Source organism: Tyto alba, unplaced genomic scaffold, assembly GCF_018691265.1.
Source record: "Tyto alba isolate M040663 unplaced genomic scaffold, T.alba_DEE_v4.0 Super-Scaffold_39, whole genome shotgun sequence".
In the NCBI taxonomy this organism is placed as follows: Eukaryota; Metazoa; Chordata; class Aves; order Strigiformes; family Tytonidae; genus Tyto; species Tyto alba.
Genome location: NW_024881314.1, coordinates 12775245 through 12984091, shown reverse-complemented (window position 1 = coordinate 12984091; position 208847 = coordinate 12775245). Strand labels below are relative to the sequence as shown.

General features: G+C 46.0%; 2 protein-coding genes across 2 annotated transcripts; both read left to right on the top strand.

Annotated features, from left to right (window-relative positions):
• The first annotated feature begins 1322 nt into the window (after positions 1-1322).
• On the top strand, positions 1323-80623 carry LOC104367512 (dynein axonemal heavy chain 9). Its single transcript, XM_042802311.1, has 39 exons — positions 1323-1391; positions 2188-2384; positions 5572-5730; positions 6487-6617; positions 9003-9214; positions 9410-9643; positions 11211-11378; positions 14183-14299; positions 15206-15356; positions 16384-16498; positions 18399-18467; positions 19736-19862; positions 22501-22756; positions 24009-24250; positions 26751-26886; positions 27967-28163; positions 28255-28679; positions 30377-30599; positions 32902-33068; positions 33436-34306; positions 35777-35907; positions 37029-37155; positions 39906-40058; positions 41047-41172; positions 41849-42088; positions 43169-43329; positions 44434-44590; positions 45433-45537; positions 48622-48779; positions 49072-49210; positions 50444-50731; positions 51212-51422; positions 53721-53848; positions 54327-54435; positions 55116-55263; positions 56889-57063; positions 61807-61980; positions 62723-62930; positions 80469-80623. The coding sequence occupies exons 1-39, from the start codon at positions 1323-1325 to the stop codon at positions 80534-80536; spliced, it is 7272 nt and encodes a 2423-aa protein (XP_042658245.1). The 3' UTR covers positions 80537-80623.
• Positions 80624-102636: 22013 nt separating this feature from the next.
• LOC104359809 (dynein axonemal heavy chain 9) lies at positions 102637-208135 on the top strand. The gene is made up of 22 exons (XM_042802655.1): positions 102637-102703; positions 103986-104246; positions 110301-110726; positions 113700-113819; positions 124192-124380; positions 125412-125647; positions 127832-127954; positions 131073-131277; positions 136399-136563; positions 138292-138432; positions 142296-142466; positions 144272-144394; positions 160106-160299; positions 164510-164658; positions 168212-168339; positions 184886-185113; positions 188818-189009; positions 189508-189699; positions 190471-190641; positions 193102-193284; positions 201127-201516; positions 207266-208135. Exons 3-22 carry the CDS (start codon positions 110370-110372, stop codon positions 207491-207493), a joined length of 3885 nt encoding a protein of 1294 aa, XP_042658589.1. The 5' UTR covers positions 102637-102703; positions 103986-104246; positions 110301-110369; the 3' UTR covers positions 207494-208135.
• Positions 208136-208847: the final 712 nt, after the last annotated feature.

Sequence of the window (208847 nt, the reverse complement as noted above, 5' to 3'; positions counted from 1 at the left end):
CTGGGGGTAATGCATTAGGTACACAGGGAGCTTTTGTTTTGAGGTGTTCAATGAGCCCCACGGTTTTGGTAAGTCTTCACAAATAGTGGGTTTTGCACCGGGGCTTTGTTTGTAAATGATGGCAGGTAACGTGATAGGCATTGTAAACACCATCTGCCACAGGGAGATTTTGGGGTGGGAACACTTTAGCAGATCCTGTTAGATCCTGTTTTCTGGTTGCCTTCAGCCATTGGGACTGTGCATCCTGACTGTGTGTTCGCAGGCTTTTCTCTCCCCGCCATGCAGACATGCAGTATTGCTGTAGGGAACAGATTGTGCCTGGGTTTGGTCCCACTTTCCTCTCAAACTTCATCAAGGAAAACAGAGTGGTGGTGCTCGATGAGGAGGATGAGGGCGGGGGGGTCTGTGTGAAGATGAAAAAGGTCTTCAGTTTCCTGAGGCTGGGGACATGCCTTGCTCTGCCGGCTGCACGAGCACTTCTTGCAGAGTCTTTTATCAGAGGTTTTTAGGACATTCTTAGAAGACTTTGTCCAGTGAAAAAAATAGTTTATGTCAAACTTTCTGTGGGTCATTTGGGACATCAGGAATAGACACTGAAAGCGTGTCTTTATTTCGTGAGGAACTGCAGCTGAGCTGCGGATCACAGCTGGGACTACTTGTCACCTTTAACTTTTGTGATGTCTGAAGGGAGCACACCTCTGCTCTGTGGAGCTGGGGCTTCATTGTGAGTCCAATTATCCTTTTAACAGTCAAAAAGAAGATAAACAGCTATCATTTGTCTAATTACAACATTGCTAGCATTAGGACTCCACATGATTTAATTAACAGAGATAAATCTTACTAATAATGCAGCTAAAACAGTTGAAGGTGAACTCTTCAGTACCCACCTGTGTTCCCTGGGGTTGTGCTCCCCTTCCTGCGGCTCCCTGGGCATGAAGGTTGCTGATGCTGGTCTTCCTCAGGTCTGCAGTGCCAGTCATGGCTACAAGGGATCTGCAGCATCCTCAGACTGTGGTGGTGCTGGGCTTCTTTATTCCTTTTCAGTTTTGTGTCCATTTGTAGCTATTTTTATAACTTCAGCCTCCCCCGAGCCCGGTAACACTGTGTTGGGTTACTGTGGCAGGGATTTTGGTAGCAGGGGAGGGGGCTACAGCAGTGGCCCCTGTGAGAAGCTTCTTGAGGCTCCCTGGGCTCCAAGTTGGACCCACCTCTGGCCAGGGGTGAGCTGGTTAGCAACAATGGCTGCACCTCTGGGATAACGTATTTCAGAAGGGGAACCTGGGGGGAGGAGGAAGAGTTGTGAGGGAGGCACCTCTGCAAACATGGAGGTCAGTGGAATAAAGGAGGGGGTGTGTGAGGTGCACTGGAGTGGAGACCCTACTCAGCCCCTGGTGAGTTGCCAACCTTGGCTGTTGCCACAGGCTGGTCCCAGAGCGGAGCCAGCCCAGGGTAGGTGACAGACACTGTGTTGGTATCACAGCTCAAACAAGCCAAAAGCAGCTCAGGACCAGGCAAGCCAAGACCAGCCCCAAGACCCCATGCTGTGGGGTCAGTACAGACCCGGGGAACTTTCACCGATAAAAATCATATTTAGTGGGCTGCAATCCTGGAAAATAACCTAAAAAGTGTCTGTGCTCAAGACCTGCAGTACAGTTGGGATGGGGACCTAGGTGACCCTCACCAGCAGTAGATCCCTGGAGGTACTAGAAGACCTTTCCTTTCAGCACCCTGGGGGGTTGCCGTCAAGGGACAGCCCTGCTAGTCTTAAAAGGCTGCCTGAAGCCCGTGCCCCTGCCTGCCTGCCTGCCCTGCCTACTGGCAGTGACATGGGGAGCAAGCACCAGGAGCTGTTGTGAGGGCAAGGGGACAGGAGCCCATGGAGCTATCTCTAGTTGCAGGTTTGAGGGGCTGGGAGAGGCCGAGGATGGGGCTGCTCACTTGTCTGCTGGCTTCCACCCTGGCCAGCTGATTGTATACCAGTACACCCGCTCCCCTGAATTCAAAGTGGGCCTGTAGAGAGGCCCGTTCATCATCATCTGCCCTTGTTTCACATAGGCAGGGAACTGCTTGAGACAGCAGTGAATATGAGTCTCCAGGCTTGGCCAAGTAAGGGCCTCAGAGCCCAATCGCTTGTCTGTCTCCTGTAGCACTTTCTTTTCCATTGTTCTTTGATGACTTCTGCTACAGGTGATTGTGCCCATCCTGACAAACCAGAAGAACCATCAAGGCTGGCCACGAGTGGTGTCACAAGACATTATACATCATGTCCACAGCCTAAAAAGTGCTGTTTACATGGTGGTTGGCCAAGTAAAGGGCAAGACCTTGCTGCCTCTTCCAGCTGGCTCGGAGGGAATCGAAGATATTGATCTGGAAAATGAAGAATCGTGAGTAGCACCCCTTGTTCTCCACTGGGTTTTCTCTTGCTGATGAATGTGCTGTGTCTTCTGGGAACCCTTACTCCCAGTCATGGGGACTCTTTCTCCCCATCATCTGCTGCTCATCCAGACTACCAAGATGGGTGTATTTTTCTCTAGCTGCTCTCTAGTTTGTGGGCTCTGGCTTTGGGGGCTGTGCAACAGTTCAGGTAGGAAAAACTCAGTGTAAGTCATGTGGTCATAGAGAGAAGCAATGAGCTGCTTGGATCAATGAGGAAACAACTCAAACCCTGCAGGCAAAACCTCTCCTGTTTCCCTGATGCCACTGAATGGGAAGGCAGGATTCTCTCTTTTTCTGGCCTCTGTCTGTCAAAGCATGCTCTCAAAATGTACTGTTTTGAAGTTAAATGACTCGCTTGTTAGTGATTCATGCTGCCTGCTCAGTCAGAACTGTTCTGTCTCCCTTTAAAACCAGATTTATCATGCAAAGGCACAGGAAAAAACACCTACAACTCCCTGCAACCTCCTAAACTGTTCATGGTCCCATAGAAAGGTTTGGAACCTGTTTTCCTGTCCTCCTGGAGAAGTAGGATTGCTTCTGTCGTGGTTTGAGCCTGGTCGGCATCCAAACACCACATAGCTGCTCACTCCTCCCTTCTCTTCCAGCAATGAGAAGGGTCAAATGAGCCAGGCTTGGGAGTTGAGATAGGCCTGGGAGGGGTAGATCACCCATTATGGTCATGGGCAAAAGGCAGGCTTGTTAGGGGAAGAACAAAAGAACATACATTTATTACAGACACTAAAAACACTTAACAGAGTACGACAGTGTGAAGCATTGCCACATCTTGAGAACATCTTCTCTGAGAACTGCTCTGTCATGGGTCACCAACTTTCTCTAACTGGAGTCCCTCCCACGGCTGCAGCCCTTCCCAAGCTGCTCCGGTGTGGGACACCCCCGCATGCTGCAATCCTCCCAGCGCTGAACTACAGCAGCGGGGGCTGCCTTTTCCCACAAGACCCCAGCCTTCTTCGGGCAGAGCATCTTGATTATCCATGCGGAAACCACAGGCCATAAATCAATGTCTGCTCCACCGTAGATCTCCATGGGTGGCAGGGGGGGGCCGCCCTGCCGTCTCCCCACAGGATACAGGGGGGTCTCTGCTCCGGCACACCTCCCCCCTCCTTTCTTCCTCCGTTCCTCCACTGACCTTGGTGTTCATGCAGCTGCAGCCACTGCTCCTCACCACGTCCCTTCTTAAATATGTTATCGCAGAGGAGTGGCTGATGGGCTCAGTTTTGGTGCAGAGGTGGAGCTGACTTGGAGCTGGGGGAGCTTTGAGAAGCTTCTCACAGGGGGCTGCCCCTATAGCCCCCCCCCCTTGCTACCAAAAAACCCACCACTCACTCAACCCAGACAGCTTCCCAGACACCCATTTCATTTCCTTATGTTTCTCTTAAAGAAATAAATGAACAACTTTGATAATTTTGGTTCTCTCCATTCATAGTTAGATCTCTGTGGTAGCTGTCATGATTCTGAAGTTCTACTTACAGTCCTTGAGGGACAATCCCCAGGAAAGCCACCACAGATTTTCTGACTAGTTAGAATCATGGAATAGAATTATAGAATAGAATAATTTAGATTGGAAAAGACTCTTAAGATCACTGAGTCCAAGTGTAAACCTAGCAGTGACAAGTCCATCACTAAACCATGTCTCTAAGTGCTGTGTCTATATGTCTTTTAAACACCTCCAGGGATGGTGACTCAACCACTTCCCTGGGAAGCCTGTTGTAAGGCTTGACAACACTTTCAGTGAAGAAATTTTTCCTAATCCTAATCTAAACCTCCCTTGGAACAACCTGAGGCCATTTCCTCTTGTCCTGTCACTTGTTACTTGAGAGAAGAGACCGACCCCCACCTCGCTCCAGCCTCCTTTCAGGGAGTTGTAGAGCAATAAGGACAATCACTACCCTAGTCCTGCTGGCCACGCTATTTCTGATACAAGCCAGGGTGCTGTTGGCCTTCTTGGCCACCTGGGCACACTGCTGGCTCGTATTCAGCCGGCTGTCAACCAACATCCCCAGGTCCTTTTCTGCTGGGCAGCTTTCCAGCCACTCTGCCCCAAGCCTGTAGCCTTTCATGGTGGTGTTGTGACCCAAATGCAGGACCAAGCACTGAGCCTTGTTGAATCTTGTACAATTGGCCTCAGACCATTGGTCCAGCCTGTCCAGATCCCTCTGTAGAGCCTTTCTGCCTTCAAGTAGATCAACAATCCCACCCAACTTGATGTCGCCTGCAAACTCACAGAGGGTGCACCCGATCACTCTGTCCAGATCACTGGGCAGCCACATGTGCAGCCAGTCTTTATCCTGCAAGATGTCCAACAGCTGAGGAATCACCATCCTTTGCTAGCTGATAGGTCTGGCAGGGTGCTCACATTGCAGATGTGGGGAACTCCCACCTTGGTCCACCAGATTGGTGCCTGAAACTTGGGGTGGAAGGATTTTGACTGTTGCAGTGCTGTGAGACTGTCCCAGTCCAAAATAACACAGTCTGGAAGGTCCATAGAGACAGATGCATTTGCACATCATGTCATTGTCATGTCTGGGCCTCATGCTTGCACCTGTGGGACCTCAGGAGATGTGTTAGTGAGTGCAGTGGAATTAATCACTCCTCAGAGAGGATGTGGTGCAGGTGGGATTGTGTGACAAGTTACTGATTCCAAGGCAGTGGGGAGATCTGCCCTCAACATTCCAGCCCACTTCATGTAGTTTCTGAATCTAGCAATTTAAAGACTGTGGGGAGATAGAATAGATTCAGGGAGAACAGTACAGGGAGAGATAATCTTTCTGGAGGTATGGCTCTCCAGGTCAGACCCTGAACCAAAGGGGTCTGATGCAACAGTGACTGGCTGTGCAGAGGGGTGGCAATTCGCTCTTCGTTTCCACCATTCATTTTATGAACAATGTGTTGTTGCCCACAGTGCTGCAGAGCTTCACCCATTTTCTCCAGGGTGTAATTCCTGTATTAAAATAATGGCAAAATCTTATGGGGTTTGATTGTTTTGTGGTTTTGAAATGTGAAGTTAGACTGTAATCTGTAAAATCCAGCTGCCCACACAGTTATTTGAAGCAAATCCAACCGAGCAATGCACAACAAGTAGAAAGCAAAGGTAATCTTGTTGTCTGTTTCCTGCAGCCTGGAGCTAATAGATAAATCTCTTGTACATGCCACTGAGTCAGCCATCATAGACTGGAGCCACCAGATCCAGGGAGTGCTGAGGAAGGAGTCTTCAGAACCTCTCCTGCAAGGCAGCAACCCTAACCCGAAGGTTGAACTGGAGTTCTGGAAGAACAGGTACCCTGGGCAGCCTGACTGGGGGGGGTGGGCACTGGCACTGGTTTTGGGTGGAGGGGGAGTGCTGGTGACAGAGCTGCTACTTCTATGAGCTGAGAAGAGCCAGGCTGCCTCAGGTTCCTGTAAAGACTCGAGCTAAGGAAAATTGCTCACACACGTAAAATAATCATGATCTGCAAAGTGTCTGTGAGGTCACTGGGCAGTTGACTGTGTTCTAACTTAGCCCCAGCACAGGGGCTACACCTCGAGGGAATTATTTTAGAAATGCTCTTTCCGGCAGTGTTCACTAGGAACCAGCTGCAGGAGTAAGAGCTGAGGGACACCTTCTGCAGGGCCTTCTGCAAACCCTGTACCTCAGCTGGCTGCTGGTCATCTGTCAGTGCCAGAGGGGGTTAGATGCTCAAGAGTCAGGGAGTGGAATTTCCTCCTGCATTTTGAAAACGTTTGTGCCACGTGGGTTTGGGCTGACTCAGGGCAGAGCCCTGCTTGCTGGAGAGCTGTCTCTAATACCTGCAGAAACACCTCATGGCTTCTTTCAGCTGTGTCCTGCTAGTATGAACTCCAGCACCATCTGTCTGTCCTGTAGCGCTCGTCCGTGCTTCCTGCAGGAACTTGTTCCCATTCCCTTTCACTGTTGGGACTCAGTCCGTGTGTAGCTGGAGGAAATCCTGAATCAGGCTCAGGGGAAATGGATGATGTGGGGGGACAGCTGATGCTGCCCTAAAATGGGCTTGTAATGTGTCTTGGTTGCTGCAGGTGTGATGACCTGGAATGCATTTACAATCAGCTGAGAACAAAGAAGGTCAGGAACATGATGGAGGTGCTGGAGAGAGTTGAGAGCAGTTATGTCCCAGCCTTCAAAGCTATGCTCGTGGATGTTGAGGCAGGTGAGATGCTGAGACAACTTCACCATAATGCTGACTTCTGTGTCATGCGAATTCTTCTGGCCTTTTTTCATAGCCTGGTGTTACTGGCTGTAAGCTCGTTGTGGCTGTAACAGCACTGGCCATTTGGATTTTGCTGTGACCATGGGGACTACAGCCTTGTTTCTGGCCCTCTTTCTGGTTTATAGAGTGAAACTGGGCTGCTTGTGCTTGATCTGATGCTTTTGTTTCCAGGCTGGGACAAGCTTGATTGCTGAACCAGACCTTTCCCAAAGGTCAGGGTGAGTGGATTTGGGAATGTAATCTGCTGTAATAAAGCATTCACATTAATCCATCAGGACTCATCCCAACTTTTGTCAGCTCCTCTGGTGTCAGTCTGCAGGAATGGGGGTTCAGGATAAGAGGACAGATTATGTAGTTAACAGAAAGTACTCCGTTTGCTATTTCTCAGGCTTTGGCCGCTGCAACCTGAACCTCCTTTCTAAAGGAACAGCAGTTTGCACTTCAGGATGGGGACCTTTGAGCATGAGGATTTCAAAGCCTCTGGTGAAAGCAGGCAGGTGGGGTCACCTGTGTCACACGAGAGGAAAGCAGGGTCCCTGCAGCTGTGCCCATATCCAGGCAGAGCTGGGCAGAGGCAGAGCTCTGCATCCTGCGTCATAGCAGTGCGGTGGGGAGGTCTGGTACCAGTGAGGGGCTGCAGCACGAGCGTGAGCCTGGTGCACAGGGAGCACAGCCTCACGTCCCACATCTCTGGCCACATCCCCGTCCAGTAATGTCCCGCCAGGGTTGCAGGGGCTGGCCAGCCCCCAGCCATCTGGGCCACTTTGTCAGGGAGAGCTAGCCCCGAGGGTGCCGGCGGGGCGGGTGACCTGTAGGTGGTCGTGTGCAGCAGCAGATCTGCCTTCTCACCTTTATTTTGCCAGTCTGGCACAATGCAGTAAGACAAGAGAGCTTTGAACAGAAAAATGGCAAGATTGCATTTTCCAGTTTAGGAAATTAAAGATTTTTTTTTTTTTTTCATAAGAAGACTTATAGGGAGGGTTTATTTATTGCCTGTAGGTGAAAAAAAAATTCTACCTTAAAAAATGCAGCTTTCCTGAATCATCTTTTTCCTGGTGAACTCTGTTTAGGGGAGTTCAGTTCAGCCAAAGGAAACACTGCAAATTCCCCTCCGTAGTGGAAAACAGTATAGTTCTGCTGCTTCCTACCCTATAGACCGACACGGCTGACCCTCCATGTCCATCTTCAATCCAGTTGGTCTCTGGCAAGACAAAACCATTCAGACTTTGCCAGCTATGTACATGCTGACTGACAATGCTGTTCTTCACTCCTTCATGTGGAAACATTTACTCTATTAAGGGTCTGTGTCACATTCTACACTGTGCAATTTATATGGGCTAGAGAAACACCCCTTATATAAGGAGCCAAGAGTTCATTGTAAGACTAATTAATGCTTTAAGGATCTAATCAAAATACAACAAATATTTGGTTTTAATCCAGTTACAGAAATACTAACCCTAATTGGATAATTTGGACTATAATTGTTAATTTCCATTACAACACAGTTCAGATTTGTATGCATGTGCTTTTAAGTCTCTGCCCCTTGCCATAGTGTGCCCACTCTGTTGATGTGGTGGTGTGGCTGTTGTCTGTCATCTTTGCTGGAAGGGCAATGTTCATAGTGGGAGTTATTTCTTCCTTAGTCTTGGGTTTTGGGGGTTATTTTTATAGGCGTTCAAGCACTCCTGTCACTTCTGTTCTTGTTGGTCCCCAGGTTTAATTGCACAATGATCACCTGCTTTTATTAATGCTTGCACTCTGGGATAATTCTTCAGGGTAAAACCACACAGCTGTACAAAGCTAAGCTAAAGCTTTCAACTAGTCAAACATTAGTTGCCTTGCTGTTGACAGGTTTGCTGTTACAGCCAGGACAAGAGGGACCATGGTCATCTGTCCACTGGGTAAGGAGCTGCTATAGCCAAACCCGAGCTAAAATGAGCTCAGGCCAAGACCTGTGCTGCTACAACACCTGTGATGCTGTATAGCAATGCCTGTAGCCTGCTCATAGTGTTGGCAGCATTGTACTTTCTGCGCTGCTGGGCACATTCCCTGCAACTCATTTAGCATTTGGGGACTGAGCACCTGCACAAAGCCCTGTCCCAGCTCCCCATCTCTTACCATCATGTCAGTTTATTTCCTGTTCTGGTTACTGCTGTGGGTGAGCAGTCTTCAGCACACAGGTAGGTGACTGTGCTTTGTGCTTGTCAGGACTGTTTGTTTTCCCAGGCACCTTCCCACCCGGTGAGGTGAGGCAAGCATCCAGCTCATTAACCCAGTGCACCACAGGTTGGTGGATCATACCACTTCTGCCATCTCTTCACACAGCTTTGACCGAAGCTCAGGACATTCACCTGCACCTGATGCCCCTCAAGCACCCCTTGGAGAACATAGAGAGGATTGAGTTCAGCGAGATGAAGCCTTTCCTGGTCCCTCTGCTCCACGTGGTGTGTTTGATCTGGGTCACCTCCAAGCACTACAACGTGCCTGTGCGGATAGTAGTGCTACTCCAGGAAATCTGCAACCTTCTCATTCAGAAGGTGCGTGGCCATGATGCCTGTGTTTGCCAAGGGAAGGTTTTTTTTTATGAAAGTCCTCTCTCCTCCTTTTCCCCATCCTTTCCTGGCAAAGTGATTTTTAACTTGAGAGGTAGATTCAAACATGTTCAGCGCAAGAAGTCACCATTTTCTGTGACAGCAGAAGTGATCTCTCAGGTGTGATTTTTGCTCTTCCAGGCCCTGGTTTACCTGTCTCCAGAAGACCTTCTGAAAGGGGAGATGGAAGAGAGCCTAGGCAAGGTGCAAATGGTGCTTGGCATCCTGAATGCTTTCAAAGGGGCATTTGAAGAGAGAAGAGAAAAACTGCACACATATTATGAACCAGGCCAAGAAGTGAGGGAGTGGGACTTCCACGCTACAATGGTATTTGCAAGGCTGGACAGCTTCCTGAAGAGACTGGAGATGGTGGAGGTGAGACTCTGGTCTTGAAAAATATTGCAAGCCTTCAGGAGAGCTCTGTAGCCATGAACTCACTTGCTGGCATCTTCCCTTCCTGTAGCTTCGGCTTGATGCTAGGGGATGGTGCCACCCTCTTTGCTGTTAGCTCTCCTGTTACTGCTGTTAAATGTCCTTGTTTTACCATGGCCTGCTCAGTTCATGTGTAAGATACACAGCTGTGTCCTTCTGGTCAGGTTGGTGGGTGTATCATTGTTCCCAAGAGTCCTCTTGGACTCCTTGTTCCTGTTGGGGCAAGGGAATGGGGATTACTGGGGGCTGTGGTTTACACAGCTGTAAATAAAGCAATACAATCTTCTAGTTCTCCTGTTGCCATCAGAGACACCTTAGAGCTGAGTCCTGCCTGACTTGGAGAGGCCACATGCTCCCCTTGGGGCTGGGCCCCTCTTGGCTGTGGCACATGGGCCTGGGGAGGAGCAGGGACACATTCCTCTCCAGGGCATCCCTTCACGTCCTAATGGTCTGTCCACCAGGGGTGCTGTGACTCAGGGTGTCCTTGTTTGCCAAGGCTTGTCACTGTGAGATGGTCATCTGAGGCAGGGACATCTGGTGTCATGAATCCCATTGTCCCTCAGCTCCCAGTGTGGCCAAGGGCTCCTTGAGCCAGAGGGGATGTTATTCTGCAGACAGCAAGTCTGAATGTGTGGCAGCAACCCTGTTCTCTCCTTTCCAGTCAAACAGAAGGTTTTACTGGTTTAAACACACTATATAAATTTGTGCATTCTTTAATTAAGTATGTTGAAAACCACCATGAATGATATCTAATATAAAACTGTTCATAATGATGGTTTCCAGTAGGGTTCGGTGTGCAGCTAACCAGTTTGTGCTGGCCAATGTAGAGAGGAATATTAAGCAGACGCAGGAGTAACTGCAGGTCATTGTGAGAACAGTATGAGTGACAGTAATTATGCACTATCACTCTGCAAAGGCTCTGGGCACCGATTGCTCATTGCTTGAGTATTATGGATATGGGCTACAGGAAAAATCGAGAGGTTTTGAGCTGCACATGCCCTGCTGTGGTGGCAGAGCACTGTGCTTTTTGGCCGGTGCCAGTGTCCTCCTTCCATGTCTGTCCCACACCTCCTGGGACAGTAAATGGCTGCAGCATATGCAGTCAGGGGGAAGACCTGTGGAGTGAGCTGTAAAATAACAATTAAAAACATAGTGCACACAAGCCTGTTAATTAGGAAAGCTTCTGTCTCTCCCCATCACTTTTTCCATCCCCTCTTCTTTTCAAGCAACCTTGTAAGACAAAGCAAGGGGCAGCTGTTATTTCTATGTTGTTCTTCTGGTGTCAGCAGCAGATCCCACTAGGGAGGGACATGTTATGAGTAGCAGCTGATGACGAGGACAGGTTGGGCAGATCTGGCTCCCCCTGCTTCCTTCCACTCAGCTTGAGCACCAGCAGTGTGCTCGGGGAGGTACTTCGGCATGACAGCAAGTGTAGCTGTGTGTTGTGATGACTGTTGCCATCTTCTTTTGTCAACATCTTAACCTGTGTGTGCCTCCATTGGCTTTGAAGGATATCCTGTCAACTGCCTTGGACCTGATGAAGCTGGAAAAGATTGAGTTCAGCGGGATTAAAGGGAAGGCCCTGGGCCAGCAGGTGCTGGACATGTATGAAGAATTCCAGGAGGCATACAAGGTGTTTGCAGAGCAAACCTATGACTGTCTTGAGCTGACCAATACGGTAGGTGGGATCATTTTTTGGGACCACCAGCAACATGTGCATGTTTCCAAAGCAGCAGCTTCCTCTGCAACAGAGCTCTGGCTCATGTGCAGTCTTGCTGACTTCTTCCCAGCTCCTTCCTCCTTTTGTTATAATCTGATCTGTCACTGTAGGAAACAGGGAGTCACTGGCCTTTCCTGCAGCGATTTGGGAGTTCTTGCAGGTCTATGTCTAGCATGTCTTGCTAGTTCTGGACCTTAGACCAGTGCATCTGGAAAACCTGGATTTCCTTGCCTTTTACACAAGCTTTCCCTGTACGTGATGCTTGCTGTTGTGTATAAGCTGTAACAACACTTACGTCTCTTTGCTTTCCTGCTCTTGATGTCTAGCTTGCCTGATGAAGGCCAGCTCAGGTAATCTCTGGGAATGTGTTTGCTCTTGTCTAGTTGAATGCATGGCATCTGGTGCTCTCAGAGTTCAAGGACTCCGTATTTTATTATCAGTAGTGCGTTAATTAAAGGAATATTCCCAGCCCTCTGGGTCATGGCTCAGTGGCCATCCAGATCACAGATGCTTGCAGTAACATGTGTTGTGCAAGCAGGGCAAAGCAAACATGCCACAGGCCTCCTTACTGTCTATTCAGAAACTTCTGTTCTTGGCTTTGACACCGAGCAGCAGAGCCTGGGTGAGCTATGAAGGAAGGGTGGGAATGGAATTTCTGAAGGGGTCTGTGTCCCATGGTTGTGTCTGATCTCAGAAGATCTTTGATTTTTTTCTGCTGCTTGTCCCATTTGCCCTGCAGTCAGTTTTCTGTGCCTGGTGAGCAGGACATGGTTGGCCTGTTCACACATCTAGAGGAGGGAGTGCTAAAACGGGAGTGGCCATAGGGAAGCTCTGTGATGAGAAGCTTCAGTCTCACACTGCTCATGGGGCAGCTGTTCATGGCAGATATCCAAGTGGAAGATAATTCCAGAGCAAAATCATCCCTCCAGCAGGCTCCTACTTTGCTCCCTTAAGAAAAACTGTGCTGGAGTTAAAGGTGGCTGGGCTGGCAGTGGGACACAGGGCTGGTGTGCCTTTCCCTCAGATGTTGGGACCTGTCTGGTGTGGTGATGGGTGGCTTGTGCTTTGCTTCTTGTAGTTCCTGGTACAACTCTGCAGTGGGTGGCATGTCCCCAGTGCTGCCTGGGAGGTTCTTGCTGGAAAACTGCTTGCTCCATGTCACCTCTCCTTCGGGAGGCGGGGCTCAGAAAGAATTGTGCAGGAGCTGGCTTGGTTTCAGTGACCCCATGGCCTTTTGTGTGACTCTGAGTCATAGAATCAGTTAGGTTGGAAAAGACCCTTAAGATCATCGAGTCCAACTGTTAACCTGGCACTGCCAAGTCCATCACTAAACCATTTCCCTAGGCATGTCTACACCTTTTAAATGCCTCCAGGGATGGTGACTCAACCACTTCCCTGGGAAGCCTGTTGTAAGGCTTGACAACACTTTCAGTGAAGAAATTTTTCCTAATCCTAATCTAAACCTCCCTTGGAACAACCTGAGGCCATTTCCTCTTGTCCTGTCACTTGTTACTTGAGAGAAGAGACCGACCCCCACCTCGCTCCAGCCTCCTTTCAGGGAGTTGTAGAGCAATAAGGTCTCCCCTCAGCCTCCTTTTCTCCAGACCAACCACCCCCAGTTCCCTCAGCTGCTCCTCACAGGACTTGTGCTCCAGACCCTTCACCAGCTCCGTTGCCCTTCCCTGGACACGCTCCAGCACCTCAGTGTCTTTCCTGTAGTGAGGGGCCCAAAACTGGACCCAGTATTCGAGGTGCAGCCTCACTAGTGATGAGTACAGGGAGATGATCACTTCCTTCGTCCTGCTTGTTCATTCAGTGCTTGAGTTTTGCATCCTCTGTTACTTTCTAGAGCCCCTTTTTTAATTAAAACATGGCATCTGGTTCTGCTGGAGCTCAGCAGTGATAATAGCAAAAGCTGTTGCCTTGTGCTTTGTCCTTTCAGAAAAGTGACATATGGTCTAATTTTCGGTGGCTTTGTCCAAGCTAGGACAGAAAGACTGAAATTTCCCAGTTTGTCAAGTCATCTTTGATTTGGGCTCTTTTACCTGTAGGAAAACAAACCTAGATTTTATGCTTGAACTTTGAAGGATTTCTTACAATTGGAGCAAGAAAAGCAGTGCCAGAAGGTGATGGAAATTAGAGAAACACAGAACTGTTGAGGTGGGGGAGGACCTCTGGAGACCACCTAGTCCACCTCCCCTGTTCAAAGCAGGCTCAGCTAGAATAAGACTGTGACCAGTCAGGTTAAATGTCTCCAAGGTCTCCATGGGTGGAGAGGCTACAATCTCTCTCTGGGCAACCTGTGCCAGTGTTTTGAAACTGCCTTTATTGTTGCCCCACTTACAGCCACTCACTATCAAAACCACAGGCTTCTTTCGGCTTGAAAATAGATTGGATTTGGAACTCAGCAGGTGCATCTGTTTTCTGGATGATGGTGTAGCCTTCAGGCCAACTTGAGGGGGGAGAGGGTGCAGAAATAGTCCATCTGGCCTCTAGGCTGAAGTTAGTGCTTGTTGGACTGTGGAAAGACCTCGGGGCCAAAGAATCTATCCTAGAGGTCCATGATCTCAGCTGTGGGACTGTACGGAAATGTCCTCAGGCTCCATGGAGCTTTGCCACGCTGCAGTGGCTGAAGGCTGTCCAGAGGAGTGGTTTTAATTCATGGTGATTAAGAAAAGGAACGATCTCTGGATCAGAAGATTGCAGGTACCTTCTTGGTGCCATCTCACAGCCTCACGGTTCACTGTTTTGCCTTCCTGCAGGAGTTTGAGCAAGATGCCTTTGATTTCCAGCAGAAAGTAGAAGACATTGACCGCCGGCTGGGCACTATTTTCATCCAGGCTTTCGATGATGCCTCAGACTTGGAGCATGCCTTCAAGGTTTGGCTGTTGTGTGCCTTCTCTTCTGTAGAAGGGAATTCAGGCGCCTACAGTTTGCCTGAGTTAGAATCACACAGAGGAGGCCGGGCAGTGCTGTAGCTACAGGTGCACGGGCTGGTGTTTGCTCATGGGAATGGACAGGGGGACAATGAGACTTGTAGCTCTTGGGGTGGTCTGGGTTCGTGAGGCTCAGGCTTGTGGGTTCCTCGCAAACCGTCAAGCTGTGGAGCTGGCAGCAGTGTGTTTGCTGAAAGCCTTGGGAGTATTTCTTCTCTTCCCATTAAGACACAAACAGAATAGACCTTTGTTCGGTTTCAGAAAGAGTAGTCAAAGAAATAATTCAAATCAGGCTTTCGGATGCCAGGAGTTTTATTTGTGTGTCTGAGTTGGAGAAGATTATGCTTTTTCCAAGATTTCCTGGTGAGAACCATTGTTAAAAACCAGGTGATTATTGTTAACAACAACTTGTTAATATTGTTAATACATGGATGTATTTCAATTTTGGAAACAGGTTTTTCTAGAAACAAGACTGTTGTGTTTACGAATTAATCTGTCTTGCAGAAAAAGTACATGATATTGTCTGAAAAATTTCAATACACGTGTTTGTAGAAAAGACTGTAGAAAGTGATAGTATTTGTCTTCTTAAGGTCTTTGAAAAAACAGAAAATTTTGGAGAATTTGGAGAATAACATTTGGAATATGGTTCACCCACAGAGAAAGTCTGAGCATCTCTGTAACAGAGGGAGGGAATACTTGGAAAAGCAGGGAAAATAAATTTTCCTTCTCCAAAGTGCCCATTGGCGCAGACAACTGGGCTAGTGAGCAAGATCCCGTTGGGTAGGTGTCTCTGTGGAAGTTGGGGTTGTGAATTTTTTCCCTTCTTTCCCCGCTTTTTCACCTCCACAGTTGCTGGACATGTTCGGAAACCTTTTGGAGCGACCAATAATTGCTGCAGATGCTGCTGACAAATACTCTGCCCTCATCAGCATGTTCAGCAGTGCTTTGGACCATGCTAGGCTGATCTACTCCAGGCACATCCAGGCAGAGCTGGAGCTCGGTGGGTGGCATGTGCTGAGTAAAATTGATTTTACAGGAAATGGGATTTAGATTAATTTTGGGCAAAAAAAATTTCCTTTTCCCGAGGAAACCAAAACTTCCTAAATTGCAAATGTTTTTAGCCTCTATAGGTCCCAGCAGAAATGGAAATGCCTAGGAAAGCTCTCTTCTTAGTATTAAAGCAAATAATCTGTTTGGGGGAAAAATATCCTTTTTAAAATGTGTATACATGATATGTGACTGGGAATGAAGACACACGCTGAGCTTTTGCCCCAGCAAAGTTGTGACAAGGGGTTTCTCTCCACACTTGTGCGCTGCCTCGAGCACCCCATGGGACTTTCAGTCCCGCTCGTGTGCTCCCCAATGTGAATTTATTTCCTTTCCCTTGTAATGCTGTAATTGCAAGGCATGTGACTGGGATTTTGTAACCAAGGGTTTAATCAGCCTTTTCTACATTTGTTATTTCCCATGAACATTGGCAGGGGAGGGAGTGGTTAGACTCCTATCTGATTATGAGGATTAGAGTGTGGTTTTTTGAACAGTGACCCGTTTACTTGCCTCAGAAAGACTGTACTGGAACCAGAAGAGGCAGCACTGCTGGAACCAGTACAGATTAACAAAAGGAATGGAGAGACTCATAGAGGACGAGTCCATCATTTGCTGCTAATTTTGGGAGGTGTTGTTTTGTGAGTGTTAGTTAAGATGGTCATAACTAGCTCCTGGTCAGAAATCCCTACATCGTTGTTTGTGGGGAGCAGGGAATGCATCCCAGGCAAAGGATGCCCCTGTATCATCTCTGTTTCTAACATATGCCAGGTTTCTCCTTTGATCTCAGATACTTATTCAAGGTCCAGAGGCACTAGGAGACTTGCCCTGGTCACAGACCTACAGCAGCGAAGCAGATGTTGGGTTTAAGGAAGGAAGCTGGGAAATTGGAGCAGTTTTGTGCAGATGACTTTCTGCTGGTGTATCTTTGGGGTTACAACTGCAGTGTTCAGTCAAATGCTGTTTCAATGTGTCCTCCCCAGGACCCTCCTCTGTGCACAAGAACATGCCACCGGTAGCTGGAGCACTGAGCTGGGCTCGGGAGCTGCGAGCACGAATCCAGGTGCCATTTGGTCACTTCAGGCACATCCCACATCTGTACGTGTCTGTTCCAGCTAAGTTGCTTTATGACCATCTTGATATCTTTTCTGTAATGGATCTGATTTTCCTTCTGTGTTGAACATTATCCAATGGTTATAGCTGAAATAATCCTTAGTCAAAGAGTTGTGAAGTGATTGCACCGGTGCTCTTCTGCTTCCCTGCAATCTTTTTTTTTTTTTTAAGGAACTTACTTTATTTGTTTTGATGTGGTTAAGAGGCACAGTGGGATAGCACATGGGCTGTTCAGCTTTCAGACATAGTCCTAGGTTGCAGTTGAAAGAGGTATTGGAATCCTCACCACAATCCCACTCAGCGTGTTCTCCAGGACCTTCTTGGGAGCAGCCCAACCTTTGGCTGCAAGTCCTGGTTCTGGCATCATCCACGCTGTGAATGGCAGAGAGGTGCTGGACTGGACTCATCTAAGATGAATTTCCAGGTTGGTGAACAGATGATGACTTTGCTGGCACTAGCAGAAGACAACTTTCTCAGCATTAAACAAAGGATCAGTCTCCCAAGATCAGGGAAGGAAACTAGTGATGGAACACTTATCACCAAATCCTTGTTATTATGTGTGGTCTCGGAGAAGTGTGGCCCCACACTCAAAGCTGCCACATCTCATGACACCGTATGGGACAGCATTGAAAAGCCCTGTAGGCAAAGCAGTGTTGGACTTGGGACAACTGAAAGTACTCCAGGGATTGTACCTTGTAGCTCACAGGAATAGCTTTACTTGTGCTGGACAGGATTCTAAGTAAATGGTTCCACTATTTTTTTATGTACTTAGCCAAAATAACCCATCTCCATCATGGTGCAGTATCTGTAGCTTTCTCTCACAGTGTATTGCCATTAAGTGAGCGTCTTTAAGTGCACAGTTATTCTGCAGCAGTAAAGACATCAGTGCAATGAACAAGCTCTTGGACTGTTCTCAGCACAGAGCCCAGGTTATCATGTCTAGTTTGAATCTGAATTATGTATTTTGTAAACCATGAAGAAGGACCCAGATCTGCAGTTTGCATTGATTTTCTTCCCACTGTTTAAAAGAGTTAATAACATGCTCTGCAGCAGGGGTGAGGTGATGCTGTTTCCTATGTGTAACTTGAAAGGGAAAAGGGATTAAAAAGGAAGAATGGAGATGGTTTTGGTGGGATTTGCTTAGAGGGCTTGTTTACTTCCAGAAGGTTTGATCAGCACTTACCCAGTGGTGACTTCTCAGGCACTACCTTTGCGAGGTTTTGTTGAAGTTAATTCATATTTTGTCAAAATGTCCTGCAAAGTCAACCATTTTCAGGAAAATTTGGATACTGTAGATGAAACAATGTGAAAATGATGGCCTTGTAAGATTTACTCTGGCTGGCTGCCTCCCTGGTTTTGGAGGCTGTTGTATAGCCCTGGCAGCATGGCCAGGGCTCTGCCTCCCATGCTCCAGGATGCCTTTGCTCTTCCCTGCCCCTACGGTTTGAGGGGCACAAAGTTGGCACCACAAAGAGCTGCATATACCAGGAGTCACATTCTTCCTCCTTCTGAGCCTCTTTGATCTTAGAAAGTGCTGGCTGGTAAGCAGAGTTTGCCATGCTCTGTGCAAATACTGAGTGTGAAACTGGGAGCATTAGATGTGTGAAAGAGACCAATATTCCTTCAGCAGCACTGAGCCCTTTTTCACCTCTCAGGATGTGGTTGCCATTTTGCAGGTTGCCGTGCAAACACCCGAGAAAGAATGCACTGGGCTTGCATAGCCTTTGTGCAGCACAACAATTTTGGGTGATGTGGTGGGGGTGAAATCCAAGGTCCCCAGTCAGAGTCTGCCTGCAAACTGGTGGATGATCTTGGGAAGCGGTAAACGCAGCATATGGCCTCACACAGCTAAGCATAGTGTTGAGCTGCTCTGTTTTGCTTCCAGCTGCTTGGACTCTGCTGAAGGAAGGAGGGTGATAAAGAAGTATGAAGAAATGATCCAGCTGCTTGACAAGTAAGTGGTGGTGGTGGTGGTGGTTCAGGAAAAGCTGTGACTGTATGAAAAAGCTTTCTTCTCCTCTAAGCCACCTTCCAGCACATTTGCCAGCCCAGGGCCTGGGAATGTGTCTTTCTAAGCCAGAGGGAACTTTCTGATGAGAGAGGAGGAATCCTGTGGCTATATACCACAGTCTTTCTGTCATGTCTTGAAATGAGAAGGTTGCATGGGAAGAATGGAGGCTGTGCAGCCTAGCAGAAACATTGGAACAAGCTTCTGTTGGATGGAGGAGCTGCTGTGGTAGAAAACCTGGACTGAGCGGAATTCTCAGTCCACTTGTGCCCATTCACAGAGTGTATTTACAGTGGCTCTAATGTGTATATTACAAACTTTGGAGTGGGATTCATTACCCCTGACTTAAAATCTTAACGTTTGATGTTAAATCTTAACTGGTTGCTCTGGGCTTTCCCTTGCGAAGAGCCGCCTCTCGAGGCAGGAGATGTCGCTGCAGGGCCTGCTCTCTGTCATCAGTGAAGGGAGCTGAGACGCCTGGCTGCTGGGTGCTGCAGGGGGGTTGGAGGGAGCCCTGTTCCTGATTACCAGAACTAACACTGAATAATTGTGGTGCAGCCTTTAAGAAGGGAGCGGACCAGCAAAGGATCCCAGGTGACTTCAACAGAGACGGTGCTTTCTGGGTGACATTTCCCAAATTGCACAGGTGACAATATGTTTCAGAAGAGACTTTGTTGCTTGAGTGGTTGGGACTGTGCCTGCCGTATGAGATACCAGGACCCCTATTCAGCCCTCTCTGTTTCCATCCCCAGTGGTGTCACAGAGTTCTCGAAGAGCTGAATTTCCCCGAGACTGACTGCAGTGACTCTGAGAGAAGTGAGGGCAACTGCATCCATCCCTAGCATTTGTATTAGGTACCCATCATTTGTTGAGGTACCCATCCTGCTTAGACACTTTGGAAATGCCCAGCAGCTGCTTATCTATTTAGGCTAAACACTTCTGAAAGTATGTCTCCAAATCTGAATCCTGTGCTAAAAATGGTACTTGAGAGATCTTTGCCCTCCTGACTTGATGCTGTCACTGGTTTTTGAGTGTTTGTCTTTGAAGCCATGTTGTTTGTGCAGAGAGTGTGAATGGGTTTTTAATATTCCTTGATGTTCTTCAGTCCTCAGAAACAGGATTGACTTTCATTTGATTATATACCTTGGAATGCTGGCTTAGTAGTTACATGGGGCTGTTGTTTTGTTTTGTTTTGTTTTGTTTTTTTCTGGCAGGTATCAGGAAAAGCTCTATGTAGGCTGGTCCCAGACAGTGTCTGAAAAATCACAGTACAACCTTATTCAACCACTCATCCAGCGAGATCCAGAAACCAAACTGATCACTGTCAATTTTGATCCCCAGGTAAAAACTGCTGTCAGTTAGCTTGCCTGCCTGCCTGCAGGCATGGCTCCAAGCTGTGCCCCACCATGCACGGGAGGTCTGGTGGGATTGGTACTAGACCTGTTCTACTGCAGTCTGTGGAACCCCCTTCTGTGATGGGTAACCTGAGTTTGCCATCCTCTGTGACCTTTATCTCCTAGTAAGGAGGTAAATCCCATACCAGGATTACGGTTTAAGCAGAGCAAATTCTAGTTAAAGCCAGTGACAGAAAGTCCCTGAGAAGCCAGATGTTTAACTGGTGTCAACATTTCCAGACCAGATTTGATACTGGTGTGGGGGGTGTGGGGAGTCATCTACAGAGATGGGTTCATGTTATGTGTACCTGAAATCTGAGTTTCCTGAAAGGTTGTAAAGAACCCAGGAAAGGTTTGTTTTGTTACTTCAATATTATGGCTGTTGGATTTCCCTTATTGTGGTGAATGAGGCTTACAATAGATTTAAGATCATTTCTCTGTCCCCTAGAGCTCCCCTAAAGCCTGTCTTCAGCACAGGGAGGATTGACCATCCACCTCACCCAAAGCAGAAGCAGGGGTCCAAGCCAGCAGGGTGCATAGATAGACTGAAAGCTTCCTGGGGTGTGGTGGGAGCCAGGGTCTGTCTACTGTAAAAATGCTGTTTGCTGGGGAGGTGCTGAATCTCAGGGGCCTGGGAAACGTTGGCATCAAAAACTTCCCCTCTTCCTTGGGTGTTAAAGAAAGATGTTTAGGATTTAGAGCTCATTCATGCTTGGCTCTCTGTCAAAGGATTTGTCCATGTCCTTGGAAGCTTCTTGCTAAGGTGGGAGCCAAATGGCCCCAGGGGATTTTTTCTACCCTTCACGGTGGTGGCAGGGTTTGGAGACTGTCAGCATGTAAGCATGCCTTATCTCAGCTCCAGTTTTTGAGTGCTTATGTACTGCTCTTCACAGCTTTCCATTCTGAGGACTGCCTGATGTCCTTAAGTGCCGCTTAGGAGCCCCTTCATGCCTTCCAAAGGAGGACTCCATAGGAGCACCTCATTTTGCTTAGAGAGAGGAGGATGTATTTGCAATCCTTCAGCATGGAAGAGTCTTCCAGAGCTCACCTTCCATGGAGGAGAGGGAAAGAGGGGAAGACACCCTTGACCCTATGGTGGGAATGTCCCAGACATTCCAGTGCAAAGAAGGGAGGGGAGCTTGGTTCTATGCAGTTTTCCCTCTCGCTCCTTCAGTCCTCTGGTTTTCCCTTTCTTACCACCCCATCCTCCATTGTTCACCTTTCCAGAGTGCCCCCTGCACCCTTCTTCACCCCTTCTTTCTTTCCTCTTCTTGTCATCGTGTTCATTGTCACTTTAGTACTGTAGGTACTCTGAGTGTGTTATGACTTACCTTCCTGACTTACATTGCATGTCCCTCCTCCCCTTTGCTGTCCCTTCCAAGGGAACCTGTTTCCCAGGTGCCTTGGCCATTTCTGCTGGATGTTGGATTTTGCCTAGTGTCAGGCAGTGGTGGAGAGGTTTCAGTAACCCCTGCCTGCTACCCAGGGCAATGACAAATGCAGTTGTGCTTGTGGTTTCACCTGCTTCTGTTCATACCTACAGCTTTCCAGTTTTCCTATTGAAAATAGGGTCAAGGATTTGGGATCAGAGGGCATGAACAGAATGGGATCAGAGAGAGATTTCTTCCCCATGCCTTATCAGGAAGGGATACAATCTGCCAACCTAAGGGAAAGGTCATTCTTAGGGAGCTGCACACCAAGTTCAGCTGCAGCCAGGAGTGGTGCTCACCCCTGCCATTGCCCATACAACGTACTGAATTTCTGTCACCCTGCCAACGCGTGCAGTTCCCAGAGCATTTTACCTCTCACTAGTCACTAAACTGAGCAAAGATTTTTAGTTTTAGAAGTGATATATCGCACTGGAAGACCTCACTGCTCCCTTTGTTGCAGGGACTCATTTATACTTGGATTTATAATTTAATAACCCCCCTCAATCTGGTCCCATCACAACTCAGATGTCAACTCAAACATGCACTGGCACTGAGTGCCTTTGGTTGGGCTGGGAGAGGTCTCCAGCAGAAGTCTTTGATGGAAGGTGGCCACAGGAGGATTTGAGTCTGTGGGTTTGGGGCCATGGTTTTGGTGTTTTTTTTTTTTGTTGTTTGGGAGGTTTTTTGTTTGTTTTGTTTTGGTTTTTTTTTTTTTTTGTTTGTTTGTTTTGTTTTATTTTTTGCCTTTTTTTTTTTTTTTTTAAGCCAGTCAGCTCAGCAAACCAACAAAACTGGAGCCATCTTATCTTTCACTTAGATAATTGCTAAGCTCCACTTGCAGGCACGGTATTGCTGAAAGACTCTATAGATGAGGATAGCTGAGAGGACCAGATATCCTCATGGCTTTTAGAGGCTGCACAGAGTTTGCTGCTGGGTAATTAACAGACCTGTCTGTCTTTGGTTGGGAAGAAAACCAGAGGCAAAGATCAATGGAGGACAGGTGGTATGGACTGGTGGGTGTCCAGGCTCTTTTCAGAGCATGCTGCTTTGTGAATAAAACGGCAGGAAACCCCTAAAATGCTCAGAACTGATAGGAGAGTACCAGGTAAATGGGGAGGATTGTCTCATGTTCAGCGCTCTGCCTTGTTTCTCCAGCTCGTTTCGGTGCTGAGGGAGGTGAGGTACCTGTCTGGCAGCCAGATGGGAGCCATTCCACTGACGGCAACAGAAATCTATTCCTCCAAGGAATCATACCGGCAGATGGTGGCCAACTTGGAGCTGATGGTGAACAGATACAACAAGGTCCTGAAGACAGTCCTGGAGGTGGAATACCCTCTAATACAGGGGCAGCTGCGGGATATTGACTTGAAGCTGAAAGAGGCAGAAGAAACGCTGAACTGGAAGATGGAGGGTGAGCTAGCTCTGTGTTAGGGGGAAAGAGCACATACACTTGGGTCTCATCAGATTCCCCCACGTGCTCAGCCTCCGTCACCTGGCTCCCGACTGCGGTTCCCAGCAGGGCAGGGGCTCTCCAGCAGAGCCAGAGTTGGGCAAATGAAGGGCAGCCCCCAGCTTGCCTGCTCCTTTCCATGTTGCCTTGATCTGCTAGGGTTGTGGACAGGATCCTGCTCCCTTCAGGTTCAGCCTAGGCTTTAGGGGAGGAGAAGCTGCCCTGTGCCACCAAAGAGATGGCAAGATTTGGGCTTGCAAGAGCTGGCAAGGCTGGGGTTGAGGCACCTGCTCGCTGCCTGTGCTGGGCCCCCTGTGCCAGCCCAAGTGACCTGTTGTGTGGCTGTGTGCCTGTGTCCCCGAGGCACTGCTTTCTCACCCAGTTGTGCAGGGAGTGGGAATCCTTGGCACAGCCATCTGGCACTGAGGTGGACTTGTCCCACTGAGAGCCAGGGCCACCTCATTATCTTTTCCAGAAGTATGAAATACTGCAGTTAGAGGTGGGTTTTGTGCACCGTGACTTTGGGATGATTTAACCAGTGTTCTTGCTTGATCAGTTTTAACTGCAAAGCAGAGCGGAGGAAGATGATTTGTTTCCTCTTGGTGAAAGAAAACTGCTCACAGGTGGCATATATATTTCTGTCATCAGGCTTGTGGTATGAATAGGAACAAGCGTCCTCCCTTGGGAACATGCAGAGCAGAAGTCCTCACACTGGAAAAACTCTCTCTCCATTGCACAATAAAGATGAAGGGATTTTCCTGCAGATGAACCTTAAGTTCTCTGCATCTAAATGCAGCCCTCTCTGGTACCTGGGGTTTGCACAGCCCATGTGTTAGGGCTATGGGTCCCTGCTCTAGTGATGGTGGCAGGGTCACTCAGCCTGTTGTTCTCATCCTGCCCATGCTGCTCTCTCTGGTAGCAGTCAGTGGGAGATCAAACCTGGATAGAGAGAAGTGGGAACTGTCAGACATGCCCATGGTAGTGGTACTCCTGGCAGAAAGCAGAGGCTGAGGCTGTCCCTACCATGGCCTGTTGGGGCAGGAGGGAGCTAGAAGTGGCTCTGTTCGTCAAGGTGGTAAGTCTCATGTTAATGACGGGTGAGAAATACATAAGGCCATGGGGAAAAAGTCAGAGGCAGGTTTTAAGGAGGGTGCACAAGAGCTTGGCCCAGCAGCTCTGAAAACAAGTAGTCAGTCGTCTCATTTTTTACTAGGTGTCTGCGATCACATCTCCATGGTGATGGATGATGTCCATGACCTCGAGCAGAGGATACAGAAGGCCAAAAACAATGTTGAGGAGATCCAGACCATCATGCGATCATGGGCGTCGCCCATATTTGAGAGGAAAGACTGTAAAAAGGAATCACTGCTAAGCCTAGAGGACTGTCAGGACCGTCTGGAAAAGCGCTACAGCCTTGTCAGAGAATCCGGGCAGAGGATTCATTTGCTGGTGAAGGTGAGGGGGAACCTTCGCCAGGGGTTTCTTGACTCTTCATAAGCTCCATGTGTCTCTCCACTCTAGTGAAAATGTCCAGAGCTGTTTCACCTTAAAATTAACTCCCTTGACTTGTTTGAAAATCTTAGTATTGATTTAATGATGACTTTGATAAGTGAGTTGGTATGGCTGTGTGCTGCAGACCTGCTAGCTGGGCACTGCTGGGCACCCAGTTTGGGGCAGGGTCGGGAGCAGCTGCAGCCCAGCGGAGTCTGGCTCTCAATCCTGGCTGTTGTGGAGCCACTAGAGGGGAGTCGTGTATCAGGCTTTGGGATCCTGATCAGAGGAAAAATCCCCCTTTGAAATATTTGCCTGAAAAAAGAGAGGGAGCTGGCTGTGGCTGACCTTTCTGTTTCAGACTAGTTGTCCCTCTGTGGGAGCAGGAGGCGACAGTGACAGTCCAGTGAGAAGCTAAGTGAAAGGAAAAAAGCTGCTGTCCAAACCTCGGTGCTTTCCAGCAGCTCTGCCAGAGCTGAGAGTCCTCTTTGGGCCAGGAGAAAGCCCACAGCTCTGCTCCTCACCTGCCTAGAGCAAGTTTTTATGGATGACAGGGACAGCACCCTGTCCTAGAGGGAGATGGATTTTAGATCCTTTCTTCTCCTGAGGGTCACCGTCTGGCCTTGGACTCTGGAGAGAACTGTCTGACCCTCTCTGGAGCACTGGGCTCTCACTGCTCATCTTACCTTGCTGTCTGCAGTCAGTCCTGGACCTCTAACCCCCTTCTCTGCACAGTGAACCCACGGTGAGGATTTTACCATGCCCATGTTGTTCTGCTGCCACAGCTGTAACAGGCTCAGCCACCTCCAGCTACCACCCAAAAGACCAGGGCACTTGCTGGGCTGTCCAAGGAGAATATGGGGTTGAGGTCATGGCAGGAGGACTGGCACCACTGGTGTGGTGGCTCCGCCAATGCTGCTCACAGGTGCAGGGCCAACTGCAAAGCAGCAGGAAGGTCCTGGGGAGGAAAAGGCATCCTGGCCCAAAATAGGGTGTCCTCATGCCTCTGTCCTGCATTGCGATCAAACCTGGAGGAGCAGCAGCAGAGGGGCCAAGAGCTGGTCTGCTGGGCTTCCCTTGGTGGTTCAAGTCTTCCTGGGGGTCTGTGAGTCTTGAGGCTGCTGAGTGAGGTTTGGGTACTGCACAGTGAGGGTTTGGGTGTGTGCACCAACAGCAAAGGCAAGACAGCTAGATGCTGGCTTTCATTGCCCTTCTTTCACCAGGATGAGGCCTCTGAAGTAAAGGTTCAGGAAGACATCAGTAACACCAGTAACAAGGGGACATTATCAAATACAGGGAATGATGAAGAGTGGGTGGTGCTTTCAGATGGGCATTCCGACAGAGTTCATTCCTATCAGTTCCCCTTTCTTTCATGTCAGCAAAATGTGGCCAGGGTGAGTCTGCAAGGGGCCAGAGCCCTGGCTTGCTCTGTTGAGAGTTTAAGCACCCAGCTATGACGTGTCAAGTCGGGGATCAGCAACTTTGGGTTGGTTCAAGCCCAACTGGCAATGCTGCTCTCTCACGTGTGCCATGCTGCCATGTCAGCACTGGGAATGGCACCCGCTCCTGTGCCTCCACACGTGAATCACTGCCAGTGCCGGCCCCCTGGCAACAGACAGGGTGTGTTGATTCCTGCTCACTAAAAGCTGGACCTAATTTTTTTTGAGGCCATGCCTGTGTTGAGAGGCTCTGACAGGCTTAGGAAAAGCAACACTGGGGGCATAGCAAGGCAGGGGACAGGATCACAGCAGAGCCTGGGAGGCTACTGGGAGGTGCAGGAAGTGGGTACACAGCCTGGCCTTGTGGGGATGGAAAGAGGAAAACCAGGAAGGATGGGTCCCTGCTGTAACCAGAAAACCCTGAATTTCCTGATGGTGCTTGCCTAGAGGAAGGGAATACAGTAAGCTGAGGAAGGAGGTTGTTAGCTAGCCCTTTGTCTTCTGATCCCAATCTTACTCCTTTTTTACATGGTTTATTTAAAAACCTTTTCTTGAGTTTAAGAGTTCTCTTGAGAGTGGTCTCAAGAGTGGTCTTGAGATGACCATTTGTAGGGCAGAGGTGTAAGCAGTCCACCCTGAAAGCCTTATCCCCTCAAGGTAACATTACGCAGGCCACCAGGGCTGGCTCTCCATGCATTGGGATGAGCAGAGCTCCCTGCCCCAGTGTGCGAGCAGCCTTAAGCCCTGTGGCCTGGGAGGAGAACACGTTGTGGAGCTGCTAAGCCTCTTCACTCCATTTTTAGCTTGCAGTTATTTTGAGTTGTTTCAGATGACAAAGCAGCCCTTCCCAGAAGGAACAAACTGTGGCCATGCCAGCAGCAGCAACATCCATGTTTCTGGTTTCCCATCCCTTCACAAGGCTGGTACCCATGTGCGCACTGGCATCAGTCCTTAGCTGTGGGCAGCTCTCTTGTAGGATAGACTCAGCTCTGCTGTATTTAAAGGCATCTTTCTTTTTCTTTCAGGAAAACCAGAGCCTGTTACATGCAGACCCAGAATCTGACATCTGGAAGGCCTATGTGGATTATGTCGATGAGATAGTCCTGGATGGATTCTTCACTGCCATCGAGTGCTCTCTCAAGTACCTCCTGGAAAACACAGGTGACTGCTGGTTCTTCTCCCCTGGTTGTGGTGGCTGCTTCAGTCTCACCACGGGGAGGTTTCTGGTTGGTGGTCTCCCTCATGCCTAAGAATTGCTGTCTTCTTCCTGGCTTTCTGCTGTGCCTCTTGCACTGTCTATAGCAAGTGCTGGGGGAGCCTCTGGACACGGTGGGTGGCTCCATCCCCCAGTTGCTGGAGCAAAGCGTTGCTCAGGGGGAGGGATAGAGACGACTATGCACCATTTGCAGGGATTAATGGACAGACAAAATTGAGGCGTCATTCCAAGTCTGTGCTTCAGCATCGGCCATCTCCTGCCCTCCCATGCACAAAGCATCAGGGTGACACAATCTATCATTTGTGGAGAGTCTCAAGAGCAGGTTCTGCTGATGAAAGGCATGAAAGAAGAACCTCAGTCCCTGAGCGTTAGTGCAGTGAAGAGGTGGGTTCAGGAGTCACTAAATCAATCCTCCTGCCTAAGGCCACTGTGGAGTTTTGCTCTGCTGAGAGCAGCCTGTGTCCAGCTAAAGCACATCTCCAGGAACATTTCCCTACTGGTTGTGGAGGGACACTGAGTTGGAGAATTACATCCAGTTCTTCACCATCTTGTTAAAAACGTGCACATAATTTCACATTTGCATTTGGCTTCAGTTTCCAGTTGCTGTGGGTTTTTTTCATGCCTTTCTCCACTAAATTAAAGAGCCTCTTGGTTCCTGTTGTTTTTCTCCTCTGCAAGTACTTATGCACTGTAATTGTTCAACTCTCAGACTCCCTTTTGATTAGCTAAAGAGCCTGGTCTCTTTAAGGCTTTCCTTCACAGCATTTTTTCCAGTCCTTAAATCACTTGTCTCATTTGTTCTCCAATATCTCCTGTGGGTACCAGAACATCAGCTAATTTGCCAGCATCTCTTCCATGTTGAATGCAGACAGTGTCACTGGACCCAGCGAGTGGGTGTCTGTGATCACACCTGCCTGGTGTCCCTGTGGGCCGTGGGTGCATCTTGTGGTGGGATGTTAGTGGTGGCTCAGGACCACTTTCCTGCCCTTGAAAAAAATCCTGGCATCTCGGTTCTTCCCTGCTAGATCCCAAGGCAGGGCTTGCTCCCCTGTTTGAGGTGCAGCTGGATTTGGTGATCCCAGATTTGATATTTCATCCCTCCTTGGACCCTGGCACACACGATAGCTTCTATGACATGGTGGAAAGTCTTCTCAATGACATCTACCGGATCTCGTCCCTGGTGCCCAGGCTGGCAGAGCACAGTGGCTTCCTCCACTACCAGGTCAGTTGGCTGTGGAGCTCCCTCACGCTGTGTGACAGTGGGGAGGTACCACGCTGCTCCTGCAACACTGTGCTCTCCTCTCCTCTCCTAGGCTGACATGGAGGACATGGCTGATCTGGCTGATATGCGCCATGACCTGATGGGCCGCGTTCAGGCCGTGATGGTGGCCTGCTGTGACTACCGCAGTGCCTTCGACCACTACTCCTACCTCTATGGGGATGACAGAAAGGAGTTCTTCCGCCAGTTCCTCCTCTATGGGCACATCCTCACTGCTGCCGAAATTGAGGCCCACGCGGAGGATGGGGTCCCCGAGACACCTCCCACACTGCAGCAGTTCCGAGAGCAGATCGACTCCTATGAGAAGATCTATGAAGAGGTGAATCGCATTGAGCCCATCAGCATCTTCCAGAGCTGGATGAAAGTCGATGCTCGGCCTTTCAAGGCATCCTTGCTGAATGTGATTAAAAGGTGGAGCTTGGTGTTCAAGCAGCATCTCATGGACCACGTCACGCACAGGTGAGAGCTGTTCCTGTCTCCTCTCCCCAGGAGCTGTGCTGACCAAAGGGGATTTCTCTTGTCTTGGCTGGGCTTTATCATTTCATGCTGATAACCAATAAGCTAATACAGAGTTAAGAGAAGGGGGTCCATACTGCGTGCCAGCTCCATCACATCCCCTCTATCTTCCATCTGCTGGTCTCTGATGGGAACTGGTATGGCTGAGTGTGTAAAGTGGAAACATTTTTATGGAGTTGGTACCACTGGCATCCCACAAACCGATGCTCCTGGGACCTGCTGTGTGGTGTTGGATGGGAAATCTGTTTGTCCATTCATCATGGTCCAACTAACATAATCTGTGCTGCGGCTCTGTGCTTACTTTGTTGAATTTGATATTAGACATCAGTAAAGTTGCATTAATGCCATGAGATACTTGCTCTATTTCTAAGTGCATTGCTCTTTTGAGTGCACTGTCTGAAAAAAAAAAAAAAATACAAACACCCCCCCTGCCCCAGATCCCTAATTTGGGTTGCCTGGCATGAGCAGTCATGGGGAGGTATTTTCAAGGTTACAAAAAGGAGGAGTTTTGTATGTAAGTTTTGAGTTAACATGTGTTACCTGCTCTGAATAGCTGCTCAGTCGCCAGGTCTGTGCAGGACAATGCATCAGGTGATTTATTTGAGTTGTCGCAACTGAAGAATATTGTAGGTCTTGAGTGTTTACAAATAAGTATTTAGAGACATATGTAATAGTGCAGGCTGCTGCATATGGTGGATGATATGATCTCTTGGGTTCTTTTCAGCACCATAATTCTGTTAGGTAATGACTGTGCAAAGAGGTTTTTGTGTAGCTGAGAATGGGCATTTAGGAGTTCTTATTAAGAGTCCCTGACTCAGCACTTTAGTCTTTATTAGGTGAAGTATTTAAGGGTACATTTTGGCCCAGCAGCAGCATCCACATAATTTAAGTGGGTACTTAAAAAGTGTTTTGAAGAGAGGAGAATGGCTGTGCTGGAAAGCACCGGAGATCCAGGAGCCCACCATGCCTCTGCCACCAGTGCCTAGGAGCTGATGAGGTTAAGAACAGGGTAAGCAGGTAGGGAAACTTCCCCCAGATACTCTCCTTTGTCTCTAACAATTTATAGCTCAAGGACTTTGAGAGACTGGAGTCATGCCTTTGTATTTAAAGACCCGAATGTTTTTTTTTTTCTCCACAAATGTTTGGTTTCTTTTCTGAACTGCTGTGAATTTTTTATCACCTGCATCCTCCTGCATCAGGGAGTTACCCTGTGAAATGAGACAGTGTGTGAAAAAGAATCCCTGTTTATTGTAGCTTTGCAACCTGCCGGGTTCATTTGGGGATCCTGAATTCTTGTATTGGAAGTGAGGAGATGAAAACTGGCCTTTCAAGCTCACTGTCTCCAGACCACTCCTGAGCTCACAGTTCTCCATTATACTCCTTCTCAGATACCTTTCTTTTCTTCCAACCTGAGAAGTCCCAACCTGTTTATCTGTTCCTTGCAGGAAGCTGTACCACATCTATGGATCCCTTTGAGCATGAATTGTGGTTCTGATGCCCTCAGCATGTTGCCATGAAAATGGACAGGGTTATCCAGGCCTTTCCCCTGTCCATGCCAGTCCAGGTGCCTGGCATAAGGCTGATAATTCTTTCAGTAGGAACTGCTCTTATTTTGTGCTTTCCTGCTTTGTGTTCTGTAGCTTGGCTGACCTTGATGAGTTCATAAAAACTGCCGATAAAGGTTTGAGCAAGAAGGTTGAGAAGGGTGATTATGATGGCTTGGTGGAGATTATGGGTCACCTCCTGGCCGTTAAAGAAAGGCACAGTGCCACTGATGCCATGTTCGAGCCCCTGAAGCAAACCATTGAACTGCTGAAGACGTATGAGCAACAGCTGCCAGAGGAAGTCTATAAGCAACTGGAGGTGGGTGAAAACTTGTGGTGGACACACCAATTTGCGGAGTAGCAGATGTCAAAGAGAGAGTGTGAGTTTAAGAGCATTTCAGGAATATTTAAGACCCCACTCCCTGTCATTAGAGGGCCTCAGTGGATAGTATTTTGCTATTGCATGATGTGCCTTAATAGCTCTAAATTTTGGAGTTATATTGAGATTTTTCTTTTAAAGCAGAGATTAAGCCTTTTGTTATATATGAAAAACATAGAATTGCCTGCTCCAACTCCCAGCGATTACTCTTGAAAAAAATTAATGCATTTTCAAATACATCTGTTAATTAGGTTGAATTATAATTATTTTTAAATAAGCCAGTTCTTGGCAACTGTGGAGATGGGAAGGATAATGTTGGCAGAGGAGTTGCCTTCCCCTAGGTCTTCAGTCCTTCACTGGATCTGTAGCACCAAATCTGTTTGACCCAGAGGACGTCACTGGGAGCAGGTTATGAAAGTACTTTGGCACCTTTCCACATCTGGCTCTGAAGAATCAGAGTGTTTTGGGGGAATTCCTTTCTTTTCTGGGAAGGGAACCATGAGATGGAGGTTAGAAAAGACCGTGAGGTGCCCAGCCAGCCTTGGGGAACAGGAGACAAGCACTGGCACCAGCCAAGATGTTGCAGTGGAGAAGCATGTGGCTACGTGCTGATGGATAGCCGGTAGTCATGGGGCGCTGTGGGCAGAGCGGGCTGTGTAGGACACAAGGTTTAAAGCAGGACCCGTCGGGGAGCCTTAGGCACCTGTGCAGCAAAGGCTCCAGTTCTCTGCTGCAGGCTTGGGTGGGAGCCCAGTGGAGTTTAGCACTGCCCTGGTTTTCTGCTTGTGCAACAGTGATCTGTGGGTGGTTGGGTCACCGAATCTGGAATAGCTAAGGGTCCTAAAGATACCTAGGTTCCTACAGACTCCCTGAAAATCATCAGAGCTCCATTACATGGATGCTCTGTCTGCTGCAGCAGCTTCAGTCCACATAAAACACGGTGCTGCAGGGAACCAGGCTCTGCTAATTCCTCTGCCTGAGAAGTGCTTGTTCGGTGCCTGTTTGTGCAAGAACATTCGAACAACTGATTTATTTTGCTGATAGAAGAAATGAGGGATGCAGGGCAGACATTCAGATGCAGGAGATAACAAACAGTTTTGTTCTTTCTGGCAAGCGACAGGAACATGTAGTTGAATGATTCATTCACTCCTCTACAGTGGAAAAACCAGAAATAAGTTCCTGTAGGTAGTGCTCCTTCCATGGCCGTGGAGATGGATGGGCTGGAGCTGGTAGTTTGTATGAGAAGGACAAGGAAGCAGCTCCATGTGTGCCCTGCTGTGGTCAGGGATAGTGATTTCTATTGAGACTGGAATATAAAGTGCCAGAAAGAGACACCTCAGGAGGGACTGGCCCTGCACTGGCCATCTCTGCTGCCTCAGAGCTGCCTCCAGGTTATTTCCCTTCTTTCCATAATGTCGGTGGGTCTCCATTAATCTCCTTAACTATGTGAACTGTGATGAAGAGAAACCCAAAATCTTTCCTGTAGGCTTGCACAGTACAGTGGGAAGCAGTGGGAGTTGACAGCAGGGCTCTTGGCTAGTGTCAGTATCTAGGCAGAGGATATGGCCTGAGAAGCGTAGTGAGAAAAAAAAGAAAATCCCTTTCCGAAGAAAATCCCAGATACAGAGGGTAGATTGTCAGCAGGGCTGCACACTTGCAGCTTGGATGCAGACCTGAGAAAGAAACCAGTCTTATTTAGTACTAATAATATATACACAGGCTGGAGGGGTTTGTCTCAGAGAGCTCTCCAGAAGTCATTCTGGTATAACATCTTCTTCTGCTGTAAGAGCTGACAGGAAAATTTTCCAGGCTCTGTTTCTTAATTAGCTCTGGGAAGCCAGACAATCTGATGAGCTTGAATCCACAGCCATCCTCCCTTCAGCCTCTCCCAGCAGGCTTCGGGTCCTGCTGGGCTTGGTGTTCAGATTCCTGTTCTCTCCAGAGCATTGGACCACCCTGGGAGCTCAGGATCTAATCTGAGGCCCTTCTGAAATTATTTGACATGTTTTTACAATCAGAGCAGTCAGTTATAAGGTCTCAGTCTTCAATAGTCTTCAAAATTGTGAATAACTAGTTTTATCCCAAATTGCGTGTTTAGCCTTTGCATCACACCAAAACTTCCTTACAGTTTTAGACACAGAATCTGTTGCTTTTCCTGTTCTGTGATTATCCATAAACAGATCAGATGCATCTTATATCAAATAGCAAATACTGCCTACCAGCGTTTAAATTTTGCTTGCAGGAGCTGCCAGAAAAATGGAATAATATAAAGAAGCTGGCAATAGCTGTGAAACAGCATGTGGCTCCTCTGCAGGCGAACGAAATGACAGTTCTGCGCAAGAGCTGTGCGGTGTTTGATGTTGAGCAGCACAGATTCAGAGAGCGATTTCGGAAAGAAGCACCGTTCAGGTACAGGCAAATTATAGCATCAGAGAAGCCCTGAGGAAAAAAGGCTTTATGGGATCGTCTCTGAGTGTCCTGAGAAATGTATGCTTGAGCCCTTGCATGCACTTCCTACCTTCTCACAGTGCCGTATCTGTTACGCCTGGGGTGTTTTGTCCCTGGGAACACTGTCCAGTGTCTGCAAGAGATTGAATCTGGATGCCGAGCACACAATATTGTTTTAAGGTGGCATCAGTAGTGCCATGTGGCTGTACCATCTATGTGTACTATAGATGTTTCATCTCTTCTTTGCCTTTTAGAGGCACTGTTTGGTTTATGTTTTCTTTAAAAGTTGTTACAATATCGCTTATGAAGAATAAACATTCCTTTCTAGGTTTGACACTGAAAAGCCTTATCAACTGCTGGATGCAAAGCACATTGAGATTAAACAAATGGAGTCAGCCATGACCTCGATTTATGAATCAGCTGGTCTGTTTGAAGTCATGGTGCCAGATTATAAACAACTGAAACAGTGCAGAAAGGAGCTGTGTCTTCTCAAAGAGCTCTGGGATATGATCTTCCTTGTGAACACTAGCCTTGATGACTGGCAGGCCACCAAATGGGTGGATATTAATGTGGAAAACATGGATCTGGAGTGTAAAAAGTTTGCGAGAGAGATTCGGAATTTGGATAAGGAAATGAGAGCGTGGGATGCTTTCACTGGGCTGGACAAGAAAGTGAAGAACATGCTGACGGCCCTGAAAGCTGTGGCAGAACTTCAAAATCCTGCCATTAGAGAAAGACACTGGAATCAACTGATGCAGATGACGGGTGTGAGGTTTGTGATGGACTCTGACACCATGCTGGCTGACCTCCTGAAGCTCAACCTGCATAACTTTGAGGATGAGGTTCGTGGTATTGTGGACAAAGCAGTGCGAGAAATGAGTATGGAAAAAGTTCTGAAGGAACTAAAAATGACTTGGAGCACCATGGAGTTTCAGTATGAGCCTCACTCCCGGACAAACATCCCATTGCTGAAATCAAATGAGGAACTCATTGAAACTTTAGAAGACAACCAGGTTCAGCTGCAGAATTTAATGACATCCAAATATATTGCTTTCTTCTTGGAGGAAGTGTCTGCATGGCAGAGGAGGCTGTCCACTGCGGACTCCATAATTTCCCTCTGGTTTGAAGTGCAACGTACATGGTCTCACTTGGAGAGCATATTCATAGGCTCAGAAGATATACGGGCACAACTTCCGAAGGTATGAAACCCCAAATCCTACTTTTCCTGTTTGGAAAGTGTTGAAGAAGAGCCTCCATTATATGAAACAGGGTTATCTGTAATGTCAACTTCCCCAAAGCAGGGCTTTTCTCCTGCTGCCTTGCTTTTTTGGAGGGTCCCTTAGTGCTGTGGTAGTTTCCCTAGTGTTGCCCCAGGATTTTTTTGTACTGTAGGTTGTGCTTGAGCCATGCTGACAGCACTGCTGGGGACTGACAACCAAGAGGGGGTGTGCACAGCCCAGTGACACCCAGACGATACACTACCCTGTCTCCATCCCTTCTCTCTGGTCTGCTTGGACTGTTCCTCCTCTGCTTTGGAGAGCACTGGGCACACCTCACTTACTGAGCAATATATACAGGTGCTAATAACCAGTGCCCTGAAGGCTGTGCCACGTGCAAGCAAGCTGTTAATATCCAACAGCTATCTAATGGCATGTATGAAATTGCATAATGATTTAAATCTAGATCCTACTGGGCAGCTGGCTGCATCTCAGTGCCCGTCTGGAAGGTGGCGTGAATCAGCAGCCTCTTCTCTTCCCTAGACAAAAAGATGAAGCTCAAAGCCTCTGGAGACTGAACCTCCTCGGGATCAGGCAGGTCTGGGGAAGGATGTGCTGGCAGGGCACGGGATGCACATCTGAAGTTGGCTACATGACTTGTGTGTAGGAAAGGCTCAACCCTCCAGCCGGAGCCTTGCTACTGGGGCTGAACACAGGTTGATGCAGAAGTGTTACCAGGAAAGCTTGGAGCACTTTTATTCAGTGTCCTGATTCACTTGGGAGGCCTGGCTTGGAAAGAAAGGAGAAGTGGAGACATTCTGAACATAGCTTTATTTGTTCATTCCCTGTTACCTCCAGAAATTCAGGGTCCGTGTTAGGTGCAGAGCGTAACTGTCAGCATGCTCCTCTGCTGCCAACATGGGGTTTCCATGGCCTTACTTAAGGCAAGGAAGGGCTCTCCTCTGCAAGTGTCATCATACCCGTTTCAGGGATGGGCACTGGGACTCCTATGCTATAGCAAGAGGGGAAGAGTGAACTCACATGGGGTCGGTAGCTTTTCCCCCCATATGGGAGCATTTCCTGCTGCTGTGGCCAGGGAAGCTTGGTATTTCATCTGGACACGGGAGAGGAAGAGTTATGAGGAGACATTCAAAGGGAAATTCAATCCCATGAATATGGTTGGTTCTAGGCATTGGCTTCTGCATGGATCACTTTATTCACAACCCCTTTGGGATACAGTGAGAAGGTGGTGAGTGCCCCATTGGAGACATGTTTCAGGCACATGGCTGGAAAAGCCCTTCTGAAATGGTGGAGAGGTCCCTCTGCACTGGACAGGAGGCTCTCTGCACAGAGCCTTTCCCCTTCAACCCAAAGACATCATCCAGAGGATGAGATCTTTGTAGCACAAAGTTAGTGTTTTACCATGAATGTGTTCCTTGTATTGCCTTTTAGGACTCCAAACGCTTTGAGGGGATTGATGTGGATTTTAAGGAACTGGCCTACGAAGCTCAGAAAACCCCAAATGTAGTTGAGGCTACCAATAAACCAGGTCTGTCCCAACAACTGGAGGACATTCAGAGTAGGTATGTAGAACTTCAAATCCCAAGATTCTGGCATGGACTGCGTTCAACTCTGATAAATTTGTTTAATATGTTCTCCAGGGGTTTCTTTCCAGACTGTGCATTCCACGTTCACAAGTCGCAGCATTTCTGATCTTTCTTGAGTTTTTTGATTTGTGATCCATCACCCTGAAGCCCCCAGGGTGCAGTCTGGCTTTGTGTATGTGCAGATTCTCATCCTGAATATTGATTTGCACACATACAAAGCTAGACATTCACCTGGTTTCAATAACATGTGGCCTCACTGCCACCCCAAATACAATGTCTTAAATATCTGTTTAGCAGTCCAAGCAGGGATATCTGCAGCAGAGCTGATCCCATGTTCTTTAATTTACGAAATTCTGTGTGTGTGTGTACCCTTGACACGTGGTATAAGTAGGCTCTCTGAGAAAGACCTTTAGTGTCCTGAGATGGATACACTTCTCACTTTACATATGAACTTGTCTACCTGGAACACACTTAAAAGTTAATATGATAGCTGTTGTGTCAGTAATAGCTATCCATTTAAAATAAAGATTTATTTTTTTTTTAATCAGATAAGGCTAATGTTCCTCACAGAGGACTAGCTGTATGTTATTTATGAACTTTGTAAGCTCAGCAGCAGTTTAGCATGTAAACACTGAAAGATTCGTTTTAGATTGGAGCAAACAAGTTTCCGTTCAGGCTTTGCAAACACAAAAAGCTGACTAGGTCTGAATCAGACTTTAAAATGTGGCTCATTAGAATAAAAGCAGTTATGGAAACTGTTATCCCAGTATGAAATCACCCGTGGCAGTTATGAGTTTGTCTAAAACAGCTCAGACTGCAAACCCTTTCTAGCTGCTTCTGTGTTTCTTCTTTTTCATGAGGCTTCTCTGACTCTTAGGCTGTTTGACCCTCGGAAGTAGAGAGTTACTATGAGTTACTATGTGCTGTGTTGATCTGTTTGGAAAATGCTGTAGAAGACCAGCCTACAGGCTCAGCTCATGTCTGACATTTCCCCATGGTAGGGGAGTGTCTGCTTGATAACCCAAGCTGTAGCATGAAACATGAAATGGTATTTACCCACCTGTCTTGGACTCTGTTTATCTGTTTTGTCTCCCCAGATTGTCTCTGTGTGAGAAGGCTTTGGCTGAATATTTGGACATGAAAAGGTTGGCCTTTCCCAGATTTTACTTCATTTCTTCTGCAGATTTATTGGATATTCTTTCCAATGGCACCAACCCACAGCTGGTAAGCTTTGTACTGCATAATCTTTGCCTTTTCCAGCTGCCAGTAATGTCACAGCAGAAGATGCTGTCTTGGGACTTTCCTGTGGCTTATCCTTTCTTGAGTGCTTTTTCTCCCACCCTCACTCGGATTAATAATAATTCTTTCACAGCTGGCCTTCATCTGTCATCTTTGAAAGGCAACATGTGCACTGTGTGTTGTCTGATCTAACCCTGGTGATGCTTGCAGCTGGTTCTGAAAGTGTTGCACAGAATAGAGCTAGGTTTTGATGCCATAAAAACAGTGAATTTGTTTCTGCTGGGGTACAGTGAGTTTGGATGAAACCATCTTTCTTGAGAATGTCAACCAAAACTTGTTGCTGACCTTGGATTCTCAACCTGAGATGCCGCCAAACAGCATCTGCTGTTGGAATAGCCACAGACTGGGCATTCACATGTGGAAGTGTTGACAACTGATGGCTTGGAGAGTTCCCATTTTTTAGGCAGAATAGGCATTTGCTAGTCAGCCACTTCTTTCTTCCCCCATGCAAAAGACTTTGGGACATCCTGATTACATGGGTAGAGAAGAACACAACCTAAAAGTAAGACAGCTGGTGGTCAGATGGTGGCTACGGCCAAGGCAAGCAAGTAAATCTCTTGGGTTGACATCCACCCCTGCGCAGCTCAGGGCCAGGCTGGGTATCTGACCTCCTGCGCTGGGCTTCTGCACCATCTGACTGAGGGAGCTTCTCCTCTCCAGGCTCTGTTTCTGGGGATGGTGTCTGAATAGAAGATGTGGGGAAATCAAATATACCATTCCTCCTGTTGACTGTGGTGGATTGCTGGATCAGCCTGTGGAGGAACTTGTAGTAACCTTCCCGTTTTAGGCAATGTCTTCACTGTGCTCTTCCCTCCATTCCCCAGAGGAGCACAGACACCTCCTATCCCCAGTGGGCAGGGTTCAGAGGATTCACTCCTGCAGGTGTTTTTCCATACAGAGCATAGTAGCATTATGGTTGATTATTATTGCTACAGGAGTTGCTGTCAGAAAACCTCAGCCACTTTGCCTGGCAATGCCGTGCTCTGGCTGGCCTTGTTTGGGATGCATCATTTATCCTGAGATTGGTATGTAAAACCAATCAATATGTTCACAGCAAATGGAGACTGTTGGATAAGGAATGAATTACTTATTCCATCTTTCAGTAGTGAGTAATCTCACCTTCTTTAAACTTTACATAATTTTCAGCATTCGTGTGAGCACATGAATGGATCAGGTTTGCAGAGCATTTGGAAATGCTGCTGTTTGCCACTAACCTTTAACACTGCTTGTATCTGTTTCTGCTGCTGACTGATTTCAACCCACAGAGTATCATAAATACATAGTTGATTGATACTTAAAATGGAGAGAAAAAAAACACAGGAAGCAAAGAAAAGACGCTGTTGAAATGCTCTATGGAATATGAAGAAATTCCTGGCGTTTTCTGTTATTCAAAGCTATTTGCAGTAAAATCAAAGTAAATGTCAAGTAGGATCATACATGGATACACACTCAGCCTTTCCACTGTGGTTTCAAAGTCTGATAATTCCTAAAGGAGGATTAAATACACAATGATATTATCCTCTTGAACTAGGTGTTGAACTTGTGCAGATTCAGGTGTATTCAGGGCTCCAGAAGCAGGATTGCACCAAGTGCTGGAGTACATCTGAAGCCCTGCAGACCGGCCAGGGTCTGGGAATGGACAGTGGGGATTTGTAAGCAGAAACTTCTAGATGTAAGAAAAGGGTTTTTATGGTTTACTTAAGATTTGAAGGGAGGTATGCTTATCTGGGAGGAAGCTGACTGTCCCTTGCTTCTCAGAGGTACTTAATACTTTCCAGGATTTGGCCACACTTGAACGTGTGTAAGAAGACCACTGAGCTATGTCCATCTGCAGGACAGCTTGTGAGAAGGAGTGTTATAATACTTTGTGAGTCAGTAAGAATTAAACAGACAAGTCCACGTGTCTTTCTCTGAAAGCATTAGAGTGCCATGCACTGTGAGCTGTTCTCATTTCTCATCCTACCCATGGGAGTCTGTCCATCTCCCTGCCTCTGGCTGTCATTGAGAGAGCCAGCTCCTGTCTGGGACAGCTTTGTGGGCTGACCCTTGCTGGAGGAACATCAGTCCTGGCAGAAGCCCACCTTTGTTGGCAGTGGCATGTGGCACACAGTGATTTAGTTGTGTGTTCTGTAGTGATCTAGAAGAAGTGTTGGTGACCTGCTCAGCAGGTCAGCCGGTGCCCAGCAGGCAGGTGCTGATGTTGAGAGCCTGCAGCAGCAATGGTAGCATTTCTCTGTTGGCTTTTCAAACTCAGCCAGGTGTGAACAGGGCTGAATTATCCTTTTCCTTCTGGAACAGTGCTTTTGGTCAAGATGGGGCTTTTGCAGGTCTGGGTTGTTGAGCTATTTATCGTTGGTCTTGGGCAGAAATAAAGGTCCTTCTTCTTCATGGATGAGAATTCAGGACTTTTAATTGATGCAAAATTGATTTCTAGTAGTGAAAAAACAGAAAGGTTCATAGCGAAGAAAACTCTACTGAGAATAGGATGAGGTGGAGCAGTGGGAGACAGCAAGATACTTGTATTGGCAGTGTCGTGGCCATGTATGAGAAGATGTGGTGCTACCAAGACGTCCAAGATCATGCTTTGTGAACATGACTGTGACTGTGACATGTATGGTGATCTCCATTCTGCTTGTCCTGTCCCAGCCACTTTACGTATACAATTCCTTTTGCAGGTGCAACGTCATCTTTCCAAACTCTTTGACAACTTGGCCAAAATGAAATTCCAGCTGGACTCTGAGCAAAAGGCGACCAAGGTTGGCCTGGGAATGTACAGTAGGGAGGAGGAATATGTCAGCTTCAGTGAACCTTGCGACTGCAGCGGACAGGTGAAAAGAAGGACCTTGTCTCAGAACTGTCCAGTGGAGTCTGCTCTCATGTCCTTTGTGTGGTCATATGTTGCCAAGATATCATAGAGCTTCACTACTCTTCCTTTATGTGTGAGGCTGGAAGAGGCGGTGTGTAATTTAATTCCTCCTTACACCACAGCTCTTAATTCTGCTCTGGTTTGGTCCTCAGTAAGGTGGGGCATAGGTGTCGCAGTCGACAGTGAGAGAAGAGGCTGTGGCCTTTTTCCAACTAGGTTTTTTTATTTGATTTTTTCTAAGATGTTTTGAAGGTTAGTCTTACAGCTTGTTACAATTATCCTTGGTAAGGGAGAGGATGCAGATTGAAAATAGACTGAGCTATTCCATAGTACATCTACATGGGTATCTTTTGAAAGAGAAAGCTTTTTTTCCTGTTTTCGAAATCTTCCTTCTTTCATAGGATGTGTTAAAGTATGAAATTTAAGAATCAAACTACTGCTCGGCTTATCTGTCCCTGTAGTTGCACCTTTCTCCATGGACTGTTAAAGGAAGCTAAAGTACATAATACCAGTGACTGAGCTCCCAGCTTGCTGCATTTAAACTATCTTCTCAGTCAGGGCTTTGCCTGTGAAATACTAAATTCAGCAGGAATTGTGTTCCCCAGTTTGGCAGCAGCTTTCTCCTGCTGCTGGCAGATTGTGCGCCAGTCCCATGAGTGATCCTGTCATGGCCTGGAGGTGGAACGCACCGGACTAAATTACTCTGGTGGAGTTCATTTTGGTTTCTCATATAGCTGGAGTTCAAGAAAAGTCTGCCTTGTATTCTTGGTGTCTGGAAATAGACGGTAACCCTGCAGTACCAGAATTGGCTAAATCCACCCAGTCTGAAGGAGTCTGTGAGGCTTGTTTAACTCGAGAGTTGAGATGTTTGTCCCACTCTGTATCTTCACTAATTACCAGAGGCTCTTAAGAAGACCAAATGTATTACTGTGATTTAATCTGTTCCCTAGGTTGAGGTCTGGCTGAATCACGTACTAGAGAGCATGAGGGCTACTGTGAGAGATGAGATGACAGAAGCCATCATGGCTTACGAGGAGAAGCCGAGGGAACAGTGGCTCTTTGACTACCCTGCCCAGGTATCTGCCGCTGCTCCTCAGCTCCGTTCAGGCTCCACGTGGGAAAGGCAGCGCTTGGCTTCCCCTTCAGTCCTGCCCTGCCCTTCTTTCAGTAATGGCCTCTCGCTCTGGATGGGGACGTTTCTGCCCTCCACTGTGCTGTCCGGGAGGGAGGACGGATGAGTTGTCCTTTATCCTGGCAATCTCCTGACAGAATTTCCAGGCTGAGCTCCATGCTCTGACTGGGGCTCCAGGGAGGGTGTGCTCTTGGCTGGGTTACAGAGCTCAGCGGCTTGGGCAGTGCCTGCTGCACCCAGTGGGTCACGGGAGTCTATACACCCAAAGGAGCGAGAGGTGCAGCAGGAAAACAAAGTGGGGAGGCCTGATGAGAGAAAAGAGCCCCTCGGATGCACTCTGAGAGCCTCATGGTCTCCAGCTCTTCCTTCTCTGCTGTCAGGCATGTGGAAGGTTCTGATTTGACTAATAAGTAGCTGCTAAACGTGTCTACCACTGATATGATGTTTTAAATTAATGTCATTAATATCCGTGTTGTCCTGTCTGCTGTGACTACTGTATGAAAAAATGCTTAATTTCATGTCACAGATACTTCATAATTGATCTCCCTGTAGATCAAACATTCTTGAATGTAAGAAAGCTCTGGTGTTTTCCCTGACACTGAGCCAGCCTATTTCCCTAGGTGGCTCTTTCCTGCACCCAGATCTGGTGGACAACCGAGGTTGGGATTGCCTTCGCAAGGGTGGAGGAAGGCTACGAGAATGCGATGAAGGAATATCACAAGAAGCAAGTGACCCAGCTGAACACCCTCGTTACCATGCTGATTGGGCAGCTCTCCAAGGGTGACAGGCAGAAGATCATGACCATATGCACCATTGATGTGCATGCTCGGGACGTGGTGGCAAAGATGATAGCGCAGAAGGTTTGTATTCACAGCTCAGCATGGTCCTGTGCTGGGCATTGGAGCAGGGGCTACAGGAGCGATAGACCAACCACAGGCCATTCAGATCACTGCCCCTCTCAGCGGGAGATCCATGACTAAATTTACTTTACAGTGTTTGCAGTAAGGAGGCAGAAAGCAACCATAAACCTGCAGTGCTGTTCTGTATCATGGCCATGCAACACCAAGGGGCTTGATGTACTTGCTACATTCAGACTGGGCGTGAGAGTGTGGCCCTGTGTCCTGTTGCCAAGGCATGTGTTGGTGGATGATGGTGTTGTGTTGGGAGGCTGCTGGATGCAGTCTCAATTAAGTCTTTAGAAAACAAGAAAAAGCATTTGGAGTTTTCTTTTTGTAGCCTCCTTGGACTGGTGTGGGGCCACAGGGACTCCTTTGGACTCCACTGTCCTGCACACCTCTCCCACACCATTCCCCTGTGCTTGACACTGTGTCAAGTGTCCGGCCCTGTAGGTGGGTGGGAAGATGCCCTGAGTGTGTTGGGTTGTGGTTTTACCCTCATCTGTGTCCTCTTGGAGACAGCCACGCTGCTCAGAGGGTTTCTGGCTCCAAGGCTCAGCTGGATTTGATGGTGTCTTGGCCTGTTTTGTGGTGATGTGGACCATCTGCCAGGCCTGCCTGCTGGTTGTACAGAGAGCACAGGTCATGGCTGTCCTTGTCCCTCTGTCCCCAGTCTGTTTTCCTGGTGTTGTCTGTGGCCCCCTCCCTGTCTAGACAGCCTCTGCTTCTTCTCTTACTCTGTTTGCATTATAAGAGCCTCTTCATGGCTTGCTGCTTCTTAAATCTCCTCTTCAGGAGTCTTTCTGTGCTGCGCTTTCGCTTGGGTATTCGCTTTTTCCTCTCCCACCAATGTGGTTACTAATTTGGTTCCTACCCTCTATTGATGGGAGATGGGAAGGTGACCTTTCTCATCACACCTGCCTTCGCAGTGAGGACCAGTCCATCCCTGATGAAAACCTTATTGCAATCACCATTTTGGCACCCGAGCTGTGTGTGCCTGGCAGCCCTGGCCTTCCCGTGATGGTGCTTGTGGGTGTGTTGCAGGTGGACAATGCCCAGGCGTTCGTTTGGCTGTCACAGCTCCGGCACAGATGGTCGGATGAGGAACGGCACTGCTTTGCCAACATCTGTGATGCCCAGTTCCTGTACTCCTACGAATACCTTGGCAATACCCCTCGGCTTGTGATCACTCCACTGACTGACAGGTAGGTCCCTGGGGAACACCATCATGGCTGGACTTTGCCATGGAGTTAGAGAAAGAGCTACCAGGCAAAGATGGATTTAGTTTGGACACCTGCATCCCTGTTGTTCTTTCTCTGTGTCCCAGCAATCTGGTGGCAGAGCTCAAACTCTCCCTTGGTTTGTAACGTGATGGTGTTACCCTCTGGGGCATTTGTGCCTTAGATCCCAGGGAGGGATTCAGCTCACAGATTAAGACACTCACCTGTGGGTGTCTGCCTGTGCACAAAATGTCCAAACCCCATAGAGCTGGTGAGTCCAGAAAGCTTTCATCCTGTCCTGAACCACTTGGTTCAGCTGTCTCAGTGGGGACATCTTAGGGTCTTTGATGCTCTTGAGATGCTCTGCATTGTCCCACCTGGCTTCCACATGCCAATCCAGAAGCATGCAAGTCTCCTGTGGGCCCCTTGTCATATCTTTCCACCCTATGTGACATTTCAGTAACCAGGAGCATCTCAGGTGGTTCTGGTCACTCATATTGGTCAACTGAGCCAAACCCCCATGTATTATCAGGTTTTGTTGGCTGTATTGACTACAGCACCATGGCTTATACAGTGAGTAGAGACACCCACATGTGGTCACCTCCCTCGTGTCCATCATCAGCATGATGGAGTAGCTTTGGGGCTTGCTGTAGCATCGAGTGAGATCATTCATAGGTCATCTGGTAGTTTCTGTTAGTGATGGGGGGTGGGATCCTTTGGGTTGAAGAGCACTGGGAAGCAAGAGGAAGGTCTTTCAGAAAAGACAACTTTTTCTTATACTCTCTGGGTCATGCCCAATATCACCGAGTGGCATGAAGATCCAAAGAAAGCACAGCCTGGATGTGAAGAGGTTGGGCAGACCCCGGTGGAAGACGAGTGTCTCTTGGAGAAAACACAGCTGGGGAGAGGTGGTAATGAAAGCCCATGAGGATTTTCAGCTTAGACATGCACCCTGCTTGTGTACAGCTTTTCAGAAGAAAGGTTCTCCTGGGTGCATTGCCCTAGTGCCATTTCTCTGCAGCCCATCAGTGACCTTTCGGACCAAGTTTCAGTCTCTTTCCTTTTTCCCTTCATCCTTCCCTGTGAAAGATGTTACATCACCCTGACCCAGTCACTGCACCTGACCATGAGCGGAGCACCTGCGGGCCCGGCAGGCACTGGCAAGACAGAGACTACAAAAGATTTGGGGCGAGCCCTGGGCATCATGGTGTATGTGTTTAACTGCTCTGAGCAGATGGACTACAAGGTAATCCTTCCACCTCGGCGACAGTGCTGTCACGTGGGGCTGGGGATGGTTGGGGCCCGATGAAACCTGGAGGATGAGAGTAATCCAGCTGAGATCGCTTTGGCCCATCAACTCTCCTCAAATCCCTGCTGCACTGCTTTCTGCTGAACACCCTTTTCTCCTCCTCCTTTTTCTTCTCTAAGACTTGCACAAGGTTCTGTAGGAAGCAGAGACCCAAACTGCGCTCTCTGCCTCGTTACACTTTTTCCTTCCCTTCTGGAGTGAGATTCCATGTGAAATGCTTCAAAAATTTTGGTCTGTTCAGTTGAGACCAAGGCTGTGCTGATACTTCGACCCTGGTTGTTTCTTCTTGGCATGCACGCAGGCTGACGGGCCCTGGCATGGGAAGGGACCTGCCCTGGTTTTCTCAGGATCCTCTCCCAAAATAAGGCCGAAATGGGATGAACCTTCAGCCACTGCAGATCACTGAATCATTAGGCTAAGTCTTGCTCTCTGCTGGGCTGGCACAGTACAGTGATTTTGGTAGTTTTGGATCATATTTAATTCAGCTTATGGTCTCTCCTAGGAAGCGGGGCCATCAGTAATTCAGCACAGGTGACCTTTAAATGAAACTAGTACACAGATATATCGAGAAAGTGCAATTAGCAAATCAAGTGGCAAACTGCAGAGCTATAAATATTATAATTGAGTTGTGCCTGCTGTTTCCATGCACTTTTCTGAATACCCACAATAGACTGTAAATTGCTATAAATAAACAGGCTGGGAAATAAAATCCATTTTTTGCTGGAGTTGATTTCATTTGTGATTTCACTCTTGTAATTTTATTTTTTTCTTTTTTTCAGTCTTGTGGGAATATTTACAAAGGCCTTTCCCAGACGGGAGCCTGGGGCTGTTTTGATGAATTTAACAGGATCTCAGTTGAGGTCCTTTCTGTAGTTGCTGTACAGGTAAGTGGAGAAATGCTCGTAAATAAATACAAACAAGGCAGAGCCATGCTGCAGCCTTTGGAGCAAGAGTAAATATGGAAAGTGCATGTTGCTGGTTTCAGTTCTATGTGTAGGCAGGTGAGGGATTATATCCCAAGATTAATCACATGAATATCACGGCACTGACAAAATGTAGCAGTGATGTGCTGCAAACATTTTTGTCACTTCTTTTCTTGCCCCAGTTGCAGTATTTGTGTTGAGGAAACCTTTATAACATCTTTTCCCAGATCAGTATATACCATGGCTCTGTACCTATTCCTCCTAAGGAAGACACTCATGTCATTAATATGCCGTGAGATAATTGCAGTGTATCATTTTAGGGAGGAGAGCTGCCTTGAGTTATGGCTACCCAGCCTGGTGTGCAGGGAGTAATTTTCATGGAGGGGAAAGGTGCTGTTTGGGGCAGATCCATGGCCTGCTGGACTTTTGGGGTTGCTTATTGCCTCCAGTCAGGCACAGGTTGTGTGTCATGTTCAACAAAAAAGAGTACATTCAAGATTAATTTTCTTTACACATACAATGTTCTTAATGCTTACCTGTCACCAAGACTCTGCAGTCTTCTTTCTTTCCTTCTATTTTCATATGGCTGTAGATTTAATTCCAATGTCTGTAATGAGAACCCTGTGAAATGGCTTTGGAGAGTATTCCAGGCCAAGTGGCATAATTCTTAGGAGGAATGTGAGCAGCCCCATGGGTGCAGTGCAGTGTTCCTGAACGCTGGTGTCAGCTGGGTAACACTTGGTAACTGGAACCTGCAGCAGATCTTCAGCCCTTGCTTACACGCTTGCCTAGGGTACCCTGACACTGTGGGATTAAAGCTAGGAGAGAGCTAATTGAGCTGTGCCTGGCTATGCATAGGTGTTTTTCCTGTAGAATGATTTCTCATCTCCTCTGTAGTTTAACAGTTCAGTGCTTTTTTTTTTTTTTTTGTGAGCCCTGTGTGAAGCACAGCAGCAGTCCTTGGAGAAGGGCTGGAATGGAGACGCCTCATCATGCTGGAGAGTCCTGTTCTCTTGTGCTTATATATAATCTGTCACTTCGCCTCCTCCTTCCCTTCCTTTTACTGGCCCATGAGGAAATCTGGAAATATTTTACACAGGGGAAAAGATTGCAGGAGGAGAGATGCTCCGTACCCTGCTCATGCCTTCCCAGTGGGTGGTGAGGAGGTACCTAGGGGAAGTACTGCGGGGTGAATCTGGCAGGGGCTGAAATCTGGGGGGCAGCAGGGTAGGAGGAGGCCCTGCTATCACTTATGGCCCTTGTTTTGAAGGAGAGCTGTGTCTGGATGTTGTCCAGATCCTAAATGTCATTGGTATCCTCTGAACATGCCAGGGAAATCCAGCTACCAGGGGGGTTTGAGCAGACAGTGGGTGTTGCTGCACTGTCCAGGCTGAGACAGCTCTGACATAGGCACAACTGAAAGTTTTGAACCTTGGGGGACTTCAGTTCTGAAAACAGAGGTGCCAAAGTAGCTTAAGTTCTTCTGGACCCAAGTGTCAGCTGAGTTCAGGTTTTAGGATCCCAGTGTCTGACTGAAGTGCTGAATTCTTCTAGACTCCCTTTTTCACTTGGTATTGCAGAAAGATCTAGAGCCCAGAGGTTTCTACACTTTTGTAATGTTTCGGTCACAGACATTGTTCCAAAACCCTTCATGAACTCCTCACTCTTCTCATCTCTCTTTCACTCATAATTGGTACCTTACATGATGTCCCAAAGAAGCCACAGGTGGGACAGGAGTTTATGTATCTTTCCCTCTCAATTTCTCTTCCGTCAGGTTCTAGTTTAAAGTTGTCCTTGAAAAAAGTCCTTGAGGATCTTAAAATAAAAAGGGAAGCTGAACAAAAGAAGCCCAGATATGACTCAACTGCTAATGATTCCTTGGCTCCTGGCTGGAGTGCAGCATCTGAAGAAAGCAGCATGGCTGTCATTCCATCATCATGTCTCCTGGGTGCTATTAGGAGTGTAACCATGGCGATGTTTAATTGGCTGTCTTAGTCATGCAGCTAATGTCGATATGGTTCCTTACGGAGAAAAATTCGATTAATTGCTTAACTTTAAGATGTCAAACAGCAGAAAGGTTAGAGTTGTGAATATAGAGAGATTTGTCCCTCGCTGTTTGCAAGAAGGTGATGTAGCTTTAATAAACTTGCTGTCTTTGGAAGCTGAGGAATGAGAAGAACAAAGCTGCAATCAGGCAAATATAAAAGACAATACAATATTAGTGAGTGAAGGTGGCAGGGGAGGTCTTACAACTTCCACCTTGTGGTTTCGGTTTTAAATTAAGTATCTGATGTCCCACAACCTTTAAAAGCAGTATCAAGTGATCGGTTTGCAATTGAGCCGAGGCCAAGTTTATTGGGAAATGCTGCTCCTTTTCTGGGCCTCGTCAAGGAACAGAGCAGACACGGGAGGGTTGTGGGTTATTGTGAACAGCAGTGGTGTATAGAGAGAGGTGATGGGTGGAGGGAACCAGGGGCCTGCGTTCTGCCAGACTCCTGGGAGTGCATTTGGGTGTTGGCTGTGTTGTGGGTGCCTGGACAGCCCTGCCTCTCATCTCGGGCATCTGGCCTCCTGCTAGGTTGGGAAGTTGAAAGAGATGGTTTAGCCTTTGGTGGTGTTTTTGCTGTGAGGTGTGCTGAGAAGAGTGTCACAGATGATGTTAAAAACTAAGGTGAGATGCAGGCAGCTTTGGAGGCACTTTTTTCTCCTGAGCTGCTCTCCCTCACCCACATTTGTCATTGCCTTATGGAGCAGTGGTCCAAATTCTTGCAACTGCTTTGAAGTTTGACTGCCCAGTCTCTTTAGCTCTCTTTTCTGCTTTGTTAGAGTTTGATTGTGATGGGAAATTGATATTACCACACAGCTTTACTCCAAACAGTGTATAAAACTTTATATGCTCAGTAAAAAAAAAAAAAAACAAAAAACCAAAACAAAGCAGTGGTAAGCCTCAGTTATTATGGGGCCAAGTGGGAGGAAGGCAGCACTGTTGTTTGGTGTGTTTTCCATAACTGAACACCAATACTGTAACACTGTCTTTGTTCCTAGGTGAAGAGTGTGCAGGATGCAATACGGGAGAAGAAAAAGTCATTCAATTTTCTTGGAGAAGACATTAACTTAGTTCCCTCAGTAGGCATTTTCATCACCATGAACCCTGGTTATGCAGGGCGAACTGAGCTACCTGAGAATTTAAAAGCTCTTTTCAGGTAAGTCCAGGTCAAGGTTTGTGATTTACACAGACTGGCAAAACTTGGCTTTTGGAACATCCAGGCTTCACTTCATTTCCTTGCAGAATTCACTTGTGTTGTCAGTCTTGCACAGCAAGCCTGGGTCTGGAAGTGCACAGGCAGGCCAAAAGAGCTCTGTCCCTTGCAGTGGGAAAGCCAGTGTGAGACCTGGCTCACTGGAGAAGACCTGGAAAACAAAGCTGCAAATCCACTACCCCTAAGGACTGTAGTGAAGAATTACTTGTTCTGCGATCTTTGTTTGCCTTTTTAGGCCATGTGCAATGGTTGTACCAGACTTTGAGCTGATCTGTGAAATTATGTTGGTGGCTGAGGGATTCATTGAGGCTCGGACATTAGCCAGGAAGTTCATTACTCTATACCAACTCTGCAAAGAGCTCCTGTCCAAGCAGGTGAGCCTTCTTCTGTGGTTGGATGGTAGAGTGAAGCCTGTTGGTCTTCAAAATCAGCAGGAACGTGGCACTCAGCCACTCACCTCCATGACTAAAGCTTCATGGCTTTTATTTAATGACTACACTTGTGCTAGCTGCTGGGAGAAGAGGAGGTTTGTGATCATCAGATCAATGAAACTTTTGAACTGCTTTACTGGAGGATCTGCAGGGACAAAAGCACTTGACCAGATGTATTAAAGGGAGAGATTTTTCAATGGGCTCAAATGACACCATGTTTGAGGTATTTAGTGACCCTTTGTTTTCCAGTCTCTGAGTTCCTATTGAGTCTCCTGCCTGCAAGGGTTTTATGATGTCTGTTCCTCTCCCAGTTCAGCCTAACAGTTTCCTGTCATCTAATGTATTGACCAAGTATGATCACTTCCAGTGCAAAGCTCTAATTAATCAGATTTTTCCTTGTCATCATTTGCATAGATCAAAACTGGGTCCCAGAGAAGAGCTGAATCAGGATTCCAGATGGAAAACCTGATCTTGGCTGTTCCAACATGAGGCTGGGCAGGAGATGCCTTGTCACAGAAACTTTGTGCTGTATCTTGGAGGTGTTGGTGATATCCATGGCCTCCCACACAAAGCAGTCAGCTGTCAAGCTGTGCTTTGGAGGGTTTTAACAGAGCAGAAATCTAAAGTTTCTTGTTGGCATGAGAGCTCTTCTCCTGCCTCTTTGTGGTTCTTTTTCAGCGATATCCTTACTGGCCCCTGCTTAGTGGATGGTCTCTGGGACCAAACGTGCCTGGTAATCTTGTGATGGGCAGGATGGAGAAACTTGGGTACTTGGAGCCTCATAATGGACTAACAAATCTTTCACCTTGGTAGCTCCTGCAGATCTAGGGCTCTGGCTGGCCTTGCTTTACTGCTTTATGGTTTAGGTGAAACAAATTGCTTAGGTCTCTGGAGTGCATGTCCTACTGCTGTTTTATTGCCAACTCTGAGCTCATGTGATGGTATGAACAGCTGAATTATTTAACTCTTTAATACTGTCCCTGGTGGGAATCCCACCTGCTGAAATGGAAATCAGGTAACTCAGACTAGTAGAGGTCTCTAGCCACAATGCAACTAACATATTTGGATATATTTCTATTGCTGACTTGTCTGGCAGTTTGGAGCTGCTGGTTCTTACCCCTGCATGGTGGTGTACTAAGCATAAACTCATCCCTCCTTTTCCCCCCCACCCTGTAGGATCACTACGACTGGGGCTTGCGTGCAATCAAGTCAGTGCTAGTTGTCGCTGGCTCTCTCAAACGAGATGACCCAGAACGACCTGAAGACCAGGTTCTGATGCGCTCACTTCGTGACTTTAACATCCCCAAGATTGTGACTGATGATGTGCCAGTGTTTATGGGGCTGATTGGGGATCTTTTCCCTGCGCTGGATGTGCCTCGGAAGCGTGACCTGAATTTTGAGCGGTTTGTGAGGCAGGCTGTGCTGGACCTCCGGCTGCAGGCTGAAGACAACTTTGTACTTAAAGTAAGACCAAGCAATCTTCTGCTGTATCTACACCACCATCAAATCATTTGGGTTCTATCAACCATCTTTGCTTCTACGAAGAGGGCTCTGCACAATATTCCCCTTGCAGGCAGACCCGGGTGGAGGAGGACAGGGTCAGCTATGCTGGGTCTGATGCAGTTGCACCTGCCCCTAAAGCCAGCACTGGCTTGGTCCCTGAGTTTACAAAGGGGCTAACTCTTGTAGGCTTATGAAAGTGTGGCCCCTGGAGAGCAGAGCCTCACTGGCTGATGGCTTTCAGATGTAAATAGTTCTGGAGGCTTGTCTGCTGGCTGAGGGTTTCACCCATCATGATTAGAGTGTCTAGACCAAACTCAGTGTCAAAACCATTTGTGTCTCTGGGTCCTATCTTTCTAAAGAAGAGGCCCAAGGACAACTGTTTTGTAGATCTGAACTTCAGTTTGGCATCTTTGTCTAAAATTTGGGAGTGTTTTTTCTCAGGTGGTGCAGCTGGAGGAGCTGCTGACAGTCCGGCACTCTGTCTTTGTGGTGGGTAACGCAGGCACAGGCAAGTCTCAGGTGATGAGATCCCTGAACAAGACCTACCAGATAATGAAGCGACGTCCTGTCTGGACAGACCTCAACCCCAAGGCAGTCACCAATGATGAGCTTTTCGGCATCATTAACCCATCAACAAGAGAATGGAAAGATGGTAAATGTCTCTTCATGCCTGAATCTGTAGATAAAGAAGGATATTTTTAGTTAACTTCCTGCGCAGCAGCAGGATGACTGGTTCTCTGTATGCTGCTCTAAAAGCCTGGGTGCTTTTATGATGCTCACAGCCATGTGGGAGTTTGTTGTTGAAAGGAAACATGGGATGTTTTAGCTTTTTGCTCCTCAGAGGAGAAGTATAGCATAAACCTGCTTTATCCTGTTGCAATAAGAATAATTATCATGTCCATTAATACCAACACTTACCAGTTCATAAATGGGGCAGGCAGTTTTTTGGGATTGGCTGGACCAGTGATGGAAGAGAGTTCCCTTCTGCCCCGTGGTGTGCACTGGGACATCCCAAAATGTGCCATTCCCAGGTTTCCATAGCTGGTAGCACAGATGCATCAACCTTAAAGTGGTGTTTTACCACTTAATATGACCCCCTGATCTCTGTAGTACACCATCATTTGCCAGTCTGTTGATCCTGATTGCTCCTGAGGAAAATAAGATGAGCATTTAGAACCTGCTGGAAGTTCACAGAAATCTGGAGTGAAAATGTTGGGTTGTGGCTAATATGTAAAGGCAGCTTTGATTTACGTGTGCAGCTGGTTTGGGAGGTGTGTGGGAGGTAAGGGAAGACATTGCCATAAATCATCCTCAGCCAGAAGTCCCCCAGGAGATGAACTGCCACCCACCTCCCCTGACCCTGCCACTGACCCCTCCCGACCCCTTGCTTTGCTCCAGTGCCAGGGTTAATTTCTTTTTAATTGTAACTTGGGACCCTAAATCAAAGTGACAGAGGGAAGTGTGGGATGCAGCCTGAAATCTGCAGGCTGACTGCAGTAGTGACTGCAGATGGAGGGCTGTGGCTGGCACTGAGCAGCGGGAGGGACATTCTACAGGTGACTGTCCAGTGGTTTCTGGCCTGTAACATTTCAAGGGAGCTTATGGGACGCCTCCCTGACGTTTCAAGGCAGATATTTTCTGCATTAGCCATTCCTGGAAATTTTGTTTCTTCTTGTCAAAGACCAGTAAGGAAATCTTCACCCCAGCCTGACAGGAGATGATGTCTTCCCTTACAGATCAGCCGCTTCTTTTCCTCTTCCTGTTTTCGTTCTGTCACTCCTTCCATTATAAGGAGTTGAAAAGGTTATACGTGTTAGGTGGTAAAAGGTCCCACAAGGGAATCCTAAAAGTATTTTTTGTAGAACCAAACTCTTCTTTCAAATCCCAAGACCGCTCTGTGGTGTGGGTGCACAAGGTCAGGAGAGAGGCACTTTTCTCTCCGCGGCTGTTGCGGTGTGTATGAGGGAAGCATTGCTGCTCTGAGACAGTAGCTATTTCTGATACTAACAATGTTGGAGTGGTTTCCAAGCATGTGTCCAACATGTGAGGAACTGAGTCAAGGCAGAGCCAGTAAGGTGTTGGTTTTTTGACCCAGTCTCAGAATCAGATACCTGTTTCAGGTGAGCTGTTCTGCATTTGTTGTACACAAGCTTTGTCTTCAGTCATATAATGTCACTAGCTGTTCCTGCCCTGGATCACAAAGAAATAGCTTGTCTTGGAGAAAAAAAAAGGAAAGTGCGTTTGTCACAATTCACCAGAAGAGAGGCTTTTTTTTTTAATGTTTGCCTGATGTTTTTTCATGAAGACTAGCGTCTCCCTAGGTATTTTCACATGTAGAGGAGAGTGATAGTTTTGTGGAGTTTTCATTTGCTCTGCAGTACTGCTGCTCTATTCCCAGCCTTCCTGCTCTTCTTAACATTCATTATTTACTCCCCTTGAGACACTGTATCCTCTCGGTCTCCTTGATTTTACTGACATTTTGTTCTGTCATTCAATGTCATTCTGTGCTTGTTCTCCCCTCAATCTCACTAAAGCCATGACCCAGTGTTTAATGCATCTTGATTTTCCTGATATGCCTCAAGCCACAAAAAAAATGTAGTAAGAATTTTGAAGGCATATTCAGATGGTTTTCTCTGCATTGTGTAATTCATGCCTTCTTTTGCCTCTGAGTATCTGCTCTTCACATTTCTTATACCTTATGATTCTCAATAGGAATGAAGCTCATGTGTAGGTCTGCAGTCATTTTCAGTGGTGGCAACTGATAATTTTTTTTTTTCTCTTCAAAGCAGACTAGACCCATATCAAGATGTATTTATGTACAGATGCATAGGGTTTTGAATGCTTAAGATGAAAGCATTAATTAGGATAATTTTTGGTAAGTTGCTAGAGAAAACTGTTACAGCAGGTGACAACTTCAGTGTTCATCAACATATTCCTGTCACCCTCCCAGGACTGTTTTCATCAATCATGCGAGAGCTGGCCAACATCACACATGATGGTCCCAAGTGGATGGTACTAGATGGAGATATTGATCCAATGTGGATTGAATCTCTAAATACTGTGATGGATGATAATAAGGTAATGAATATAAGTTAAAGAAACAGGTATTCCTTGACTGAGTGGTGGGATTCAACTTAGGAGAAATGCAGATGCTGTAATAACACCTCCTGGATTAATCTGATTGTGTTTCCTCAGAAATATCAAAGAATATTGCATAAAGAAAATTGTGCATGAGGGAAATAGCTCAAAGCATGTTTTCACTGGAATTTCCCTTTCCTCGAGAGTTGGACTCATGAGTAACTGCAAACATCTTGATCATAACTTCACACCCTTTAAACAGAGACTGGACTCGTAATCCTACGCCTTTTTTCCCCACCCTAAAGGAGTGCTGTTGATTCTGGGTCGTGGTGGAAGAGAGAAATGTGTTAGAAATCAGCTTCTTTGCCTCAAGGAACTGGGCTGACAGCAGCTAAGCATTTTAGTGAAAAGTGCTGAATGCTTTTAATTCCTATTCCTGGGGGAGGCCTTAGTCTGTCTGTCTGTCTGCCACATGCAGGTGCTGACCCTGGCAAGCAATGAGAGAATCCCTCTGAACCCAACGATGCGGCTGATCTTTGAGATCAGCCACCTGCGCACAGCCACCCCGGCAACCGTGTCCAGAGCAGGTGAGTCCTGGACTGAGCTTCACACTGGGATTTTGCATGGACCAAGTAGGATCTAGTGTCATTAACCAGTCTTCTGGTGGCCAACATGGTCTCTCTTGAAAGTTCCCAAGCTGGGGTCACAGCTGCCTTCGGTGGGCAGGGTAGGTTCCTGAAGCTCATGAACAAAGTGAGGATCCTGACCCCAAACCTGTATGGGGGCCTGTCGTCATCTTGGAGATTTACTTAGAACTCTCTGACTGTTAATGTGTGATCATGGCTTCAGCATTGCCGAGAGAGTGTTCCTGTTGGGCAAAGCCCTGTATGGACTGGATGAGGAAAGGGACAGGATAAATCCCAAAGAGCTCCTGATCTGGGGAAGTGCATGAAGTACAGGAGAAAGGAATGAAGGTGTTCCCTAGTTTTACACATGGGGAAATGCGGCCCAGAGCAATAACATGACTCAGGCAAGACTATGTTCTGAATTTGAGGCAGGGTCATGAAAGGTGTCCTGGTTACCTGAATTAAGTCTCCTCATTGTTGATGTTTCTACTCTGCAGTGGGGCAGGAGGAAGAGCTAGGTAATGGGGCACCCAAGCATATTTGACAAGGTTTTAGTTGCACAGTTGAGAAATTCTACTGGAGGAAAGGAATAGTCTCTGCTGTGTCCTTACTGTATGTTCTCTGTTGCCCTGGGCCTACAGGGATCCTGTACATCAACCCATCAGATCTGGGCTGGAATCCCCCAGTAAGCAGCTGGATTGACAGGCGAGAGATCCAGTCCGAAAGAGCCAACCTGACCATTTTGTTTGATAAGTACCTGCCGATTTGCCTGGACACACTCAGAACAAGGTACTATCTGAAGAGTGATTTTATCTCCACTAGCAAGGGCAGGGGGACACTCGCTGCTTTCCAGACCAGCTGTGCTGTGCTGGGGTTGTGCTGCTTGTGGCCTGGGTGGCTGGTTTCCTCCTTGCCCCTGAGCCCCCTGAACATCATTGGCTTAAGCTCAGAGAAACAATGGGGTGAGGTGGGGGAGCTGACACTCCTGCCCATCCTTTGTTGGTCAGATGTAGTTTTCATCAGATTTTGATTTGATTGTTCCTGAACTTCATGTACCAGTTCTGTATCTCTCGCAAAGTAAATTCAGGAGATCCTAAAGAGAGTCTTTTCAGTCTCCTGATGTCAGCCTAGACCTGAGTTCACGTTACTTTTCAGTAGAGCAGATTTCAGACCACTGCTGAAAGAAAGTTTTCATTATGCCACATGGAAGGTGGGGAGAGCAGATCCACTTTTATCTTCTCCTCACTTCTTTTCCTGCCCCTTGGTGATGAGAAGGAAGTTGGTGTTTGTGGAAGAGGATGATATTACTCTACACTCATTTCTCTCTTGCATTTCTTTCCTGATGCATTTGATCAAAATTAAGTCAGTCTCTGTGAGCATCCAGCCTGGGCATGTTTCATGGTTGGACACCAGTCCAAGGAACATGAAGAACTTGGATATTTGGAAGGGCCCTGGTGCTCCTTGGCTTGAGTTAGCTTCCAAGTGGTGCCACAGAGAAGTCATATGGTTCATGCTTCTCATCACAGGAGACAGCTCTCTTACTCATGCTGTGGTGAGGACTGGCCAAAGTAGAGTGCCAACAAACTTGAGTAAGGGAACTTCTCCCATCCTCTGCTTGCTTCTCATAGTTGCACCTCCATTGAAAAAAAAAAAGAAAAAAAAAATTTGAAAATACCAATGTACAGTTGAGCATGGGAGTTGTCAACCACAATGGGGATGTCAGAAGGGGTTGCATTAGTGAAAGCAGTGGTCTTTGGAAGTAGGAGTTAGGCACCTTACTAGAGAGCTACTCCCTGGGTGACCAAGCTGGTTATAGCTGTTGGCAGCAAAGTCCATTGAACATTTCCCACTCTATTTGCTGAATGTTGTGTCAGACAGTGAAATCCATGGGATTAGCTGCAGGCAGCCCTGAGCTGAGTATTTTGGTAGCTTGCTTAATTCAGAAATTGTAGAACCAACCTTTCAAATAGATATAATTACTTTATGGAAGGCTTCAGTGCTGCTACAGTATTAGTTTGGAATTCTGTAAGTGTAGCTTAAATGAATGTAAAATGGCAAGATGAAAGGTTTTATTTTATTACTCCTCTATTTGACCGCTTTTGAACTCATCGTGTTCACAGAAAATCATTGCCTTGAGCAAGTCTTCCATTTTACTTCTTTCAAGAGGATCAAAGTTTTAAAATGCTTGAAACTTCTGATTACTGTTATTACTCGTATATGTGCCGGTGCCAGCAGGTCCAAGGGAAAGAATGGGTGTTCTCTTTATTGCTGTACCCAGGAATAAGACACGCACTGCTGACAAGTAAAATGCTAATCATCTGAAAAAGCATTTCTAGGCTTGCCTTCCTGGGTTGTGAGCGACTGTGTTGCTGGACCCTATTATACTTCCTGTGCTTTCAATTTCGATCCCGTAGGTTTAAGAAGATTATTCCCATTCCTGAGCAGAGTATGGTTCAGATGTTGTGCTACCTCCTCGAATGCCTCCTGACAGAGGAGAACACACCTCCTGACTGTCCCAAAGAGCTTTATGAACTTTACTTTGTCTTTGCTGCTGTCTGGGCCTTTGGTGGATCAATGTTTCAAGACCAGGTAAGAAGGAAGATGCCACTTTAGCATCCTTTACACAGGCCTTTTTTTCCCATTTTTCCTTTTTCTTTTTTTTTTTCTCTTTTTTCTCCTTTTTTCTCTTTTTTCTTTTTTCCTCTTTTTTTCTCTTTTCTTCTCTTTTTTTCTCTTTTCTCTTTTTTGTCCTCTTTTTTTTCCTCTTTTTTTTTTCCTATTTTTTTCTCTTTTTTCTCTTTTTTCCTTTTCTCTTTTTTTTCTTCACCAGGTGAGAAGGAAGATAACACTTTAGCATCCTTTACACAGGCCTTTTTTCCCTTTTTTTCTTTTTCTTTTTTTCTTTTCTCTTTTTTTTCTCCTTTTTTCTATTTTTTCCCCTCCTTTTTTCTCTTTTCCTTTTTTCTTTTTTTCTCTTTTTCCTATTTTTCTTTTTTTCCACTTTTTTTTTCTATTTTTTACTGTTTTTACTGTTTTTTCCTTTTCTCTTTTTTTTTTTTTTTTTTTTTTTCATACTTTGCAAAAACATAGAGCTATACGAGTAATGCTGTTTTCCCGGGGCTCTCATATAGGTGATAATAAACTAGAAACCTGAATGCAACAATTCCTTTTGTGAAAGACCTTGTTATCTGGGATATAACACCAGAAGAAAACAGCTGAGGGGTCAAGTGATAAAGGTGGAGGGTTGTTTGCTTATGGAGACACATTTCACTGACGAGAAACATTGGGTTAATTTATAGAGGCCTGAGGATGTGCACAATAAGATCAAATTAAGACTGATTATTCAGATGAATATATCAATGGAGCAGTCTTTCAGCCATCTGACTGAGCAGATAGACGTTGTGCTATATAACACAAACCAGCTGGTGCTTTGTCCCTACTCACTTTTATTAAACACAGGTGGATGTCAGGAGTTGGCTGTCCTCAATTTCTGATAGAAGTGCATAAGACAGAGGGGTGGTCAGCAGGTCAGGATGGGCTTTGGGAATTAGGCACTTCCACTTCAGAAGAAGTAGGCAGTGGCTCTGCTCTTTGAAGTACTCTTTGCTGGGAGCATGCTGACAAGGTTGGGGTTGATGGTTGTGTGCACTCAGCTTGAACTCCCTCTCGGGCAGCCGGCTGTTGGACGCGCTCTGGCATGAGCTGCTGGGCTCATTCAAGCCGTTGGTGGATGGGTGTCTGCACCCAAGTCTGTAGTGCTGAAGGGCAGAATGGGCTACAGACTAAGATCTCCTTGGGCCAGGCGGGTTAATCAGGCCGTGGTTTACTAGTGGTGTCTCTGACATTCAAAGTATGCTCATGTCTGAGAGGCAGAGGAAGACAGGGCACTGCATTCCATGGTGCTTCCCGCAGTACTCTATCGTATGGATTAATTGCAGCTGTCAGTCTCTGAATCCATCAGCTTGCATTAGACAAGGTGGGCGTGATCTCCTACATAGTCAATATTATTTATTATAAGACAGTTTTCTCAAGGTCAGCATTCAATACAGCACATTTCAGCCTCCTTTCAGTTCCTGGTCCTTAAAACATGGGAGAAGCACAGAAATGTCCGTCTGGTCTGAAACATAGCTGCCTTGGTGGGATCTGTAGCATGTGAACAACAGGGATTTTGGGAAGGATCTTCTCCAGACTTGCCTGGGGGAAGCAGGGTTGTGCTGCTGCCTCTGACCTCCCTGTTCTCTGTTAGTCCCTGGTGTCTTGTGCACAGGAGAGGAGAAATGGGCATTTCCATTTGCCCCTGTGTCCCGTTCCGCCCCGCTTCCTGGCTGCGTGGCTCAGCTTGGCACAGCAGGGTTGTCTCTTGATTTCTAGATAATTGGAAAAGATGCTGCTATTTTACAACTTCCGACTGTTAACAGCAATAATGGACAAGAAGATAGTGGGCTGTGTGTCAGAGCCCTGCTGCCAACACTGCTGACATTGGGGCCACCCTTGGCTCTGTTCCATGGTTTCGTGCAGGTGCTTGCAGGACAGCTTTCCACCCTCTGCTGGCATTGCTGTTTCCAGATTGATGACTGTGCAAGCTGGAGGTTTTTCATGTGACTGGTTCAGAGGCAGGCAGGAGAAACCTGAGGCACTTGTAGAGGGGTCTGAGAGTGCGTGTGGCACCTGAAGACCTGGATTTTGAGTATCAGGTTTTCATCAGTTGGCACGGGGAGCAGTGTGAGTAGCCAGAAAGCCTGCAGGTGGAAGTAGGCCTGGCATCTGCTGGAGCTGCTCACTCTGGTTCTGCCCGATCCTTGCTGGGAGCCTGTCAGGTGGTTGCACCTACTGGTCGGAGGATACCTCATCCCCAGGTCTAACCCATGTCATCCCGATGTGTGGGTCTGCCCAGTGACAGCACACTGCTGTCGAGGGCTCAGAGATCCATAGCTGGTCTCTAGCGGGCTTGTGTCAAGCTCTGTGTTGTCTGGACTATGTGGGAAGTCTCTCCATGGACCTGACACCAGAGATACTTCCCCAGGTCAGGTGGTGGCACTGATGTTCTCAGAGGCTGCTCAGGTGCTCACTGGGGTCTCTTTGTGTTTTTTCCATGTGCCTCAATGCTAGACCAACATCTGCTGGACTCTTCACATTTGCTTCATGCCAAGCAGTAGATGGTTCAGGAAGTGATAACACAGATCAAGCTCAGCTTGGTGCTCATTGAGTGCCATCCTGCCTCCTGGCCTTTGAATGACCTGTGTGTGACTAGCTTTCTTGGTTCTTGTGGAGGACTTAACCCTCCGTTTCCTATGTGCCAGCTGGGAAACAGTCACCCGTAGTGTTGTCAGTGCAGGGTGACTTAAAAAAAAAAAAGAAAAGAAAAAGCCACAGCAAAGCCTGAGAAGCACTTCTTGTCCTCGCTTCAGCAGTCCAAGCTGCCGTCTAATTATAGGAGCTTGCAGCTCCTCGAGCAAGCCAGCTGGAGTGCAGCCGCGTGGCGGGTGGGCGCCGCCTGCCCCGCGCCGTGGCAGAGCCGGCCCCGGCGTGGCAGGCTTGGCCGAGTGCTGCCTGCCTGGCTGCCCGGGCAGCGGGGCCGGGGCGCAGCGCGCTGGCCTGGGTGGGCTGCGTCCCTCTGGCAGGGCTGGCTTTGGGGCTGGCCTGTGCACTGCCGCTTGGGATGCGCTGGAAATGTCAGAGCTTAGAGGGTGAGGATACGGCAGTCCAAGTGAGGGGGGAGCCTGATGAAAAATGATCCAATATAAAATCTGTTTATTGCTCTCCGTTGAAGGTGCCCTTCGTGCTGACCTTTTGCTGCCGAAATGTCAGGAGAAACAGTCTGGAAGGTTTCCCACTACTCCGTGCTTGTCGGTGGGTAGCGGGGCCCATGTATAAAAAACAGACGGTAGATTTGCCATTTCCAGGCTCTGAAATTAGCGGAAATCCATATGGAATTTTTATTAAGGAAGCAGTTTGAGTTCGACGCTGTTCTGGCAATAGAGCTGGGGCTGGAGCAGCTCCACTTAACTGCTCGGTTAGGGAGGGCAGGCAGCCCATCACAATGCAGCTGCAGGCAGTTTGCCTGAGCAGGGGTAAGGGCACCCTTGTGAGAAAGCTTTTAGCACTGATGCACATCCCTCTCCTCTGCAGGCTACTCTGCTGCCGGCACTGAGGAGTTATAACAACAAGAGAATAGAGAATTACAATTATTCTGCCCCTCTGAATAGCACAAGACTGCAAAATTGTGGATATTAATAACGTGTTTTTCAAATCCTCTGGTTTTTTGATGGATGGTAGCTCAGGAGACATTACAGAGGACACTCAGTTCAGTTCAGCTTCAAGCCCAGGTTTCCTGGGAGGCTGAACACTCTATGGGCGATGTGTTGGCGTTCCCACGTGGGCTTCTGGCCTGGGAAAGCACGTTGAATGGCTGTGGGGAGGAGAGACTAACAGGTGCCCCAGGAAGAAACTGTGCTGTTAAAACTAGCTAAATTATGCATCCGGTATTTCACAGAGATCTTTTTAAGGGTGCTTTTCCCCTCTTTCCCCTTCCCCCTTCTCCCCAGGGCAGAAGGCTCTAGTCCCCTTTGTCTGCATGGGAAGGCATACAGGCAGAGCGGCTGGCCCAGTGTCATACAGGAGACTTGGGGCAGGGGAGGGGATTAAGTACATTTTGCAAGTCCTACCCCAACAAAACTGTCACCCCAGCTCTTGAAAAAATTCAGATGCTCCGAAATCTCCATTCGTAGAAAGACATAATGGGGCAAGACAAGAAAGCGGGTGCTCAGGGCGATATGGCAGTGCAGAAACACAGCAGAGCCAAAGGGGCATGGTCCCTCTCTGGTGCTTTGGTACAGTGGTGTCTGCAATCCTGCTGCTCCAAAACACTGTGGATTGAAAAAGGGCCAGAAGACAACAACTAAGTATTAATAGAATGGTGTGATTTATGAGGAAAGGCTTTTGTATGCATGCTTTGACTAACCATGACCAGAGATGTAGACGGATGTTGTGTCCTTGTCTGTTGAAAGAAGTAGGCACCAAGAATCAATCAAGAGGTCTGTTTAGTCATAGGCACGTATTTCTCTTTTTCAAACCGATCCATCTATCTAATCTCAGACGTACCAAGAGTGATCAACACAGAGGATAAATTATTTAGGTGAATAAATAGGAGTGATGAGAAGAAATTAAGAAAATTAAAGATTAGGCTTAATAATAGGAAAAAGGATACGATTGTTATGCTGTGGAATATATTTTAAGGACTAATCCCACTCGGGTGCACTAGGATAGATAACATTCTCCACTACTAATGAATTTCTCCAGATTCGCATATTTTCTGCACTTTTTGTCTTGCAGCTTGTGGACTACAGAGTGGAGTTCAGCAAGTGGTGGGTGGCAGAATTCAAGACTATCAAGTTTCCCTCTCAGGGCACAGTCTTTGACTTTTACATCGATCCAGAAACAAAGAAGTTTGAGCCTTGGTCTAAACTTATTCCCCAGTTTGAATTTGATCCAGAAATGCCATTACAGGTATGCAAACCTTGCGTGCTTTTTGTCTGGGAGGAGTAAGTGCATTTTAGTGACTGTATGCGGGCATTTCAATGAAGTCTCATTAAAGGTCAAGCACTTCATAATAAGGAGGGAATTCTCTATGAGATACAGCTAAATTACCCATCTTCCTTTCCTGTGCTTTGTCTGTGAAGACACATCCTCCATCTATCTTCCAAATATAAACGATGTACACGGGGGGCAGGCTCAGAGCTACCCCATGACCCAGGAGCTGGCACCCCCGCCAGGATGGGGGTGCCTTTGGCCTGCAGAGAGAAGTGGGATGTGAGCCAATGTAGTGACAAAGCCCCTGAGACACCATGTCGTCATTCTGCCTGTCTGAAAATAGAGATGCTTTTATGATTTGGACAAAAAATGAGAGTTCCTGCAGTTAATGAACTGCATTTGCTAGATACACTTTTCTTTCCTTCCAGAAGTGCCAGAGTGAGCAGATGGCTTGTAAAAATTGTTACCATTTTATCAAAATGTGTGATTGTGGGGATATCCAGATGCTGCTCCCAGCATCCACCTGTCAAAGTTTCATCCATACAGACAGTTTGATTTTAATGGTTGGCAGCAGCGTCTCGTTCCCTTCTTAGTGCAGTCTCGAAACTGGGGTCACCTCATTCATTCACACCTCTCCCAATTTTACTTCTCCTCAGAACGTGCCTGGGGGGTTGTGGCGAGGATGGGGACACTGACCTGCTTGTTATGCCCCTCTCAGGCTTGCCTGGTGCCCACCACTGAGACGGTCCGTGTGCGGTACTTCATGGACAGGCTCCTGGAGCGCCAGCGCCCAGTGATGCTGGTGGGCACTGCTGGCACGGGGAAGTCTGTGCTGGTGGGGGACAAGCTCTCCTCACTGGACATGGATGCATATGTGGTGAAGAAGGTCCCTTTTAACTACTACACCACCTCTGCCATGCTGCAAGGTAAGGCAATGGAAGAGTCCCAGGACTTCTGCCTGCCAGGTTATCAAATTCCTGGGGTGTCCAGCGGGATTTGGAGCAGGGTGTGCACTGTGGTGCTCAGGGGAAGACCCGGGGACGAGCTGCCCGTGTTGTTTGTGGGCACTGCACTGACACTCGCCAGCTCTGAAATCCCCCTGTGAAGCTATCAGGTCAGCGCACCCCTGGATTTGTGGAAGATGACGTTTTCCAACATGAGAATTTCAATTCAGAATACCACAACTCTGGTTCAGGGATGTGCCAAAGCACGTGCTTAAATCTGCTGCTGTTGTGTACAGCACACAGCTTGTACTTGACTTGATGTGTGTCTTTCATATGCTTGAATTTAAAACCATGCTGAATAGGATGGGTTTCTTGGCTAGGATCCAAACTGTCCTCAGGGTGCAATGACAGGAATTGCATCCCAATTAGCAGCAAGGATGGTGCTAATGGAAACGTGCAGGCTGTAAGCCAGGGCTGCCGGTCCCTGGTGCTGTCCTCTGCATCCTGCTGCAGCTCAGTGTCCTCCCATGGAGCATCCCCATCTCCCCAGGGGGCACAAGACTTGCTGACCCTGGGGGGCACAGAGCCCCAGGGAATTTCTGACCCTGGGGAAGCCCATAAGAGTATTGCTAAGGAGGATTTTGGCACTTCAGTGAAAAATTAAGTTTAAGACCAAGCAAAGGTCAGGTTTTCTGTGTGGTCTCTTCAGAGACAAAGAGAAAGGAGGAAATTCTTGAAAAGTGGCTTATTTTGGAATGGTATTTTCACTTTCAGTTGACCTAAAGAGAAATAAAATACTGCTTTTACATGTATTTATTAACCAAGAATGAAAAAAGCTGGTTTGTTTTGAGCTGAATAACAGCTATGCGTCACCATAAAACAAAATACTTCCTTTATGTAGCTTGCTTTGACCCAAATGTCCTGAAACCCTTTTACTCCCCCAGCCCCATACAGGACCACGGTCTGTGAAGCATCAGTGAGACAGAGGATTTAACCTTCACCATCTGGGTTGTTCCTGGCCAAGTGGTGCTAGGTGGGGACATGCTCACAGCCCAGATCAATGCCAAAAGCAGCAAGTGTCTGGGGCTTCATCCGTGCTCTGCCAGGCTCTCGACACCACAGACATTTTAAGAAAGGTGTCAGAATTTAAATTGCCCTCTCGGTGTGGTCCGCTTGCAGAGCGGTGACAGCACAGGCTCAGCCCATGCTCTGTAACCCGGGGCCGTGCCATGGGGCCACGGCGGCTTTCGGGGGCAGGTTTGAAGGGTTTCTGGTCTTGCTGGTGCCCACCCTCCCCGGTTCTCCCGCCTGTGCTGATCAGCCCCGCGAGATGGTGCCTGTGCCTCTGCCCACAGTCTGAATGCAAATTATTTGGCTTACATGTCCGTCAAGCAAAAAAAGGGTAAAATCTCACATTTTGCCCAGTCTTGTAGCTCTGCGTGGTGTGATGGTTATAGCCTCCCTTTTTTCCCCCCAGGTGCTGCTTTTCCTTTTTTCCCTGCACGGCGTCTCTGTGACATGCCCTTGAGCTGGTAAATGGGCTGAGCTGTCTGTCTGTCTGCTCAGCTGCCTGAGTGGGGGAATGTGTGCTCATTTATCTCTATCTGGATGGGTGAGTGTGTGCAGGTGTTGAGATTTATACAGGCAGACCTGGCAGCGCGTCCCTATTTACTCTGGCGGTGAGCTATGGGCTGATACGGCGACTTTCTTCCTCTGCAGAGGAATCAAGTCATCTTGTGTGTAGATGAAGATGTGGCTGTGAGGTTTGCACCAGGAAACATGATTTATACTGCTTGGCCTGGTTCCCTACTGCTCATTTTTTAGAGTTAATTTGTCCCTTTTTGTGTAGTTTGCCAGTTGGCCACTTTTTTTTTTTTTTTTTTTTTTTTTTCCCCCAGCAGGCACTTCTTTAAATTTGTAAAACATGAATACAAAGCAGTTTTAGAATTTTTATTTATTTATTTATTATTTTTAAAAGTGCCTAATCTGAAAGCCAGTCATTTCCTAGACAAAGTGCCTGTTGGTGCAGAGGTTTATACAGTGCAGAACGTGCACCCTTTAGGGGAAGCACAGGTACGTGGTCCAAGCCATCCTTGCAGGCCCTGTGGCTTACAGAAGTGCTGTGTGCCCAGGGGTTAAAAGGAGCCAGACACTCTCTCTGTCCAAGCCTGGGACCAGTTTTGCTATTTTCTTTGCTGTATTGTGACTGAATACCACTTTCCGTGGCATTTGTTGCTCTCTCAGCCCATTGCCCTGGACCTCTGGTCTGCTGCTCTCTCTGCTTTGTGCCCTCTTGGACCTCTGCTCCTCTTGCTCCTTTGTCAGATGTAGCCCTGGATTCTGTCATGCAGCACCTTTTCGCTCCGGATCTGCCTTGAGAAAATTGCAATAAGTGTTGATTTTTTTTGGTTTTGGGTTGCCCCCCGCCCCCCCCCCCCCCGGCCCTTGATCAACAGCCAGCAGGCAAGAGGTGTCACACTTGCTAAGTCTCCTTTGCAGCGATTGTTTCTTTCAGGTGCTAATTTGAGTATGTCAGGATCTCAGAGGCAGAGACACGGACCCTTTATTATTATTGTGAGATATGGCTTTGAATTAAAATGCAACTTTCACGAACATGTCACTTGATCCCCAGTAATTGCATTTCAGTGTGACGAATCTCCTGCACACTTGTTTAACCTCAAAAAAGGGCTGATTTTATATGTTAATTAAGGACTAATTAAATTTAAATTAAATGCTTATTTGAAACACTTAATTTAACTTGCTATCAGAAATTTCAAATACTGTGGTTTTATTGAAAGCAGAGAGAGACTCCACTGAGGAAAGATTCATCATTTTTCTTAGCAGAATTCATTCCTTTGTGCAGCAACTGTCTGTGGCAAGAAATCAGCTGAATTTTGAGTAGTGGGAAAGACAAGCTGTCTGCAATGCACCGAAGCAGTAAAAAAAATCGGTGTTTTAAAAGATTTGTGATCTGAAAAAAACAGAATATAGATCTTCCTTAATAACTTTTGTGCATGATAATGAATGGCTTAAGTGTACATTTTCACAAGGAGATATTTATATAAATTCCCAGTCCCATTTACATTTGCCAGTCTTCCCTAATCACAAAGAATTGCTACTTACCATGCTGCTCTACAGCACCTTATGGGTCTGTTGACAACCCAAAACTGTGTAAATGAAACAAATTCTGCCTCCATCTTCGGGAGAGCAGCAAGTCCCTGAGAATGGGGATGCTCTCCAAATAAGCACATGGCAGAAAACCCGTCCCAAGATCTGGGCAGAGGAGAGCTGCTTCTGTTTGCTTTTCCACTGACTGAGTCAGTAAAGGTTGCTTGGGCCGCAGTCAAAGAGATCAATAACCTATAAAACATTATGTGCTGCACTGTGGGGTGATTTTTATTAAATATCAGACCAGCATTATAAATATTCCCCACATTTTATAATCTAGAGCAACACATAACCTCAGCGTTCTGCTAAAACAAATTAAAATCTTCCAAAGCTTTGAAATGAGAAACTGTTCTCTCCATGTTTTCCCTTGCTCATGCATGACCCTAATTAAAACTGGGTGGTAATTTGACAGCTCATGCTGGAATTGAGTCTTGTCATATTATCTAGAGGTCTGGATAATGCTTGAGAGAACATCAGAGAACTTGTGAGTATTTAGTGCATTTAGATTAAAAATATTACTTGGATTGTTCTGAAAATGTCCAAGAATTTGGCCCTGAAATCACATAATTCTTCTGTCTAACAGAGGTAAAAAAATGTACTTGCATTCACAAAATCAGCTTTGCTAATGGGCCTACAGCATCTCCCTTGTTCCTTCTCAGGTCCCAGCCACTACTGTCTGTGTTAACGGTGCTGTCTCTGTATCTCTGGGGCAGGCAGCAGGGGATATTCACCACTCTGTCTTATGGGTCAGAATAACCTCAGCAAGATTTAGTTTAAAAAATTATGCAGAAGGGATTCAAAAGGCTTTATGTTGCATGAAAAGCTTTTGTTTTCTCTGAAGTAGACCTGTTTTATAGCAGACTGTTGCTTTGCCATATTTGCTTTGAAAAGAGGAATTGAGAGCTTTCCAATCTGGGTCGAGTCAGATTGAAATGCTGCCCAAGGGTCTCTGCCAGCCCCGTGCAGGGCTCCCAGCTGCTCCAGAGCTGCAGCCCGGGGACGGCCACTGGCCTGCTGGCAAGCAACATCCTGTGTCGAGACCAGCTCTTCCTCCCCAAAAAGAAATAAACAGCCCAGATGCCAGCTGGAGGGAACCAGGGGCTTCCCCCTGTGTCGTGAGATGGGTCCTGCCTGTCCTGTGCATAGCTCTGCTCCTCCTGGGCTGCTGCAGCTATACACAGTATGGCATCAAGCTGGGTTGAGAAATCATTTTTATTTTGCAGCAATGACTCCCGCAGAAGCTTAGCTTTGCCCCTCTGCCTCCATACAGGTGTGCTTGAGAAGCCTCTGGACAAAAAGGCTGGCAGAAATTACGGCCCTCCGGGTACCAAGAAGCTTGTGTACTTCATCGATGATCTGAACATGCCTGCAGTGGACGCTTACGGGACGGTGCAGCCCCATACACTGATCAGGCAGCACCTGGACTATGGCCACTGGTAGGAGGCTGCTCAGGCTCGGTCGTCTGAGACCTTTTTGTTCAGCTCCAGTGTTGGGGATGGGGTTTGAGAAGAGGTCAAAGTGCAGTTCCTTCTTCCCATCCCACATTTGCCATCGCGTCCCGCTGGGCTGGGCTGGAGCTTGCTGGGAGGCTTTGGCTGAACTGAGGGTTGTGCAGCCTCAGGGTTTCCCCGGTATCCCCAACAAACTCACTTGCCCCTAGGCTGGTTGAGGGGAGCTTTGCTCTGCTCTTGCTGCAGCTTGTGGCTGTGGTCCCAGTGCAAAGCCTGCAAGGGGAGCGCTGTGCTCGGCCTTGATGCCCTGCAGTGTTGAGAGCTGAGGAAGGCTGTGGATTTGGCCCCTGCTGTGAGCACCTAGTATCGTTTTCAGGCAGGCAGCAGCAAACGAGCACTTTCTAGGCAGAGGTAATTTGAAGAAAAAATTGTGACAGTGCTTTGGAAGGAGATTGGTGCCTTTTACAGCAGCCAGCAGCTCTGCATGGGACAGGAATATTTACAGCTATCTCTGTGGGGAATACAGGGCAAGGACTTGTTGCAATTTCCAGTCTCCTCAGCTGTGTGCATGCCTGAGCTTGGCCAAAAACTTCCCAAGTATGGAGACATTGGAGTGGAGGCAGAAATTTTGGGCTGTGGCTGTCAGAGAAGTCAGGTGGAAAGAGGGCTCTGCTGGTTGCGTGGGAGGCACGGGGGGGAGGCAGCACACCGTGTGTCCCCTCCCGGGCACATCCAGGCTTTCTGCCCGTGCTCTTGGCAGCACCCAGCAGCGTGTTGGACACCCGGTGCTCCCGCTCGCAGCCCGCTGGGGCTGCAGCTCACCCCAGGAGGGGTGATGAGTGAGAAGGGCTAAGCTCACTGCTAGCCTTGGGCTGCCCTGGCCCCAGCAGTATCTCTGCCGGGGTGGCACCCCTGGCTCTGTGAGCAGACTCCCCGTCCTTCCCGTGTGGGCAGCGGGTGGGCAGCTGCCCCTGGCAGCACGCAGCCTTCTTGCCCCTCTCCCAGACTGGTTCAAGCCAGAGGCACCCCTGTGATTTTCTGCAATTTCCACGCAAGTGACAGGTACGACCTACCAGTGCTTGCCACTGGCTGATAGAAACGTTAGCTGTGCGTTGTCGAAGCTGAAAGGTTTCCACCAAGAGCAGGACTTGTGTGTGCCAGGCCACGTACAGGCATGCGGGCAAGCCTGGGCCCTGCCTTGGCGAGATGCAGGATTTGTCCCCCCCTGAAGACACGGGGACGTTGGCAGCCCATGGACACGTGCTGAGGCAGGGGCAGCGGCGCGGGCTCGCGGGCTGTGGTCACTGTGCCGCTGCTTTCGTTTTGCCTAAAGGTACGACAGGACCAAGCTGTCACTGAAGGAGATCACGAATGTGCAGTACGTGTTCTGCATGAACCCGACTGCAGGGAGTTTCACAGTCAACCCTCGTCTTCAGGTAAAGCCCTGCGGAATAGCAGGCACATTGCTGGTTTTATTTTTGGGTGGATTATTTAAACATGAGGTTAAAGAAACACCACTGGCAGATCCTGCTGTCATTTTATCAGTAGAAATGGCATTAATCTGTCGAGTGACTGTAATTCCTAATGGTGATGCAGCAGACTTGCTGCCTTATTGCCTTGTTTGTTTTTCCTCACATTCTGCTGCTCAGCTGGAGGAAAAAGTCACAAGTTGCCTGACAGCTTAACACCTATTTTCAGGACATCCTTCTGGTTCATACAGGCAGATTTTGCCTTCATTTAGCTAATATTTACCTCTGGAACACAGTTCATTAAAACCTTCAAGTTTCTAAAATTTCCTGATGGAGCTGGCAGTATATTCTCAATAAAAAGAGATGTGTGGGGGAAATTCAAACAAAGAAAAAAAACGCCACCCCCCTAAAAAAAAAAAAAAATCCCAAACAACAGTGATAGTGCTGATGGTAACAGAAGTATAGATTTGAGAAGAGATTTTAAACATCAAGGCCTGATTTTGGGGAGCTGTGAGGCTCAGCCTGGGTGCCAGAGCTGGTTATTAACAGCTCTGACGTTGCTTACCCTTTGTCCAAGCCATGAGGCTGCGGTGGCAGATGCTGATCAGGGGCAGCCTGGCTGCTCCCTGTGCCTGCAGACCAAAACCACCGAGCAGGTCCTGTTGGTGTCTGAGGGAGACAAATAGCAGCCAGAGGGACAGTGCCCTTCCCGGCTGCATGGCAGGTGTTTGCCATGCTGTAGGATGAAGCTTGGCACATGAGCAGTAGTGGAGAAATACCCTGAGAAATGGATGCTCGTGCAAGAGCAGCCGTCACTTGTTGGAGCGGCTGCCGCAGCGACAGATCCTGCTCATAGGGACCTGCCAGCTGCTGGGGAGTCTGGATAGCAGGGAGCAAAATTCATTCCCTCGTGGAGAAGCCTCATGACCAGAGTCAGCCCAGGCTCTGGCTCCTTTTTAACAAGCTGTGTGTTAAAGTGAAGCATCCCGTGGCCGTGCATGGGCATCTCCTCTGTCTTTGCAAGTTCCAAATCAGTAAAGGAGGTGGCACCTTCCAGGGACTGTTCCTAGCAGAAACAGTGACTGGGCTTTATCAGAGGTTGGTGGGACCTTCAGAGCCCTTCAGCATTTCAATGGACTGAACTTCCAGTATAGCAGTTTTGAATGGAGTTGAAAATCCTTTGTTTAGCAAGCGGAATGATGTCACTTACCAACTGTCCTTTGCTGGGAAACTGGAAGAGGGAAATAGCCTTGTTCATGTGGATTGCAAGTCATAGAATCATGGAACATCTCAGGTTGGAAGGGACCTTGAAAGATCATCTTGTCCAACCTTTCATGGGAAAGGGAGCCTAGGTGACATTATCTAGCACTGTGTCCAATCATACCAAGGGCATTTTGCCTGAGAGGTGTTTGCCTATCTCTCAGACCTCTTCATGTCTTCCTTTCTCTTCCTCAGCGTCACTTCTGCGTCTTTGCACTCTCCATCCCTGGTCAGGATGCTTTATCCAAGATCTACAGCACCATTTTAACGCAGCACCTGATGAGCGGGAATTTCTCAGGGTCTGTGCAAAAATCAGCTCAGCAGCTGATTGCCCTTGCCCTGGGACTGCATCAGAAAGTAGCTGCTACTTTCCTGCCAACAGCTATCAAGTTCCACTACGTTTTCAACCTGAGAGACTTCTCCAATATCTTCCAAGTAAGTGCAGTTGCTGTCCTCTGGCACTCGGAGCTTGTCCAGATGCCCTGGGAGGTTGTGGACCTATCTTCCTCCAGCCCACCTAGCCCCGGTGAGCAAAACACAGTCTCCCACCTAGCAATGACACAGCCTGTGTGTCCCCTGAGCAAAGGGGCTGACCTTGGGCCATCCCCTAATCCCTGATTGGTTTGGGATGGATTTCAGAGCCATCACCCGTGACTTCGAGGAATGTCAGTTAGAAGCTTATTTACTTTCTAGCCTCCTGTGGTCAACAGGGAGGGAGGAATTGTTCCAGAAGGTGCAGGATTTGGGTGGGTTGAAATACCTTCTGGCTGTAGAAGGGACCGACCGAAGGGAGCTTTGGGGTCCTGAATTCAGCACTTAATTAAGTGACTGTTGATGAGCGTGATGGAGCTGGGCTTGACTTGGTGAGCCTCAGTTCCACACGTGTAAATGTGTGGATTAATGGCACTGCTCCACCACACAAAGAAATTATTTTATTGCACTGAAGCAGGTGGTGGATACTTAGAGGGCTACTGGCCCTGAAGTTAGAAGAGCAGTAACTAGTTGAACTGCTCTGTCTGGAGCCAGAACAGCTTGTTGGCCTATACTGGCATGTTCTTGTAGCTTCTTGATGGTCAGGTGCTCAGCATGTGCGTGAAGGATGGCATTTAAAGGGTTGATAAGTAAATCAAAACCAGCTTTGACTTGATTGCTGAAACTGGATTACCCCTGGAGCCAGTTCTGTACCAAGGGGAAGTTGTTCAGCTTTAGAAATGTTTTCTTCCAACAGTGGAAAGATTATTTTTTCTTTTCTTTTTTTTTTTTTTTTTTTTTTTTCCCCAGAAATCTCATGCTTTGAAGCAGTAGATATTACTGCTCAAAGAGCCTTTCAGAGTTTAAGGCTGATTAAGAAAGTTTCAGAAAATTCTCAGCAGACAAATCAAGAGGTTTGAAACACCGTAACCTGTTGTAAAACCCCAATTTGTAATTTGTTGCTGTCTTTATTCATGTCTGTTTTACACAGTAGGTATTGAAAGTTCAGTGTGCTGTGGTCTGATCCATCAGACAAGAGCTGAAGTAATGACAGGCAATGGGAAATCCAAGAACAGGACCTTGAAAAAGTTAATAACTCCATTGTGTCAAGAAGAAATCAGACCTGTCACTTGTGCTTAGCTAAACATCAGCAGCCTTTGACATTCGAAATGGGTCATGCTAAATGCTGGCTTCTGGTTAATCTGTGCTTTGGGAGGCAGAGAGAGAGAAAAGAAGCATTTCAGTGGGAAGCTTTAATATCAGCTATAGTCTGCTTGAAAGGTGCTAAGGTTGTGGGATATTAGAAAATGTCCTGCCAGCTCTGGATGCTGGGCCAGAGGGTGGGAGCAGTGAGGGGAGCTCAGGTGACTTTTCATTTATCACATGGCTGCAGGAGTGGGGAGTCCGGCTCCCAGGTCTCATAATGTTTATTTAAACAGAGGTTCAATTTTTCTTTAAATCCTTGCTTACCTTTTGCTATTCATTCTTGATTATTTTTTGATCTTATATATTCTTGGGTTTTTGAGATCTCCTGATTTCGTGTTTACCTCTGCTGGAACACTTTTTTTTTTTTTTCTTGAAATAGCGTATAAAGGAAGCTCTGGACTCTGGGAACACACTTCCATGTGTTGCATTCGTTAATCTTAAGAAATTCATAATTTAGCTTGAGCTCTCTTGTCCAACATCCTGCTCAAGCAGTGCCAACTTCAAAGTTAGGTCAGGCTGATCAGACAAGTTTTGAGTGTTGCCAAGGCTGGAGTTCCCATAGACTCCCTGGCCCTTGTTGCACTGCTAAATCCACCCTCTGGTGAAGTTTATAAATTTTTATTTTTTTATTTCAATTGGAATTTCCCTTGCTGCAACTTGTGTTTGTTGCCTCCTTTTGTTCTACACTTCCCTCCACCCCAGAAAAAAATTGGCTTTGTCTTCCCTATAACTCCTCATTAAGTCATTGTAGACAGCAGTAAGATTCCTTCGCCTTTTCCCCAGCCTTTCTTTGCATGTCCTGTGCTTCAGCATTTTATGATCTTGGTGGCTTCTGTTGAACTTGCCCCACAACATCAATGTCTGTCTTGCACTGGGGGACCCAAAAATGGATTGAACCTCACACAGCTTTTCTCCAGCCTGTCAAGGTCCCTACCTTTGGTGTAATAACCCCTCTGCTCGGTCAGCATCATCTGCAGACCTGCTGAGAATGCACTGACTGGGTCATGAAGGAAGACATTAAACAGTATTGCTCTGGTACCAGTCCCTGAGGAACATTGCTTGTAGCTGGCCTCCAGTTAGACTTTTGAGTCTGGTGGTCCAGCCAGTTTTCCACCCAACTTGCAGTCTATCCAACTGGTCCATGACCCTTGATGTGCTGCTATCTGGAAAAAAAAAAAAAAAAAAGAAAAGAAAAAAGAAAAAAAAAAAGGGGGAAACACACACACCCTCACCCCCCCAAAAAAATAAGGACCATCTGAGTTTCCTTAGTCTGTGGGAAGACTGAGAATTGGTGGATGCAAGGCTTGTAGGTTGGTGTATAATGCCTTTTCCAAGTTCCTTTTAATCCCAGACAAACAGTCAGGCAACGAGTGCATAATAGCTGCATGTATAAAAGGCACTTGGGGACTGCTATTTTACCAGCTATTCTGTAATTATACAAGCAGCCAACAATAACTGTTAAAGGCACAAACCATATGCAAATTGCAGCTGTGGAGAGGTCAACCCCTGGAGTTGTTACCACTGTACCGTGATACTGCTGGCTCTGCACAGGTTGTTAACAACTGCTCTATTTGCAGTCTGTCCAGTGGCTCTGTCGTTGTCATACTATATTAGATATTAATACGGTACCTAAACATTTAAGTAGGACCTTAGAAGCCCAGCTTGATTCCCTTTGTCAAAACTGCCTGACAGCTCTTATGACAAGGAGCTCTGTGCTAATTGTCTTATTACCAAACACTCCAAGAATCTGTATCTTAATTGCTGCAGCTAACGAAGAATGAATGAGTTTGGACCTGGGATGCATGTGAGTGTTGCACAGAGCAAGTCAGGAATAATTCCTTTCAGCAGACAGATACGGGTACTTATTGCTTTCATGTTTCTCCTTCTTTACCCAATACCCATTGCCATCTGGCCTGAGCTGATCCGGCGGATGTCTTTGCCTGGTGTGAGAGTTCAGTTGAACGTGACTGCAAAAGGTGTTCACTCCAAATGATGGCAAAATGCCAGAGATATTTGTCTAGAGAAATAAAAGCATTGGTGAAACCAAAGGGAAAAAGAACAACCTATACACCCAGGGGTAGAAGGCTTGACAGGCAGTAGTGGGTTGACTTTGTCAAACACGGTTCGTGTTTGTCCTGACTAATTGGAATGATCATCTCTGGGGATCTGGGCGTCTTCAGTGGGATTCCTTTTTGCCTGGCTGGTCGTGTCCTCTCCCTCAGCAGACAAGAATGGGCATTTCTGTGTGTAGTTCAAGTTCATCTCATCCTCATGGATGAGCCCCCTGGGCTCATGGGCTGGTTTTGTACTGCTACAGAAGCTCCACAAGTACTGTAAAATCTAGTTGTAATAAACCAGCTTAAATTTTCAGTCACATCTCACTGGAAGTGTTTAGGGTGAGGAGAGGTTGGAAATCACAGTCCAGGATGATGGGCTGGAGTAGGATTAGTCAAGATCTGTAGGAATGGCAGCCCTGACTCCTTGTCCTTGTCCTGTATCACTTACTGTTACTGATTCTGCTGTTTCAGGGGCAAGGTCACCCTTCAGTCCTTTATAGTCCTTTGGGCTCATGAGAAGCTGTTTGTTACTTTCCCTCTGTAGCAGGTCCCATCTGTGGCTAAAATCTGAAACTACTTTGCCTTGAATTTCTACCTCACCTTTTCATGCCTCTGGGTCCCACCATGCACTGCAGTGTTAAAAGAATTGGTATGCTCCAGGCAATTTGCCCTTGATTAAAGAAGTCAGGTCCCTACAGTGACAGAGTTGTGGATTATGCAGAAAATCTGTGCCCTATTTACTTATGGACGGAAACTATGTCCTTATGGAAGGAAACAAGATACCTGTTTACCTGGAACATGGAGAATGCTGAGATACCCAATGACTTTTTTCCCTCAGTCTTCACTGGCAGGTGCTCCAGCCCCACTGCCCAAGTCGCAGAAGACAAAGGCAGCAACTGAGAGAATGAAGAACCACCCACTGTAGGAGAAGATCAGGTTCAAGACCATCTAAGAAACATGAAGGTGCACAGGTCCATGGGCCCTGATGAGATGCATCTGCACGTCCTGAGGGAAATGATGGATGAAGTGGCTAAGCCACCATCCATCATATTTGAGAAGTTGTGACAGTCCAGTGAACTTCTCCCTGACTGGAGAAAGGGAAACATAACCCCCATTTTTAAAAAGGCAAAAAGAAAGACCCACTGAACTACAAGTCAGTCAGTCTGACCTCCATGTCCAGCAAGATCATGGAGCAGATCCTCCTCCAAACTCTGCTAGAGCACATGGAAAATAAGGAGGTGATTGGTGACAGCCAGCATGGCTTCACTAAGGGCAAATTGGTGGCCTTCTATGACAGGGTTACAGCACTGGTGGATAGGGGAAGAGCAACTGTTGTCATCTACCTGGACTTGTGCAAAGCATTTGACACTGTCCCACACGACATCCTTGTCTCTACATTGGAGAGACATGGCTTTGATGGATGGGCCACTTGTTGGATAAGGAATTGGATGAACAGTTGCACTCAAAAAACTGTGGTCGACGGCACAATGTCCAAGTGGAGAGCAGTGACGAGTGGCGTTCCTCAGGGTTCAGGGTTGGGTCTGGTGCTGTTTAACATCTTTGTTGGTGACGTGGGCAGTGGGATCGATGCACCCTCAGCGAGTTCACCGATGACACCGAGCTGTGTGGGGTGGTGACATGCTGGAGGGAAGGGATGCCATCCAGAGGGACCTGGGCAGGCTTGAGCCTGTGCAAACCTCATGAAGTTCAACAAGGCTAAGTGCAAGGTCCCGCTCATGGGTCAGGGCAATCCCAAGCACAAACACAGGCTTGGCAAGGGATGGATTGAGAGCAGCCCTGAGAAGGAGTTGGAGGTGTTGGTGGATGGAAAACTGCCCATGAGCCAGCACCATGCGCTGGCAGCCCAGAACCCACCCGTGCCCCTGGCTGCAGCCAGAGCAGGGGGGGCAGCAGGGCCAGGGAGGGGATTGTCCCCCTCTGCTCCGCTCTGGGGAGCCCCCCCTGCAGTGCTGGGGCCAGCTCGGGGGCCCCCAACAGCAGAAGGACCTGGAGCTGCTCGAGCGGGGCCAGAGGAGGCCACGGAGATGCTGGGGGGGCTGGAGCAGCTCCCCTGGGGGGCCGGGCTGAGAGAGTTGGGGGGGTTCAGCCTGGAGAAGAGAAGGCTCCGGGGGGACCCTGAGAGTGGCCTCCCAGGGCTTAAAGGGGGGACAGGAGAGGTGGGGAGGGACTCTGGGTCAGGGGTGTGGGGTGTAACGGTTTTAAACTGAAAGAGGATAGATTTACATTAGATATAAGAAATAAATTCTTTACTATGAGGGTGTTGAGGCGCTGGCCCAGGGTGCCCAGAGCAGCTGTGGGTGCCCCCTCCCTGGAAGGGTTCAAGGCCAGGTTGGACGGGGCTGGGAGCACCCTGGGCTGGGGGAAGGGGGCCCTGCCTGGGGCAGGGGAGTGGAACTAGATGGTTTTTAAGGTCCCTTCCAACCCAAACCATTCTATGATCCTGGGCTTTTGAAAAACATATTCCCTGCTGGCTCATACCTGAGAAAGCTCTGTTGCTGTCTTTTAATCTGAAAGGGTTACCTAAATTGTATCTCTTTTCTCTGTAAAATAACAATCATAGATGCAGCAGAGCTGTATTTTGCTTTTTATTCCCATTTCTAACAAGATTTTCAAGCAGCATGTCACATTAAGATCTGTGGCACTCGAGGAAGAATGGCCTCTATCTCTTCCTGACAGCAGGATGATACCAGTGGCTCCAGTGTGCCTTGCTCCAGCTGAGCTTCACCTCCACGCGGGCTTTGGTGGCTGGCAGGCTTCATGCTCCTTTGCACAGGGGTGGTTTTTCATATTTACCTGTGGCTGAACTCACTAAAGAGCCCTGCAAACTTCAGGCTTGCAAATGCCGAAATGCACCTTAGTGTGTTGCCTGCGGGGCGCGGCTGTGGGACTGGCACAGAGTCGGCAGCACCTGGGGTTTGTTCCTTGGTCTGGCACAGTTTTATGGCATGAGTTTGTGGTTGAGATTTGGTTACCTGAGCCAGTCTGGTTTCAGAGCTTCTCCCTCCTTCTGTCTTGTTGTCTCTGCTATTTCTCTTCCTAACAGAGATTGAGATGCCAGCAGCGGGTTACGGGCTGCTCCCTCATACGCAGCAGCCGCAGCGCTATGCTGGAGCCCCTCGTCAGTCCTCCCTGATGAGCACATTTTAAAACTAGTACAATACTTTTAAATAGGACTCTGGGTTCATGGCCCACACACTGTTTATAGTAATATCATGTTTGTCACTGTTTTCAAGTCACCTTTGTCCTCAAAGTGCTGAAGCTGCTCCAGGAGCCCCAAGAGTAACATCAGGAAGGAGGAGAGCAGCGTGCTTAGTCCAGTAGTGCAGGACATCTAGAAAGGGGTCACTGTGCTGCACGAGTTATTATTATTTTAAATGTTATTTAGACTGCAAAGAAAGAGAAAAAGTAATTTATTTTTCTTACCTTTTTGTGCCTGGGAGACTTTCTGTTCTGTCACCTGATCACCCCGTCCATGGGAGCCTGTTAACTCTCTCTTCACAGTCACCCATGCGCTTCCCTCCCCAGCCTGGCATGCAGGGGAAGCTGTGCTGCACCTCCTGATGCTTCCCTCCACTCACGGGGTTGTTCAGAGCAGCACTCGCAGGAAGCTGGCCTGCTGGCAAGGAGCCTTGCAGGATGCAGAGCTTAAGAAGTGGAAATAATTATCAACTTAACAAGCCCGGTGTCCAGAATTCACATTACGTTGCTTCAGACTTGGGTATCTGGACATGTGTTACAGTTTTGCAGGTTTTGTCAGAATGGTTGGAATGTTTCTGGTGCTTTTTCTTTTTTCTTTATTTTTTTTTTTTTCTAAACCAAATGTTCAGCTTCCCTCTACATGTAGGTTTTATTGTGTTCAAGGTAGCAGTATGCAAAGTCTTTGACTTTCCATGACTGTCCTGTATGTGCAGAGGCCTCTTCTGTTTCTGCTTTGGCTATCTATGTCCAATATATTTCCATGTAGAGGTGAAGGTGAAGTATGCATTTCTTCCATGTATGCCCGTAAAAGCATGTTAGGGTGCAAAGAGAAAGGAAAATTTAAATGTGTCTCTCCACTGGACCATTTGACTTTGAATATCTTCTTTGAAGAGCTACTCTCTTACCAAAAATCATTTGGCTGCGCGATGTAGGACTTATTGATGCGGGCGATACCAGAGCTGTGTATCTCAACTATAGAAAAATGAATGATCTTTTTATTTGTGAGTGGCTTCAAATTAAATCTAGAGCACCTGAATTTACAGATGAAGAAAATGGTATTGCACGGAAGCTGATCTCTCTCTCATAGAAGGCTTCTGAGATTTCGGGGAGAACGAATGGCTGGGGGGGGACACAATGCAAGAGAACTGTCTGGAGTGTGTGGCTGTGCTAGATGGGTTTTTTCAGACCATTCCTGGTCAGAGGATAGTGATAACAGAGGGTGTGAGGTAATGCTGTGGGCTAGGACTCAGTAATGGAAACACGGTGGGAATTGTCCTGGCTTGGATCAGGGTTCCTAACCATCCAGATGTGCTGACAGGGTAAAGTGAGAGCTGACCGCTACTTGTCACTGTTTGCAAAGCTCTGACGGGCAGCAGAAATATCTCCGGGCCTTCCCTCGGCACAGCTGTGGTGGGTGCAGAGGACGTGAGGTCCTGCTGGGAGGGGACATACTGACGGATCACGGGTGCTCTTCGCTCTCATCCTTTTCCTGGAGATCAGCGGAAAAAACCAAGGAGCTGGCTGAGGTCAGGTCCTGCTTTGTCAGAGCCGTGACAGCCAGTCTCCGCTGGCGTGGTGATGCGTGATGACAACACAGCAGACGAGCCTTGCTGGGATGATGAGCATATTCCCTGTTTCCGTGCCAAATACGCATCATCTCCTGGGGTGGTTAGTAAGCTGCTGGGGAGCGCGTCATTCAGAATTACTCGGTAATAAATCCTGACCTGGTGAGTCCCGGCCGGAGGCGGCGGTTGCCGGCAGCCCGGCGGCGATCCCCTCGCACTCTGACGGGCACAGCTGCTCCCTCAGCAGGGGCTGCTCCCGGTGTCTCGCTATTTTACTGCCCGGGTCATGGTATTTGGTATCGTTGTCTAGAGAAGCCTCAGGGCAGCAGAGAGGGCTCCCTAACCAGCTTCTGGCCTTTCTGGTGAGAAGCTGAAACATTTGGCTGAAATACGACCTGAGGACTCAGTAGCCGGATGGATGAAACTTGCATTGATGTGGCAAAGGGCAAGGGATTATCTGTTTTTTTTTTTGTTAAAGTGTTGGCATCACATCCATCCAGGTGCCGTGACCCACGGCCGTGCATCCCGGCCACAGACACTACGGCACCCTGGAAGCTCAACCTCACACACGGAATATCCCTGTCACTCTTTGGGGATCCCCCAGGTGTGTTCATGGAAGAGCCTGGTAGCTCTGCTGAGAGGAGTGAGGAGGGTCAGGTTTGCAAAGTGAGAAAAGGGGAGATGGTCAGATGTTAGGTGAATAAACTGATTACAGATTTGTGGAGCGTGGATTTTCTTCCGTCTGAGGTAGCCTTACTTGTGCTTACATCAAGAACACAACAACTTCTGTGGTTTGGGCTGTCTTCAGAGTGACTGATTTTTTTTTTTTTTTTTTAAATCAGTTTAGAATCTAATAGGTTTCACCTTCCAGTTGTCAGCATTTATCACTTTTTTTTTTTTTTTTTCTGAAATAAATAGCAATTTGGCAGCTGTAATGACAAATGTGAAACCCAAATGATTTGAGCCATGGGCTGGTGAGCTGAGAGGGACTGCTTTACATTGGTTTTAATACATTTTATATTTTATATATAAATAATTAGATGTTAGAATAAAAACTGTCTATTTAATCCATGCCATTGAAAACCCTGTGTGCTGTTAATAGGCTTAGTTATAGGTGACACCTCTTTGAAATATAATTCTTTTATGCATTTTAATAGAGTTCATGGTAAACATACTGTAATAAGCAGACAGCAACTAATATTTCCTGCAGGCAGAATGCACCTAATTAAAATTAATTGATAAAAAAAAAATATCATTACCACTAAAATTTCCAAACTATTTTTTCTTCTTGACAAAACACCCCTGGTGTGGTGTCGGGATGCAAAAAGCCACACGTCTGGTCTGGTCCTGACTCTGCATGTTCTTTGCTGCTGAGATCAGGACCAGCAGCCCAGCCAGGCTGCGCTGGGGATGTTGCTTGGGGTATCAAAATGAATATAATGAACATAAACTGCTTTGGGAGATTGGGGGTAACAAAGGGCATGTTCTCCAGGGGCCTTTGAGTAGGGGCTTGTTAAGAAGTTCAGTTGCAGGTTGCTAGAATAACTCTGTTTAGTGATTCAGCCCTATTCTAGCGTGGTAGCCTGGATGCTGGGGCTGAAGTTAGTCCCTTAGGGTCAAGATGGGGTTTACTGGCTGTGTCTGCTCTCCACAGGGCCTTCTGTTCTCTACCCCGGAATGTCTGAAGCAGCCCCAAGATCTACTGAAACTCTACCTGCATGAGTCTAACCGGGTGTACCGGGACAAGATGGTTGAAGAAAAGGATTATAGTACCTTTGATAAAATCCAGTTGGAGATGGTGAAGAAATTCTATGACGTAAGTGTTGAGGTTCATAACTCTGATAATAACGTACATGCCTACAGGAAAAAAGTTCCTTGGGAAAGGAAAGTTTGACCCAAGGTCTGCCCATCTCTCACTTGCCTGGAGGGCAGTGCTCTTGATGGGAGCCCAGGAGCAAAATCTCAGTCATCCATATTCCGGGCTGCCGATGTTGTGATGTGGGTAAATGCTGTACTCCACAAGGGCATTTGGAAGAGAAGATTTGGGCTCTGTGAATTGATTGAATTCCTTCATTGAAGTGCTTTGAGTCTCATGTGGCAAAAGCAGAAGGGTCAAATCCTGTCTTGATAGAGGCAAAGTGAAATGCAGGCACAAATCCCTAGTGCTTTCCCTTTTTCCAAAATACCTTTCAAATGAAAGCTCTAGATCTGCTTTCCTTCAGGCCTGGCATCACCTAGCAAATGTTTCTGTATGAATCACACAGGTATCACTGAAGTGGTGAGTAGTGCAGACAGCACTTTTTCTTCCAGGTGTTACCACTGTCCGTGCAACAGCCTAGTGCTATGGCTATTGCTGAGGGGCTTTTCTTGTGGCCACATCCTCTTATGGTAATAAGTTGAGTTTTTGTGATTTGCAAAAAGTTTTCAGAGCAAAAGAAGGTAGTATTGGGGCTTTTTCCTTTCACCCTCTTTGCCCCTTGTCCCTCTTCCTCCTTTTCCAACATGCAGGTGCAACTATATGGGCATAAAAAGGCATTTGCTGGAACACCATGCTTTACTTGGAAAGATGGCATAGAGCTGCAATGTTTTTTCCTATACTTGTTATATACATACTTTTCTTTTTTTTTTTTTTTTCTTTGGCAGGACATTGAGGAAACTTTAGAGCAGACCAAGCGAATGAATGTTTATTGCCATTTTGCTAAAGGCATCAGTGAACCCAGCTACAGGCCAGTTCCAACCTGGGAGGAGTTGAACCAGATCCTTGTGGAAGCCTTGAACAACTACAATGAAGTCAATGCTGCCATGAACCTGGTACTATTTGAGGATGCCATGTGCCATGTGTAAGGGGATTTTTTTGCTTTATGGTCTCATCATAGCATTCATCGCTGCAGATTGCTTCTGTGGAGTTTCCTGGAGGATGTAGATATCCCATAATTATAGCTGGTGGAGCTGGAGGTGCACAGAAGCTTCACCTGCCCGTGTGACATGTCCAGCACAAATGCTGCACTGCTTCTCTAGCTGGAGTTTGGAGGGCACTGTTGAAACCATGAGGATGCCTGGGCTGTCTGATGAGGGGACTGCGTGCTGGTGTTTATTTTAAAGTGTGGTTGCTGTTATGATATCTTTGGCCGTTGATGTTCTGCATAAGGCATGAACGTTTATTGTACACGACAATATTCAAGTGCTTTATTGTCTTCACTTGACAGCCAGCTACAGAACTAGTTATACTGGGATTTCCCTAAATGTTTTCATAACTAGTTCAGAGCCATGTTTACACAGGTTCTTAGTGGAATTTTCAAATGTATATCAAGCAAGATTATGTGCATTCAGCCTACTAGTTTAAAAGGGTTGAGGCATTTAAACTGCTTTGATCCTTTGAAAATCCAGCTTGCATTTAGATGCCTGGAGGTCCAGATGGATTCCCTTTGGAAATTGGACATGTGGGACTACACGAAAAAATCAAGCCTCCAGTTGATAATTATTAAGCTATTTACATGTCTGTGGTATAGATAGTGAGGCATACCTCCAGCTTGCAAATATGATTTAAACACTTATTGGGAATCCCAGCAGAAACAGACTGATTTCTAGATGCTGAGATGCAGATCTGGCCTTAGATCACTTCAGAAAATGGACCTGCCCTGTGAATCATAGTTTTAACTGATTTTGTATGAAAACATTTTATCAAGAGGTACAGGTTTGTGAGACCAAGCCAGAAGGAAGCTGCTGCCCTGCTGTACACTTGTGTGGGTAATTTCAGTTCTTGCTGAACCTGGTAACCTAATGCAGTTACTCTCATGCAAATTAAAAAAAAAAAAAAAAAAAAAAAACAACAAAAACCCCCCATACATAAAGTGCTACTCCTTTTAACTAGCTGTTTAACCATTTCTGTTCTGGGAGCTCAACAGTCTTTTAATTTTGCAGTGTAGTGTGCCAGCTATGCTGGCGCACGTTTTCCCTTATTACACGGGCATTTGCTCCTTTGTACTAATGAGTCATATGCAACCTGATGTTCATAGGTCTTTATGCTTGCTTTACTTGCAGAAAGGTGACAGTAATATTATCTTGTGCTCCTTTTGCACTTCACATAAATTGGGATTTGCAACGAAATCTGGCACTAACCCTCCAGTTAATATTGTAAATAAGCAGGAAAATGAGGTTTGATTATTCAGCATGATTTTCACTGGATCTGGGTGAATTTCATTCATTGCATTTAGGAATTACATTTTGCTGAAATACACACAACTTATTCCATCTCAAACAGCTTATGAATGTCAGCTTGAATTTGCTGAAAATTTTCAGTTGGGGAAAAAAAAAAAAAAAAAAAGAAAAAAGAAGGAAAAGTTACGGACTTCATTTATATAACAGGAGATACCTGTCAGTCACCTCCTAATCCAGATCCCTTTGTGCACACTGAGAAAGCACACAGCCCCAGGGAGCACAGCAAGGGCAGAGACCACGCTGTCCTCTTCACCGGGGGCTGGCCTAGGGAATTGAAAGCAGGAACACTAAAACTGGATTGCTTTTCTGGGTGTAACTTCACAATTGGTGCCAGTCTGCGCATAGATCATACCATACTTGAGTTGTAATAAAGAAGTACAGTATTTCCTGCAGTCTTCTTTGAAAAATTTATTAGATTAGTCTAGGGAAATACTGAGTCAATTGAGCTGAATAAAGGCATCGCTGTGAAGAGGGGAATGGTGCTTGCATTTCAGACACAGGACATTGAAGCTCTCACAGGTGGGATTCTCTAAACCCCTCTCACTTGGGGTTTTAATATGTAGAGACATCAGCAGTTGCTTAAAGAGAATAAATTGGAGTCAGAGTTCACAATGCAACTGTCAGACAGGACAAGTGAACAGACCTGGAAAGTGATAGCAAGTTCATTTTAAGAGTAAGAAGATCTCACTCTTGAGCAGTGGTGGTTTGGATAGATAAGAAACATGGACTGTGTTTTCCAGACAGGTTTTATGATGTTCTAGACATATATGAATTTGCTTTAATGCATAGCAGGACTCTTCGCCTGAACATGAACCCCAAATGCTTTGTGGAGAGAAACCTTTACTGGGGAGGTGCATCAGAGCCTTGAATTTTGTTCTCAGCATGTCCATGTAATGTGCTTTTTCCCTTGTTCTCCCTACAAAGATGTCCAAGCCTTCACCTGAAAATAGTTCTGTCCATCAGGACTTGGCAGGTGGAAAAAAAGTTGGACACAATCTGAATTACCACCAAACTATTTTTTTCACCAGCTATGTCCTTTGTATAGATCTCAGCAGAGATGGGGATTGATTGCTGACATGTCTTTTAGATTGACATTTTTCATCCCATTCAGAATACAATTTCTTAGTGAATAAAATATGTATTGAAAAGCACTGGGCAGAGAAAGAGAAAAATACTCTTATTAACGAGAGATTTTGTATGCTTTAATTTAGTTGCCGCATCAACCGTATCCTGGAGTCCCCCAGGGGAAATGCTCTCCTGGTCGGCGTGGGCGGAAGCGGCAAGCAGAGCCTGACCAGACTGGCAGCCTTCATTAGCTCTCTGGAGGTTTTCCAGATCACTTTGAGGAAAGGGTATGGAATCCCTGACCTGAAGGTAGGTGACTTTTAAGGCTGAGGTGGAGTGGAACAAAACAAAAAGCAGAACTTGCCCTGAAAACTTTGTCTAGTTGCACACCGAGTGACACTGTTGTGAAGATGCTAAAAAAGCTCCAGGCACGGTATGGAAGTGTGGAGAGGAGCAGTGGTTCTCCAAGCGCCTTGCTGAAGCGTGTCTGGGCAGGAGTGCAGACAGACCTACTGTCCTTGGCCAGTCCCCCCAGCTGGCCAGGCCGCAGAGCACTCCAGCCCAAAGCTTAGTGTCAGCCCTGGGCTGTGCTAGTGAACCCTAATTACTTCTAATTAAACCGTTATGTGGTAATTACCTTATCTGTGAGGTGCCTGTTATGGAGTGATTTGGAGGTGGAAAAGGAGCAAGACAGAGTAGGTGGAGAATTCCCAAGTTGTATCCAGTTCTTTCTCTGGTATTTTGTATGAGGGAGGGACTGAGTGGATGGTAGGTGGTTTGCTACAGACAACACGTCCCTGTGCTTGTTTATGTGCAAGCTAGGGAGCTTAGGATTTATAAATTAACATTTTAAAACATCACTGAAATGGTTTCACGGTATTGTAGCTGCTGGCAAAATGACTCTCATTAAAAATGTTGAAAAAATCAAGACCACAGTAACTTCACTGTTCTGCCTGGGAGACGTGGTGGCCGATGAACCCTGGGTTCCCTCCCTGTCAGTGGCACAACCTGATGACCCGTGGTTTTGTACAGGCTGTTTTCATCATGTCTCACGAGCCTGTCCCACCATCTGTTGGGTATTTTCAGCTCTCCTCTGTTTTTCAGCTCCACTTGTGGGATTTTCTAGCTCCTACCTGCCTATTTGTTGAGAAAGCCTGTGCTTCCATCTGGGAATTTAGCTCGATACCACAATTAATAAAGTTGTTTTCAAAGCCTGTCTTTGTTTCTCTGTCTGTGAAGATGGAAGTTAATTTGATATTCCCTTCATTTTGTATTAATTTTCAAAGAATTTATGAAATATGAAGTAATTCTTTTTCTCAGATAATAGAAGAGCAAGGTGGTGACAGATTACCCAGTCTGCCATTGGCCCTTCCTGCTGTTATAACTGGTCTAATCCAAATTTCCAGTGATGAAAGTAACAAATTATTTTTTTGGAAGAAGTGTGTGTTTGCTGAATTTCTAAGAGAGTTTCTGAAATGTCCAGTGCATTCCTTCAGGTCCCTTGCATGTCTCGTATCCTACCTGGAAGAGCAGGAAGGAAAGGATGCAGTTTGAGCTGGATGAAGGTATTTTTCCCATCTGATGAACAACTTGGATTTCAAAAAGATGGTGCCCTTCATTAGGAGGACACTGTTCCATTTGAAATGGAACAGCTTTTCCATGTGAGCAGGCTCTCTGTCAGCATCACTGTACAGACTGGCAGGCTGAAGGGTGAGTCCCTGCTCAGACTCTGGAAGAGAAGGAAGAAATACACAACTGACAATTCCATGTTTGCACAAGGCGTCCTCCTCCCTTCCTCACAAACAAAAAAAAACAAGTGTTGCAGCACGTCAGGAAAAAAAAAAAAAAAATCATGTGTACTTGTGAAACCAGAAAAATCAACAGCATGGGGATAACCGAGGACCAGCATTTCTAGTCAGTGCTGTCTCTCCCAGTCCCTGTGTTGCTTTATCCTCCCTGTGTATGTGACTTACTGTACCCACAGACTGGGGCAGAGTGAACCTTTATGATCCTCCCCTGCAGCCTCCACAACCAGGGATTGCACTGATGTCTTCAGCCACAACCGTTGACCTCTAAGTGTTTCAGCCACAGGCATTTCCCTTTGTCTGGCGGTGCTGGCTAGGGCTTTCTTCTCATTTGTGTGTTATACAGACCTGGGCATAATGTCAAGTCTTACTTGGTAATGTCTTGCAATAATGATAGCAATGTACTCTGCCATATAACCTGGAAGGCTCAGCTGTGAACATGGAGAGTGGCCAAAATGCAGCTTCATGCTAGTTAGTTGCAATTGCTTTGTTCTTGGTTAATGAGAAGATTCCGAAATACCTTGCTTGTAGGTGTGGTGCCTAGCCCATGCTTTGCAGAATGTGAGTGCAACACCCAAGTCCACTTGTTTTTCAACCTGCAGGCAGACCTGGCAAACCAGTACCTGAAAGCCGGCCTGAAGAACATAGGCACTGTGTTCCTGATGACCGACGCACAAGTGGCAGACGAGCAGTTCTTGGTGCTGGTGAATGACTTCTTAGCATCAGGTACATCTCTCATTGCTCTACATTGAAAAGAGAAGGAGAAGAAATCAGTTTTGCTCATGGTAGCGTCTGTAGTTCTAGAACATACAGAAGGGCAATATATGAAATAAGCTAGAAGATAGGTGGGTTAAGTTCTAGAGTAAAAGCAGTGCTAAGTCCTCCTTGGTGAGGATGCACTCCATCATCTGGTAGATTTTTTTCTTTCTCTGATGTCTTGTACCCAGTTTTTCTGTACTTCATGCTATACTGAATATGGTTATTAAATGATGTGTCTGTTGTGATACTGCGGCTGAGGACAGAGCCAAAGGAATGTATTGTCAGATGAAGGGTTTGACCTAGGGATCCCACGCATCCACACTCTAGTTGCCTAATAAAATAAGTTGTTCCTGGCTAGAATATTTGACTGGAGTATCTGCAAGTTGGTGGATGATGCAAAGCCACCAGATGACCATGTCTGTGTGTGTCAACTAGCCGTTCATCCCATGCCAGTCCCTTTCCTCTTTGTTTTTCCAGATGCATTTAAGTTTTTGAGTTGTTGCTTGCTACAGCAATTGCAGAATAGTCAGGCCACGTGCCAGTGCTCTGTTTCCCTGCAGAACATGGCACGACCCTGTGGGGATGAGCATTCCCCATGCCGGCTGCACTGCAGGTACAGGGAGTGTGCAGCCGTGTCACCCTGACTGCAGTAGGGAGCCCAGGGCAGGCATGTTCCCCAGACTCCCTGATAAATCACTGCTGCTAACTGCATGCCATTTGTTCCTTATTTATGAGTTGTTAGTGGGAAGATACCAGCTGGTTCAGGTGACCTCCATAGATGTTGGGGGGTGGAGAGCTGACAGCACAGTGGAGCAGTAGTTTGTGAGTAACTCCGGAGTTGACATATGTGGCTATAAATTGGCCAGATGGTTTCAGCAACAAACAAGCCCTGCCCGTGATGAATTTGTAACCAGGAGTAAGGACAGGGGTTGTTGTGGGGGGTGATGAGTAGCTCCCACCACCTTCTATCCATGGTGTAGACGACACAAACTTCTCATGACTGAAGGTGAAGCTCTGCAGTGTCCTGCAGCAAGGGGCAGGCCGAGCAGCCTGGCTTTGGGGTGTCCAGGTCACCTTACGGTGGCGTTGGAAGGCGTTCTGTTTTCCTGTGGCTGCTGGGCAGTGAAGTGGGGACGGATCAGAGGTCCTGCTCAGAGCACGGGGAGCCAGGCACCACGCAGGGACTGTGACTTCCCAGGACATGAGCACCCAGCGGGTGCTGACTGATGGGTCTGGCTGCTCTCTGCTGACTGTATGCTTGTTTTTCTTACTTGTTTCACTTCTTATCATCACCTAAAAATCTAGAACAAAATACATATTGTAGTCTTTCTTATAAACGAGCAGATATCTGATTAGTGTATTTTCCTAAGTCCTTAGTGCTCATATTGACAGTATCTCTCTCAATAATGATGATTTCAATCAAATCAGAAGCTAGAAAGGAAATGAATAGGTGATAAATTAAGGAGCCACAAAAAAAAAAAAATTTGGTTGGATACATTTTTGGCAATCAACTGCATAACTGTTAACTTTTAAAAGGTTTCTAACTGCTAAAATATTTTGGTGATCTGGGAGTTATTTGGCCACTGTTGGAAATGGCATTGAACAGCTGCAGAAATTGTACATGTAACTAATTCTTTCGCAAAACTAAATGATTTCATTATCGTGTATAGCAGATTAGGTATTTGATTTTTTTTTTTGTTTTATAATCTAATTAGCATTGTATATCTGAAAAAAATGGACTTTCTGTACTTTGACTCTATTCTGTTTGTTTACCTTGTGCTTTTATAAAGAAATTCTGCTCTCACAAGCATTTATTTTTTAGCAGAATGACTTTCTGTGTCACTTTTCTGATGCTGGGGCCTGTGAGCACCTAGCATAATGATTTTTGAGAAAGGGACTTCCCTGAGCCCCTGAAGAGGGAGGCAGCTGCTTCACTTTGCTCTAAGATTGCAGCAAAATCCAGGCCAATAAACCAAACTGTGCCCTCTTCTCTTAGGTGAAATTCCTGATCTCTTTCCTGACGATGAAGTTGAGAACATCATCAACAGTGTGAGGAATGAAGTCAAAAGCCGGGGGCTTGTGGACTCCAGGGAGACTTGCTGGAAGTTTTTTATAGAGCGTGTTCGACAACAGCTGAAGGTGAGTGAGACAGACTGGAGGAGTTTGGGTGCTCACCATCGGCCTGGGTGCAGGGGCAGGGTGTGGAGGTGCTCTGGGCTGCCTTGTAGGGAGGTCACATTGCATCCTGAAAGGTTTTTCTGCCCATTTGTGATAGGAGCTGCGATTCTTTCAGCAAGTAGTACTAGGAAATGCTGTCTGCTGTCATCACTTCTTGGGCTCTAGAAAGCACAGTGGAAGTTGAAAATTTTCAAGAGCTGAGCAGGACCAGCCTTTCCATTTTCACACAGGGGTTTAACTGGGGTGCATCAGAACTAGGTCTTGCTGCTTGATGAAGTTCCAGAGGAGGTCAGTCTTTATGCTGTTGATAATCTATAGCTGAAATAATTTAAAAACCATTACCTTAAAAACAGAGTTCTGGGACACAACGTGCTCACAGGATTTCTTCCTCTGCAGCCCATATTCCTGCACAGAAAGGCCTTATAGAGATGTCCTGAGATCCCAAAACATATTTGGGACTAACCAGGTATGCCCGGTGCATGAAGAAAGTACAGTACAAAAAGGAATTAGACTCTTCCATAAGGTATTTACCCATCTGCTGGACTGCACAGTGCTGCGGTCCCAGAGCAGGGAGGCAGGGTGGGCACTGAGTGAAGGCTTGATCTTTGCTTAATGAAAGCATATCCTCCTTCTTACTCACTGCTTGGTTTGTGCTGGTGGGGCACATTCACTGAGGTAGGGTAGCATGTTTTCTTTTTCATGTAGGTAGGTACATGTTTAGGATGGAGAACAGCCAGAGAGTTGAGTTTTGAGGAAGAATGTGGGGACTGTACCACACTATAGCTGCCCAGGGATAGGGAAATCAGTCCTCCTCTTTCTCCCTCTCCCACTGTAGAGAGGAATTTCTGATGAGTGTTGATGCTGTTTGGTAGCTCTTCTAGCACCTTGGTTTGATGTCCCTCCCTAGGTGTATTCCTGTTAGCTATTGAAGTACACTGGAAGGGCAGTATGAATGTGATTTACTTGAGACTGATCTCTTTTCCTTGTCTGCCCTTGTTCTTAATGATATGTTAGAGCAGATGGATGAGGTCACCCAAGAAGTGCTGTTTAATCTCCCCAGTGTTTTATGACGGCATCATGTGCTGTGCAGAAAGCTGATCGATCCGTTGCTGGTCCAGGGCATGCTGGACCTCTGGGAGCAGCACAGGAGTGGGGCTTGGCCCAGTGGAGCATGAGCACCGACACACCTTCTGCCTCAGGGTCTTGAGAGAGAGCAGTATAGGTGCAGAAGAGGGCTTTTGTACGTGGACAGCTTTCTGAAGCTTGCGTGGTCCTGAGAGCACAGCACAGAGGTGCCTGAGACTTATGCTTGAAGGTGTAGGAAGCATTTCTACATGTCTGTGCCATGAGTGTGAGCATGTAGTGGCCATTTCAGAGAAGCAGAAGCTCTGAGTTCAGCTGGCTCTTCTGAAATGGAAACAAGAGGTTTTGTTACAGGCTGGCTTTTGCAGCTTCTAAAAACCAGTTCTCAGCTCCTGGTGGAGGTGGTGACACCTTATAGAGATGTCTGAGCCAACAGCAGTGTTGTGGTTTGAGCTCAAAGGGCAACTGAGCATCACACAGCTGCTCACTCCCCCCTTTCCTCTCCAGCGCTGAGAAGGAGAAAATTAAGGAAAAGGCTAGGGATTGGAGATAAAACAGGGAGGGATGAATCACCCATTATGGTCATGGGCAAAAGACGGACTTGTTAGGGGAAGAAAAAGAAAAACATAAATTTATTACAGACACTAACAACAGCAACACTTAACAGACAGTGTAGGACAGTGCGAAGCATTACCACCTCTTGAGAACACCTTCCCCCCACCCCTCCCTTCTTCCCGGGCTCAGCTCTGCTCCCGATATCTCTACCTTCTCCCCCAGTGGCGCAGGGGCAGGGAATGGGGGGTGCAGGCAGTGCTGCCGCTTCTGCCATCTTCAGGGGGCAGGGGTGGAACTTCTGGAACTTCTTCCCCCTGCTCCAGCATGGTCCCCCTCTCACAGCAGACAGTCCTCCACAACTCCTCTCCAATGTGAGTCCCTCCCACGGCTGCAGCCCCTCCCGAGCTGCTCCGGCGTGGGACACCCCCGCATGCTGCAATCCTCCCAGCACTGAATTACAGCAGCAGGGGCTGCCTTTTCCCACAAGACCCCAGCCTTCTTCGGGCAGAGCACCTTGATTATCCAGGCAGAAACCACAGGCCATAAATCAGTGTCTGCTCCACCGTAGATCTCCATGGGTGGCAGGGGGGGCCACCCTGCCGTCTCACCACAGGATACAGGGGGGTCTGTCCTGGGTTGAGTGAGTGGTGGAGTTTTTGGTGGCAGGGGAGGGGGCTATCGGGGCGAACCCCCTGTGAGAAGCTTCTCGAAGCTCCCCCAGCTCCATGTCAGCTCCACTTCTATTTGGGAAATTGAGACAATCGGCTGTGCCTCTGCGATAACGTATTTAAGAAGGGACGTGGTGACGGGCAGTGGGACTGGTGAGGAGGAGTTGCTGCAGCTGCATGAACACCAAGGTCAGTGGAGGAACGGAGGAAGAAAGGAGGGGGGAGGTGTGCCGGAGCAGAGACCCCCCTGTATCCTGTGGTGAGACGGCAGGGCAGCCCCCCCTGCCACCCATGGAGATCTACGGTGGAGCAGACACTGATTTATGGCCTGTGGCTCCTGCTCGGATAATCAAGGTTCTGTGCCCAAAGAAGGCCGGGGTCTCATGGGAAAAGGCAGCCCCCACTGCTGTAGTTCAGTGCTGGGAGGATTGCAGCATGCGGGGGAGTCCCACGCCAGAGCAGCTCGGGAAGGGCTGCAGCCGTGGGAGGGAATCCAGTCGGAGGAAGTTAGTGACCCATGACAGAGCAGTGTGGGGAACGCTGCGGCCCGTGGGAGGAATTCAAGTTGGAGAAAGTTTGTGGAGGACTGTCTCCTGTGAGAGGGGGACCACAATGGAGCAGGAGGAACAAGTTCCAGAAGCTCCCCCCACTGCAGATGGCAGAAGCAGCAGCACTGCCTGCACCCCCCATTCCCTGCCCCTGCGCCACTGGGGGAGGAGGTAGAGATATCGGGAGCAGAGCTGAGCCCGGGAAGAAGGGAGGGGTGGGGGGAAGGTGTTCTCAAGATGTGGCAATGCTTCTCACTGTCCTACTCTGTTATGTGTTGTTAGTGTCTGTAATAAATGTATGTTCTTTTTTTTTTCTTCCCCTAACGAGTCTGCCTTTTGCTTGTGATCATAAAAGGGGGATTTTTCCCCATCCCAGTCCTATCTCGAACCCCAAGCCTGGCTCTCTGTCCCTTCTCATTGCCGGAGGGGAAGGGAGAGAGAGCTGCTGTGTTGTGGTTGGCTGCCAACCAGGCCTAAACCACAACAGGGTCTCTGCTCCGGCACACCTCCCCCCTCCTTCCTTCCTCCGTTCCTCCACTGACCTTGGTGTTCACGCAGCTGCAGCAACTCCTCCTCACCAGTCCCACTGCCCGTCACCACGTCCCTTCTTAAATATGTTATCGCAGAGGCACAGCTGATGGGCTCGGCCTTGGTGCAGAGGTGGAGCTGGCTTGGAGCTGGGGGAGCTTCAAGAAGATTCTTACAAGGGGCACCACTGTAGCCCCCTCCCCTGCCACCCAAAACCCCCACCAATCAAAGCCAGGGCAAGCAGCCTGTCCCATGGCACTTGCAAGGCTGTGCAGGTACCAGCCAGGGCTAACAAGTGGGAGAGGGATGATGATTTAGGGAGACATGCTGCTTCCCAAACCAGCCCTTGCTCATATATTGCTACTTCATTTTATGGTGGGAACTTGTCCATGTGCTCTTTTGTGCCTGATTAGCAGATCCTGTAAATCCAGCTGCAGCAGGCTTGCAGGAAAAGGGCTGTGATGAATGGTGGTGGCAGGTTTTGGTCCTTGGGTTTTATTTTGCTGTTAAAGCTGGTGGTGGGGCAGTGAAGAGAAAAGGTACTTTGTCTTGTCCTGACTTTACACCCTGAACAGAGTTTTCTTCTGGAAAAGGGAGATCTTGTGCCTGGTGAGAGGAACTGAGCAGTCTGGCTGTGAGAGAAGAAGGCTCCCAGCCTGCAGGGAAGGGCAGATAGGCGAGGAAAGGGCACTGAGGCAGGAGGAAGGAGAAATGGTGCAAGGCTGGGAGGGCAGGGGAGTAACAGCCCATTGACCAGGCCCCAGAGTAATGCAAAGAGAGATTTCCTAGAGACCCATAAACGCCGCATGATTTGCTGCAACTCAGAAACTTTAAGCAGCTGTTGGACTGAAATAAAAGCCTGAAAAGCAAAGGACTTGCTGTGCAAAAATGCAATGAACAGGGGAAAATGCATTCACAAATGCTTTTATTTCTATTTTGCCTTTTTTTTTTTTGACATTTCACTATTTTAAACAGGTTCTCATTTGAGCCACCTCAACCCTTTTCAATGCTGGCTTTTGGGGAAACTATTCAGTCAGGCAGGCCCGTGGTCCTGCCAGGAGAATTTAGATCCATTCACTTTAATTCCTGGTTGCACCACTTGAATCTGGACGTCATTTCTCTGCCAGGCAAAGCTTTGTGGCACAGCTAAAACAGGGAAGAGTGGTTATATTAAATGTTGGCTGCAACCCTGAAAGTGTGCCAGGCTTCTGCTTCTGATCGTAGCAATGCTTAACACTTCTGCTTGTCTTTGTTGTGGAGAAAAAATATGTTTACTGATAGATTATGCCTTTTCCAGGCCAGGCTTGCTGGCCTGATGTGCAAGGGCTCAAGGATTGAGGTTGCTGTACCCTCAGCTGATGGTGTGAGATCGTTGTGGCTGGAGAGCCCGGTGCCTGCTCCCATCTGTGTCTTCTCACCTTCTCCTTCCTTGGGCTCCACAGGTCGTGCTGTGTTTTTCGCCTGTTGGTAGCAAGCTGCGCGTCCGCGGCAGGAGATTCCCCGCCATCATCAGCTGCACAGCCATAGACTGGTTCCAGGAGTGGCCGCGGGAAGCCCTCGAGTCCGTCAGCCTCCGCTTTCTGCGAGAAACAGAGTCTGTGGAGGTGAGCACCTCACCCCCGGCACCGGGGGTGCCTGCGCCCTGCCTGGGTTTGAGTTCCTCTGCAGGGTGTAGGCGTGTCCTGGGTTGAGTGAGTGGTGGAGTTTTTGGTGGCAGGGGAGGGGGCTATCGGGGCGGCCCCCTGTGAGAAGCTTCTCGAAGCTCCCCCAGCTCCACGTCAGCTCCACTTCTGTTTGGGAAATTGAGCCCATCAGCTGTGCCTCTGCGATAACGTATTTAAGAAGGGACGTGGTGACGGGCAGTGGGACTGGTGAGGAGGAGTGGCTGCAGCTGCGTGAACACCAAGGTCAGTGGAGGAACGGAGGAAGAAAGGAGGGGGGAGGTGTGCCGGAGCAGAGACCCCCCTGTATACTGTGGGGAGACGGCAGGGCGGCCCCCCCTGCCACCTATGGAGATCTACGGTGGAGCAGACACTGATTTATGGCCTGTTGCTCCTGCTCGGATAATCAAGGTTCTGTGCCCAAAGAAGGCCGGGGTCTCATGGGAAAAGGCAGCCCCCACTGCTGTAATTCAGTGCTGGGAGGATTGCAGCATGCGGGGGAGTCCCACGCCGGAGCAGCTCGGGAAGGGCTGCAGCCGTGGGAGAGAATCCAGTCAGAGGAAGTTAGTGACCCATGATGGAGCAGTGTGGGGAACGCTGCGGCCCGTGGGAGGAATTCAAGTCAGAGAAAGTTTGTGGAGGACTGTCTCCTGTGAGAGGGGGACCACGATGGAGCAGGAGGAACAAGTTTCGGACACTCCCCTCACCGAAGATGAAGGAAGTGGCAGCACTGCCTGCACCCCCCATTCCCTGCCCCTGCGCCCCTGGGGGAGGAGGTAGAGATATCGGGAGCAGAGCTGAGCCCGGGAAGAAGGGAGGGGTGGGGGGAAGGTGTTCTCAAGATGTGGCAATGCTTCTCACTGTCCTACTCTGTTATGTGTTGTTAGTGTCTGTTATAAATGTATGTTCTTTTTTTTCTTCCCCTAATGAGTCTGCCTTTTGCTCATGATCATAAAAGGGGGATTTTCCCCCATCCCAGTCCTATCTTGAACCCCAAGCCTGGCTCTCTGTCCCTTCTCATTGCCGGAGGGGAAGGGAGAGAGAGCTGCTGTGTTGTGGTTGGCTGCCAACCAGGCCTAAACCACAGTGGGGGCAGCCAGCTGCGACCTCGTCCCTCCGTTCAGTGCCAGCAGTGCCTCACGCAATGAGGACAGTGCTGCAGGGAGGGTTTGCTCACCCTCACTGCCCTCCAAAACTACCCAGGACATGTGGGTGGCTGGCTGGGGAGGAATTGCTGGTAGCGCTCTAGTGCATTAAGCATAACTGATTGACCCATGCCTGGAATAGAGTCCAGGTTTCTCAGAGAGGGGCATGGACCTCAGCAGAAGTGAGGCCACGGGCACCACGCTCGTGTGTGTTTGTACACTGCTGGTATTGCACGTGAAACGGCTGCTTTGTTAGCGAGGGAGGCACCTTACAACTCAGTGCAGAAAATAACCTGGTGCTTAGGATTATTGCAGGGAACATACACTTTACTCTTCACAGGCATGTCTGAGCATCTGTAATTCTCAGGGGCAAAAATATGTCAAGTTCTCATTGATGACAACCTGCTACTAGACTAAAAGAGATTCCATTCTGTTTATTTAGCTTTTCTGGACAGGGTTTTTGAAGAATAAAGACTACAATGTTTCTTTTTATGAGTGTGCGCTTTCCCCATTTGTGCAGGAGAAAAGCCCAAATTTATACTTAAAAGGCTGTTATTTTGTAGAGCTGAATGCTAGAAAAATTGCTTAGAGTAAGATAAAGTATGAGATAAAATGATATAAAAAAAGGTATAAAGTACACAAACAGACAAAGTTATTTTAGAGATAACAAATGAAAAGGGATCAACTTAGATGTTAAATCCTGGATTTTGCTGCAGCAGAATAAAAAGTTAATAAGTTCCTTTCTATACGGCACTGCTATATATAGTTGTTCTGTTTGAAATATTTTCTCCTTGTCTTCTCATCTTACCTTTAGGATTCAGTGAAAGATTCAATAAGCAAATTCATGGCCTATGTCCACACAAGTGTGAACGAGATATCCCGATTATATCTGAGCAATGAGCGACGATATAACTACACCACCCCAAAATCGTTTCTTGAGCAAATTAAACTCTATCAGAATTTGCTACTGAAAAAGGGCAAGGATTTAAAAGCAAAAATGGAACGGCTGGAGAATGGCCTGGAGAAGCTCAACAGCACATCTGCACAGGTAAGCAGATGTGGGGTTAAAAGCTGATGGTTTTCCTTGTTTCTCTGTTAGAGACATCTCTGCATCCTGGTTAGAAGGACAACTTTACAGGCTGAAACTGTGCAGGGTGTGCAATTTGTGCTAGATCCTGCCTCTAGTCTGGCTTGAACTGGTTCCTGTAGGAGCAGGAGTTATGTTCTGTACTGGAAAGGAGAAGGTAAGAGGTGTGTGCCCAGTCTCTGCTCTCTGTGTGGTGCTAATCCCAAATGAAAGATCTTAGTGAGTAAAACGAGATCGGGATCCAGTTGGCTGTGTGCATCTTTTAATTATTATATTTCAGATGTGGTGACAAAATAGCTTATAAAATACTGGAAGATTGGTGATTTTGGGAGTTGCATCCAGGAAATCTACAATGACTTCATCAAGAACACTCTCCTTCAAACTAAATAGAGTACCCTTTGAAAATAAGGCCGATGTTCATTTTTCCTTGCATTATGCTATCCATCTTTAAGGAAGACTAGTGCATATCTGAAATGTAGATTAGCCATCCCAAACTCACCCTGCTAAAGAGCAGCACTGGTGTTGTTCTGTGGTAGACTAGATGTTGTTCTGAGTATTTCACAAACCTCTTAAACTGCCTTTCAGAGCTTTACTGTCTACATCTGTTGCTCAACTCCCATTTTTTCTCTCCATTTCATATTCTATTAACTCTTACAAATGTCTACTTACAAGCTTCTACTGTGGCAAATGGACCTCTTCTGAAGTTGCTCCAAAGAAATGCAGGGTTGATGTGAATGAAGGACTAGCAGGTTCAACCCCTATCATATATATGCTCTGGATAATGCTGGTGGCATAAACCATATCTGTCACGATCAATAGGATACATGCCTTATGGGAGGGTGGTGCATGGGCTTTATTAGTGCCTCTCAGCTCTGACAATCTACATTTCACTTCAAACAGTTGCTTTCTTCATGGTGCAGGAGAGGTCTCTGAGGAGACAGGAGGGGAGTGGCCATGCTTCATGTCCCCTTTGGAGGTTTTAGCATCTCCTCTGTAAGGATACAGCTGAGGTTGAACAGCCGGTAGCAGAGAGCACCCGTCACAGCCAGGGATGCCCACCAGAGCAATACGTACGCGCCCTCACTGCAAAGCAGACCTCACGTCTGCCTTACCTATGGAGGCAAATAGTTTTGCTGACCTGTGGGGTGCTGCTGGTTTTGATGATGCCTCAGTGGGGGACAAGATGGGTTAGATCTATTTTTTTATTGGGAGCAACTAATATGAAACTAACCTTTTGAGAGGAAACAAGTCCCTGTAGTGGCGGTCAAACATGGGGACCCTCTGTATTCTTCAGACATATCTTCACATGGGTGTTATGTTTTCAAGGGTTCTCTGATGAGCCACAAAATGGGTGATGTGCAGTAATGGAGGAAGGAGGAGGAGATGGGAAGCCACAGCATCTGTGGGTCTTGTAGGTTTTGCTATTACAAGAGGATAAAAACCCCAAAAGTTGATATCTGGTTGGAGTGAGTCTAGGGCGAGAAGTGCCTGCTTGTGAAGTTGATTAAGATGCAGAGCAGTGAGGACAAATATGTCAAATTTGAATCTAAAATTAGCACTGGGGGCCTAAAATTAAACACCTAAATTATCAGACGTGAGCAGTAGTCAAAACTGCTGTTGATTTGAAACCAGAGTGTGGATATTTAGCAGTATTAGAAATCATACCAGAACATTCAATCTCGCATATGGATTTAAAAGTCTGGACTTTCCATTCACCCATGGAAATGGTTGATCTTGGTGCTGAGGAAGAGACAAGTCTTCTGTCTCCCTCAGGTGTGTCATCTCCAGCATGTATTCATGGTGCTCAGAAGCAGTATGCTGTGTTTTTTTTTCATTTTCAAAGCAAAGGAAGAAGATTGTGATACCTGGCTTGGTTGTGCTTTAAGTCTGAGGACAAGTGCTCCCATCATCAGCATTCTCCAGATTCCTGCTGCTTGGATGCTGTGACAAGTTAATTATGAGTTTTATGTATTTCTATAGACTGTTCAGTGTGGCCTCAGTGTGAGGGGGCTGTTGTGCCCGTAGTTGCAGGGTACTTTTTTTAACTTAACCATTCCAGTTTCAAAATAACCTCTCCCTCTCCTTTTACTCTTCTCCCCTCTACCCAATCTCAATCTTTTTTTTTTTTTTTCTTTTTCTTTTGCGATTTGGACATCTTGGTACTGTTGACCAACTTTTCTTCTAGAGAAATGTTTCCCATTAGCTTACATCTTAGCTAACCGTCTTTCCCTGAAGACAGGGGCTGTTCTCAGTACTCAGAAAAGCGGAAGCCAGTTTCCAGTTATTAGGACATAATAGACTTGGGAAGATGTGTGGGGTGAATCATTTGTTTTTCAGTGATGTTCTCTATGAAGAGGTCAGCACTCTGTTCAGAGCCTGCTGCCAAGTAATTTTTAGGATGATTTTTGGTTAATATTGCATCACTGGATTCCTGATTCAAGTCTTGCTTCCTCTATCAATTAATCGCTGACCTTTGTGATGTATTTTGTGTTCTTGAAACAAGGCAGGGACAATCAGATAAAATGAGTCTTCTGGGAGCCTGCCCTCCAGGTTTTCTATTCTTTCATACTTCTTCTCACACTGTCCTGGTTGTAGGCAAACACTTCTTCCTTCCCTGTTGGAGTCACAGTACATTGCCCTTAATTCTCTCAGTTGCTTTGCTCTTTCTCTTTCTACCTCACCTTACCAATTGCTTATCAGATTGTCCTGGAATCAGGAAGCTGCTCACAGGTCTTTCACATTTCTTATCACTGCTTGGGACCAAGTACTGACCCTTTTGTGGCCAGTAATGATATTCCATGTGCTAAGGCATATGCTGGATCTGTCTGCTCACACTTTGATCTGGTTATTATCCTGTGATCTGGTTATTACCCTGGCCTTGCCTATGGGAAGGAGGTTAATAGTGCTCTCTCTTTGGCATGACAGTCTACTGTGATTTTCCATGCCACCTCACTCTCTCTTTGTACTGTTATTGTCTTGTAGTACTTGCTTGCTTCTGCTTACCAGTTATGTGTTACCCAAAAAGCATCTTCTGCTTTCACCAGTGTTGGTGGACGCTGGAAAAGTCCATGGTGTCTTTCTTACCTCTCCTGGATGTGGTAATGACTCTTCTGTGGTGTGTCTCGATGGTAGTCTATAAAGCATGTGCCTGTGACTGCTCCACAGTACAGCAGGGTCCAGTGTGCTGGCAAGGACCAAGCAGGAGAGGTCACTGCAGCACCCTGAACTCCACTGTCAGCTGTGAGGGCTCATGTCTTGGAAGAGATGTGAATCCCCAATTCACTGCTCTTGTGCTGGACATAAAACAGTCTCTTTCTGCCCCTCCACGTGGAGCTGCTTCTCTTTATCTTTGCCCCATGCCTTTTAGTGCCTTCCTGAGCAATGTCTTACAGACTTGCTGGTATTCAGCCTTCCCCTCACATTGAGTATTCCAGGTTTCCATTACACTGAGGTGGAGTGGGTTGACCTTGGCTGCATGCCAGATGCCCACCAAGCTGCTCTATCACTGCCCTCCTCAGCAGGACAAGGGTGGGGAGAGAATAAGATGGAAAAGAACTCATGGGTTGAGATAAGGACAGGGACATCACTCACCAGTTACCATTACAGGCAAAATACTCTTGACTCAGGAAAATTAATTTATTGCCAATCAAATCAGAGTAGGGTAATGAGAAATAAAACCAAATCTTTAAATACCATCCCCCCACTCTCCCTTCTTCCTGGACTTAATTTTACTCCTAATTTTCCCAACCTCTTCCCCCACAGTGGTGCAGGGGGGCAGGGAATGGGGGTTGTGGTCAGTCCATCACCCGCTGTCTCTGCTGCTCCTTCCTCCTCAGGGGGGGACCCCTCACACTCCTCCCCTGCCCCCGCGTGGGTCCCTCCCACCGCAGCCCGTCCTCCATGAACCTCCCCAGCCCGGGTGCTTCCCCTGGCCTCCAGCTCTTCACGAACTGCTCCAGCGTGGCTCTTTCCCACGTGTCCTCTCCATGGCGTGCAGCCCCTTGGGAACAGACCGCTCCGGCGCGGGGCCCCCGGGGGGCCACAAGTGCTGCCAGCAAACCTGCTCTGGCGTGGGCTGCGCTCGCCGCGGGGCCACGGGCCCTGCCAGGAGCCTGCTCCGGCGTGGGTTCTCCACGGGGCCACGGCCTCCTCCAGGCGCACGCTCTGCTGTGGGGCTCGCCCCGAGCTGTGGGCAGGCGCCTGCTCCCCTGTGGGCCCCCACGGGCGCAGGGCACAGCCTGCCTCACCACGGGCTTCTCCGCGGTCCTCACAGGGATCTCTGCTCCGGCGCCTGGAGCACCTCTTCCCCCTCCTTCTCCGCTGACCCTGCTGTCTGCAGAGCTGCTTCTCTCGCAGATTCTCACTCCTCTCTTTGGCTACAGTTGACCAGTTATGCAGCAACTTTTCCCCCCTCTTAAATACGTTATCCCAGAGGTGCTACCGCCTGGGCTCGGCCTCGGCGAGTGGCGAGTCCGTCTCGGAGCTGGCTGACATTGGCTCTATCGGACATGGGGGAAGCTTCTAGCAGCTTCTCACAAAAGCCACCCTTGCAGCACCCTCCTTACCAAAACCTTGCCATGTAAACTCAATACACGAGACCAGATCAATAGGGCTTCCTGGCTTCAGTCTCCACAACGTCGTCATCTTTTATTTAACTCCATCAGTTTTCATCCTCTCTATTTAAGCACCAGCTTCAAGGAGCAGACATTGTGTGACATAATATTTCCCGTGCTGTTCTCCTTTTGCACTGTCGTGTTTCGGATGTGATGTTGTTGCATGTATTACTTGGGATGTTGTTGGTAACTCTGACCAGGGGTGCCATGGAGCTGACCCAATAATGACCAGAGAAGAGCAGCCTGGAAATGCACTCAAAGGATGGTGGATGGCCCTGCTGCTGATCTGAATGGCTTATAACACTGCTGGTTTTCACAAGGTGGGCTAGGAGTATGGAGGGTGTCAGTTGAAGGAGGGAGACTGTGTGACTCGACTCTTGGAGATGTTCTGGGCTGTGAGAAGATCTGTGCTGGGAAAGTTTTCTGCACACCCCGAGATGATACATATCAGTGGTGGTCAGGCTTGGCCACCTCAGGATTTTGGAAGTGTAATGGTTGGAAATATGATAACTATCTTGGTTTTCCAAAGAAACAGAAAATATCTCTGTGTGCAAGTTACCATCCTTTTTGGATGAAAAGTCAGTTTTGGTGCGAGAGAGGAGAAGTTTGAGTACCTTCTGTTACTGTGACATTTGTAGAAAGAAGAGCACTTTTCATGCCTTTATTCCTAACGTTGCTCTTCCAGGGATGGCTCCACAGGTCATTGATGGGAACACATATAAGGTTTCTGCTGTGCCTGTGCCTTCCCAAAGGCGGTGGTGTGAGGCCTGCCTGCTCACTGATGTCTCATCAGACATTTTTATGTCTGGACATTAAGATGTGTGGGAGGGGAGTTGAAATGGATGTGACAGACTGTTTTTGCTGTTGATGCAAGTATAGCATGAAGGGAAACTTGTTTGCTGTGCTGAGGGGGTGAAACTGGAAGAGTGAAGTTCATAAAAGTACATTCCCTGTGTCACCCCCAGGACATCACTAAAGATAGTGAGTCTGGTTATTTAGGTGTAGCTCCTGTTTCTCTCCTTCCACTGCACAAACACTAATAAATTGTCCCTGCTCAACTGCATTTTAGTTTTAGCCTCACTGGGGAAATATTATTGTTTCTTTTCATGTTCTAAAATCCTTCTGTAGGTAAGGGAGACCAGAGGTCACCATATGTCCCCTAGATGTGGTGTGGTCTATTGGCAGAGGGTCCATCAGAGCTTCGGATACACGTCACAGCTCCAACTCACATCATTTTCACTGGGAATTTGACATGTAACTGAAGCCCAGCTGGGCAGGGGACTTCGCAGTAACGTACACTTCTGAGCTTCCAAATATTTCTTTTAGGCAAAGCCCTAGCTGAATTTCTTGCTTTTTTTAAATCCTGACAATGTTATAGCAAGTCATTTACCCTTCCATTATTGCATATGCCTGGCTGAAAACAGGTTTTATCAGGTCATTTTCTGTTCTCATGGGCTGCGCTGGAGGCTGAGTTTACATCTGCTCATTTTGTAACACTGTTGAGTACTAGTGGGTTTTAATCCCTTGCTTGTTTTGTTGTGGTCCTGTAAACCCCTAAAGCTCCCGTTCATATATGTATCTCACACATGATGACTGACTTTTGGGCAAAAGGTCACAAGCAATATCTGACATCAGCAAAGCCTCCCACTTCAATTTCCTGCAATCCCCGAAGTCGTGTAGCTGAACAAGAAGCTACCGCTGAGTTTGTCGACTGAAGGGATTATGTGCTCCTGAGAGCCCAGAGTCGTTTGGATTTACAGTGGCGTCTTTCTCATGGTGAGAGCAGCATTGTAGTGCCAGGCAGCAGGAGATGACAATGGATGAAGAGCACAAAGAGACTCCAAGAGTGAACCACTCTCAAGTTAGAGCTGATGCTGAACGTCAATAGCTTCAGTTTATAGGATTGCAAATTGTGCTCTCTCTTCTGGTATAAAAGTGGAATTATCAACAAAAGCAAGTGTCTGACTTCCCTTCTAGTAAGTATTTTTATATAGGTAAAGACATACCCCAGGAGCTCTAAGCTCTAAGCTCTCCTTTATGAGCATAACGGCAGGACAGTGAAAAACTCCGTGGTCTGCACAGAGCCTGTGTAAATTTATTGAAATGGCTGATTTTAGAAAGCAGTTTTTTCAATTGAGAGCTGGTGCAAGCATCATGCGAATGCTTCAGCCTGTTGCTGGAGAGGGCTCCTACCTTGCTGGGTGTGAGCAGCTGCTCAGTGGAGCGGTGTGTGAGGAGCTGCCATCACTGACATGCCTCTTGGCTACCAGCTGAATGAGAAATCTCTTCTCAAGCTCATTTAACATCACATGTTAAAGCCCCTCAAGCCCTGGAGCTTTGACAATGGATGTACCTGTCAGCAGATCCCAATCGTAATCTTTCTGGTGTGAAAAAAGCCCTTCCCACCACAAACCCATAGGAATGGATGGTTATGAGGGAGCTGATGGGGTGCTGCCACTGCCCTGTGTGTGGGGAGCATGGGGTGGAGGGGTGGGTGAGCGGCAGGGTGCTCCTGGGTGAGCAGGCGGCTCGGGGAGCGCTGGTTCCTGGTGCCAGGGTCCTCCTCAAAACCTGCATGTGGCAAAATACCACGTGCCCTGGTCTGCTGGTGTCAGGGTTGAGAAGCAAAAGAAAGCGTAGCAAAACACTGCAAAGCACACGTGCACAGTGCATGCATGTCTCCGTTACCAGGGATGGGATGTAACGTCAGATCTCGTGTTCAAAGCTGGATGTATTTGGCTTTATAGTGAGAAGCTTCCTGCAAATGCCTGGTCCGTGGTGACACTCCCGGGCCATAGAAAAATAATCCCATGATAATACCCGAAATGAAAGCTTTCACCTGCTTCCCACTGGATCCTGCTCAAAGCAGTGTTTGTGTAGCCCTGGCACCTCTGTCTGGTTTCCAAGCAGATGCAGGGAGCAGAGGTGGGACAGCCTCCTTAGCAGTTTGTCCTGCTGGTGCTGGTTTCTCCTGTGCTGGTTTCCTCACTGCTAGCAGGCTGCTTGGATTTGTGGAACATGAGCATGGGCTCTCCAACCATGACTCGAGCAACCATCAGCAAAGGAGAGCATCAGTATCCCGCTAACAGCTAGAAATACAGCTTTCCTGTGCTGCCAGGGCATTGCTTGCTTTGCACACATGCCCTCCACGTGTTTGGGTGCTGCCCAGCCCCACTTGAGCGTGAGCCTGTGCTGCTGGGCAGGGTGGGGAGCAGATTGGGGAGTGTTGGTGCTCCTACACGTGTTTCTTCCCTCTAGGTGGATGAGCTGAAGGCCAAGCTGGCAGCCCAAGAAGTGGAGCTGAAGCAGAAGAATGATGATGCTGACAAGCTGATCCAGGTGGTGGGGGTAGAGACGGAGAAAGTGAGCAGGGAAAAGGCAATCGCCGATGAGGAGGAGCAGAAAGTGGCACTTATCGCCCGGGAGGTCGAGCAGAAACAGAAGGACTGCAAGGAGGACCTGGCCAAAGCTGAGCCTGCCCTGGAAGCTGCCCATGCTGCTCTGAACACCCTCAACAAGGTAGGGTGAAGATTCCCGTGGGAATCCAGTATCTCCCCTCTGCATTGCAGGGGGGCAGTGCCATCTGATGGCCCATGGTTTGGGGCACTGTATTGACCCTCCTCTAGCTGCTTCCCAGCCGGTGCGTACTCAGACCCTGGCGTAACTCAGAGTAGCCATGAGACTGCACCAGGTTACCCTTTACTCATGGCCATGGAGAGCAGGAGGAACTGGAGGTGGGTTCTTTGGTTGCAGCTCTTCTCCACTGTTGACTGGCTCCCCTGCTTCTCATCCTGCCCCACAAGGAAGGGGAGGTAACCTTACTGTCACGCTCCTTCGCAACCCAGGGAAGAGTGTCTCAGAGGGATCACCAGTTCTGTGCCTCTGTCTTGCTGTCTGGGCACTGTCTCTGGCTCAGACCTGTCTGCTAGCCTGGCGGAGGACATGCGGGATGGAGGGCTGGGCTCCAGGCCACATCTTGCTCCAGACTTTTCTGAGGCTGTTACCCCTGAACTGCAGGGAATGAAGCTGTGGGAGGGGAGACAGGAGAGGCTGCAGGTGCGCTCAGGATGGCTGGTTGTCAGCTACCCTGAGGGTCCTGTGACAAGGAGCACTGTGCCCTTAGCTGGTCACAGCAGAGGTGCAGGAGGCATTGCAGGACAGGCGGGCGGGAGCCCAAGCAGCCCTTCGTGTCAGCGAGAGACAGTACTGATGCTGTTTGCTTGGGGTATTCCTGTGCAAGCGCACGCTCAGCACAGCGGGAGCTGAGAACACGACAGAACACCAACAAGGCAGATTTTGCACCCAACTACCCTGTGAGCTTTTCTCGCCAGCAGAGTAGCTGGTGCTGGGAATGCTGCACAGACAGATCTTGTGTGAGCCCTGCAGACCAGTGCTGGTGGGCGTGCGGCTGGCAGTTGGTGGCTGCAGCTGGCGGTGAGCGTGGGCGTCCTCCCAAGTCCCCACGTCACCTGCCTTCTGCTTTGGAAAGGGATCTGTGATGGGAAGGCTCGTGTCGATCTCTGAGTCTGCGGCACAGTGGGGCAGGTGTCTTCCTGCAGCCCACAGCAAATGCCTTGCTTGGCCAAGGGGGAAGAGAAGGTGCAGGAAGATGGATCAGAGATCCAGAGGTGCAGTGGGGAGAGTTGGTGGCTTCTTGGGCTCTTCTGGGCAGCTTTCCCTCATGAGTTCACTCCTGTTGTAGGGATAAAACCTGGCGGTCTGAGGGTTTGGACCAATCTTCTCCAGCTGTACTGAGGTGGGATTTGCCTTGTCCTCTCTTTGTCCAAGACATTCCTCAGGACTTGCTGAGTGTGATGCTCAATGTCTGATACATACAGCTTGGCTCCACAAGTGCGCTCATGGTGTGGCTTTCAGTTTAAGAAGTTCTGGAACAGAAGTCTCATTCCATGTTTGTGTTTATTTAGGATTGGGCTTCTTGGATGGGGAGAGGGCCTTGTTCTTCAGCACTGTGTTTGGGTTGGGCAGGACACTGTTGGGGGTGGTGGGAAGCTGGGTACCAAGTGCACGGTGACCTCTCAGTAGAGCCATACATTGCCACAGACAAGGTGACTCCGAAGGAAGATGCAACTGGGGAGATGTATAACCAGGAGATAAGGACTGCTCTGACTGCCGGAGATTAACTAATTGTTTTGGGAAAGACTTTTGGTACCTTGGAAAATTCTTCCTCCAAAGGTGCTCAGGGAGTTCCCATTTGGAATCCGGCAACTTGAGATGTGCCCCAGGGACATGTAGCTACAATTTATCTTGGTCTGCAGTTCCTGCAGCATCCTGCAGCAGCCACCTCCCGCTGCACCCAGGGCAGAGCAGGGACCGCACACCAGATGCAGCTAGAAAATGAGTTATTCCCATGATCACAGCAAGGCACGGCTCAATCATGCCTCAAACCATGGCTTAATCATAGCCCTGTTGGGGGAGACGAAAGCAACTTCATGTCATCAGGAATAGGTTTTCTGTTTGATTAGCTTTCGGGATGCATGTGGCTTTGCTGCAGAGATGTGTTGCTTTGTCTCTTGTTCCTGGAAGGGAAAGGGCTGTACAGAGGGAAAATATTTGTCTCTTCATAAGTTTTAGTTTTGTGTTGGAGCTGTAGAATATCTCATTAGGCAAGGATTAGGGAGGTGCCGGGATTTTCTCTAGGGACCTGTAAAGCAGCAGTAGCAGAGCACTGGAAAGCACGGCCTCCCTTACCTTCTGATCAGAGATGCATCAAAGAGCTTGACCTGCTTGCTGACATGACTAATCAGCAAAATTTATGTGTGTGTATATAGTTTCTCCCCAATTACCTGTCATGTAATTTGGACAGCACTGTTATATATATGCAGCATTAATAGGGAAAACAGTGAGAAAGGCTGTTGAGTATAATGCAGTAATAAATATATATAGTCAGCTCCCACGGAGCTCAGTAAATATGTGGATACATGGACATTTCTGTGCCAGTGTCACCTGCTAGTTTGAAAAAAGAGCAGCTGTGTCCATTCAGACTTGTATCTTTTTTCAGATAGGCTGTGTAGAGAGGGAAGCGACAGGGGATGCCTTTGCAATAATCCCAGGCAGAGGATGAGTGGGGCTGGCCAGCAGGCAGCCAGTTGCCCTTGCTGGGGTGGGTTTTGAGAAATGCCTGACTCGCCTGGATGGGACAGCTGCTCCGAAGCCGTGTGTCACTGTGGGAACCAGGCTGGCACCCGGGCTCTGGGTGGCATTCTGCAGAGACCATCTGAGGTTTGCACAAGAGAATGGGCCAGGGTAGGTTTTTTTACCATTTCCAGGATTAACAGGGCACTAACCCAAGGGGTCAGCCTTTTCTGGGAGGCCAGAGATCCCGCGTGAGATTTGCAGCTGAAGGAGAGGAGGAAAGCGGCACAGAGGAGCAGGAGCAGAGCAGCAGCAGCAGCAGCCCGTTTGAATTCCCCAGGGCTGTGTGGCAGGTGTCCTGGGGCAGGCACTGCTGGGCCCACATAGCCCCACGGGTTTCCAGCCAGATGGTTTCCCATCCCCTCCTGCCTTGCTGCTGTGTGCAGTGCCTTACCCCCATTAAACCAAAGTCGCTGTTCTTCATTCATTGCTGCAGTCAGAGCAGTGCCCGCACACGAGACACTTCCCAAGCAATGGTAGTTGCAAGTAACAAGTGCATGTTATTTTACTGGGATGCAAATTATTCCAGCAAAACTAAAAATATTTCACCTGATCAGTGTATCAGTATGCACGTTACCTTCTCATCAGGTGCAACCTAAACCTGACTTCATTTCTACTCCTTTTTTTGTGGTGGGAGGATAATCTTTTTGGTGCCTTAAATAATCCTCTTTGGTGCCTTCAAAACCATCCGTAGCCACGCTTCTCTCTGGAGGGGGTAGGCCAGCTCAGCTGGCCTTCAGCAAGATTTAGCTCTCTGTGTGTTCCCTCACAATTTAAACTTTCCTTTTCCTTTTTTCTGTTTGAGCCAAGAAGCAATCGCAGGCTGGCTCAGCCCAGCTTTGGCTGGGCAGTGGCTGCACTGGGGGAACTGCTGCAGCCATTTGTGTCTCCTGCTTTGGTGTTAATGCCTTTTGTGGGATTTGGTGGCAGTGTGAGTGCCTGCGGCAAACTGAGAAGCTATTTAAGGTGTTAAAAAGCAGTAATTATATACATATACAAGATAATTATATGTAATATATATATATTTTTAAATAATGAAAGTAATTATTATATGGCCCATGGTGAATGACGTGGATTACGATACACCCATCATGGAATAGCTGCAAAATAAAAAATTCAGACCCCGACCACCTGATAGTGTGTTTCAAAACTCAGGAAATCAGCCTTTAGAGACAAAAGTGCCATTTTACTTCTTACAGTTCAGTTTGCTCGCCTTATGAGTGTGCCTGGGCCCTTTCTCAGGACCTGCATTCCCTGGGCCCCAAGGACTGCAGGACATGGGGTTCAGTGCATCTGATGTTTCGGCATCCTCATCCTTTTGAGGGGGGTGGGAATGGGGAGGTCTTAGCACCGGACTCTGGGACTGCCTTCCCCTGCCCGTGGGTCTCTGCTTGGCACAAAGCGCTTTCCAAGAGGAGCAGCAGCTGTCCTGCAGAGACAGCTGAGCAGCCTCTGCCCCCTTGGAAAGGAGGATGGTACTTGGCCGGTGCTGCTCAGTCTCTGTACAGGTTACAGTGAGCAGAAGACAGTGATAATATCAAAAGCAACAAACTTCCTATCCAATTGCCTGCAAGGAATATCCTCTGGAGGCAGCCCAGAGGCATTTGAAGATGCCGTAGCTGTCGGTGTTCCTGACACAAGTGGCACTCAGTGTCAGTGTCCTGCCTGGTTTCCATCCCAGAGCTACTCTGGTGTGCAGAAGAAGAATTCAGAGTGCTTTGTTAAAATACAGCTGATTGATGCACGAGGGAAACGGGCAGAGCTCCTTTTACCTGGCACCCCCGTGCATCAACATGGCACTCAGCATGGACCTAGCTATTCCTCCTCCTGCGGTGCCAGAGACTCTCATGGTGTGCAGTGAAAACGGCCGCCCCGTGCTGCCCAGGGCTTCCTCAATCTCCCGGCCAGGACAGCATCATCCTCCCTCCCATTTAGGGTAGTAGTGTCACCGTTCCTATCATGTCATGGCAGGGCTCACCTCCTAGGGAAAAAGCAAGGGTTCCGGCTCAGCATCGCGTTTCCACTGAGATGCAGGCTGTTAAACACGGGCTGCTTTGCCAGAGCCCCCCCAGCCACCCGGGCACCAGCCCCTGGCACACGCGGGGCTGGGGACAGGCCACGTAGTTCGTGCTGCTCCTGGCCGAGCTGTGCAGGGTGCTCAGGACAGAGGAGAGCAGGCCGGGGTGCTCGTCTGTGCTCACGGTGGGTTTCAGGTCATTGGGAATGTCAGTTAGAGAAATTTTACACTGGAAATACACACAGCTCCCAAGAGCCTGTCTCTAACAGCTTGACTATTAACAAAAACTAAAAGCAAGCAAAGACACATTTAAGAACAGATTCATAGCAGAAGTGGATGCTCCAGAGTACCAGACCATGCCACCTTGCTTCCATGGACAGAAACAGAAAGAAGCAGAATATCAGTGAATATAGATTAGAAACAATTCAAAAGTGGTAGAAACAGGAACTGACAGAAGTTTATAGATTTTTCTTAAACTGGCATTCAGACAGCCCTTATCCTTGTTTTGACAACAACATGTCATCCAAGAACGGCTGATTTACCTGCCCTTGTTTTTCCTACGCAAAACCTAGCTCGCACGTACATGGAGAGAGGATTTTAGGTGTCAGCAGATCAATCCCTCAGCATTGCATTGTTGTCACAGTTGCAAGTGTGCTAGGAAATGCATGCTTTCTTCATAATTCAGCTTTTTTTGCTGAGGTTAAGATTCATCCCACTTAATATTAGGGATTCTATATCCCTAATATTATCCCTAATATTACCAATATAGGGACAGTACCTATATTGGTAGTGGAGGAGTTGGGAACTCCCCGTTGGTCAAGGGTGTCCCCATCATTAGCTGATTCTCACGGGGGGACACCCTGTTCACCCGATGACTGCTCTCATGCTGATGGTGCTTGGTTGAAGTGCCTCCATTTGGGCTGGATGATGGCCCCGTGGAAACGTGGGTGCACACAAAGAATTCAACAAGACCTTAATGCATGGGTGTCTGGCACAGGGAGTAGTTAAGCATAAAGGGAAGCTCTGCAAGGAAGTTCTAGAGTGGCTGGGGGCTATTTGTAGAGGTTGTTATTTGGAAAGGTTTCCTTTTTTCCTTATCCTGACCTGAGAGGGCAGAAAACCTCCTGCTCTCCCAGGCAGCAGGGCTGGCAGCAGGGAAAGGGTGGGAATCTGGGGAGGAACACGGTGCTGTGCTGGTCCCGGGTGGGATATAAGGAGCTGGATGCAGGGAATCGAGCACATGTGCTGTGAGCATGCACAGTGGTGATTTAAAGGCAGTGATGTACAGGCTGAGAGAAATCCAATTTATCAGATTGATAGCTTGGGAGCCTGAGTCTGTTAGTGGCAAAGTAAAAAGAAAGCCCATTCATTTTTGTCTAACAACTTTGTTTTCCACTTTTCAGAAGAATCTGACAGAGCTCAGGTCCTTTGGGTCACCACCTTCAGCTGTCAGCAATGTCACTGCAGCCGTGATGGTGCTGATGGCCCCAGGAGGAAAGATTCCCAAGGACCGGAGCTGGAAAGCAGCGAAAGCCGCCATGGCCAGGGTGGACGGCTTCCTGGACTCCTTGATCAAGTTTGATAAAGAGAATATCCACGAGAACTGCCTCAAAGCTCTTCAGCCCTATTTGCAAGATCCCAAGTTTAAACCCGAATTCGTGACCACCAAGTCCTACGCCGCGGCCGGCCTCTGCTCCTGGGTGGTGAACATCGTGCGGTTCCACGAGGTGCACTGCGACGTGGAGCCGAAGCGGCAGGCTCTGAGCAAAGCCAACGCGGAGCTGGCGGCTGCCCAGGACAAGCTGGCCAGCATCAAGGCCAAAATTGCCGTAAGTGCCTGCCCTGTGGTGGGACTCATCACGCTTGTCACTGCTGAGGGAGAAATCCTCCGCTTTGGAGAAAGCCGCTTCAATGCACTCGTGGGTTTTTAAGGGCAGGGTGGGAATCCAGGGATTCAGTAGACTGTAGTCTTTTCTGTCCCTTTTATTGCTGCTTTCTGCATTTCATCTGTTCTTCTCCAGGCTTGCTTACACCTTAAGAGGAAGAATAATTATTAATTCTTATTATTCCTATCTAATTTTTAAAATGTAATTTACCACTACTCATGGAACCTCAGAAAACTCATTATCTCAGACCAGTATGTTCCCGGTGTGCTGCACAGGGGCAGGGAAGAGGAAGCGGGGGCTGATCGGGAGTGCTGGTATCACAGAGCTGTGCTAGGCCGGCTCCCCATGCTCGGTCCCTGGCGACGGCCGTGTTTTACAGGATAACGACTGCTCATGTAGGAGCCTATTAATTTGTCCTGGCACTGCTCGCTGTCGGCATATCTTGTGCATTAACCTTAGTTAAATTTTTTCTACTTCAAAAAAAAAAAAAAAAAATCACTGAATGGCAGAAATTACTGTGTGATTAAAAGTGCGTTTCTACAGAGAGTAGCTTCTAGCCTTTCTCCTTTTCCTGTGGAAATTTATCTCTGTGCTAAAAGACACACTGCTGTTCTCTGCTCCCTCCCCTCTCCCTGGCCCGTAGCCGCTAACAGCAAAGTGTGGAAGCCAGCCCCGGGGACCCCACCAGCCCGTCCCTCGGACGGCGGCGCAGCGACCCGGCACTCGCTGCTCTGGGGGTGCCTCCAGGGCAGGCAGCCACCGCCTGTGCTCCAAACCCTGCCTTTTTATAAGGCGCTGTGGATCTGGGATCCCTCTTCGTGAGCGAAGGATCCTCTGTGGCTGTGCTTTCGTACTGACACCGCAGTTCATGCAGGACCCCCTTTAGTGACCAGGGCGTGTTGGCAGCCGGGCTGACAGAGTTCTCTAAGTGTCTTTGAGACACCCGGAGCGGCGCAGCACAGGCCCTCCAGCTGCGCTCACCCGAGTGCTCCTCTCTCCCACCGGCACATCTTCACGTTAGAAAATACATTACTCTTTTGACGTCTCCTAGGGCTTACTATTCTTAAAGTGTTTACTCCGCTTTTTAACTAGAAATATAAAAAAAAATATCCAGAGCTCTTCAGTGGCCTCTTCCTGATGCAGTTGAAAGGCGCATGGGCACAGCACCTGAAGCAGGGATAGATTTAGAGGTCTTTAGCCTCTAATTTTCCCATCTCAGATATGAAATACAGTGCTGGAAATCTTTTTTTCATCCCTTTATGCTGTTCTTTCCAAAGCTTTTAATGCCCAAGCTTTTATTTGTTTCTTTATCTTTTTTCAAGAAGTGGGATTTTGTTAAAGAAAATGTCAATCTTTGATGAGATCACTGGTGCTCCACTGGCAGGCACTTACAAAACTGACTGGTTTAGGTGAGTTTTTCCCTCTGCAGATGGGTAATGATACCCTGCTCAGTGTGGGGGCGGATGTGGAGGTATATCCCTGCTTTATCAAGCTGGGATATCTTGAATCACTTCACTGATGTGAGGCTGATTCATACCTGCTCACAACCGGGGCCCAAGCTGTCACATACCCATTTTTAGTAATAAATGAGACTCTTCTGATTGTCAGAAATACTAAGTACCTTTCCCTCTCCTTTTTCTGCCTGGGAAATAAAGTTGCTACGAATCTAGGGAGGGTAGATGTAGAAGCAGGACATATATTCACATTTACACACAGATATATTTGTGTGATACTGTAGAGTGTGTCTGGTGGGGTGCTGCAGGTTTGATCTGTTCTTCATTAGCTCTTAGATACTAATTTATCAGATCGTGCTTGTGTAATGGGATTTTGTAAATATGAGTGTATGTATGCACATACATTCATATGCATGCAGAGACAGAAATTTTTGTGTTACCAATACCAAGACAGGTCAAGGAGAAACTGCTTTGTGTTTTCCAGTATCCAGGAGAGCTTCAGCTATCCCTAATATAATCCTTTTCCTTTTTTGGGTTTGTTTCTAGTGTGTAGCTCAAACAGTGTTAAAGTGATTTACAAGCTGTTTAGCCTTAAGAGGTTTGCATTGGGTGCAGTTAAAATCAATTATTACTTCTCTTATCAGAAGTTAAATGCTCCAAGTACTCATGGGAGCTGCTGATTTGTTTTAGACCAGAGTGTGAACAGATCTGGCCAAGTCAAGGGTTCTTTTTTTGGTTTGTTTGTTTGTTCATTCTCCAGGTGGTTTGGGCTGTTTCTGTCCCTTCTGAGCCCAGAAACACTTTGCAGCCAACCTGCATGTGAGATGGTCCCACCTAGTGCTGGTCGGGCTCCTCTGCAGGAATGTCCCACAGCACATGCTCTGGTGGCTTTAGGAGCAGAACAGTTTTATTGATGTATTTGTTATATTCCCTTCTAGGAGCAAGGTGTGGGAGGTGTGGCTCGGAGATGGTTCAAGCATACCTCCAGCTGCTCAAGAGGCCCCTTGGGGATTTGAGCACAACTCGGTGAATCAGCAGAGCCTCAGGGACTGGACTGAGACCAAGGGGGCTGCAGCATCAGGGGAAATAAAATTCTGTTTTCTTATCTGCCTATTGCTCAGCCATAGCACTGCTCATCTGTACTTGGCCGTAAATACCTCTTTCCCAGTTTAAATTCACACCAGGGCAGAGCCCCAAATAAATTAGTTTTGTGTGTTCTTTGTCTCTGCCCTGTGCCGAGGATATGAGTTACAAGCACATCAACTAGCGCGTCGCTTTGCTGCTGCACGCGGGCTGCTGATGCCTCAGCACTGTGTGTAGGGGCTCACCCTGGGAGCCAGCCTGGGCGCGCTGAATTGTGGTGGAGCATGGCCAGCCCTGCCCACAGGGTGAAGCATCTCTGGAGAAGGTTTTTCCTTAAAACCGTGCTCTTATTTCCTCCTTTTTTTTTTTTCATGTGCAGCGCCTCAACGAGAACCTGGGAAAGCTCACAGCCAAGTTTGAGAAGGCCACTTCAGACAAACTCAAATGTCAGCAAGAAGCTGAAGCTACAGCGTGTACCATCGCTCTTGCAAATCGACTGGTGAGTGTCAGCAGATGCAACTCTGATGGCATGAATGGGAGGTATCAGGTGCTGCTGAGAGGCAAACCATGTGCACACAGTACATTACATCCTCTAATTTTTTTGGAATACATTTCCTGCACTGCAGCAAGTTCCAGTAAGGAAAAACTGAAACTGGCTGTTTTCATCCATCAGGGTAGGCACTGCTCGTATTTAAAGAGACTGGCTATACTCTCCTCACAGCTCTCATCTCCTTTTTGTTACTTGAACACATGAGCAAGTACTGATGGGCCAAAACTGTATGACTCAAAAATCCTATCATAAAAACAAAGGCGGGAATATGGTGGTAGCTTTGCAGGTTTTGAAATGACAAAAAGTTAATAGTGAAAAGCTCTAAAAAAGCAGTGCATGTCCCTGTTATCAGTCCATCGGTATGCATCACAGTCTGTTGTAGCTTCAAAACATGCAGCCTCCTTGTCCTCTACAGGGGCGATGCCCTTGGCAGTGCTTCACAGACAAGCAACTGAGAGATAATGGCTTCTGTTCACGCTGTCCTGTTAGCTGGAGCCCCAGCTCACATCCAGTGCTGCAGTCACCCTTAATGCTCTCTGTTTTGGCTTCTGCACTGCCTGGTAGCTTGGAGGGAGCCCGTTCCTCCTCCAAGCAAGGAAACAGGGCTGCAGGAGATGGTTCTGTGCTCGAGTGCTGGCCTGGCAGGCAGAGGGGCTGGAGCTGGTTCCAGCAGCTGGCTCTGCTGACTGAAGCTCACCCGCTAGCACAGGAACATGGATGTCTCGGCGGAGAGCCCCAGCTGTCTCATGCTTTTAAAACATCTGACTCACTGTGCCTGCAGAGGAGATGCAGGTAGCAGTACTGGCTTCTCTGAGTACAGACTTCGGCACTGCACTCCCACATTGTTTCTGCTGCAGCTCTTGGTGTGTGAAGTGCCTGTCGAGCCATGTTTTGGGCTTGGGTTGTGCACAGCTTAGCACGTGGCTCCTACCTGAGACCTGGCAAAACTTGCTGAAATGCATGGCCCCGTCCTTGTGACCATGCAGCCTGGTCTTGTAGCAGCACTGAAATACATACTGCTGCGCTGCCCTTCTTTCCAGGAGCCGTGGAGGTGCTGTGTTCAAACCACTCTACCAAGAGGCTGTACCTGTATCTCCAGGAGAGAGTCCTGTCCACTCTGCACGTATTCAGGGATGGAGTTTGGTCTCAGCCTGTCTTGTTGAAGCTGCTTCTGCTGATGGGGCTGGTGGCAGTTAAGTCAGAATACAGAGCCATTTCTAAAAGTGATGCTTGGATGTAGGTCTCTCTTCTTGTTTTACCAGCCCATGGCTGTGTTGGGCTGCAATTTGTATGCAAAGTATATATTAGTATTTCTCCTAGTGTATATAGAGAAGAGAAAGATAGCCAAATGGTTAAGCTTTTTGCTTGAGACACGGAGAGTTGTGCTCGGTTCTCAATTTTTCTCCATTTCCTACTCTCAAAACTTCTTAGGCAACCTACAGCAAATTGCTTTAGCCTGGATTTTTAGAGATGCTTAGATTTTAGGTAGGTTTCCATGGGCACATGAAAAAGGATACATTTAGTGGGGCATCCAAATGCTCCCAAGAACTGTGTGGCTCACCTGCTGCATGCTTAGGTACTGGGAAACTTCTAAAAAAACTTTAATCTTTAATGTCTGCATGCCTCCTTTGGAAAACAGAGTGCAGCACTGGTGTAGCACAGGCAGCTACTTTGCAGACAAATGCAGTCAGGACTGTGATACACTCAACTATAAGGGGTCAAAGACAAACAGCAGGTAAGTCCTTTCCTGTATTGATATAGCTCTCTCTTATGCAACCACCAAAGGAGTTCTATGCTTTCATATTCTTCAGGTTAAATCTCACTGAATGCTTCCAAAACCTTTAATTAAGACAGGAAAGTAGCTTTTTCATTTGAAAGAGCTGTTTATGTTTCTGGGGAGTTTTTGCAGGGTGAGTATTGCCCTGTGTCTTTTCATAGCCCAACAAAACCCTGTTTAACATGTGATGTGGAGGTAGATAGTGGCTCACGTAGGAGTCAGTAAACACAAAATAGAAGAAGAAAATGTTTAATAAAAAAAAAACCCAAACATAGAAATGATGGCTTCAGTTCTTTTCATATAAATATATATGTGTGTGTAAATGTATGCGTTACACCGAATACAGCTTAATTTCACCTCGATTAGTACCACTGTAAAACAGAACAAGATTTCTTAAAGCTGCATGCTGAGCATGTGAATTCTTGGCTTAAGTCATGAGTCTTCATTCAGGTACAACTGTGATATTGTGAAAAGGAAAAATAGTGGAATTTTGGTGGGGTGGTTTTTTTTGGCTTAGCTATACTAACACAATTGTCCTTGTAAAACAAAACAAGTAAATGTTTTAATAAGATAGGTTGTCACTTGTGATGTGTGATCCTACATGATTTTTTAAGCTTTATAATTTTCTTTAAATTAAAGTATTTTGATTCTGAAATCAAGATAAGACATAGGAATAGAGTTTTAGAAAAACTTCCTTTTGTTGCAGTTGCTGTTTTTGCAGTGATGTATGCACTAGTCTGTAGTCTGATAGCACTGAGATTTTTCTCATGGGCGATATAATCTCAGTGAAACAATAGGAACATATTTGCTTGTAACCATGTTCTTTACCTTTCTCGTTACCCGGGACTGTTCACATGCTCAGGGTCAGCACCTGCTTAAAAGCAGTACTTGTTCATGTGCTTTGCTGGAGATGGACAATATCCTTAATTGTTAAATACCTTAGCGTGTTTTTCATTGTTTAGGCACAGTTTTGATGATTTATTTTGTATAGCAGTTTACTTGCCTTAGCTTCAAAGCCTCCCTGTTTCTTTCCTCTTGAAATGCTTGGGGTGCACTGGTGACCAGTTTTGGAAGGAAACCTTTCCCTGTCCAGGCTTCAGGAGAACCACAGCAGGAAACTTTGAAGTCTTGAAACCATTAAAGCAATTATGAAGCGGTGATGCATGAAGTGCTTTTCCCACCCAGCTCTTATTTGGTGTTACGTGAACGGGAGAAACCAGGTGCAGCTCTGCCTGGTCACCAGTGGGTCGTGTTGGCCACCCCTATAGTTATTTCAGTCTCTTATATATACTTAAAATGAGAATGTTTTGGTGATGGTTTCAGGTCTCTCACTGAAGCAAACTGAGAACTGGAAAAGGAGGCTGCGTTAGTGTGCAGCCTGATCTGTGCATCAAGAGAACTGGGTGGCGGAGAGCGGTTTGATTTTTGGGGGCAGATAAAGGACATCACTCAGGTATAGGCTTTCTACTTTGAATATGATTGTTATTTTTCAGCCCTGCCAGTGCTTGCTGAGGTTTATAAGCCATTTTCCTTTAGATTGAGTTTGGGCATCTGCTCAAGTATGGTGCATTGCCATAGGGGGGAGCATGATGAGTCATGTCCTCCTGTGCTCACTCAGGTGATGTCCAGGGAGACTGGAAAGCATTTTTGCTCTGAGTTTGAAAGCATGGAGAGCTTCCCCAGGCTGTATCTGTTATGTGTGTAGATGAGACAGGCTAAACATTATTTTCTCCATAGTCTGGCAATGTTGTCTTCTTCTACCACCCTGGCTGCTGCCAGGACACGCTTGCCCCATGGTTGAAACACCCTTTTCTTTCATCATTAGAGAAAAAGCCGAGCCAGGTGGAAGCAAATTGCTATTCCTACATCTAGGATCATACAAAAGTGAAGCATCATATGACTGGGACAGGCTTTGCAGTGGTGAGGAAGATGAGTGCTAGGTAATGCCCTGGATTCTTCTAGAAAAAAATCAGCATGTTTATTATTGATCTGTAGCTCTGGTAAACATCATCTGCCACACTTGTGCTGGGTAGAGTTTTCAGCCTGATAGTTACAAGCATTGATAACAGATAAGAGGCTGAGAGCTTGGGGAAGCCAGTGTCAACCCTGGGATTTTATAAAACAAAGAAGGATGAAGTGGGGTTGTTTGCATTCTGGTTTTGTCTATGGCTTGCTGAGAGACAAATATACACATGTACACACATCCAAAAAAAAAACCAAAACCAAAAACATTGAGAGTCTCCTGTTGCTCCAAACCATGTACAGTCTAAAAAAAAGGTACAACAGCAAACAAGGGAAAAAAACCCAGATACCTGTTCTGTTCAGTGTCTGCTGCTGCCGTATCTCCAAATGCAAAGGTTTGGAAAGAGATTTGGGTGATGCTTGGAGCTCTCCTAACGCTGCAGATAGGCTCATAAATTATCTCTTTTCTGCTCCCTCGCTCCCAGCCCTCTTAACTCTACCCAGATCTGCCACAAAAACAGTGGAAAAGATGGAAAGACATCGCAGCCCCCTTAGTAGTGCGTGAGCTGCCCAGGCAGTGCTCCCTGCAGAGGCTGTCCGTGGCTGGACGTGGGACTGGAGTGGAGATGGAGGGACTGTCACCTTCAGCTTTCCAGCCTGAGGCTCGGAGTGGTGGTTAGTTTACTGCAAGGGTTAGATCTCTTGCTGCCACACTGAGGGCTCCAACTTCCCACTTGCATGGAATTCTTTACAACGCAGCCAGAAATGCGTTGTACAGACAGTTGCAGGTCTGTGCCATCCTGCTCCTGGAGTGAATTAAGCCTCGGGACCTGCAGGCAGCGTTAGCCACTGACAGGTAAAATCATCCAGACTAAATCCAGAAGCTAGCTGTCATTTCACAGGGGAGAGGAGCACAAGCTGTTGGCTCAAACTCACGCCTGGAATTGAAATCCCTGAATGTTCACCCCCTTGGGCCCCTGTTTGGAGCTTTAACGGGGGAGAATGTGACTGCTGCCAGCTCAGTTGTGAAGAGAAAAAGGTAACTGGCTTCTCATGCTGCCAGGGTGCTGCAGCACATGGCGATGCACCATTATCAGGGGTTGCTGATTTCTGTGGATCATATAGAAAACTGGAAAATATTAGGGTCAGGGATGATTTAAAAACCTGGTCAAGGCCACAGTTGCTTCTGCTGGTAGAACTTATTCCAGTTCAGTGCTACTTGTTGGGAGAGGAAGAGAGAAGCACTCAGTCCCTGGGAAATCAACTGTCTGCCTGCAGCTGGGATATGTGATTTAACAGAGAATCCATTCTCTTAGAAGAGTTTTTATTTAGAGGTGAAATCTCATCATACTTGCCATAAGATGGAGAGAAGTGCTGGAGGAGCAGGGACATTGCCTCCCAGGCCGCGTTAGTTACATTTTCTCCCCACCCCCTGGCCTGGGAGCATTTTGAATTGAGACTTTGCTGGGTTCCTTGAAGCGCTGTGCTCCTTGGGCGGCTTCAGGGCAGAGCTGCTGGGGGGGGGGCTGCTCGCAGGCGGCGTGGCGGAGGGAGCACCGGGCACAGCCAGCTGTAAATGCAGACAAGAACAAGTTAAATCAGTGCCAGTTCCACTGGCTGTTTTTAAAGACCTGGTTAGAAAGCACACAGCTAGCTACTACTGCTGTCGAAAATGGATCACTCTTGCAGTGTATGCAGGGAACTACTCGCATCCCAGCTTACTGTTGTGCAGTGCACACAGTGTCCTGTGTCATCCCTGGCTTTGATCTAGGGCTAGATCCTGATAGCCCTTACTGATAGCCCTTACTGATGTGCAATTTATTTGATGTCCAAGACGTGTCACCTATGTGACTGTGGGCAGAAAGAAGTCCCCAGACTTTGAAATAAACACATTTGAGGCTTTATGAAGCATACACCTAACTGAACACAGATAGTGTTGCTTTGGATTGAAAAATGAACCAGGGGGATGAAGGCAAGCCGAACTTTTACAGTGCCTTGATTTTAGTTTGGCATCTCATGAACTTTAGACGACCTAGGGAAGATGCTTCCGGATCCAAGGGACAGGGACCAGGGAATGTCTAGGGATTTGTACATTAGAAAAAGGAGGATGGCTCATGGATGGTATTTGTGAGTGGATATGTGCTAATGTGGCAGATGAAATTTAGTGATGGCAAATGCAAAATAATGCATGCAGGGAAAACGAACTATAATCATGTATTTACATTGATAGGTCTTAATTGCACTATTATCACTCAGAAGAGCTCTTGGAGTCATTACAGAGAGTTCTCAGAAACAGCAGTGTGGTACTTGACTGGAGGAAGAAAGGTAAATTGAATATTAGTAATTGGTAGGAAAAAATCAGGAAGCAGAAGTTAAACAGCCATTGTATTAGATCTATCAGTGCCTACATCTTGAATGCTGAACACAGTCGGATGACCCCACCTCAGGAGGCTGTAGGTGACTTAGAAAAGCTACAACAAAGTATATAGCTTCTTCCATGTGTGGAGAGGAAATAGATTAGGACTTTTCATTTTGGAAAAGAGGCAGTGTAGGGGGGAAGGATGTGACAGAAGCCTGTAAAATCATGAATGGTATGCAGAAGGTGAATAGGGAATGATTGCTCACTATCCCTCATTATCAGAGAGCTAAAAGTAATCAAATGAGATGGCTTTTAATTTGCTACTTTCTAAATAAAATGAATTCCAATGACTTCTAGGATCTGAGGTGGAAGGCACGTAGGATTTCTTTGAGATGCTAACACTGGTAGTAGTGTGTGACCAAAGAAAAGGAGAAGAAAAGACCTTTAGGACCTAAGTGGATAAAAAATAACCTCAAAAAATTAGTTAGGAGTATGTAAACACTTTAAAAGTATTAGGAAAATCAGATCAATAAAGACTTCTTGGTTTTAGAGGCTATGGAGTAGTATGAAAATTGACCTCAAAAACACTGTTGGGAAGACCTGTAGGTACTTCATCTATAAAAACTACAAAGGAAAGATGGAGGAAGTGGACTTCTATGCACTCTTACTGGAGTTGTGATTAAGGAAAATTTAGGTATGATCCTTAAGAGTAACCATAACTTAAAAGTAGTGCTTTGCTTCTTTTTCAACAAGTAGTATTATGTAAGAACAGAGATGTGAGCTGAGACTGGGGACTGTCTGGACTCCAGCAAATGCCCAGAAAAGAGGAGGAACAGGGCAGGTGTATCTTATGCTGCCTTCTCCCTGGTATTTTCCAGCCTTCAAATGCTTCGCTTTAATGGATGTGCATATACACAATAAAACAGATCTATAAGACTGGGAACATAAAAATGGGAATTCCCACAGATGAAGAGGAAGCATGACTGTAGTTGAAATAGTTGTATGGTCTGGATATGAGAACCACAGGAATGGGATGAAATTCAGTAATACGAGATGCAGACATGTAACTATGAATTTGTAACAGGTTGGTTGTCTCTAAACCAGGAGCACATTGCCAGCAACCAGTGAGGACCACTTGAATATATTTATTCAGGCTTTGCCCTGCACACTGTGTAGACCTAAGGAAGGCAGATGTGGTCCTCGTCATATCAAGAGTGGGCTTTCTAGCAAGGCTGAGGGAATATCGGCACATGCTGAGATGAGCAAAAGGCACTGGGGAAACTTCTGCAGCTTTGTGGTAGTATGGTTCACATTCATGAAAGAGTAACTCAGCTGGAACAGGTTTAGGGACACCTCTGAGGTTGAATGGGGCAAAGAAAACCTGCGGCCTCTATTTCTTCTCTTGGAAGGAGTCAGAGTGCCCAGAAGGCAGTTTTCACTGGTTCAGAGGAGCAGATTTATTAAGGCAGAAAGGCCGTCAGAGGTATTTTTGCAGGTGTCTGTTAGCTCTTGTGTTCATTAGTATAATCATAAGCAATGTGGACAAGATGGTGTGTAAGCAGGTTGCACAGTTTCTCAGTATTCTGACTACAGTAATGATGGACACTACCTATAAAGAATTGTGAAAATGATATCAAGTGATAGAGTTATGAAATGCCAGGTAGATAAATGTAAAGTAATGTATATTGGAAAAAAGAGTTTTTACTTCACATGAGTGATGCTGAGATAGTTATTATAATTCAGAAATGAAATAATGGAATTAAGAGTGCTGTGAGTATGTGAGCTCTGTGCTCCCAGAGGCAAAAAAAAGCTTCAACAAACCCAAAACCCAAGCCAAAATTGAATGTTAGGGTTTATTAGGAAAAGAAGAGAGAACAAAGCAGAGAGAAATCACAATCTTGCTATATAAATACATTCTAAATAAATCTTGAATGCTCAGCTGTACCTCTGCCCACTCTGCTGTACCTCAAAGGATGTAGTAGAATGGGAAATGGTGCAGAGAAGGTAACAATGAAAAGAAACCGGATAATAAAGATTACATCATTCAGTAAAGATAAAGATTGCAGGGACAATCAAAATGCTTCTGTGTGAGGAATTACTGAATAGGCTAAAGCTCTTCAACCTCAAAAGGAGACAGCAGAAGGAGTATCAAGGGCTTGAAATCCTGAGTGGTATGGAGAAGGTGATGCAAGCATGATTGCTGTTTTTCCACTGTGCAAACAAGTTTTAGAAACTGAAAAATTTGGGAAACACATCAAAGGATGTGTGTTTTTTTTTTATAGAAAGCATAGCTAAACTGTGTATCTCCTGGCCACAGCATGCTGTGGATGCCAGAAGGTATCCAGAGCAGTTTAGACTCAGTCATGAAGGAAAAAAAAATCATCAGTGGCTACTAAGCACAAAGATCTAAACTCTGTTTCAGAAGGTCCTTAAAGCTCCGGTTGTGGGAAGCTGGAGATGCTGTCAGGAGCTATTGCCATGTGCTCAGCTGTATAGTCTTCCCGAGTCACCTGCTAAGGGCTGCTGTCAGCAGACAAGACACTGAAGGAGGTGGACCTTGGGTCTGGCCTGGTAGAGCTGTTCCTGTGGTTGTGTATTTCAGAGGTGAACTAGATCAACTTCTTTTGCTTTGCCAAGCACAGCGTGTTCCCTAGAAAATAGTGTCTGTTTATAAAAGCATCTGGAGGTACACATGAGGGTGAAAGGAGGGCTGTTGGAGCTGGAGGACAGTGTCCGCATGAGAACCGATGGTGTACACTGGCCAGGAGTAATTTTGTGTTGGAAATCAGAAGGTGGCTTCTAACATTCAGAAGGTGGCAAGATTCTGCCAGAAATGGGAGTTGGTCAAGTTGGAATGTGTGACGGTGGAATTCAGTGAGGATCTGAAGGTGGTGCTTTCCCATCCTGGGGACCTGCATCCACATATCAGTTTAAGATGGCAAAATAACCCAGTTTAGGGAAATGAGTTATTTGAGGTGTTCATAAGTCTTATCACAGGGATTTGTGTCACAGCTGATCCTATTTAACATTTAACAGTGACCTAGATGAAGGAGGCAGTGTCATTCATAGTAGTCACATTTGCAGCATCCCTTATTTGGGGAGATTTATAAAAGAGAAGGATATAGAGGAATTCCTAGTATAAATTATAAAGATGAGAAATAACCCCAAGCTCATGTGGGCTGTACACTGAAGAAGAAAAATAGAAAGTGCTCGTTGGCCCTGGTAATGGAGGCCTGTGAGTAGAGAGGATCTGTATATTACATGGATGTTTCCAGAGCACCTTGACAGCAGGAGCATGATTGTGAGTTTGACCATAATATTTGGCATTCTTGACCTCAAATCCATGAGGCCAGCTTAAAACTGTTTTGGGTTTTACTGGCTTGGGAACCTGAAGGATGCATTCCATTCATATTTCCAAGCGTGTTTCTCAGTTAATAGAGCTGAAGTTTTCTCCTTTTTTTTTTTTTTTTTTTTAAAAAAAAGTCATCAGTGTTAAAAAAAAAAATGGTGTGTGTGGTCAGGATATCTCTTATAATCATAAGACTTCAGGAACAACGGATCAATGGTACCCCAAAAACTACTGATAGTCAAAGAAGGTGTTCGTGCATGCAGAGATATATTATTTTACAGGGAAATTCTGTGCCCTCTTCAAAGCTGGTAAGCCCTCAGTTGGACTGTTTGTGCATTAGATGCTCATGAAAAAAGTCTGTGAGGAAGTGTTTTCTGGACAGAGCCTTAACGGAAAGAAATATGTAAACCCAAAGGGATTGTGATCAAAATCCCATCTACCTGGGGTAATAATAAATTGTATGAAATAGCTGAAGGTTGCAGCCATTGGAGAGGATGCTCTATGTGAGAGGATGTAACAAGGTGTGAATCTGTGGCATTAAGGCAATTAACAGCTGATGGGGCTGCTTCAGAAATCCTTGTGCAGATATCTTGATGTATATTCCTGCTGGGGAAGTGATGGATCCTCCCTCGATGATTTTAGAGGAGTTGTGGAGCAGACAGCTGAGATTTGACTGCAATACCAGTCTTTCACTGAATGGGACAGTGGGGTTAGCATAGTTGCTAACTTTGCTTGCATAGAATATTTCCCATCCCCAGGTTTTAAACTTTAGCAAATGACAGTTGACGTCAGGAACAGGGTATGAACATTGCCAGATTCCGAGATACTGCTTAAAGAACTGCTGTAATGATCAATTTGACTTGGGAAATTGTAGGTTGGGGGACTCACCTCTGAGAATGTGAGATGGGCTGAAGCCGTGAAGGACTTCAAACAGCAACAGAGCACCTTGTGTGGAGATGTCTTACTGATTACAGCCTTCGTCTCCTACCTGGGCTACTTCACCAAGAAATACCGTCAAAACCTCCTGGATGGAATCTGGAAGCCATATTTGCACCAGCTAGAAGTAAGCCCTGATTTCTCTGAAAAGCTGTTGTTACTGGAATTAACATGGCCATAAATTCTGATGTCCACAGGGGAATCCTCAAGTGAGGATGTCCCCCCCCCCAGATGAGCTTCATGCCGGTGTCCCCACCAAGTTGGATTGAGGAGCAGGATGTGGCCACACTCATGCCTATGCCTTGCTGTTGGGCCAGATGGAGACCGTTATGCTTCTAACTTTCTTAATAGTTCACTAATTTTTAACAGGTTCTCTCATACATCAGTAAATGGAAGTGCTCGGTCTCCTGCAGGATTGAGCTTTTGCACATCAGTACAGTAACTAGATGTGGTGCCAGTTACTGGTGAAATGCCAAAAAGTTTCTAAGTAAGGTTGGGACAGTGTTGCCCAAATCAAAAATCTGAGAAAATTAGCAAGTTCCATAGGATGAGGGAGGAAAAACTTCAGTCTGCATTTCTTAACACTAAACCAAAAATTTAGTTAAGAGAGGCAATATTGTTCCAAAATTGTCCTGGCTGTGCTTAGAAATTTCAAGGAAGTGCCTGTATTTCTAATGGGAAATTAAAGGCCCATTCTGCTCAGACTGGCACAGATAATTTCCTGGTTGTCACAACCAGAAATGGCCTCCCATGCCAGAGGAGCGTTTCTGGAACTGCTAATGCTGTTTTGAAACACAACAGGCTTAAAAGGGTGTTAATTATATTATTTGAAGCTGTCATCTCAGAGAGCTTGAACACAGCAGTGTGTGATCTGAGCCTGCTTGGCTGGGCTTTGGCCCTTCGGGATGCTTCCTGCTCTGCAGGCAAAAATCTCTGAGTTGCTTGCATAATTTGCGTTCATTCACAACGGGATTGGGAAACACTTAATACTAGATCAAAAGTATCCTGTATGGTGGGAAGCCACTGATAAATTTGACATCAGTTTTTAATTTGAAATATTTTCTTGAAATATTTTCCTTGCTCATCTCTAGATGAGTTGCAAGTCGCACTCACTGCTTTTTGCCAATACACTAGAAAGCATTTCTCCTTTCCTCCCAGGTGTCAATCCCTGTAACTCCGTCCCTCGATCCTCTGACCATGCTGACAGATGATGCTGATGTAGCAACTTGGCAGAACGAGGGCCTTCCAGCTGATCGGATGTCCACTGAAAATGCCACCATCCTCACCAACTGTGAGCGCTGGCCCCTCATGGTGGATCCCCAGCTGCAGGGTATCAAGTGGATTAAAGCAAAGTATGGTGAAGACCTCCGAGTGATCCGAATTGGGCAGAAGGGGTAAACATCAGCCTTATTACATAATAATACATTTTAACGGTTATCTGCCTATCATATTTGATGAGCAGTATATATATTTAACTGCAACCATCTGAGCCAATTACATTGAGAAAAACCCTCAAATATATTTGCGCAGTAGCTGCTTATTCATTACCAAAATGATAGATTTCTCATTAAATAGAGAGTCTGTGTAGTGCTTGGCTCAGTTACCATAGTAACTCCTCTGAAACTGAGACTGGGGAGAGCTATGTGCTGGAGGCTGAGCTATGTGTAGGACTATGGCATCCTCCATCGGGCTCATCTTCTGTGTTGTGTCCTGACTCAGTTCCAGCCAGGAGGGTGAGTAGGGCTTCCTACATCTTGGAAGAAGGGAGAGGGCCTGGGCACGGAGGGTGAAGCTGCCATGAGGGTCACCATGCCCTGAAGACCAGCTGGGCTAACTCTGCTCCCACACTGGCACCAGCTAGGAGGTTCTCCTTGCAGCACCACAGCACTGATCTAACGAAATCTTCTATGGGAAGGCTTTTCAGCCCCTGGCTCTTCTCTCCAGTTAGCACACAGACCGGTCTTCTGCTATCCCAGTTTGCACCTATTCCTAGCCACTAGTGAGGAGTCCCAGCTGGGATGGAGCAGACCAAGAATCAAATCCCTGCTCGAGTGTGAGTGCTGAAATGATGGTTTTTAATACAGAACAAAGAATTGGCAACAGGTGAGAGTGACCCAAGCTTGGTGTTTGCAAATTTATGTAGATTTGGAGATGTCTTGGGGTTGCCCAGGTTGTTTTGTTGGTGCCTCCTCTGCTTTCCTCACAGTAAATAACAAGAAGTTACTAGATCTGATCTTGTGTGGGATGAAAATACAGGTCGTTTACCTTTAGAGCAAATTCCTGTTTCCTGGCCAACCTGGCCACCAGGTCTTGCAGTTATTCAAAGCAGTCTGTGGAAAAGTAAGGATCCCAAAGGAGGCACCTAAATACAAACCTCCAGGATGGAACAAGAGGAATAGACGCGGTAACATTCCTATGCTGTCATTACTGCTTGCTGTGCAAACGCAGCATCTCTTTTCCCCCTCTCTCCTTGGCCACAGACCATGCTGGCAGGTACTCTAAGAGGGGAGTTTAGTGTGTTGCTGTGATGTCTCAGGGCCATTGGTTACAAGCATCATTCGCTGTCCTGTTACAGTAAATAAGGGCGTGTTTTATCATCTGGGAAATGGTGCTTCTTTGCTTGCAATTGCTTTAAGACTTTAAACCCATACCCCTCACTCCTACAGGAAAGGGCCATTTGAGCCGCTTGGGGGTCAGCTGCTGTTATTCTCTCTGACTGTTTCTTTGTATAAAATATTCTTGTACTCAGAAAAATGGGGACTACTAATCAATGATGGGATTTGCATTGTGTTAACATATTCCTCTAAAGGTCAGGCCTAAAGGTCACTCTGAACTTCTTGTCTTAGATCTTTCTATCACCTCTTGAGGTCCCAAACTCTCTAGCTTAGACTAAGAACCTACATTTTAGCCAGTGGAGTTAGCTGGAGCAATTCACTGCAACAGTGATGGTGTAGCAGTGCCTGGAGCATCCTCACAGCCTGCCCAGGGCCCTTCTCTCCTCTTTGCAGAGAAATAAATTGTGTGAAGTGCAGAGCAGCCCTGAAGGAGAAAGCCCTTACAGACACAAAGCATCCCAATGCAGAGCATCCCTGTTTCATGGTTAGGCACTGGGCAAAGGGATCCAATTCCCTTACGAGGAAAGAAGCTATCCCAAACGTGACCCTAAACCCTGGGCAAAATGGAGATGAAACCTGCTCTTCATCCTTGCTTTTATGCAAGATGGATTGCACCAGTGGGTTCTGGGGGAAACAAAGTATTTGCTAAAAATAACTCCAAGCTGTCCCATCTTTGTTCATGGATGTCTGTGTTCTTTTCTTGGGAGAGAAGGCTCAGTTATTATTGCTTACCCTTGGGAGGTCTGAGACTTCATTCTCTTTGTTGGACAGCCAAGACTCTGCCAGTGTGGCTTTCTGCACCACACATTGACACCATTTTACCCCTCTTTCTCATAACTGCTGGCATGTGTATGTAGCTGCCACGGCAGTGTGGAGCACCCCTCTGTCCCCCTCGCATCCCCCTTGCTGCAAAGCATCACATCTAGCCTTGCTGTGCCAGGTACCCATGCTGTCTCCCCACAGGTATTTGGACACGATCGAACGAGCCCTGGCAGCAGGAGAACTGGTTTTGATTGAAAACCTGGAGGAATCTGTGGATCCAGTTTTGGGGCCGTTACTGGGACGAGAAACAATCAAGAAAGGAAGGTGAATTTTGTGGAGTTTTAATGGCATGTGTGAATGGGTTCATTGTGCTGTTGTGCTTTCTATTCCTGACCTCAGATTGTGGGTGTTCATATACTGCAACATGAACATCCTGCATTTAGAAGTGAGGGTATTTTAAATCAGGCAATCACAAGTAATTCAGTCATTGGATGGCTTTGAAATAAACCTAGATTTTTCATTTTGTTGGACAGTATCGTTCAAATCTCATGTAAAAGAGAGACCTGTCATTCTCCTTTTGTATAGTGACCTCAGAGTCAGTAACCGGCTATCCTGACACAGAATTATTACCAAAATAGCTATTGCCATTCTGAAGAAAAAGTAACCTTGAATTTTAGCAAACACTGAGCACGGCTTACAAATACAGCTACAGGTTTAAGCATTAAGAATATATAAGTGTTCTTATATATAAGAATATACAATAATGAGGTCAAGTTCTTCATGACAGCTGCTGGTCACCCTCCAGCTGAGGGGAGATCAGTGAAAGGGGCATCAAGGGCATTAACTTTTTCCTTTTTCTTGCGTATAAAGTAAAATAAGCACATTTTTAGTGTGTGCTCAAATAATGGCAACAAATAAAACTCATGGGATTGAGTTTACGTGGCAAGGTTTTGGTAAGGAGGGTGCTGCAAGGGTGGCTTTTGTGAGAAGCTGCTAGAAGCTTCCCCCATGTCCGATAGAGCCAATGTCAGCCAGCTCCGAGACGGACTCGCCACTCGCCGAGGCCGAGCCCAGGCGGTAGCACCTCTGGGATAACGTATTTAAGAGGGGGGAAAAGTTGCTGCATAACTGGTCAACTGTAGCCAAAGAGAGGAGTGAGAATCTGCGAGAGAAGCAGCTCTGCAGACAGCAGGGTCAGCGGAGAAGGAGGGGGAAGAGGTGCTCCAGGCGCCGGAGCAGAGATCCCTGTGAGGACCGCGGAGAAGCCCGTGGTGAGGCAGGCTGTGCCCTGCGCCCGTGGGGGCCCACAGGGGAGCAGGCGCCTGCCCACAGCTCGGGGCGAGCCCCACAGCAGAGCGTGCGCCTGGAGGAGGCCGTGGCCCCGTGGAGAACCCACGCCGGAGCAGGCTCCTGGCAGGGCCCGTGGCCCCGCGGCGAGCGCAGCCCACGCCAGAGCAGGTTTGCTGGCAGCACTTGTGGCCCCCCGGGGGCCCCGCGCCGGAGCGGTCTGTTCCCAAGGGGCTGCACGCCATGGAGAGGACACGTGGGAAAGAGCCACGCTGGAGCAGTTCGTGAAGAGCTGGAGGCCAGGGGAAGCACCCGGGCTGGGGAGGTTCATGGAGGACGGGCTGCGGTGGGAGGGACCCACGCGGGGGCAGGGGAGGAGTGTGAGGGGTCCCCCCCTGAGGAGGAAGGAGCAGCAGAGACAGCGGGTGATGGACTGACCACAACCCCCCTTCCCTGCCCCCCTGCACCACTGTGGGGGAAGAGGTTGGGAAAATTAGGAGTAAAATTAAGTCCAGGAAGAAGGGAGAGTGGGGGGATGGTATTTAAAGATTTGGTTTTATTTCTCATTACCCTACTTGATTTGATTGGTAATTAATTTTTCCCCAAGTTGAGTTTGTTTTGCCTGTGATGGTAATTGGTGAATGATCTCTCCCTGTCCTTATCTCAACACACGAGGCTTTTGTTGTATTTTCTCCCCTCTGTCCTGCTGAGGAGGGCAGTGATAGCGTGACTTAGGTGGGCACCTGGCATCCAGCCAGTGTCAACCCACCACACTCATGTTCTGTCCCTGATTCAGGGACTTTTCTGATGTTTTTTCACTGGCTTTCCCAGAGTAGAAGGATGCATGTCCTTTGGGCATTTAAAAGTCTCTACTGCTGCCAGCTTAGCCTCTCGCAGGAGCCCGGCATGGGCTGCCCTCTGTGCCTGCTGCAGAGCCTCGCGGTGCAGTCCTGCTCTTGGCTTTGTGCAGTAAATAACAAAAAGCCTGCTAAGCTTTGTGTTTCACTTTCCTTACGTTCTTTGAGGATCATTTCTTTACTTGCCTAAAATACCCTTGGATGATGTAAATGACTGAGAAAGGCAAGCTGTTTGGAAAGTTTGCAGGGGAAAACATCATGAGAAGGGTGGCTGATTGTGGGCTCAGCTGCAGGATGGAAGGGAACGATCAACTCGGAAAGAATGATGGTCCCAGTGAAGGGGATTGAAATGTTTGAAAGCTAGATGGGGATACAGCAGAGGTGGTGGGACTCCTGAGCCTCCCTACAGTGAAAAACTCAGTCATCCCCTTTTGCCACTGTATGTCTCTGCTCTCAGAGCAAGAAGGTTTTTTGAAATCTGGGCTCTCAGTGGTATTTCTGGGTGCTGCTGTGAGCTGCATGCACCATGTGTTTTCTCTCTGCCTCAGTTTCACAACTGTAAAAGCAATCGAGCTGACCAAGAAGACACGTAGTGAGCTGATGTTGGGCTGGAAAGTGTATTTAAATTCCCGTCATAACACCACTGTTCCTGTAACAGTCCGACTGCATCCCTGAAAGCATTCCCCATTTCTCTTTTCCTCTCCTTCCCATGGACTTTGCTAAACTTGGGTTCAGAGTATATTGATTCCTGAGGTCTCGATACGAATTAGAGTTGATTCTAGAAATGCAGAACAGGAGAAGGTTGGGTTTTCCTTAGTGATGTCACCTCCCAGAAATGGCAACCAGCCGCTCCCCTCACCTGGCTTCACCGCTCAAGCTCAGTGTGACCACAGAATTGGCCTGTTCTGAGCCAACGGACCAGGCAATTTTAGCTGTGGCTCATTAAAATCTCAAGGCTGAGGGGCTTTTCCTCCAGGTAACTCCAACTGTAGGTAGAGTAACAGCCTGTGTAAAAACCAAGGAGGGTTCATGGTTGAACTGGCCATCATGCTGCTGGAAACGGTGAGCCTTCTCAAATGGGATCCAAAAATCAGGGGCAACTGTCTACAGTTTTTATCCTAAATCAGAATTGATTCAGTTATGTCCAATTTTAAATACTTACTGCTTTAACAGTGATTTCTGTGTGAAGAGTGCAAAGTCCCATGCTGGTAGATGCCATTGACTGATGCCACCATTTGTCTTTGGGTGAAATGTCCTCGAAGAGATGTGCGCTTATTCTCCTTTTGCTTGAATTTCAGGTACATTAAGATCGGGGACAAAGAGTGTGATTTCAACCCTGCTTTCCGCCTCATCCTCCACACAAAACTGGCAAACCCCCATTTCCAACCTGAGCTGCAGGCACAGTGCACCCTCATCAACTTCACCATCACGCGAGATGGCTTGGAGGACCAGCTGCTTGCAGCTGTGGTCAACATGGAGAGGCCTGACTTGGAAGAGCTTAAGGTCAGTAGCTGGGAGTTTACATTGGGAGCAGGTATAAATACTAACAACAACATTCATAAAAATATTAAATAATAATTACTATTGTAATTTAAAACAAATAGCATTTCATGTTCAAAGTTGCAGAGATTGCTGAGCTCATCATAAAATGAGATTCCCCTTGAATGCCAAACATTGAGGAATTTTCTACTTCAGTCTTTTGTTTTCTTTGTATTTTTGGAACACTTAAACTGCAATTTAATTTTTTTTTCTCCAAAATTTTGGGTGAGAATCTCTTCCTTTTTCTACTCCTCTTGGAAATGGAATCTGAGATTCTCATTATATCAAGCTTTTCTGGACTTCATGGATTTAATTTTGGAGGTAAGATTAATCTCACTTAATTTAAGGTATTTATGGTATAGGATTGCCACTGTAAATATTGTGAGGCTGGTAACGAAATTCTTCTGTTCTGGTTCTTCCTCCCACTTGTTTGTAACAAGCCAAAATGTTTCCCCCATCACCACCCCCCTCTCTCTCTCTTTCAATAAGTATGGCTTCAGTTTCAAGACAATCTTTTAAAGAAAATCCTTTGTTCTAAGGGAACATTTAACAATGTAACAAATATATATAATACTAAATGTTTACTGAGTGGGAATAAATTTACTGCACATGTTCAGTCAGGCCAGGCCAGTTTTATAATAATCTTTTCATGTAACAAGGTTCTAAAGTATGTTAGCTGTGCAGCCTTAATGATGCATTTAGTTTTAACCAGGCTTATGTGCTAATGAGCCAAAAGATGGCATCAAAAATACATAATGAACTGATTTAATGTGTATGCCGTGGCTATCTTGCTGGGGCCACAAGAGACCCAAAGCCTCTTGATCAGGCACTCCTCTCACATGCTCAGCACTGGGTTGCAAATGCTGCAAACTGCTGCTTTCCTTTGCTGATTTGCACTGAAGAGGGTTGGGGGGTGACCACAATTAGCATAGTGGTGTCATTAACTGCTATTATGTTAAGGACCGTTCCTCTTAGCCTTGGCAGCATCACTGTTAATGGTTACTGTCACAATAAGAAAGACAAATTCAATATCATGTGCAGTCAGCAAATGCACTATTAGGCTCTGAAAATAGTAGCTCAAAATTGGCAGCACTTCCCTTCTATGCTGTAAAACAACTATGTATTAGAAAACAGTCTCAGTGATGTGAATTAGGGATCATATCTTTTGAAGTTCCTGCTTCTTCAGGGCGTGCATGTTGTGGAAGAAGGAGGTTGGGCACAGGACCAGGAAATGCGTCCCTGGGTGCCAGCTATGGCTGTGGGGGGTATGGGACTGTAGGCTAACTTGAGAGAGCACTCAGCAGATACAGATTTGTGTGGGATGTAAGTTTACTTTCCTTTAAGAATATTTAAGACCTTTTTCTCTATATCACCACAGCAAGATAATACCAGAGCTCACTCTCTCTCCTTCCCTTCTCCTCTACTTCCCGCCTGCTGCAGTCCTGCTGCCCCAGCAGGTATCAGGGAGGTGAAGACCAGCCTGATATTCAACATGTTCTGCCGGATGGGGAACAGTCAGTCAAAAAAACCTCTTCCCTGCTGGGATAAAAGCAGAGAGTTGACTCCTTAGATGTGGTGAGGAGGGGCTGGCAGTGGCTGGAGGTGCACTGACCTCTGTGGATGATGGCTGGCCAGGGGCTCAGTACCTTCTCCTGCCCCTAGTCTAACTACTGATATGAAAGAAGCCACGAAGGCTGTTGTCTGGTAGCTGGGGGAGCTCCTTGAAGACAAAAATTTGCATCTTTGGATTTCCCAAAGTAGAGGCCACTTCTCTAGGACGGTTTTAATCCATCCACTCTACTCTGGGACAAAAGGGACAGGCATTTGGTGTCTGGGGAAGGTTTAGGGCTCTGGCTCATGGGCAGATAGAGGTGACTTCTACAGTACTGAACAATAGTTAGTGAGCTCAAAATCTTGTTACGGGCAAAGATGGAGTGCACCCTACATGTGGAGCCCAGAATTTATTGTTAATAATCTAATAAAAATCCATAAAACAGCTATTATTAATCCAATTATGATAACACTACCACTTTTTACATGTTTTCTCAACACAATCTGTTTCCATAATATTTTTCTTCATTGATTTCCAGTTCTTCAGTCTTTCTGTTCCTTCTTATCTTTGAAGGTATCTTTATCTGATTCACAGCATTGTACTCCTGCTACAGTGGGTGTTCAGAGTCTGCAACCACATCTGCATGCTACCATATTTTGGTTCTAGAGACAGATTAATCTGTCCAGAATAACTACTTGCTCTGACTCTAAATTAAAGGCAGTCTAAAACAGGTTAGGATAATGGTGACCTGGCTGTGAGACAATCACAGCTAAGAGAAGCTGAAACCGGTTTAGGCTAAGACAAACAAAGCCAAGTCCTCAGACCTTCCCTCTCAGGTCAGTAGAAACCCTCCAGCCTTTAAATAGTCACATGTGCAATTTCCTCTTGCAAGGATGAGTGTGGCCCATGTCCTGGCGGCACCGTCTCTGGTCCACGTAGTCTTATCAGGGCTGGGTTTACGTATCTTCCACCTTCACCAGACTTTGCTGTTTGGTCTGAAGTGTTTCACATGGCATTTGTCTCAAACTCATTATCTGTTTAGTGCTGAGAACACCCTTAGGAAGAATATTTTGGCAGCTGTGTCCCAAGCTATAGGTGGATAAGGCATGAGCTAGGTGATTCAGTAGATAAAGTGTGTGTGAAAGTCCCTGCACATTTAGGCTGTGATGGACAGTGTTGAGATGGTTCTTCAGGAAAAAATTTGCTCTGCAGGAGTAGACAGAAAACACAGGGATTTTTTTTTCCCCTCTGGTTTGTGATGCTAAAGTCATGCAATAAAAGCAGCAGAAAGGACAAGGAGAGGAAGGTGGCTACTGTGGCTGAGGTAGGAAGGGGTTGGTAGTGAATCCTGCAAAACTGGCCTGTAGCTCTGGTGAACTATTTTTTTTTTTTTTTTTTTTATTCATGGAACAAAATTTCAAAGGATCTGAGAGTAACCTGTTTCCCACAAGTAGTGCTGCAATATATCAACTGTGAAATAACAGATAATGAGCTCCACTGCAGAAATAAGAAATGATGACCTTGCTACTGCTGAAAACAATAGCATGATAAAGCTAAACCAGATGCAGGCTGTTGTCGGAAATATAGCTTTGTATACATTTCTAAGGGTGCATTTCAGAAATTGTGTGGTGATTACAAGCTATTGGAGCAAAAATCACACACATCCTCATTAATAAATCCAGGGCTTATAGTCTACGGTCTGGAATAATAGCTTACAAAATGTCAATTTTCAAGGCATGCTATGCTTGAATGACAGGAACACACAAAATTAGCCATGTTAGTTTTCTGTTTCAAGACTTGTAAAATATTTACCACCACGGGCAAACTCCTGTGTGTAATGCCTACAGAACAGGCCTTTAAAAACAGCCATTTATAGCTGAAATACCAATAAAAAGCATGCTTCAGTACACACTGTTGAATATTTGGGTTGACATGAACATGGAAAGTGTGTGTGCAGCAAATATATGAAATTTCAGCCCAAATATTGAAAGATGACTTATTAATGAAAGAGTTAGTTAAACTGCTTGAAAACCTCTGACAACAGAGCAAATATTGCTGGTTCCTTTCCGTGTTGTGGCATTGGAAGAGACATTGGTCACATTTCCTATTTGTGGGGCTCCTCCAGACCCTGGAGGTGGTTGGAAGATGTGGGTATGTTTTCCAAAAACTGTCTCTGGAGCATTAAATCACTTGGCTTATGACACTGAATCTGTTATGTGCTAGTTGTTGTGGCCCAGAACTTGTCTCAATTCCATGGGCACCATGTCTGCTACTTCATGGAGCTGGCTATTTTTTGCAGGGCTATAAAACACTCTTTTGAAAGTCAGTTGAATTTCTTGGTTGTGTCACTTAAATACAGTCTGAGGATTAAAAACTGTGTGTCACACAGTAGTGTTTTACGTTAGCGTGTTAGCGATTGACTTCATTTATGTAGAGAATAGTCATCAGGCTTATATCTTAGCAGCATCCCAATCAGATGCACAGCTTTCCCACAGGATGTTTTCTGTGATAATGCTAAAAATAGGCATTCACAATAGGACCATACAGTAGAATAACATAATACACCTGAAATCCAGGAAAGATGCAATTTCCCAGAGCAAACACATAGAATAGGGCAATCACATTTCATGGGAGAAAGCCTATTCTGGAGGATTGGTTCAAAAAGGAGCCAGATGAGAGTCTTTGTTCCCACCATGAACAGTGTTAATGACTGGTATTTCTGCAGAAGGGAGGGAAATGAAACAAGTGTCTGGAGAGAATGAAGGGGGCATTTCACAGAAATTGGAAGAATTTGCACTGTAATTCAGAAAATCTGCCCTTGAGGCGAGATGTTTGTTACTGGTCTGTATTTTCTGGGCTTTGTGCCGAGTTTGCAAATCCCTTGGCCGGGGGAACCTTGCCTTTGCATGTACAGCTTCTAGCACAGTAAGCCACTGGTCCCAGAGAGAGCTTGAAGCCAGAATACAAACAGGAGCAGCAATAAAGGCCATGACTTTGCCATCAGTTCTGAGCCTGAGATGTGTTGTGCTTCTCTCTGGACACAAGTGACCTTTCTGTTGTTTTACCCATCATGTTTTGACCCCGTGGTCCTCACTGATGGTGTGACTGGTGTTGGTGTGTAGTGGCAAGTGCAGTGGTTCACCAGGAGGGGTGAGAAGCAACAGGGACTATCCAGGCTGACCTGAGCCCAATAAATAGATAGTTCTAAGATGGAGATGCAGGATATATGTTTGAGATGGGGGATGAAGGTCTTTTCCTCCTGAGTAATTTTCAGCATTTTGTTACATTCCTAGTGGAAGGGCTCAGTTCTCCTGATGCTTTCTGTGCTGTCCAAGGTTTCTCTGAGTTGATGGTTTGTTGGATATGGAGTGATCCCCAGAGCTCTGCCCATACCCAGGAGTCACAGAGAGCAGGAGTAAGCCATAACAGACTATGGCAATTGTCAGTTAGAAGCCTGTTCCCATGTGGAGGTAGCTAATCCTTAATTTACCGTGTGTTTTGTGGCTAAAAATTTCTGAATTTATTATTTGCAGTCAGATCTCACAAAGCAACAGAATGGATTCAAAATCACCTTGAAAACATTAGAGGACAACTTGCTCTCTCGGCTGTCATCAGCATCTGGGAACTTCCTGGAAGACACAGCATTGGTGGAGAACTTGGAGATCACTAAACAGACAGCTGCAGAAATTAAAGAGAAGGTACAAAGACAGTGATAGCCTAGAGATAAGCATGTGTGTGATGTTTTCTTTAAGGATTTCTGGGTGGAATGTAACTTCTTTATTCTTCCCATCTCTGCCCCTTCTGTTGAGTAGAGAATAGAAGGTGGTATAAATTGAAGTGCTCTCCATTCTGGACAGCTTCAGGCCATTTCGTTCTTTGGTGGTTTTGTATGTTAAATGGCCTATTTAAGACCAAGAGAAAACGTCAGTGGCTGATGTAAAGACAATAAAATTTACACACTGTATCGAGGCAGCTTTAAACTGTTCCAGTGTAATCCTGACTACATCACACTTCCCCAATTAAGCTGGATTTTAGTACTGACTGGGGACTGAAATCTGTTGAGTTTGCGATCTCAAGTAAATCTACAAGAACTTGAGTATTTCATACCCTTACATTCCTTGGAGTATAAATCAGCATTTGTGTTAGCTGTGCGGTGTCAGCATTGCCACCTACCTAATTCACCTTGCTGGCTAGATGGGGTTAGTTAAATGCACAGTGGTTTTCCTCTGCCACTGAGGGAACTTGAAAAGTGTGGTTGTCATGCCAGGATTGCGATAGGACTCTTTTATGGCCACTGTCAACTGTTTCCCTCTGCAGTCCTCCCATCCTCACAACCCACAGTTGTCGTCCTCCAGCCCACTGGCCCGTGCTACCTGAATAAGTTACCCGTGTGCTGGGGTCAGGCTGGAACTGCCTCACACTTCCCAGTGCTGTAGCACCAATGACTGAGGAACTAAGTGTTCCTCCACATTAAAAATCAAAATAATTTCTTCTAGACGTTTATGGTACATCAGATGCGTTCATCTCCCTAAGGAGGGTTTGTTTGAACCCCCAAAGGGGATGTTGAAGGGATGTTTGACCTGGAAAGCTTGGCATCTCCCCCTTGGAGTAGGTGTTCTTGAAGTTCTTCAATTTCTAAACAAGTTGTGGTTGTAAAGGTCTGCCAGCTCTGAGGCAACAGGGATGAATTTTGGAGTTGTACAAAATGTGCTGAGCCCTTTTCTGCCCCATTCCCATTGCATAGCTTGCTGAGCTAGCTGGATCAGCACTGGATTGGCAGCATGTGGCTGGGTTGCAAGACACTTGTGACCGTACATAGCCAGAGCCTAAAATAATCCCCAAGAGGCTTGAGGACGTCACTTTATGGTGCTGAACTGGAATGAAAGAATGAACAGGACTAAGATGATAATGGAGTGATGTATTTGCCAAAAGGATTTTAACCATGTCCATCACAGCAGCTATGCAGACACCTGGCCAGCAAGGTAGAGGTGTGATAAATGCTGGTGAGGAAAGGCAGCAAATAGATATTATAAATTAGCAGTTCTTGGCCTTGGGGGAAACTGCCTCAAGAGCAGCACTAAGTCTACTCAGCTTCAGCCCTGTGTTATTGATGACCTGCATAGGAGGGTGGCAATTAGCAGCAGAAACTCATTGATGTGAAAACCAATTTCAGTTAGTAATGAGCAGGGATCCTAGTGAGAAGCCTTGAGGAGGCTCAGGAAAACAGAGAATTGGACAAGGTGGTAAATGCAGTTACATGGAGAATATACTAGAGGAAGGGAGATGCTGGGAGTGGGTGGCTCAAGCCTGGCTGCACCATAGGTGGGGGGCAGAGGCTGGTCCCTGCACATCAACCCTCCCCCGGGCTGCGTACTCAATCCACAAAGATGTTTTCACAGTACTTTTTTCCTGTGTTTTCCTCCCAGGTCCAGGAGTCTAAGGTGACAGAAACCAAGATTAACGAGGCCAGAGAGCACTACAGGCCTGCTGCCGCGCGGGCCTCTCTGCTGTACTTCACCATGAACGACCTCCAGGCCATCCATCCCATGTACCAGTTCTCTCTGAAGGTACCGTCCCCCCGAGCTGCGGGCCGTGCCCACGGCAGCGGGAGGCAGTGCTGCTGCTTCTTTCTTTTACTGAGGTTCAAAATCATTGTCTTGGGCCTCTTGGGGATATTTGAACTCCCAAACGAAAAGGTGATCTAACCTAAACCATTCTGCTGATTTGGTTTTATGGAAAAGTTTCCTGTATTTTTTTTTTTTTTTTACTATGTCTGCTTAACATACATTACTCTTTACTTGTCTTGCATTAGTGTTTAGAGCTCATTGGGAAAGATTTGTCCAAAACTCACTGCAAGCACTGAGAAGAGTGTATTCATCACTGCCCTTGGTGGGAGGAGCAGAATTTCAGCAGCACTTGCAAAGACCCAGTGAGGAGTGGTCTGAATGCCAAAAGAAAACATCCCTCTGCGTTGAGTACCGAGTGTGGGCCAGGGCCCCTACTCACATCTGAATTTGCCAGTCGGCCCACCACAGGTGGTCAGGCTGGGATCAGATTAGATGAGCCTTAATTAGATTTTCCTTCTTTTGCTTAGTTTTGTTCTAAGCAGTCAAAGTTGTGGAAAGGCACAGTATGACTTAGGATGCATTAACATCCTTTATTACTAAAAATCCAGGAAGTTTCTTTGCAAAGCAGAACCTTACAAACCATTTGTTCTTTCTTCTATATTCAGAGCTTTGGCCTGGCAGAACAAGATGAGCAATAGATTTAAAGGTTGTCATATGAGGAAAGAGCCGACAAAGTACTCTTCTGTGTATTTTATATAATTATACACAGAGATTTTGCACAGCATTTGGAGTCACTTGCTCCATCAGTTAATCTTTTCTTTATATTTACATTCATTTGGTGTCTGTGATGTCATCAGGGTCATAAGGCCTGTGCAGATATTTCATAAATTAACAGGAATTGTCACAGTCCTTAGCAATTATCCAAGACATGGATGTTGAAACAGATGTGACTTCCCAAATAACACAGTATGAAAACATCACATCACTCTAAACACAGTCCTATCCCACTGAGCACACATTGCCAGGGATTTATTGATGCCTTCTTCACAAAAGGCAAGTCACTCTTACTTCCATCTCTACACTACAAGAAGGGTCCCAAGAGGCTGAGCTTTCAGGAGCTCAGATGCTTCCTACATTACAGTTACAAAAGCCTTTCAGTAGTTAAACAGCATGGTGTGAAATCTAACTCTGGGTTAGTGTCTGTGTGTGGATGGTGTGAAGGAATAGGTAGGTATGTGCATGACTTGAACATTCATCGCCTTTTGGTATAGGCCTGCACACACGTTTATCTACAGCCTGGAGGAGTGTGTGCGGTCATCAAACAGGCAAGCAAGCCTGCAGCCTAAAAGGTACCTCAGCTAGAAGTCCAGATGGGATTTATGGGTGCGTTGCCACCTTACAGTCTGGCTTCTGGCAGTCTCAGCTACAAGCATGCTCATGTTGGGAGTATGAACACCCCGATGGGGACCATGCTGGAAGAGAGACGACTTCTTGCCCTGTGCTTCTCAAATAAATGTAGAAGAGACGTAGCCAAAGGGTCTGTGCTCCAAAGGCCTTGCTACTTTCCTGTCTTGTCTAAATAGACTATCCTTCCCTGCATAGCAAGTGTAGCTCTGTGGTATGTGGACATGTTATATGGAGAACTAAGAGTGATGTCCCTCCTTCGGAGAACACTACCACCTGGAGCGGTTCTTACCAGAACACTTGGAGAATATTTTCAACAGGCAGATTGATTTAAGGGTAATTATTACTAGCCATAGTGATGGGGCTGAACCATCCCACTTGCCATGTTGCAGTGGAGCCCAGTGGGAAGCGAGAAGCTTTTGTGGGAATGAGAGCATGGCCATGTTTTCCAAGTTTCTTGACTGTCTTTGAGACACCAGTGCTTCTCTTTATGGCAGGTGTGAAGAAACTGAGACTCCACTTGCCACAGTGGAGGAGCTGGATTTTTAGAATGAAATATATGACCCATAGTGAATTCATAGTTCATGTCTTTGCTTCATGTTTGAGCATCACTGAATCAGTTGTTTTCTGTTCCTTGACTGGTAGGAAGTGGGGTTTTTTTCAAGCCATCCCTTCATCTTTGAAGTTGCTTGGACAGGGGTCCCTTCTTTCTGTGCTCTGCATGTGCTGCCCGAGACACTGGGGAAGTCTTGGTCCCTGAACAGTTCCTAAGGACCTGCTGCAGTAAAATTGAGAGCACAGACACTCCCTTGTCTTGGCAGAGTGTTCTCAGTAGGTCTGGCCAATAGACACCCAAGGGCCTTTTGGGTTATTTATCAAAGAGTTCTGGTTTTAATGTTGTAATAAATGGAAGACAGTTATTTTTTATCACAAGAGAAAGGTATTTGGGGGGATGGAGGGTTAAATGGGATGTCATTCTAGTCTAGAACTTCTTCCAAATGATTTCTTACCTTGACAAGTGACCTGGAAAAAGTAACTGAGAAGGGACTACAATATTTTGAGCCTCATCCACAAAGAAGCTTTTCTTTTTGATATCTATGACTCGCATGTTGAAGTTATTTTACCAGAAAAATGTACAGAATATCCTTAGTGCAAGGACACCCTTTGAAAGATTAATTCCTTAGACATACATAATAGATACAGAAGTTTCTGAGCTTTCACCTTTAATCTAAGTCTTCTGTATTTTGTTTGTTTTATGTTTTCCAGTTAACATTAGCAATGTATGTAAATACATAGAAAATTATTGGGTGAAACGTTTTTATCTAATAAATTTTGGTGACAGATCATAAAACATAGTATAAAGATTCACAGATATGATTTCAAAATACTTACAACAAAGCTAGAAGCTCATTATAAATGAGAGCACACAAGATTTATATACTACTTTGCAACATGTTTTAACACAATTTAAAGAAATGTTAAGCATAAAAATGCATTCTGCAATTACTTAATAGTGCAGTAGGAATCAATGTTACTTTAATTTGTTGAGGCATTGTTTTTCCTTTGTAGAACCCTAAAATAATGCTGCCAACACAGTCATACCTCATCCAGTTGGTGTTACTCATTTGTATTGGCCTGGTCAGTTCCTGTTAGCTGGGTCCCAGTATATGGAATCTTTGCATTGCTAATCAAGACTTGGGCTTTTTTTCTTTTTCCAGTTGCATCTGATAATTTGCTAATGGGTTTTCTTTGGACAGCTCTGAAAGTTTTTTGTCTTTTCTCATGTAGATCAGAAATGTTGTTACAAGAATCCTTAGTTATCTTATATAAGAGCATCGTTCTCGATGCATGCACCCATCCCTGAGGGGACTTTGCTGACTGGTTAATCCCAATTCCACAGGATGAAGTCCTACTTACCCTTCTCATCTAGTCCTTTGATGAATCCAGACAGCAAAATATTTGTGGGACATTTTTTTGTATTTAAGGGAATTACTTTTTTCTAGGTTGAAACATTTATGAAATGGGAAGTAGGCTTTCCTCTGGGAATGCCACTACATATTTTTGGCTCAACATTTGCAGAGAAAGTGGACTGTAATCCCTATGAGAGAACACATTTGGTCAGATAAATGTTTCCTATATCCATTGTGTCTTAATGCAGTCAGCCAGTCTCTGCACTACTTTCTCAAGCCCAGGAGAGTGCAATGTCACAGGGAATGTCATCATTGCCTGGCTGTATGTTCCTGAAAGAGCAGCTGAAGGCAGATACAGGGTCTGGTCTCTAGATGTGTTCCCCTGCCTCCTGGAGCTGGTGGGCCACACTGCTGGGCAGGTGGGAATGCTTTGTCTGTGGCCCCAGGGATATCATATCTGAGTTGGCTTCACTTATTGCAACACTTCAGGTGATACCCAGGAGCATGCAAAGAGCATCTAGAAACCACTGGTGTCCTTCTGTGTCCTAGGCATTCAGCGTCGTGTTTCAGAAAGCCATTGAGAGGGCACCTCCAGATGAGAGCCTCGCAGCGCGCGTGCTGAACCTCATCGACAGCATTACCTTCTCTGTTTTCCAGTACACAACCCGGGGGCTGTTTGAGTGTGATAAACTGACCTACACTGCTCAAGTCACCTTCCAGGTAAACATCACCATTTCATGCAATGTGTACGCAATGATTTATTTTACAGGCAAAGATATTGGCACGCAGAGAAGGCTCAAACTGTCACAGCTGTGGCCTTCACCATCAGAGCAGCAAACACAAGGGCTGGGGAACTGATTTAGTTCTCTGCCTCTCTTGCTGATAACAGTCACAGATGTTGTGTTTGATTTGCATTATGCTGACAAATGGTTGTTTGAGAGAGTAATACCTGCTTGCAGGACCTTAAAAAAAGGGCAAAGCAAACTGGTCTTGAAGGCTTATTGGTTTTATCCAGAAGAAATGCCTGCTACATAACGGCTGTCTTTTGTATAGTATATTGGTATAATTTTTAGCCTATGATCCGAGCAAGGAGGCATTTGCAAATCCCTATCTTGAAATAAAATTCAATCAATAAGCAATGCTTGGCGTGGTGGTGTGAACTTGTTATTAAGTTTGTGCAGTGAATGACTGTGTAAATGCCCTGACATGTAGAATGTAGAATATGAACCAAGTTTGAACTGCTGAAACACTGCGCAGGTCTAGTTAACCTTGATCCAGTGATTGCCATGATTTTTTCAATTCTACATATCAAAATATTTTGTATAAAAGGGAAACTATGTACACACATACATATACATATATAAAGAAATGGAGTTGTTAATAGATTGTCTATGTGTAAAAAGCCAGCTTGTATGTTAAATGTCAGCCTCAATTCTGACCCAAAGGATACCTACATTTTCTAATATGTAGCTTGTAACTGGTAAGTTTTAACTACACTAAGTATTAAAATTAGTTAATGGGTCACTTTAAGCTGTCAGGAAAAACCAGAATCCACGATTTCAGTGTGTGGAGGCAATTGAGTGATGAGGCACAGGATTCTTCCATATGAAAAAGCAGTTGGCTCTTGAACTGAGTACCTCATTACCATCATTGATGGAAGAGATGCCAGGCACACTTCAGATGACATTGCTCAGTGGCCAACAGTACAGTCTAGGATCTGTGATAAGGAAATTAAAACTCAGCACTCCAGCACTGTTCTTTTTCCACCCAGAATTGATGTTCAGGGGTTTGGAGTTTGTCTCTGAGATTTAAGAAATCTGGAGTCTGGCAGCGAGCTTGGATCAATGGCTCCAGCTGGGCTGATGAGCATGTATGGTTTTCCAGAATTACCTCGAACATTTCTCTGGCAGTCTTACTCCATGTATTCCTGAAAGCCACCATCAGTGATAAAAACATTGGTAGCAGCTGAACAGCCTAGGCGCTCTCCAGTCTTCGAGGCTTCAAGGACCTGCTTATTGTCTTGGCGCATGTACCATAAGGGTTTCGTTTGGTTGCTTGTTTTTCAAAACACTCTCAGTATGTCTCTACTTACTTTCAAAATTTAACAGGACAGTGAGAGATGGACAAGACCTTAGTAGCTTGTCCTAGGGATGCATGCTCTGGTTCCTTTCAAGAAAGTTATCTGTTCTCTAGCTGCAGGTATCAAGCACAGGGACATGCAGTACACCCTACAGTCTGCATCTCTGCTGGCAGGGACTTTTCCTTAGTGTGCTGTCTATGAACCTGGATCACAGCCCTTTTACCAAACTTTAGTCCTCTTATGTTGCCAGTCTCCATACACATTCCTGCTCCGCTTTTGAGGAGACCCAAAACACCTACATGATATGTTTCCTCACACCCCTCCAACATGGGGCACTCTGTACTTTTTAGCCACACATTTGGCAGCTACATGGGTTAAATAATTAATCCGCTAGAGTATATTGCTGCTCTGTATCCTGTCTGCTTTTGTTTGTTTGGGATTACAGATACTTCTGATGAGTAAAGAAATCAACACAGTAGAACTGGATTTCCTACTGAGATACCCAGCACAGACCAGAGTCACAAGCCCTGTGGAGTTCCTGTCCAATCATTCCTGGGGAGGAATCAAGGTATCTGCTTCACTTGAACCGTGTGAAATCAGCATCCTTTATTTGGGAGGAGGTGGGGATTTAAGGGAGACATGACTATCTGCAGAGATGACCTGGGGACAGAGTAGTGACAGCTGGCAGACCTTCTGCAGAAAAATACTGCCATGGTGACCTGGGCTTGATTGGTGGGGTTTTTGGGTAGCAGGGGAGAGGGCTACAGTGGTGACCCCTGAGAAGCTTCTCGAAGCTCCCCCGGCTCCAAGGCAGCCCCACCTCTGCACCAAGGCCGAGCCCATCAGCTGCGCCTCTGCGATAATGTATTTAAGAAGGGACGTGGGAGGAGGAGTTGCGATGCCTATGTGAACACCAGGATCAGTGGAGGAAAAAAGGGGGGGAGGTCTGTCAGAGCAGAGACCCCCCTGTATCCTGTGGTGAGACGGCAGGGCGGCCCCCCCCGCCACCCATGGAGATCTACGGTGGAGCAGACACTGATTTATGGCCTGTGGGGAGCCCCATATGAACACTTAAAGTGTCTGTGCCCAAAGCCAGCTGGGAGCCTGTGGGAAGAAGCAGCCCCCGCTGCTGTAATTCAGCGCTGGGAGGATTGCAGCATGCAGGGGTGTCCCACGCCGGAGCAGCTCGGGAAGGGCTGCAGCCGTGGGAGGGACTCACATTGGAGAGGAGTTGTGGAGGACTGTCTGCTGTGAGAGGGGGACCATGCTGGAGCAGGGGGAAGAAGTTCCAGAAGTTCCACCCCTGCCCCCTGAAGATGGCAGAAGCGGCAGCACTGCCTGCACCCCCCATTCCCTGCCCCTGCGCCACTGGGGGAGAAGGTAGAGATATCGGGAGCAGAGCTGAGCCCGGGAAGAAGGGAGGGGTGGGGGGAAGGTGTTCTCAAGATGTGGCAATGCTTTTCACTGTCCTACTCTGTCTGTTACATGTTGTTGCTGTTAGTGTCTATTAAGTTTATGTTCTTCTTTTTCTTCTCCTAACAAGTCTGTCTTTTGCCTGTGAGTGTAATGGGTGATTCATCCCTCCCTGTCCTATGTTGAATTCTAGACTTTTGCTTACTTTCTCCTTCTCAGCATTGGGGGGAGAGGGGGAGTGAGCGGCTGTGTGATGCTCAGTTGCCCCCTGAGCTCAAACCACGACACATGGCAATGAGAAAGTCTTAACTGCTGCCATGTGTTTGGAGTGAGAGGTGAGGAAGATCATCCCAGAGAGATGTGATTTATCCCATCTTTGCTTCTGTTTGTCAACAAATGCAAATTGTGCTGGATTTGGAGCTGATTCAGCAGGTTGTGATTTATTTTCTCTAAGGGGTCAAAGTGTTCTTCAAGTTAGGCATGCTCATTCACACTCTGTTGGATTTGAGGTTTTATCTTTTGTTTTACTATGGCTTCTGATCAGTCTCTGGCACCTGCTGTGATTTAAGAATCAATTTGAGTTCTAGCGTGCTGCCTTTGTGGGACATTTCTGTGGTTCCATAAAGAAGGGAGTGAAGACATCCTGGTTTCAGTGGAATAGTTCTCAAATTTTCATCTGGGACATTGGGTTTTCCCTGTCTCTCCCTTCTACCATGCTGTACAGAGAATGTATCTGGTTCCTGGAGGGTGACCAGACAAAATATCTTCATCCAGGCCCAGGACATCTGTGATAGTCTTTTCCTGTTTGTATTGTTTTTTGGGGTTTCCAGTATTTTTCAGAAGCCCTGGTTTATGGTGCCCCATGCCTTTCTATGCAAGCACATGCTCAGCTGTGCTTCACTTGGAAAACACTGTCTTTTAAACTAACCCAGAGTTAGAGCTCTAAGTTGCAGACTGCATTTCAGAAGTCAAATGAAACTGATGTTTCTAACTCAGATCACCCATAGCAATTTCAAATGGTAGCATGGACCAATTCAAGCCAGATACATCTGCCCTGACTAGAAGTCATCATCTCTGTTTCTTCACTGGCAGTAAGGACGGGGCCTCTGCCTCTTTCTGCTCATGCAAGCAACCTAGCTTATGTTGAAAATGTCACAATCGCATTTTCAGCCACAAAATCAGCCTGGAACTTCTTGCAAAACAAGCTGTGTTCATCCTCTAAAAGGCATATTTCCATAATAGTGGAGGAATTAAAAAAAAATCTACACTTTTTCATTAAACATCTTTTGTTCAGTGGTGGTGTTCTGCTGTTCATATAGCAGCAGTTTTATTTTTGTTTCTCATTTGAAGACAAATTAAGTGGAAGCTTAGGGTCAACATACATAATCGGGGGAACTCAGCCACCTGGCCCATGAAATACCTGCTTTGCAACAGCATATTTTGACTTTGGGCTGTGCAGTCTCTATCGATCATACATGTACATTGCTTGAAATCTAAGGCTTTCTCAATTCTGCTCTGTCCCTGCCCGTGTTCAGCATGGGGATATATAGAGTGAATGGTGCATTTCAGTTCCTCTGGAGTCCTTCTGGGTTGATGTTCTTCCCCATTTGGGAGCACTCTGCACTGCAAAGTTTCTTTCTATTTCAGTCCTCTAAGTTTCCTCTGGTAGGTGAAGTTCCTTACACCATAGATTTCAGAGGTTTCAGGCTCTGATTCTCATTTTGGAGATCCTTTTATGCATTTTAGGAAACATATTACTCTTGTAGTGCCCAAGGATGCCTTTTCTAATCCTGCCTGCAGGTGGTACATTCTTCAAGCAGACACCTAAGTCTGCAGTGAGTTTGCTCTGTGAGTTGATCCCTTCTGTGCTGGCCAGTTCCATTCAGTGTGGGTGAAATGGCCTTTCATGTTCACTGTGTATCTCATCAGGGTTGTTGCAACTGCCTTACTGCTGTGATGAAGTTGGTACAGTTGCCAGCTCACGGTCATAAACACCAGAAGGAGCATCAACTCCCAGTCATTCTTTCTTCAGACTTCATTCTTGCATCACTATTTGACATTTCCAGGAGAACAGGCACTTCAGTGCATAGAGTGGCAGAGTACGTAGCACACTGTGTCAGAGCCTGCTAAGAGACCCGCAGTAAGGAACTTCTACTCATCAAAGCTCAAACACTCAGTGGCATCACTAAACAAGGTCTTCACCCCTTCCATCAGCTATGTACCCAAGCTTTATCCCCACCATAGCCTGCACTCTGTCATTCCTCAGCCATTCAAAACTGATGCAGTGTTGGGTGCTTATCACGTAATCATTGTGTGCATGGAGCAGCTGGAGACTTAATCTGAGGTAGGCAGTAATTGAGAGTGGACTCTCACCTTAAGGTGCTTTGCAATAACTGAGTCTCTTTGAGCTGAGCCCTTTCCCCGTGGCTTCCTCTCTCCCACTGAGTCTCTTGGGGTTTGCGGTAGAGATGGAAACTATGTGATGCCAAGAAATGCTGCTCTGTATCTACCCTCTAGCTGAGCTGTGAGATGGCAGGATTTTACATCCTGCGTTCAACTGTGCTGCACGTCAGGTGTCTTCAGCTTCAGTGTGCATCCTCTGTTCCCATGAACTGCACACCTCGAAGAGTTGCAGTCACTGGTCAATAATCTGTGCTAATTTTGTGTGTTTCAGGATATTCAGGTAGCAAATTCTTTATTGTCAGATAGTGAATACTTTTCAGATTGTCTTTTGTGATGATTGTAGTATTGATTTTGCTATAAATAATATGGCTGGTGTCAACTTTATTAGTGTTTACGTTCTATTAATGTGTGTTGGTTTATTAGCCTCTGAGTTTTTGGCAACTCCAGTTACTTGAGGCATGGTTTCAGTACAATCACATTTTGTCACAGACTGCTATAATTAGGTTAATTAGTCATGGCTTCTACGCAGCTTATTAGCAGGCTAAAATCTCCTTTTCTTTCATCAGGAAGATTAAGTGCTGTAATAAATTGTTTCTTCAACAAAGCTTGAGCAAAGTACATTTCAAATTCATATTTCAAATTCGAAATGGAACTTAGCATTCTGTTAATTTTTCATAGAAACACTGAAAATGCTCCTGCACAGAGTACTTCTCTTGCCAGGGGTTTCAGGCCAAGATAGTAGTGTCAAAAGAAATCAGTATTGATATTTGTGGCCCCTCCTGTGTCTCCCATTTTGGGTACATTAACTTCAAAGTAAACCTCATTAAATGTTGAGGACTTTGGTCATGCAAATAGCCTTTTGTGACTTGGCTTATTATCTACTGATGCTGTTTGATTAATAATATATTGAGACTAATAGTCCTTTGCAGTTGTGCAGCTATTTTCAGCTCATGATGCTAGAGCATCTGACACATGATTTTGTTTAAGCCTTCCATCTTCTTTTAAGTTCAGTAAAAAATTTCACAGAGCTTTTCTCTGTAACAGAGGGAAGCTTAATATTTACCATTGAATGAAGAGACACCCGTACCTGTTCAGAGGGGTATGGTTTGTAGGGAAGGGTAGTATCTTTCATTGGATCTGCTGACAGACTTTGAAATGATAGGTAAGTTTTGGGCTTTTTAGTGATTCTTTAAGCCTGAAACAGGAATTGAATTCAAACTAAAAACAGGTCAAGAAAAACTACTCTGAGCTTAACTTGATGTGTTCATCAGTCAGCCTATATGGGAGAAAAAGTAGTACCTGTGGAACCCCCGTGGAGGCACGTTAGTTGGCTCTGGAGCAAGGGGAGAGGTTAGCTATAGACACAGTCACTAGCTTCAGTGCAAATACAGCCGCTGGGTCATTGAAGGGGTAGTTAAGAGCAGGAAGGGGAGAAAATTTTATCATTTAATGAAAGTAGTGCCTTTGCTGAGTCCCTGGCTCTGGTGTTCAGTATAGTTGGTCATTTCAGTTCTAAGGCCTGTCTTCTGCAGGTACTTAGTAGCCATCTCTTGAGAAGTCTAAAGTACTCTTTTAATGAGGTTTTTTGTCTTTTTTCAATATCCTTTTATTACAGTATGTTATGCTTTCCTCACCCTCTGTGTTCCCGGTACCTAGCTTGAAAGTTTTTGTTTCTGTTGGTACTTCTGAAAAAGTTTTTTGTGTGCATATAATGTCCATTTCTTCTGACTTGGCTGTTGGTTACCTTACAAATAAATGTGTAGACAACAAAGGTACAATGATGCTACTGCTTGAACTGCACAGGATGTCATGACATAGCCATGTGCAAATGACCATTTTGATAGTCTTGTTGGGTGACTGAACTTAACATAGAATCAGTGTAGAGATTGGCCTCTGTAGGTTTTTTCCTCTATTTTTTTCTTCATTTCTTCACTTGGAGGTCTCCAGTGTCATAAGATAAAGGTGTTGATACCCAGATGGGACATGAGTATTCTCTGAATTGCTGCACTGTGATCCCTTCAACCCTATATGAAACCCATTCTGTTTGTTGAGCTGTTCATCAGTTATTCACAGGGTTAGGACTGACAGTTCATGTTATGGATCTGCTCTGAGCATGGATGTAGAAATGACATCACTGGGTTTTATGGTTCTTGGGTCTTTCAGGCTATGTCTAGACTAATAAGTAAAATGGCCCAGCATTTATTTTCTGTCCCTGATAGCACCTGAATCCATACAGTGAAATTGCCCTCACCTCTCAAACCAGAGAGAACTCATATATTGTTTACTGTGGGAAGTCCCTGAAATGTCCTGCCCCCTGGGCAATGCCCAGGGATTTTCTGAGAACAAGTGGGTTTATCAAAGTTGAATGTGAGCCAGCAAGATACTAGCAAACTGTGTGGCTCATGGTGAGCTCATACCTGGACCTCTTGTAGCCATGGATTCAGGAGCAGATTAGCAGGCAAGAAAAAAGTGCGTGTCTTCTCACAGTGTAGGTATCTGGGGTCTGAGATAGGCAGACAGAAACTCCTTCTGCCCATAGTCTGAGACAATCTTACTCTGGAACAGCTTTTCAGATGCATGAGCAAGGTTTTAGTCCTGAGCTAATACAATTTGCCCATCAGTAGGGCTTAGTAGCTTAGGCAGAGACTCACACCAGGCCTAGTCACGCATCCTCTGTTAGGTGCCCAGTGCCAAAAGACCATGCTTGTGTTTCTTAGGGGTTCAATAAGCAGTTTGCATTTGCCTAAGAAAGATCATATGAATGTACCCAGAGTCAAGCTAGGCTCTTCTTGAGCTTCGCCACTACTAATAAAGCCAGTGGTCATGCCCTTACGGTCTTTATTTTCATGGTTGCCTTGACCAAAACCAGCCCTTTTAAAAAGATGAGGGTGGTTCTCAGGCCACTGAGACTATCTGAAGGTTGGATGAGTGGCTTTCCCTGTGACCCCAGTGATCTCTAATGTGAAATTTTCCCATGCTTCAGCTCCCTCCATGCTGTGCCCTTCCTGGGGAGCCGTGTCCCTGTTGCCTCATGGCTTTGTGTCTCCTGCAGGACTGTGGTCCCTGATTAACCGTGTGTGCATCTGCCACTCACTGCAGCAGCCTGTTCCCAGAGGCTGGATGCAGGCAGCTCTGGATCTCCTTTGCACAGATACACATTTCCCAAATCTGATTTTCTTTGTGATATTTTCTGCAGTGCCTCTTCATTGCTGAATGCAGATGTGTCCCATGGGATAAGTGAAGCTAGTTAATATACAGCAAGAATACACCTGGCCAACTTGGATTACTTCTTCATCCCAATCATTTCCCTCATCTTTTTTTGAAGAGGAAGAATTTTCATTATGTAGATATGAAAACGCTACTGAAAGGGCATTGTTTAATAAATGTGATGTTGAATAATGAGCTCTAAATACTGAATTCAGCTTTCGAGGAGGAGAACAGCAGTAGACAAAGTAGTATATTAACTCCATATTTATAATTTTGCAGAATGCAGATGATAAGATTGCATGTGTGGCTTACGAGAGAAAATACCAAATCATATATTTTACATCTAAGAAAACTGGATTTTTTTGACAAAAGAACAGAAATCTCTCTTCCAACTTTCACTTTTTGTACTTTTTAGACACTGAGGTTTTTAATTCTTGTCAAAGATTCATTGTGACACAATCTGCTGCCTATATTGTGCTCTTTGTGCATAAGCAAGGTCTTTTGATCAGGCTGGTCAGATATGAAAAGCTTGCAGCTCACAGCTTTCCATGTACATTCAGAATTTTTATTATGCCAGAAAATCATAGTCTTCATTAAATATCTTCCATTAACTCAGTTCTTCAGATGTACAGCCTTTTAGTGCACCTTTGATAGAAAACATTGATTATGACACTTGGATGTGTGTTTATCTGCTCCTCTCACTTGGAAGTTTCCTAAGGACATTCATCTGTCCTCACCAGCACTCAAGTCTCAGAGAGATGTTCCCAATGTTTCACAGAAATACTACTTGAGAACATTCCATTCCACCTTTTTTTTTTCCCTTTTATTTTTTAACCTGCTGGCAAACGATCTGATGTTTATCTGAAATACAGCAGAGATTTTGATCACGTCAAATATTTAAAAGTGTACTTTCTTGGTTTGATTGCAGAGTGGAAATTTGAGTTTTTTCTGAATGCCTCTACAGCAGAGTCAGCCTCTGTCCCTCACTCTCAACCCACCTGTGACACAAAGCCTGCTGTCAGCTGCTCATTTTGAATGTAAAAGTTCTTTCACCCTCTAAATGGAAGGAAAAGGAAGTAATTGCTAGACATTGTATATGGTTTGAAGTCCTACTGCTTCGCTTAAAAACCAGAAAAAAAATCAGTTGCAGCACATTCCTGCACAGATGCCAGTGGACCACGAACCCAGGAGTGACTGCAGAGGTCTGATGGCTGATCTCTGCTAGCAACTAAGGGCGCACAAACATTTTGGACATGTTATGTTGTACCTAGATGTGCAAGATGCTTTTGGGAGGGCAATGAAGGCAAATGGCTTGGATTTGGCTCCTCTTTATTAGTTCTTCCTTTTAAGCCCATATCTACCATAAAAGATTTGTTGGAGCTCCTTATTTCTGTAGCGTGGTAGAGATCATAAACATTTCCTTTGCTTGGCAGTGTTGATTCACGTGAACAGCTGTGAAGACTGCAAATGACGTGCTCAGCTAAATTTCAGCTGGGAGCAATCTCTGGAACCCTGATGGTGACACCAAGGCTTTATCAGCGTTGAGGCACCTGAGATGGCCTTTTGTGGAGGCACTCGTGGTGTGTCTGTCATCCCCACCTTGTGATCACAGTGCATTAGTGGGCCACAGTATTGCCACTACCTGAATAGGAGCAATGAATATAGTCTGACAGAGCCACGGGGACATGCTTTTCGCATCACTCAAAGTTGTCCAAGCCTCTGTTAGAGTCTGGTTTGATCTGAGTTTTGCATTTAAGAAAGATGCAGACCTTCTGGAGACAGGGTAGAGGAGACCAGTGAGAAGTGCCAGATGCCTGAAAACACAACTGTGAGAAGAGATTGAGGAGAGGGAGAAGGGGAAGGGTTATGTCTGAGGGCCTCGAGATTGAAGGGACAGGAGGGTACAATCTTCAGAAAGTGTCCTCCGAAGGGGAAAAAGCAATTGGTTTGCTGTATCAGTAAAGGTGCATCTCAAAGTGCTGCAAGAAAGATTCACACCAGACGTTTGGAAAATCTTTGTGATAGAGAATAATGAAGGACTGGCACAGAGTGCTTGCGGTTTCTGTTCCTGAGGTGGTTCAGACAGGTCCTGTGACCATGTACGAGGATTCTGTCAGGGCCCCGAGTGCACCAGCTCTTGGAGAAGAAGCTCTGCAGCTTATTTCCTCTTCTGGTCTGGTTGCGTGTTCTCAGGGCCAGTTCTGCTATTGTGCCACCATGAAACCTTGGATGAGACCACCACCGTGAAAAGAGCTATGAGAAGTCTTATCAAGGGATGAGTCCATACATGTATGTACATATATATATATATATATGTATATCAGGACACAGAAGCATGGACCTTGAGAGGCTTCTAGCAGGTGACATCCTGGAACAGATGCTTCAGCTGAGCTCTTCCAGTCCATGAGACATATTTTCTCTTTAAGTCCTGCTGTTCATTGGCCCATGGTGATGGTGCATCTATGATTTATAAAAGCCAAATCCAGGGAACTTTTCAAAAATGCACAAATACCACCTTTTGGCTGTTATTAGGGACTATGGCCAGCTTCTTGTTCTGGCTGTGAGTCCCTGATCTGCTGAAGAGCATCAAAGAATGAAGACGAAAGATGGAGAGGGTGGCTTGGCAGAACAGCCTGACTTTGCAAAGCCTGTTCTCAAAAGGACTTGAACAACCTATGGAGAAAACGCAAGAAAAATGTCAATATGAACCTAGTTGTGAAACATCTCAGGCAAAATTATGAAAATTTGGTGGGTTGTTATAAGCAGATAGAATACAAGATTAGGACTAAATCACTAAATCTCATTTCTGTTGTTGTCCTTCCCTAACCAGTGGAGCTCTCTGTAAGAACGGAGTAGTAGGAAGGACCTCAGTGCTGAAGCCATTGCTTTCTGATTTATGATATAGGTTTCACTGGGAGGTTTCCACGAAAAGGTAGCGAGATCCATCCCATCACTCCTCAGAAGACAGACCACTTCTGTCATCCAGCTGCAAGGTGTCTGTATTTTGTGATGCTCTAGGAAGGATGCTACAGCTAAACACAAGGATGTTTTTGTATAGTGACTTGTCTTGGCACTACCTGCTTTTTAACCCCTGTATAATTTAGACATGGGGAAGAAGCAAGGAGGAGTTTGAATGAAGACAGGGACATACAGTGCAGTAAGATTTCCAGTCAGCTTTTATGAAAGAAATAAGGGGGATTAAAATAACATTTTTGTGTTGAAAGGTGTTTGAAGTTTGGAAAACCCATCATACCTTTTTTTTTTTTTTTTACCTTCAGAAGAGATTTGTCTTATGAATTGAATAATTCAGGTAGTGCAGCTAAACAGAAAATAACACCTTCTGTGAATGAAAAATACAAACCAAGGCCTAGTATGTGAAAGATGGCAAATAATCCATCATTTTCTACATTAATCCTTCTAGTTAACAGTAGTATTCAAATGGAGTAATTCATCTGCCTATATGACTACTTCCTGAATGATCCAATCTATCAGTTCAAGCCAGGTGCGGGTTTGACTTTACCGTTCTTCCAGGAGCTGTATTTCTCCAACTGTGGGGATGCTGGTTTTCCTAACAACATTTGGGCTACCTGCAGAAAATGAAGGAAAGAAATAATGAATATTTGCAGAAACCTATATAAGCAGAACTCACAGTGGACATGAATCGTGTAAGACCTTTAGAAGGTGTTTTGAAAACTCAGGAGGTTGTTCTCAAATGCCAGGCATGCATACGGCTGCTCTGATTTAACCCTGTTGCAAAAGTTTAAGAGGAGCTGCTTCAAACTCTCCAAGCTCGGGTACAGCCAGGCCACGTGGAAGCTGAGCTGAGAGGGGCTTTCCCACGCTTGCCCGGGAACCTGTGCCAGGCTCAGCTCCAAAGCGGGCAGCCAAGCCTCAGCGACAGCCGCACAGCTCAAACGCTCTGACTTGCTGGAGTGTTTCTAGACTTTGGATCTAATCCTGGTGCTGGTATTGAAAACGCAAGGTTGGACCCGGGTAGCTTTGCTGCACACCTCACCTGACATCTGAAAATAGTCGCCCTTCACCTAGCATTAGCCTGCAGGCTTGGCTTGCTACAAGCCAGTCTTTCCCGCGGTATGGGCGCATCACTGCTGGGGCCGCCCCTGCCCATGGAATCCCTTGCAGCTTCTGCCAATGTTACTGCTTTTCGAGAAGATAGTGTCTGGGTCAGGTGCACAGCTGCTGAACACTGTGAACTTTGTATTTGTGGAGCCTGCCCTGCTTGAAAACTGTATAATGTAATTCATAAAACCACATCTCCTTATTATTGCAAGTGAAATAATGATTAATCATTAGGATTTAATCATCTCACAGATTATTAAAACTGTGAGAATATTAAATATAATTTCTTTCCAGTGATACCAAGTTGTGTAATTTTATAGACATTTGATGTTCAGTGTGTTCCTTATAGACCTAAGTTTTTTTTTTTAGGTAGAGGTTGGGGTTTTTTAAAAAAACAAGGTATATAAGGGACTAAGACTGAAAGTATGAATCAGCTATAAACTGAAGACTCAAAAAGTAGGGATGGCTTTTTAAAAAAAAACCTCACATTTTTGTATTATGATTGCATTATGTCTTATTTAAAAATGGTCTCATGGCTGCTGTGGAACTTGGTAAATAGGTGTTAGGAGCTCACTCTGGCAGCACTGGTTTTACTTGCACTGTATTATTTTTCACACTATTTATGTCAGTACAGAGCATGGTAGTGAGGTGCTGTTTTGACTTCCTTTGCCCCAGAGCTGTTCTCAAGTCTGATGATGCTGGGGCAAGGTATTTTAATTTATGGAAATAGTTTAAAATACAAACCAATCTTTTTTTAAAGGAATAATCTTCTTTAGAGCTGAGGGGAAAAAAACATGAAGATAATCTCTTTTTTTTAGATTTTTATAAAAATTTATGAAGCAAATCCTAAACTTGCGGCCAGTTTTGACCAGATGGTGTCCTTAGAATAACTGCCTTTAGCGATAAGAGCAAGTGTTTTCTCTAATAAATTTACAAAATCTTGTTGTAGTGTATCTGTCACTAGGACATAAATTGCACTCGGTAGCAATGACACCAGGCCTTTGAAATTGTTCTTTTCACTAAAGACTCAGCTCGTCCTCTGGAGGCAGCAAACAGTGAGGGGAAACCGCGTGTATCATCTCCTCATTGTGCCCATCTGCCCGGGACTTCTCCCCGTCCCCCTGAGACATTGTCTCTGCAAAGATCCCCTTTCCCCTCCGGTCCTTCGTCGGCTCTCTGAAGGGCCGTGAGTTAAGGACACCTTGTAAGCACACCAGCAGTTGCTCTGCAATGACAGCTAGGATTTGTTTCTCGAAGCCAGCGGCTGATACGCGTTGTATTTCCTGCAGCTGTGAGGGGAAAGAGAGTGCTTTGCATTTGTGAAAGTGTGAAATTCACAGATCTGCCGACACACCAGCTCCAGGTTAGAGCTCCTTCTGACTTAGACAAGAAGCTGTCAAAGAAAACAGAAGTGCTAAAGCAAGTTGTCTGTGATTCAGTGAAGGAAAAATCATTTTCCCCAAGAAAACAATGATCCTTGCCTTTACATGGTGTGAAGAGTCCTGTTTTGCTGTCAAAGTCTTATTTTGAGATATAAACTCAAGGCCCTGCTGTTTCCAGTCATCAGAGATGCTTAGAGTGTGGGTTGCAAAGGCAGGAACTGGAACGCTCCGGCCCTTTTGATCATATTTTACTTTGATCAGTGTTTTTTGTCTCAATTTCCATGACAACTCTAATTGACAAATGTATTTTTCATTATGTTGACAAAAATAGCCGCGCTACACAGGTTGATATGTATTACCCATCTGCTCTCCCAATGTACCATTCCTGCTCTTACTCCTGCTGCTTGGAAACAGTGATACATTATTGTTGATCTAAGTTTCTTGGAAAATTTCACAGCAGAGGTATTGAAAAGCAATTAATATTCACAGAAAGATTACTGATTGCGATAGCTTTCACTGCACCAGCTTTTAAATAGCAAGATCTCTTATTAATACCATCACTCCTAATAAATGCAATTAAAATTGTTGACTAATGAAAATTTTAGTGTTAATTTATATAATACAGACTTTATACTTGCAATTAGAGCCTTCTTGATTCTGCAACGTGTTGTTCAAGGAGAGAGAGAGTATCATCTCTGATTACACGTCTGTCATTTAGTAAGAAGAAAGCAGTTTTTCAGAGACTCCCTTGTCAGCCAAGTCAAGAGACTTCTTGCAGCAGCAGCAGCCAAAGTTCTGAAGTGGTATTTTAAGTAAGTCACTTCGAAAGTCAACAGTGTTAAGATGTTTTATATAAGCATTTGCACTGATGAATCCACTGAACTCAACGTTTGCCATTGTATTGTGTTCAGCTATGAGAAGTGCATCAAATATATTTATTGCTTCGAGGACAAGGTTTTGGCAGCTCAGAATATATGGCGTTGTTCCTGTAAATTTCAGTTTCTCATGTTCTGTGTTCTGGTGTCTGGTTTTACACAAAAGCGGGATATGGCACTGAATTTGGAGCAAGTACTTCTGTCACTGACATTTCTCCATGTTAGTGCTAATCCACACATGGAAACAACAACTACTGAATCACTACATCACTTGCTCTCTTCTTCATGAAATTCTCAGGATCCCTGGGAGTTTGGCATGGAAATAGTCAGTGCCAAATTGAGTCAGTCCATGCTGTAGCTCTCAAGTGATATTGCAAGCACTCTGCTCTTACCTGTGCCTTTTGTGGAGATATTGATGAAATTGTGAATTTGAGCAAGGCTTGATTTGTTGCAGAATTACTTATAGTAACATCTACAAGTACTTCTCTGCCTATAGCTCTAATTCTGGCCCTAGAGCACGTGACGTGGGAAAAGGTGGAGGGATTTGTCCATCTATGAGATGACAGAGGAAAACTCTCCTCATTATTGGCAGTGAATCTAATAAGAGTCAACCATGACAAATTGCAGGTAGGGAGGTTCAGCTTGAACGTATTTTCAAAAAAATCTTCTTTACCAGAAGGATAGTACAGCTCTACAACAGGACACCCAGAAACCCTGAGAGTGCTTCGTTTTAGAGGTCAGAATTTTGGTAGACAAACTATGGCTGACCTGGAGCAGTGCTGGCTGTAGTCCTAGCCTGAGCATGAGGTTGGACTAGACACCTCCAGAGGTGATTCTGTGAGTGTATAGTCAACAAATGTCCTGGGTCAGTGGCACCCACTGGGAACAAATTTATAACCTCTTTCTCCCTGTCATTTACAAGAATTCCCACTGCTAAAAATGTGAACTCATTTGTTATAAGAAGCCCCTTTTTCTGTCACCTTCCTTCCCTTTGTTCACTCTCTGCATTGCTGTACAGCTTCTAACTAAATTCAGAATACTAGAAAGACCAAAGTTTTACATTGCTCTTGTCTTCTCATTGGGAACCCTTTCCAGAGGGAAAGCGTGTCTTTCCTGCAGATATTAGAGCAGAGTGGCCTTCACTGTCTTCTGCCTTGTTTGCAACAACATCGTATCCAAGGCAATCTCACAGCACTTCTGTCAGGGCATTTACACGACTTTCAAAGCCCTTTGGCAAGTGCATATTTTTTCAGTTGATCTGAACAAGGTGTGACACCAACATTTTTCAAGGAGATTTCTCAGCCGCTTCCCATAGTGGAAGTTGTATGGAAACATTGAAGTTGAGCTCGAACATTAATGGTGCAGAACACCTCTGCCCATCAAGAAACTTCTGCTTCGCTCTGAGTGTGTCCTTCTGTTTCTATAGAAAAGAGCTCATTCACTGTCTTTTATACTTCACTTGTCTTTTCCACTTCATGTTCAACTGCTTACAGCTTCAAATTATGCAAAACACTCTGAAGATGTTAGTTTCAGTGAGAATTTTGCTTGAAATCCAGAAGAACTTTACAAGCTGTGCAATACATTTTGCCACCACTTGTATGGAAGATAATTTGTTTTCTTTACTTCTCTGCATAACATTTATAGTTGCCACTTTCTAGCTATGAAATCTAGCTACATTTTCATTGTAATTATCACATATTTACTGTCTTGTTCAACTGTTCTTTGGGGAATTCTTCAGCTACCTGGTTTCTGCTACAGACTTGTGGCACTGAGACGTTAATCTTTGTGTGCATTTGCAAGTATAAATCTGAGTGATTTGGTTTTTACAATGGCACAGTATGGTATGCATGCTTGTACAGAGAAAGCACCTACCCATTTACAATTTGCCCTATGTTTATTGAGATTTGTGGTCACTGCAACTGCATGGTAAAGTCTCAGTGTTGTGGTTTCACAGAGTGTGTGCACCAGACTGTACAGAGAGATTTGTGCTCAGGGGAGCAGGGAGAGGAGAATAACTGCATGTGTATAAAGATAATGTATGTTCCAACTGTGAAATCCCTTAAAAAAAAACAGTTTTGGTGGGCATGGCATGCCTGAGTCTCTGTTTAGCTTTGGATACTGAGCACCCTGGATACAAAAGCACATTTTTCTATCAGTTGTGATTTTTGATGCACAATTCTCTTTGTGTCTGTTGAAGCAGTAGGGAGACTGTTTACAGATTTGCAGCTTACGGAATGCCAGCAATGTGCTCTTCTGTCAGACATGGGCTCAAAATTTTCATCTGCCATCCAAATCAGGCATTTCTGGGATAACTGGCACTAGCAAGTGCTTGTCACCTGAGATTTTTCAGTTCTGGTTTCAAAATAGGAGAGCAGCTTTCTTCTTGCTTTGAGTTATGGAGAACTGCATTGGGAATGATGCCAAATTCTTTCATCCTTTCCTGTATTGTCACTTCCAAACTCCCATATCTTAGCAACTGTGCTGTAGGGGAGACGGCCTGGGCGCCGTGTGTGGCTTCACTGGCTGGGGAAGGACGCTGCAGTGATGTGGGTGAGAACATCTGTGTAATGCTGCTGTGTTAGATGCAGCATGATTTTAGAGCTGATGTTCTGTGGGCAGCCTTGAGGCACATTTCAGTTCAGAAGACCTTCCACAAGTATGAAACTGTCTTCAGTCATACTTTCCTGTGGCCTTGCAGATGGGCCATGTTGATTCCTGTTCCTGTGACAATGTGCTGACAACAGAGTTGGGAAAAAGCGAATGGACAGAGTGTCATCCTGGTGGGTTTCTGGCTGTGGGTCCCAGGCTCCAGCTATGGCCCTTCTGGGGAAGCAAAACACGAGCAGTCAGTAATGTTAGAAAAGTAGTTCAGAGGCATGTGGGACTGTTCTTCTGAAGACCTTCCTTGAATTTTTCCAGGCTCTCTCATCCATGGAGGAATTCAGAAACCTGGATCGAGATATTGAGGGCTCTGCAAAACGGTGGAAGAAATTTGTTGAATCTGAGTGTCCTGAAAAGGAGAAGTTCCCTCAGGAATGGAAGAACAAGTCGGCTCTGCAGCGCCTGTGCATAATGAGAGCCATCCGACCCGATCGCATGACCTACGCTGTCAGGCAGGGGCACGTCTTTACTCTCTCTGTAATGATCTTGCTTAGCAGGCAACTTTGGGTCCGTGTTTTCTAGAGAACAGGAGTAATTCAGGAATATGTTTATGTATAGAATGTGAGTATTTATGTATAGAATGTGTGTTTATGTATGGAAAGTATAGAATGTATAGGATGTGAGTTCTGCAGAATGGTTTCCTATAAAGAAGTCTTCTGAATGTGTCATCTCTGAACTCTGCAAGAGTGTCAACACATTTCATTTAACTGGAATTTATTGTTTAGGGAGATCTAACCCCAGTATCACCAATAGTGATGGAGCAGTAGAACTAACACTGGGCGAGGAGCAGACGTACCAAGTCAGAAATTAGCATCTTCATACAGATGTTATACATCTGCTAGAGTCTTTTAATGATCAATAGATCTTCTAGAGTTCATTAAGGTAGATTTTAGTTACTAGAACCTTTATGGCTGTTCCTTAGGCACAAACATAAAGTATAGAAGCAAAGGAAGGTCTTATAAAAGTTTTCTTTTTTTCTTTTTTTTTTTTTTTCCGTAAAATGCAAAATTTATGTGATGCTAGTTCTGAAAGTTGTAGTTGTAAATTATGTAGTGAAGGTGACTAGGTGAGTCTAAACTTTATGAAGGTATGCAAAAGCAGTATGCTTCTTTCAGGGGAAACTAAAGGTCTTTCACTCCATTAGGACTTGTTTTTTCCTTCTTTGTCCTAGTAGTCCATGACTTGACATTTCTGCAATGTCTCTCATGCTACTGCCTCTAAAATAGTTTATATTGCTCCACCATCTGGCATGTGCGTGTATATGGGTGCATGTAGCAGATTGTATTAGTCAGTGTATGAACTAGATTTCTGTTTGTGCTTTAAAATTTGCAGAAAAATGCAGACAAGACTGAATGAAGTCTCTCTATGGTCAATCTTATTATGTTTTATTAAATTAAATATTAAAATTTATCATAATCATACCATTCCAAACTATATTCTTTTTAATTTCTTACTTTTTTAGGGCTTGATTCTCCATGTGTTCTCTCAGCTGAGAAGGTTGTTTTACCTGTTGTTGTTTAGTTTGAGTAAAGTAAGCTCTTGTCTTTCTGAACTTTTAAGTGCGTAGTTCATTTAAGCAAGTTTAATTAATTTATTTCAATCAAAACGGCAGTACTCACGTAGCTCAAAAATAACTGGAACATAAAGTTTGAACACCTTTCAAATTTCTCTTGTATGAAAAAGTAAGGGAATCCAAGTTCAAAAGCTTGTCTGGATATTTTTAGGGTCTAGGCAAGTCAAGTTTTTCTGTTTGCACAAAAGTATTTAAATGTTTTTTTGTTTCGTTTCTTATCTAAAAGTAGGTTATAACATAAACATGTGAAAACAGTAACAGTTCACAGAACCTTCCCCAGTACTTTCTTTGTAGATATATTTGTGACTAAAATTCTTCTTGAAATATAGGATAGTCAGACACTAGGCCCAAAAGATTTAAGAAGAGCTTTTGTTTAGGGAAATCTTATACCCCAAAAGCAAATGTGAAATTATTCGTGGTAACAATGACAGTCAAAATGTGTTTGACTTCCTGGTTCCTTCTTGATAGTATCATATTCCTCAACATTTCTTCAGACATCAGCCTGGCTAAGACAGATACTGTTCCTTTAATGAAGAAATTTGTTCCTAAGAGATCCACCTCTAGAAAACACGCGAATCTGTTCATCGGTTTTTCTCATGTCAGTCAGTGAAGTCAGTAGTCTTTGGATTGATCTTCATATAGTCGGCATTCCTGACAGCCACCGCACAGGCGGCTGATGGGCATCTTGTGTCTTGTTTTTCTCAGCACGGTCAAACTTATGTGGTGTCTGTGACCCTTAAAAAAGTAGGGGATCTTGTGGAGCACTGGGGAGCTGCACACTCTAACCACGAGGACTTCAGCCGCAACATCCCTGCTTTAGCCAGTAGTGTTACAAGTTCATGTACGTGCTAACAAATTCGAGTTTTAGGTACCTGCAGTGTCATTGGATCCCACAAGTTATTTTGCAGTTCTCAACTTGCAGATCTCTTCCCCTGTATATCAGTTAAATCTGCTAACATTGAATACCTTACCGATGATCAGTGGACATCGCTACTAGTCCTAAACTTTCTATCTCTCTGAGAATCTTGACAAATACTTGAGTGCATTTTAGGAGTCAAGGAGTGACTTGATAGCCTAAACACTGGTTGACTAGTGGTATTTTAGATGTCCTAGAATATCCCTACCTCATTTCCAACTGCTGTTCAGAAAGGTGTAAGACCCTTTATGTCCAATGTCATATGTGCCAGCTCCATGAAGATGGTCTAGGAAGTTCTTTGGCATCTAAAATGATCAACCCCTGTACTGGCTTCTTGCATTTCCCTGTCTTGGAAGTTAGGTTTTTCAGCTATTCTTCATAGCAGATCCCTGGGGGATATTTGCACAGGCTGTTTTATTCCCTGGGCCTGAGGAGCCATCAGGAGAAACCACTGTTATCCTGACTCACTCCTTAGAGCTTAGGTGGGGGCACTGTTCTGTTGTCCATCACCAAGAACCATAATTTCCTCAGGAGGGGTTTTACAGTGTAAATACCTATTTCATCATTCAGTCTTAATGAAGAACATCAGCAAGGAGCTTCTTGCAACACCTTGTGCTCCCATGCTTCCACATCCATGATGAGGTCAGATCAGTCCAGCAGCTACTAGCAAGGTATAACTTGGTCATAGTGAAGTTCTTCCAAAAACACAGGTACTTCTGCCTTGGGGGACAGACTTTGAAAACAGTGCAGAAGGACTGCGGACCTGCACTACTCCAGCCATGTTTATGACATTTATATGGACTCTTCAGATAAAGGATCTTAGGCAGCTGTGGCTTCATATAACCTAGAAAAGCTGTAAGCCAGACGTTTGTCTTGCATGGTAATTTTGCTTTTTGTTCTGGTACCATTTCTCAGATACTACTGCTTAATACTGTGAACCACCCCTATGAATACCTTGTTTTAAAGACACCAAGCATAGGCACTGTTCCAGTCCTGTCTCTGAGGGCAGGCCTTCCTTCCCTGCACATGTGGTCCATTTCAGAGTCTCCAAGTCACAATAATTGTGTTTCTGAATCTCCAAGGCATCATTTCATAGAGTTGAGACTTGATGTAAAACAATAATGTTGTGACCTTGTATCTGAAGGACTGAAGATTTCCAGCAGCTCTTTAGCGCATCTTGACCCAGAACAGAAAAATCCACTTGAAAGAGGTAACAGTGTGGAAGCTTTTTCTTTTGCAATCCCTTAGGAGATTCTACTCCAACTGCCTTTCACTAGTCCATGAAAGAGACCCTCGAGTCTCTTAGAAAGAATTTGACTTCCTTATTCTGGTATCATCAACCAAGTGAAAACTGGCCAATATTTTTCTTCCCTGTGGTACTGAGGTTTTCAGAAGGCCTGAGTCATGCATCTATGCTTGAAGAGTAACTACTCATTCCTGGGGTTTTAATATAAAATTCCTACCTTTGAATCAACGTTCACTGTATCCTCTTTTTCTAATGCAGTGATTTTGGAAGCTTACCCTAGGGAAATTCAGCCTGAATGTTCTCCATGTGCTATATTCTGTTCAGGCAGCTGCTGTGGAGCTGATTTTTTTCCTGTTCATTCAGTTGTATTTTTCCCTGTGACTCTCATGCAGAGGCTAAGCTACATGTGCTAGATATTCTTAGAGCTCTTCCCTTTTATCTTTCCAGAACAAAGTAATTTTGTAAATCATCTGGACTTTTTGTGACTTTTGGTGATAAATCTAAAGGAATGCTGTTTCCTCTCAAAGGCTGTATGGATTACAAAGTACATGGCAGTTTTCTGTACATTAACTTATGTCTTCTCTCCTGAGATACCTTTTCCCAGAATCAAGCCAGTCCTTGTATTGAACTTCTGAATACAGCATTGGGCTGGTAGGACCCACTGTTTTCCCTTCTGACTTCCTTTTATTTGTCAGATATTGGTATGCCATGTGTCATTTTACCTCTGTAAAAAGCGCCAGCCATTGCTACCGAGTGATAACTCAAAAATCCCAGCCTACAGATCCTCTCTAAGATTATTTTATGAACATTTTTTTGATTTAGTTTCTAATTTGTTTGAATCAGCAAAATCTAAACTAATTAATCGATTATTTGCAGGAGAATCTTATGAATGGTAGTAGACTGGCAAAACTTTTTTCTTTCTGACAGAGATTTTATAGAAGAAAAGCTTGGCAGTAAATATGTGGTAGGGAGATCCCTGGATTTTGCAACAACCTTTGAGGAATCAGGACCTGCAACCCCAGTGTTTTTTATCCTGTCCCCAGGAGTCGACCCACTGAAGGATGTGGAAAAACAAGGTAAATAAATCGTGTCTCTAGGCATACCACAGCATTGCGTTTTATCTTCTTCATAATTATCTTGGCATGATATTCTTGTTCTGTTTTTTTTCTTTTTTTTTTTTTTTCCTTCATCTCTTTGTAGATAATGGAGTAATCTGTTAAAAATAGATACTTGTGAGAAGATGTGATTGGTTTTGTTTTGTTTTCTTTTTTTTCTTTCTTAGAGGTTTTTTGATTTTCATCTAAAGTTTAAATTAAACTTGTCTCTTTGCTGCATTGCCTGGATTCCCAATGTGGTTCACACTGCAACGATTTCTGAGTTGGTCTTGTACACAACCTGCAATTTGTGTCAGAGATATCTAATATGCTGTCAGATAGCTTGCTTTTTGCCAAGAAAGGTTGTACCGGATGATCCTTGAGGTCTCTTCCAGTTTGGTATTCTATGATTCTATGATAACTAAAAATAAGCGCAGCTCCCTCTATCAGTCTGCTGGTTAGTGGTAGAGTTTCCAGTTTTTAATCCAATCCTTCCTGAGTTGATTTTGATGCAGATGGTCAAGTGTAGTGCTGTCAGCTGGCTTCAAAACCGAAGGGGCTTCTTTAAAGTGCTGTATTTGAGAAGACAGTGATTTCCATTGTGCACCGACTGCTGTAGGCAGTGCCTGTGCTTTAAAAGCTGCCAATGTGCAGAATTTGCTCTGGTTCTCAGCTCCACTGTGGAAGAACTACAATTGTCAGCTGGAACATGGCAATTACAATAGGTCTGGAAATGGGGTCGCTTCTGACTGTCAAACAGAGGTAACTGTGGTCTCTTCTTTCGAGACTGTTACAGTAGAGGGGTTCCACCCCTCTGGAGCAGAGGGGTCAGATGCCTTTGGGTACTGCTTTAGGGCTGCTCCACATTGCCATTCTACTCATCAGATGTCTTTCACCTTCTCCAGAAATGTGCTTCATATATCTCCAAGACCATGACTTCTGGTCAAGCCCTGATGCTCCTGGCAGCGTGAAGTATAGTATATTTAAACTGTATGAGTTACATATCAGACTACCATAGTAGAGCTGCTGGCTCTTTTTTACTAGGCAGATCTAGTCTCCAGACTAAACATCAGCAAGCCTGGCAGCCCCAGCAGAGAAACAAGTAACACTGAACTAAGCTGTCATCTAGGTGAGTGGTGGAAGAGCACTCACCTGTGGATGTTTTTTCCTCTCTATGATGCACCTTCTGGGTCATCCCAAAATAATATTGCCGTCAGTCTTTACCCACATTCCCACAAGCAGCTTTCAGAGATGTTAAAGCCCAGTGCAGCCTGAGCCACAGGCCAGATCACAGTTCTCAGTCATGGGGAGTTCCTGGGCTTTGCATTGTGTTTCGTGCTCTTTCTGCCCTGATACCAGGACTCATTATTGTGAATTGAAGGAGACCCCCCTGAGGAAGGTTCTGTCATGTGCCTGGCTTCCCTTTGAAGCCATGTCGGTGATCCTGTCTCTCACTGTTATTTTCTTGTATGGGAAATGAAGCGCTAAAATCCAACCACGAATGGTTTAATTGGAATTGTAAAGATGAGTGTAGTTGAGCACCTAGCTTCAGTCAACCAGAAAAGTTACAGCAAGTAAAAATTAAAAAAATCTAATGAAATAAAACCATTGCTTCAGTGCAGCTGCACTGGTCTTAAAGCCTGCTTCGCTGGGGTCTGGACTGGATTCATTATTCAATATTTTCTCTGCCCTTTATTAAGTTTTATTAAAGTACCAGTCTGGCTAGATAATTCTTCTGAATGGAAGATAGCTTCTTCCAGATGCCTACTCGTGGGACCTTTCCTTGGCAACATGGGCAGGACCCTGCAGCGAACACTGTTGGGCTCAGCAAGTTTCCCCACCTCCCTGCGGTAGCCTGACTGCGCCGTCCCCTCTCCTCTCCAAGGCAGCAAGGAAGGAGGAAGGCTGGCATTGGTTTTGGTGAGGCAGCCAGCACAGGCTCACTGTCTATCCCTCTGCAGTCCTGTTCCTATCCATGAAGTTGAAATAACAACTGATATTAATTTTATTATTAATCACCTGTTTTGGGGTAGCTCCCTGACTTCTGTAAATTTGCTCCATCTTTTCTTGAGAGTGTGGGTCTTGAAGGCAGAGGAGATTAACAGCTCTCAAAGTTGGCAGCCACCAGAGATGGTGAAAAAGAAAACAGGAAACTCTCAAATATGGGGAGAGCTGTAGCCCAGGGGGTTGCTGTAGTAAGGCTAAGCAGAGAGCTTGAGCAACTGAAACAGTTTGGATATTTGTTTTATTTTGGCCATCTGTTTCCAGTCTTGTACCAAGAGATGAATCCTAAATGTTGCAAGACAAATCTTTTCCTTGTTTTAGTATGAAACTTTCCTGCTTTTAGCAGAAATCGAGAATTAAAGGTGGACCATCTACATGAAGGCAAATCTGCATGTAGAGATAAGTGTAGGCAGTCCCAAGGGATCAGCATGGAGGGATCTGGGGACATGTGTACTGACTCCCTATCTGAGCTAAATGCATCCTACTATGATGCATGGAGCCGGTGTGGTTGGTTGTTGAGCTGCTTCCCCCCCAGCAGCACAAATCAGTGCTCATCATCTGTGGAGATAGCTTGCTCCAGGCAGTTGCTTCTCCTGTGAGACAAGGAACAACTGGTGTAATCGGTCTTTGGATGACAGATTCTGAAAACTAAACAGGAGATCTTTAGCTATCATCACTGAAAGGATCTGAGGCACTGGAATGCTACAGAGAAATCAGGGGAGTCTGAAAGAATATCATGGACTAAATGAAGAAGCATTAAATAGCTGCCATCCTTCCTCCAGAGCAGGATAATAATGGCATGGATTTTGGGGTTCCCACCCTGCACCGTGCAGAGGAGGATGTGGAAGGGACTGTGGGAGGTGGCCTGCAGTGGGTCCTGGAGCACCCCTCTCCATGGGCTCCACTGCAGCCCCCTGACCGTGGGCCTTCTCACGTATGTCACGGTGCACCCAGAGGCAACTCCACCCCTGCCAAAGGCCATGATGATCCATGAGAAATATGGAGGGCTGACTGGTTCTCTAGGCCCAAGAAACCTGGGAGGCCTTGGTTGAGGCCACAGGAAGCTCACACAGATTTCATTTCAGTTGCCTTCTCAAAAATTAATGGGTTCCTAACTTTACTGCTGGTTCTAGCACGCATCACAAGGTGCATTTTCCCACCAAACGATGTCTTGTTCAAAGCCTATTTAATCAGCAGGAAATTATTTTAATTCCCTATCACTGTAAAATATGTTTTTACACAAGGTTGCAGGGGAATAATGTACATTAAACAAGAAGCACTTTGTAATAATGTACCTTTGTGTTGATGCCGCTCTGTAATTAAAAGTAGTTTGGAAGAAGCCACTGCTGTTTTCAGTGCTTTGGCAAGGAGCGTGTGAGAGACAAGATAACTATTATGAGAAGTGCGATAGCTTTTCTGTGAGGGTTTTTGATAAGACTGAACTCTGCCTTGCGGCTGCTGTGTGAGCTCAGCTGTGCTGCGTGCCATTTCAGGAAAAAGTGCTGAACGTTACTCTTTTTTTTTCTTTTAGGGAAGAAACTTGGTTATACATTTAACAACAGGAATTTCCACAATGTTTCCCTTGGACAAGGTCAAGAGGTAGTTGCTGAACAAGCTCTAGATCTGGCTGCAAAGGAAGGTCACTGGGTCATTCTTCAGGTACAGTCTTTGGAAACGTTCCTGCCGTTCTCCCAGGTGATGTTGCTGATCACCTCAGCGAGGGCTGTCTGTCATTCTTATCTGGTGGGAGGTGGGACAAGGTGCCGTCCGTGTGTCCAAAGCAGCCACCTTCTAACTGTTTCTTGCTGCTATCTATTGCTTTTATTGGGGATTCTCGTTTTGGTTTTCTTGCTCATTGAGCCTTGTGTAGAGTGTGTAGTTATAGAGAGTCCTCCGAGGGGAGGTTGTTCTACACTTTCCTGTGATTTTATTTGCCTCACGAATAAAGAGCTTTGTTCTTAAGAGCTGTTAGACTAATTCTCTTACTGCCACTCAAAACTTACCATGTATCTAAATGAGCAATGAGAACATGCACACCACTGTATGAAAGGCAGGGGTTATCTGCAGTGGTGCCGATTCCTTTATGCATCCCAAAGCAGGTAAATATTTGAAGTTCTTATCACAATTCGGAAAATGTTTCAGAGCCTTTTAGGGTGCAAAGGGAGCTCTGACTTTGTCAAGTGTTCTGGAGCCACTTATTCAGTGAGTGCTTGAGTTTACTAACATGCAGAGTCAGTGATGGCAGCTCCCATTACAGGTCTTGGGAGCCCCTCTGATTTCCCTGATGTGGATATTAAAAACGTTTATTATCATTGAATTGTTTGGATAAAATTAGATCAAGACAAAGCTTTGAGTCATGATCTGAGCCTACAAGCCTGATTTGGGATTTAAATTAAATGCCATTGATATTTTGATATTAATTTTTGCTTTTTTGCAAGCTCCCTCTAAGGTAGACAGTACTGAACTTTTCAAGAGCTTTTAATACAGATTGCTGCAATACTGGCGTCTGCCTTTGAGATGGTGAATAAGAAAATATGTAGCTTTTTGAGACATACTCCATCAGTAATACAAGGGTTCTTTTCTACAATGTTGGTTAGATCCTGTAAAGGATCTGTTATAAATATCAGCTTCCATGTCTGTTGCTTCAGTGCTAGCTGATGAGTACTGTGGGCCTGAAGTATTTTTATTTCAACCATTCACATCTTCTCTGCTGGTCATAACAATCAGTAAAAGGTCTCAACTGACACTGAAGGTTAAACCAGAAGAGCTTCAGAAATTAGATTTATATGAAAAAATGATTTTGATGGTTGGGCTAACCGGTTTTCCAGCAACACCCTCCAAGTGTAACTATCTGGTGGCACAGAGCAGACAGGTTCCCTGAGAGCTTAGAGAGGAGTTTAATTCAGCTGGCTGCTATCAGGTTTTGATGCAATCTGCACGGGGCAAACTCAGCGGCCACAGCAGTGGCCATCAGGGCAGGCTGCCTGGTGCCAGTGCTGGGTCTCCTCAGGGCCAGTCAGTCATCTGGGATTTTCTCTGGTGTAGTCACAAAACTGATGAAACTTTATACATGTAAATATTCTAGTTCTGTGTTGTGCTTGGTTTGGAATAAAGTAACATAGTCACGACTGATTCAACACAGAGAACAGAGATCTTTCTTCCTTTGTTTTTATAGTCATAGACCTTCTGAGCAATCCAGGCAGAGAGGGCCCCATTAGGAGCTGGAGTCGTGCCTTGATGGCGCTTTGCTCTTGGGACAGACTTGGAAACATCCAGCAGGTGATTGAGGCAGGCAGTACCATTTCTCTGCAGTTTCTGTATTTGGTGTCTTGGTTAGGCATGTGGAGTGACAACAAAGCAATGGAACTTAATTATCACTCAGACTGACCAAGCTCTAGAAGCTGTCTCTCTATCTCACTTTGTGTTTCCATCTCCCTCCAAGGGGGTTAGAGCTTCATGCAAACTGAGAAAGACGGAGGGGCTAGACATGTGTCCCCTGCATTGACAGACAAGACGCCCCTAGGCAAACAAAACTCTTTTATGATCAGCGGACTTCTACCTGAAATGAAATCACCCTCTAGAAAAACTACTTTTTACAAGGTTGGACAAACCATTTTCACAAGGCTGAAACTCTGACCTCTCCAGACACTGGTAAAATCAGTATCCAAATTCATCACAGCAAGATTCCCCCAAAGGATTCTTCTGTCATTTCAGTCATAAGTGGATCATATAAAATATTTGCCGTATGGTAGTTTATTTGGCAAGGTCTTTCCTGCAAGGCTTTTGATGGCAAAGACCTTGCAAATGGTTTCAGGAGTGTTTGTAGGTCAGTTGTGCAGGATCTGGAATGACACAGGCAACTCAACTTACAAAAGTGTCCCGGGATTTGTGGATCGTTGCATTAATAACAAAGGAGAGGTTAGAGCAGATCACAAGAGACAGTCAGGATAATTTTACCTAGGTTAATCAAACTCATGATTTGGAGGCTGTATCCCACCCACACAACAGTTATACTCAGGCTTCCCATTTGCTTTTGAGCAGGCAAAAAACAACTGTTAGCTTCACTTCTCTATTTTGCTGAACAGCTCCTCAGCTCACATGAAATAGAGCTTCCCTTCCAACCACCAAATTTGCTGTCTAATATCAGCTCATACACACATTCTCCAAGATAAACACTTGATATGATCATTTAGGTGGCTTTTACACATATAGTTCATTACTGGTCCTTGATTGGAACCAGAAATAATTATAGTCAAGTATGTTGAGCAATAATATGTTGGGGAATTAGATTTGTGGGAATCAATTAAGGGATATTGAAACAGTTGAGAAGCCCTTATTGGATTATAGAAGCAGGATCACTGTTATGTTGGGAAGGGCTGCTGTCCTGGGACCAATTCCTTCTCAACTGTATTGACCAGCCAGTGTTACTTCCTGACATTATAGTAAGCAAAATAAAGAAAACAGCATCCATGTCTCACCTGGAAATTCGGAAGTTTTTCAACTCACTCTGAAAATTGAGATTTTAATGAATGACTAATTTTATAAGAGAGGACAACAGGAAGCCACCCAGTTATTCATTCCCAAGGAAAGAATCTCACTCTCACACTGTCAGAGCCTGACCAGTGCAGCTTCCTGCTCCCCTAACATCAGTGTTGTACCTGTCTTGTAGCTTCAGCTTTGCCGAGCTCCTACCCTTGCCATCACAGTACCCACACTTGTACTATTTGATGACAGAGATGATTCCAGTAACAACATCTTTCCAAGTTGCTCATTGTGATTCTCTGGTGTCTTCCTGGAATATTTTGGCTGTGAGAGTCTTGGTGCTGGCTCTCTTCCAAGGTTGAAAGACATCCTGTCCTTAAGGGCTGGCTGAAACACCCACACAAACAAACTTTTCTTGAAAACAAGATTTATTAAAAATAGGAGGAAAATCAGATCAAAGAGCATGATGTGCTCAACTTGGAAGGCCAGATAATCTGTATCGCAGAATATTAAAACTCTGGTAGAAGAAACTGCAAGTCTTTGTAATGAATCTGTCAAATCAGAGGGTGCCATCTGACTACCAATTAACAGATTCTTCAGCATCTGTATTTAAAACAGTGGGAAATTATTGGAACAAATGGATTAGTCTGAACTCAACAGTATGCAAAGTTTCAGAACAAACTTGGAAGGACAAAATAAGTAAAGAATTGTAGGTAAATATATCAAATGTAATAAGAATTTGCTAAAAATGGATCATGTCTATTTGATACTTTGCACTGTGAAGGTAGCTGAAGTTTTAGAGGAAATACAGCAGCTCTAATTGACGTGGACAGCAATAGAACTGCAGAGATGGTGCCACACAGGAATGTGTTAGGGAAGCTACAGAAGTTGAATGTTGCTAGCAGAACTCCTGAGGAATAGTCATGAGGCCAGTCTTACTTTAGACATGACCTTGGCTTAAAAAAAAAGAGTATGTGTTAATGGCTTTACACTGACATGTTATTAAGAGAGGCATCATCAATAGAGAAGATCGCAATGTGATACAGGAAGACTGGAGCAGCCTGTTGGTCTGGAGTAGTTGAAATGGGATGAAATTTAATAGATCACTGCAAGGTCATGTGCTCAGGACTAATAACGAAGAGAAAAAGATCTGATTCAGGTAGGAGACATTCCTGCAATGAAAACAACAGATAGGAACTGGAAGTGGAAAGTTCTTTGGGTGTCTGAGCAGTGAAGGTCCAACACAGACTCCCCAGAGGTGTAGTGGGAAAGCTCTAAATGTTCTTAAGAGAATGTTTAATAAGTTTATGTGTGGGGTCTTGGCATGGATGTTATGTCTTTTCTGCTGTCTTGATTTTGTAGGCACTTCACATCATAGTGTCTGATGCTTTAACTGAATGAAAATAGGTAATACCAGTGTGGGAATTCATGGGAAATTATGTAAACAGTAGTCAAGGTGCGAACCCGATTTATATGATGTGCCTGTTGTAAACTGAGTTCCTGTGAATAGCTGTGGGCACTGAAAGAATGAATAATCTCACCTCCAGTCCTGGGTAGGAAGGGTCTCTGCTGAAGGATCTTCTGTTCTTGTCTCCAGGCACACTAGAGGAAGCGGCGATAACCAATTGAGTCTATAAACATTTTGATGGATGAAGCCTGGGGTAAAAACATCTCTTGCCTAAGGTATCCATGCAGAAAGCCTGTCTTCTCACACATTCCTGTTTGCCTTGGTAGGGTCACATCCAACTGTGCTGAGGGAAGCTTCAGCATCTCACACGCAGCATGGGGAACAAACAGGGGAATTACAGATCCCTGTAGGACTACAGTCTCCCTGGGATCTCAGAGATGTGCTGGGATGGCTCATGTGGCCAAGTGCTGCCATGCACGCAGAGCAGCAGGAATGCCTGGGCCTCTGCCTGGGGACAGATGAGGAGCCAGCTGAGAGTTTATGGGTCAGGATTAGTTGGCAGATCAATCCAGCTGAGGTTGTGGGGGGTTTCCACTACAGACCTCCTGATCAGGAAGAAGTAGATGAGGCTGCATTCAGACAGCTGAAGGAAACCTCACTTTCACAGGCCATGCTCCTCATGGTGGGTCTTCAACCACCCTAATATCTGCTGGTGGAATAACACAGCAGGGCACAGGCAATCCAGAAGGTTTCTGGAGTTCATTGGTGACAAAGTCCTGGCACGGTTGATTGAGGAGCTGATGAGGAGAGGTTCTCTGCTGGACCCGATGTCCAAACAAGGAAAACAATGTGTAGGTCAGGAGCAGCCTTGGCTGCAGTGACCTTGAGGTGATGGAGTTTGGGATCCTGAGAGGAGGGAGCAAAGCAAAGAAGAAGATCACAAGCCTGGATTTCAGGAGAGCAGACTTTGGTCATTTTGGGGATACACTTGGAAGAAGCCTACAGAATATGGTCCTGGAAATGAGGAGTCCAGGAGAGCTCATTGATATTCAAGGATCACCTCCTCTAAGCTCAAGAATGGTTCATGATCAGCATGAAGTCCAGCTGGAGGCCATTCACTAGTGATATACCCCAAGGGTTGATACTGGGTCCTATACTGTTAAACACCATCGTTAATGGCCTAGTGCACCCTCGGCAAGTTTGCAGGTAATGTAAAAGCGTTGAGAAGTGATTGATAGACTAGATGGGTGTCCTGCCATTCAGAGGGACATGGGCAGCCTGGAGAATTGGTCTGGCAGGAACTTCATGATATCCAGCAAAAAGAAAAGTCAAGTCCTGTACCTGAGGACAAATAACCCCATGCACCAGTATAGTCTGGGGACCAACTGCCTGGAAAGCAGCTTTGCAGGAGAATTATTTGGGAGTCCCAGTGCACTACAAGCTGAACATGAGCCAGCAGTGTGCCCTTGCAGCAAAGGAGGTCACCAGTGTCCTGGGCTGCATTAGGAAGAGCATTGCTGACAGGCCAGGGAGGTGGTCCTTCACTCTGCTCAGCTATGGTGAGACCCATCTGGCATGCTGGATGCAGTGCTAGGGATTGTTCAGCCTCATGGAGAGATGACTTGGGGATTTTATCAATCATCAGCACTTGATGGTAGGGAGTAATGATCGGACTCTTCCCAGTGCTGCCTAGTAACAGGATAAAGGCAATGGAGACGAAATACAGGAAATTCCATTTAAACATTATTTTTTTTACTGTGAAGGCAGTTAAATACTGGAAGAGGTTGCCCAGAATGTGGAGTCTCCATCCTTGGAGATATCCAAAACCCAGCTGAGCAACAGTCCTGGGCAACCTGCCCTACCTAATCCTGCTTTGATCCGAGGGTTAAGACTAGGTGATCGTCAGAGGTGTCTCCAACCTCAGTGATTCCATGATCTCTGCTTTCGCATTACCAAGTTAGCCATGAATATGCTTTCTCTGCTGTGTATATTCTCCCTTGTGTAGTGGGGAAAGAGCTTTGCACATCAGGGAGCACTAAGCTATGAGCTAACATAAACTGTCTGCTCCGTTTCCCTCTCTGGGCCTACTTGAGATTTTTTGCTAAGACAGTGACCATCACAATCTCCAAATAATGTTTATCAGCCTGATACCAAAGAAACAGTGAAATTTGTTTACATATTTACAGACACACGTCTGATTGAACTGATGCAGGGAAAAGTTCAGACATTAAATATTCCCAATTTAATTGTAGTCTTCATCCATTAGCCAAAATGTCACTTCCTTTTCTCTGTAATCATGTTAATTTAATTCTTGAGCATCTTTCCATTTTCATAGGTTGTTGCTTCACTGAGTCAGGTTCACGTACTAAATTGAATAACAGTGAGCTCCTAGAGCAAAACTGTATGAGATTTAGAGATTGGCAGAGCCCTTCTTATTGCATTGTAAATATAATGGAGCTTTTTTCTGTGCATTTCACAACTAGTCCTAGCTACAAACAAGAAAGATATATTGTCCTGTATGAGATACATTGTTCATTCAAGGCACACATAAGCTTTTGGCACTAAGCCTCTGCTTCGGTAAAGAGACTAATTTTCCTTCCAACCACAGTATCTTTTCATTCCTAGATGTATATAAAAGGAGAAATACCCGTTCTACCTCCAGTTCTCCTTCATGATTTTTGGACAAATACTCTGATGGAGAAAGGTATTGGATTTCAGACAGCTGTTTTCCTTCCTGACTCATGTTACAACAGCCATCCCCAAGTTTTTCCAATTGTAAATCCACTTACAGACCAGCAAGTAATCCAAAAATTGATCTGGGATGGAATTAAGTTTCTATTGGGCTTTCAATGCCTTTATAACTACTGCAGTCCCAGTTTTATTTTACAACTACTCTGGAAACCTCTGTCTCAGGACATATTTTGGGTTAAAACACAAATGTAATGGAGTCCTCCCTAAAATAAAGCTTATTTTTCTCAGTTCCTTGAGATTAATCAGGCAATTGTCCTTTGCTGTGCCTTTCACTTGCTCATCATTACCTACCTTGACATTTTTATATCTTATGAAGTGAAATTTGATAAGCTCCAACATTGTCTTTAAAACTTTGAGGACTTCAGGTCAGTCCAGCTTTTCTGTACTTCATGCTCACTCATTCTCTGGCCTGGCAAATCGCAGCAGTTTCCCATACCACTAATAGCTGCATTTGGGCTGGGGTCCAGATCTCAACTCTGGACTCTGGGGTTCAAGTAAAAGATGAAGGACTGGATTGGTTGGAGAAGAGAGGAAGACAAACTTGAATGCCTTCTTAAGCCTTAAATTGTGTCGGATTCTGTATAAATACAAGTGGATCCATGTGATGCCTGTTTTTCTGTTGTTATATTTGATCAACAGAAAGAAGGGGACAAAGAGAGACCCAAGCTAGCAGTTGCCATTGCAGAAATGGTTTGAGTGCACCTCTTCAGAAGAGGCAATATTCTGCCATCATCTCTCCCCTGAATGCCCTCTCCTGTCTGTCCATGGGCTTCTGAGTCCAGCTGACCTTCTGTTTCTCCTGGGTCCTACCAGCCTCTCATTAGATCCTCATCATGCTCCATTCACTCATTCAGTCCCTATTTACTCTCTTCTTGTATTTGTCTTTGTACCTGAATTTTTCCTTCTCCTCTGCCATCATCCTGTGGCAATGTCTGTACCTGTCAGTTAAACAGTGCCAGGAGACGTTTGGGGGGCTGGACCTCAGCTGTCTGTCCTGTCTTATTGTCAGCACAGGTTCCACTCCTCGTATTGGATGAAGAGGTCGGGCTCTCTCCTTGACAGTTCAGGAGTGAGGATAGGCCAAGTATCATTCCCAATAGACATCTCATATATCACTGATCATATTTTGGAGAGTAAAACAGGTCAATAGACTAGAAAGGGGCAATTGTGAACAAATAGCCCAGGAATAGTTTTAGGCACTTTTCATTTACTATCATCAACCTTAAGGCATTTCTGTGCTTAAAGAACATGAAAAACATATTGTACTTCATTCCAAAAATTGTATTAAAAGCAATCAGATGCTTGTTGATATCCTGCAAGTGCTGTGGAGATTTCAGACCAGCCCACTTTGGGTTTTGTCTTCTGTTCCCTTTCTTCACTTGTGTGTGCCTTCTGTATACCTTGATCAGTGAAAGGGTCATAGAACAGCCTATTTTTGCTCAATTTCTAACAGAAAAGGTCTATGTTCTCATTTGGAGGAGAGATTGCAGCAGATGTGGGTATATACAAGTCAGGAGAGTAGTGAAGTTGCTACAGCACAGCTTTAGTATGGGGTTTGTGGTGGCCCAGCCAAGATCCTGAGTGCTAATGGAGGTGTAAAGCCCCCTCTGATGCTTGTACTGACTTGACTCAGCATTCCCAGTACCTATATAGCTAGACCAGTGCTACTTCTGTCTGTATGGGTGAAATCACATTGCAAATTGTGGAAGGGACATGTACACAGAGGATAGGAGTAGATACATAGTTTTTAGTGCACCAAAAGGTGAGCAGAGAGGTGACACTGTTAGTAGATGACAGAGCTACTTAGTTTAGCCCAGGCCAAGTAAGACGATGGGGAATTTCATAGGGCCCAATCACACAAGAGGAACGGGCAGCGTGTTCAGAGGTGAGGCTGAAGGATAACAAATTAATTGCACTTGCTTTTATGTGTTATAATCCTCCCCTCTGATTGAGTGTGGAAAAGCTCACGGGAGGTTAAGGGCGTCAGGGAGGGCTCAGATAGTGCTGACTGCAAAGATCAAACATATTCTTCCCTGTCAAGTGTGACCATGGAGTGAAGTCTGAAAAACCTTCAAGGTGCTACTGCGGAAATCCAAGCACTTCACGTAGGTGAGAATGTGATGCAGCCATCATTGCCTGCCAAGTGGGGCACCTTTGGTAAGCTGGCTGCCGTAATTCCTCACTTAGGGGAAGGCACATGCCTGAGACAGGGTAAAACTCTGGTGCTTCCAGAGCCCTGAGATTGCCTCTCTCCACATCAAACAACAGCAAGCTTGTTGCTCAAAAATAGCTTGGGCTCACAGACGTGGGAGCAGGTGTTGGTGGTAGGGTCTGTGCTCATCCATTTTGGTCTCTGAGTCCTGTAGTAGTATTCACATGATCATAGAGCTGCCCGTGGAAGGATGGAGCTGTGCCTGAGTACGTGTGGCATCTTCTCATGTGATGGAACCTTACCCTACCATTGACAGTAAGCATGGCCAAGGGAAGTGTCCTGGGTTGAGTGAGTGGTGGGGTTTTTTTGGTGGCAGGGGAGGGGGCTATCGGGGCGTCCCCCTGTGAGAAGCTTCTCGAAGCTCCCCCAGCTCCACGTCAGCTCCACCTCTGCACCAAAACTGAGCCCATCAGCTGCGCCTCTGCGATAACATATTTAAGAAGGGACGTGGTGACGGGCAGTGGGACTGGTGAGGAGGAGTGGCTGCAGCTGTGTGAACACCAAGGTCAGTGGAGGAACGGAGGAAGAAAGGAGGGGGGAGGTGTGCCGGAGCATGTGGGGGTGTCCCACGCCGGAGCAGCTCGGGAAGGGCTGCAGCCGTGGGAGGGACTCCAGTTAGAGAAAGTTGGTGACCCATGACGGAGCAGTGTGGGGAACGCTGCGGCCCATGGGAGGAATTCAAGTCAGAGAAAGTTTGTGGAGGACTGTCTCCTGTGAGAGGGGGACCACGATGGAGCAGGGGGGAACAAGTTCCAGAAGCTCCCCCCACCGCAGATGGCAGAAGCAGCAGCACTGACTGCACCCCCCATTCCCTGCCCCTGTGCCACTGGGGGAGGAGGTAGAGATATCGGGAGCAGAACTGAGCCCGAGAAGAAAGGAGGGGTGGGGGGAAGGTGTTCTCAAGATGTGGCAATGCTTCTCACTGTCCTACTCTGTTATGTGTTGTTAGTGTCTGTAATAAATGTATGTTCTTTTTTTTCCTTCCCCTAACAAGTCTGCCTTTTGCTCGTGACCATAAAGGGGGAATTTTTCCCCATCCCAGTCCTATCTCTAACCCCAAGCCTGGCTCTCTGTCCCTTCTCATTGCCGGAAGAGAAGGGAGAGAGAGTTGCTGCGTGGTGGTTGGATGCCGACCAGGCTCAAACCACGACAGGAAGAGACTCTCTGCAGTGCCCCCTCCCAGTCCTTTTCATACCCCAACATGATGCAGTATTGAAGTGCTGGGTTGTCTCTGGACTGTAAAGCCTAGCTTTCAGATTTACTGTAAAAGCAGTGAATATTTTCTGAAAGCACCTCACAAGAGAATGAAGCTTTGTAAAAACAACTAATTCTTATTGCTCTAGGAGGTGATTTGTGATAAGGCACGAAGGAGAGAGCCACTTTCAGAAATGTGAAGGCTCTTCAGTTGCTATCAGCAAAGGGAGTGCATGTTAGAGTGTGTGCTGGTTTATATATATGTGGTGCTATTTCTGATGGTTACCATAACAACACTTGCGTCCTGTGATATATGTTCTGCCTTGTGAAGTACAAACACACAGGGGTGCTTGGAAGTGACTTCTCAAAGAAAAGCCTCTGATGCCCCCACGTTCCTGCACGTGCACCCTAGCCCAGCTCTTGCCACAGCCCTTCATCTGCTGGTACCTGCTCCCAGCCACTCGTACTCTGTAACACAAAGTGGAGAAATAACACAGGGCAAGGTACTGTGGCAGTAGTCAGTGTTTATAGGAAGATGTTTCAGATTTCTTTTTTACCTTCTTTTTAGCAGGATTTGGCCCCCACCTGCCATTCATAAAGCAAGGTAATGAATTAGAGACCATTGCCTATTTCTGCCTGCAGCACAGACCTTGATGTGAGTTGCAAAAAAACAGAGGTACTCGGGAGTTGTCTTTTACCCTTGAACAACAGCTCTTTCACAGACTTCAAAATCTGGCTAAGAAAAAATGTAATAAAGCAATGAATTACCTTGCTGTGTCCTGGGTAAATGTGTCTTCAGGGGGTCTTATGGAATGAGGAGAACATAAAACTGGTGCAGTGTAAATCGTAGTGTGGCTTAGAGAGTTAGTATTGGGAGTGCATGAAGCTCTGAGCCAAAGGAAGGTGGACAGACTGGATCCTTCTTTCTCCTGAATAAGATCTAGAGGTAGGCCATGAAACTGGTGGGAGGCATGTTTCAGAACAAGCAAGAGGAGGAGATGGTTCTTCAGTGAACATGTAGCTCAGCTGTGACTGGTGTTAATGCAGCACTGTCTGTGTTATACTGTTATTAATAATTGACATATCATTCAATTATTTTGACCACATAAGATGTCATTATTCATGTTCTGTCAAGTGATGTTATCTGACTGCTGAGAATTAATTTGCAAAGTTTCCTTCAAACCTGTGAATCCCCTCCACAGCATCTCTATTTGTTGCAGACATTCATTTGATCAAGTCATGAGTTCTTAGTACCAACCCATGTTTTGCTGCATATATTCCTCTTTTCCATCACAAAATTATAGTATATAAATGCACTCAATTATCATTACATTAAAAATATTCCCCAAGTTGGCTCTTAGAATGCAGTGGTACTGACAAATAATGATCACTGGTGTCATGTCAACACAAGCGAAAGCAATTATTTTTCAGCCATCTAACACCACAAAAGCAGATGTAGGAAGAAACTACCAATTAAAGATGAAAATACTTAAGGTCAAGTATATAGTCTATGATTAAACTGATACTTAATGCACAATTTTTCTTTCAGTATTTTGTTGAGCTCTTTCCCTATATTACTAAAAATGTGCTGTTTGAAGCTCTTTGGTTACAGGTTTCAGACCACTCCTACTTTATTATTGGGCTTGTGTTTTTAGAGTGAGTTGGTTGGCTGGACCCTGGGCATTAGCTTATCTCTTGAAATCTTAAATGCATCAGGCAAGCATCAGCAGTCAGATATAATTGCATTTTGTCTACTGCTCTTCAGCTGGTCATGGTTTATGACAAAGCAACAGTTCCCCAGAAGATAATTCCTTTGCTCAGGCATCTCCTCCTTGTCTCCCCCCACACTCCAAACTCCATTTCATCCACGTAACACGAACACAACCCTAAATACTTTCAGGGAAGGAGACTGAATTTATGCAGTTCTAAATGAGAAATCTTGTTCCCAGCCATGTGAATCAGATTTGGGGCAACAGGACTGGAGGGTGCAAGGTGTCCATGGCTTCCCCAAACAATAATTCTCTTGACTCATGTTTCTGAAGCAGCTGCTGTCTCAGAGATAGAGGATTGACCTCTGGCAGGAGTCGTCTAATGATTTATTTGACTTAGGGCATCAAGACAGCCCCATAAAATTCAGTGCAGAAGAGGGCAATATTGAAGTTACCAAGCAGCAGAAAATGCGGTATTTACATCTAAACCACAGAGGTCTTGGGCAAGGAGACAAAAGCACAGGAGCTTTTCCTGAGTGTTGGGTACACTTTGTACCCAACCCCATAGAGGGTAAGAAAATGGAAATCATTAAGTGTGCATTTTTAAAAGACGTCAGTCTTGAAAACTCAGTTGCACACTTGCTGTGTTATTTTCTGATACTCCTGAAGCCAGCGAGAGTAATGTATCTCTCGTATTACTAGAAGGCTTCTGAAAGCACCACTCATCCTCTTTAACTTCAGGTGGCTGCACCAGAAACAACTCCATCTGACCCAGTCACCACAGTCCCCTTTTCCAGGCCAGGGGGAGAGATGGATACTTGCACCAGTGATCTGTCAGATGTACTGCACACATCTGTTTTAGGATAAGATGATCTGTTTTCTCCGTGCCTCTCTGGTGGGATGGCTAATTCAGCCGCAGACCTCTGTGCTCAGACATACCCATATCCAGTACCCTTGGAAACTGGTACAGATCCAGAGGCATAAAGCCATTGTGAAGGCAACTTGTACTGAAGTTGTGCTTGTGCAACCACGAACAGGCTGGAGCTCTTGTTTTTGTGACACTTGAGAGGGGAGTTGCTCTCCGAAAGAAGCAATGTGCCTGCTAGTCCAGCTGCTTGTAGAGGCTGGGTGGCACTGCTTGCAGACCCAAGACTCAGATCTACATCCATTGCTGTCACTATTAGGAATCTAGAAGTCAGCCTTCACCATGATATCTACATATATAAATAGGGCAAAACCCAGTACAGTTGAGCTACCAAATGTAAACATCCTCAGCAGGATCCTCTACAAAAGTGAGAGATGACACTGATTTTTACACCAAGGACTTGGCAAGGACATGACAGTGTGCAAGGATAGTCACTGATGTGCAGGGGGGGCTGTTTCGGGATGTGACTGAGTTTTTAGTCTCTCCTCTCCAGAAGAGGGGTTTTGTGTTCTCGTGAAGGAGCTCCCTTGCTGTTCCTATGTGACATCAGTCTATAAAAGCACCATACTGGAGCAGACCACAGTGCTGCCAGCCCAGTCCCCTGCCTGTGAGAAGGCACAGCCAGAATCTGAGGGAAAGGGTGTCTAAACATTGCAAGTGTACAGTGATGTTTCTCTCCATGGGTCTAAGCTCAGCTTCATTCTGTGATTCTCTCAACTTCCACAAAACCCTGAGACAACAAATTCACAGTTTAGTTATGTGTCATGAAATTGTACTTCCATTTATTCTTTTTAAACTTGCAGCCTGCTCTGTTCATCCCTCCATTCTTGTTCTTCACTCACTCCCTCCACCAAGATCTCCTCTCTCTCCAGACTGGAGAGTCCATATCAGTTTAGTGTCTCCTTGTGTGGAAGCTATACACTTTTAGGGATAGAGAAGTGAGAACTGAGTATTGTTTTCAAAATACAGGCCCACCATGGATTAATGGAGTGGTTTAATAATGTTTGCAGTTTAATTCTCTGTTCCTTTGCTGACATTTGATTGCTTTCACATTGTTAAGCATTGAACTGTTATTTGCAGGAAATAACTGTAAGGACTTCGAGATCTCTTCCCTGAGTGGTAATAGCTAATTCTGAGCCCGTCACTGTTTATATCTATAGCTAGAGTTGTTTTTCTGTGTGCATTACTTTGCATCTATCAACACTGAATTTCTTCTGCCATTTCATTGCCAGTCACTTAGAATGATGGCATACTTTTGCAGTTCTTTACCAGCAGGTTTTATTTTCAGTACTTGAAATTACTTTGTGTTATGACTACTTCTGTCAGCTCACTAATCATTTGCTCTTTCAGGTGGTTTTTGACTATGGTGAGCAGCTCGAACTCCATCAGTAGCTTCCCACCCCCTGTTTCCTGTGTCTTAACCGGTTGGTAGCCTATGAGACCTTCCCTCTTACCTGCAGTTAATAATGAATGATAAATAGCTGATACTGATAAAAATCCAAGCATGGAGATATACTGGCCCCATGAAGGAAACTCCTCTATCGTGCAGGGCGATGCCTGCAGCTGGTGGGGTGGGCTGCCTGCTGGAGCTCACCGTCCTAGCAACTGCAAGAGGAGTTCATGGTGGCAAGCTCAGGTCTGGATATCTCTGTATTAGCTACCTAAAATGGGTTGGAAATTTAAGGTTGCTGGTTTTCTCTAATTCATACTGTTTGTGTGTTAATTCATGGTTTATTAGAGTCCCTGCCAGTTTGCCTAGTGCATACCAAGGAGTAATGCAGCACTTTGATATCCGAGATTCTTTAGGGTGAACACCATCTGCTCTTAGTAAATTGTTATTATTAGTTTATCAATTTTTCTGAAGAACTCTTCATCTGCTGCTTCAGTTTAAGAGTCTTTCCAATTATTAAGGGATTGGAGCATCTGTCATGCGAGAAGAAGCTGAGAGCACTAGGGATATTTAACCTCAAAAAGCAGTGGCTTTATCAGTCTGTTTAAATACCTCTTGGCAGGGGGAATACAGAAGATGGAGCTGGACTCTTCATAGTGGTGCCCAGTGAAAGAGCATGAGGCAATGGGCAAAAATTAAAATATAGATTTCCCTTAAATATTAATACTTTATTTTATTTTATTTTATTTTTATTTTTTTACTGTGAGGATGGTTGAACACAGGCACAGGTTTCCCAGATAAGTTGTGGAGGCTTCAGCCTTGGAGATACCCAAAACTCCAAATGGGTACAGTTAGCAATCTGCTCTAGCTGACCCTGCTTTGAGCAGAAGGTTTGGATGGATTATCTCCAGACGTGTCTTCAGCCTCAGTTTTTCAGTGATACCACCACGTAATGCAGGCTGTAACAGTGAGACCCTCCCCAAGCTCTGCAGTGAATATTCCTGCAAACATGAGCTGTTTTGTGGTGGCCTTGCCTTTCTTGGGCACTCCCTGTACACCTTAATCATCTTTTAGTTTTTATAGGCTCTCTGGTAGGTTTTTGGCTTCTGGAAAAGGCTTTTAGTTTTTATTCTTTTCAGAATATTGCTTCTTCAAACATTTTCTGGCCTTATCATGACCGGATTTTGTGCTGTTTTCTGTTTTTCTCATTTGGACACAATTTCCACTTTCTGAAGAATGTAATTTTACTCCTAATAGTCGCTGTTACTCTTCTATTTAACCACGAGAACTCCTTTCTGGTCCTTTTTATAGGTGATAAATATTTACTCTAAGCCCCTAATATGGTTCCTTTATGTAATTTCCTTGCCACCTCCAAGCAGTTTATCTTTTTGGTTCCTTGTCCTGGTTTTGGACGGGATAAATCACCTTTCGGAGTGCCTTTTAACATTGTCAGCTTGGATTACACATCTAACTTTAAAATAAGGGTAGTTTTAGCCTGTGAATCCCTGCTGTGTGCGACCTGCCCCATTCCTAGTATTAAAAAAAAGCTGTTTTCTTGCCTGGAAACTACAAGACTGTGTAGGACTCTAGCGAAAAAATTGAGGCTTGTCTTCATCCATTTCACCATCTCTGCATAATATGGATTAATTTACTGACAGTTATGTCTAATTAATTGCATGAATAAATAAATATTTTATGTTAAAGTTCTTCATAAAACCACCTGCTTGACTTTTTTTCCCAGTAGCTGATACTGAAGGTCTTCACTGTTATTCTGTTAAAAATGAACAAACCTCTTCATATGAGCTTGATAGATTTGGGGAAATAACTCTACTTTGTCAGCCATATATTACTGTAACAAGAAGGAGGGTGTCATCACCGAGAACCCAAACAGCCCAACAGTGGCTTGCTTTCATTACTGGTGATTTATATTGATTATTTTGAATTTAAAATTGTACTTGATGTAACTGGATATTTGGGACTGTGAATCGCACACAGACACTACTGGGACAAGTACCAACGTCTATAGTGTAGCCTTGGCAGGTGCTGTTCATTGGTGTGATGGATTCGGTGCCTGCTCAGCATGGGTGTAAATGTGGGGAGACTAATAAAGCCTCATCCCCTTTGTCCCTGCCAGAACATCCACCTGGTGACCAAGTGGCTGAGTCCCCTGGAGAAGAAGCTGGAACAGCACGGTGAGGGCAGCCACCAGGATTTCCGCGTCTTCCTCAGCGCAGAGCCGGCCCCCTGCCCTGACAGCCACATCATTCCGCAGGGCATCCTGGAGAACTCCATCAAAATCACCAGCGAGGCCCCGGCTGGGATGCACGCAAACCTGCACAAAGCCCTCGACAACTTCAGCCAGGTAGGAGCGCAGCGGGGCTGGCGCGGAGCTGCTGGAGGGCCGGGCCGGGCGGGGGGTGGGCGGCACTGCTGCTCCCCCGCAGCAGATGTGTGAGCGCCTTTGCACCGCGCGGGCTCTGGATCCGGCAGCCCCCTCCTCCCTTCTCCAGGAGCTGGACACAGATCTCTTCTGAAGCGCCGATTTCCCCAGGAGAGGACTCCGGTAATCCCGAGTGGCCTCTTTCTTGCAGGTCACGGGATACCAGACTTCTGCCTGCTTTAATCATTTCCTCACCAATGTATGATCCTTAGAATCGATGATTTTGTTACAGAATCAAACTAATGAACGCAGCATTTGGGAGACTTGTCATGTTTCAATTTGATTGATGTGTCTGTATCACTCCTTTTTGGACTGGCAAGCGACATATTGCATCTAACCCTCAAAGACATGGTGAGGCAAGCCAGTTAAACCTTGCTTTTTTGCCCTTCTGTTTAACCAGGGTTAGAGGTTCAGAGCTGCTGATAATCACATCCCGCATCGCTCTTCAGAGCAGCTCAGGGGGACTTGGTGATCTGTGCCCAAAGGCCATTCAGCTAAAAACCTTGCTGACATCAGAACTGTTGCAAATTAGAGCTGAAATATCCCTGCAGGGAGGACTTGTTTTGCCAGATGAGGGTAAAGTAGGCCACCTTGAGAACTGCTGGCCCACAAGAATAGCCAATGGCAGGTTTCTTGCTTTTATTGCATGGTGGCCACACGCACCCACTCCTGTTACAGCAGGCACTGTCCCCACTCTTTGTTGTTGGAACCGCAGCTGAGTCTCTTGTGCAGGGGACCCAAAAGCCAAGCATGTGGGAATGATGGGAAGCATTGTTTTCATGGTGCTGCAGAGGGAATGGATCAGTGTCAGAGTCCTCGTAATGCAGTGATGAAATGAGCCTGCTCTGTGGCCGCGCTCGGCAGCTCGGGGCACCGCAGGCCCGTGGGGCGGGCGCCAGGAGCGCCGCAGGGAACGGCCGGTGCGCCGAGGCGTGCGGGAGCCTGGCGAGCCTCCCGGCGGGAGCAGCCCTGCTTCTGCTGACCCCGTTTGCTGCATGACACTAAGGGCTAAGGGCTGACCGCTTGCATTTGTGACGATACCTTTCCTAGAGACACAGACCGTTGCGTTCTGCTGCCCTGAGCACTCATTGCATTTGTTCACACGTCACCGTGACCTTGGCATGACAAGCTCTCACAGCAAGACCCTGACTGTTAAACCTAGAGCAACCAGAAGGGCCTGAAGGTACCTTCATCCCTCAGATTGCCTTTTTGGATCTCTAGTTCTGAAGTTACTATGGCCTCTTCACTCTGCTGATGGCTGTTCTGGGAACATGCAGGGCAAACATTGCAGGTTTGCTTTCTTTTATCTCCATACAGCCTCTTGTCATTTGGGACCAGGCAAGAGCAACACCAGTCTATTATGGATGCCAGGCACTGGTCCATGGGGCAGAGAAATGGGGGCAGCTCACAACTATTTTTGTGCTTAGATGTTGGTATGGAGGGAATCTCAAGTGCAGGAGCTAACATTGCTGAGCAGATGAGGTGGGGAAGGACAACGTAAGGATTAATGTGAGTAGTCTGGAAAGATTATTCCATTTTTATCTATTGTCATTCATTATCTTGAACTCCATGAAATGTCCTGGAGAGCAAGGAAGGGGAGCACCTTCACCCCAAGTGACCTTTTCATCCTGCCTGTGGTCATTTCAGTCGCTAATTAGCATTTTCTAAATTGCTGGAGTATTATAAAACATCTCATCAGAAGTTCTGGAGTGAGTGGGTGGGGCCCCTTTACACCTCATTTCCCTGCTTTATACAGAATGGGCGTTCAAATTTAGCTTTCAGCTGAAATCTACAAAGAAGTTCCCTTATTCTGTGTGGGGAATATTCTGCTTTGTAGCTGAAGAAAAATGCACAACTAGAGAGGCTGAATGAGGCTGAGCTGGATTCTTACTCAGAGTTCATTCAGGTAAGCTCCCCTCGAAGTCCAGGGATGTTTTCTAAAGTAAGAGAGGTGCTCAGCACATACTTGAACCAGTTCTTCATCAGGTTGCTGATAATGAAGGGAGCTTAGAGTGCTGTCTAAGGGGAAAAGGGGTTGGGTTGTTCTTGATCACCTATGCAGTTAGTCAACATCTTGCAGACTTTAGAGTAATGGATTCCCCCTTTTCAGCAGAGACCCTGAGCTCTGATACGCTCCCAGGCTGATTAGAGATCTAACATTGGGGGGTTTTAAGATAAAGACAATGAAGGGAAGTCACGTGCGTGCTCTTTGTAGTCTTTGTTGTGTAACAGAATAGACTTAAAGGGGCTGTAACTGGGGGAGGGAGGACAGAGGGGCTGGTGTATCTACTCCCTTCTTGCTCAGATGTACACATCAGAGACGCTGTGCCCTGGATATGCTATTCCCAGGGAGGGTTTGCAGACGTGTGGATGAAGGTGCAGACAAGCCCTTCCCAACATGTTCATCCCCCAGGCCTGGGTTGATCTGTACTTTCAGCTGTGGGAGATCCCATCACAGGGGATCCACTGCCCAGCCACAATGCTCTTGCCAAAGCAGTGCAAGCTGTGCCAGCCTCCACCTGGCTTCAGCCACCAGAAAAGGGGTTCAGCTTACCCCGTGAGAGCTGAGCTTCAGCCTCATGCCATGCAGACAGCTCCAGCCCTTCATCCCTTCTGCTGTTCTGCTTTCCCGTAACATCGCTGTTCACACTGCTGGGAACAGGCATGGCTGCCCAGGCTTCCCCTCGCTGCCCGCCTGCTAAGACGTCACGCCCAGCACCAGCCAGAGTTCTTTGGAGACCAGTTCCCTTTGTTCATTTTCATTGATTAAATGACTCAGGCTCCCGCCCCTCCACCTCCGACATCATGAATCTGCCAAGTCCATTGTAGACATTCAAACTTCAAGTGTCACTTGGGAGTTGGGAAAGGAAGCACCCGTTGCTGTGCTGGCTTTAAAGGGCTGCATTAGTTTGGGGTTTGTGGTTTTTTTTTTTTTTTTTTTTTTTTTTTTTTTGCAAGTGGTTGATCTCCCCCGCTTGGATTTTTAGCAGTTTCTCACACCCCTGCTTTGGTGTGCTGCGCAAGGTCATGCTGTCAGCGGATACGCTGCTGCAGCACACGGCCAGGCTGGCTCTGTGCAGAGGGTCACAGCAGCACGAGCGCAGCCTCTCTGGGGTAACTCCCTGCTGCTTCAGCCCTGCAGCTCAGAGAAATGCTGCCCCAAGGAAAACTTTGTACTCAAGGGGCAGGATGAACTTTAGTTCTTCCAGGTATAGTCCGCCTCGGCAGGAGCCTTGCCTTGGGCTGCAGTCCCAGTGCTGCCGTGGCATGCTTGCCCTGTGTGGTGCCTCCCATCACCCCTCTGGTGTGGGATGTGGGGCACGTGCAGGCGATGGGGCGTCAGGCATGTGTCCTTCCCTTCTTGGCTGTCAGTATGTGTACCTGGGCAAAGTCACTTTGAGTTGGACAAGTAAATATTAATTCTGAAAGTATGCATCAGAATTTGCTGATAAACGTGCAATGTAAACTTCAAAAATTAGTGAATGTGCTTATTATGCAGAAATTAACTGATTGGGCACATCAGTTCACCCCTGTCTGAAATCTGGTGTATTTGGGAGGCCCAGAGAGTCACTGAGGCTGAGGGCAGTGTGGACTTACGCAGCCCTGCCTCTCCGCCTTTATTGCAGGACACCCTGGAGATGTGCACCCGGGAGAATGAGTTCAAGAGCATCCTCTTTGCCCTCTGCTACTTCCATGCTGTGGTGGCAGAAAGGCGCAAGTTTGGCCCCCAAGGCTGGAACCGTTCCTACCCCTTTAACACTGGCGACCTCACTATCTCTGTGAACGTGCTGTATAATTACCTGGAGGCCAGCTCAAAGGTGCGTGAATCAAAAGTGGGCTGTTCAGTGGCTTCTGACCACCAGTGACGGACTGGCTTGTGCGGGAACTCCTGGGAAGTCTCCTTAAATGCCATTTCCTTGGTATCTTTGGTTTCATAACTTCACAGTTTGGTATACCTTCGTGGTGAGATGGGACACTCCAGTGCCACTTGCATCTGTAGCAGCTTACAGACAATAGCACATAGTTCTTGTGGTCTTTATTAATTGAAAATGCATAGTCGTCTTCCTTTGGTTTAACAGAGCTTAGAATAAATTTGCATTTCAGTGGGAAACTGCACAAAATCTCTGCTGTCATCCAGTTGTCCTTGGGCAGGATTTAACCTACCTAATGTTTGTTTATTTAGAAAACTGAAATAGTGAAGTGGAAGAGCTCATTGTGCAGATCAGTGCTTAGTGCTGTAGCCTGGAGCTCGACCACGTGGCTGGTGGAGCTCTGGCTGTCTGAACTCCTTCATGCCCTCCTGGTTCATTCTTCAGGTCCCATACGATGATTTATGTTACCTCTTTGGTGAGATTATGTACGGAGGGCACATTACAGATGACTGGGACAGGCGACTTTGCAAAACCTATTTGGAAGAATTTATTAAGCCAGAAATGATGGAGGGAGAACTCCTCCTTGCTCCAGGATTCCCCCTCCCAGGGAACATGGACTATAATGGCTATCATCAGGTAAGCTCTTTGTTTTCTGGCATTATTTATACACATAAATGTAATGTCTTCCATAACTACCCTATAATCTGTCTTAGGAGGCAGTGAATAGGACTGCAGTGTTTCCACACACCTCCTGTTATTTCCCATTATGTTCTGTTTCTATAGACATTTCAGCATTCCCTTGGATGAACCAAGTCTAATGGTAATTTGCTACTTCATCATGGGCTCATTCTGTTCATGCATGAATAGAACAACTGTATTGGTTCTTGAGACTTGAGCGGGGCTCCTGGCAAATTACATCCACATACTCTTTGCTAAAATGGCCCTTTCAAGCACCTTTTATCATCAGTTTCAATGAGAAACACTGAAGGGTCTTGTTGATTTGCTTACAGATTTCATCTGTTCTTTGTAGACAAATGTGGTAGCAGAGATAGCCATATTAAGCTGTTTTTCTTCATAAAACTTAACTACTGGAAGCTAAATTCCCACAACAGATTTCAGGATATTGATGCTCAAATGCACAGTGGCTAATTGCTAGAGAAGGTCCAGGCCTGAGGTATGTAGTCAAGCCAAACTTTAGCAATTACTAGATTCTCACAGCAGGAGTAGAAGCAGTTCTGTAAACAACTGTACACTTCTTTCTCCCATCAGTTCAATGGTGTTTAAGCCACAGGCAGGGTTATAGCAGCCCGGACTGTCTCGGATGGGTGATAATTCCAGAGCCGTGAACTCTGCAGGCAAAGTGCCCTGGACTCTGTATCTAACCTGAACCTGGATTTCTCCATACAGTACATAGACGACGCCTTGCCTCCAGAGTCTCCTTATCTGTATGGCCTCCATCCCAACGCTGAGATTGGCTTCCTTACCCAGACCTCAGAGAAGCTTTTCCGCATCCTGTCGGAGATGCAGCCCCGGGACACCAGCGGGGGTGAAGGAGGAGTGGTGACCAGGGAAGAAACGGTGAGAGTGGTAGAGGAAGAAGCTGTTGAATTTTGATACCTGTCTCATTCATAAATAGTACTGTCTAGCTCATGTTTGTCTCACAGCTGCTTATTATAGTGCGTTCTGGATACAAACTGAGTGTCTGAAACCACTAGCCTCATATTATGCAGAACATCACCATGCTGGGATGTAATTGGAGTATTGTCAATAATAGGACAGTAGCTTTTAATTACCCCCTGAACTGCAGTGCCTTCATTATCATCCTGTGAAGATGTTGCAAATAAACCTTCTGTGGCCTCCACTGTCTCTGAGCCACGGGTCCCTGTGCACCATGCTGTGACTGGCATAGCAATGGGCTCCCTGAGCGCACCGGCTGCCAGGTACAGCGTGCCACCCACAGTTCAGCCCACCACGTCCCACCCAGATCCCAAGCTCCTAGGGGCCTTGTAATTTCTTATTTCCATCTGAACTCCTTCGCTATGCCTACGTAACAGGCTGATCTCAGCCCTTCTTCTCGAAACTCACAGCTCATTAAAATCTGGCCCAAGCATTCATAACAGGATCTGAAAAAAGCCAACACATGCTCAGTTTTTTATTTCTACAGTCGTAAGGTCCCAGCTCTGTGTTTCAAGCTTTGCAAATTAATGAATGGCTGATAGACAGCTTATAAGAAGTCTGTGGTTTCACACACGCTTCCTTTGGCTTAGTGTGGAGCTGGGGAACTTACTGCCTTCCCCTACGGGGCTCTTAGAAGTGCTCAGCATATTCAGTTTTCAGTTCACACTGGAATTTGAGGTGAGGGGAGTAATCCAGAGCTAGCAAGGCCAAAGCAGATGCTCAAAGATAGCAAATGTGACTACCTCTTCTCCCCTCCCAGTTCTTTTGCTATCGAAATACAATTAAGCTCCTTGGCCAGAGAAGCAAAATCATCAGCAAATGATCCAACAGTGGTATCACAGGGCATGGCTACCCTGAAAACTCCTGGTGTCTGTCAAAAAGACAGTCACGGGAGCACAGAAGTCCCCATGGCTTTTGTGATCTCTCTGAAAAGAAAAGCTGCCTGAAATTGGGCGTTGTGCCTAAGAGGATGCTCCCACAGCTAATTCTCTTCTGGAGGTGATCTCTCTAATCATCTGAGCTATAACTGGCACTGGCTGTATCCCTTTCACTTGGTCCTTGAATGAGAGTGAGTTGAGTTGTCTCTTAGCTACTCCATTTGAGGATTTCCAGCCCCTGGTTTGGCTGAGATGGTTGTAGGGAGCTTGCAGAGAAACTGCAAGCCTGTAATTTTCCTGAGGCTCTGACAAGTCCAGTTACTTCCACAGGTTTCTGAGACCACATTACAGAAAACGAGCTGTAATTGTTGTGAAAAAATCAGAGCCAAAGTGATTTGCAGGGGAATTTCAAATTAGAAGGTATTTCTATACTGTCTGGGGTGTGATGAAAAGCTTTTCCAGCTGAGCTTTAGCTTTAACCACCTAGCTGGTTGCAACACCAACCTACACATAAGGGTTTGGAAGAGCAGCAGTAGGAGGATATTGGAGTACAGAGTCCAAACTATGAATGTCAGTGGGCATGTCAATAAAATTACCCTGGGCTGCCTCTGCTGCTGGCTGGCAGCTGTCACCGATACCTGCAAGCCAGGTTTTGCACATCAGATCATAGAACTGTAACTGTGCGCAATGTGTTCCTGAAAAATCCCCAGGAAGCAGAAGTCTCTCCCAGGTTCCAGCACAGAACTAAAGAAAAGCATCGTGTGAGAGACTTCCATACCAAGCTGCCTAATGGCCCACGTAAACCTGACAGATACAGCTGATCCTGTGAAGATTAGGGGCTTCATGCCTCATTGTCAACCAGAAAGGTTTTTGTCTGTTTTATTTATTTTTTAGACCTAGAAACATCCTGCTGCACTGGAGCTTTTTCTGTTTAGCATTTAGAGATATAAAGCACTGTTTCCAAATCAAGCTGTGATGGTGACCAAAAAATAATTTTGTTTCATTATGCTTTTCTTCTATGGCTCTATTAGTTCAGAATGCCAAATTCAGCTTAAAATTCAATTTTATATAATCACTACTCTCTATCAATATACCACAAAAAAACAGCTCATAAGCTCATTGTCCTGAAGCTCAGCTGAGTCTATAGCTTCATCCATCTACTTGCATTGAATCTGACCTTAGGAGAAATAAGAATACAGGCTTGAGACCCAAGAAGAAAGGAGATGGCTGCATGTCATAGTGACATTTTTAAACCATCATTTTGAAAGCTTCTCATCTGACATTAACTTTTGTAAGCATCTGAATTTTAATAGGATGGAGCAAGCTCTTTGAAAGGTGTCCTGCCCAGCGCAGCTGACACTGACTGTTTTGCAGACACTAACTGGCAGATGGAGTTTTCGTACTGCGTTCAGGCAGCTGTCAGCTGAGGAAGCTCAGTGGGTCATTCACAAACATCCCTCTCGTTTTTCCCTTCGACACACAGGTGAAAGCCCTTCTGGAAGAGATGTTAGAGAAATTGATGGATGAGTTTAACATTGCAGAACTGATGGCAAAGGTGGAGGAGAGGACGCCATACGCTGTGGTTGCCTTCCAGGAATGTGAGCGCATGAACATCCTCACCAGTGAAATAAAGCGTGCTCTCAAGGAACTGGACCTGGGGCTGAAGGTAGGAGCTCTGGACGCCTGCGACTATGACATTGTACAGTCTTGATGAATGGAAAAGGTGTTCAGGGAATAAAAGGGGTTATACGCTGTATTCAGCACTGCTGGCTGCAAAACCAACTTGACTCTATGGAGAAGGGTTCACAGATGGATTTCGAACGGCACATTGTCTGCAGGCCATGAGCACAGGCACTAGGAGAAGTTAAAGGTATATATCGCAATGAGTGCTTTTGGGGAACAGATTGGGCACTTCTGTCTACCTGATACTGTAGCACAGCAACAATAGGTCACTCAGAAATTGAGATGTGACCTATTTAAAGGTAAGCCAGAACATCACACCTTTTCACAAAATGCTCAGGTACTGGGGGGAACTTAAATTGTCATTAAAGGCACGAGCTGAGCTGAAATCAAAGTAAAGACTGGTCATGTGTAAGCACACAAAATGTTCAGAGCTATAAGAGAAGAAGTTTTTAACTCAAGTTTTGGAAGAGATACAGCTCCCTTTGCTGGGTATGAGTCATTTGCTAATGGAGATCTTCCCTACGGAGATACTGTGCATGACTGCTCCACCCACAGCGGCTTCTCCACCCTGGTAAGACACTAGACTGCTCCAGGAAGGTGATGTCTGTGCCTCTCTGGGAATTGGCTTTGGCCATTGCTTATGGAGAACAGGGAGGAGCTCAGGTAGGATGCGAATTTCTGGGTTCAGCAGGATGTGCAAGAGGGCTGTGCTTTGAGCCTGCATCCACTGGTAGGGGAAGTCATCTGCTGAATCCCCTCCCAGGCAGTTAGTGGGACAAAATATAAACAGCTGCTGACTGCCCAGGAGGGGGTAACCCAGCATAGATCAGACTGCACTGTGAGTGAGGACCTGCCTAGCCAGCCCTGGTGCTCTGTCACAACGCTTCCCCTTCACCCGGTCATCCCAAAAGACTCCTCTTCACCATAGCCAGGTGCTGTCCATCCCTTGGAAAGGCCTCAGTGTAGCAGAGGAATGCTGCCTGGAGCTTTCAGCACAAAGCTGGTGGCTTCAGCGCTACCTCAGTGCCTTCCCTGCATCTTCAACACAAAGCTGCTCCCTGGGTGATTTCAGGGTGTGAGTCAGCGATTAAGGACATTATTCACTGGGCATTCCCTGTTCCACCGTTTCCTGAATGACAGGTTGTCACCCCATTTCACCCAAATGCTCAGCTTGCACAAATACTTTGCGTAACATGGGAACTGTCACACTTGAAGGAACTGCAACTAATTTGTATGACCCCATGAGTAGAAAGAGCTGACAGGTGAGCAAGGAGGACCTGACCGAATGACAATCCCGACCCTCTTCTGAGGGCAGCTTTGAAAAGAGATCTGTAAAAGACTTATCTGCAGCATGCGTGCAGAGATGCTAGGGCTGGCTCTGGGATTTTAGGTAGCTGCAGCTCTGCAGGGATAGGACTAGGCTGCTTCTAAATCCCAGCCGTGTTCTGCTGTACACTGTGAACCCAGCAACTTGGGTCCGTGCTAGCTCAGACGTTTCTGCATTGCGTTCACTGCTGATGTTTCTTGTTTTGATTAAAGAGAGAGGCATATAATATACACTTCATGGTGGCCCAGTATGTACAATCTGTTTTAAAATAGGCTGATATTTTTGTGGTCAATTATTGTAATTATTTTGTAGCATAAGGTGGTGAAATTGAAAATTCTCTTTCCTGAAACAGGTAAACAGAAGTGATTTAATATTTCAATCCTGGAGCACCTAACAAGATACAATTATAAGTGGGACAATGTCTAGCAATTAGATTTAATGAGGAGAAGAATAAGCTATTTAATGTTGATAGAGAGAATGAGTGGATACATGGGCTTAAATAAACCACAGACAAAAACCACAGAAATGAGGCAATAGTAAGGGGTGAAAATTTCTCCCCCAAACCCTGCCAGAAATCATGGCAGGGAAGTGAGATGGTGTCTACAGAAAAGGCACCTCTAATACTACAAAGTTGTAGTACTGGACAGGTTGGTCCCTACAGCCTCAGTACCTACAGCGTGATTCAGAGACACCACAGGGCCAGGACTTAAGGACTACGGAAGAGCAGATGAGCAGCAGTATCTATTATTTATGTTGGCATTTCTTCACCTTGTGTGTGCTGAAGACACAGATTTGAAATGTCTGAAATACCACCAGAGGGCAATTCTTCTGTGCCTACAAGCAAAGGTTGCATATGGGTCCCTGCAGAGTTGTTAGAAATCGTGTGTGACCCCCACTGCTGCCCAGCACCCCCCAGGGGGCCCTTCCCATGCCTTGGGTACCACATCACGGCCAGGAGACCCTTGGCCCTGCTGTTGGCTTTTTCTGCAGGCCGTGCCCCTGTCCTGACTTGACAGCTAGGTCTCACACTCAGTTTGGGAGAGAAATCATTCTTTAATTGTTCCTTCTGAGAGCAGCTCTTATGAGAGTTGTTAATGCACATTAATCTCTGGGATTGGGGATCTTTACTGACAGCACTCAGAGGAGGAGAGTTATACATAACAGGAGCCACAGATCTCAGAAGAGAATAAATAAAACACAGAGGAAGCAAGTCTTATTGTTTTTAACTGGCTATCTGCTAAAAGAAGGCGATTTAGAAATGTCATGCCTAATTTGAATTTTTGAATAATTCATTGTGTCTCTGTAGCAGAAAGTAATTGTTTGGTCCAAAAATAGGAGACATCCCATTAAGAGGAAGAGAAATTGCAATAGACTGGTAGCCATCAAAAATAACTGGCATGTTGCGCTTCAAAGCCCTTTGTTCTGGATGACTTCGGTGAGACCAGAGGCTGGGCTGAAACACTTGCATGTTAATGTTGTACCCAGTGTCATTTTAGCAAGCAGATTTTCTATTCTGCAACTTCAGTAAAGGATAAGCCTCAAAATGGGGATAATAAATATTATAAAAGAATGAAGTGAGACCAAATTTTGTAAGACTAGACTAGCTGGGTATTTCACTATATCAAGTGAAAATATCCTTAACTGAGAAAACAATTTCTGACAATAATCTGCTCATTTTGAGGGAATGTCTACAGGCTGATTAGGATTTCCTTCAAGGGTGTCTTTAATGAAAATTACTCCCAGCATTCTGGAAAAAAAAAAAAAAAAAACCAAACCTCAAATCATTTCTGATGCACTTTATTATTCAGCATCTGAAATGCAAATTTATGCTTAATTGTGTTTGGACAACTATATGAGATAGCTGCTATAGATGCTTTGAACCCTCACAGGAGATTCCAACAATTATGCTTGAGAGCACAGGCTTTAAAAATTTCCTTTTTTAAGCTTTCCTGAGAATTACAGTTGCTAATTCATTTGTTTCCTGAAAGTAAAACTTGGCATGATATATGATCATGAGGGTTATGTCTTTAAATCAATTTAACTGCTTGAACATATTTTGCAATATCGTTACCTGCTTTAGAACCTTCCCAGATGTTCCAAATACTTCTGACTGTCACTATTAGAAGGCCCCATGGTTCTCAGTGTCCTGCTGTGACCAGTGCAGTATTTTGCCCCTCGGACTTTTTTTATTTCCTGCATGGTCTTGAGCTTTGAGTGTGGGTCAACTGTGTTATAGATAAAGTGAAACAGCTCAGGTGCCTAGGAGGAAATGCACGGGGCATGTGCTGCCTTTGTATTTCTTTGTCACTTCATGACAAATACCAAAATGAGCCATCTTTAATTTGTGTGTGACCGTTGTGCTTGAAATTACCCAGGACTTTAAAGACCTTTTACCAGGTAACCCATCATTTTGAGATTCCCTACAAATGTAAAATCATTGAATAGAAATAATGGCAGATTTACTGGCAGAGACTTACCTGATCCCTTCTCACATGAAATGACAGAAAATGATGTCTGTTTTGAAAGGTGGTTACAGTTGTTCCTCATGTTTTAATTTTTAAATAATTGCAACCTTATTTGTTGCTATTGTTATTACTTGTTGCTATTTGTTGTTATTTAACCTTATTTGTTGCTTTTAGCTTCAAGAGTGTTAAAACAAAAACCATCTTAAAACCTTTGTACACATGATTTTCTCTATCCACCAGAAATCTGTTCTCCATGGGGAAACCTATCAAGTTCAGATGCTTGCTGCCTTTAAAAGCTTACTACCTTTAACAAGTCATCTTTGGAGCAGAGGTTTAATGATGCTTGGTGCCAGTCCATCCTACTGAGAGATGAACATTTCCCAGGGAGGGCATTTCTGGGTGGAAAACCACAGATCTCAGGGGGGGCAGCTCTGAATGGGGATCCCAGGGCTGCAGTGGCTTCCAGGCATGGTGCTGGGGAGATGCATCCCCTTGAAGTACTGCCATTGCTTATTGCCAGACAAAATAAATTTTATTGTGGATGTTTAGAAACTTTCACAGGGAAAAAGAAAAAAAAAAAATAAAAATAAGAAAGATAAGGGTTGTAAGTCAAGTGCTAAAAAGCCAGAAGTGCTGGGGGGGATATTTCCAGTGCCTGGATTCAGCTGGCACCCTTCATCCCTTTGATAAGACACAGTGTATTGGACAGATGTGCTTTAAGCCCTTTAAGTTGACATCCAGCAGCTGTGAGCTTTGCATTTGCAACAGCATGGTTAGCTCAGAGGATTTCTGTTCTGATGACAAGCTGTCTTCCAAGCTCGGGAGTCTCTGGTCTCTTTGCAATGTACTTCCTTCGAGAAGATGCTTGCTAACCCAAGAGTACCAGCACGCTTGCTTGCCCCAAGTTTTGATCACTCAGCATTGAGCCTGTTTTCACTTGTTAGTGCCAGGTGCAGCATGGGCCATCAACAAGGGCACTCGTTACTGCTCTCCTATGGTCTGCTTGGGTGTCTAGCTCTGATCTTCTCCTACTGTGGCCTCTCGGTGTGATCTGCAGATCATAGCTTTGTGGGGCATGATCAGCGTAGGAATAAACTGCAAAGATTTTTTTAACAGCTGGACTCTGACAAGCATTGCTACTCATGTGTTGGGGTTGCTTCAGGTGGATTTCAACTTCTGCTAAAGCTTCATAGATTTTTGTGGCCCCAGTAAAGGGCACCTCTGCTGACCTCATGGCTGGAGGCACTGACGCCCTTTGAAAGAACAGTTGGAATTTTTTAATGTGAATAGACTGACCCAATTCCCTCACCCTCATTCTCAGCAATAGCTCAACTGATTTCAGTTAATCTTTCCAAAAATACTGAGCCTGAGGCAAAGAGAAATTGTAAGTCAGATAAATTTTGGCAAAATTATAAGGGGACAAAAATAAGTATTTATAATGGAAACCAGTGATTAACATTAGCTATAAGTCACTGAACTGCTGTGGTGTGTTGTACCCCTCTAGCTCAACATGCAGCATGCAGAGACTTAAATTGTGAAGGGCATTACATACCAATAGAAGCTGAGCCTGAAATCAAGTTTTTGTCTTTGCAGACTGCTTGGCTTGGGTGTCACAGAATCACAGGTCAGTTGTTCTGGAGATTGTCTAATCCAATGCCATGCTCCAAGCAGGGGCAGGGAGAGCAGGCTGCCTAGGACCATGCCCTGCTGGGTTTTGAAATTTTCCAAGCATGGAAATTCCACAGCCTATCTGGGTAACCTGTTCCAGTGTTCAACTGCCCTCACAGTAAAAAAGTTTGTACTCGTATCTTAATGGAATATTCTGTATTTCAAGTTGTTCCCATTGCCTCTAGTCCTGTCACTGGACACCACTGAAAAGATTCTGTCTCTGTCTTAACTTCCTGCCATCAGATATTTATAGACATTGAAAAGATCCCCCCTGAGCCATTTTTCTTGAGGCTGAACAATCCCAACACTGGACCCAGCATGCCAGATGTGGCCTCATCAGTGCTGAGCAGCGTGCTGCCATTAACCTGCTGGCAATGCTCCTCCTAATGCAGCCTGAGATGCTGGTGGCCTTTGCTGCAGGGGCACATTGCTGACTCGTGGTCAGCTGCTTGTCTGCCAGGGCTACCAGGACCTTTCCTGCATCTGCTTTCCAGGCAGTTGGTCCCCAGCATCTACTGGTGTACAAAGTTATTCCTCCTCAGGTGCAGGACTTGATATTTCTCTCTGTTGAACTTCATAAGGTTCCTCTCAGCTCAATTCTCTAGCCTATCCAGATCCCTCGGAATGGCAGCACACCCATCTCCGGATATTGTTGGTGACCCTGTGGAAAAGTTTAAGGGGGTAATAGTCTGAGGGCTGGACTAACATCAGCAGTCTTTCCACAGTGTCCTGGATCCAAGTTCCCGACATGCAGTAGATGTCCCCAGACTGCAAGACAGGTTGGTAGACGGGGGCCTCTGTCCTCTGCAGCGGGGAGTCACCTACTGCTGTCACTCCCTGATCCCTCCTGTGCTGCTGCACGGCTCAGGCTCCATCAGCCTGGATGCTTTGATGGACAGAGCTCCCAAGCCCTCATCTCCTACCTGGGCACTGAAACTGTTCTGTAGCTGCAGATCTGCAGGGGGAACAGAAGCCTTGCTCCTGTTGCTGGAAGTCACAAGCTTTCAGCCTTCGCCGTCATGGGAGTCTCCCTCTCTCAGGCAGGCAGGCACAGACTCTGCCTGCCTTCCTTCGAAACGCTTGGGCGCTGAGGCTCCTCTTTTATCTGCAGGGTCTCAGAGAATATCCAGTTGGTCTCTTTCTCATCCTCTCTGATGCTAAGCAGTTTTCATGCCTCCTCCTGCAGATTCTTTACTTGGTGGCACAGGTCCTTCACCAACACAAATCTCCCACAAGCAAGGAGAGAGTCACTGCCTGTAGTCCCAGACATTGTGAGCTACAGCCTCTGTCAGGAGCTTGGTCTGAGTGGAGGCCTCTGCTGTGCCAGGGACGGTTTCTCCAGATGATGCTGGGGACAGTGCCCTGTGGCATGTCACCATCATTGCTAAGCAATGTGTACTGCCCTCAGCAGAGTTTGTGAGCCCCATCTGTGTGCCCCTCTGTGCAACCTGCTGCACAAACTGCTGCATCTCTTAATGGCCTCTTTTAGCTGCCTTTTCAGCATTGGTACCATCCAGGCATCTCTCGTTTAGATTTAATGTAATTTCATCTGGCTACAGCAGGAATTTTCTTAATTTTAGACTAGCAGACACTGGGGACCCTCTGCGGAGTACCAGAAGTTCAACAGGGATGCTGTTATTGTTGTGCAGAACCCTTTTTTGGCCATTCAGTGATGTCCCAGATCTTCTCCTGCCCAGGCAAAACTGATAGAGGTTTCTAAAAGCTTTAAAAATAACTAATTGCTGGATAAATGAAAGTCAAAGCTCTCTCTATATCTCACTTTGCTGAATCAGATCTTAATTTGTTGTGTGTTTCCCTGCTGTGAAAGAAACTGTGATTACATTTGCAGGCAACATGTGAAGTCAAAAAGAACGACTTGCCCTGCAAAGTTATAAAGGAGGAGGGGAGTGAGGGGAAGTGGAGGAGAGGAGGATGATAGGACTTCACACAGCAAACATTTGGAGAGTTTTGGAGTAGATCGTCAGAGACTCCAGTATCCTGCCCTGGCAGTGTGAGTGAGAATAGCTTTGCACATCTGAAAATCTACCCTATAAAGGTCTTCGGTCAATGAGACAAAACAAAAATAACACCGGGACAACTAAGGGACACCCATGCTTGTTGTTACACTGTTACACAACTTTTCCTCCAAGTAGTATTTTACAGTGGGGAAGATGAGGATGCAGAAATATGCATTAGAAAGTGTTCATGAAAACCCAAAACTCATGAAGAAACTCATAGTATGTGAACACCAGTGACTGTGCAGAGTGTCATGCTCTTCCATGCTTCCTAGGTCAGCTTCTGTTTTCAAGCAGGCTTTCTTCAGGTGCGGCAGTTGTCAGTGCTAACCATACCCTTTCTCACTCAGGGAGAACTGACCATGACAAGTGACATGGAGAACTTGCAGAATGCCCTCTTCTTGGACGTGGTGCCTGAGTCCTGGATAAAGAGGGCTTACCCTTCCACGGCCAGCCTGGGCTCATGGTTTGCTGACCTCCTCACTCGCATCAAGGAGCTGGAGGCCTGGACAGGAGACTTTTCCTTACCCTCCACAGTGTGGCTTGCTGGGTTCTTCAATCCCCAGTCTTTCCTGACAGCCATCATGCAGTCCACAGCCCGAAAGAATGAGTGGCCTTTGGACAAGATGACCTTGCAGTGTGACGTGACAAAAAAGAACAGAGAAGATTTTGCCAGTCCTCCTCGGGAAGGGGCGTATGTCCATGGTTTGTTCATGGAGGGTGCACGCTGGGATGCACAGGTGAGCTCACCAAGGCTCTTGTGTTGAAAGAGAAGGCATGGATCGTGCCTTTATTGCTTGGTGCTGTACTCTGGGGAACTTCTCAGCCCAGACAGGCACTCATCTACAATAGCCATTTGAGCTGCCTCTTCAGGAACAGGAAAGATGTGAAAGATGGGCCACTCCTCTGCAGCCTAGAGTGGGTATCCAAGGGGGTCAGATGAATCACCCCTTGGACTTGTCGGTTTCGTGGCTGTGAAGGGAGTTCAAGGTGGCCAGCTTGGACTGATACATCTGGTTCTTAAAAGCTGAATTGCAACCTCAGTGTACATTGACTGAACTGTGGTCAGTTCTCATGGTGTTACTACAGATAGAAAAAGTGGGGTCATCTCAGATCTGTATTGTCTCTGAACCTCCACATGGTTTTGATTTTACTGCTGCCTCCCAAAAGTGACATGGCAGACTTTTGCAGCTTCACTACTCTGTTGCTTGTTTAACAGCAGTGAAGAGAAAGTAGAGAACTCTGATTTCCTACATCTTCATATCCCCAGAGCTGAATGGGTGGGTTGTGCCAAATCCAGATCACTGTCCTTCCATTGTTGGGTGCTGCAGGGTGTCATCTGCCTAGATAGGGTATGTGACCAAAAATTAATCACATCCTTTAGCCATCCCCTTAGGGTGCCAAATAAAGCTCGCATGAAGGTCTGGCCTGTATGATCAATGTGGACTGAGGCTGTTCACTCAGCGTGGAGGGGTGTGGGGGTAGGCTGATCCTGGACAAACAGAACAGTGTGGGTGGCCCTTGCTCTTCTTCTTTTCCCTTCTGGACGTGGCCCAATACCCTTCAGTTGTAGCACAGCCAGTCCCAGGACAGCCAAGGTGAGAACCATGCCCACCAACTGGGTGGCTGAAGGGAAGTTTGTACACTTGCTGTTTCCTGCCCATCAGCGCTCCTCTCGCAGTGCACCTCTCAAGGCAGCATCCCAGAGGAACACAATTGTCCCTGTCATTCCTGCTGGCAGTTGTCACCTGTTAGGAGTGCAGTCTGCAGACTGAGAGCCAATAGGCTGAAAAATCCCTACTGAGCTTGGTCCTCCAAGTTACCTGGACTATGGTACCATGAGTCCCGATTTTTGCTGTGTGTGAGAATTAAATGACAGTGATTCATGCAGCTCTTACTCTGGGCAGCCAGAGCGATGTTCCTGCTGATTGTGATCTGTGAGAGAGTGAAGGCTGGTCAAAGTGGGCCACCCAAAACTTCCTTATCTGTGTCAATTTTACCATCTCACAAGAAAAGGCTTTTATTTCAGAGGCAGCTCTTTAGAGTCTTAACATTGAAGTCTTTTGAAGACCTTTATCTGTTGTGGGGCTTGATGGAGAGAGGCCATGCCTGTTACATGCCATACCCCAACCTGACCTTGAAATTGATATCTAGTACTCTCCACTTATTTTTCAGCTCCCTCTCTGCAGTGGTTTTCCATGAAGGATAGGAAATTAGCCAAAGCTTTGAAATCACCAACTGATGGCATCCAGTGCATTTTATCACAAATCCTTGGGAAGGTCAAAGCCTCAGGCCATTTTCTCTCTGGAAATGGCTTGACATGCACATTGAGTCTGGAAAGCCACAGGCAGTCAGGAACATTGGCAAAGGCTTTGTCAGAAGCTTGCAGTAAAGATCTCACATGGGTATAAGGTCAGATCTCCTGATTTCATGGGTTTGGCTCTGCAAATAGCCAAAGTCACAGTAGCAGAAGAGGGACCAGCCCAGTCCGTTTCCCAAGCCCTGGTCCTACAGTTCCCTGCCTGTTTGCTTGCCTAAACCTTTGGCGTGGCTGCCACATAAAACCCCTTCCAGCTCCTGGAGATCCCCTTACTACGGGGACCACTGGATTTCAGCTACCGTCAAAAACTGACATTTTAAACTGATACAAATCAGCTGGACACAACAGTACAAAGGAAGTTTAAAAAAATTCCTGGCCTTGTGTATCGAATACTCCATTAAAAACAAATTCCAGTGACTGTTGTTATGTTTTCCTTTACCATCATTACCACCATTACTAGGAAATATAATGGCCAAAATGGTGGAGTTCTGCCTAGGTTTTACCCATCCCCACGTGGTAGTGGAAGTGAAGAGTATGAAGATTTGGTGGTGCAAAGCCAGAAATCTTTTGGGAAACACATGGCTTCTCCCCTCTGCCTCTCTCCAATAACTTATATGGGAGATTGCATTCAGCAATGAGGTTTGTCTTCAGAGACCATCCAGACCTTAGCAAATGTGTTTTTCTGGTTACATTTTCCATGTAATTGAAAGATACTGAGCAATTACTTTTATAGATCCATTCATAATCTCTGGGTATCATGCTTCAATTTATTTCAGAAAGAAAAAGAGTATTTTCATATATTGCTGCTCATACTGAAATATTATTTCCACCTAGTGGAACTATTAATTTTAGCTGTAATCCAGTGAGCACCAGTATATATTAATGGATGCAGCATTTTTAAAACAGGTGCACAGTTTCTTTGGGTTGTATACTCCTTCAAATATCAGATCCTCTGATAAGAATGGCAGGTCATGTTTAGAAGAACTCCCCTGGGGAACACCTCCACTTTTAAAAGAATATTTCACATTTAGATTGTGCCTCCAGAAAAAGGAAAAAGTCACTCTATGTTCTGCTACTCACATTTTTCTATTTATTTAAACATTTATGTTTGCCCTTGGGTGTCTTAAATTTATAAAACATTCATTACAGAACAGCAGGCGGCTATTAGATAAAATGAAACCAAACAGGTTATTTTGGGTCCAAATGAGCCGTTGCTGTAGCACCGTTAAAGTCAGCGGGACTCAGTGAGAGTTTGACTGGTGACACCATGAGACATTTTATCTCAAACCATGGGAGATTGCTGACTGATTCTGGGCCTTCTTGTTCCTGGCAATGGAGAGTTTGATGCCAAGCATGTGCCCTGCTACTCTCCAAGGGTATTGGAGCTGGATAGGACAAGGGGAGAGGTGGGTTTTGCACCACGTGGGCTACACGAAGCTTTGCCAGGTGTAGACAACACACCACCTTGTCCTTGGAAGAGCTGTAGAGTCAGTGCACAGCATGCTGAGCTCACTGATGGTACTGTGCCTCCTTTAAGACACCCCAGCTACAGTTTCTATGTACTTTTTAAAGCTAGTCCTTTGTAAAGCTCCAGCCTTAAACCAGTAGAGAGGCTTAGAAGGGCAGATCTGTGTGGCAAGGAACGGTCACATTTATTTGACAGTTCAAGCAGCTTGAGATCTTTGGGAACAGTTGCACACCACTTATTTTTAGCTGAGATGCTCCGAAAACAACATCAGTGTGCAACCCAGCTATGGCACAGCCCCGTTCTTGTGCTACAGTCCCAAACATCACAGCTTGTCACGTTCTTCTGCAGAGACACCAGGGATGTCAAATATCCTGCATCAGAGACTGAAATTTTTCCCAGCGGGGTGAGCTGGGACATCATGTGAACCCTTTTCCTGAAGATGTCAACTGTCAGTAATGCCCATGTATTTATGAGCTATGAGAGCAAGAGTAGGATGTGGCTCAATCTGAGGTCTCCAGTGATAAACGTACAAAGCATCCATGGAGGGGACACTTGCAAATTGTGCTGTGAACATCCAGTCTCTTATCTATGGTTGGTTTGAAAAACTAATAACTTGTCAAACTCTTTTCCATTTGTATCTCAACTCTTAAGCTACTCAGTGACAAAAAGTCCTCTCTCATTTGACTTTGCTGGACAGCACATCATTAGGCCTTCTTCACTTCATGCTCCATGGATGGCTCTTTTTCTTGTTCCCCATGCCCATTTGAAGCCAGTAACCCCAGCAATCTCTGGGCATCCTTGGAGTGGTGTTCCCCACTGGCTACACTGCTGGTCAGATCACCAACCCCATTTCCCTGAAAACAGAGGAAACTATCCGAAAGACACCCAACCTGTGCTTGAAGGACTTTAAGACTGACCCTAAATTACCTGTGGTGCAGGCGTGCCTGTACTAGTAAAACCTCAAAATGCAGTTGGGGGGGGGGGGGCGGATATTGGCTTGCTGCATACGTATTTGGGCCCATCTACTATCATTCCTGGCTTGTGACAGCTGTTTTCTGTCTTTAGACCCACTGATATGTGGCAGCATAGTATGTCGGCTCTTCAAATTGACTGTTAAGAAGCCAGCACAAGCAGAAGTGAAGACTTCTTTAGGATCTGAGGCCTGAGCACAGAACAGTGGCTTTTTACCAGGTGTGCTGTGCCAGTAGCTAGGGAAAACTGCTTTCAGAGTAGAATTAATTTCTGATGATGAGAGCGATAAAAAATGCAAATGCAAATCAGCCCAGACATAACAAAATGATATGTTCCACAGAGATACCTCAGAAAAATTTCAACTCTTGTTAACCCAGAAATAGGTCAAATATATCTTGGAAATTTTATTTGAAGAATTATCAGCAGTAAAAAAAAAAAAAAAAAAAAAAAAAAAAAAAAAAAATCTGATCAAAATCCAGCCTCAGAAAAGAAAGATGAGGATTTAAAAAGAGCACATAATAATGTTTGATAAATAGCTTCTTTGCAAGGTATTAGAAAAACTATTTAATGTTTGTTCAGCATGTTGGAAATATAAAATCCTAAATCGGAGTTGGATTTTTCATAGCTTAATATAACAGATGGCATTAGTACAATTAAACTGAGGTGTGTTGCAAGAGGGATTATTTTTCTTCACTCATTTGCGGAACTAAATAAACTACTAGAGAGGTTGAATCTCATCCCACAAGTCTGATTTAAGAGCATTTGAAATAATAATGATATGTGAAGCTCAGCTGCAGTGAGAGGCAGTTTCTTTAGCACTGAGAAGTTTTATTTCCATTTCTATATTTGTTTTCATTTGGTCTCTCTAGCCTCCATTAAACAATTTTGCAGGCTTTCCTGGATATTGATGGATGTGTAGGGCATTTTATTGTCATAAAGAGAAACAAAAGTTGCCAGAGAGACCCAAGTTAGAGAAGCAAGCCATTGATTTCATGCCCTGGCAGCATACTGTCCTCCTGGGTCAGGCACCCTGCTGAGCAAGAGCATTGCTTTGAAGAGGATAATGTGGACTTGTTATTTAATGAAAATATTCCTGCAGGATCGGTCCTTCTGAATCCCCTTTGCTGGTGTGAGCACCTGTAAGGGTGGAAACAAGCCGGTGGTGCCTTTTAGGGCCCGCAGAAAACACCGCGTGCATTCATTGCCAAGGCAAGCGTATCCCTGGTCATGCTCAAATTTTGGTGGTGTGGTGGGACACTTGGTGCATTTTAGACTCTTCTCGAGTGAGTGTTGTTCTCGATCCCAGGCCCTGTTTAGGTGTCCACAATTGGTCCTAGCACAAGCAAAGCTTCTCACAAGATGGTTCTGGTCTGCCAAAACCTGGAGTGGGAGCTACATGATGGTGATGTAGCTGGACACATCCAGGAACACTGTTTGCCCACAAAGTCCTGCTCAGGTGTGTGTGGGCTTGAGCATCTGGTGACAGCAGGCATCTGTACCCCTGGAATAAGCTACATCTGAGGGAAGCTTCTGATGAAACAGGGTAGGTGTTTGATCCAGACTCTCCTTACCTCAGATAGACTCATCCACCCCCTTGATCTCCAGAAAGATGTTTTCACTTTCGGAATAAAACCAGCTTGTATAAACATTACAGAGGATCATGAGTATCAGATACAGCTGATGGATAACTTGGAAATCTAGCTAAGAATTTGTCTTCTTTCCTTTGCAGATGGGGATTATTGCAGATGCCAGGCTCAAGGAACTAACCCCGGCCATGCCTGTCATTTTCATCAAAGCCATTCCTGCTGACAAACAAGATATCCGTAGTATCTACCCATGTCCTGTATACAAAACACGTCAAAGAGGGCCAACTTATGTGTGGACTTTTAATCTTAAAACTAGGGAAAATCCTTCCAAGTGGGTGCTTGCTGGTGTGGCATTGCTGCTACAGCTCTAGGCTCACCAACAGAGCACCTCATTCACCAATCCCTAACAGTGTCTTTCTAGGACAATTTAAAAAACAGTATCCTGAGATTGAACCCAAGCTCCAGTTCACTGAGTACTGGGCACATAACCTAAAGAGAGCCTGCAAGAAGGTGGCAGAGGTGCAGAAGGACACATGGAACAGATTCTTGACTGCTACAAATCAATATCCTGTAACTCCTACAGTGCTGCACTGGAGCACTGGAAGATCCCAACCCACAGCCAGATCTTCCACACCAAGAGAGTGCTAAGCTTGAATCTGAATTTAATGTTTATTCTTCTAATGTGATCCAACGTAGTTTTAAAGTCAGTGGCCTTCTCCCAAATCCTTAGATAGTCCAGTGACCTGTGAAATTCTTCAGACCTTATTCTTTTCTATACATGAGTGTTTCTTTGTCATTTGTAATGTCAAAAGTAGGGAGATCAGCAGATATTGTGGATGTAAACTGCTAATATTCCTGTATTAATTTTAGAAACATTGAAAATAGTGTTAATATCCAGTGTGCTTAATGTAATCAACAGTAAAAATACAGCACAGGGATTATCTAAGAAGAATATTTCATAATGATAGAAACTTACTAATAAAAGTCATTATTCCTGGACTAGTCTCTAAAAATTGCCTGGAGGCCTGTATCACATGTTTATTCACTGTATGGAGAGTGCATTCAGGGTCGGGTGGAACAAACTCAGCTGTTTGGATAGTTGCATTTATAATTACAAATGGAGTGGGTGAGAACTGATGTGTTTCTACAGCAGAGTCACATAGAGGGATGACTGGGGTGTGCATTATCTTAATGAGCCAGACACACACAGTATTGCTCCGGACTGCAGCAGCTGAGGACTTGGGAGCTGGGAAATGTGAGGAGCTAGGTTGGTTGCCTGGGGAAATGGAGCTCTCCATGCTGTCTGCAGTGCTTCATTGCAGAGCACAGGATCCTGCCTCTCTCTAATAGTTGCTGTTTCTCTGCCTCATTTGGTACACAGTATTTTCGTGCCCCTCACCATGCAAGTAGCCATGGGTTTTTCATCTTTGGGGTTCACTGCCATCTCTGAGCTCGCTGCAGGTATCAGCTTGTGTGTCCGCAGGGAGGCTGTGTGGGAGGGAAGGGGAAGATGGCAGATGTGCAGAGGGTTTTGTCTCAGTGGAATAAGCACCAGTGAGCACCCCAAAACTTTCCCACCCTACCCAATGCCAGGCTACAATCTCACAGCCAGACTCGTGAGATTGGGGTTTGGGAACACCACAAACCCTGTTACTCAGACGAATCCCCAAAGTCAATAAACAATAAGGTTTAGGCCTGATTGGCAGCAGACCACAATGCAGCAGC

What these genes read in the sequence shown, in the direction of transcription:
- LOC104367512 (XM_042802311.1), top strand. Translation starts at nt 1,323, where the DNA reads ATGGAGGTCAGTGGAATAAAGGAGGGGGTGTGTGAGGTGCACTGGAGT. An exon ending in AGAGACTGGAGATGGTGGAG is followed by an intron (nt 9,644 to 11,210) that starts GTGAGACTCTGG and finishes TTGGCTTTGAAG; the next exon opens with GATATCCTGTCAACTGCCTT. An exon ending in AATTTAAAAGCTCTTTTCAG is followed by an intron (nt 48,780 to 49,071) that starts GTAAGTCCAGGT and finishes TTGCCTTTTTAG; the next exon opens with GCCATGTGCAATGGTTGTAC.
- LOC104359809 (XM_042802655.1), top strand. Translation starts at nt 110,370, where the DNA reads ATGGTGCTGATGGCCCCAGGAGGAAAGATTCCCAAGGACCGGAGCTGG. An exon ending in ATTCCTGGGGAGGAATCAAG is followed by an intron (nt 144,395 to 160,105) that starts GTATCTGCTTCA and finishes GAATTTTTCCAG; the next exon opens with GCTCTCTCATCCATGGAGGA. An exon ending in CCCTCGACAACTTCAGCCAG is followed by an intron (nt 185,114 to 188,817) that starts GTAGGAGCGCAG and finishes CCTTTATTGCAG; the next exon opens with GACACCCTGGAGATGTGCAC.